This window comes from Hippoglossus stenolepis, chromosome 1, assembly GCF_022539355.2.
Source record: "Hippoglossus stenolepis isolate QCI-W04-F060 chromosome 1, HSTE1.2, whole genome shotgun sequence".
Lineage (NCBI taxonomy): Eukaryota > Metazoa > Chordata > Actinopteri > Pleuronectiformes > Pleuronectidae > Hippoglossus > Hippoglossus stenolepis.
Window position 1 is genome coordinate 20,016,088 of NC_061483.1, and position 239,292 is coordinate 20,255,379.

General features: G+C 40.8%; 8 protein-coding genes across 14 annotated transcripts; 5 read left to right on the top strand and 3 right to left on the bottom strand.

Moving 5' to 3' along the window:
- Positions 1 to 117,310: 117,310 nt before the first annotated feature.
- On the top strand, positions 117,311 to 123,326 carry styx (serine/threonine/tyrosine interacting protein). The gene is made up of 11 exons (XM_035172689.2): positions 117,311 to 117,528; positions 117,889 to 117,921; positions 119,761 to 119,814; positions 119,906 to 120,003; positions 120,119 to 120,179; positions 120,275 to 120,311; positions 120,400 to 120,439; positions 120,659 to 120,709; positions 120,971 to 121,043; positions 122,120 to 122,213; positions 122,747 to 123,326. The coding sequence occupies exons 1-11, from the start codon at positions 117,364 to 117,366 to the stop codon at positions 122,818 to 122,820; spliced, it is 780 nt and encodes a 259-aa protein (XP_035028580.1). The 5' UTR covers positions 117,311 to 117,363; the 3' UTR covers positions 122,821 to 123,326.
- Positions 123,327 to 123,738: 412 nt separating this feature from the next.
- On the bottom strand, positions 123,739 to 128,032 carry gnpnat1 (glucosamine-phosphate N-acetyltransferase 1). The gene is made up of 6 exons (XM_035172811.2): positions 127,429 to 128,032; positions 126,435 to 126,601; positions 125,970 to 126,032; positions 125,595 to 125,722; positions 125,345 to 125,406; positions 123,739 to 125,169 (listed from the first exon to the last, which is right to left on the bottom strand). Exons 1-6 carry the CDS (start codon positions 127,638 to 127,640, stop codon positions 125,022 to 125,024), a joined length of 780 nt encoding a protein of 259 aa, XP_035028702.2. The 5' UTR covers positions 127,641 to 128,032; the 3' UTR covers positions 123,739 to 125,021.
- A 132-nt stretch (positions 128,033 to 128,164) lies between these two features.
- On the bottom strand, positions 128,165 to 137,218 carry LOC118118914 (E3 ubiquitin-protein ligase AMFR). Of its 2 annotated transcripts, none has more exons than XM_035172560.2 (14): positions 137,062 to 137,218; positions 136,258 to 136,584; positions 136,067 to 136,159; positions 135,781 to 135,945; positions 134,351 to 134,503; positions 134,088 to 134,128; positions 132,957 to 133,089; positions 132,697 to 132,830; positions 132,455 to 132,565; positions 131,924 to 132,120; positions 131,710 to 131,816; positions 130,851 to 130,967; positions 130,502 to 130,692; positions 128,165 to 130,245 (listed from the first exon to the last, which is right to left on the bottom strand). In XM_035172560.2, the coding sequence occupies exons 2-14, from the start codon at positions 136,510 to 136,512 to the stop codon at positions 130,089 to 130,091; spliced, it is 1,854 nt and encodes a 617-aa protein (XP_035028451.1). In that variant the 5' UTR covers positions 136,513 to 136,584; positions 137,062 to 137,218; the 3' UTR covers positions 128,165 to 130,088. The 2 variants fall into 2 exon arrangements, with proteins under 2 accessions (XP_035028451.1, XP_035028368.1); XM_035172477.2 differs by having other exon boundaries at positions 130,833 to 130,967.
- A 2,166-nt stretch (positions 137,219 to 139,384) lies between these two features.
- LOC118109639 (delta-type opioid receptor-like) lies at positions 139,385 to 140,829 on the top strand. The gene has a single exon (XM_035156960.2). It carries the CDS (start codon positions 139,396 to 139,398, stop codon positions 140,422 to 140,424), a length of 1,029 nt encoding a protein of 342 aa, XP_035012851.1. The 5' UTR covers positions 139,385 to 139,395; the 3' UTR covers positions 140,425 to 140,829.
- Positions 140,830 to 142,009: 1,180 nt separating this feature from the next.
- Positions 142,010 to 143,393, top strand: si:dkey-148a17.6 (uncharacterized protein LOC108190685 homolog). The gene has a single exon (XM_035156741.2). The coding sequence runs from the start codon at positions 142,066 to 142,068 to the stop codon at positions 143,149 to 143,151; it is 1,086 nt and encodes a 361-aa protein (XP_035012632.2). The 5' UTR covers positions 142,010 to 142,065; the 3' UTR covers positions 143,152 to 143,393.
- Positions 143,394 to 147,390: 3,997 nt separating this feature from the next.
- Positions 147,391 to 167,995, top strand: esrp2 (epithelial splicing regulatory protein 2). 3 transcript variants are annotated; one of them, XM_035160122.2, is made up of 16 exons: positions 147,391 to 147,509; positions 147,690 to 147,842; positions 148,300 to 148,428; positions 156,041 to 156,154; positions 156,580 to 156,694; positions 156,967 to 157,062; positions 157,872 to 157,926; positions 158,474 to 158,584; positions 158,729 to 158,861; positions 159,023 to 159,065; positions 160,415 to 160,716; positions 161,813 to 162,046; positions 162,608 to 162,806; positions 163,593 to 163,797; positions 163,913 to 164,111; positions 166,597 to 167,995. In XM_035160122.2, exons 2-16 carry the CDS (start codon positions 147,711 to 147,713, stop codon positions 166,756 to 166,758), a joined length of 2,229 nt encoding a protein of 742 aa, XP_035016013.2. In that variant the 5' UTR covers positions 147,391 to 147,509; positions 147,690 to 147,710; the 3' UTR covers positions 166,759 to 167,995. The 3 variants fall into 3 exon arrangements, with proteins under 3 accessions (XP_035016013.2, XP_035016023.2, XP_035016007.2); XM_035160132.2 differs by adding an exon at positions 165,268 to 165,368 and having other exon boundaries at positions 147,507 to 147,842; positions 166,597 to 166,734; XM_035160116.2 differs by having other exon boundaries at positions 147,507 to 147,842.
- A 1,165-nt stretch (positions 167,996 to 169,160) lies between these two features.
- nfatc3a (nuclear factor of activated T cells 3a) lies at positions 169,161 to 230,784 on the bottom strand. Of its 3 annotated transcripts, none has more exons than XM_035157737.2 (10): positions 230,216 to 230,784; positions 210,387 to 211,569; positions 206,202 to 206,364; positions 192,961 to 193,160; positions 192,374 to 192,546; positions 191,745 to 191,885; positions 187,404 to 187,459; positions 187,106 to 187,232; positions 184,078 to 185,145; positions 169,161 to 172,110 (listed from the first exon to the last, which is right to left on the bottom strand). In XM_035157737.2, the coding sequence occupies exons 1-10, from the start codon at positions 230,304 to 230,306 to the stop codon at positions 172,034 to 172,036; spliced, it is 3,279 nt and encodes a 1,092-aa protein (XP_035013628.1). In that variant the 5' UTR covers positions 230,307 to 230,784; the 3' UTR covers positions 169,161 to 172,033. The 3 variants fall into 3 exon arrangements, with proteins under 3 accessions (XP_035013628.1, XP_035013621.1, XP_035013612.1); XM_035157730.2 differs by lacking the exon at positions 230,216 to 230,784 and adding an exon at positions 223,882 to 230,203; XM_035157721.2 differs by lacking the exon at positions 230,216 to 230,784 and adding an exon at positions 223,849 to 230,203.
- Positions 230,785 to 236,896: 6,112 nt separating this feature from the next.
- Positions 236,897 to 239,072, top strand: ddx28 (DEAD (Asp-Glu-Ala-Asp) box polypeptide 28). 2 transcript variants are annotated; one of them, XM_035164791.2, is made up of 2 exons: positions 236,897 to 237,028; positions 237,214 to 239,072. In XM_035164791.2, the coding sequence occupies exon 2, from the start codon at positions 237,255 to 237,257 to the stop codon at positions 238,761 to 238,763; it is 1,509 nt and encodes a 502-aa protein (XP_035020682.1). In that variant the 5' UTR covers positions 236,897 to 237,028; positions 237,214 to 237,254; the 3' UTR covers positions 238,764 to 239,072. The 2 variants fall into 2 exon arrangements, with proteins under 2 accessions (XP_035020682.1, XP_035020673.1); XM_035164782.2 differs by having other exon boundaries at positions 236,897 to 239,072.
- The last annotated feature ends 220 nt before the right edge of the window (positions 239,073 to 239,292 follow it).

A 239,292-nucleotide genomic window follows, 5' to 3' on the forward strand; every position in this document is an offset into this window, starting at 1 on the left:
AATTTTTTTAGATTTGGACAATAACTCTGTTTGTTCGCCTGCTTTATTACATTTCCACACATTATAATTTACACCTGGGTCCTCACCTATTTTTCCTATATTTCTCTAGAAATTTGAGAATATAAGACCAACGTGATGAGAAAACCTTCTGTTACACAAATGATCTTTCTTTCTTTCTTTCTTTCTGGATTTTTGTCTTTAGTCTTGTGAAGTATTAAATGCTTCTCTGGAGCCTCTTAAATCCCTTCAGGTCTCGGATTGTCTTAAAAGGAAAAATCACAAATTAGTCAAAGATTCACCTCGTCCACTATAACACCGTGACCTTCGATCACAAATAGCCATTACTTAATTGTGATGGGAAGACAGATCTAAACTGTCCATATCAATGCACGGAAACATTTTCTGACGTAATATCAACTAATCATATATTCATTGTGGTAGTGGGAGCCACTGTGTATGTGACTAAGTTCATTTAATTGATATTTGCCCTTCAGACTGCTCAGGAGGACCAATATGTGAGACAGGGACTTCTCTCAACTGGCCCGTATACTCATGGATCACTGTGTTCAGGGCTTTCGTGGAGCGCACAGCTGATTATTTTCTGTCTGGAGCAAAGCTCAGGCAAATGGCCACTTTGAGCAAAACACAGAAAAAAAGGATGAGTCATCAATCACCTGATGTAGACAGAACGATTAGAGAGGAGCTCTTTTCATTAGTCAACACTGCAATAATTCACCTGACCATCATAATATAAAACTGCTGTGCAATGTAATGGAAGGATTAGAAATGACTTCACCACCTGAATAAAAAAAAATCTTCTAAAGTTGATACATAGAGCTAAAGGGTTGCAAGAGTTCACCTACTGTAGTTCACATTGGTATTTAAATGCATTTCCTCCAACTAGAATTTAAAACCCACATGTGGTGGAGAAGTGTTTCCAGGAAACATCAGAAAATCTGCATTATTTGCATTCATCTGAATTTAGTGTTGTGGGTGCTTCAACTGCAACACTTTTTGTGACAATACCTTGTGAGGAAACATGGCAGACAAAGATTAAAAATGCCATGGCATCGTCAACTGTCACTCAACAAGGATAATTCACCCGCATTTAATGAAAGTTGACGAGACAAATCCTTTGTGTAATCTCCAATTCTCATAAAATAAATCTCTCCTGAGTACATCACTTGAATGAAATTTCATTTCGCTTATATCCATTACTCTGGATTTATTAAACAAATGAGTAAATGCTAAAATATGAGGTATTTTTGAAATTGAGAGGCACCAATGAACTTTATTCTTACTTATTGTAGACAGCTTCAGCAGCAACAGAATGGCCATTTGCTCTTCTGTGAGAATCCCTCTTTAAAACCATTGACTAATGTCCTGCACTGATTGAGCAACATTTGGAGAGTGAGCTGTGTCATTTATTTTTATCTAGGCATGTATAAATTACATTTTTTAAGAAAGTCTGTATACAGATTATAGTCCCATCAGCTTGTAATATGGTGTATAAATAAAACATAACAATTATTAATATGGATTATATTGTGTGAATCTCTACATCTGACTTCAGTACTTTTTAAGCTATACAAAATGTACTTATAATCAACAGTGCAGTATTCTACATGTATCTAGCAGCTTCCTGCACATGTACATTCCTGCTCGAGCCTCTTGTGGGGTTTGGTTATGAAGGTGTATGATGTCATTTTTATCCGGTTTTTAAATTCAAATCCATCCACCCTGGTCTCCTTCTGTCTCACTGCCTGAATCTGCCCAGTAGTTTTTAGATGCATATCGGTAATGTATATTTGAAAATCCTCATTCTCTCAATATACCACCTGTATGCTTCTGCCATTAATCTTTGATTCAATTTACATTTAATTTTGGCCAATATATAATAATAACACAATCAAAAGGTCCGTAACTCTCTTCATTGTATTCCAATAAACGTGTTCTTCTCCTGGGTTTTAAAATGTGCGTAAGAAAAGATATTACTCTCCTTTTACGCTGCTCGTCAAATTAACCTAGTATTAAGTATTCATGCAGAAGCTTAACACAGAGATAGCATTTTGAAATATTAATCGGTTTCTTGTTGAGTTGTTGTTGTCTTGTGATGACAAAAATGTTCACAGTCACATTATAGGAACTTAAAATGCTTGACACAATTATTACATTTAGGGGGTTTAGACTGTGGGTTCTTGGTTGAGTTTGGCAATAATGCCTGTATGATGACAGAGCTGTTATAGAGTTATGAGGCTTCTGTAGAGTCAAACCCTATGTTGTAAGGTTTAGTTTCTCTATGAAGCTATCACTTCAATGCTTAATACAGCGAATTAATCAAATGTGCACAAAATCTAAACCAATTCTTTAAAGCAAAAGGGAAGAAAGTACAAGGATCTATGTTTTTTAGCTCAGACTTAAAAGGTTTGACTGTTTGTCAAAGTCGTGTTTTGTGTTTCTACATGTGTTAAACACAGAAGATGAGACCTGGAATAGTTTACAGCAAAATGTAAAGTTTTTGTTGTTGTTGTTGTTTATTGTACAATGTACTGTTCTGCAGCCGCTGTAGCACTTTGGCCCAAGACAAACTTCCCCATGGGACAATAAAGTATATTTGATTTGATTTGAAAATGACTTAGTCATGTTATCACTTTTCTAATAGTGTAATGTGTAACTAGTAATCGATAAAACTGTTCAAGTAACTTGGCCAACACGTGTGATTGAATGTAAGTCAGAGCAATGTGCATGTGTAATTTCATGAGCACATTTAGAATCTGTACTTGTGTCTGTCAGCCAAGTGACTGCAACAAAAGAATCGGGTTAGTGCTTATAAATTCTTCCCTCCTCTCGTTCCTTCTTAATTGAGAGCATAAAGTTAACACCACAGCTGAAAGGACATTTACTTTTATTCCTAAACATTGTGTCTCATTAAAAAAAAGCTCAAACTCCTGTCACCTAAAAGTCTCTTCCTCCCCACCATTTGATTAGCGTTAAGATGACTTTGCTTGAGAGACGGTGATGAATAAAACATTTGTTTGTAGGTCCCAAACAGCAGTGCCGTGAATGTTAATAAGTTCAACTATGTCACAGTTTGAGGAAAATTCATTACCATTTCTGAAGCCATATAATGGAGCATATATGCACTGTGTGTGTTGTATGTAAATGCAGTTCAAATGCTGTCATGGGTAATAATACTCACACATATGCTTAAGGCAACTGTTGTCATCACAGTCAAAGTAAATTAAAGTCAAGACGTAAATAATGTAGTTCATTAAATAATATAATTGTGAATATGTTCATATACTGTACATGAGTGGTCTCCATTTTTGCCCATTCTACTTAAGAGAGGGGGAAAAAAGTTCAAAAAAGCTCATCCATCCGCAAAGTAGATGGGGTATAACATTTCCCTTCCAACCCAAAATCTCCATCCACAGACACAGACACACACACACACATCCAATCCCTTCCTTCCTTCTTCCCCTCCAGAGTGTCTCTGTTCCTCTCTCCCCAGTCGGGATTATTTACCACCAGATCCAGCAGCTAAAGCTGCTCTGCCCCAGGAACGCCTGCAGCCATGCAGCAATCAAAGCGAAGCGTCATCCTCTATCACCTGCACCCATGGGAGCACAAGAATGAAGGGGGAAGGGGACTAGAGGAGGAAGAAGAGGGGAAGAGGACTGTTAGGGGAGGGATAGGGACTTGGGATATAGAGACGGGGGACAGAGATGGAAAGAGGGAGACAAAAATCGGAAACCTCTGGGAGAGTGTGAAGGAGGAAGTGGAGGGATACGCTAAAGACAGACACTGGCAGCAAATACTTCTTCCCCGCATGGGCACTGTGGGACCCATAGAGACAGAAGCAAGAAAGGAAACAAGGAGCGAGAACAGGTGGAGACAGAGGGAGACGTAAAAGAAGACTATTAGAGGAAGGAGATGGATAGCAGGATGTAGAAAGGGCAAAACAGAAGATGAGATGAAGATGAGATCAACTGTAAATCTTTTTAAGGCACAGTGGGAATAGAAATGAAGAGTAAAGAAAAAGAAAAAAGAAGAGGGAAAAATAGTGAGGAATTTAAGAGTAAAAGAAAGGAAGAAGGCGGAGTGACAGAGGGAGGGAGACGTTAGGCATTCAAATTAAAAAGGTTGAGGTGGGAATGTGATGGCTTGAGAGAAGAGAGATTAAAAGTGGCACAGATGAAAAAAAGGTGTCTTTAAAGGTGAAGAACGAGAGTCAGAAGGTTCAGAAACCATAAGAAATATAGAGTAGCAGATTAACAGTGAGAGGATATATTCAGTGACCATGAATAACCGGATGCCAACAACAAGGAGGCAAGAGAAACAACTCAATTGCTTCGGTTTCTTTCTATCTTATCAGTTCTTCTTTTAGTACAAGTTAATGATTGAACTAAATTCCTTCCAAGTGTTCACAAGATCAAATATACCACCAAATTCCCATACATTTTTCTGTGACTTCAAATTAATGATTGTATCAAATTTGAAGAATTTCCCTCACGGGGTTCTTGAGAATGGTCCGGACGGACATAAAGCCTCTGGCCACTGGCTGTCGCCGGTGCAAAGGTTTAAAAAACCAATGGAGAGCGTATACTCTCTTATTGGTTGTATGTGAACAACTAGATGGTCCTGCTGGCCTACTGCATATTTCTGTAAGTGCTGTGCAGTTTTACATGAAACCGCTACTACTACTGCATAAGCTGTTTGCAAGCTGTATCATTAATTTATGCTAGAATTTATATACACTTGATGCAGAGAAAGTTATTTGTGCCTAAACTGACTTGTGAAAGTTCCACAAAAACAACAACTTTTTTGGTGTCTATAATTTATCCTCGTACGTAAGTGTGGGTATGTCAGTAATTTAAAAGCAACCCTTTGAAGCAGGGTTTTGAATCAAGAGAAGCCACATTGTACTGCCTCGAGCACAAGCTTTCCCCCTAATAGCTGCCAATGCAGGAAGCTTAGTCGATCCCCAATTATACCATGATAAAGTTAGTCTCTCTTAATTGTCCATTAACGTAATTATCATACGCAGTAATTGCCTTTCAAAATAATGGGCACCAAAATTGCCCAGTAGCTGAATTTTGATAAGCACATCACCTAAATTAGACCCATGATGTTTTACCTGAGTGATAAAAATGCACAAGGGAGTGACTAAACCACAGGAAAAACTGTTCCTGAGATCATTAAATGCTTAAGCAGCACAGCTTCCCCCTTTGAAACCGCATGAAGAAGCCCTGAAGATCTGTAAACAAAAATGTGAGGAAATAATGGAGAGGAGAGAGGTCTGCTGTCGCCACGGTGACCAGTTGGGATGATGAGGAAAGTAAGAAGAAAAGAAGCGTACGAGGGGAGGAGGAACCAGCAGGAAAACAAGACAAACACAATTGCAGAAAGTGATAGAAACAACAGAGGAGTGCAACAGATAGAGTGCATGTGTAAAAAGAGAGGGGACCATGGAGGCGGGAGTATGGAGACGCGTGCTGGGCCTCCTGCGAAGCGCCAGCCCGATAAACACCTGAGACTCAGACGATGATGATGGGCGTCAAGGAGCGAAATGCAGCCTGGCTCTTGCTCGCTTCTTCTCGTCTGGTGATAAAGGTAATAAACAGCAGCATAAATGAGCCTGCCACCTGCGTGTGTTAGTGTGTGTGTGTGTGTGTGTGTGAGCGCGGGGGCGTATGTTTGCAGCATAAATGAGCTCCCCTCTTTGGTTTGACAGGGCTTTATGGATGGTGTGTGCATAGCTGAGATAAAAAGCAGATCCATTTGTGCCTCATATTAGAGGAGCACATGGGTGGCCATCATTTCAGCGACTATCACCCTCCCATCCTTTCTCTTCTTGCACTTTCTTAAGTCCCCTCCCTGTTTTGTTCTTTGCTTCTTAAACCCACTTTATTGTCTGGTTTCTCTCTTGTCTTTTTTCTTTTACAGCTGTGATATATATTATGAGCTACATATTAGAGATACAGTATATACCGTATTTGAAAAGATATTCATTAAAAATGTATCAGCACCCCGTTGCACAGCCTCAAGTCATCACTCCAAAATAAAGACACGTAATTGGAATGTAATATCTGTCATCATACTTGTCTGAGGATGAAAGGGTGACAAGGGCTTAACGCTGTTTGAGTTTGATTAAGTCTCATGGAGTGTTGACAGAGTCAGGGCTGAACAAGTGATGTATCAAGCCTTATCCTATCTGTGTTATATTTGCTTTCCCTGAGAGTCATTTCTTCTGTGTGCAATGTGGTTGTTGTGATGGACAATAAGAGAGAGAATAGGTGACCATACCAAACACTAGACTTTACTTTTGGCACAATTTTATTTAAGGACTGTAAAACTGCATAAATTTGAAGCTTTGCTCGTTAAAAAAAATGTTTGTTCTTCAAGCTCTGAGCCTCAGAACATTTAATTTGAAATAAAAGGATGGATGCTACATCAAACTGCCAAACCTCATCTTTAGTTTGAGTAGGTACACATGACATGGAGAACTGTGTGGGAGACGCAGTCGTTAAAACACTCAAAATGCCCACATTTATGGGGTACAAAATAATTCAAGAAGATTCCAACAAAATCATCATCTTTAATATTTAGAGGACAATCCTCTGCAGTCGATCACCGTCTTAAAGGGATAGTTCACACAAAAATCTCCTTGGTGGAGTAGCTTGTTCCCCATTTACTAGTTTTCCTGTGAACAGGTTACCAGTGGATCGACAGTGTGTTCTACCCCTTAACAGTGGCTATGAACTCTGGGTAGAGACAAAAAGAAAGATCAGAAACACAAGCAGCAGAGCTCTGCCTTCTTCACAGTGTGTCTGGGCTCACCCTTAGGGCTGGGCCAAATAGCTTAATATGGAACCACAACTTTTTCACACTGAAAGGAGTTGATTCAGATGCTTCAGGCTTCGAGTCACGGTCTCCTCCTGGGCGCCTTCTATCATGGAGGAGGACCTGGGTCAGAACACAATGTAGGCTACTACATATCCCATCTGACTTGGGAACAAGACATTTAAACACTTGATGGATGGACAGCACCTTCAGGAGGCCACTGAGTATCCTGTATTGATTATTTAAAATCAGTTCAGTACATCAGCAATATGTTCATTTTGTGTGTGTATGTGTGTGTGTGTGGGTGTGTGTGTGTGTGAGAGACTACACACCTGATGTCTTGCTGGCTCGACATCTCTGAACCAGCAAGAGATCAATGGGATCAAACAGCCAGTGCTCTTCTGACTGAACCACACTGTTACTGGGAACCCCAGCCCCAGAGTTTATAGAGCTGGCCCCGCTGTTGCAGTCCAGCCAAAAAACATCAATAGTAATAGAACAAATACAGATTAGTAAGCACCTCACAACAGCGCACACAAACACAAACTTCCATTCAATCATACTCTCCTATACCCACCACCAGCGTTGCCAGTAGGGAAATGTTGAAGAATTGTACCAGAAGCTTAAAATTATTGTTCGTGACCAGAGTAGGGATGGGACGCTCAATACCGACATGTCAAATTTTATTTTATTTTGAAACATGAGACAGGAAGGGCTTGTGTGAAGCTCGCGAGAAGGGAGTCACGATGTGACGTTCACATTCATCATTGCAAGCATGATTGGCACGCGAGAAGGGATGTGTGAATACAGACGTAAAGGGTCCATATTCACTTTCAACATCACAACATGCATGATTTTCTGGAAAGACGTCATGTGAGAAGAGATGCGTAAACACAGACGTGATCCATGTTTTACTATCCAGATTCCAGCTGATGATACTAAGTGTCACAAAAAGTTCAAATTATTGTACATCATGTATTGTTGATTGTACATCGCACAGAGGGCTAAAGTATTGTACAAATATGATAATTATCGTACATATGGAAACCCTGCCCTTCAAATAATACCAGTGAAGTAACTATTGTAAAACCATAGTGAACACCTGTGTATAAATATAATGTAATGTATAAATGCATGTTTGTGTGGGGAGCGGTCAGATAACTGTGGCCATGGGTGTAGTGCTGCTGGAGCCCACTGGAACAACCCTTCACCACTTTTTTCTCCAAAGGTGGAAACTGATTTTTCACAGATTGCTAAATCTGACTGAAATTCTTTTAAGCCCTCGATCAAATCATCACTAAAAGGTTTGTCATGCAAGAAAGCCAAAAAAACAAAACAAATCGAGTGGTAATGATTCTTTCTACCAAGCAATTGTTAAATGGTTAAAAATACATTTCATTCATCATTCACTCTTTTATCAGTTTCCTTATGTGTGATGCATGTGCAAAGATGACAAAGACAGCATGTTAAATCTGAACAATCAAAGCTAGCTGAGCTACATTTGCACATTAGAGGAGCCTGCCCTCTGCCACCGCTGCAGCTTTTCTTTAGAATGGATGTTTTCAGTGCGACTTCATTTGCTCGGGCATAAGTAAGTAAGTGAAGTCATTCAAAACACAAAAGACTTTTATTTTTAATGTCTACTCACCTGCAGTGCTTCTTATCTACACTAATTACAACTTACTGCAGAAAGCCACTTAACATGATGCATCTCAACATGATGAATCATAAAGTCAGAATAACACTCAATCTTTTTATAGTTGACCATAGAGACAATGCTTACCTAACATTCAAAGAGGCATAACTTAAGGGTGATATTCTTCTTACTGTATCGTTGTACATAAACAACACGCATGTCCATCTACATCTCTTAAATGTGTTGATTTTGTGCCATTTAGTTCTCTACCTAATTGAAATAAGTTTTGAATATAGCAGAGTTTATGATGCAGTCGGTCTCAACAGCTGAGTTAGTGAAATCTGCTTTGAAATGTGTTTTCTGCAACAGGAGCAACCGGAGGAGATAAGACAACAGAGGACACTCTTCTAATGACAGTTTCTGTTACATCATTGAGTAATTACACCATAGTCTTCCCCTGTTATCCTGGTGCTTTCAAGTTGACTTCAGTAGGGAGCCAAGTGTTTGGTGTTTGTGTGGAAGCTTTGATGTTAATGATGTTAGCCTTGGTTACTTGGTGAGTTTTGCTATTAGGGTAACATCACTGGATGGTAACTGAAGTTGGTACCTAATTGTACTACCCCTTCTGTGTAGACAACCTGCTGCAATCACAGAAGCAAAGGGAACTTTGGTACTTGCATCATTTGCACTTCTCTGGTCATGAAGTTGTGGCCGTAAAACTAAATTTCAAAGGTTGTAACTGAGTAATAACGACGTAAACGTAAACACCTTTTTAACATATGCTGTATAGTCTGTTTAGACATTTCAGTCAACAGCTATTTAACTACTTTGGGTTTTTCTCGAAGGTTATTGGGTTTTTAGTTCCAAAATTAACCTAAAAAGTTTGAAAATATAGATATGAGCAATCATATTTTATATTATTTTGTATTACTTACTGTAAAAAATATAATAATCCAACAAATACAGCTATTCTTATAACGCAACCCTACTTTGTATTATTTATTTTTATAAATCAATGGTTATTTCACAATAAAACTTTTCAGTTTTCCAGTTAGATGTCAAGGTGGGGGGTATAATGTTTTTAAATACAAAATTCACACATTATTCGGCTCTTTTCTCAACTGAGGAAGGTTGAGTTGATTCATTGGAAGCATTTTCTTACTTTACATATATTGAATGGCCTTTCATCAGTGTATATGTGTATGTTCTACAGCTGCATGTATCCTGTAAAGCAAGCTGATAAAATGTCTCCCGAATGCCTCTGTTGTCAATGGGCGTCATGTTGACAATAATGTTATTCAGTGCAGCTGGTATGATGGAGACACTCAGTTTATCACCTCATATTTTTATTACACTGTAAACTGCAAAGATGAAGCTTTGCTCTTCAGGACATGTTGGCTGCAGAGATGGGATCCACACTCTGGGAATATCAGGCAGACATGAGCATGTCAAAACAAAACCAGTCAGCCAATCAACCAACCAGTCAATCCATCAGGTGGCCAGTCAGTCGGCCAACGACTGTATGACAAATTATCTCTGTCTCTTATCTGTTCAACTTATCCAAGAACAAACAAGTCTGTTCATCTCCCTCTCTCTCTCTGAGGCCGAGAAAGCAGAGTCACTAATGTGATTCCTTTTCTCATCCAGATAACAATTTCCCAACGGTGTTGCAATCACAGCATATGCACCAGTGCTGTTTTAGCTAAATAAAGCTTCAGTGAATGAGAAGGTAATTTGAGAGCACTGAAAGAGAAGGTCGCAGTGGTTCTCTCTCTCTCTGTCTCTCTGCTTTTGTTCCATTTTTTTATTCTCCTCTCTGCATTTCTTTCTTTTTAGTGATACCCCGGATTGCTCTCGTCTGTTGCATGTGCTGACTGTGCAAGATGGTAAAGATTAAGCTAGACAAGGGATTCCCTCTGCATCTGCTCTATAATGGCAAAGCCTGCTGAGATGCATCTGAAAGGCTGCAGCCTACAAAAACACCAGTACACATCAGTGTATGTGTGTGGTCTTTTCTGTTGCACGTCCTGGTCAAACTCAGTTCAAAGAGCAAACAAAAAGCCATCGTCAGTTCCAGCTCGAGCTATTGATCACCAGAATAGACACTTGCACTGTGTCCTGCTGCACAAATGTAATATTGTTGCTGGTTTTTACATTTTTAACACTAGAATGGCACACACCCCTGCAGAGACCCAACATCCCCCTCATGAAACCACATTTAAACTAGATCTGGATTTGTATTTGTATCTGCACCAAACTGAATACACTCATAAATATCAGTCCCTTAAAATATTAATGATTCTCTGAGAAATCAACAAAAATGTTGAAAAGTCTGTTAAAGAAAGTGAAAACAATTCTCCTACCCACCCTCTGATCCAAATCTACACCAACATTTAAAGTGATCTTGCCTGAACCACACATATGTGTGTGTTTCCCTCTCCCAGACCGTAACCTCATAAAGATACAGCTGGAAGGAACCACTCTGAAGGACATGAAATACTTTATTTCAGGTCACTTTTCGCTGAAATTATGTCATTAGAATTTATTTTTATTTCTATGTTACTTGTTTAATATTTATGAATTATTAATATAACTATTATTATTTTTCCATGAATTCATGGTCAAATGGGCTGTTTATGGCCCAGTGGCCAGATGTTCAACACCCCTGATGTAGGCAGTGTTGTGTGTCTTTAATTGTATATATACTTTATCTAAATGAGGATATTTTTCATAGACTCAATTTTCTTTAGTTTTTAACTTCAACCAGCATGCAGATGAATTAAATAACACCGTTTACAGTATATTTCTGGCAAAAACCTCCTGAGGTGCCAACATGATCACTCTTCAGTTTGCGCGACAGGCAGTAAGGATTAATTCTGAGCTGTGTTGAATGTCGTCTCTCCTCCTCAGCCACCTCTCTTTGTTTCCCTGTAACTGACAGACAGTAAGTCATACACAAGGCATGCTATTTTGTACTGTGATAATAATGTGCAGCTTTTGTCTGATAGCTGACATTAAAGCTGCTGGATGTGTGTTGCTCTCTTTCACACCAAACCATCAATAAAAGTGCACTCTATGTACGTGTGCATTCATCTATTTGATCATCTATCAAGATGGACTTGTATCTTTTCATCTATTATAATCTGTGATAAAAGACCTTATCTTTTTGGAGAAGCAGGGATTTATTTCCCCAACACCAATGCTGCTTCGTTTAACCCTTCTCACCAGAGACTCAATCTGCTGCCCACGGCGCCTTCGGAGTGAACAAGACTTCCCTCCGAGGTCTCAGGGCTTGCTCTTACGCTGGTTAAATGGACAGGATTGAGGAATGGTGGCAGAACCGGAAACAGCAGTCAACTCTAGCGGTCGCATATCATAGACTCATGCTCCTTCTGTGGCTTAAGATGAAAGATGATATCACCCCGCCCGTTGTCATCCCGTGTCATTGTTTGTATTGATTCGGTGACAGATGAGACCCGCGGGGGAGCAGCGGCGGCGTCAGATTGTGTCTGTTTCTTGTTTTTGCTTCCTGCTTTCTTGGCATGATGCAATTGACATAGGGTGTATTGATCGGGCAATTATTGCAGCACTTGAGACAGCTAGGGTCAGAGGGGCTGGAGTCGTAAGACCGTGTGTACATATGGTGTTATCGAGGCAGGAAAATCATTCCGTATTGACGGAGCGCGGCTACATCTTTCACACAGCGCCTTCGTCAGATGGGGAACACACGCCCTCGCCAGGTAAACACTGGAACACCAGTGAACTCAAGGATTTAGTGGGAACATGATGAAATTGATCCCTGTTTCTCCTCAGCTCAACTACTTCTTCATTAGTGTGGGCAGCAGCGGTAGGCAATCTATTGGTACATCTGAGTATTGATTAGGACCGGAGTATGTAGAAGCCTTGCTTAGTAGAGTAAAGGACAATGTAAACCAACAAAGTAAAGCAAAGCTCTTTGTTAAGGGGGGAATCTAGCGAGGGCTTAATTGCTTTGTGTTCTGAGAAAATAGAAAGGTCCTGGCGAGCTCAATAGTCCGCCGCGCCGCTCAGCATTCATGTGGCTGTGCAGCTATCAGAGCGGCATCATAAGACGCGAGGCAACTTGATCACCAGCTTGAGGCAACGATTGATGTAAATGGTCTTTTAATTAAGCCCGTGTTGTAAGTGTGTCACAGCGAGGGGAATTGTGTGGGAGCGGTAGACGCACTCAGACAACAATCGCACAAACTGTCCTCCTCACTATTAACTCTCCAGAGGCTTCTGCTGGAGGGACTCTGCCGGGGTATAAAAGCAGCGTTAACTTGATGCTCTAATTGCCTGTTGTGCTTAGCAGCGCTTGAGCCTGACGAGTGGCATCTGAAGGCAGGTTTATGGCTTTCAGAAACCAAATCGATGAGGGAGGAGGAGGTATGGTCCACTCGTGTACAGTGAAACCTGAGAATATTGATGCAGAACTGTCAGCGCATATGAGTCTCAACTGCTGCTAAATTTGTCTCTCCGCGGTTGTGGCTTCAGCAAGGTCACAGGTTTGTTTGTTCAGTGTTCATAGCGGTGCAGCAGAATCACTTATTTTGGCAACATGGAGTCAAATGCATGAACGAAAGCAAATCATTTTTTTTGTAGTGGAGGGAGAAGCGTGACACATACAGTATAATGAGTAAATAATGAGCAGCAGGAATTATGAGCGCTCCACCACTACCACACCATCTGTACCGCAGTTACACGGGCTGAGGCTCTTTTACTCACGTCTGCAACACAGACCTGAATGATTCACGTAATTTTATAGAGCCTGGCAAAAATAGGTGGACTAAAGATGCTCAATATGAACAGCTATCATTAATATATGACCAATACTTCAGAGGGCTCCTTAATGACTTTAATTAATATTGTATAAAGCACTGACTTGGCGAGAGAAAGATGGTGAAGAAGGAGCAAGAGACTGAAGAATAATGAAACAACACATGCACAGAAATGCACGTCCATATATACATGTGCATGAGAAAAGACAGACAATTACAGACATAAAGAAAGAAAAAATGATGGACAGATGAACATATAAGAATGCACTCACACATACACGTGCACACACTTGGGGGCCATGCTCCAGACATCCTCCAGAGTACGATGGGGGCAGGGGAGACAGTGATGGATTACAGGCACATCTGGGCTGTAATAAGTAGGTCCCACATCCCACCTGCATTCAGCAGGAGGCAGAAATCCTGCATAATGGTTTCACATAGAAGGCCAGGTACCCTGGGCTGTATAATGCCTTGTCAGCTTGTGTGTGTTTGTGTGTGTTGTCATTACTGGATTTAGTACCCAGAGGAGGATAAAGAGGTCCTTTGAACATTCAATACTACATGCAGCCTTTATTATAGGCAAACTGATCTGTTTAATATCAATCTATCTAACCACTGCAAACATTCAAACTCGCTGGATTTATTTTAATTTAACAATCAACAATTTAAAACTCACAAAATCAATTTATTTTTTATACTTGGATTTTATGTAATTATTTTTGTAAATGAGCAAAAAAGGACTTTTGGAAATACAATTTAAAGACCATAGCATTGAATAAGAAACAATTCCTCCTCCTCTAAATGACTAAACCACCTAATTGAGCTCTCACAGGTGCTGGAATGAGACAACAATCGATAAGGCCACAAAAAGCAAGACACCGAAAAGTACCACCTGCAATAATCCCTGAGCTTGTTTCCAGCAGGGTCGTCTATCCTCATCACGCTGCATCTACTGCGGTAGCCTCAATGGCCTTTTAAACCAAACACACCTGGTGGAAATATTTCATCCTAATTCATTTGTTCCTTCTTGCGTTTAAAAAAAAAAAAAATACAGAAATACTTTAGAACCAAAGAATGTTACATTTATAATTAAACACTATTCACTATCTTTTCTGTTGTGGCTGTGCCTTTGACCAAAGGCTAACAAACAACTACACTATTCTGTCATTTCAACTCACAATTTCTATTCCACTTAATGGTATGTGTGTTTAATGTTACATAAAAACGACACGCTACCGTCAGCTTTACATATTTAATCAAGCGAGGACTTGAACTATTCACCGCATTTAAGACTGAATCAATTAATTATAAGTGTTTAATTGATTGCCCTCTAGCACATTGAGTTTGAGCCAAGATACAGCTTGTGATCTAGATGGATATGGATGATCCGTGACTGATCATTCAAGGCTGCCTCCTTTAAGCCTGTAGAAATGAGAGCACTAATCTATCCAATTGTTTTGACCACACAGGGTTCAATGTAAAATTGACCCTGAGAAGCCCACTATTTACCATAGTGAGTCTGAGTTTGTGAAATAGAAATGTACAGGGGAAAAAAACAAGGAAGGACATGAGAAATGCACAACAAATATACAACAGCAGTCCCACTTTAAATGGCATCAGTTTAAATGTGTGTGTGTGTGCGTGTGTGTACGTGCTCTCTCACGACAGACACCTCTGCCTTTGCTTGCAATTGCTTTCACTGCGGTCTGTTCACGCTTCGGCACCCTGGTTGTTTGAGAAGCGCTGACCCTTTACCGCAGCTACTGACCGGTGCTGATGAAGTGCTTGACGAGTAGTTGTAAGGCAGGTTGGATTAATTAGCTTGTGGGCTAGCTGGTGTTGCGCCACGCTCCAGGAAGTATTACTGTGGGCGTGTGAAGCATCGAGTCAGGCCGTGACCCTTTTTTTTAGGCTGTGGTAAAGAAAAACACTGGTTGCGGCGGAGTGATCCCTGGAGAACGAGAGCATGCTGCTTGTTCACATCCTCTGTGCTGTGTTTTGTGTATTGTGTTATCAGTTAAAGATGAGTGGAGACCAATCAAATAGCCACACACAACAAGAGCTGGTGCCCATACAAATCTGATTGTGCACACAAAATAGTCCTTAAAATGGATAGGTAGTATTTTTAGCTGATAAGCTGTTTCACACGGTTTAATAACTAAACTTAAAGTACAATTTCAATTTTCTCTCACATCTGCATTCTAAATATGAAGCTAATGATGGCATCAGCATAACCACAAGTGAAGTAACACAATGTTTCAGTTTATGTACAAACTAAACTACAATAGCTCTCAGTAGAGCTCATACCTCCATCAATGCCCAACAGTCCCTCCTGTGAAAACCACATTTAAATTCACCAGATCGAGATTTTTATTTGGATCTGCACCCATACCACATCCTTCCACCAAGTTTCATGGTGATCTGTTCAATCGTTTTTGCGTAATTTTGCTTAGAAATTAAGAAATATACAAACCAACACAAAAACAGGGTTGACAATGTAATCTCCTTGGCAGAGGTGATAACATGAAGTCACAAACAGAGTTAAGCAAAAAACCCATATATTTATTTGACAATAATTCAACACAAACTGAAGAAACCAGAACTACATGAAGTGTGACGATCAGTAAGTCAGTAGTGCAGTGCAGGGCCTGGATGATAAAATGAGAAACAAAAATAGGGACAGGGCACATGGATCCAGGAGCAGAGTTCCCTCTCTCTCTCTTTCTCTCCGACATGGCAAGTGGGTTTCAAACTACAGGAGTAGGTGTTTAAATCTCGAGCACACTCATTGCCAGAAATTGTACCGTATTAGCGACAGGCGACATAAAGTCTCATCCCCTCCAGAGACTTTTAGACCTGATGTGATTCACCATGTAAGTAACCCTCTACACTGCCACAAAATTGGTTAAATTTCTTCTTTATCACATTTCTTCTCTCTGTATCATTTTATGTGTTCTTTTAAAACCACTGCCTCCCCAGAACCAGACCCGGCTGGTTGTCACAGTCAGCCAGAAAGCCTGAGTAGATGAATTGTGACCCTCTTATCTCACAGCTCCAACACAAAGTAGCTGTTTTGCTGTGTTGCATCCTCCCCGGTAATGCTGAGAGTTTGATAGTAATCTCTGCTGGATATAGAGGGGATAGAGATTGACACAACATGGGCCTGTTCAGGTTTTCAAGTGGGAGGAGGTATGTGAACATACATCTCTAATGTGTTAGCTACTCCCCTGACTTTGCTTTGTGTGTAGTGACTTGATAATTAAAGATAATAGTATTATAGTATCTTTGACACTTTTCAAGGTTTGCCTATTGAAACCATTAAACAATGCTTGGTAAAAGTCCCAATGTCTCACTCTGACATTATAGTGTAAAACAGAGGTCTTCAACAGTCTTTAATGTGTATTTAAAGACAAAAATTTTTTGGAAAAAATGTTTTAAAATGAAAAAATATAAAAAATTGTTTAATCAACCAAAGATTTCAGTACCTACGCGGGCCCCCTAGGTGTCACGAAATTTTTGGTTGATTAAACAATCAAAAGTATTTTTTAATAAAAAAAAAAAAATTCCAATCAATTTTTGTCTTTAAATACACATTAACATGAATCAAACATAGTGTAGCGAAGGGATAATTGGAGGCAGAAGACGTTATCTTTCAGTCAGCAATGCACACATTCAGCGACACACAATAATAAAAACATGAATATATGAACCTGTGTATTATTTGAATAGCTTAGTATTGAATGCACAATAACAGGGTAGCTATGTTTATACATGGCACTAGGCCCAGTTTAATATAAAAAACAATTTCATACAATATATATAGTAGGGGGTCCCTGCTCCATCTCTCCATCAATTTGGGGGTCCTGAAAAACATTGAAGACCCCTGGTGTAAAACAAGCATGAAGACAAACATTTGGAAATATCTGTTACAGATGATGCATCCGGTGTTTAGTTTTAATGCCGTCGTTAGCATTGGTGGACTTACTTTAAAACTGTAGCTAAAGAGGCCACGGGCTACTCTTCATTTTAATGTATTTAAGGTACAGTGCAGCAACACTGCCTATATTGAAAGAAGCAATGCTTTGCTGCTACATACCGAAAAAAAAGTACAGTTCGTGTTGTGCTTTGCAGATTTCCATAAGCGCCAGATGTTTGCCGGTTTGCCTGACAGAGAAACAAGCTGAGCACCACTTGATGCCCAAGAGCAGCAGAGAAACACAGACCTTTTAACATGAAACCACCTTTTCCATCCACTTATAATTCCCTGGTACATTTGTGTTGGAGAGGAGGAGACCTGTGCAGGGAGGCAGGCAGGCACAAGGTCCAAACTCAAACCACAAGGGAACTGAGCAGAATCACTGGGGGACAACAGGGAGCAGAACAGAAGCACAAGGTCAAACTGACTGAGAGGACTGGGAGCACAGAGTCTAAATACTCAATGGAGACAGGCATAATTGGACACATGTGAGACACATAATGGCGGATCAGACATAGCCAGAAAATACACAAAGACAGGAAGTAAAACAACCAACAGAGAGATAGAACAGGAGATAAAATGAAATCCCTAAAGCTGCCTTCAGACGTGCTCTGAACTCTGGAGAATCTCTGAACATTCTCCAGAGGGGCTGTAAGTGAGAACGCAAATGTCAGAGAGGGAGCCTCGAGACCTTAGGCTGAGTTCCTCCGGCCAGCGAGTTAATGATGTTATACCATGCGACAGACGCAAAAATAAAAAATAAAATCTCAGGGTGAAAAAGCGGAGCCATGTACGTGGACGACATAGATGAAGATGTCAAGAAAGCTTTTAGTGATAAGGGCTGATGCTGCTTTCACACTCTCAAAGTCCAGTCTCTCTTACAAACCGGCAGAGTTTCTGTGGACGGTGGACTTTTCCCTTTTAACAGCCAAAGCCTCCGATGTGAGACGCTGTAACCTAGGGCAACAGAAGGCTGTGTGCGTAGTCATGTTGGTTTGTGACGTAAACGAGGGTGACTTCTTCATGCTTCTTCACAGAATATTTGGTGTGTGATGGACATCGATCACTTTTTTCAAACATCCAGCACAAAAAAAAAACCTGGCTAGCATCACAGGTTGCAAATGGTTAATAGTGGTTGCTTGTTTATCAGTTAGTCGATTAATAACATGCCTGTGTGAAGTTTAATGAGCTCATTCAGGCTTAATTTGTAAGACGCTGTTATTGGCTGCATTGATCTACCTGAATCATATGCTAACAATTACATTTTAAATTTAATTTCAAAAATAATGCTGGCTGTACATTAACTTGGCCATTTGCGCAATGAATGTATATGTATGTAATGTGTTATTATTACACATGCAACTATAGCTAGTTAGAAAATAATAGCTGAGATCTATGTAGTCCTGTAATCCTGTAAATCCTGTAAGTCCTGTAAGTAATGTAGTCCCTCAAATTTGTAAACAGTAATTGAGTAAATGTACTTAGTTACATTCTACTATTGTTTTATCCCACGCCAGTACATATATACAATAAGGATAATAGTAATAAAATGCTAATGTATTGGTCTGTATGATTAGATTTCCAGTTGTCTCTAGCTCTCCTAGTCTATATATAGTCTTGTATATGGGTGACTGAAGTTCATCCACCTTTTTAATAACAGCGTGGGAGAGCTGCTCGAAAATGATAGTTTTTACCACTACAGCAGTGATCCCAGGATTCATTGTGCTCTGGTGACAAAATGCAAATAGAGCTTCCAGCAACTGCTGAAAATGCCTGTTCTGTAGTGCAGTATATAGGGTTTTCTGTACAACAGTAACAACATTGATAATTTAAATATATTTCTTTGGTGTCTTTTATTGAATAAGATTTCACTTTTAAATACTTGTGTGTGTTGCTGTTTTGAGTGTTCTATACTGCAATATATACTGTCTTTGCAAAGTTTATAGTATTTCTTCAGTTATGTATGTGTGACTAATTGAACACTTCTGTATTTGTTACAAAGAGAAATAGTAATTTTTTTATTTTTATTTATAAAAAATTGGAGGGGGGGGGGACCACAAAGCAAGTAAGCTTAGGGCACCCAAATGTCTAGCAGCGGCCCTGGAAGGAATGTTCCATTAAATGATGCAAGTTAGCAAAATGTACCGATTGGTACTATAAAAAAAAGAATAGAACTGCAGTGTGTAATGATAGAGAAATGTAACTTGTGAGGTTGGATCAGAGTTGAATGAGCTCTTGGCCTCATATGGCCAATTTTCATCATCAACCAATATGGCAAAAGGGAAACACAAACAACTATTTAGAAAAGGTGTCATGTCTGTCCTTCACTTCTTCCTCTTCTTCTTCTTTGTATGACTCAACCCATATTTGGACCACTCTCCATCTGGCCTACTGGCTCCAGATGCAACTGCCAGACTTTTTTCTCATCGGGCCATCTGGGCAGCTCTGTGCTGGAGCTCAATCGAAAGCAAATATAGTTTTATTTCTTGTTGGCATTGGGCTTTTTTTTTTATGTGCAGACTCCCAAAATTTGAACACACATTCAAACGGATGGCACAGATCAATGGAAAACAGGCTTCTGGGCTTTGCGTGTTAGCGCTTACTTGTCCTGTATAAAAGAGGCAAGTGTTACACAAAGCGCTTGATTTGCTAAAAGCTAAATTTAGAATGAGGTCATTCATTCTGTCACTCAATATGGATAATGCCTTTCCATTACCAATCATGAAGCACACTCAAGTCATTGTCAGTGTTGTATTATATTATTGAATTATTATTACTGATGTGTCACGATCGTATATTACTATCTGTTACTGAAATCTTGATGGTTTAGATAAATTTAGCTGTGAAATGTCCCCAGAAGTACACTGCTCATTACCGCACATAAACAGACACAGGCTGCAAGTTACAAAGACGACAAGGTAAGAAATGAAACCAACTGGGACACTCAGGGCTTTACTGAAATCAAACAAGTCAAATACATGCAATCACAGTGTAACATCAAGCAAAAACAAAAAGAAGTTCCGTCACCACCGATGGGTAGTTGTGTGTATTTGCTGTACATGTATAGTGAAATTGATGAAGATGCTTGTGTTTTGTTTACATGATGTGCATTTTAAAGAAGCATTGAGCTCTCAGACTGCGTTAGCACCTTTGATGCCGACATTCTCTCTTCCACTCTCTGCTTTATTGACAAAGCAGCCCATGAAAACAAACACCTTGGTGAAAAGCTCAATTTATTTCTTCTTCATTTCCCAAGCAATAAGTCACATCCATCATCTCATATTGTTTTTTTCCCTTCCATGGCAGTGCTATTAAAAACTCTATTAACAGATACTGTAGAAAACTACCTGTCCGTCAACATATCTAATCAAGCTTTTCTTTTCTGTTGCTCAGTGGCAATCAACATGCAGTCACAGCACAGTGAGAAATAGGAAATAATGAAGAAGAAAGGAAATCGATTATTTGATCAATGTCTTGAACTCATGAATTGAACATTACTGATATTTAAAATTTATCACATACTTAACATTAGTGGTAAATAGATTATACGTATCTTAAAACGTACATACTAGTTTATAATTATAATAGAAATGCATCTTTAAGCATTTTTTAAGTGACGTGTGTCTGTTTTATTGCTTTATTTGATCTACTGTCTCTTGTATTAACTTCTCTAAATTAGAAATGTCACCGTATTTTGTTCTTATATCTGTGAAGCACTGTAAAACCTGAAGTGCTGAATAAAAAGTTTATAATTATTATTGTTACACCAGTACTTGTATTATAGCCCTTGTATTATAATTATATATATTATAACTGTTTTGTCAGAACACTGCAGTCATGTGTCAATCATTAGTGTCTTGAAAATGCTACATGCACTACAAGAATAAAATAATATAAAGAAAATTTTTTAAATAAAATAAAAATGTACTAGAGTAAAGAAGTGTGTGTGTGTGTGCGTGTGCCGTGTTCCTCCTTTCAATAACACCAAAGTGTCAGGCTATCACTCCTAATAAAATAAGACATAGGTCCTAATTGACTTCAGATGCTAACGATGAGGTCGCCACTCAGTTCATTGTTCATTATATCACAACAGTCCTTCAGGGCGAGGTCATGTCAAATCTCAAGTCGACTCAATTTGCCTTGTGTAACTCTATAAGATCTCTGGATCTTAACCGACTGGAACATTTGTGATCGTGTCTGACACCAAGTAAAATGAGATAAAAATCATTTTTTATCTACCTGTTGCACAAATACTATCTCATCTCTAACAGAGAGATCAGAATATAAAGGAGGGTTTGATGTGGATGTAATGTGTCCTTTATTAAGAGACTGGTGACATTATTAAAGCTGCTGATATCAAATATAAAACAAAACATTTGAGCACTTTTACTTCATTTACCTTTCAAAACTGAGTATGGCATTGATGCAATGCATGCACATGTTAAACATGTTAAGCAAAACAATAAAAACACTTTTTGGATGTGATGTGAATGATTCCATGTGGAACTAGAGTGGAACTCAGTAGAGTGCATATTTACGCTAAGGCCCAACAGTCCCCTAATGAAAACACATGATTTTTATTCGGAACATTTTCAACATTTTATTGCTTTCTCAATCTTGCAATGTAAAAATGTCCCACACGTCAAGAAAATTTCATGGAAATTGGTGGGGTAGTTTTTGTGTAATCCTGCTAACTAACAAACAAACATAGACACAAGTATAACCTCGGTGGCAGAGATAAATACCTTATTTAAACATCTAGTAAGTGCAATGTGAGTCGATTTGGGTTGAAATACCCTGTGTTAAGAGTGGCCTTCAGAATTTTATAGCATAAGACAACTTTCCCTTTCACTTGAATGGAAAAGTTGTCTCAGAATCTTTGTCTTATTTGTCTATTGTGGGCCTACACATATCTAAATATTTCATTATATCTTTCTTGCATTTGAGGATACAACAGTCTATTGTTACAGATTACAGATTAAATGACTGAGAGAACAAAATGAAAAGACCATCATGGATAACACACGAGACACTGATCTCCCATGTGCTCTCCAATAGGAAATAGTATACCTGAGGCACAGATCCCTCAAATAATGTCTCGGCAGAATCCCGGGCCCCTGCAGGCAGAGCTCAAGGTGTACTGCCGCAGTAAACACACTTGACCAGATAAGACCAGAATCTATTGTGAAGCCAGTGCACATGTGTGTATGCTTGAATATGTGTATTTGAGCGCCACAGACAGACGGCTACACTACAGTTTTTTTTTTTTAAAAGACGATTTTGGGAGGCAGCTTCAGGCGACAGCTTTTTACAGGGAGGATCAGGTTGACAGAGGGAGAATAAGATATGATCAGAAGAGAGCGGCCGAACCAATCCACTTTGAAATATGAGAGGTCTGGATTGGAGGAGTCATTATTCAGAATCATTTCTTTGTAAATGATTTTCACTGCATTCCCGCTTTATCAGACGGAATGAATTGGACCAAAGCAGGATTATGTATGAACCGGTATCTCAAATGTATAAATTACTGTGGAAAGAAAGCCACTCAGGTCCCATCACACTTTTTACTGCATTAGTATGAACTAATGTTGCATGCAAGTCCTTTCTTTAAATCCTCTAACCATACATGTATATTGTAGGATTGTTTTTTGCCTCACCTAACTACACCTGCCACATTTCTTACACCATAACTGCTTAAAATAGCATCTAACTGACATCCAACTCTGGTGGCTCATGTTTTACTGTATAGGCTCTGAGGGAGTTTTAGGGGGAAAGACTGATGTTGGGAGGATTAGGCCAAGAACAAGACCTTGTCAGCCAAAGTCTCGTGGTGTCAGCAGAATGGAGAGTGGGGGGAGGTCATGGAGGTTTAGTGGGGGCACAGTCAATGAGAGATAAACCCTTAGAGACAAACTGTGGTTTGTGTTTTGTTGGATTCTTGTGCAAAAGAAACCTCTGGCAATGTTTTGTACACAGACTGTACATAAAGAGGGACGACATGACAGCTGCCCAAAGGTGAAGCCCTGCCTTCCCCATGTTAGTGAATAGGACATGGGGGAAGCCCTGCCTTCCCCATGTTAGTGAATAGGACATGGACCAACATAAAGAGTAATATACTTCCCATACATTTTCATTTATGTGTCAATATTTCCAGTAAGTTTGGTTTTAATTAGTTATTTGACATTATAAAAATGAGGTGAAACAGTATGATTGACAGCTGAGACTCGTCGATCTTTATTTACAGTCTATGGTTGTGCAAAGCAGGACTTGAAAGATTTCCCAGCAACATGTCTTCTTACACCAACACAGGAGAAATTGGAATTTTCTACGCACAGTTAAAACTGTAAGATCTGTTAATATGTTGTAAGCACAGTCAATTACTCACATTCAATTTTAGAGCAATAGTGCCACCCAAAGCTGATTTAGATCCAATCAAAGTACAGATTTCCTCGATAACTGATGGATAGAACAACTGAATTATTTTATACTGTTAAAAATTCCTAGAGTCAAACAAAGTGGGGTCTCAGACTTTAGGACCCCACTGCATATATCAAATACCAAATGTCCCTCACTGGTTGGACCGGGGTTTGTAACATGGAGGAAGCCAATGCACCTCTGCATTTCAATGATGAGAGAACCTAAGACATGTTTTATTCCTTTGATCTGTGCGTTGATTCAGGGAAGATGAACAAATAAACCCCAAAGCTGAAAACAACCTGATCATCTTGACATTAATAATACAATCCTTTGGTAACAATTCATGATGTAGAGAAGTGTGTTAAACTGCCTAATTAATATGTGTATATACCCGCATTGTGTTGGTTCATACCTATTAGCAAAAAGATTAAATTAACCCTGTTGAAACCTAATTCTCTTACAAACGCCCTGCTGTAACAGAATTGTTTTACTTTCATTCTGCTTATTGGAATAACATTATGGAGATTCTGTTTATATCCTCTCCATTTCATGGAGCTGGGTTTCTTTCTCTGCTTTAATTATAAATACTTTCCAGGGGAAAACACTTGACTGACAGATTCCAGAGACATCTGTGTCCGCGTGGCATTTGTATGTGTGCATATATGCATATTTACTCATGAATCTGTTTGCACATGCACACACGTACACGCTGGTCTATATGCATGCAAACACCTACATGCCCAATTATCCTGTGTAGTTGGTTCACACTCATCTCTCTCGTGTGTGTGTGTGTGTGTGTGTGTGTGTGTGTGTGTGTGTGTGTGTGTGTGTGTGTGTGTGTGTGCTCTTGTGAGTACACGCGCTGCTTAATAAACAAGAAGAAAAACAGTTGTTTGTTTGATTAGCATCACTACAAATTCTCCCTCTCATCTAACTAACTAAAGCTACGGCCACACAGTGTTTTCTTGTCTCCCTCAATTTGAATCTCAATGCTCACTCCTTTCCACTTGGCGGCATCTTTAATAAAGGCTGCTGCTTGTCGGCGAGCATGTCCTGTCTCTAGTGAGATAGTTAATAAAGCAGAGATGTTCTGCCCACATCCTGGGGCTTTGAGAGGGAGGGAGGGAGAGTGGAGGGGGGTGAAGACTATTATTCAGTCAAGAAAAACAAGGGGCTTTACATACAGGCACCAGTGTGGGGAAGCAGCGGTGAACTTTCTTTCCGTTCTTTTTTAATGTGTTTTTCTCTTCCAGAGTCTAATAGCTTCCCTGGACCCAGACAGCTTCACATTAATTGGCCGAGCAGGCGATGCCAAGGCTATTCTGCTCAGGTCCTCTGGCGCTGCCACCATCAACTCAATATAGACCTTGAAGTTTGTTCTTATTCTGCCTGTTTCATTCTCTCCTTCATATCTCCCGCGTCTTTTTTTCTCTTCTTTGTCTCTGCACACCTCCTCAAGTCTTTGCATGAGGGCATGTTTATTTCTCTCTTTTCCATGAACACACACGGCTTTTAGACATTTCCACCTCCTTCCTTCCTGCTCCGTCATTCATTGATCCCTCCATCAACTTTATTATTCATTTCTCTCTCTCTCTCTCTCTCTCTCTCTCTCTCTCTCTCTCTTTGTCCCTTCCGTCATCTTGATGTTTCCTCTTTCCTCTCTTCTGTTCTCTCAGTGTCTCTCCGTCACTGTCTCTGTCAGGAGCATATTAAGCAGGGGCTTCACAGGAAGCCACAGCTCATTTAGACCAGTGCCCAGCGGGACTCTGACCAAGGCCAGCTCAGCGGGGCACGAGCATGAGAGGCACCCTGAAGAATCCTCTCTCCCCTTCCTCCGGCCACTGTTTGGAAGTCAAAAGGAGAAAAATCTTTGACCTCACCCTGCAAAGGTTTTCTGAAACCTTACAAGCTAGATAACACTGCCTTTGTTATACTCTACCCCTCAGCACTCTTTATTATTATAGTATTTGCGGTAAGGGGGTTTTAAGAGGAGAATATTACAGATTTTGTCATTATACCCTTCTGCGCCTGGTAAATGACTGAACCAATGACTCATCTCTTACTTTACTCGCTCAATGGGAGACTTTTGTCTTTTTGCCCCCAACAGATTATCATCAATCTATTTTTTACGATGATATGTTACCTGTCACTTGAGGAAGTTCATTTAATTCTTCACAAGCAAGGAAACATTTGTTAGATCTGATTTAATTTGATGGGCCTTATAATGTATCATTAACTTTAAATAAAGAACATTCAACACAATTCACATAGATACATATATAGAAACCTGTATTGTCATATATTAAACATGTCACATGATGGCATTTTACAAAGCCTTGATTTTCATTGCATTTATTGCACTAGTTCAGTGCCTGTCTAAACCTGCCTGTTTGTTTGGCCTGTGGTGATGCTGGTTGCAACTTTTCTTTCTGAAACTGTTAAAGTTGTGACCTGCAGTAATTAAGCTACAGCAAGTAAAGACCTGCTGCTGGACTAAAGAGCTGTTCCCCTGTTTATTCAAAGTTCAGTGAAGCTCGACTATGCAGAACCCTGAACTGCAGAATAAGTTGTCATTGCCGTTGTTGAGAACACACTGTTGTCGTTATCGACAATGTCATAGATGAATCCTAGCCGTCTATTACTACAGAGCGCTGGACGCTTGTTTATTATAAAAGATTATTGAACGTGTCCGAATCTCACCAAATTCAACCCTGCACTTCCTTGGGCCCTTAACGATGCAAACAAAAATGTGAGCTTAAGATGTCTATAAAACTTATATTATTGATGGAAACAGCGCAAAAACAGCTTGGTAACATAATGATATGTACAGTGAAGAATATGTGCCAAAAGTTACAACATAAATAGTTCAATATACAAAGAAATTCTTAGAATAGCGCAGCAGTATTTGCCCACACAACTTACCTCAGCAATGCAAGACAGCACTGTGAGGGGCAGACAGGAGGAGCTACGGAAGCCCAGGAGGTACAGAAGGAGCAAAGTGCAATAATATAATTTCCACAGGAAACATGAATAAAAATAACAGTAAATAAAAATAACTCATAGTGATAAAATTCATATATTCACAATAGTTAAACGCTAAATAAAACACACAAATAAAAAATGGAAATAATCATTTATAAAGTGCATTTTTAACTCGGCAGTACAAGTGCTTTATATCATCCTTGTCCATATCCATACTAGGTAATACCCATTATAAGTGGGTTATGGGACAAATGTAGATAAAGATATGATAATTAAAAATATATATATATATATATATATATAAATATATGTATCCTAAAGTCATTTTTGAAAGAGTTGAGCATATAAGCATGATATAACTACAATGGTATTAATGTGTATGTAACTCTAAAGTAACTGTAAAAAATACTAAAAAGAAGCCACAAAAAAAGGCCATTATGTCTGAGTTGGAGATGTGATTGTCTGTGTGGACCAGAACTAAAAAGAGAGGTCGTGAGAAAATAAAAAGCAAGACATCCCTCGTTCTGCCTCTTGGCCAGACATTGAATGATGCCTTAGAAGAAATCTGGGCCTCTTATTTTGTGAATGACCTTGAGGTAACTAAACTCTGTGGAGAGACAAACTATACACTTCAATCTCAGTGATTCATGCAGTCGGTTCACTCTGACTTCTACTGTAAATTGTTCTTATCAACCATCAACCACGTCAAACAAACCAACAAACACAGGGAGAGGGTAGAAAATATAACCTCCTTGTCAGAAGGAGGTAACAAAGTTGCTCTCGCTGGAGTGCTACTGTACTACTTTCTGTATTTGGTTGTGTATTTGCGGTGCATTTGTCTAGGTTGCCATGTGTGTTGTTGTAGAACATGTGCTGTCAAACTGATGAAAATGTTTCCGTGTGTTTCCTTAAGTTGCAGTGCGTTGAGCTCTCTCTGCCTCATTGATTCATTGTAAACAGTGCTCTGGAGTCAGTAGAGCCAGTACAACAAAACATATGTTTCAGTCCTAATACTTTCTCAATGTACTTCATGTCTCCCCTACTGTGTGCTTCTCAACTTTTAGAATGTCTTGTCAGATGTACTAAGAGGAGCTGACAGCTCATTCTCCTTAAAAGAAATATATAAATAAACATATCAGACGGTTTCAGTCGTTGCTCAAAGTCTAGAATCCCTGCGGCGCGAGTAATTCAGTCCATCTATGGTGAAGCACTGCAACGCTTAGCTTAGTCACAAGCCTCAGCAAAGGCAGACACAGCGCAGAAAGACAGCTATCGATCAGAGCGAGGCTGTCAGATGTTTGAGGGAGAGGTTCCCTGGAAAGCCCCGCTAACGAGCACTGCTTTCTTCCCGCCGCAGCTTTTGATTCATTGGCATCGGGGAGGGAGAGGAAGACGTGTAAGATGTGCTGTGGTAAATGTGTGGTTTAGTGTCACAATCAATGAAAACAGCAGTAGCACTACGACTCACCCCAACACACACACACACACACACACACAAACACACACAACCCTCCCTCGAGCGAAGTCATTTTTTGGAATCGAAGCGATAGAGAGGCGGGTGCATTGAGACCCAATCAAATATCCTAACACTGTATTGACCAAAATTTCAAAGCAGAATCAATCCGTCTTCTTACCTTGTTGGTTCAATTATTTAGAAGAAAAACAGATGTTCCAGATGAAACAAGGTGGATCAAGGAGGAAAGACAGAGAAAAGGAAAGAGGAGAATTTATAGAAAGTGAAGCTTTCTTCTGTCTATCATTCCATATATGACCCTGATACAGCTTTTTATGCTAACACAAGCTTCTTTACTTCCATATAAATGTGTCTCTGCACAGTGCACATTAGTAAGAGTGTGCCATGGAGAGGGATTCTACTCACACAGATTGTTCCCTCTTGTTTTGCTTTCACCATGGGACACATCATCCAGAAAGAAAAAAACACACAAAAGTGATACTAATGGGATTTTAGTTTGGTGTCTTTATTTATTCACAAACCTGTCATGGCTGTGCTCATGTATTAGAGACTGTCCGTAACAAAATGAGCCCATAGGTTTTTATAACCTATGGGTTATATAATTAATGAAATTCTGAACCAGGAAATAATTTCTCTTTTCTTATTTACCTAAATATCTCACTCATAACTCATTACAAATATAAAACAAAATGCCTCCAAACATGCTTCATTTGGAGCTGATGCTTTGACATCCCATTATTTTGACTGTTCTACATATAACATGGAATAATTATTAGATCAACTGTTTTAATGTGCACAGAATAAACTAAACCGTTGCCATTTTATTTGGTTGGATTTATGTGCAATATTTACTCTCCTTGTAGCTCTGTTGCAGTCTCCACCAACTCCTGTAAAAAAACATGTTTCTCTTTAAAGCTAAATACTCAACTTTGTTCAGCTAGAAGCAAACTTTCGTTCATTTAATGAAAACAGTGAAGGTGTGGATCATAAAACCAGAAGATTGAGCTAAGAAAAACTATAGTTTGATAAAGATTCTTATTGTGACACCTCTCACAATACACATAGTTATTTGGCCAACTATTTATACAAAAACAACTAATGCAGCTGTAACTGAATTAACCATAAATAGCTCAACTGTTCATTTGTATTTTACTTGTTCTAAAAAAGATTGCATTAGCAAAGCATTAATATGAATAATTAAAAAATGAACTCCTAATGTTAAATAAGTTAGCGTTTAATCACCATTGTTGTTTTTACTCCATGCAATAAATTGCGTTTTTTTCCGTTTTTTCAAAACCTGTATTTGCCTCCTCCCTCTATCCACTTGTAAACCCGGCCACATTGCAAGCTCAGCTGGACCAGTGAGTGGTCTGCTGTGGTGCTCCAGAGGGGATGTGGATGTGACAGGGAGGAGGACAGACCTCTAATTAGTTGCTCTCTATCTTTTGGGAAGGGAGGGGCTCTAAGATGCTGTCCCCGCTTCCTAATGAGTGCACTGGAGACCGCCGAGACAAACGCTTGCAAGCTAGACCAGTGGTACACATTTCTGCCTATATAGTATGGTACACTTCACGCACCTCAAACCGGTTGTCCCTAAAGATCTAGCTTCTTTTTTTCCCCCCTCACCTGTGTTATTCTCTCCCTCCTTCCCATTATTGTATTGTGTTGTATTCTCCCACTCTGGTACAGCCTGGTCCCCTACTCTCCAACAACAAGCCATACTACCACTGTTGAAGTGGAACGCTTTTTCCCCTGGAGATTCTAACCCACACACACACACACACACACTGCAGACATAATCACTGACCAGGCATTGGGAACAGCCCTACTATATAATGCCATGTAATGTTATAGGGCCAAGCACAGCATAAATACACAGCTCCTTAAGCCACCTACAGAGGAGGTTTTAAACTGCAGCAATAAAACCCCAAGATAAATTCCTAGAATCTCTGAATGTACTTGTGCAAGTGATTACTGTGTCAGTTTGAGGAAGAGCGGCAGGGTCGTCATCGGTTGACTGGGGAGAAGTCTGAGGGGAGAAATCGCTCACCCCCACTGTACAAGAAACAGCTTGGTGGGTTGTGTTACGTTGGGGTTTGATTAAAGAATGCCTCTCATTAAAAGGTTCCCTCCAGTTACTAATCAAAGCAGTGTCGATATCTGGGAATTAGCTCGCCAAACACTTGCCCCGCTGTTTTTCAGCCTCCCTCTTACTTCTGCTCACTCTCCCCCTCCCTCTATTTTTTCCCTCTCGTTTTCTTCCCTCATTTGCCTCCCTCTCCTCCTGCCTGACTTTCACTCCTTTGTTATTCCCTCTTTCAGTCTGCGTCACCATGCTCTCTCTTCATCTTCTAGAACTTGCCTTTCTTCTTCTTCTTCCTCACACGCTGCCTCGTTTCCCTTCCTCCTTCCCTGTTCATCTCTACAGTGTCGCCGCTGGCATTGGTCTGTTTGTTGCTGGAAAATTAACCGAGAGAGGGAAGTCCCAGTGGTGCCCGGCTGAGCTCCACTTATGTAACAACATTCAGTCAGATATACAGCCATCCTCCGGGACAGAGGTCAACTGGTCAGGGAGCAACATAACTTTACGTGGGTTTATATTTTGTTACCTTCTCTTGGTCTTGGTCATTTAAAAGTCGTCATTTACTAAATGTTTTTAGCCTAAATGTCCTCTGATATCTTCCTCTGGAGCTGCGTTCACGTTCGCACGCACACATTGAACACAAGCTCTCGCCCAAGGGGTTCGCGGTAGCATCGCTACTTCCGGTAGCGGACATTTAGGCTAAAAACAAGTTGTAAATGTCGCTGTTTCGAGTTGAATTGAATGCCAGGGCTTACGGACACTTGGATGAGACCCCGGGAGCAGTATGGAGGCAGTTTATGACATTGTTTTTTACGTTTAAAGAAAGGGTCCCCGGTTTCTTTAACTGTATTGTATTTTGCTGCAATTGTGTTTACCCCTGAAACTCCAAAAGGGTTTTGTGGACTCAAACACTTTCCCCACCCCTCCATCGGCATAGTGGTGAGTAAATAACGAGTGGATTTTCATTTTTCGGTGAACTATCCCTTTAAGGGGCATTGATTAGTCGAGATGATTCTAACAGATGTACAATTCCCCAAATGCGTGCATTCACAAACTGTCGGGTTTCCTCTAGTTATGTGCTGTATTACCCTGCAACATGTCCTCCCTCCACACTCCCCTGCTGACCTGCGTTCACTTTACAGGTTAACAATAAACAGCAACACTTATCAGGAGTTATTAGGACAAATACAATTCATAAAGTTTACTTTGTGTTGTTTGTGAGACACATTTTTCTTTTAATATTGGAAAAAAAGTTGCACACGCCACCTGCCCCACACAACACGAGACCAGATGTGCACAGCCAGGACATCAGATTCATCTGAATCATGATCTGACATCATGGATTAATAACTAAAAACATGTCGTCGTCTGTTTGTGTCAAATCCAACAGAGATAAGCACACAGACACACACACACTCCTGCAGACAGGAGAGAAGTTCTTCCTGCAGATTATGATGCAACTTCGTGTTTTAACATCATTGTGGAAGAAGAAGCGACGCCCTGTTCATCCAGGAACATAAATATGGATTCAGCAGGTTTTTATAAAGATCAGTTCAGTGATCAGAGCAGAGGAGCAGAGTCACTTGTTGACAGGCACTGAATAATGCGCAGGGGAGAGGGAGGGGGGCATAAATCATAAAATCATTCAATCAAGGAAAAAAGTTTGAAATAATCGTGATATTGATTTGAAGTCATATCACCCAGCCCTACTCCCTTTTAGTGCCCTGTTACATTCTACACGGAAGAATGTACTGCCGCCTTCAGAGAGAATAATCAGCTAAATCTTATCAAAAGTTGTCGATTCATGAAAGCATACTATTTCTTAACACAGCTCGCTTAAAAACTGCAGTACTCTTGTGCTGGCTCCCTTTGTGCTTCAATCTGCCTGTCACTGGCTGACCTTTTATGTGTATTCAATAGAGCATTTTTTAAAGGTTCCTACCAAAATCCAAGCGCTCCCTTTGTCTGATTACGCCCGTCACGAGCCACAGACCACAGGGCAACATGACTCCCACCAGAGCCTCCCTCATCCCTCATCCCTCCTCTGTCTGGATGGAGTGTTTGATTCAGTCTCAGCCTGTGACAGACACCCAGGAGACGGAGTGGCATCAAGACAGAGACTCGGCTCCTGTCGACTGATCTCTGCATTCCTTTTTCTGTTGACACTGTTCTCACGCTGTGTGCAAAAAGCTACAAAGGTTTCTGCTTCATACACTGTTGGCTAATTGCATCAAAGCATTTGGAGACGGTTGTCTCGCCCACCGTGTTTGTACAGGCATCAAAAAGAGAGAGCTCCAGCACTCGGAACGCGTGCCAGATATAATCTATCCAGCATGGTGGGGAATGCGAGAACGCAGAAACCGGGAGAGTGTGACGGTGGCATTTGTTTGTCGCCCCCCTCTCTCCATTCAACAAACACAACCTGACAGAAAATATATAATTTCAGTGTCACTCTTCCCTCTCCCAATAATGAAATAAACCTTGTGGAGCAGTTTGCCTAAGATAAGGAGAGATGGACGCTCTATGAATGGAGGGAAAGATACGGAGAGAGAGTTGGAGAAAGACAGAAAAGACAGAGAGATTCTGACAGAGTTGGTAAAGCAGCCGCAGAGCACATCAGACAGAACGCCTCCACACTGAGACGTGTGTGTGTCCATGAGTCCATTCACCTGTCCCTGTGTTCGTATCTACGTCTAACCACGATCCAGCGCGAGCACACTGTATGTCTGCATGGCCGTGCGTAGAATGTGTGTGCAGACACTGTATAACCACACTCTGAGCGTGTGTGTGGAAGCAGGGTGGGCTGAACGGATGAGCAGGGTTTTCTTGGAGCTAAAATGTTGGCACAGTCTGTTCGTTCAGCCATGTGACATGATTTATGTGAGACACAGAGTGTAAATGTCCTGCCTGTGACCAGCAGACCAAACAACAGACCAGGCCTGAAGACCAAGAAAACTGATTAGCCCTTGTTTTCCAACCACTCTCTCATAGTTCTTTCCATTGCCACAGATTCTTCCGCTTCCCTGTTTATACCTCTATCTTTCTGTGTCGCTCTAGTTTGTCTTTTCTCTTACTCTCACTTTGTTTGCTTTCTGGCCATGCCCCGATTTTGTTCACCCTTTTACATCAGGAAACTTTGGTAGATGTACCCACCTTCACTTTTTTAAGTAGAGTACGACGATGATTTATCGGGTTGACCGATTAATTCAGCCGATATGAGCCTTTCACAAACATGTCAGTACCATTTGCTGATATGCACAATATGACAACTTTTATTTGACATATTGAACAATGCAGAAAAGATGTTCATTTATATTAACATTTTATGACAAAAAAAATACTTTTTCTTAGTTTAAGATCTATATATTTGGTTGTACTTTTTTCTTTAGTTATTTATAAAACATTTGATGGTTTAAGCGTAACATTTTAAGCCTCAATAAGTTTTTCTTAACTTTGAAATATTGGTTATGGCATTGGCCTCAAAAATCCATGTCAGGCTTTATTTTTCAGGTTTGCATTGTATAGATTGCATAGAAAATTCCATATGTTATGATCTCATTGATAATACAGCAAATTATACCTCTAAAATATTTAAGAAATATTTGTGTTTGGAGCACACAGAAATAGTTTAAGGCAAAGTTATTGGTCTGTTAATGCTGTTCAATCCTTGTTGTCCCTGGTCCCTGGTTTTATTAGGGCACACGACTACGAGCACTCGACATAAATCTGTTACTGTTTATTTCCGCACAGTAAATTGGTGAATTACTTTATTTACGTACACAGAGCTTTTTTAAGTGTTTTATTATTACACTATATTCATCTGTTTATTCACATATGTGTAAACAAGCTGCCATGCAAGACCTGATAAACAATCAAAAGCAACTACGTGTGCTTCAATGTAGGGAGGCTTCAACAAGTGGGTGATTGAATCACCAACCGTGTGATAAACGACCCACTTTACAAGCTGAGCCGCACAGTAGACATAAATCTCTTTTTCACATAGAGTAATAGCATTTTTACTGTAGTACAAGAAAATATAATATATATAATAAATATATAACTAAACCATCTCCATGACAACTGAGCAACTACTGAGGAACGCCATGTGAAATAGTTGAAAGTTACACGTAGAAGGAGTAAGTTGGACCTTGTGTTGGGAATTCATTTTGTCAAACTGTTGTTTCCAAGGTCAAAGCATGAACCATCAAGCCGAACATTTTAGTCGTATAATTTGCAGACACTTTGCCCTTCAGCAAATAATGCCGGGATTGTTTTAGGGACATGCAGGGATGCAGGATGTGCGAGGAGACGACAGGTGACAGGAGACGCAGGGACAGAAGACAAGAGGAGAAGCAGAGGAGAGGAATAAAGGACATGAAAGCAGATTAGGACAAAGAGGAATGTCAATGTCCATGTGTCCAGGTGTAGAAGTGATGGGGAGTGGCAGATTGTGTGTGTAAATCACTAGTCGGCACGTTAAATATTAATGAAGCAAGGCGAGGCAGAGGGAGAATTCAAAGCCTGGGTGGTGCAAATGGGAGAGATGGACTCAGGGAGGAAATTGGAAGGGACAGAGTGTCTCCTCTGATGGATAATGACAGCCCCAAGTCACAGATTAAAGGCTGGACAACTGCTTCAATAATGTTAAAAACCACCATGGGGCTCTGGTCAGTGAAGGCAACAGACAGAGAGAAGGAGGGAAACAGACTCCAAAAGAGGAAGAGAGATGAAATAAAGGACATTATGGAGCATAATGAACATACAATAGCTGCTATGTCTCAGATAATATATGGTCATCCTAAGGGTCTTTTACAGGTTTACTTAATTCATGTCTGTCTTTATATTGAAAAATGAGATTCGCCTAATATAAAACTCTGCAAACTTTGTTAAACATATTTGAGAAAATCTAACAACAGAGCATGAATGTAAATGCGAACACAAAAAAATCCATTAGAACTAGTTTAACTCTATGAACTCTATTAAAATTAATGCCTTTTGTCAAGCAGGTTATTTAATCTAATAGTAGGGACTGAAATGTGTTCAATACATAAGTGCTGGAAAATCGTCACGATCTAATAAGTATTTTATTATTTTACTTTTTTGTTTGTGTCTGGTTGCTTGTGCTCAGAAATACTAAATATCTAAAAAGTTAGGACTTAATAAATGAAAGAAAAACATATTTTTTCATGTAAAAGCATAATTTATTTCTCAAACTGAGGCATCACTTTTGGTATCACCACTGTATCAGCACTAGTATCAAATAAGGCAAAACGCAGCCCTAGAATTAAGATTACAAGTGGCTTAATGTAAATTTGCCTGATTTAAATACTGCACAAAATACAAAGGCAAACATACAACGTTCCCAATTTGTAGTAGACAGTGCTGCTGCGACGGGCACACCGGCGTGCACTCACACATATCGGCACATGTACAGCGATTTGAGAATTAGAGCAGTGAGTTCCCTCAGGCAGGGAAACCTCCTGCTTTGGGAGAGAAGCATCTGGACAATACCGTCCCACAGGCCTGAACACTGGCAGCGAACTGAGGAGTCATCACTGTGTCTGAAGACAGAATACAGAGCGCAGCGCAGCTCCCTGTCCATATTAACACATCAGTCAGACAACTGGGCCAATTCACGTGGTAATTCATGTCTGACTGAGCGACATAGATAGAAACAGGATAGAATTAGCAGAGGAAGGCAAAACCTATCAAACTTGGTACAAGTAGTTTTTCTTTTTTGACAAACAAAACTTTCACGTGAAGAAGAACTTGTCAAAGTTTATACTGAAACCTTGTGTATACCATGCCCTCATTGCTTCTGCAGCCTGAACACGATGAATGTCGGCTTTAAGCTAAAGGAAACAAACAAGGTCACCTACACCCGTCTGTGTGTAGATTAGAATGACATGAGCATAAATGATGTCTCTTAAGTACTTATTATGTTGCATCACCTACATGTGAAACACACAGTGTCAACACGCGCACGCTTGCATGTGTTAGTGGAGATGTCAGGGGGAGACGGAGCCAGAGAAACACATCCAGTGCTCAGACACAAAATCACATGAAGATAGATAGATGGATGGACGGATAGAATGGGGACAGCTTGGTCTGGACCAAAAGGAGAGCAGCGACAACAGCTGTTCCTGTTTCCTGTTCTCTCTGAGCCTAGATAACAACACAGCGTGGCAGTGCACCCTGGGGACGCACCAGAAAAAGCCTCCTAAAACAAACCGCAATCACCGCGCTGTATCATTAGCAGGCTTCTCTCATATGTGTGCTCTCTGAAATCTCCCATTTGTACTCACATCTACTGCACAGCATCCATGTGTGTGAATGAACACACCATTGTTCATTAAATAAACCGTTTTCTCCGCTTTTGTCACGTTCATTGTTGTTGTTGCTGCGTTTCAGACAATTAACCACAATTCATGTAATGTCAAGGTTAATTTTCTTCATTTGCATGTCATACGCTGAAATGTTTTCTCTCCCTACATTTCCTTCTTTGTCTCGTTGACGTCATCAGACCTACTGTACGGGGGAAGTTGACTGATGTCTCTGCTGTTTAAGAAGTGGCATGGTTTTAAGAGAGAGTATTATTCATGCAGACATTTCTGTGAGAGTCAGGAGATTGACAGTGAGCAGAGCCTGACCTAATACTGTACATGCACTGATAGGAAAACTCTCAACTCACAGCACAATGAAACTCAATATGATTTAAAACAGAACAGAAGAAAAATACACTGGCAGCAGCTACGAGTGTGTCAAGCTCTTCCAGCACATAATTCTTACTTCATGAAATTCTTTATTAGGATTAGTCAGTTTTTCTTTCTTGAAGGGAGAAAATGGAGATATCTGCAACTATGATGACCACTGGAACGTATTAACTGTGTGACGTCACCTGCCATCCAACCATTATCTTTACCGCTTATCCTCCGATTAGATAGAGGGAGCTGGAGACATCCCAGCTGACATTGGATGAGAGAGGGGGGTGCACTCTGGTCTGTCGGTTGTATCTCAGGGCCAACATACAGAGACACACAACCATCTCACTCTCATTATCGCTTACGGTGAATATAGAGTCCAGGTCTGCCACGCTAAGGTTTGAATCAGGAACCACCTTTCTTAGAGGCGAATATGCTAACCACTGTTCCACCGTGCCGCCCTTGCTGTCAACTTTCATGAGGAAATCTTGCCTTAATATTTTACCTATGAAATCTCTTTAGAAAATGTAAGTGCCGTTATTGCTAACACACAATTGCGACGGATGCTAGCTTGTGTGTGTGTGTGGGGGGGGGGGTTTGACTGCATGGTTGACCCTGCGCTAACTTGTGTCCTGAGTGGATGAATCACAAGTGGACACCTCTATTTACAAGTGTCCACGAGCACAAAGATATTGTCATCCGATCAGTCAAACTACTTGCTGAGGTGGTCGAGGAAAATTTGAACATATATCTTTTTGCAGTGTAAATGCTTATGCATTCTTGAAAAGTAGGTAAAACACAGTCGCTAGACACTGAATAGTAAATAGTGATGTCTTAATTACTGTTTACTTTCCTTTTTTTGCACATTCTTTTGGCCAATTTGGAGCTGCAAAAAATAAGCTATGAACAAACGGCATTGACATATAACAAATTAATATAATTCAGCAAACTAATTAGCAAACAATTGCCTTTATGAAATCCAGCAAACATGCAGCAATATTTGTTTGGAGTTCATCTTAGGTTCAAGCCTGGAAATGGGGTTTTTGCAGCTTTGCGTTAACTTAATACTGTCACTGACTAATTTTTATATTTATATTTTATAATATTTTTTCTGAAATCCTGTGGATCAGTTCATAACCCAGGAGGACGTTAGAGGCACACGTCAGATGTGTTTGAGGTATAACCGTTTAGCCACCTTTCAGGAAAACGTTTAATTCCTCTGTAGCTTCTAAGAAAGTCCAATTTTATCCAGGTTGGCTGTAAAAATGTATGACGTATATGTTGCTTCATAACTTCGTTAACTTTTAACTCAAGCCACTCCGTACACTCTGGTCATCAAGACGTTCCAGTTATCTCCAGGATGAGTGTTCTACAGCGTCAGTCGAGTCCAGGCCAACAGGGCAAGCTGAAGGCAAATGGAAATATTAAATATAGATGGCTGTTGCTGACAGCAGCGTGGAGAGGAAATAAACTTTCCAACCATGGAACATCCTGTCGACAGTGTATCTGCCCCCATCCTTATTATCAAGAGGACTCGTGTCAGCCCTGTCAGAGTGCTTGCTTGAAGTGTCTCGCTATCTGTGGAAATGTGTTAAATAGATGTTGATCCGATGCTCGCTCTCTCTCTCTCTCTCTCTCTCTCTCTCTCTCTCTCTCTCTCTCTCTCTCTCTCTCTCTCTCTCTCTCTCTCTCTCTCTCTCTCTCTCTCTCTCGTTTCAGAACTTTCTAACCTGGTAACTTGATCGGCCAGTTTTCAACACATAAGGCAATATATTATGAACAAATTCCAACAATGACATTAAATGTATAGTTTATTATCAGGGTATAGAATTGCCCTGTTCACCTGCGAAACTCTGTTTTAGCTTTGATTTCGGTGGGTGGCTGTGTCACTTTCCCCCTGGCAGGTCAGAAGACTCTTTTCAAACTATACTTTTTTTATTCTAAAACTGCCTGAGCTGCTAAAATTTTAAATTGACATGAGGAATTTGGTGTCTATCGGCCTCTGTGACAGAACAAAGGTTCATGCCTCTGCTTTGTTTAACTATGCATAATACTGCTTTGAGGAAAACAAGCTAACCATGCCCAGGGTGCCTGAATTATGAGAAATGGCCCCTAAACCATCGTATATAGGGCCCCCGAGAACGAATGAGACCCAAGTTGCATCATTTTGCAGTCTTTTTGCAGTTGTTTTGCGGTTGTTCAGCATCTCTTTGTGGTCATTTTGTGTCTGTTTTTTGTCATTTTGCTTATTATTTTGGTCATGGGTTTCTTCTGCATCTCTCCAAACAAGAAATACTAACAGTCATTTTACACACAGGATGCCACTTCATACACAGGCCCAGGGGCCGGCAGGATGCATCTAGAATCAATCCATGATGTTCAGTCATATTTGACTTTTATATATTTTAAACGGGGCTGATCTTCGCTTTAGGTAAAAGGCCAATTTCATTGTTTTTGTTCCCAAGGAATATGTGATATTGTGCTAAACTGTCTTCAGGTTCAGTTGAAGTCTGCCAGTCCGCGTGGAGGCTGCAACAGATTTCCTTTTTAGTCTGTGACTGTTAAGAGATCGGGACATGAATCACTTGAATAAGGCACTTACCCTCATCTTAAAAAAGATAAAGCCATTACTATTCTAGTGGTTACCCATGCAGGGGTAGTACAATGCTACTCTTTCATATCACACACAGCATGGTGGGATGATTTTCCCAGAGAAGAACTCTGTTTTTATTACAACTTCATAAAATATGAACGATAAGGAGCAGCGAGCCGCACTGAAGCAGGCAGAGATTCTAACTTTCAGTCATTTTTCCTGAGATCACTGAACAGAGAGTACCAGACCATCGAAAATCAAATTAAACATTTCACCGGAGTAAATGCCATCTCTGCCAATGGAGAACCAGCGGGTAACATCTGAGGAGTTATCCTATAATAATCTGACAAGTTATTAAAACCAAAGTGCTTAGGATTTTATGTACTTTGGTCAAGTCAAGTGTTTAGGAACTTCTACTATAATTTAAGTATTTAACTTTTGGCTGATGCTTTAAGGCATGATAAGTTTCAAAGGAAACATTTGTATACCTTCTCCGTAGTAGCCACTAACACATTTACACTGTATGTGGGTCAGTGTGTGCAAAGTAGGACTCCAATTGTACAGGGGTTAGAGGTTTGATTCCTGCTTTGACCCCATAGTTGATTTGGATCACAGCAGCTATCAAGTGACATGTGATGGTGTGAACTATTTTACCTTTTATTATCCACAGAGCTGGTGTGTGCTGCAGAATGTATCGTTATTTCGGTTGATGAATTAGCTCATTGCTCTCCCCAAGGTAATGTTGAAAGGAGTGTGGTGCCAGAGTCTGTTGAAGAGACTTCCTTGTCCGTGCGTTTCCGTATTCAGCTGTTGGCATTTTGTTAATTTCCTATTCCGCCTGGCATGAAAGCTAAAACTCCACACACAGAAGAAAAAAAACGTACGCTCCACAGAGATCTCAAAAGACTCGCAGAACAACGCTGCTTCTTGTGATACTTGTCGGCGCTCATCAAGAATTGCAAAAGAAGAAGGTTGAAAACTTGTAGTAACATCTTTTCAGACTGGTGGGTTCTATTCTGTGAGGACTCTCTGTTTTTCCTCTGATTTCATTAGAACAGCGCGTCCCCCGGGCCCTGAGTCGGTGACTGATGGCGGATTCTGTCTGTCGACAAGCTTAGCAACAGTTTGAATTGTGTGCATGGTTGCATAAATACCCATTTCATTATACTCTGACAGTGACTCCGACACAATATTTGCCTGCATCAAAAGATAGCCTTTTCAGCCTTCCATGGGTGGCAGCGTTTCCACGAGGCATTAATCGTGAAGTCCTTTGTGAGGTTTGCATGATGCTACTTCTACTCAACAGACAACATAACAACTGAATCAAGATGTGTGTTTTAATGTGTTATTTTACACATTTGTTCTTTCTTTTGTTGACAGCCTAAAACAAAACAGACTAAACGTTGTCACTTATTTTCCACATATTTGTTTCCTCTCATCACTCTAAGCAGTAACCAGACCTCTGTGAACACAGTGGAGCTCTGAATCTGGGCCATTACATCAATTAATGGTATTTCACCCAGGCAGCACCCCGTTATGGGACCACATGTGTGTTGGGAGGGGGTAAAGTGTTAAACAGACAACCAAGCACTCTGCTGAGCGGAGGTGGAACAGCTAACAGAGCCCTGCTCGGAGTCACATCCCTCATTGACCGTTCACTTTACAGTCAGTCAGCCAGAACAACTGCCCATCTGGAGCGATCTCCTTATGTTGCACTAAAGACAGATTGATCAGTCGGACACTTCCACAGGTTTATCCCTGCTGTTCATCATGTAAGCAGGCACAGACCGAAACATGTTACCCAGCAGTCTCAAAGTCATAACCTAACCTCACAGGTCCCCAGGACACAGCAGAGTCAAATACATCCTCCGGTATTTTCACACATGAGCCACCAACAAGGGGGGGGAACAGTGGTATGAGAACCACTGACTTGAAGGACTGGCAATCATGACCCACCACTGTAGGGCCCCAGTTGCATGAAAGGCCTCTCCAGTGTATGGTTTGCATATTGGGAAATAGGATGGCTTGTTTACAGAGGAACTTTACAGAGGACTGAGAGATACGCTGGATTTTCAATTTATAAGCCCCCAGGTAACAGGGGCTGATCAGGGCTATGAAGTGACCTGGACTTCATAAATGAAAGTGCTGAATGTGAGCTGGTGGAGTCATGAGCAACATCATTTGGAGCATGATGACAGATTTAGTCAGAGGTCTTGCAAACAGCGTGTGGTCTGGGAGAATTAAACACTTCCCATCTAAATTGTTTCCATTAATGTTATAACTTTGAATTTCTTGAATGCTGAATCAGGATTTCTAAGATCAGTATTTTGCCCCCTTAAACAAACAGTTTAAAGTGAAGCATGCTCTGTCAACTGGAAATTTTCCTTTGAATTATAAGAAGAAACAAATGATATGAGAGTCCGACAAAGCACTGTGGGGTGTATTGGACCCTCGGGTTGATGTCTGGTATTTTGTGTAATGTATAATAAGTGTGAATGCTGTGTGTACATTATCTCTTTCTTTCTTTCTCTCTCTATGTGTGCGTGTGTGTAATCTGTATTTATTCTTTTGCTACGGCTGTTTTTGGCTACATGTGCAAGTCCCAAGAATGGAATAAAGTATAATTAGTTCAAGTAAATGAGTCATTTCACTTTATCAGAAAGTGTCTCATCTGTTGGATTCCCTCCTGTTGTATTGAAATATGAAAAAATACTCTGGATAGGCATCAGATTGTTGTCAGGGGCTTTAATAAATGTGGCGCAGGACTATGATGTTAAACCCTGATTAAATCCAGGTTTTATACAAGAGCATACAGGGTATCTACATAAGCACGTATGACATATTGCGGTATATGATTTCTACATGGTAAACTTAGTATAGGGCCTGGCTTTCAGCATTTCCTTTGTAGATCAGTGCTCCCACAGTCTCCTCTCAGTTGTAATGCCTGCATCCAGCTGTGAGAACCTAACCTGTTTCAGTTGGAAATCAATAGCCTGTGTGAATCCATTGCTTTCCTCTTGCATCACATTAGCCCGAGTAGCTGTTGGATGTTTCTGTGTCATGCTGATTCTGTTATGCATGTAAAGAAAAAAGACAAACTGATCAAGGATCAGTTTTTATATAACTGTTGCTCTCACCACACGTGTCATGCTCATTTAAAATTTTTGACAACTGGATTTTTTTTCAAATTTTATTTCATTTTATTTTACTGCTTATATTTTATTACGCGCAGTTATGATCATTTTATAAAACAAGTCAAACACGTGTTCCTATTGTACTGGATCCTGCTAAACTCTATAGAATGAAATAAGATCACAACAGTTGGTAAACATGCACACAGCCCTCCAAAATAGTGTGTGTGCTGCGGAAGTGGTCAGTTGAGTGTCAATCCATTTTTCAAAGTTGTGGAAATTATCGCATCGATATACACACTTAATATCCTTTTTATATAGCTGGTACCAGTGTAAGATATAATGCTTCAATCTGTCTTTTTAGCCCTCTATCTAATCATGATCAATCGTCTCAGGTGAAACTGTGACGGTTCTGTATAAAGCTGGGACTCAGTTGCAAAAGGAAGCACGGGAGACAAAAAATAAAGTACAAAATAAAACTTTACTTTAGCGATCCAGAGGTCATACACGGGTAGGCAGTCAGAGAAGCAAACAAGTCCATTCAGGGAAAAGGCACAAAATCCAAAGTCTGTAATCCAGGCAGAGTCCAAAACCAGGTAAGCAAACACACGGAACCTAACGCTGGAGAGCATGAACACACGAAGGAGACGATGACAATCTGGCAGAGGGTGAGGGGAAACACAGGGTATAAATAGGGAAAGCTTAATGACAAACAAGGTACAGGTGTGTGGGGAAACCAACAGGAAGTAGAACTAGACACAAGACCCCAGGCAACAAAATAAAACAGGAAGTGAATACAAACAGACACAGACTGAACAGATTATTACAGTAATGAGATTTTGATTTTGATTTGAACTGCTTCTCCCCTTCTCTGCCATCCCTTGAAAAGACAGAATATCCGCTTCAGAGACACCGCTACATTGCTGATAGTGTGTGCTGCTGGCTGGGCGTGGCTCTACGCCGGTTATTCCCCTCCTGCCAACTCAACTTCATACCTGCTTCTTATCATCAAATCATCCTACTCACCTGTTTCCATGAACTGTATAAGTATGGGTTTGATCACCACTTCTCTGCCACAACTTCGACTTGCCTCATGTACTTTACGCTTTGACAGATTCAGCGTGGCCTCAGCTTGTTTTGGAAAGTCTTGTTTTATGTACGCCTGTCTGCCTGATTCCTAACCTCTGTTCTCTGTCTGCTCAGAATCATGTGAAACTCTCAGTAATCCGCTGTGCTCAGTGACTTCCCCAGCCACTCCCCCTGCTCTCCCTCTGGAAACTACTGCGACCCCCTGCCCCTTGTCACCTTGACAGTTAAGTTTGGGGGATATGTTTTAATCATTTCCCTGACTCACACTATTTTGTACAGCACATTCTAACATTGCTCATCAATTGATTAACCTTCCCCTTGTCTCTGACTCGTGATGCGTAACACAACAGCCTCAGTGCCCTGTCCCACCGTGCCAGCCCTCCCTTTTGCTCAGACAACCATTTGGCTCTGTGACTACCTTACTGGTCTGGTTGTACCTTTTATACAGAACTGCAAGAAAGAATGAGGACTCCACATTCCTGTCTTGAGCAGGCTCTTTAAAGGGGCAATTGTTAAGTCTTTCTGTTTCATAGATGAGACCAACTGTGCTTTTTTAAATACAGTTACTGCTGAAAGTTGATGCATCACACCCACAGTTGAAGCAGTGTTGCCACTCTGAGGTGACCCAGCGTGATGTCAAACTTCCAAAGGCATCTGGTTTGGGCGACTGATTTTAGAAGAAAGTCTCCCGTCTTCAATTTTCCATGAACTCTAACAACACTTTTTCCCCCTTAAACCAACTTTTAAAAAAATTGTTTTACAGGAAAACACTCTTTCAAATTAAATTGCCTTTGAGAGAATTCTATGGGAGTCCTACAGTGCACTGTGGGATACTGGCCCCTCAGGTTTAAGTCAGGCATTGTGTGTTAACTAAAATACGACAACTGTATGTACATTATCTCTCTGTTTGTGTGCCAGACATACAGCTGTATGTCTGCAAGTCTAATTAGATCTAATACCTTCATACTGAAGTTCAGCCCTATTTGTTGGATCCCTGGGATCCTATGGCGTCCCCTCCTTATTATGAAGTGGCCTAAACGATTTAAACCCTTCCTTTTTCTAATCAAATAATTGGTTGGTGCAGATAACCAGGCTCTGTGATTGAGACGAGGGTATGCGAACACCAGAGGGGCGAGGAATGAAGAAATCCGCCCTTGTCCTGACTTCTCAAAGTCCTCCATGTTCCAGATATTCTTCCTGATGATGGAGAGACAGCAGTTTCTAAAACTCTTTGCGTTTAGTTTTGTTTGATTTAGCTGAAAGGGATACATCGGTATTTTAAAAACCTGTAGCCAAGTGCTTAATGAAGACTGACTTTACGTCACTTAGTGCTTTGTTCTCAACATCAAATAGAGTCTTGCTCATAAACACTGACACACATATAAGCACAAGAGGCTGAGCGACATGTCATTCATGCTTCTGCCTCAACCTCTTCTGTTGGACCTGAACATGGCAGTGTTCAGTCAGCCTCAGTATTGAGAGGGTGATGAGGAGAAGGAAGTGAAGAAGGATATCTTCTTTTTTCTTTTAGTTTTTGCAGTTGCCAAATAGCCAAAGCTTTGGAGCCCAACCTTGAGACATGGAGAGTAACACACACCCACCTTTTCATTGACAGTGTAACACAACCATGCACATTCCACAATCGTACTGTTCACATACACCTACAGTATGAGCGCACAAAAACGATGGATGGATGATGACTGCAACATTACAAAATGCATTCTTATACTATATATTCAAATAGAGTGCATAAACACTTAATTCTCACTTAATTCTTGTTCTTCACACACACACACACACACACACACACACACATACACACACACACACACACACACACACACACACACACACACACACACACACACACTTGTTTTAAATTAGGACTTCGCCATCTGATAGGCTGAAATTTGGGTGGACTCGGTAGAGTTGGAGGAAACGTATTGGACATGTTTGCTTGTTGTCCTCTTTCCTTCCTTATCCACTGAAATATTCATAGCAAATAAGCAGCTCTGCTTAAGCTCCACAGAACACGTTAAGTCATTTCAAGGTTTCGAGTCCAACAACTTCACGCTGTATGTTGATTAAAACAATGGTGTTCTTTACATGCAACGACGTGTAGTTTAAAGTGTGAATCGAAAGGGGTGAGGGTAAGAAGATTCTCTCATTTTCTAACACTGTAAACCCTGTCGCTCCCTATGTTCCTCGCACATACCTCGCCGCCATTTTCGCCGGCGAACAAACCGGGTGTTTCAGTGTCAAAAACTGTCACGCTCGTTGGCGATACAGCTAACGGTGGCACGGTGTGTAATGAGGGACTGTCGCCGAGGCACTGAGGGGAGACGGCAGTGACACACCAGCGTGGGAAACTCATCTAAATCACATTACCAAACCCTGCCCCAGAGGCTCGCATGGCTGGCAGATTAGCCTGCACGGGCTGTCGCTGTTTCCGCCGCTGCTCTCTCTGAATTCTTTGCTTTGTGTAAGTTGACGGGTAATAAATATTGTAATCAGGCCTGTGATGCTGAATGGTTTAACTAGGAACATGACACAGAGGGAGGAGGGATCCCTATGAAAAAATACAACAGCATAAAGATTATATTTCATAGGTTTGTTGGGGGAAACGGATGAATCACACTGTACTCTGTGTAACTAATTAACCCATGTTACCATGTTAATTAAAATGACTAACCACTGTAACCATTGTTCAAGCACCCAAGGAAAATAGCTTTCAGCTCCAGTTTAGTGTGGTATTATTGCGTAATTTACTTGTCAGTGGCATTTGACATGGTATGCAGAGAGTCGGAGTGGCAATTACAGCACTAGAGGGAGTCTGGAGTGGCATTTATGTGACATTAGCGAGGCACATTTAGCTTTTACTGTCAACCTGAAGAGATTCAGGCCACACTTTGGACCCAGGGCTAACAAGTCATTATTCAACAGCAGACCTGGAAAAATTCAAAGTGCATTATGAAATATTATTACACGCTGATTTGATTAATTGGAGAATGAACTGGGGAAGTGAGTATCAGATTGAATTATTGTAAAAAAGGTGACCTCATTAATTTTGGTCTTTGTGATGTGGAGTTTTGTGTTTGCTTTCAAAAAACAAAAAATGTGTGGTGATAAGATTTGTATTCAGTTCTTGGCTTGCATGAAAAGACTAACAGAGGCCCAGGGCTAGCTTAAGCATCTTGTCGTATTATAGGGATCAACATGTTGCTCGTGTGTCCTGCATCCTGCAGTCAGCAGTGGTGGGATGAAACAAAGTAAATTTACTTCATTACTGTACTTAACTACTTTACTTAAGTCAATTTATTTTTGGGTACTTTTCACTTTAAGGCTACACTACATATATCAGCAAATATTGTACTTTCTACTACTCTACAGTCTGACAGCAAGTATTTAATTACTTTTAATCAAGTAGAAAAGTTAATGTGGTAGTTTTACTTTTACTTGACTACATTTCTGTCTATGTATTTGTACTCCGCAGTCAGCCACCATGCAACTGTTGTGTCTAGCAGGGTGGTAAAGAGTGATAGCAGAATAAAATCAGTTAGTCTGGTTCTCCTCAAAGCTAAAATAGCCATTGTTTCCAAACTTCCAAACGAACACAGCCTTGTTTGTTCAAGCCATGACAAAATTGAATGTAAAATCAACAGTTGTGTGGGTTACATACATCACCATGAGGTCTTCAATCCTGCCAAGAAATATCACATAAGTTTAGTTTTTTTTACTTTGTACAGAACCAAGTTTCTGTTTCCAGCTCCAATCATGGTTTGTAGTAAGCCAAACTCATTGCCTTTAGCTTCATATAAAACTTGAGAGTGGTATCGTTCAAAAGTAATGCCAAACTGTAGATCAGTTAAGTAGACTTAGAAATCGTTTTGATATTCTTTCATATTTGTTGAGGAAACTTTTAAAATATCAAGAATGAAACAGAGTTTGCTGTATTTTTTACAGCGGCAGCTCTTCTGGTTCAGGAGGATAGAGACCATCAGTTGTTTTTCAGTTCGGTGCGTGGGACTACACAGTCACAGCTGTGCTTTAATTAATTAAAAGTAATGAAGAAGCATTTTTCCTCAAAATGTGGGACTTTTAAGAATGAACCCAACAGAATGAAGGATGTACAATTCACAATGTTCAAGCTATTCTGTTTGCTGACATCTGATTTGCTTTTGAACTGAATAAACTAGCGATCCTGTGTTTTCTGCGGAAAACACGAAAAGACCTCATCCAACTAGGAATAAGCGAGAACAGAAAATGGATGGAGCAGGTGCTTTGAAATTCAAAAAAATCCATCCTCTTGGGCACTGGAGACCAACTCCGGCAACAAGATCCTGCACTGCAATATCATTCATGTGGTTAACTTTATCTATCCAGGGAAGGTTTACTGACCACACTCCCCCTTTTTCTGCATCCACCTGCTTCACATTCATTGGATCTGTTACACACACTCACACCTGGGAGAAAACCACGTAATATCTGGCTGTTTCTCTTTCACTTGACGGCTCCACTCCAGCAGCTGGGGGTTAAGCACATTGCTCAACAGGCACCTCAGCAGAAATCACTTCGGGAGGATTTGCGGTCATTTGGTTTACCCACCCAGACTTCCTGAGTCCCTGAAGAGTTTCTGCTCTGCTCTGATAAATGAGAGGCACCTCAGTGTGTACTAATGTATGACAGCTATTAAAACCTTTTTCTACAATCTCCAAGTTTATCACCTACAGAAGCATCATTTATAAATAAAACGCAAGAAAAATAGCAAAAGTTCAAAAAAAAAAAGTTCAAGATTAATATTCGATATGACAAAATAATGGCAATACAGCTATCAAATCCAGAGGGTGTTATGTGAGGGATACTGCTAATCACCACAACATTTAAATGAGAGAAATTCAAAACCATCTTAGGTCGGACATGATGTTGACCTCTCCCCTAACCTCTATTGACTTAATTCCAATGAAGGTCACTAAAGCCACGCAGGCTGATTTAAATGTGACTTCCATTCAATATTGAGCCCCACACTTGGGAGCTTCCTTGCCCCCTGACATTTCAGCCGGGCTTATAAAAGCCTAGACATATACACCTAGTGACTGGTGTTAAGTGGAGTGAAGCCCACAGGATCCAGGCAGGTTTTGGCCCTTTGAAGCTGACAGGCCTGCTCCCTCCTGGCACGCCATGACTCCACTTTCTGCTTTATAGGTAATTTATTCATCTGAATAATTAAGGGCCGGTCGGCAGTAGAAAGCATGAATAGCAATAAGCATGAAGAAAGAGTTAGTTTCCTTTCAGCTGGTTGAGCCAAGCTGCCCAGAGCAAACCTGTGTCTGAAATATTATTAGCCTATTGGAAATGGATTCGACTACTTTCTTAGGACTGATTGATCTTGCGTGGTGCAACAGAGCAAGCAATATTGCTGCAGAATCTGAAAACCCAATTGCTTATACTGGAGGAGCTGCAAAGGTGCTAAAAGTAATCAATATGTCTTTGGAGTGATATGAAAGAACACATGATATGAGTTGGTGTGGTCTCTTATCAGTGTAGACTCCTGTACGTACACTGTAATTTCTTCTGTGCTTCTTTTCATCTCTTAGTCACTTTCACCGTGCATCCTGTGCAGCAGGGGTTGCTGCAAGTGTAGATATAAACAGCAAGGTAACAAATGCAATCATTGTATAGCAGCATTTTAAAGAATTTGATATATGTACACACACACAGTATCTTAGCTGTTCTGGACCGAGGCTTCAGATGCTGATCCTGGAATCATCAGCCCCCAGTGCTCCTATTACCACGGGGATCACATTAGTCTTGACCTTCATCATTTATTCCAGCTGTTCTTTCAACCCTTGGTACTTCTCAATCTTTTCCTGTTCCTTCTTTCTGATGTTGCTGTCAGCCGGTATTGCCACATCTACTATTACTGCCGCCTTCTGCTGGTTGTCGATCACCACTACGTTCGGTTGGTTAGCCAGTAGTTGTCTGTCAGTCTGGAATCTGAAGTCCCACAGGACCTTAGCCCTGGTGTTCTCAACCACCTTCGATGGTGTGTCCCATCGGGATTTGTGCACTTCTTATCAATACTGGGTGTAGATGTTCCTGTACACTATTCCAGCTACTTGGTTGTGCCTTTCCATATACGCTGTTCCAACTTGCATCTTACACCCTGCTATAATATGCTGGACTGTCTCAGGGGCGTCTTTACCGGTCTGCACCTCGGGTCTTGTCTGATGTGGTAAACCCTGTCCTCTAAGGCTCTTGTTCGTAGGGCCTGTTCCTGTGTGGCCATGATTATCGCCTCTGTTCTGTCTGTCAGTCCAGCATTCTCCAGCCATTGGTAGCTCTTTTTGGTATCAGCACTTCCATGGTACATGCCGTGTAGGGGCTTATCCATCCATGTTGTGTGCTCCTTGTCTCCTTCAATATATATATATATATATATGTGTAATGTGTCAATAGGTTTCTGAAAAATCTAATTTCATTCATCCCACATGTATCAAGAGCAATTTATTAAAAAAAAAACAACATTAAACTACCATCCTTTCCCACACAGCTCAGAATATTTTCTTATTCCTATTCTTTTAAATGTACAGTTTCTTTGCTGTTGTCATAGTAACCTTATATCATGTTATCAGTTGTATAATACCAGTATTTTAGTGTGTTCTGTTTCTTTATTGTCTTTTTTCTTGCATAAGGTACAATCATAATCACATAGGAGAATCAAAATCCCTTATCGCTCACTTCTGTTGTGGCTCTGTAACCATTGTATGGCCTTTGCAGTTCTGTTGTAGCTCTTGCCTCTTGCATTCGTGTTTTCTTTTAAAGCGCTTGTGTGAGACGTCTCAACCACCTTTCAAAACAAAAGCCACAACAACACAAAGAGGGTTTGAAAATTATGCTTGTTTCCTCCATGCAATGTTACCTTATTGTCTTTTTGTGTTTAATTCTGTTTATTGCACAAAGAATTTGCTCTTGTGTTGATAAATATTTGAGCTAAACTAAAATGAACTGTCCAGGCACTAGGGGCTGAAAGGCACTGCCAATCACAGAACTGGCTACTTCTGTTTCACACAGAAATTGATGCAAATCTGTTGCGGAACAGCGCAACACAACTAAAGGTGGCCAATCTTCACAAAAAACGCACAATAGTTGTTGAGACGTTTCAACACAAACATAATCGTCATGGTTACACTAAAGAACAAGTGAAAGGAGTTTCATACCAATCATTCAGTAAGTGAGATATTTACCAACACTCTGACATTACCATTATACAGAATATAAAACTGGTATTATCTGAAAGTTGACAAACATAGTCACAAAACTATAAATTATGAATGAATTTTGTTTATTCACTTAAACAACCTGGTACAAAATTATTATCTGATTGAAGTTTCAAATAAATTGCAATTTCTGGCAGTACTGTTCCACCAGAGTCTGACAAACACACACATGCTGACATGCTTCTGGCTCTGTCTTTTTGTAATTGAGGCCTCTGTGATAAGCCAGGGTCAGAAAAATAATGGTGTACAGAGTCCATTAAAAAATAAGCACAATTAGGTGGGAGGCAAACACTGCCGATGGCTTCTGACCCCACTTCATTATTGCGCAAATGGAATGATATCACTCTCCCACTTAGTCTCAAACACAAATACTGTCTGTTCTGCACACACTTACGACCAATAGCACATGTCAGTTAACCCACTCAGAGTGGCTGCTGAGCTGAAATAATGATTTTAATTGCTGTTACACAAGCAACACATCCTCAGACACACTCAGATTCACATTCCATGTAAGTACCTGCACAGAATGAGGATAAACTATCTCAGGCATCCTCTCATTAGCTGCTTCCACAGAACAACGTGCACTGTTCATCAAAAAGACATTTAACTCCAATAAACTGTTGAAGTGGAAGGATCACAACAATCCAGCATAGGTACGCAGACATTGGAACATTGTTTCCTCTCTCTTCTGTCTTCTCCTCTTTAGAGTTTTATTCATTCTTTCTCACACACAGGTCTGTGCAGCTATCCTTACTAGGACTTTGTATTGACGTCCATTCATTGTGGACAGCCTATCCAAAACACTATCCCTAACCTTAACCATGACCAATTCATGGCTAACCCTAAACTCAACCTAACTACTGTCACATCTTATCCCTATCCTTAACCAGGACCTCAGAAAGTACTTTTTACTTTTGGTCCCCATGAGGTCTACTGGTCCTCAAAAGGTAAGTGTATATACTGGAAAAGGTCCTAAAGTGGTAACAAAAACAAATACACAGACACACAGCCACACACACACTCATACACACACATTTGCAACAGCCATGGTTTGAGAAACCTGTTGGGGGCATACCTATTGGAACTCCCTTTATCAATGTTGCTGTGACTAGTTGCATTAGTTAGCCAGCCAGGAAACATGATGTCGATTTTCTTGTATGATTATAATTGATAAAAATATATTTAAAGAATATCTAACTTTCTTGGGAAACAGCTTGGGTGAAGTTGGGAGCCTTCTCAAGGCGACAGGAGCCCTGAGCAGACACTTGTGCTTGGGGCAGCCTCTGAGTGGGCCTGTGTGTGTATTTGATGTTAATCCATGGAGAGTCTAACCTGTGATCAAAAAGATCAGTAACACAGGCAGCAGTAGATGTACAGGTTAAAAGAACCCAAGAAGCATCTCTGTTTGAATGCATATTGCCATTTTAATGTTGGTAAAGTTGTTTAATCGTAATCCTATTCTACACTTATCTAGTGGGAAGAAATGCTGCACTTTCTGAGGGGAATACAAGCAACAACACGATAAGCCCACACAAATGTTAATTACTGTAGACGCAGATGAGTCAAAATATTTTAACAATTTAAACTAAATACGTATCGAAAAAGTTAATCGAGTCGTCTGCAGAAATAACTATTAGTTTTCTTATTTGAGGGTTTTTCCGTTGATTCATAGTCATGTTGGTTACCACCATAGAATGTTAAAAAAGATGGACGACATGACTGCTCCCCAAAAGTGAAGCCGAAGCGCCTCGATCGCCATCCGGTGGCTGGTTGCATAATACACTGCATATAAAACTGCATGTTGGCAGATGGGACATAGACAAACTCTGTAATTTTTGGTAGTTCTTTTCACACTGAGGTACGTTCAAGTGTTAATTTTCCCCAAGAGTGTAGTTTTAATTAGTTATTTGATGATATAAAAACAGGGTTAAATGCTCCATCCAGCGATCTCTACTGTGAAATATCGCAGTGATCGTATCCCAGGTATTTTGGCTTCAATTCTGGTTACAGTGGGAGGAAGTGGAGACGAGTGCGTATGTACAGTCTATGGTCACCGCTGAAGAAGCGTTGATTGTCGCCTGAAGAGGTCAAAGAAGCAGATCAACCTGCAGAATTTCTCCACCCCAGTAGAAAGATTCAAAGACATGTGTGACGGCTCTCGGAATTCAGACTGTCTGACATTTTGACTTAATGAGCTTCAGTGTCACTTAGAGCCACAGAGACATATTGAATTCACACAGGATGGTAATATTCCTCTGATGAAATTTGTCATAATTCTCTCTTCTCCTGTTTTTTTTTTTTCTCAGTTTGAGTAATAACATTGTCTCAGCGAGAATGACGTGTTATATCCTGTTTGTCCTGATATATGACTAGTTGGCAAACTGTCAATCAACTCTTCTGTCTCTGCTCAGCTGTTGTGTTTCTGCCCAATTCAGCCTCTTACAGCCTCTCTCCCTTTTTATCACTTTTGTATTTCCCCACGTTTTGAACTATGGCTCCAATGCTGAGTCTCTTTTTTAAGATCACACTATTTTCAGTATATTTGCCAAAAAGGGAAATTACTTCATATTTTCCCCATCTTGTCAAAAGAAGAAAATATTATGATTCACTTTAACTATTTGAGCATTAAATGATCAATTTTGATTGGTGAATCATAATTACCGAAGTAGCAATCTTAAAGAGACTGGGCCTGTATTTATAATATGATGACAGGTCTATTAATGGCTTGACATTCAATAATAAAGGATGTCCTCTATAAACCATAGTGGCATTTAATTTACTATCAGTACGTAACAAATAAAACTATAAACTGCTTAGGAAAATAGCTTCACCATGTCCAAACCTGAGGCAATTTAAATTTTTGTTATAATTTCCATTTCGTCCTTGTTCCCTCTGGAGGCCAAAGCCTGTCTGCATTGCTGTAATTGTATTCATATTTATATGCACCAATCTGCATTAAAATGTAATCATTCTTTAAGAAGATACACGGATACAGCGTTTTATTTTAGCAATTATCTATGCCCTTTTTAAAAACGTACACAATAGACCAATGGCATATCTTATTTTCTAGTATGGACCTTGGCTCTTTTCTTCAGAGAATTCCATTGTGTATGGGGATGTGTAAATAAGAAACTAATTTGTGGCGTGTGCAGCTCTGCATGCTCTGTTTGACAGGCAGGGAGAAATTAATCTGAACATTCAAGGGCATCCAGTGGTGGTTTGATCCAGATCCATACAGTTTGTGCAGGTGATGCATTATTCTCCTCTAATACCGTGGAGACTTGCGGGGTTCCTACAATCTTTATCGTGCACAATTTGCCTTATAATATACAGGATTGATTAGATATGGGATAGCAACGAAATTCGATAATGGAGTTAGAGCTTTATCAGTGTCAAAACAATAGTCCTGTCGGTGCAAACAATTAGACGGTGAAGCGATAACAAAAGAAGTGCTGTTTTATAGTAACTGTAATGTGTTTTGCCAGGCTTGGAATCATTCATGGATATACGTCAGACGTCCTGCAGTCAACTGGTAATGCTGTTAAACTAATGGCTCCACTCTTATAGGCTTCACACTGCTGTGGATGATAAGTATTATAGGTTTACATAAATAAACAAGCAGGGAGCAGTATAGCCCCTCTCATGGGTATTCTGGAGATGAGAAGAATTGATGTTGCTGGAGGCCAGCGGTGGTCTGGTGGAAATGCTGCAGGCCATATGCCACATGCACCGATAGTCTCCATGGCATTTCAGGGATGCTCTGTGTTCATGGCACAAAGGTTGGACAGGCTAAAGGTCAGACACACTAATGAAATGATGGATGCTGGAGAAAACCTGAGGATAATTCAGAGAAACCAAAATGACTTGACACCTCCAGTGGGAAGCAATTCGCCGACGCTGTGTGTGTAGATGAGGCAAACACAGCGTGCACTTGGAAAACAATCTCTGAGTAAATTAGGTATAGTAATAATAAAATAAAAAGAAACGCAAAGACGCCTGGTAATGCCCTTAGTTTTCACAGTTTCTGTTTTTCATCCCACCAAAGGGTGCATCGGTATATCCGCGGACACTTCGCTTTGCTTGTCCTCTATGTTGTCTCCCTCTTTGTAGCACCTAACCAAAAGCCCTTAACAATCACAAAAGCAATATGAGGAAAACCAAGACCTAATATATAAGATTCGTGACTCTTAAATCAATGATAAAATGTGCACTTGCAGACAAATCAGGGAAGGCTGAGAACCACTCTGGTTCGATACGAGTCTAAAACAGTCGGCGAATTAGTGTTTTCTGAAGTGGCTCTTTCGGTAATCCAGCAAATATATCAGCTTTACAACAGCAATGTGACTCTGTGTTCTTCTTGTTTAGAAACTAACTAACTCCCTCTTATAGCATTTTACAGTGATCTGGTTCCAGCAAATCAGAATATCAGTATTCATTGCTGTTTTAACTCACGTTGCATTGAGGAGGTTTCGTTAAAAAAAATATTTGAACTAAGTTTATGTGTTACTATCAGGTTTTTGTATTTATTATTTGTAACTTAGCTCTGGGTTAAAAATAATAATAATAATAATGTTCATTGAATGACTGGAAGTGCGATGTCATTATTTTGTAATTATATGTGAAAAATCTATACAAAATGTTTGTAAAAAGATGAAATCCCACAAAGAATTAACATGTTCCCCTCAACTCTGTAAACAGAATTTCAGTTTTCATTGAATTGGAGGGATTATAAATAAGTGCTCTAATAAAAGATACATGCTCTTTTCTCACGTCAAGCAAAATAAAATGCATAACAGAAATCCTTATTGAAAATGCACATGTTGAAAAAAACTGTAAATTAAATTTCCCCTGGATCTCCCACACTCAGGACTGCTCACCTGGATCTCCCTCACTGGACACGCTGCCCTTCCCCCGGACTCTGGATTTACCTGCACACTTGCCCCTTCACTTACGTTTGGGTTTGCACCTTTTGCATCATAGCTATCCTCTTAGTGTTTTCAATAAAACATTTGTGCTCCCTTTACCCTGTGTTTGGTGAGCTGTGTTCTGCATACTGAATCACATTCTGTTAAACCCTGCAGTTGTCGGACGTGGTTTGGTGGCCTAAAAACCAATCATATGCATTCAGAGTCTTTTTACGTTTTTACCTTCGCCAAGGAGGTTATGTTTTCATTACTGTTTGTTTGTCTGTGACAGGAAAATATTGGACCGATTTAATTGAAGAGGCTGGATCCAGACAAAGGGGCCGATCCATGAATTTTCCTTTAACTTTCTTTAACATTTTCAGATGTTTTATAGATTGGTCAGGGAATATTTCAGGAATCTTAATGGAAAAAATAGACACATTTAGGGAACTGATATCTATGAGTCTGTGAAATTTGGTGCAGTTTGATTGAATTTAAGGGGGCTGTTGGGCCTTGGCAGCGGTGTGTGCTCGCTTCCCCTAGTTCTCAAATGTATTTGGCACTGTATATTGTCAAGAATATAAGATAAGTTAAAACGTTACTGATCCATACACTGGGGCAATTCAGTTGTTACAGCAGCAGGCGGGTCAGAATGAGGCAGACAAGAGAATATAAATATATATATATTTAAATATTTAAAAGAAGGCAATAGAATAAAATAAATTAAAAAATTCTGAGTATGCACATCATTTTCACTTTTCACTTTAGTATATATATGTCATTTTAAGCACACATGGTGGATTTGAATGATTATTCAGTACAAAAAGGTGACAAAAAAGTCACTGACCACTATTATTAAAATTCTTGGTCATAAGCATCAGTATGACATGAATTAAAGATATAAATACTCATTGGCACTCAAATAAAGGGAATGTAAGTGTGAGCAGACTGTGTGTGTACTTCACACTGATCCTCCCTCCCTTTGAAGATCGCTTCAAATATGCGACCGTGAGATAAATCACAGGTGACGACCTGTGGAAAATGATGAAACATGTAGGGCAGTGCGTTAGTTTGATCCCCCAGCAGCCTAACTACGGAGCCGCGGCCACCTCTAACACAGACATCAGTGACTAACATGGCTTTTTGTCAGCAAGTAAAAGCTGATATTGAATCTCTGCGTGCCTGCGTGTGTTTAGCTGTGTGTGTGCTGAAGAGAGCGAGACGCCAGTGAATGATATAAATTTTTTAGCCACATCCAAGACTGCATTGATTTTTAAATATGTCCTTGCGGGCACAGTTCACTTTGATGTGGGGCTGGTTGTGCATACAATTCAACGCAATAAAAGGCAGCCAGGACAGTGGGGAAATAATTGAAACAGACACACGGACCGACACACACTCACACGTACAATCTACCACACACAGGTAAGCACAGAGACTATCATGCAACTCCCAACAGCTGGTGAAAAAAAAAACTGTTTCCACGTGCCAAGTTGTATCAGGCCAACTATTAACTTTACATTAACTGATTACATCTGCAAAAGAAAGTATGACCTCCTTTAAATCCTTGAATCCTCATCAACTTGCCTATTACTATGATATATTCATTTCTATTGTGTTTTACTATAAGCAGTTATCTTAGCTTTATATGTTTGAATGCAGTTTAAATTCAGATTAAAGTTGTATATTTATTCAGTGGCGGATCACTCTTTCAGCACATAAGAGCCTAAAGAGAATAGTCTATACTATTTACACACAAATAAAATCTGCAAATATAACACAAGCAATTTCCCCACGAGTGCTACAGGGAACTGAATCCACTAAAAACCGATGAACGCATTTAAACAAAGTGCTCTGATATTACTTGAGATGATATCGTTTTGGTTTTGTTACTTGGGTTTATTAGAATAGAGAGTGATTCACTATCCTTAAGAGGAACTCTCTCTTAGATTCTGCTTGTTTGCACTCCCAGAAACAATATATTCTATTTACAGCTCACAGAAAAAGCATATCCACAATTTAAAAGTAACAAAAAATACAGATGCATCTTGCACAAATAAACCCCGCTGCACCTTTTGCCTTATCGACACACCAACACATCTACTGTAGGAATACAAATTAAGTTTAGCAATTATGAGAACTTGATATCTTTCTTCTGTGTGTCTCTCAGGCTTTCTTTATTTGCTTGTGTTTCCTGAATTTGTACTTTGTAATATGTGTATTTGAGGATATGTCTAAAATTGTTTTGTTGGACACCGTATTAGGACATGAAAACGTTACCTGCTCAGGTATTTTCACATTAAACAGCCTCCACCGTACACCCATTTTTTCTCAGCTTGATTTGTATCATGTAATATCTGACATAGATGTAAATATGGCCACGGATGGAATTAAAGACATTTCAAATACTTATTAACTCACCCTGTCACTCCTGGTGGTTGCCTCGCAGGAGTCCAAACCAATGAGTTCATGCATTTCCTCAATGTTCATTTCCATTCTGTTCTATTCTACTCTAAAATCACACCTTTGTCTCTTTCTGTGCCTCTCTGGTGATCCCCCCCGTGTCCTCCATCCCATTCATCCAGGCTGTGTCCCCGTATCACACCGCCCACCTGATTCATTGATTCCTTGTGTCTGTTAAGGTGTAATACTTCCTGCATGGGACGCGAGCAGGCACGAACACATACAGTGTGTTCTTGAGCACGTAAAGAACCTCCCGTCACAGCCGATAACTTAGTCACCGAGTTACAGCAACACACCTCCTTACACTCGCATCCGTACACAAACACACATGCAACTTTGTTACCCTGTGCATATATTCCGGATGGTGTGTGTTTTCATTTTGTCCTTTACAAGTCCACCCCCTCTTGGCAGCTGTTGTTACTGTAGCTATGGTGTCCTATTGTACGTGTCTGTTGCATGAAAACCAGGTCTGTATCTACCTCAACAGGGGAAACACCACTTTACAGTAGCTGGCTGGATACATACACCAACTTAGCAATGTGAAAATAATAATATTAACTGATTAAATCACTTTTTTGTGGGGTCTGTCTGTAAAATTATTTCAAATTCCTGGTCTCTGGATTCCAGGTTTGTGTGAACATTATGATTGCTGGTGGAAAAAGTTAACTTATTATTAATATGCAAACCGTACCTTGAGAGTCTGTATCTCAGCAATCTTGTCATAAGAAGATGTTAGATATGATCCCATTGAGCAAGAAAGTTGTTGAAATCACAGAGGAAAGTTGTATCATAATTTGCAATTTTGCTGTTTACTGCCTAAAGCTGCCACAGGATGCCATAAAAAATGCAGTCATCCTATCAGCTCAGCAGCAAACTCAGCTGTGCTTCACTGTGGGACTGTCTAATAAAGATGACTGAACAATCTTTTTCTTTAATTCATTTTCATTTTGGTCTGGACAAGAAGGCAGCATGTTGGCCTTCATGGTGGCAAATGTAATTCATACAGGCCAAAGAAACCGTCACGCAAATGTGATTTTTAAAATAATATCACAGGGATTTTATCTGGATCAAACAACAGGTCACATGACATCGCTCCTTAAGTTATAGAGTAAAAAGGTCAGAGGAATAACAGGAGAAAAAGGGAGAACAGAAAATAAGTATGAAAGGAAGTGTGAGAGCAGGATGTCGAGGAACCTGATGCCAAGCAGCTATATTTACCATGGTCCAATTAGACAGGAGGAGACTGGAGCACATTAGTGCCCTGACATTTACACACACTGATTTGTTGTGATTACACAGTGAGAGATTGTGCGTGTGTGTGTGTGTGTGTGTGTGTGTGTGTGTGTGTGTGTGTGTGTGTGTGTGTGTGTGTGTGTGTGTGTGTGTGTGTGTGTGAGAGAGAGAGAGAGAGGGAGTGGGAGAGAAAAAAAGAGATTGTACGTGGGGACCAGATGTAGATAGATAGATAGATAGATGATAGATAGATAGATAGATAGATAGATAGATAGATAGATAGATGATAGATAGATAGATAGATAGATAGATAATGTTGGTGTTGGTGATGTTTTACCCTCATAAATGTATAATTTTCTTGCAAACAAAATGCTAAATTGCTCTAACTATGAAATATATACCCTTATACCCCAACCAACTATGAGCACAAATAGAGAAAGACAGCCCGAGGTTCCAAGAGAAGCGGGATGGAAGACGGACTAAATAGGATGGACAACATGGAATCGACTGGCATGGACATGACTAACAAGGAAAGGATCCCAAGTAAATGCAACTGCGGCTGATCCGAAGTAACTCATAGGGGCTGAGAATACACCAAGGGAAGGCCAAATGTGGAGGGGTGGACCAAAGGCAAACTTGCACTGCGCTAGCAGGTCAGACAAAGAGGAATCAGAGCGTGGTTGAGCACCACAGTGCTACTGATTTCAACATTGCTGATGGACAGAGGGAGGAGGAGGAGCCTTGCCAGCAGCAGGTGCACAGACAACAGCAGGAACACAGAGCATGAGCTCCACGAGGAGACACCTAGCACTGAACCCACAAGACCAGCGGGGGCGGAAGAGAGACCAATCAGGTGACCCAAAGTCGAATGGTCAAAAACAAATGACGAAGCCATCGGCAGCGAGGAGGCTGGACAACCTTTGGAGGGAGTGATTCACAGGGCCATAAGCTGGGCTGACATGTGGAAAGTACCCAAAGCTGAGCTTCCTCTTCAGGTCCACTAATGACACTCTGCCAAGTCCGAGCAACTTGTGCCTATTGTACAGCTCAGTGAAAACTACCAACTCTGCCATGCCCCGAATCCAAGCCTACAGTATATCCTGTCCAGTTGCAAAACAGCACAGGCACAGGGTCGGTACGGGTGGTGCCACGACCGAGTCCTGCAGAAGCCCGGAAAGTGATATCAGTCCTAACACCCGGGTGCAAGTGGGACCTGAGAGTGTGGTGTAGGCCTACTCGTATAAGGCCAAGCTTAGGCATAGCTACTTTTGTATTAAGAAGATAAAATGTAGAAAGTGGAGCTTCAGGTACTTAAAATGATTATAGCCGACATATTGAGAATGTCACTCTCTAAACCATCAACGTGGCATTATTGGAGATTATCACAATCCTTTCCTTTAAATTGGACTTTTATCTATAACATGCTCTCATATACAGGCGCAACATGCCACCACCTCATCTCTAAACCTATCTCCCTCCATCTCCCACATCTCAGAATGCTGTGGCCAACCCCATCCCAATCCATACCCTCAGGCCTACACCTCGAGTAATCTCTCTCCCCTTCTTTTACCTCATCCCCGACCCTGATATTCCTCACAGCCTCTGCCCATTTCCCCGGCCCTGTCCTCATTTCTCTGCCGAGCTCTAGTGAACCATTGTCCTTGCCCAGCTCATTGACGCTGCTACTAAATCATATCGGATTCTTCCTCGCACAGAGCATTAGCTTCCCATGCTCTGTTATTGCTAGCTTTGGCCCACTGGCGTCTGGGTTCTGCATGGTTCTGTTTATGACTGTCCTCCTGCCTCTACGCACACACACACACACACACTCTAAGACACACGCTCAGACACACACCAAGTCACATGCACACGCACGCCTGAGATTATTCTCAGCAGGCTGCAGTGGAGATAAATGGCCCCTCTGTTGTCCAGCCACAGGTTGGCAGAGCCCGGAGGGAAAAAGATCCATTTGAGAGGCCTGTGATGCAGGGCAGGGTTTGGAGGGGGGGGGGATAACTGACAAAGGTAGAGGCGACCTAAAAATTGAATCATGATGATTCCAGCATACAGGCTTCAGGATGATTAGGAGGCTGGGGAATAATAGATGGAGAGAATAGTATGATGCTGTCAGAGCAGCAAAGTGTGTAGTGTTTTCTTTTCTTCCTTGATAAAAATCTTTTTATGCCTCAAGAGTTCAGTTAAGAGAACATGTTGCCTTAATCCAACAATCGTAAATGAGGAGGTTTTTTTATTGTTCATAAATATCTGATCAGTGAGCTGACAAGAGGAGGGAGACAGCGGCGGTATGTCCTGGTTAGAGCCATCTGCTTCACAACAGGAGGAGGATATATCTGTCTGGGAATTACCTACTGATGGGGAACACCTGGAGGAAGACACATGACTCCGTCTGGGAAAGTTTCAGAAGAACCTGTCATAAATTCTTCAGTTACAAAAGATTCCTTTCTGTAGGAAAAAAGCATAACATGAAATTACATGTAGACAGTTACCTGAACACAACTGTACAGTCGTTCTTTGTGCCACCAAAGCAAAGCCAGACCTTATTTTATCACGTCTTCCTAAATCCTTGACACGGACAGTAGTTTATTATGATTTGTCCTCTTACAAAGTCGATATCAAATGTTTAAAAGACCATTATTATTGCTTTATGTGATTGCTATTGAGTGTGTAGTGTCGCTGAGAGAGGGTAATATCCTCTCTTTCATTTGTCAGCTGAATAAGAGTCGCCCATCTTGTTTGTGGCTGTATTACTGACGGCTGATAGGAAAACAGAGAAAGATACGAGTCAGAGACTTTCTCTCTCCTGCCTGTCTGCAGAGATCTGCTCAGCTGGGATGATGCCTTTTGACTGACGACACAAATTACAGCATCGCACTATATTTTAAATATGCACAGAGAGGGGCGTGGACAGTAGTAACACACATCCATATTCACTCACTCCAACAGCAACAGCAGCATAATGAAGCTGATAAATGTGCACAAATAGATCTAAGGGATAAACTTATAACACACTATAAATTTCACAATAAAAGTTTCATGCAGTGCTATGCTTCGTATTTTCTGTCCAAATGTCTTGATTTAACTTTATAAGCTGCAAAAATAACGACCCAACTTTAATACACAAAAGAATTATAAGATGCTGTGTATGTTAACAGTGAATATGAGAAGAACAGTAAGAAATGGTGTATTATATCAGCAGTAGCACACATAAGTTAGGTAAAATAAATCTGATTCCTATAAATCAATAGAAGATATTGTGATCTGTGTGCGTACTCACAGACTTTAAATGTATTTATTTCAAGTATATTATTCCAAATGAACTTAATCATTTCATCAGGGTTTTTAAAAGGCAGCATCAGCAGACGGTGAACACTGAACGCAATAAAGTTAAATGATTTGAATATCTACCGTGACTATTAAAGATCGTTAGATTCAGAGATGTAACAGAAACCACACAACCATCTGTTCATTTCATTTCTCCAGGATTGAGGACAATGAAAGAAAGATGTTTTTTTCATAACTGACTTTGAGTCACATTTCAGCAAGTGCAAGAAAATCTAAATCCTTACACGCAATTCTATCTATCCAGTATCCATCTTGACGCCTACGGCCAATTTCTTTAGGCTAATGAAACCAGGCTCCTTTTAAACATATGGAGAGAAGAGAGTGAGCTGCAGCTGCACTTTCACTGTTAAATGAAATACAAATTACATGTGTAGACTCACCAACTAATTGTGATTAAAACACTTAAAAGGTTTTGTGACTTTGGCCCAAAATAAGATTTGATTTTTTTAGGTTCACATGCACAATATTTCATTAACCTCATGTTTCCAATTCAGCTGTTACAAGCAGACAATTATTATTGATCCATCTTTGTTGTTGTGGATTTTTCTATACAGGATTATTTAGGTTTTTTCTTAACATCTCTGAGAAAACTCATTCAAGAATTTGTCATCGTCTGCATCAAGCAAAAGGTTTGACTATTGCAAAAGGAGTCCAGACTCTTCTCTGCCGTATATAAACTTATAAAAGGTTAACAATGGCATTGTTGGTTGATATTTGCTCATGATGAACACATATTACTGCATTATCATTTATGCACACACAGTCAAAACATTAAAACCATACATGTACCAGTGATAATTTTATGTTTTATTTAATTTCCCTGCATCTGTAGAAAATCCTCTGGACATTTTCTCTCCGCGTCCATTCATGTGTCCTTGGACTCATAAATATCACAGCTGACCTCATGCTGACAAACCTGCGCTCTCATCTTCTATTCCAAATCCAACACAACCTAATCTCAGAGACCCGAGGAGTTATAGTGACTCTGCATGTTTCATATTTTTCCAGAGGCATCCTTTCCCTTGCGATCCTTTGTTTATGCCTAAAGGATGAGTATTTAATGTGGCCTTGAAAAGCACATCCATACCAGAAATTACACCCAGCTATATGCAGGCTGGCTGAGTCCAAATTAAAGGATAAGTAATCTCAAATAAATTATTTTGGTTTTAAAATGTTTTTGTGCTTTTATCTTCTAATAACGGCTGATTAAATTTACAACACCCTTAATTGTTTTTTTTCCAGCAGCCAATCGTCAGCCTGAGTGATAACCTAATAATGACCATAAATAAACTAATTTGTTCTCGGTTTCACAAGAAACCAAACACTAATTAAAACCCAAATCAGATATTACTTCTGTTTTTATACCATCATACTTATAATGGTTAGTATTTTATTTGAAAGCAGGGATGAATGAAAATCCACAGCCATGGCTATTTGTGATCTGTATTACTGCAAGGTTAACAAATGAAACACAACAATTATTTAGCTTGTGTATTTTATGGCTCATTACAAACATGGCTGTATTTTCAGTGCACTTGAGTGGAACTCTTGGTCCAACATGTGCAACATTTTTTTCACCTGCAAGACAACGGCAGCAGTGAATTACCGTAAACAAAGCTGCAGTTGGATATTCAGGGCATGGCTGAAATGTAAGTTGTTATTAATATTCTGCTGGAGTGTTTCTGCATCTGTGAGGGGGCCACACTTCCTCACTCTCAAGCTCATCAACTGTCTGTTCTCCTAATTGGAGCTTGGAGTCGAGGACCACTTCTCTGCTCACACCCTTGGGAGGAAGGAAGGTACAGCAGGCCAACACACCGCTACACAGCCCTCTCTCTCTCTCTCTCTCCCTCTCCCTCTCTGTGTGTGTGTGGGTGTGTGTGTGTGTGTGTGTGTGTGTGTGTGTGTGTGTGTGTGTGTGTGTGTGCGCGTGCGTGCATGATGCATGTCTGCTGTGTGTTATCCAGATATTACTAATGCAGTGGGGACCTAAATCTGCTTACACAGTCACATTATGTTGACTTGTCTTCCATATGGGCACAAAAGCCAAGCCCCTTAACATAAATCATTGAACATAAGGCAATGATAAGGTTAGGATTTGGTCTGGGGTTGTTATGGTTACGGTTAGATGTTAAAGGCAAACACTGCAAGTAAGCTTTGTGTAACTAGAGTGAAAAGGAGAGTTTCATCAGGTCCTCCTATTAAATGTTTCCATTGTTGCAACCAAACTTTGTGCGTGTGCAGTGTTTGCTGCAGAGCTGGTACGTGAGGTTTCTATATTTCCTTTAATAACAATACAGCTATGTACACAAATAAATGCCAGGACACTAGAGTAAATAGCCGTGCATCTTGTGATCCTGCAATAACAATCAAAACCTTGTTAAGACAAATAAATGGATTCAGTCAACAGTAAGGCTAGAGTGCTTTTACTTTGAGACGAGTACAGGAAGTGTTACAAATATTTCTGTTGTGACACATTCGACAGATACACAATAGAAATGTGTCTTTTTTACTTACGTGGAGATAATAGGTGATACCCTGACTCTCTAGAAGAGCAGCACTGTGGCCGCTCCAACCTGACACTGCAATGATGTCCCTGCCTGTGACTGTGACACTTTGACACTTTAACTTCCTGTGGAAAATAAGAGACTAACTGTACGTATTGCAAAATCCCTCCCCTGATGCTTGTAGTATTTTTTTTTTGTATTACATTTTTTGCTTCCTATTTTTATTTTTTATATGTATACTTGCACAAATACACCAGGGTGAGTTCCTTGTATGTGTAAACCTGCTTGTCAATAAAACCTGATTCCGATTCTTTACCATGGGCGCCGAGATGAAACGCAAGATGTTCCGCGATGCACAAGCACCGATCACGCATCCAGTCTGGCCCGGGCATAATACATCCAAAAGAATAAATGAATAGGGAAATTAATATTATTAATTTCACACACATTTCCATTCATCAATGAATTGATTTGATGGCACATGATATCAATATGCTAACAATATTTTACAAGGTAATTGAATGTAGCTTGTATTAGCAACCTCTTCACTCGAGCCAATACATGCAAGTTATTTCAGGCAGTCAACTCGAGCTGCTCTAATCACGTGACCTGCTTCCCTCTTCATAATCTTCTATCATACACACTCCTAATGTGGCGCTTTATTTATGCTCCATTCTGTGTCAGTATCACTGTCTGTTGATTCAGCTCCTCGACCACCCCAGCATCAACCCAGCATCCAGCTTTAGTAAAGATATTTCCTCATCACTTATATCTCTGTAATCATATCTGGGGAAGTAATGAAGTCAGAACCTAGATGCCAAACTCCAACTATGTTCTGCTGCTCCAATAAACATTTCAAACGTGAGTTGTCTGTCTGAGCTAAATAAGTGTGTCAGGCAGAGAGAGGAGAGAAAGGAGTCAGAAGCAACGCTGCAATTTTTTGTGTGTATATATAGTCTGTGCTGCAGTAGTCTGTTGTATAAATTGAAAATACACTGTTGTGTCGCTGTTAATGCCCAATGAATTTGTAAGAACTCACCTGTTACGACACCATGAGAGATTTACATCTCATGCTAAATGAGCTTGTCAGCCAAGCCCGTATCACAGTATAGCAGCACTGACTCCTGACATGAAATGCACACGGCATCTAACTACCCACTTTATATTTGTTGCTGTTGTTTATTTATTTGGTTTATTTTCTCCTTATTTTATTTTCAGATGTGTGATGTTATCAACTGTACTCGGAGTGGGCTCTCTGGGACATAATTATTCATTCACTGATGGATGCAATAAAAAAGGCTAATCAGGAAAAATCAACATGTCATTTCTCCTCTGATTAAATGTGTGCATTAGGGCTGTGCCAAACACAAGCTGGATTAAATCACGTCGAGTTTTCAGCTGACGCTCGGTAAAATGGAGAAGAACGTTGTGTCTGATCACAATAAATGAACGCAGTTTTATACCATCTGCATGTGAGGGTGTGTGTGATTCACAGTAAGGTTTTGCCACTGACCCTCTGTCCCTGTCATCCAACATTCTCCTCGGGAAATGAGCTGTGGTTTGTCTCCATCCTCAATCTTAATATCCCCTCTCCATCTCACTCTCGCTCTTGTCATATACCGCACCAACTCAGCTTCAATTAAATCTGGACCACAACTCAAGCATGAAGCAGATATTCTCTGTTTATGTAGTGAAAAGGAGTGTGTGTGTGTGTGTGTCGGGGGGTTGTGGACGTGGGTGTCAGACATGAAACCGCAGAGAAAGGGAGATCAAAAGAGAGAATGAGCTTCATTTTGAAATGTCACCATGTTGTCACTGGCACTGTATCAGTATGAGGGGCCAGCGACGAGGGAGAAGAGCCAACACTCCAGAGGTGGACCACACAAAACGCTGAATCTAAATTGAAATTAAAGGTAATCAATTGTCAACGGTGCACATTAAAAGTTGTCAGAAACCCAAAGGAGCAATGAGTGTCTAATATAAACTATGAACAGACACAGAATAAACCCAGGATAATTAAATGCTATTGGGTGAAATTGACCACAGAGTTAGAAAAAGATTGGCCTCTTTAAAAATGCAGCATGTGTTGTGGTTTTCAGACTGTCCTCAGTCCCTAGGAATCAAGTTATTGTGTGTGTGTGTGTGTGTGTGTGTGTGTGTGTGTGTGTGTGTGTGTGTGTGTGTGTGTGTGTGTGTGTGTGTGTGTGTGTGTGTGTGTGTGTGTGTGTGTGTGTGCGCGCATGTGTGTGTGCGCACGCATGTGTGTGCGTGTGTGTAAACATAGAGGAGCCGGTCAAATACTGCTCCTCTAACACTTCTAATATTGTGTGGGCTACTTTCCTTCTAATGCCCCTGCTCTCTTAAGCCAGTTGGAATCTTCAAACTGCTGACGTAGATTTTTTTAGGTCCCAGGACTAAGTGCTCAGAGGAAATAGCACAGAGGTTAAATAGGACAGCACACCGCTGCATTAGATAACACTCATAGCCAGGTATCGGTGTTGGAGGTCAGCAGAAGTGGCAGCGTGAGGCTGGACGACAGCTTGGTTGTGCACTGTCTGCTCAGCACCCTGGACAGCTCCTATGAAGACGCTCCACGTGTCGGTTTTCCTCAGCGCTCAGGCTCTTGCATTGATATATTATCAGTCTCGTCTCAGGCTCTCAGCCAAAGGCTGCGTCTTTGCTTGGCATCTACTAACACCACCCACACCACAACCCCCCCCTATACACACACACTCTTGTCAGTACAGCAGAAGGTTGCTGATCTCTCTACATCCATCCTTCTTGCTCACTCTGAGAGAAACACAACAGAGTGGATGTCTAATGCCTCTCGATGGCACTGAGGAAAATAAACTGAAGGCAGGGCAGATGAAGTACATGAAGGACACAGTTTCCTTTCACATTATGTGGGTCATGTCTTTTTGGCAATAACTAAGACAAAGGTGTTCTGCACTGTTCCTCGTGTATATTTGACCTGGTGTGAGGAGACAGATGAACACAGGGTGTAACATCCTTGCAGTAGACGTGCACTGGTTGTGATTCTTTACTTTTTTTAATGTACTTTTGTTTCAATCCATCTATGTTACAGCTATTTTGAAAATTCCCTTTAGGACATTTTACAGAGTTTATTGTATTAAAGTTGCTGCCAAAGATCACTTTGACATCGGTATGATTTTCCCTTCAGGAAGATACAGTATAGAAGTTTGTCAGACTGTTAGTGGACTTTAAAATGTTAGACAAACTAATATATGATGCCCCCTGAATCCTCTTCATTTAGTCTGGCTGCAGCTCAGCCCCTGATATAATCTACTTCCACCTGTCAACATGAAATTCAGATGTATATTAGAGAGGAAGCAAGCAGCCCTCTGCAGCAGTTTCTCATACGCTCCTCTCCTCCCTCTCACCTCTGACTTATTCTCCTGTTTTGCTCTCTTTCTCCTTGTCTCCTTTCCTCTCAGCTGAAAGGTTTAAGTCATCATTTCTTGTACAAATATCTTGTTGCCTCTATTATTTGCCCCATTTAAGTAAAAATAAAATGCAGATACATCATTAAAACAGTGCCTTTGTCATGAGTGCATGAGTCTGAGCAAACAGGTCAATAGGGAAACATGAAAAAAAAGTTATTTGCTGAAACGAGAAACAAAAAAACTTGAGTCCAAACCCTTGACCTTTAACTGCAATGTAAATTACAATTTACTTGGCACTCTGATTATTATTGGATTTCTTCAAAATGTAATGACATGTTGCATATGTGGCTGTCTGGGCTGAGAGGTGAGAATGAGAAATAAGGACATTACAGCAAGTCAACAACACAGCGACCAGACTTAAACTTGAAGGAGCCTCTCCAGTGTACATTGAAAATCTAGAATTACTTAAAGGTCCAGTGTGTAAGATTTAAGTGAATAAGATCTACTGACAGAAATTTGATATAAAATAATCCTAGTGATTTTTTCACGAGTGTGTTTCATCTAAATCACACAAATTGTTGTTTTATTTACCCTATTTTACTCGGTGTGAATACATTTCATGTTGGCAAGTGCATTTACATGATGCTCTGAAAGATTAAAACACAACACATTGTTATGTCTTTAAAGAAAAACAGCACAAAAGTGAATTTGAGTCACTGGCATGCACTCATCATCTCTATATCATATCAGCAGTGAATAGGAAAAGCAAGTTTAAAGTGCTTTAAGTAAATTATTAGAGGCATCATGACAAATTGTAAAAGGAACATAAGACAATACATTAAAAATAAAAATAAATAAAGAATAAAAGATTGAAAGTGTAAGAAATTAGTCATGATTTTATTTAATAAAAGGCTGCGGCAAACAGAAAAAGTTTCATCATTGATTTAAAAGAGTTGCAGTGGACCTGCAGTTCTCTTGGGGCTTCTTCCACATGTGGAGCATTAAAACTGAACGCTGCTTTTCCATAGTTTTTTAGACTAAGTGTAAAGGACTATTCCCTTATGGCAGAATTACTGCAGCTTTTAATGGAGCCTCTGTACCTGAGGAATAAAACACGGACGAGCAAATTATAAAGCAAGTGAAACATAGACAAAAAGGTGGGTTTGTAGGGGAGAATAAGGCAGAATGAAGAAAGGAGAGGGGGAGGTTAGAGATTCATTCAAGTATTCACCTCATTCTATTAGTATCAGGTGTCTCATGCTTTTACTTCACTAGGTTTTGTTTTATATTGCACACACACCAGAGCTGAGCGACAGTTTTTCTCTCTCTTGTTGAAAAAGATGAGCAGGATCAGAATTAGAGGAGGTAACAAAAGAAAAGGTCAGAGGTCAGTACTTATATTCTATGCTAATGGCCCTAATGGGTTTATTTTGAAGTGCCTCATTCACCTGGCTCTCAGCCACAGTATATCTGGGCTGCTCAGTTAAATCATGTGTATAGGATGAGGTGTGTAGATCCTAATGGAGAAAGATGTTACAGCGCTGCCTTTAGGTTCCTGAAGCATGGCCAGTTTGGAGAAGCATTTTTTGCTAACTACAGTATAGATTTGTTAGCGATATCAACTATGTTTTATGTTTTATGCATTTTCTAAACTGACAAACTTCAATGTCGTCCTTTAGAGTCAGAAATACTCTATTGATTCCCTGGAGGAAATTGAAGAAATTGGGTTTTGTTACAGTCGTTTCATCCAAGAATAGAAATACATACAGAACAGACAATAACAGCAAATATAAAAACTAAATATAGGTAAGAATATACATTTATTGTAAAACGATATGTGCATTATAATACAAAATGTAGAAAGACAGAATATATAATAATACAGTATATAAGATAACTATATAAATTAAGTGTAATGTTCTGACAGGGGTGAAATAAGTCCAGAGCTGGTCTGTTAACTCTCGTGTCTGATGCTCTGAGGGACGAATTGTAAAGTCAGTTATTATATATTTATAGAATTTATTCACATTTCCAGGGGAACATTTTTCTCACCTCTGTCAAGTGTTTTACTGACAGCTCAGTGTGGAAGGCCACAATAAATGTATAAATATCTTCACTTCACTTGCTACACCCGCACTTCCGTGCCACCTGTCCCTGTTTCTCCTTCTAGCCCCTCAGAGTTTCCTTCAGCTCCTTATTATCTTGTGTTCTTCCTGCCCTCTCTCAGGCTCTCACTATCACACTGCAATTTGTCTGTTCTGTGTGGCCCTCGGTATTTGTAGTGGACTGCACTGCCTATAGAAGACCTGCCAGCAAAAGAATTTTATATCCTCTATATGGTTCACTCATTTTGTTTATTCAGGCCAGTCCTCTTTCTTCTGCCATCACGTCACGCTGTGGCATTTTCCCCCGGAGGTATGTGACCTTTATCAGGGAGCAGCGACCGGTGTTACTCCGGCTAACTACTGACCCTCTCCCGGGGAGCTCATTAGCCAGACACACTCTTAACGGTCACTTTCCAGACACTTGGGCAATTAGGAGCTTCACAAATACCACCAATAGAGAAGAGCCAGTAGCATGGGAAGGACTGGGAGGGCAGAACCCAAAGATGATGAGCGTGTGTGTGTGTGTGTGTCAGGTCCTTTGGGTAGATCTGTGTGTTGGGTGTGTAAAGAAGTGTGGGTGTGTGCTTGTGCAGTGTGTACTTGCTTTACCTGTAAGATCGTAGCAGGTAGAAATATTATTCATAAGAGATGTGCAAAGAAAATGGACCACAAAGACACAATCAGGCACTAGTTTGACAGGAGACAGAAACAATATATAAAATCCTAGGGTCGGTGTAAACTGGAAAAATGAGAATAAAACCATCGAACATAAAAGATGCCAGTAATACATTTCTCATAGCATAAGAAACTAAATGATGAGCTGTTTGCATGAAAACATTTGTCTTGAGTAAATGCGTCACAGAGAGTTCAAATTCTGAACATCTGAAACAAAAAATGTGCAAGTATATGATCTACAACCCGGCTGCCATGGAAAATGTCATATGATGATAAAATATATTTGTCCTGTAACAGCTTGTAATATCATACAGAAGCATCAGTACCGGAAAAAATAATAAAACCGAATATACTCACTCCTGTGTTTAGCTGATACTTAGAAAAACTATTTGACCTTTGATTTAATAACCCATAATCTCATCACCCTGCTCTGTTGACCTGGTTATTGCTATTGGTCATGTTATTCACAGTAACCATAGTAACAGCCTCAACCTCTGCTCGAACAATATTAATATGTTTCATTAAGTTTTGAAGTTAAATGTCAACTGTTTGCATTGTATGTACATCTTAATGTGAATGCACTGTATCGTCTTTCTGTAAATATACAATATTTCATAAATTAAACAAATCGGTAAATCTTGACAGCATGAAACTACATCCAATATGGATCCAGTTGTTGATATCAATGACACTGAGGAGCAGTATGCAGCTCAGGTAGCAGCACGAAGCTCCATTTGAAGCCATTAGACATTAGATATGATCAGATATCTCGTATAACCACGGAATAGCACAGTGTCTAAATGCCACTTGTAGAAGCTGATTGTTCAACAGGCTGCAGCACTTGACATGTACTTGCAAAGTCTTTGAACTGGACTGACAGTCATTGTTCTCTATCACTCAAACTGGTCAGTGTGGCCTGTCCAATTAAATACAAATATAAAGAAAAACTCTGACAGCTTGCTCTTTTGATCATGGACAGCGTTTTCTAATTTGTGACCCTGAACGTGCCTTTGGCAGAAGCTAAAAAACGAAGACACCGAGACTTTTTAATGATAGCGCAAAAAGGCAAATAGATCTAATATTCAAAGAGCTGTCAAACTATGTGAAACTGTGAAATGTTACACAACTGTAGTCCCAAGCCTCAGCATTGCATCTCCTGCTACGGAAAAGTTGTGTGCTCGCGCGCGTTGACAAGGTGGTGTGAAGGCAGAGACGGATAAAGACGAGGACGAATAATGAGAGAGAATTAGAGGGGGGGGGGGGGCTCCTTCAAGCAACATTCCGCTCCAAGGTGAACCGAACACCACGATCCAAGACTGTGGTATCCTTCATTAGACCACCCATCTCATTAAGCAAGTCTAGCTGGAGGCCACAGTGATGCGCTGAGAGAAATAAGCCTTTATTTAGGAAGTAAGGCCAATTAGCATTTTCTTTGTGAAATCCTTCCTAATGAGAGACCAGACTTTGACATACAGCCACTAGAAGTCCGACTAAATAATTCCCCGCATCTTTTGTCAGATCCCCTCGGCAATGTGTATTACCCTGTAAATATTTACAGTTCAGAAAGTCTCGGTGGTTGCATTAACAGTGGCGCTTTGTTTGTGGAAAAGGTCAAAGTGCTATATGCATCGGCATCATATCTGTTTGTGCACCAGAGTGATGCTGGTGAGCCGCTGAAGGGGAGATGTGCAAGTGTGTGGGCTTTTTTTTCCACCGTCACTTTCTCCATCTCTCGCTCAATCACCAAAGCCAATCTTGAGATGGCGACGCATTGTGTGACCATCTCTTCAGCAAACAACCCTTAATCCCCTCACCTCATCCGCAGCCTGTTAATCCTGGACAGAGGAAGAGGTTGGAGAAGATGGGTGGGGGGGGGGGGGGGGGATGGTGGAGAATACTGACCTGTGAGAAACCCTGAGCGCAGCTTGGCTTTACGTTGATTTGACCACAGGTGGATAACATCAAACTGACTTTGAAATCTGCTTTGCGCTGCTGTTTTATAGAGAAAGTGTAAGTTTTGTTGTAGGGGATATGACGTGTTGTTAGCCCTGAGCTTTCATGATCAAAGTGTCGGAGAGATGGAGGGTGCCGCACTATAATCAAAACATATATAGATAAACAAGAATTTCGGGCCGTGTTTAGAATATGATCTGTCTGAGCAGAGAAAGAATAGAAAAAACCCAGCATTTCCACAATCATCGTTCTGCATTTCTATGACAAGACCAATGTTAAAACTAATCAAAATAGTCGTCTTCTAATCAGAGGCGCTCTGCTCCTGTCTACTTACAGAGCCGAGCATTGACTGAGTGGAGGGAAAATAAAAAAGAAGGAAATTAAGAAGTGTGGAGTGCAGATCCCCAAACTCCTCCAACCAGACGGACGGCTGCTGCTGGAGCTACTCGTTGAGGGCCTCTCCTGCCCCCTGCTGATTCCTCCGGGTAACAAGTACATCAAACTTTAATTTAGTAGCACCCTGGGGTTGAGAGCGCCCGAGCATGACATAAAAAAAACCCCCTAAGCACTACGTGAGATTTTTTAGGTTTAAATTCCACAAAAGAGGGAGAGGATGAATGTGTGGGACAGGATAACAGACTGAGAGAAAGACATGAAAGAAAGAGAAAGATCTGAATATGCTCTTTAAACAGTCCTCTGTCCAGTTATTTTATCTGAATAAAGCAAAGTCCATATAGTCTCATCACAATTCAGCTCTGTTGATTAAAAAAAAAGGGATTTAAGTTACAGAGTAAAAACCGCCTCTCTCTCTCTGTGTCTGTCTCTGCTATCGTCTCTCTCAAGCTCTCTCTCCCCTCCTGCCTCTTGCTTTGTCTTCGTAGCCACAGGCGATGACTGAATAATTCTGTTTGAGATTTGTAAAAGTGAGGGAGAGGAAGACATCTTGACGTGCCGCATGTGAAAACAGCGATCGTCGAGAGATGAGAAGTGTCTCGTCTGCCAGAGGTTGTGCCACAGCCTCGTGGCAGAGAGTTGAGACGTTGTTTTGGTGGAATTTGAATGACACAAAAGAGAGCGAGCGGACATCTTTGTTGTGCGATTTGTACTGTTAAGAATCTAGAGTTGGACATTCAGTAACACAGGCAACTGAGTGTGTGTCAGTTTATTCAGTGGAGAGAATATCCATGTATTTACCAATTAAATATCTCCACACATTGAAGATCAGAAACTACCTACTACTAACCAGGTTCTCTGACAATAATAAACTTCAGAGAACAAGAAGGAGAATTTATAATCCACGTATTGACAGTGGGGTTACGATCATACCTCATCTAAGGAGGAAAACTGAAAAAAGTAAGAATGACATGAAATGAACCGAGCACCACATCATCAATGTGAGATGTTTTGTACCTTCAAAGGATATAAGAGTCAGAAAAACAGTCATATATGAGAGGAGAGGAGCAGAGAAGATGACAAACTTCCTTTCTCCACAACCCCACTTGCACTTCTGATACACTTGATATTCACGTGAACACGTCTATTACTCCTGATGAACTGGCCTCACTTAGGCTACATCCATGCTCATACATTTTTAATTTAATACTAAAACAATCTCGGTTTACATGAGCGTTTTTTGCTGCGCATCATACACTGGGCATGTGCGTGCCGGTGTTAACAGGAAGTAGATTATCTACTCTGCAGTTGATTGCGTAATAACAGTAAATACCTCAAACGATAAAACAATGGTGAAATGTAAGGTTATAGATTAATTTCCTTGGACAGTTGATGAGGTGGAGCTTTTACTGTCAGTAAGTCTTTACAAAGTAGTTGAGTCTTGACTGATGAAAACCAACCAGGAAGCAAACATTTTTACCCTTTGTAAGACAATGCAGCCGCAGAGTTTTCACAACAGGACCAGCAGCTGACAATCGAAAACTCAAGAGTAGTTTGGACAGCAGATGTAAACATAGCAACGACTAAGTGTTGTAAAACAAAACTGTACTATTTATATTCAGTAATTGTATTTTTTAACATTGGTGATGGGTTCTGCCATTTCTGTTTAAGTTTCAGAAAAAACTATGTATTTCATGAAGTGTTTCAGTCTGACAATGCAAAACCAACAGTTTCCTCCTGCTGCCGAGCAGCTTTTGTTGTGAAGCAGTCACAGGAAACACAACATAATTATAATTGACGAAGATGAAGAAAAATCTTCTGCACAGATGTTTGATGACAGAGGCTGAATTTCAAATTGGTGTTCACAGTGGTGAAGAAGATGATTTACTCCATGAGCTTCACTTGTCCTTATTCAAATATACATGTTTATTACAACATGGATCCGTCAACAAAGAAGATGGTTGTTCCGACATACATGGTAACAGTCAAACCAAAAAAAAGATTTAAGTACAATAGAAACATCTCAGTAATGGTATGTAACAAAGTATATTTACTTGTTTACTGTACACATTTAATGTACCAGTACTTAACTTAAATAGATTTATCTCTGGGTACTTTCATGTTCCCTTTTACTCCTCGACAAACTGTATATCATCAAATATCAGTTCTTTCTACTCCACTGCATTGTTGAAATGCATTGTGTTAGATGCTCACATTGTTTTTTATGTTTTTAAGAGTAGCCAATAAGGAGAGGGGAATTGGTCAAGTGATCCAGTTGGAGCGAACAGATAAAATTAGACCGGACCTCCTTCAACGAGAGCAGAGTGCGCCTGCAGCAGCATCACTGGTGAAGAAACATCTAAAATGCACTCAGGAGAAGCCGAGAGTCACACATAATGATGTTATAGGCTGTTGCATTAGGGAATGGGCTACACTCAGCAAGTACTTTTAATCTTAATACTTCAAATATATATTTAAGAGCAAGTACTAACTTACTTTACTCAAGTAGATAAGTTAATATGGTATTTTTACGTTTGACATGTCTATTATTTTCTACTTTTACTTAAGTAAAATGTTTGAGTACTTCCTCCACCACTGGAGATTTGGCGACATTTCACTAAAGATCTCCTCTGTCACATTAAAGTTGGTTGTATACTTAAGATCTTTTTCTCTCTGTCACTTTAAATTTCCCATGGTGTCAGAAGCCCCCATTCACAATTTTGGGAAATGTTCCTGTCATAAGTACCCAAACACTAGAATGTCAGGAATGACGCTGACCAATCAAACTTTTGATCAAACCCAAGTGGTCTTGGAGTTGTGACATACTTGAACCTTTCAACCACTAGGGGCAGCGACACATACCTTTTTGGGGTCTGCTGTTTCAAGGGCTAGTTCACCCAGAAATGAAAATTCACTCATTATCTATTCACGTCTATGCCGAGTGAGGGGGGGGGGACTTTAGGAGTCTCGGGGGTAAAAAGTGTGGCAGCAAAATCCGATACAATTGAAGTAACTAGTGACCAAAGCTTCAGACGTAATAAAACAACAGAAAAAACATAACATGCCTCCATACTGCTCGTGTGGTGTCATCCAAGTGTCTGCAAGCCCTGACATTCATATTCGACCCTAAACGGCTTTTAGCCTAAAACTCAGCTGATATCTGCCAACGATGTGCATTCAGGGACCGTCGGAAATGCTAAGGTCTGCTAGCTTAGCCAATTCTGGGGGACTTTTAGGCTTAAAACACGGAGTAAATGACCTCTGCTTCCAAATTTACAAGATGGAGGCATTTTTATCCAGGATATTTTGGTATAATTGCTTGACAGTGGGAGAAAGATAGATGCACCGTTACTCTTTATATACCGTTTATGTTATAAACTCACAAAAGTTATCGTCTCATATAGGTCTCTTTATGCTGTGGACAATTTAAATAGGAACAGGGCCCAAGAGATTCCCTGCAGTAATTGATAGTGGTCTCTGGTAATTGACTTTTCTAATGTGTGTGGGTGTTACTGCTAGTGGGGAATTTGCTGGTGTAGAATGAAACTTTTGCTTACTGTTTTCTCACTCAAAAATAGCAGGAGCTAAAGCTGTGGATGTTAAACAACATGATATTACTGTGATTTAACATCTTAGTCTTTGTTGTTGTTTTTTATTTTGCCACCTTGTCTATCAGAGACATGTTCTCCTGTTAGATATCTGTGCTATAAGTGGATGTACAATTGAGGACAGAAATGAGCAAGTGAATAGGATTTAGCCCGAACTAATAGCGAAATGAAATGCAGAAGGACGAAACCCGCAAAGGGAAAGAGAGCTTCTTGGTGCGAACAAGCTTGTTGATGGAATGTGTCAGATTTTTTACTAAGGCCACGAGAACAAGACTTTCCTTTGGGGATCATTGAAAAATAGACATTTTTGTTTCTAATAGTAGTGAGGAAAGTTACAGCAGCATTAGCAGCTCGACTGAATGTGTAGATGGGTGGAGGGATGAGAGGGATAGTCGGGGCAGATCCTCATTATTCCTCCTCTCGCCTCTGATCCCTTGTTATCCCAACACTCATCTCTCATCCATCACCCTGGGGAATGAACAGAATATCTTTCGCATTTGCTTAATTCCCCCAACGTGCCTCCCAGTGCGCCTTAAGGCAATTCCATTGTTTTTGCTTTAGCTTTAGAACATTGGCCTGCGCTCCTCCAGGGGAAGAGTGTGGCATAAATATTACCAAAGTGAGGGACTTGATTCCCACTGGTGCCAACCACACTAAAGTACCAAAGGTCTTGTGTTACTTGTAAGACACTGAGCGAGGGAACGTAACCAGCTGCATGTGTAAATTAAAGTACAGCATGTTAAAGCTTGTTTGGTGAGCCAGGAAACAAATGTGGCTCTTATCTGTTTTACATATTCTGACACATTATATGTGTTTGAGGCTAAAATGCAGATAAAAAAAAAAAAAGGCTGAAACATTGAGATTTTACATTTGGACAACACATATAAGACAGTATAGATTTGTTGTGGGCTGGACAGCCACAGCAGTGTTGATCTATGCACTAATCGATCAAGGTTGGGCTTTTTCTTCTGCAGGGACACCTACACGTGTTACTCAACTGCCCACATGGGCCTGAGGACACAAACTCTCTCGCCGAGTGATAATTTTACCGGTAAATATAACCAAAATCACAGCACAGCCATTGTCTTTGTGTTATTATGTGTATGGCAACATCACAGTTATGAGAACAGGACTTCATCAGAATATCAGCTTGAAAATGGCTTAAAGCAAATTCGTAGCAATTGTGTCATCTATATGCTAATTACTTTAGCTTTTAATTGAAATGTGTTGTTAATCAAGATGGTAGTATGACAACAAGGTGCTGCTCTAGGCTCCACTGTAGTTTAACTAAGTTGTTATTTCACATATTGACCATACACTGTCCAGCCATAAAGGCCCTGATCAGACCTGGTATTAACATCTGTCTTGTGTGATCCGATCACAAGTGGTCAGCTCCAAGTGTGTCAGCTCGCACATGGAATTAGAATGCACGTCCACGTTGGCTATTTGTGATTGGATCTTACTTCCCAACTACACACATACGTCATTTCTGCTCGCAAAGACGAAATGTTGATTTTTCTTTTGTCAATTTGATTAAGCAGATGTGTCTGTGTGTTGCTGTGTGTGTTTGTGTGTGTGTGTGTGTGTGTGTGTGTGTGTGTGGGAGAGACAAAGACAGAGAGAAAGAGAGAGGGAGAGAGGAGCTGGGAGAAGCTGAGTGAATCAGTTTGTGTAGCTTTAAAATTAAAATAAGATTTTACTCATACGAAAGAAATATAAAATCAACACGTTCTGTTGCATGTTGCATGTTGATATATTACTGTTAATTAGTGTGTCAGAGGTCGTCAGCTAAGTAGGCGGTCCCTCTCATGTGACCTAGGACGCATTTGTTTGTTTGTTTTTTCACACAGCTAAAAGAAGGTGTCCCAAACCACCTCTCAACGAGGTCTGAGTTTTAGTTGTTTTATGTTATGACACAGATTCATCGGATCATAGATCAGCAGTAATTGTGTTCTTATACGTGTGTCATTTAGCCTACTGTAAAGGTTGATAATATAAGCCAGATGCACTGGATGAAATGTTTCACCGCAGAACCTATAAAGCACCATAAAACGTTATACCTCTGTGGCTGTTTTCTTCTGTCAGCGACTGTATTACAATTACCAGCGTTGCATTTCCAAACAGGAGCACTAAACGCTGTAATTATGAGCAACATCTGTTGGCTAAAACATTTGTGGTACAGTGGTGGAGGTTTGAGATGCTGCCAGAGCTATAAAAATGTTGTCAAACACCTGCTGAATGATTTTTCTATGTAACCAACAGCCATTCTTTTCTCTGATGATATCATTTGCTTTCATCTTAGCCTGTAGGACATAAGACATTACAAAGCATGTCTTTATTAGTCACTTAAAACACAGTGATTTTCCAATTATAGTAAATGTAGCTAGGCACAGCAGGCCTGTCGAGCTCTGAGTTTCTCCACATGGCAACAAGGTGCGCATGTTGCAACTGCGATATTCTGTGTATTCACTTGGGGCTGTGTCTTTTTATCTAGACATTACAGAAACAGAAACACAACAAAACAGGAGTAAGGAGTGACTAAACAGTGCATTGATTGGCTCTACATAACTAACCAGAAGGGATCTCAGTGTATACCTCCCCTAAGGGTAATGCCGATGAGACATGGACAAAACTAAAAAGTCCACGTCAAATATATTTTATGATAATTTCTCTCGTTTCAATTAGTTCTTATCACACTGATGTTTGTTCCAGTGCTCATTTTTCCATTAAGTTTGGTTTTGATTAGTTTTTTGATGGTAAAAAATGGACTGAAATATCCAACAATTGACAGTTCAGATAAAAAAAAGAGTAGAGGAAAGATTCGAGGTAACGAATACAAGCAGCCAAAATGAGTTTTCTCCGTCGTATGGCTGGGTTTAACCTTAGAGATGGAGTGAGGAGTTCAGACATCCAGAGATGTGCTGCTCCATCACGTCAAAAGGAGAAAGTTGAAGTGTTTTGGACAGATGCACCTTCGGTTGAAGGTTTACCGGTCATGCCCAACCAGGAGGAGACCCACACACAGAACTCGGTGGAGGAACTATATCCCATCTTGCCTGGGAACTCCCCGCAATCCCCCAGGAGAAGCTGGAAGGTGTCAAAGGATGGATGGATGGATGGATGGTTAAAAAAGAAAATGAAAAGATAACCTCTTTGGCAGATGTAATAACCGTCTTGGTGGAGGTAACTAACCCTAGCTGCAAAAAGGATGCACAGCTAACTGGCTTACTGTCAAGCCAACTCATAGTGCTATAGTGCTAACGTAATTAGCCTTCTAGCTACAGCTAATAAAATACACAAGGAACAGTTGTCATTTCAGACAATTCTTTAAGAAGCATTACTGTTTATTTCTGCCTGATTTCGAAACATCACATGTTTCTGTTTCAGTGAAATGGTCTCGTATGTTCCACTTACTTACATTAAAGTATGTATGCTGCATAAATAAAATCATAAAATACACACAAATGCCACCTGACATTCTCAGATAATTGCTATAAGACAACCTTTTGACCTGACTTGTGATACATTTTTCATTTTTCCTCTTCCATTTTATCCTAATGTCAGAATGTCCTGAGCTGACCAACATACTGAGAGACAGGTGGAGGGATAGACGAGAAATCTCAGAAAACTGGGTCTAGATATTTTCCCCTTATATGAAGAACACAGCAGGAGATTGTCTGGTTTGTCCACAATCACAAACAACAGGAGAATGTCCGCAACACTACTGTTGTAGAAATCACACGTATTTGTCTACTACATTTTAATAAGGGTACTGGCAGGAAAAGTTCCGTAAAATATCTCGAGCGACTGACTCAGACATTTGTTTTCAGGAAAATGTTTGGAAGCTGCTACAGTAAATCAAGTTGTGTAATCCGCATGAAATCCAAAAATGCAAATGTGTTGGGCCCACACTAAACACCATGAGATTATGTTACATTATTATATATTTAACATTTGTAGAGATATGGTCTATATCGTCTGTGGGACTGAAATAATGCAGTGAACTTTTCCTTGACATTTAATACATGTAGAAATCCTTTAATAATGAGATAAACCGAAAGGTTTAATTTTTGTTGTGACGTAATCTGACAGATTTAAACTTCAGATCATTTCTGTCCACAGCGTGGAAGCTGCGCCTCAGAGTTTGTTCTCACTTCACAAAATGAGATGAGGGAGCGTCGGAGCAGCAGACTGGAGGTCTTGGTTTGGAAGCGAAGCCTTTTTCCTCTGAGGTTCTTGTGCTGGATGCAGCTTTGTGTCACAGTCACAGTCAATACACACTGCTCTCCATCTCCATCATCACAGCTCCTCAGGGAGATATACACGGTGTGTGTGTGTGTGTGTGTGTGTGTGTGTGTGTGCGTCTTTCTCTTCATGTGTGTCTTTGCATGCTTGTGCATCTTTTGCATGTTTAAGAATTTTGTGTGTGTTTGTGCGTGTGCGAGCCTTCCAACCCTCTGCGGTATTCTCCTCCTCTCAAACCGTCATCCCTCTGTCTGCTATCTGTCCAAGCTTAAAGCGCCAGTTGTTTTGCGAGGGGCCTCTGGGAGAAAAAGAAATAACTGTGCGATTACACTTCTTCTTTTATCCTCACAAAGATGTTCTGCTCCTCCCTGTCTTGCTTTTCTTCCAGGAGGTCTTTGCTGTGAGGCTTTTCCCTTTCTGCCTACAGCAGCTTTGATTCATCCATGCACTGTCTCTCTGTTTCTATTTCTCTGTCTTTCTCAAATTCAATCGTTCTTTATTGGCACGAAAGCCTCAAAATAAAATTTAGCCTCTTTCCCCCGCTCTCTGAACCGATGTTGTTGACTTTGCTTCTCTGTAAAGACTCCGTTTTTTTCCCTATTGTCTTCTGGTCTCTGTTTCTCTCCTTTTAAATTTTCTCAGAGCCAACTGAAAACTTTTAAATTTGTTTCTCAAAGAGATGCCTGCTCCTTTTTCGGGGCCTCTGAAACCAGCTGGAGATTGAGGCGGGCTTTAAGGGGTCTTCAGAGGTGCTTTCTGCCGAAATCCCAGACGTTTGGCATGAAAGGATTTCTCACTGTTTGTGTAACTGTGTCTAGCAGGAGAAACTGAAACAAGCTATTTGTTTTCTAGAAACAGCATTTGTTATCTTAGATTTTGTTTCGTGTGCAGCGTTGTGCAAGAGTTTCCAAGTTGCACATGCATATGTATTTGCAATCATGTATATTAATTCAACTGAGACAGCGTGTGTGTGCAACTGTGAGCCAGCATAGAATATGCATGTGTTGATCTCCTTCCTGCTCGCCCTCGCTCATCAGTCAAGTTTATATTTTTGCCCTCTCTCTCACTCTCACACACACACACACACACACACAGTTTAGCATTCTTATTGTCTTCCTGATTTACCCCGGTCATTACTATTCTTCCCAGATTTTCCCGCTGATGGCCTGCTGCGTTTTTACATTTGTGATTATGAATAAACAAGAAGGCCAATCACGGCACATCCTCTTACTGTGCACTAGAGTTCAATGAAACACAGACACACTCCACAATCATGTTAAGGCCACACATTATTACAAGCATTTTGGACACACATCACTGCTGTTGGAGTGATTAGGATTTGTGTGGGGGGGGGGGACATTCCGGTGTGACACAAAGGGCACAATTGAATTCATAAAGGTTTCGGTGCAGAGCTGACTCACCTTCAGCTCTCTCTGCAGATAAACTAAAACATATTTTAGTTTTATGTTAGGGTGTCTAGTCTTTGTCTTATGGATCCTAAGGCCGGTGTCAGTGCATTTTTCAGTCTCAAATAATATTTGTGCGTATTTGGAGATTTGCGTCTTTTGAGTTGTATCGTAATCAGATTTGTAAATAAGTTTTAAAAAATGTAAATTTGCAATGAGTTGATTTGTAAGTGTATTAAAGTTTATATATGTGCCAATCTGCTAATGCGTACATAGATCTGTGAATGTGAAGATACATCTATAAATGATGTATGACAAGCAAGGCGGCCATGTTACTTACCGATGGATTGTTCAAAGAGCCTGTCTCATTGACAGCAGCCATCATTCTCAGGTTTGGCGTATTCAGCGCCGTCTTTTCATGACGAAAAATGGCTGTTTTGCTTGACATACCTCAGCCTATGTGCAGATATGCCACAGCAGACGTGTCACGTGTAAGACGACAGCCAATTGCGAGTTGTAATGGACGATTTGTCTGTATTTTACAGCTCGTGGAGTAAAATACTTTTCAAAGACCTTTTCAGCCACTTCTATCTATATATGATTCATCTCAAAAGACCTATGCACACATTTGCAGATTTGGGTACATATGAACAAATCTCATTTGTGACCTGAGAAGCAGTAGCTGTTATTGGGAATATTCATTGTGCATTCTGAGGATAAAATAAACATGCGGACCTCATCACACAGATTACTTTTTTACACATTTAAAGCTGATTATGCACAGAAATTCACATTTGCAGATCCCTGTACCCAATTAAAAATCGGATACTGCTAAAACAGATTGAGAAAACTCTCACACACACACACACACACACACACACACACACACACACACACACACACACACACACACACACACACACACACACACACACACACACACACACACACACACACACACATGATATTGCTACAATATTGGCCTCGCACGTCTCTCACTTTGTTACACCCTGTGCTCTTCCCAGCCTTCTCTTTCCACACAGTTGAGTGGACCAGTCATGAAGAAGCGCAGCTGCAGTTTTGTGGCACATCCTGTACCCACTTTTCCAAATTAACAGCTTAAGATCCAAATGATTTGGGCGTTTGTGGGTAACAGAAAGTAAAGTAGTGTGACTGCAGCTTTGCACAGTGTCTGGCTGGGGGCAGCTCTCAGACACAGAACCTGAGGCAGAGCAGGGAAACGGCTCTGATCTTTGATGCCAGCAGTATAACCAGGAACACCAACAACCAACCGACCGTCTGATGGTGTGTGACTTGGTTCATTTGTTCATATACTCAGATGTTCTCCTGAGAATAGGGCCGATGCTTCGATTAAGTGTTGCATGTTGTGTTATGCAAGTGAACTGGGCCAGTCCGCCATAAGATCATCACACTTATTAAAAAGGAAAGCTCGATAAACAAGACTAAAATGATTGGAAATAGCTGCTGCAGGTGTGAGGTAAAACAACAACCTCCAGAAACAAATCGGTGTTCCACAAGCAGTTAATTGGAGGCTTATTCCCCCTCGGCAGCGATAATGTACGTGTGAATTCACAACCCACAAGCAAAAGAGGACCCACAAAAAAAAAAGACTTATGATCAGTGACAGTTGTTTTCGCTTGCTGCTCAGGGGGATTCTGAGCAGGCAACTGTTTGGACAACGTTACCGAGGTTGTTTCACACTCAAGGAAAAAAACACCAAGTGTGTGTGTGTGTGTCTGGGGAAATGAGTCAGACTGGAGGAGATCTTGTAAATGAGGAGTATGTACGCGGATGCAAAGATTATAGGGAGACTCTTCATATTGAAAATAAGAGTGTTACATATGAAGAGTGTAGGTCTCAGTGTGATTTAATGCGTGCACTGCAACCCTGAACTTACATTACCTGGAGGAGCTGTATGTGAGAAGACAAATGTGCAATTCGGTTGAACCACACCTTAAACTGACTGTAGCCTGCCAGCTCCTTATATGAAGTTTGTGTAATGTCCGACTGGGCAGTAGAACAGGTCATTGTCTGAAAGAATTCACAGCGAGACAGTGGGCACGTTTTATGACGTTTCTATCCTACTCATAAGACACTCCCCCGGTGACCCATAAAATAGCTCTGTTGGAATTGTTAAAAATTACCTCAATGCAGACGGGCAGCGCATGAAAGCTAAAATATGTTTATTTTCTTGAGGAATCAGAGATTAAATTGATTTGGCATATTTCTAACATCTAAATCAGCTCATGTGAAGCCTTTCAACCACAAGGATTTGTTTTGTTGTGAAATCCTACGAGACCAACTGGGACCCCTTCACATCCACAGAGATAACTGTCACTGCCTACAGCAAACTAGCCAGTGCATCAAAATACAACAAATCGAGACAAAGGAGCGAGTGCTGAATACGTCCTCAGTGGCTTTGCTGCCTGTAAAAAAGTGCCAAAAAAACTATCTAGCTAAGCCTAGCTTTCGATAGCTGCAAGCTAGGTATATTGTCGCCGAGGAAACACATTGAAAGCTGGTGCTGTGACAACTGGAAGATAGGTTTCCAAATGTGAGAACATATGTGAGAACATATCTCACATGTGTGCTACATGTGTGAAAGGACCTGATTCTCTGGACATTATCCGGTGTTTACATGAGAAAATGGCTGAAGTGACTTGTGCGGCGGGTGAGACCATTTCCTTTCTCTCTCTCTCTCTCTCAATCTTTCCACCTACTTTCTCTGTCTCTCCATTCCATGTGTATTTCCTCTGCTTCTTTTCCAGCCAGACTTCCTGTCTGCTCCTCCCTCACGGATAAGATGTCTTCCTTCTCCTTCCTCCTCTTTCTTAATCTGCCATGTCTCTATCACTCCTTTTTGGTAAATTCAGTATTCTCACTTTGTGTCAAGTGGAAGGTAGGGGACACCCAGGTGTAAATTGCCCAGCTTGCAATGGCTGAAAAGCAATTTCCATACGATTTCTTGCTGGGGTCCACTGTTGCCAGGCTCTGTAGGGACCACGGACGAGAGGAGAAACCGCCACTTAACTGCCAGCCAGTCAGCGAGGAGGAGATTAGGAGAGAGGAGCAGCGAGAGGGAAAGAGAGAGACATTATCGCGGCTCGTGCTTGACTGGCAGTCGGAGCCACCGAGATTACTGTTATTGGCACAGATTTTAAACAGCTGCATGCACACTGTGGCCGGCAATGAAGAGCATACACCCTGCTGTTAAAGGGTGGTTCCACATCCCTACAGCAAATGATATGATTCTGAATAGGACATGCTCGTATTCACCAAAGCGTAACACTGTGTTTGAGGCTGCTTTTATGTGTTATACTCTCATAGTGGTGTCTGTGATGTTCCACAGCCACAGGGCAATGCTGTAGCCGGTGTCGGACATAAGATAAGTAGCATGAGATGGTGAACATACCTTGTGATTTTTCATTTTTAAACAATTTACCCATAATGATCAGTTCAACAGAAATCTATATGAATATAATACTCACCAGACTTAGTGGCAAACATAAAAAAAAATGTCATACAATGCTAACTATAGTGTGGTTAGAGTCAACGAAAGGTTCTGTTTATGGTAAATAAAAATGGTTAAGATATGGCTGCATCAAGAATGCTACATAGAGAGATTAATAATTGTTCTTATACTATACATATATCAAAATACATGTATATCTTTTAAGTAATCCAAGGTACAACATCATCTATGAGAGGTTAGAGGTCACATTCAGAATCCGAACACTGGGGCAGACTAAGGGACAAAGAGTCTGCAATCTTTGCAGCTATCGTTATGCTGAATAACAAATTAAGTTGCAGAAAGATTGTGGTTATGTGCCCACATGGAATACTCACTGATGACTTGAAGACATTTCAGTATTTAGCTGAAACTATCATATTTCCCTGATCTTAACCATGGGGTCTCAGCCTAACAACATGTTGGGGGACACATGAACCCCCATTCTCTAGTGTGAAAGCACGATCAACACTGGTTTCTAAAGACTTCTGAGTCTTTTCAACCGATCCAAAGTTCGGCATTACTCATGAACTTGTTGGGCCTGATTCTGGAAATTGACGCTGCGACTATCAGACAGTTACACACTTCTCATAGGAGATTGAACACGCTCACCAGAGTGACATTTAGTAAGAACAGTCGTTTGGGGTGAGGAATGATAATTCGAATTAGAATTTACAGATTTCTGAAATGGACATAGGCCTGGGTTGAAAAGAAACATGTTCTCTGATAAAAATTGATCTTCATTTGAATAATCCGATATTGATTCATAAAAAGGACGGCACAACCTCACTCAGGTCCCCCGGGGGGGAAATAAGTTTTGTTTTTGGTGCTGCCCTCAGGTTCTGTCAAATTAACAAAACACTACTCAGGAGACAACAGAGCCAAAGTCCAGGCGTTCACAGTTTTATCCATTTACTAAAGCAAACCCGGCTGCTAAACATAGATGAATTACACCTGCATCTTTAAAAATCATCTTCAGTGTTCGTCTGTTCACAGCTTCCTTACTTGAACTCATCACCTGCAAGTCTGTGCGTGGCACGTGTAACAAATAATATTTAAATAATTAAATTATTATTATTGTTACTATTATTGTTATAATTAATTTAGCACACCTTGGTTGAATTTCCTATTGTGACGAGTCCACTGTGTGAAAAGGTGCCCAACCCAATATTCTAATCGCCCCCCCCCAATCTGAGCAGTCTAGATCCTGGCCTGCTGTGTAGTTGTTTCGTCAGGTTGTGACCTCAGTAGTAATCTGTTATGCTACATGAAATGTGTTAGGGCTGGTAATCAACACAGCAATTACATTTCCTCCAAAAACCTATTTGGCAGAGTGAACATTTTTTTTTATATAGAATACAGGTTTGCCCATTTGACCCAGTACTTCCTTCAGTGTTCTCTGTGCAGAGGCTTTATAGTTTCTTCACAGATCTCTCAATAACCACAACTGTCAGCACCATGGAGCTCTATTGGTGGATAACAGGGCACAGACAAAGGCCATTTACACTAGATAGCAGTCCTCACAGGGCAATTTAGGGTCCTGCTGTAACCTTCCTGCAGCACACCTTTTCTTCTGATATAATCTTGGAGAAATACTGTTTTGACAGCGAAGAAACATTAACAGTATATCACACTGAAGGCTTTTAAATAAGGACAACGGGACTGAAAGATAGACAATATTGTTTATTTATGGGAGGAATCTCCGAGCAGAGCTGCTGGGTGGTTCAGCTGACTAATAACATCCCATGGAGATTCAGTTCCATTAGGCTACTGCACCTATTTAAGAACATCCAGGCCGGCAGTGTTTGGCTATAACTCAGTGCAGGCCAAGCTGATCTATTAAGATGTATTACACCCACCAGAGACCTACACGGGGATGGCAAGGTCAGGGAAAAGCGGAGGCCTCACCTCAAGCTGCTGCCCCACATCCAAATCAGCATTTCAGAAATCACTCAGCGAGATTAAAAAGGCAGGGAATGGGAGAGATCGGTGGGGTGGAGAGGTAGGTAGCCATGCACGCACCTCACTGGAGGAGCAATCTACGTGCTCCTTCACGACTGTGGTCTGTTGGTGTGATTAGATACATCTTGTTCCATTATGCGCTTTCTGGAACATTTTCTCCGAGGAGATTTGAAACATTTCTAATGGCTTTTTAAACAACTGGCTGTCCGGATCACTTACTGTAGGGTGTCTCATAGTCACAGGGAGCGTAGTGCATGAAGAGGAATGCATTGTCTGTCTCTTTCTCTTTGTCTGTTTATATATTTTTTCTTTCAACCATCCTTTTTTTTTTTTTTAAATGTCACTCCTTTAACCTTGTCCCGCTCATTAATCAACATTCTCCCTACGTGGCTGACTGTTTTCCGTGTTACTGAGTAATGCAGTTGTTGAGGTATTTTTAAAGAACACTGTTAATAGAAAAAACCTTGATGACCCCAGTGGCACGTGGTGAAGATCTTTAAAGACATGTTTGTACTTGACTTAAGATGTTAACATCTATTTTACTTGTTGTAAAAAGGAAATGGACATCACAACAACACTATATATTTGTAAGTAATACATATTTAATACAAACTATATCCCATTTCAAAGAGAAATGCAATAACAATATGGGTTTTATTTCTCACTTCTAATACTTATTTATGGTGTTATTTCCTTCTAATTTCCTTATCAAAACACTGGAAAGTAAGAAATAATTTAGGTGGATATCACCAGATAACTGTTCTGACAGTAATCGAAGCAGGTAGAAAATGAACAGTAAGACATCTTTATTCCGCAGAGGACCAAGGTAATGTGCGTCTCACAACCCTGAGAGGGGAACAGGAAACATAAATAGTTCTGTCAGACAAACCTCCGATTTCTAAACCAGATGAACCCAAACGAGAACATGTGCCACTGTAACATTTAAAATGTGACCTGGTGTAATGGGCACTTTGAAGTGAGTGTGCAAAGTTAATTACAACAGCTTCTGTCTGACTGTGAATTACACAGTCATTGGTTAAGTTGCCTATGAAACTAGTTATTTTTGTGCTGTGGTTTAAAGAGAATTGTTGGTTTCATGCTAAAAGATAAATTTCAAGATATAAAGAAAACAGATGTGAATCAATATTTAGGTATCAGAGGACATTTAGGCTAAAAAGAAAAAGGTAAATTACGCCATTTCGAGTAGAATTGGAATGTTGGGGCTTAAGGACACTTGAATGACACTTGCCAGAGCATCAGAAGCAGGACTCTGCTGCCTCCAGCAGAAATCATTTAATGCAGGTTTACAATAAATAAATATGTGCTGCAGTATGTGATGATAGTATCTGATGATTCAGTGAACAGTGGACTTTAACCTTTCACCCTGAAGCACCAACACCTTCAAGCCTTACCTCCCATCCGTCAACCCTCTGATGAGTCTCAAGATGGGAAATGCACAAAATACATCCACAGTGAAACATGCACACAGACACACGTATGTACAGATAATACGCTTTGTGCAAATACACAGACTTCTTGTCATGTATGACATGCCTGAAAGTGTTAAAAGGCAAAAACTCTTTCATATAAAAAAAAAAACGAATGCAGCAATATGCTGGCGAGGAGGTGACAGATCCAAGTCTCCCCCAGCAGTGATGGATGAGTCCAGACATCCCAAAGCGAGTCGGAACGTTCCACAACATTGACGGAGAGAGACAGAGATGGGCGTTCTGTGCGAGAGAGTGACTGCAAGAGAAAGAGAAGAATGATTTTGGTGCGTGTGTGTGAATACGAGAATGAAGATGTGCGTGCTCATGCGTGTGTGTGTGTGTGTGTGTGTGTGTGTGTGTGCGCTAATGGATGTTGTCCAGCGAAGTAGAGCGGAGGGTGACAGTGATGGAGAGGTTCAAGGGAGGAGGTTCAAGGGAGATGAGTGGGGAGAGGAGAGTGGCGAGGAGGACAACTTAGTGCAGTCGGTGGCCGATGACTTGAGGAAAGAAGGGAGAAGAGACAGACATCATCAGACAGCAGGGAGCGAGAGAGGGGTCGCGACTGGCGAGAGAGGGAGAAAGATTCCATTACTGGAGAGAAGGAGTCGGTTGTCTTGGGCGTCCTCGAGGAGCGCTTCAGAGCAGAAGTGGAGTCACAAGCTCACAGCCTGGAAAATGTGAGTCCTCCTAGAAATAAATTAGTTTTCAAAAGGAGAGTGTGATGCAGTGCGTCAACAGACATGGACAACATAAGGAGAGAGTAACGCGAGGCTCCTTTGGTCAACAAACGTCAATTTTGTCACGACGCTCATCTACGTCAGTGATGCCCAGATTCCCAGCAGGCCTGTCTTTGGAATCAAATATCGAGATATCAACTTTTATTTTTAACACATTTATCTTTCCTGTAACACATTTTGACAGAACTAGTGTTTGTCTCCCAGCAATAGGATGATTCACGATGTTAAAACATGGGTTAGCAATGTCTCTCAATAGCTCTGTGACGACAGAAGGATCATGTCACCATGAAACAGAATCAAGAAAACAATGAAATAAAATACTAATAAATAAATGTCAACAAGGGGTCCTTATTATTGTTTTGTGGTTTTTTAAACAATATCAGTTAGAATTTTTCCAGTTCTGGATTCTTTATTTTAAACAATTAATGGGTGTTACTTTGTTATTAAATGATGATCCAAAATGAGATGTATGGTCTATTTAGAATTTCCAGGTGAAAGGGATCTCTTGGCAGAAATTGAATATAAAATAATCCTAGGGATGTTTTCCCGAGTGTGTTTCATCTAAATTGTATGAATTGTTGTTTTCTTTACCCAAAAAAAGGAGACTAGTGATGATCCAGGTAAGAACTTGTCGACCAAGAGTGGTTTGTTACTGATAACTGGTCACTTTTTAGGTTACATAGCAGACAGCTGTTATCTGCCTGTTTGTGCTCGAAAAACAAACATAGTCACAGTTGGAACATCGAGCACAGCTGCACAGCTTTAAATCCAAGGTTGCAGCATGAGGTTCAACATCTTAAAGAAAGAGTCACACTGGTGATCCTTTGTGCATTAAACCTAAACCAGTGGTGGCAGCATGAGGACTCCAGGCTGGTGTGAGGGTACGAGGAAACACAGCCTTCACAGCTGAGGATTACAAATATTTTGTGAACAGAAGATTTTCTGGACAGATGGAGTATCCCGGGTGTCCTACAAGGAGGACACTGCAAATGTCGAGCTAGAAAATGACCAGTGGCCTCATTCATAAAACAGTGCGTACGATTCATACACAAAAGCCGAAAATGGTGTACGGCCAAAAATGTTCAGATTTATAAAACCGTTCGCACGCACACCAGAGCGCAATTTTCCCTTTATACATCACAGTCCACCTGGAAACGTACGTGAATCTGCCTCATATCCCGCCCTCTACACGCCCACATTCAACCATAAATGGTCAATGCAAAGCACCTCGTGAATATTAAATTGTCCTGCTGACCAATGGGTTTCCGCGGGGAATCATGGCATCAAGCGATGAAAACAAGACACTGACATCAAGGTGTTTGTCAGTGAGGTGGAGGTGAAGCAAGTCAGATTGTTTGGTGGCCACAGCAGGGATGTCACTTATAAAGAAAATACCTGTGGTGGAAATTGGTCAATAAACGAGGTTCTGAGACCAGTTGTCTCTGTACGTTTATGTGTAAAAGCTTTCTGCAGAAAGGGTCACACAGGCAAGGTGGAGGTTGCAAGTGAGATGAAAAGTGAAGTGTCTGCGCTCATATTTACGTGTCTCTGTGTGCCCTGACCTGGAAATATGCAGGGGGGGTGTGAATGTATTGTTCTGTGTCTGGAACATATCGTCTGTAAAGGTGTGACTTATAGACTGCATCCTAAATGTGTGGGAGAGGAAATAGTGTCATGTGTGGTGAGGGTGTTTGTCAGTCAGCTGCGAACAAAGGATAAACACAGTTCAACCATAGTACAGCGAAAGTCACAACAGAGTTCAGGTGACCTCAGGATCAATTTCTGCAAGACATGAATAGACTCGGACATGGGCTCACAAGCTAGACAGTGGGTGCACCATCAAGTTTATATCGAGCTGTACCCTAGATGGAAAATATCTGCTGTAAGCATAATCTAAGAAGTTATTAAGTAAAGTAAGAAGTTATTAACTAAAGTAAGAAGTTATTAAGTACATTTTCATTACATATCTAAACAACTTCTGACCTTGTGCCACTTTGACAAACTTTATGAAGTGTCTGGATTCATGATTGGATATATTTATTCCACATATTTTCAAAATAGTCTTTGGGTAAAACTGGAGAGGAGTGCAGGAGAAAGTTAAGTTTCTTTCAGTTTATATTAGTAAACCCTGCAGCAGACATCACAGAGAGCTCAGCACAGATGGGAGCTTTATTACCTCCATCAGGGAGGTTACGTTTTCATTACTGTTTGTTTGTCTGTAAGCAGGACAACGCAAAAACTAATGAGCCGATCTTATTGAAAAATGTTGATAGGGGAAGGGGCACATGGCTTTTCGAGCAGATTCAATGAACATGATGGAACCAGGATTTCTTTTTCACTTTCAATAAAATTATGTTTTAGACATTTTGTTGACTTTCCAAAGAATTAATATGTCGAGCTAAATTAAAATAAAACAGTAGTGTAGAGTGTGAATATCTATGAACAGGTGACTTGGTGTCAATCCAGATAATGATCTGGATACATGCAATGTGATTTCATATGCAATATAGGGATGTAGTGACCAATCAGCCTTGGAGGAGGTATGCACTCTGAGTGCCCTTCTAGTGTTGCTATTGTCTTTTGTCTCCCATTCAGACACAGTGTAGTGGAACCCAGTTCAAAAACCTGGCTCGAATCTGAAAGTTTACGTCAACAATTGTAGGTCAGAATGATCGAAATCCTTTATATCTCATATCTAGATACACAATATTGAGATTATGGTCAATTTCGGTCCAAAGGTGTACACAAACAGGAGCTGAGCCAAGTTTTAAAGATAAATAAATAAAAACGAAATGTTTTGTGATGTTTTGAGCTGAACTTTCTTCTTAGTCTGACCAAACTATTTACGGTCACCATAGATGGCTATAGATAGCAACTGTAGTGTCAGTCTGAAGAACAGCATGTAGTGAGAAACTTCACGAGACATCTCTTTAATACTGCATCTGAGGGAGCAGCAGTGTGCAGACTTTCTATTTTTCTTTTGCCCAATTTTATGTCTCCACATAAATTAGACTGAACAGTCTAATTTTTGAGTCCGATTTTGGAGACCAGATTAAAATGCCGCCAAGATCATGTGTGAGATTAACGGTGTATCATGTGTAAATAAACAACCTTATCAACAAACACATTGCTTATAGTCAACCAAGCTCTTGAATAAACAATATGTTGCAGAACCAACTCCTGTCCCAGATGCAGTCCACTTAAGCCCTTTGTTATCACCATAATGTCAAAGCATCACTGTAATACAGAATGATGAACACGCAGCATCCCTCGGCTTCCCTCACTCTCTCATAAGATGAGCAATTAACAATGCATTACATATGTTAGGGTTTTATTTATGACTAACAAGCAGTTAACAAATCATGATTTCCTCCATGACTGAGTGTAATGTCGGCTCTCAGTGGAAATTCAGATGAGTTACGGCAACTTGACAGCTGTATTTCATAACTACCGGGCCACGCGCGGCACAATAATGCTGATTTAGGTCCCTGTCTGAACCAGCCAACGGGCACGCTGCCGCACTGTATCACTTTATCACGCCCGGTATCCGTCTCCCACAACAAAACAAGCTGCAGAATAAGCACAATAAAAGTTAAGTGGTGCTAAAGTTAAAGAGATGTTGATTTGTTGCCTGGTTGGCAGTTGGTGTCAAGGGAAGCAATAATGAATGAAAACAATGGGAATGAGAAGGTTAGGGGAGAGACAGGGAGGAAAAACAGGGAACAAATAAAGGTTTTTTTTAAAGTACAGTGGAACACGGAGCAGAAATAGTGGAGGGAACGTAAAAGTGAGAAAAGACAGACAGCGGAGAGGGGAAGAAGCAAGCAGAGAATGCAAATGAGAGGGGAGAGTATCAAGGAAATGATTGCCGCTATTACAATTATCATTAGCATGTGTTGTTGGCAATAAGTCGTCTCATTATGGTGCAGCCTGTTATCATGCTAATTGTGGAGGATGCCGTGTTTCAGCATGCAGGGGGCTCTCTGATCCGAGGGGGGAGGGGTTGCTGTGAGAACACTTATGGTGAGCTTGACTAAACGTCTGACAGATTGATAACCCTCACTAAGTAAGGTGAAAGTAAAATAAATATGAATTATTCGCTGCATCATTCACCCACTTCGGTATGATTGTGTCTATATGTGGAATATGGAAAACATGCTAAACGTATTCAAGATGTTTTGAAGTGGCCCATTTACCTTTTGGTTGACTTTGATCTTCTGTGCATACGTTTGAATCATCAGCTCATGCATAATGTTTTTTTCCAATTTTCCAATCAGGGTTATTTTTTTTCCAATCTTTATTGCAGAGTATGTTTTTTTCAGTTTGAGCGCAGGATTGATATCAAGTTCAGATTTTGTGCTCGCACTCCGTTGGACCCAGCCTGTGCTTAGACTTCCTGCGCTCCAGCTTCAGATTTTCTCCTCGTACTGTCCTCTGATTCTGCCATTCCATGTTGACCAGAGGCAGCATGAGGAGAAGAGCTGTAGCTGGAGGAAATCTAAGCAGAAGCAGGATATATTTGAGTGCAAGCTCAGGGTTTTGAGAGAGAGCATTACAAAATCTGAATGCGAAATCAATAAGTCCTGCTCTCAATCTGAAAGGCCACGCTCTTGAAAAAAAAGATAAAGGTAAAATCCCATTAGCAAATATTAGTTTTTGGGTTCATTCTTTTTTTCTCAAAGAGAACTATGAAATTATAAATTATGCTCAGCCCTCTATGCAAGAAGACTCTCCTCTTTGCTTTAAGGCTCCTGAATTGCAGACTGCAATATACTGTATTTTCTTCAACCATCAGTGTGTTGTGTCTATTCTGTCAAGAGTGTTTTTCTGAACAAGGAAACCTGCCCTAACAGTTACAAATAGCACATTCTCAGGCATATCAACACTTCATTTCTGGGTCGCCTGCAAATAAACGGTAGCTGCTGCAGAGAAAGCATCATCTCAAGCCGTGTTAACAGTGTGTGGCTCCACAGTGTCAGTCTTGATCAGGGCTAAAATACAGTAACTCAACAGCTTTTGGATGGATTGCTATAAAATGTTGTACAAACAGTTGTGGTCCCCAGAGGAGAAATTCTGCCAACTTCACTGATCCTCAGACGTTTCCCCTATAAGCCACCACGAGGTTGACATTTCTATTTAAGTGAGAGAGGATCCTTTGAGTTTGTGAGTTATGAAAGTAAAACATTTTAGTGTGAGTTGTACCTTGAGCGTTGCCAGCTTCCAGCTTCCAGACGCTGAAACACGTCTCCTCTTGTTAGTCGTTTAAGCTGCACTTTAGCTGTTGTTGATAGTCTGTGTGAATTCTTGCATGGCCATCGGGAAAATTAGCAGCATTAAAAGATTTAGTTTACATTTGCTTGTTTTCCATTTAAAAAGGTGCAAAAGAGCAATAACTTAATGTTTAAAGATACAATATGTCACAATTTCTCTTTAAAATGTCTAAAAAACCACCAGACCTATGTTATATATTTTGTTGACTTGTGTACTTGCAATGTCTAAAATGTTTCCAACAATGTTCAGACCCAAGGAAACTCCCACTTGTATTCAAGATAACAGGACGTTTAATTTTGGTTCTCATTTAATTGCGTCATCTTATCGAAGGTTTTGCTCGTCTCTTATAACTTACGGGTAAACAATGTTTGACAAAAGACAAAGACACAGTTAGCCTGCTTCTCGATGTTATCAAAATAGGTCTTTTGTTATTGTTTGGATTGAGAGACCCCTTGTGGCCAAAGTTACGTATTGTACGTTTAATTCAAATTGTCAGATTCTGTGAAAACGTTTCAAATCCCTTCCTCATTGTTGGGTGTACAGTCATTATCGCAACTCTACCAACTTGAGGTCTTTATTTTCCAGCCTTTTAAATCAACACAAATGAATGAATGTCATAAAGGAACCATGAAGTCACAGATTTGACCTGTGAAGTACATTATTATTCATTTACATCCATCTCGTTTACTTTTACTCACACCTTGGAAACAGTTGCGTGCAGCAGATTCAGTGAAGGGAAAGCACCTGACTTCCAGTACATCCACATTAATGCACATTCGCTTAGTGTAGGATCTACTTCCTGCCCTCTCAGGCAGTGTGAACGAGTTGTTTGGAGATTCACTAATTTACGATTTCTCGTTCGGGGGCCCAAAAGTTCAGAAAGTAATTTGCCCATGCAGTAGAATCTCCCCAGGGGAGAAACAGAGCAAAAAGGGAGTAAATGTTGAATCCACCAGTCAAAGATACAGTAAATGCTGATGCAACTCTCACATGGGGAGCCCTAGATCTTACATCTTGATGAGTTTTAGTTCTTTAGCCTCTGGCTTTGGCTCAAAGTTGTTCATATTCATTAATATTAATTGGACAAATGTAGACCAAAGTAATTACACATTCGATTTTATAAATGTGGCGATATTAAACTTAAATTACCAGAGTAGTAGTGACATTTTTATACTGTACTGTTTACTACGAGCACAAACCTGAGTGAATGTGGACGAGAAGCTTGGCTCAGCAGACTCCTTGAGAAGTGTGTGGTTCATTCAACCCAGTTTACTGAGATCTCTGAAATACCAGTGTGGTGACAGTGTGTATTTTCCCCCTAACTGGGTGTTTCCAGTGTTTGTGTAAAGCTAAAGTAAAAGTGACAGTAGTAGAATTTAATATTTAACATACAGACATGAGTGGTATTGATCTTTCCATTCAACCCTCAGCAAAGAAATGTGTAAATATTATTTTAATAGTTTTAATGAGTGTGATTTGTGGTTTTCAAGTTTGATTTGGATGACTTCTTTTTCTTTACATTTTGAAAATTATGTTTAATATAATTTAGTCTATATAAGGAATTGATATAAACATTGTGATTTGATTTATTAAATTTTTCATATTTCTGCCAAACCAGTCCAAATTTTATGCAGGTTTCATTTATCTTTTGTGCAAAACGTCTCTGTCATGATCCTAATCATAAATCGTAATATATAGTGTCTCTAGTGTGCAAATTAAGATTTTTTTTAATCAAAGATTCTGATGAATTAGATAAATAAAAAAATTTAAAAAACTTAATTTGCTAATGTATTTATATTGAAAGCAGCACCAATAACAAGGTTCGCACTGAAGTTGACATGCAACAGAGCTGCTGCGCTTCTTCTGCTCTATAGCATCCTAGAGCATTCCCCAGGCCTATCAATCTCGTCTGTCAAAAATTTTGATTCTCTAACTGCCTTGTCTGATGCAAGCGATCAATCAAGATAATGACGCCTTGAATCATAGTTCAAGTAAAGATGTCTAAGTTCCAAAGCCAGGCAGCAAGAGTTTGGATTTACAGTGAATTTTCTCTGAAATTTCGCAAACCTATTGAGAAAGGGGTTTCATGCCAGGCTGCACATAAAGGACACACTTTTCTGTTGTCAACTACGCACAAAACAGATTTAATACGCTACACGCATGCAGGCAGCAATGACAGATAAACTCTAAACACAATATTAATCTCAATATCGACATATTTTGGGAATTAATATCAGCACTGTTATGAAAGAGACCACTCTACAGTCTTTTTTTTTTATTGTTACAGAACAAGTTTAAATAATGGTTGATAATGTCCATGGATACTGAAGAATTTAAGTATTAGAGGTGGAGATATAACTGTATAACTATCTGTATGGCTGAGTTGAGAACTACTGGTGTACAACATAGATAGTTGTCTTGAATAATGTTACTGACAGATTTAGCCAAACACTGATTCACTAATTTAACACGGTTTCAAGCAGACGGAAGAAAATACACATCAGACGTCTCAGAAACTGGAATTTTCACACTGTTGACATATTGACCGTAAACCTGGAGGCTTCCTCTTGTTCTCCGTGACTACGTTTTTACGTCGTCAAGGCAAATTTTCCTCCTGTATGATATTGTTCCGTTACAGGTCTATATCAGTGTGTAGTTATACTTGCTTCGATCTACAGTACAGCAGGGGAAGAAGTTAGTGTGTGACTAAGTGTTGTGGGCAGGTGGTACAGAACGGAGTGAGAGGCATGTGCCATGTTTGCACACATGCTGCATGATGGCTACATTTGAATGTATGATTAAAGTGTGAGTGGGCAGTTACCATGTTGAACCCCCTCACCATTAAAAAAATAAAAATAAACAATACAAAGACAAAAATCAACAGAAACTCGGCAACGAGTCTGATTACAACAAGCAAGGTCACGCTGATGAAAAAGCAGCTGATTGTGAATCTCTGGAGGTTCATCATTGGATCACTGGGACACGTTCAAAAACACACACAAACACCCAGAGGCAAAAAAAAAACACACAATGACACAATAGCTTTATGTGCTGTTAATATGCACCAATGAACACATACATGTACCGTCTCCAGAAATTAAGAAAAGACACACACACAAGGGTGAAATTATCTACAGCTAGTGGTGGCCAGAAGCTGAGGTCCTGGTAAATAGCAGTAATATTCACTGGGCACACACACACACACACACACACACACACACACACACACACACACACACACACACACACACACACAGAGAGATGCACACACATAATAAACTGTGTGTATCAAAGTATTTCTTCGGTGCAAGTGCCTATGACTGTGCGCGTGTGTGTGCTTTTCACGAGTCCATTCATTTTATTTAAGACCCCTCTCATGTAGAAACTCAAAATTACATCCCCTCGGAGTGTGTCGGACGTGTGTGTGCGCTCCCTCTCACTGTGTGTGTGTGTTGAGTACATGTCCGCGTGTGTCTGGTGACACATACCTGTACTTGTGTGTGAATTGAAGTATTGAGGCATTAAGACACAACAATATCACAACACAGGAAGTAATAGTGAGACTAAATTAAGGGACGAGAAGCCCCCTCCTCCATTTCTCATTTTCTTCAGCAATCAAGAAAATCTCAGGTGGCAGTGGACGGGTGGGCGCCTGTAAATATGGCAAACCCTTCTAATTAAGTCTTCAGGTTCCACCGACTTTATTGTGCTTTGTCGGACTGCGCAGTGCCAGCAGTAATGATTAAAGCTAAACCCTCTTCTTCTATATGGTTGTGTTTTATTCCCAATTTAATAACCTTTATTAATCAAAGAATATATGCAGAGGAAAATCGTAAGGAGAGCGGATCTGTAGTACGTCTTACTTATTAGTTCTTTAGCTCACAGCTCCACTGATATTACAATGTGCTTTTGGTAGCATAAAACTGGTCGTGATAAATTAGGAGATATTTCCAAAAGATAAAACATTATGCAGGCTCTTATTCTGAGCTTGGGACTTGTATATCACAATAAGGACAGGTAATCGACTATTTGCTTAAGCTGCGGCTGGTGATGGGATTGTGCTGCTGCTGGTGAGATAGGGGCTCAGTGGGCTTCCAACATCATTTACTTTTATTACCTTTAAAAAAAAAAAAAAACAGGCCACAAACCGGTTAACAGTACCTGCAGAACCACAGATAAGCCGTAGCGGCAGACTATGTTTGAACCTGGTGTGTAAACCGAGCAAACAGGCTTGCTGGGAGTGCGGGTTTGAGTTTGAAGAGGCCTCGTGGCTTTGAATTTGCTCTTCTGCCTCAAACAGACGGCTTCCATATACGAGCAAATATCCGACTGTTTCAGGGTTTCGCTCATTGCTGGTCTTTTTTTTTTTTCATGCCGCTCAAACTCCCACAATTTCAAGAGATAGGACCAGCAAAGCAAGAGGGGGGAAAGCAAGAGACAGCCCAAGTGTGACCCTCACACCCCACTTGTCAGTCAAACGTGAGCAGGCGCTCGGAGGTAGCAGCCTGTCAAACCCTATTAATTATTCCCTACATCTTTACTTCTCCTCTGCTTCTGGCAGGCTGACAGAAGGCCAGACCAGGAGAGGAAAATATGCACTGACATAAAATCAGGAGCCTGTAATCTATCCACATTAAAGTCATACTAAGATAAGAACTTCATCCTCCATGCCACAACAAACATAATATATTTGATGCAAGATTAAGTTATATTTTTATATTAACCCTAAATTAAATTATTCTCTGTAATTTAGATTTTGGGAATATTAACAGCGATACCATTAAGACAAAGCACTTTTGACAGACTTTCATTCTTTTGTATTGGTTCACGACTCTGTATGGTCTCGTCTCAGAAGCTCTGATTAAAATCATGGATTGTCAGTGAGGCTAAAATGTGTTTTCTGTGGAAGGGCTGAAATGATAAATAGTGAATTTGACACAAGGCAAGAATGGAACGATCTTGCTAAAAGCTTCATCACACATTAGTTAGATAAGGGGATAGACCCCACCCTCATATCTGTCCATTACATATGTCATTTGCAATTTTTTGTCACGTTACATATACACTAAACAAACTCTAAACCTGCCTGTTAGGAATGGGCTGTGGTGTGGTAATACTGGTTGTTTTTTTTTTAAAAAAGGTAATAAAAGTAAATGTTGGAAGCTACAGAGCGCTGGTCGCTGTTTATTAAAATCGTATTCATAGTGAACATATCGTGTCCAAAATGCACCATATTCAATACTGCACTTCCTAAGGCCCTTTGTGGCAATTGTCCTTGCCACGGGGCTCTCCCACACACAGCCAGAGACACACGGGTTGCTTTTACGCATCTTTATTAAATGACCAAACATAAACTTAAATCAAACATAAAGCAGACTGGCTTTGCAGCTCAGTCCAGGCGTCTCTCCAGTGTCTCTGAGTTCCGAGTCCTTTTAAGCACGAGGACCAATCAGCTAACAGCTCTCACCTGCGCTGATTGATCCTCTATGAGCAGGTGAGGGTGCTCTCCCAGCCCCCTCACCTCCACACCCTTATTTATACACATTCCAAGTGTGAAGCCAAGAAGATGAATGGTTCTCAAGATATGTCAGCCACATACACACAGACAGAGATTTCTGGAATAAGTAGATAGATGGCAAGAAATCCACATCTCTAAAATTCACAAGTAAAGCTCAACATCTTGTAGAATGATCTGAACCAAAATAAAAGCATATAAATGACCAACTGATCACTGAAGGGACATGTCTGAACTGTAGTAGTGATAGTACTGATTATAAACAGTGAGGACTATGACATTATGATGATGGGTGCAGGTCTTACTCCCCTTTAGATCTGATATGGGAGCTGTAAATGCCTGGACAGTGTTATTTTGGGATTGTGTGTACATTTAGGTGCTGTGGTCCTGTGGCTCCCTGGCACAGCTATGTGGAACACGTCCATCGTTTGCCATCGCAGGATTCTGTTAAGGGCAGGATCTGAGCAATTACCAGATAGTAATTAGCTATTAGTGTTTGTAGTAATGCTACAGCAACTTAGCAACTTAATCCAGCCAGTAGAAGCATGTGTAGAACAGGCCATTTTTACCCCTTTTATATTCATTATGACGGAGGTTACAAAACAAATTATATAGAAATATCTAAAAATAATTAGAAATTAATATCATCTTTTAATAGATGGTATATACACAAACAGCACATACAAATAAGTATATTTTTACATTCACATGACAAATATACAAAATTATTTCATATATATATTCATACATATGGATACAGTACATATCCAGAAATAACCCGAGAGCGTATCAATGTGGTGTAACCCAGTGATACATTTTAAATAAGATTCATTTGATCTATTTGATATCTTCCCCTGTACCTCCTCCAATTGTAGTTACATCTTGCCCCACCGTTATTTCATGTTTGTAATGTTTATTACTTCAGTTTTTATTTTTGAATGACGGTTAATATTGAGCTTTTAGCAAATTAATTCTAAGTAATGGCAGGTAAAGAGTTTTGAATTTACAGGTCAGACTTACCACAATAAAACACAGTACATTCATGTAACATTAAGAACATGACAGAACATTAAGAACATTAAGCTTTTTCTGACCTTAAACTGGTGTAAAGATTTACTATCAGCTAATATATTACATAAGCACCATTCATGTTACAGTACCTGGATCATGTTCTGCATTAAATGAAGAAATAATGGTATGGAGCCACCTGATGGATGACCTGAACACTAACTGTTCCTGTTTCATGCATGGATGACCTACAAATGTACGAAATCTAAACCTTTGGGGATTGAAAAGAGCAGAGAGGAAGAAGACAGCTCACTGAAGTATCTTAAGCCAGCGGCCTCTTGTCATTATGTCGCCCGGAGGGACTGGAGGGACGTGTGACAGAGACTGAAAGAGTGTAGCCGTTTCCCCCCAGAGAGGTGAAAGGCAGACTCAGCACGAAATACATCATGGAAGACATCTGTGCAAACATGTAAAGACACACCAAACTGAACAACCCGGCCTGTGTCCGTGACATTGCAGCATCTGAGAGTCTGAGACCACGAAAGAGGTCACGCTTTTGTCTAAATGTGCATATGTAAGTGTATGTGCGTCATGTGTGCATATATTGTACCCAGCTATTTGAAACCACAGTGCACTTTACAAGCAGAAATCATCATATTCCCATGTAGACTCTGCAGAGAGCAGAGGAATCAGGACAAACCCGGGATGAGCTGATGGCTTATTAATGCACAGGGAACTGGTATGTACCCGACACATTCAGATTGTGCATTTAGCTTTTTGCCCCATTATGTGCAATATTAAGCCGAAGGGTGCAGGGCCCATTTCCAAAGAACCGGCCTGTAATGAGAGATCAGAGGGAAGGTTTTATCATAGGCAATAAAACATGAGAACTGCGTGTCTGTTAATAAGACCCCGAGAGGATTGGAGAGGGGGGTGAAAGGCGTGGGAGCCTCGGATCAAAGAAACGTCTGCCTGGAGAAGAGAGGAAGAGGAGAGGAGAGAGGAGAGGAATGACAGAAAGAATGGACAAAAGGCAGTGCAACGATTCAGAGAAAAAAAAAGAAAATCACGAGAAAAAAATCCACTTACTCTTCCATTTATGCGTTTTGATCTTTCTATCTGCTTCTCTCCGTCATGGCAGCTGTGTGCGCTTCACTTTATTCATGTATGTTTTTGTTGCATGTCTGCAATTAAGACGGGGACTGTGTTCAAATAGTCCATTTTTATAAGGAACCTTCCTAACTGAGTGAAATGACCCAGAAGTATTTCATTCACCGCAATAGTAAGAGCTTCGAATTCTCTAAAGGACAAGGAAAGGAGCTTCAATGCTTCCTCACTCATCTCCTTTAGCATATATAGGAAACATCGGACCACCAAGGAAAGGAGAAAATGCTGCCCCACAATTCTTTGCAGCAGCAACATTTAAAGCAACACAACCTTATAGTTGCACCTGCACACACATACACACAAATATAAAAAATAGAAGGGCTGTTTTATTCTCATGACACAATCCAGAATGACGTGAATCGTCACGTTTGTCTGATTCCTGATTTTGTCTCTGTCACACATGTCTAGTCAACAACAAACATTGAACTAATGTCCAGTTCAGAATATCATCATTAAAAACTAAACACAAATAGTCATTTTAATCCCCCAATTGTGGAATTCCCCCAAAAAGATTTTTCTCCACTTATATTAGGTTTTCTCCACACATCCATCCTATGATTTCAACATTTCAGTCCCGTTTGTTTAATCTTCATTTAACTCTGTTTAGTTATTTCCTGTAAGTAGGTAATGATTAAATGTTTCCTTTGTATAAAATGAAATGAAAACATCTTTTCTCAGGACTCGTCATTCTATTTTGAACAGGAAACTTCATCATAACTGCCACTGCACAGCCTGCAGCACAGAGAACCATACAATTTGTGTGCAGCTTCTGTTATAAGTAACTTTGTTTGTTTTTGTAAAACACAGAATGTAAGTGGAGTCCAATTTTCTCCACACCATGGTTCTACTTTCCTTACTCCTTATGGCTTCTCCTTCACATCTTTCCTTGACCTCGTAATGTATTCCATCGTGGTCAAGGAATAGTGGTTAGGAAAGGAGATTATTTTGACTTTCCAAACGCAGCCAATTTCTTGTTCCTTTAATTGAGTTTTCACCCGCTGCTCAATGGAAGCCATTACCCTTCTCTGCATCTTTTGGTCAGAAATGAAAATGAGTGTGGAGCAGCTGCACTTGACAGTGACAGCAGACTTCCCAATTCAGTTTAATTGGCCTTGCTTTACGCGAGCCTCAAGAAGATTTCCCACGGGCAGCTTTGCATTCTGGTTAATTCAGGAAAATCAGAGTGTCCGATGCCAAATGAGCAAAAACTTGATATGAAAGACACGTTGTGTCTGATGATAGAAAGACTATCAGGTTTCAGCTACAGTGTGTTTGTAAAGACAAACAGCGACAAAACATTTGTATGACCACTTTTATCTCAATTGTTTACAACCTATTCATCTGTATTTCTCTTTTTATTCATAAATGCATGAACTGCCTTTGTCATGTTCTTTTTTACCCATGTTATCAAACCACGTTTTCAAATTTACACGCAAGGGGACAAGATTTTCCATTCAATTCTTTAGTCATTTAAAATCATCTTACATGTTATGTTTACAGTATTAATTATCCTGTACTGCACATTCTGTCTTCAATGCAGCAACATACAGTATGTGTTTAATCAGCTGCTTGTTTTGAAATTGAGGACATTGATTGATTGTACTTTATGGTCAGACACATCCGAAATGCGTCATGCGTAACAGCAGCAGCTTCATTTGCAACATAAAATAGTAATTTATATATTTCTTTTAAATGTAAGAGTCATGTCAAGACATTTGGCCCATATCCCTTCTTTACAATGCCTCCTTAATTTATACACATACATCTTTCAGTATTATGTACATTATATAATACATATTAATATTGATAGTATTACATATACAACATTTTAAATAGGAAGTTCCAAATACCATAATTTACATAACTATAATTGCCTTGATAAATACCTTTTTTTCCCCTCTCAAGCTTTCTCCAGATAAGTTGCTTACAACAATAAAAAGAACAAAGATGAAGGATACGTACATTTAAATGTACATTACATCCACAAAAGACAGTTAATGGTCATTCAATGTACTTTTGATCTGGGATTAAGTCCCGTATTTAATTTTAGGATCAAGCGGTGAACAAAAGAGTGACTCTGTCTTTTAAAGCTATTAAATGGTGGAATACAGTATTATCTTTAATGAAGATCACTAATATTCTCCAGCAGAAACTAATTCAGTCTGTCATAGGTGCAAATGAATCAAGGTGGATTAATAATTGATTTAGACCATCACTGCATATATATCGTGAGGCGGTGTAACGACCTCTGTATGAAGCTCATCTGCAGCCTCACTGACACCCTGCTGTCTCTGTCAGGCACCACAGTCCGGCTCGCTGCATGGGATCAGAGCGTCTGATCAGCATATGAACTGTATAAATGTAGATGACAAGCCCATACATTGCATGGCTTAGGATTTCTCTCCCCAGCATCTCTTATCAAATACCGGACTGCAGTTGTACAGCAGATGAGCAATTAGCAGCGCTTTGCTGCCACTTTTAAAGTCACCAAGTCCTACCATGCATGTGTAGGTTGGCCCTATGATTAAAGAAAACATTCTGTCAACAGGAAAAGTCAGCCATTACTAATGCCCTGACCTTTTCATTAAAATGGACTTCAGAGACTTGGGCACACGCTTTCTAAAATAAACAGACTGAAATGAAGCAGTCTTCCACCCACGCTGAACACAAAACATGAATATATACAAATTTGAGTATCATAATCTTGCATGCCCACATGAGTAAATCTTCTGAAAGGCAAACAGACTCAAAATTAACCACACATGTATTAATTTAGTGAGGTCATTAGTCCGTCTAATGAGTCTTAGCTGCATTACACACCAGACAGAATCATTATCCACATTACTGGTGTGAACACAGCACATATACATGCTTTTACTGGAGCTGCTAACTAGTGGTGGATTAACTATGTACTTCGTCAATGTACATAGTATCTGTACATTACTTAAGTAGATTTATTTCCAAGTACTTTTCCCTTTCACCCTATTACATATGTCAGGAAATATCTGTACTTTCTACTCTTTTCAGTAGCATCATCTGCTTTCTGTACTATTCTTGTACTATATATATATATACATACAGTGGGGCAAAAAAGTATTTAGTCAGCCACCAATTGTGCAAGTTCTCCCACTTAAAAAGATGAGAGATGCCTGTAATTTCCATCATAGGTACACTTCAACTATGAGAGACAGAATGGGGGGAAAGAATCCAGGAAATCACATTGTAGGATTTTTAATGAATTAATTGGTAAATTCCTCGGTAAAATAAGTATTTGGTCACCTACAAACAAGCAGGATTTGTGGCTCTCACAGACCTGTAACTTCTTCAAGAGGCTCCTCTGTCCTCCACTCGTTACCTGTATTGATGGCACCTGTTTGAACTCGTTATCAGTATAAAAGACACCTGTCCACAACCTCAAACAGTCACAATCCAAACTCCACTATGGCCGAGACCAAAGAGCTGTCAAAGGACACCAGAAACTAAATTGTAGACCTGCACCAGGCTGGGAAGACTGAATCTGCAATAGGTAAGCAGCTTGGTGTGAAGAAATCAACTGTGGGAGCAATTATTAGAAAATGGAAGACATACAAGACCACTGATAATCTCCCTCGATCTGGGGCTCCACGCAAGATCTCACCCCGTGGGGTCAAAATGATCACAAGAACGGTGAACAAAAATCCCAGAACCACACGGGGGGACCTAGTGAATGACCTGCAGAGAGCTGGGACCAAAGTAACAAAGGCTACCATCAGTAACACACTACGCCGCCAGGGACTCAAATCCTGCAGTGCCAGACGTGTCCCCCTGCTTAAGCCAGTACATGTCCAGGCCCGTCTGAAGTTTGCTAGAGAGCATTTGGATGATCCAGAAGAGGATTGGGAGAATGTCATATGGTCAGATGAAACCAAAATAGAACTTTTTGGTAAAAACTCAACTCGTCGTGTTTGGAGGAGAAAGAATGCCGAGTTGCATCCAAAGAACACCATACCTACTGTGAAGCATGGGGGTGGAAACATCATGCTTTGGGGCTGTTTTTCTGCAAGGGGACCAGGACGACTGATCCGTGTAAAGGAAAGAATGAATGGGGCCATGTATCGTGAGATTTTGAGTGAAAACCTCCTTCCATCAGCAAGGGCATTGAAGATGAAACGTGGCTGGGTCTTTCAGCATGACAATGATCACACCGCCCGGGCAACGAAGGAGTGGCTTCGTAAGAAGCATTTCAAGGTCCTGGAGTGGCCTAGCCAGTCTCCAGATCTCAACCCCATAGAAAATCTGTGGAGGGAGTTGAAAGTCTGTGTTGCCCAGCGACAGCCCCAAAACATCACTGCTCTAGAGGAGATCTGCATGGAGGAATGGGCCAAAATACCAGCAACAGTGTGTGAAAAGCTTGTGAAGACTTACAGAAAACGTTTGACCTCTGTCATTGCCAACAAAGGGTATATAACAAAGTATTGAGATGAACTTTTGTTATTGACCAAATACTTATTTTCCACCCTAATTTGCAAATAAATTCTTTAAAAATCCTACAATGTGATTTCCTGGATTTTTTTTTTTTCTCATTTTCTCTCTCATAGTTGAGGTATACCTATGATGAAAATTACAGGCCTCATCTTTTTAGGTGGGAGAACTTGCACAATTGGTGGCTGACTAAATACTTTTTTACCCCACTGTATACAGTAGACAGTTATTTGTGTAGGAAACCGTTGCATTAGGGAATGGGCTACACTCGACAAGTACTTTTTACTTTTGACACCTAGTTAATCCACAAGCAAGTACTTCTACATAAGTCCAAAAGTTGATTTTTAGAAGTAATCAACAAGTTAATTTTAAAACAAATACTTTAACTCAAGTAGAGAAATGAATGTAGTACTTTTACTTCAGTTTTTTTTTTTTCAATTTAACTAACTGTCACAGAAGTACAATGTTTGAGTGCTTCCTCCAACTTAAATACAGGACCTCTTGGATTCAGATGTACTGTACTGCCAGAATATAGCTGTAGTACAGGTATCCCTTATATCATATGAACTTTACCATTTTACCTGACATTTACACATGCACACATATCGTCACCAAAATTAATATCCATATGACCCAATCAGATTTTCCTGACCACAGATGTTCATGCCATTTGAAATCAACATCCTCATGTCCTCACTCGGAATCAGCCCAGAAGTTTTGATCACCTATCTTTTTCCATGATTGCTTTTCTTTCTGTCAGAGGAAATTTGAAATTCATTAACGGGGCTGACTCCTCTGCCCACGTCGAGCTGCGAGGCGAACTCCTGTGTTCCTCTCTCCCTACCCGGTGTGTCCTTAATGAAGCAGGATTGATAGCATGCCGGCGGAAACGCAGCTCACCTCATCAGCCACCAGCCGGGGGAGGGACGCTCTCCAATAAATAGTGCAGTAAACACACAATTAGGGGCCCACATATTACAGCTCCGTTATTACATCCTACCAATTAAGCATCAGGGGCAACCTCCACATTTGTATCGCTTTACGCCTGTAATCAGTAATGATGTGCTGGATCTCAGCTGCAGACTCAATAACCAGTGAGAGGGTGAGAGTGGGTGGCAGCGATGGTGGAGTGTCTGTCCACTTCATGTGCAGCACAAGCACCAGATCATGACTTTAGGGCTGTAGATTTTCAGTAAAGAAGAAATTGAAGCATCTATAGGGGGAAGGTGTACAGGATGGATTCCTGCTCTGATTAGCTAGAGTCTGAATATTAATTCTAAACAGCCACGAGCTGGCAGCACTTTTAACTGATTATTGGCTCCACGGGCAAACAAAAGCAAACACGACCAGCACACTCATCTGCTCTGACAGTCACTGTAATATTGATAATGTTTCCAGCTCCAGGCCTTTTTTTTTTTTTTATCAAACCAAACTCGAGAGCCTTCTGGGCTGAAGGCGGTGTCAAAATGAAAGGTGCGCTTGAGCAAGTGATCGTGCATTTATGATCCGTTTTGAAGTTTCTCTCGTGGATGCGGACACACTGTGCACCAGATGCTGTTGGTGCCTGGTGGATGCTGAATATTTATGTTTGACTGCCATCTAGTGTGAGAGACCAGCAAGTGGATGATAGACATGTGAATTGTGCTTCACAATCACGGGAAACAATGCAAGTGTGCTTTAAAAAGAAAGCAGTAGTGCAAGAGAAAGATGCAATAAAATACACAAGATAAAAACAAGAGATATTACCAGAGTCAGAATCAAGCAACTCGCACTGCACTGGAGATATTGTTTTGTCACATCTATGATTTGCTAACCCCCTAAGGTGCCTGATCGCTGACTGAGATCCACCAGCAGCTGGGCCCCTACAAACTGTTCCAAAATCCCAACTTGTCACAACTAAAAGGTTGCTGTTCGGGTCCCTGTGGAACTCCCTGCCTAGAGATCTCAGGCAGAAAAACATAGTATCTTCTTTTAAATCTCTTCTCAAGACTCACTTGTATCGTACGGCATATTCATTCAACTATTAGGGTTTGAAACTATATAAAGTATTTCATCTTGTTACATTTTATGTTTAGGATTTCGTTTCTGCATCATCCGTTTTATCGTAAAGCACAGAACTTCATTTTGAAAGGTGCTCTATAAATATTATTAGAAAGTTATCAGAACTCTGCACCTTAAGCAACATAACATTGTTATATCTTAAAACAGCTTTCAAAATAAGTTTGTTGGCACATAAAGACATTATAGGGAGAATGGCATGTAACTATATCACTGGTGTTTAGTGCTGGAACATTACAACCTGCTTTGACACTTCACACACCAACAACCAGAGCCAGGGCTACTAGCTATAGCTATAAGAGACAACTTGCTCGCCAGTCTCAGTGTGGACATCACAGCAGAGCAACTGAAGAAAATGAGGACATTGTCAAAGGAATCAAAGAGGAAAAAGAAAGTGACCAAGGAAGAAACTATTTTCGTCTGAGGTTATTGTTATCTGACAAGTAAAATGAGTCTTAGGTTTTGCTTATTTTCTATGTGCTGTGCTGTTCTGCTAGGTTGGTGTTTGGCTGTGTAAGTGAGGTGGTCAACTAGTTTATCATCAGAAGTTCCTACTGATCCTTTTTGTTTGTTCCAGAGAGGTTTAGCAAGTTTTCCAAACACATAAAACTAACCCATAAAGTGTAAAATCTCTACCTTGTCAGTCGACATGGTTCTTTAGCTTCTATTTCTTCTCCAGTTAGTCAACAAATGTGCGGATGTACAGTTTCGTACATTGGGGGGGAGCAGACCACATCAGTTAATTACTCATACCACCTGTAGGGGGAGACAGAGTATAGTCAAGAGCAAATCTTGCAATGTGTTGCTTTAACACATTCAGGGACGCCACAGTTTCTTATATTATTAAAAGTTTATTTTTACCAATGCTGAGCATTTAATAGATGAAGATGTCAAGATTATGTGAGGACGTTGGAGACTTATTACTCTCCAGTGATCTGAATTTTCTTTTCTCCCAGAGTGATATCACGGGCCATGAATGTGACTCATGATAAATATTGCCACACTGCACATGCCCCTCTGGGCACAGTGTGCACATTCTGAGACAGATATTGAGGAAGTCCTCTACCTAACATGGCTTCCTCTGCCGGCTCTATTCATCAAGTGCAGTCATCGCAGTTTCGCTGTCAGAGTTTTATTAACTGTAAAAGCATGATTCAGTAGAGCTACCTTCATAGATATGGTGTTTTCATGGTTTGTATTAAAGGAAAAAAAGAAAAGAAAAGAAATCGAATATAGATTAACTTCTTTGTAATGTTTTTATAGCTTTTTTTAAATTTGGTCTTTGATTATTCTTTATGATGTTTGGAGTAAATCGCATACGTTCTTGAGAAAATTCTGTTGTGAGTTTTCTTTTATTGAGAGAATCCAAAGTTCAAAGCTTAATTTAAATTTCTCCTCCCCAGCTTTAATCTGGTGACCATCTATTTCTCGTTGTGGCCATATGCGAGTTTTGTTTATTAACTAGGATCCCCATTCACTGTGCCCTGAAGCCCAGATAGTCTTATAGGGGTCTATATCTTAAAACATACACACGCCAAAAAAATACTTGATTATTTGAATTTTTTATTTTACCATATCAGACTGACAGACACACTGACCCGTCACAGGTGCTAATGTCCGTCACTCCAACAACATGCATAGAATCAATTCCTGTTTGGCAATTTGTCTTCAAAATAAAAATACAATGTTTATTTTGTTGCTGCAATGCTTTATACTGTGCTGAATTACAGAGCTTTTATTTTATAAATGTTGTGAACTTGGCTCTGAAGATCTTCTCAGTTGCTTAACAGGCAGAAAACTTTGTTCCACCAGGTAGGATGAACAAAGTTTTCTAACTTGACTCTTTTTATGAAAAGCCCTGCCCACCACATCCAGCTCACATTGAAAAGTGAAAGTATATTGTAGAACTGGACTAATGACAAGGAATAATTCTGAAGTAGCTCCAGAGCCTAAACACAGGACAAGCAAACAGTCCATTCCAAAGATGAAATGAGCTAACAAATAGACAGCCTAAATACCAACTGAGATGTTGTCAAATCTACTAATAAAGTCAAAAAGATTTAACCATTACCTGGACAGTTGTCAAAAATACAAATCTGTTCACTATGAGACCATCAAACAAGGCAAACTCACATTGGTCATGTAGACAGTCCAAACTTAAAAAGATGAGGCCTCCACCATGTGTTCAGCCAGGTCTCTTTCAGAGAGGAGTCAGCCAGGTGAGCTGACTTCCTGTTTAGCCACAGGAGGAAGTAGTAGGCAAGGGAAGGGAAGGAGGGGAACAAATCAGTTAGTTAGTTGGTTAGTTGGTTAGTTAGTTAGTTAGTTAACTGTCAGAGCTGCGCACCTTAACTACGTCATCACGACAACTTTCAAATTAAAGTGATTTTTTAATTTTCATTTTACAGGCGATGGAAGACAGCTTCTAGATGCTTTCTACTGGGGTTAGATGTTCTTGGTTTATATGATGCCAAAAAATTACAACAAAATAACTCATGTCCAAGGATGGTTTAGAGTAGATAGATAGATAGATAGATAGATAGAGTATATTTTACTACATAATGACTATAAACTAATAATCTCAATAATAAAAAAGTATTTTATATTATGTGGCATCTGTGAAATTAGGCAGCACTTCAACAGACTCAAAAGAGAAATACTTACACAATATAAACAATAATAAAGAGTTATTCGGTTTCTTTGTGAATCCCATTACTAACATCGTTAGGATGTGTACCAACATGGGCAGATGTCTGTTTATGATCCCAACAGAAAATGTCTTGTGCTGTCTAACATTCAAATAGACGGTGAAGTCTCAACTTCACCGCGACCTGCGGATGCGTGATAAAAGCCTTAACTCTCAACTCTAAAATGACTGTAACAAGGACTGATCAGTCGTTGGAATTGATTGCCAACCCCATCAACCCTGAAGATATATGGTGGTGATTCTGCTCTGTGGGCCGATATTTAGTGCTCCATAAAATGAGGGTTCACACAACACCATTTGTGCGCGTAGTGGATGTAAATTAATCCTCAATCATTTTTGTAGTGCTTTGTTTATATTTCATTGTATTGTTTTGGCTGTAAAATCATGTTTGCTCTTGTAATTATGGGAGAAGAATAATGAGTTGTGAAATTTAAACAGACATTCACCAGCAACAGCCCTGTGACTTATTTTAGCTCCAACCCTGCTGGTAAGAAGCAGTACTTTTAGTTTGGAAAGTACAATATATCGCAACGCAGAAATTATGTGCTTTCCCATAGCAGCAATTCTAATAAATGAATTCATTCATACTATGTTGTCAGTCTTCAGTCGCAGCGTAATAAACAGATTCGCTTTTGGAGCAGTTGTGTGTGAGAAATACATAATTGTATTTTTAAGAAGTAGATGAGATTTGAATATGCTGTGTAAATCATATAAATCATGTCAGGAGTGTGTGTGTGTGTGTGTGTGTGTGTGTGTGTGTGTGTGTGTGTGTGTGTGTGTGTGTGTGTGTGTGTGTGTGTGTGTGTGTGTGTGTGTGTGTGTGTGTGTACTTTTCAATATGCAGCACGGCGCTGGAACCAACTGCCTGATTGTCTCGTGAATGCTCCATCCATTGCAGTTTTTAAAACCAGAAAACCTTTTTAATCATAAGTGCCTTTAACTAAACTATTTTACAAGGCCATATCAAAATTGTATTTTATTCTATTTTTATTTTATTATTATACACATTTCTATCAATTTTATCTGTATTATTTTACTTAATTTGCATGCAGATTCATCCTTTTTTATTTCCTTTTCCTCTGTAATTCTACTATTTTTGATCTCTATTATTTTGCTTGAAAGTTGTTTGAAACTCTGCTCTTTGGATTGATTTCTTTTAATTGTGCCTCTGTGTTGTTTTAATGTCATTGTACGGCACCTTGAATCTACCTCTGTGTGTGAAAGGTGCTTTACAAATGAAACTGCCTTGCCTAACAGCAGTGGGAGTTGCAGCTCTTTCTCCAGCACATAAGGCTTAAGCTTATCTCTGTTACACATAGACCAAACTGTGAAGTAAATCAGTTTCTATTAGACTTAAATGTGAGAATCATGTGTTTTCAAATGTCTGTTGGTGTGGCCCTAAGGATTTTTTTAAGCATTTGTGCATTGTGTTAAAATGTCAATTTAATGACCCCTGACTAACTTGAATTATTTACTATTTTTAAATGGACTTTTCTAAACTGAAACAAATTAACTTAATGAAAATAATCCCTTTTTTTCTTTTTCTGAAGTGGAAAAGACCACGGAGCATTAAAAGATAAGGTTGGTAATATTCTCTAAATGTCAGCAAAATCCATGAAAAGGCCAAATCCAATGATATCATTTATTCCTCTGTGCCACAGAGCTCAAGTGTTGTCCGAAGACGATTGAAAACACTGCAATAACCAGCAGGGGGACCTGTTTATTACCACAAACATAGTCAGAGTTTATTGTAGTTATTTAGTCCTGACTCCCACACAATGTTGGAGGGCCATAGTCTCCAACAAATGCATCATATGCTTAGTTTACATCAAACTAAAAATATAGAGGAAATCCCAGTGCCCATATGTAGAAAATAAAGTTTGTGACAGGACTTACTGCAATCTTTATAATGAAGGTAGAAAATGACCAAAACATGCTATAAAAATAAGATTATGTTTTCTGAATGACATATATATGTTTGTATCACACATGCATTTTATTTGTAGCGATCTGACCAATGTATTTTGTTTGAATAAACAATTATTAAATCAGGGACCATTTCCTGCTTGTATGTAACCCCTTTCTGCAGTTGGCTTTTATTTTTATTGCTTATCTTTTTCCTCCATCATTTTTCCTCTCTCTCATTCCTGCTTTGTTTCCCCCCTTACTGATGCCAATAGACTTCTGCCAATCTGGCATGCCTGATAATTTCTGATTTGGCCCAGAGTAACAGAATATCAAAGTGCCATTGTCACCGGGATGTCTGCGCTGCAGGGAAACCACCTCACAGGGAGAAACCAATCCTGTGATGTTTAAGAGACCTTCTTTAAGAGACCTTCTTTAGGAGACCTTCTTGAAGGAGAAGTAATTGACATTTTTCAAAGCTTATTCTTTTTCTGCTGTTAGATAGCATCTCCCTCTGATCTGGAAAAAAAAAATGCCATCCCCTCCCACGGGCCAGATGGTAAACAAAAAATCACAAATGCTGCACACAACAACAAACAGATGACACGTCTGAGAGACCAAAGAAGCATCTACAAATTATTCATGCTTTCTGTTTTAAATCATCATCAGTCATTGTTGAAGTGATTATTAAGCAGCGGTGGATGGGAGAGAGGGATGAAGGCAGAAAACATAAAGGATTGGAACGAAAAAGACAGAAGGGAAAAGATGACAGAGTTCAGTGGAAGCATGTGGGTTGATAATGAATGTAATCTGCATTTAGATGAAATCAGGCTATGTGGTCATCTTTCATTCCTAACTCTGATATACAGTAGTGGTGTTTGAAGAGACGCTTTGAGCTAGAGATGGACAGACCGACACATCAGCACGGCACACTTACTTAGCTTTGTTGTAAAATGTTGCAACAACTAACTAACAACACATTGTTGCAACTGTATGATGTTAGCCATAGATAGCTCGCAACATAACGATGTAGTTTATATTTGCGTGTGGACTTTTTCCTATTCTCACACACCTTTTAAAAAACACTTGCACAAGGGAGTTGTTTCTCTCCACAGTCGCCAAGGTGTTTGTTCATCGAGGGAACTGTTGGGTTTCTGTATAATTTTAATGTCTTGACCTAAACATGTAAATTGCCTTGAGATAATGTATGTTATGATTGGCAAATAAAATTGAATTGAATATGCCTGTCTTACTTGATCCCTTTTCCCCGCTTGTTGTTGTTGTTATACAAACACTGGAAAGTAGTGTCATGGTGTTGTTTAAAAGCTCTAAACACATAAATACAACACATTTTGTTGACAGCATCCATGTTTTTCCCACATTACAACTTCCAAGCACATGAAATGGGACCTTCTGTGGAGCACGTGAACTCACAGGAGGCAGACTTGCCTACAGGGGGCTTTCTTTGCATAAGTGTGGTGTTGGTTGGTATTTTTTGGTTGAGAAAGGATGACATTAGCAACTTTTTTCACCGACTTTTCCAAATTGCTGTCCCAACTTGAGATGGACTTCATGTAAATCTTCCCACTCAGGAACTAATTTTAAATATTTCGACACCACATGAACATTCCAGCAACTTGGCAGCCATCTATTCAAAGACCCCTGACAGTGCGGATTGGCTCTCACGTCATCCTTATCCGCACGTATGATAGACTCATCCACCCATCGCCCACATAATGGAATCATTTTCTCCACCATCCCCTGCATGAACATTCCAAAAATAAAATAGCATCCACTGAGCCAGAATTTCGGCGACTCTGCCTCGCCTCAACGATGCGCTCGGCTGCGCTGACTCAGCGGTTTCTCCCAAAAAGAAAGCAAATTGTCCCCTGATGACTCGTCTAGTTGGATTATTTCACCCCCCCAAACCCATCTGCTATTAATTAGAAATGTTCATTTTTATGACCCTTCCCACCCGACTTGGGATCCATCAATACCAGACAGTTGTTTCTGCCTGACAAGAGCAGGCTCCAACAATGTCACTGGTACAGTCAATGTGTGTGTTGATAGAAAATACTAATAATTAAGTGTCTTGTATTTCAATTCATTTCTTTCTTCGCTTTATTTTGGCATCAAAAACTTCCCATACACGCCCCAACACTGCCGTGCGCTTCTCAAGCCGTCCACTGGGCGTCGCTGCTGCCTCCCTCTCTTATTTCCATCCACGCGGCCGCTTGCCAGCTGCCGCGCGGTCACGTGACACATCTGTCAGGGGACAGCATGGCGGACATGCATGTGGAGCCTCAAAACAAATCGCATCGACTGTCCAGCTAACGCGACAGAAACACGCACAGAGCGCGACGAGGCCGGAGCCGGCGGTGGCCGAACCGACAGCAGCATGGAGGAGGACAACAAACTCCAGTTCCCGTCTCTCCCCGCGACCAAGGAGGAGCTGCTGGTGAGTGTGTGTTAGCCGACATGTCCACCGAGGCTAACCCGAGCTAACCTCCGGCACTGCACCTCCTCGGTCCGCCTGAGGAAACACGCCCGCCCCAGTGAGCGGTGTGTGTTTAACTGGGTGCAGCGCGTCCATGTGGACCAGCGCAGCACCGGTGTGTTTCTGTCTTTAGTCCACGTCTGTTCCCTGAGGAAACACTGGGTAGCTTAGCCTCTGACACCACTGTTAGCCACGTATGTACACAGAGTTCACTGGGGCTCGGTCCTCCCGCTGCTTTGTGGCGGTTCAATCTCCAGGTTGTGTCGCATCAACAAATAAAGTGTCCATCTTTAACCCCACTGTGTGTTTCCCCTCTCCCAGGACTGGGCTTATCCAATGAGACGAGAGATGCAGGTATGTAAGAGCAGACTGTTGACAGCAGAATGTCTGTTTGTTGGGGGGGAGGATTCCCAGGGCTCAGTCCCCTCACATATGAAAACAGCCCCTGATTAGTACCTGTGTCTCAGTTATCACACTGCACTGGTGGAATTCACTTATAGGCTAATGTACGAGTTAATTGTTGTTGACTTTAACCATAATGTGCAGCTCTAATCCAGAGAATAGGTTGTATATAAATCTGAGAACCTGATATTTACCAACACGGCTTACATGTGAAATGTCCTAATAACATTAGTCCCTCCCTGATACTGAGTCTGATACCTGGACTTTAATACATTATATATACATAATGTATTAATGTAGTACCAACGCTGTATGGAAGTAAAGATTGCTATAATAATTGGATGGTCTAATACTTGTGTTTAAATTGGAAACACCCCTCCAAACTGAAGTCTTGCATGTAGTGCACGACACCGTTTCACTTGTGGGTCCTTCCATCGTGAAACATTACCAAATTGCTGACATTTTATCCAGCTCTGGCTAATGTGTTACTACTGGGAATTACTTCTTCTTCACCACTCTGAAAACAATACTTGTGGCAGAGCAGTGCAACTGCTGTTTTGGAGCAGCGAAGAACAGGTGATTTCTCAAAAGAATATTGCAGATTTATCTTGGTGAAACTTGGTGAGCAACTTTATTCTTGTATCTGAACACCTAGTTCCTGTGGACTGAAAATCATTGATTTTGAATAGAGTTTGGACAGATTCTTGTATTGGCTACTTAAATTACCTCTACAATGGACACTAGTCAAGACATTAGGGTCTGACTAATGTGGATGTTTGGAGGCCAATATTAAGGAGTAGCGATGCCAATAAATTGGCCAAAATAAATATATTTTGAAAAAAATTGGCAATGATTTCTAATAAATCATTATCAAACCATTGTCTAAAAGAAATTTAACAGAAGCTTTATATTTTACAGTTTAAGCATCTAGAAATAAAACAAAAAAAGTAATACAATAAAACATCTAGAATTTGAATTCGTGTAAATGTGCAATGTCATCAATGCACATCTCTTCTGCCTTGTTTATTCTGTAAAATACAACTTTTCAAATTGGTGCATATTGACAAACACAGATACCAATAATATGTCTGTTAATGGCTCATATCTGCACATTTTTACTGGCCATCTTGGGCTAGGCAATAGAGCAATATCAATAATAATTCGCAATATAATTTTCATCAATAGCAATATGACAAAGTCCAATATATATGTATATATGTATATATTTCTTATACATAGTAAATGCAAATCTGTCGCTTTTCTAGTCCTGATGACCACTCAAAGTGCTTTACAGTACAGTTTTATATTCACCCATTCACACACACATGCATTCAGTGCATCTATGTGCAGCACTTTCTCTATGAGAAGGTGCAATTTGGGGTTCAGTAACTTGCCCAAGGACACTTCGGCATGTGGACCAGGTCATAGTGCAAGCACAGCTAAGACATAATGTTTGTCTTTGTCATTGCATGCTCATAAAAAAAGACTTTAAACCCACAACCTTTACTCAGGAGCAAGACTCAGTCTTTAACTTGACATACCACATACTAACTTGACATAATGTGACATTTATCATGAAAAGTATTGATATCGGCTGATGTGTAAACTTCTATCTTCCAGCCCCGCGTGCAACAAATAGATCAGTCTGGCTCTAAAGACATCATGTCCATAGAGAGGTTAACTGTCTCGCCCTGGGTGAACTCATGTATTTGGGGTTGAGGGATCCTTCTCAACGTCAGTTATGTCACTGCCTGTGTTAATTTGCTGCCCTGCTCTGTCTTCAATTTACAGGAGATCTTACCAGGGCTGTTTTTAGGTCCCTACTCTGCTGCAATGAAAAGCAAGGTAAGTTCTCCAGGAGACCGACACAGAGAAACATTTTCTGCTCGTATACTTTTTGATCCTCTTGTTACTTATCTGCTTTCTCTTTGCGCAGCTGCCAATTCTCGAGAGACAGGGCATAACGCATGTTGTGTGTGTCCGCCAAGACATAGAAGCCAATTTTATCAAACCTAATTTCCCTCATACATTTAGGTTAGTATATTTTTCATGTGACTGCATATGTGTGACATGTTGAAAGTGAGTTTATTTGTTCAAGTCCTTCCTTGCTAACCCATAAACTAAATGTTGTTGTGTTGCATCTTTGCAGATACCTTGTATTAGATATTGCTGACAATCCAGTGGAAAATATAATCAGATTTTTCCCAACGGTGAGTTAACAAAGCAGCCTTTATATTTCCTTCTTCGCTTGCTGAAATGAGATGTCCGGCAATTTCATTTCTCTCCTTCATTTTCTTCCTCACAGACTAAGGAATTTATCGATAGCTGCTTAGCAACAGGAGGTAGGAATGCATGCAGTGTCCTTTTACTTACTCAGATTGTCAAGTAGAAAAGAAGAGTTGTCAACCATCTCTCTTCTTTCTCTTCTAGGAAAGGTACTGGTTCATGGTAATGCAGGGATATCAAGAAGGTGACTTTGCTTTGCTTTCACATTCTCACATGATTTCATATTGTAATTTCTCAACATGCACTTAGCCCATTGTGTAGTGAATTTCCATGACATATGGCTGCTAAAGGTTTCTAATCTATCCTTGGATATTGTATTTTTAATTCACTTAATTATATTCTCAGATTAGAACAAACTATAGCTTTGAATGTGACACTGTCCTTTATTCCTTGTTTGATTTAGTGCCGCCTTAGTGATTGCATACCTTATGGAAACCTTTGGGATGAAATACAGGTAGGTTTTTTGTGTTTTTTTTCTTAGTTTTACATCATTTGAAAACTTGTCCAACTTTTAAATTTTCTTTTGTACCATATAAGAGAAATTGTATGATAGAATGCAGGTATCAGAAATATATACTGCATTTTAATTGTTAGATCATTTAGTTTTTTTTAGAAGCATTCTTCTACAATTTAGAGCTAAAACACACTGGTTTAGAGTGATGATACTCAGTGTTTCAGAGACTGTGGGTGTAACTTTGTCCTGTTCACTTTGAAGGGATGCATTCAGCCACGTCCAGGAGAGGAGGTTCTGCATCAACCCCAATGTGGGCTTTGTGCATCAGCTACAGGTGAGGCTTGACCCCCCACACAGGTGTTAACTGGTACTCAACACAATATACTGTCAAGAACGCTGGTTTTGTTTCTATATATAATGACTGCAGCAAAATGTTCTGCTTGAAGACTTTTGCATCCTTTTTTAGACATAGATTTGATCAATTAATTAAAAAATTTAAAGAAAAAAAACAATAATGATTTTCAGGCACTATGTCATCCATTAATGTCCGTCTAACAGACATATACATGATGAAGTATGAAGAAGAGGGTCTTTATACATCCCTTCACATCTTACTTATAAAGAAAAGTGTGTCATATGGGATCTTAACAATATTGCAGCAGATAATTTGCATGTTTAAAAAGATGGAGAGTGTGTGTTTAAAACAAGGCTTAGTCCGGTGACCTGTTCTCTTTCAGTATGAATACTAATTCTGAATAATGGTCTTCTGGTGTGACCCTGTAGAAATAATTTCCCCATCTTCAGTACGCACACACCCATCACTCAGCAGGAGACATTTAGCAGTGAACATATTCATTTGATTTGTAAGCAACATGAGGATGAGTTTTCTTTAGCAGTCGCATGACAAGCATGTGTTTAGGGTTGGTGAAGGCACATTGCTTATCAGTACCAAGGGTAAAAGTCATCATATCCTAATGAATGTGTGTGTGTTGTGTTTCTGTGTGTATTATATGATATTGTATTGTAATATAAAATGTTATAGTTGTTCTTATTACATCATATCATATTGTATGTTATATTTGTCCTGCCACAGTTTGAGGGAGGAAAATATGAGCAAGAACATGTTTACACACCATAGAAGGTTTCTAACAAAGTGTTTAAAATCTGTGGATACATTTTTTTCGTACACACACAATACACTGGCATGAAGGGTAATGTTGACATTTTCTGCTATCAGCCATGAGAATCTCCAGGTTGAACATTTAATTGAAGGCAAATCTTCCGTCAGCCTGAAAAACCGGTTCAGAGAACATAACATCACATTACTAACAACATGCTCTGTGCTGCTGACTGTGCTTTTCTGCAACCGATGCTAACTCCGTACAGCCGTAATAAGTGTTTGTTTCCTAGGAGTATGAAGCGATCTACTCAGCCAAATTGACCATTAAGATGATGTCACCGATGCAGTTGGGCAGGTCCTTCTCTTTACAAGCTGGGATGCCAGGTTTGTACACAGTGTGCGCAGTCCTGCACCATCAGCAAATTCATACTTACTTCTGCACCTTTTAATATCATGAATGTTTCTATTTAGGTGGCTCAGACTTATATTCCAGTTGCAGCTCCCATGAATTGACTCACAATTTCCCTGATCTGTTGTATGCTAATGATTTCACCGAGCTCAGACTGTGAAGTATTCAGGGTTTGACACATAATTAGATCCAGAAGGGCTTACGCTTATTTAGTCTGACTCACCAGATGTCTGATGACTTTCCTCTACCAATGTGATTTCATAGCAACGGCATAAAGTTAAGAACTAACATACAAGGACAGAAAAGAGAAAAAAGGATACATTTGAAAAAGAAGTCAGCACAAATCACAAGATATTTCCTAAACCGGATGATTCTCCCCTGCTGACACAGCGCTGTAGAGGCAGTAGGTCCGGCCTGTGATTTGCAAACTTGTTTTTGAACTCAACAAACTGTCTAATGATATGTGCTGTAGGTTAACTTCTTCTTTTTGTCCACATTTCTTCAACAGGAAGCCGTAAGCGCAGCCTGGAGGAAGACGAAGACTTTGGAGCAATGCAGGTCACAGCAGCACAGAACGGATGAGCTTTGCTTACATTTAGCCGTGTGGCGCAGTGCACTCGTTTCTTTTTTTTTTTTTACATTTTTAATGGGATTAAAAATGTAAATATTTGAACTTTTTCTAATGGGAAGGGAGGAGGGCGGGAGGGGAGGGGGACCACTCATGTCTGAGACGTGGAGTGCTGATGGGGACGGGCAAATTTGATAACAATTTTTTTTTTTTTTTTTTGAACTGTATGCACTGATGGGAGATTTTTTGTTTTATAGTATTTAAAGCATTTTGCATTTGCAGCGGGACAGTATTGCAATAATGCACTTTCGATACTTGAATTTGTGTAGACGACCAGAAGGGGGCAGTCGGCAAAAGGGAAAGTAGCCCGGATGTTGCCCAGTGGAGGACACGAGAAGAGGAAAAGCTAATGCCTTTATTTTGGGAGTGATAGGATTGTGGACTAATATCAGGCTTAATGTGAGATAGTAAAGAATTGAAAAATAACTCACTGCTTAATAAAAATAAGTCTGACAGAGTTCAACAGTGTTTTTATGTGTTATCTTAATGCTGTGCTTTTATTTATTTATTCCCTAAAGACACATTTTATATTGAAAAATGAGATGTTATTCTACATGCTGTTACAGTATTTCTTTAAACAAAGAGCTTTGGGGGGAGAATGGGTTTAACCATGAGGCTGAAGTTTGTTTCATTTTAAAACAATTTTGCAATGACGCCACTTAAATCCATCCATCGTCTTCCACTTATCCGGGCTCGGGTCGTGGAGGTAGTCTTCCAAGGAGGCTTTCCGATGTTCCTCTCCCTAGTTACGCTTTCCACCTCTTCCAGGGGGATTCTATGCCCGATGGGATATGGTATCCCTCCAATGAGTTCTGGGTGAGCCCCAGGGTCTTCAGATTTATTTTACAAAAAGAAATTCAGGTGAACAATACTGTAGATCAGAATATTTTATTTTGGCAATTACATACTTGGAAATAAATTACATAAAATATCTTCCCCTGTTCTCCAGAATAACAGCATAGTTATAAATCTTAACTACAAAAAGCTTAAATAAAGGTTTGCTTACAAAAATCATTGTTACCCATTTCTCATCTCTTCTGATTGGGAATATCAACCAGATACAAAACTGTAAAAACCTATTACTTCATTTCTATTGCCTCACAAAACTTTTGTTGTTCAGTTGATGCTTTATGTATTTGAACCTTCATAATTATCCAGTAACACAACTGTCAGAGAAAGAAAAGTCTTCTGTGCAGAGAGGACTGAAGAATGAAACTCAAGTAGAACCTGTTCTCTTAGGAAAAAGTTGCTGTTCTTTGGTGACTCGCCCTTTATGATCAATACAACAGAGATTGTTTGCTGAATCCTGATCCTTCAAGCATGTTTGGTTTTGTAGTGTTGTTGAGAAACTGTTGTAAACTCTTAATTCTTTTGTTCATCTGGTGCCTTCTTCCTGTCCCGAGCGCGTTAACTACCAGTTTCATGGTAGCCACAGATATTTGAAAGTTCTCTGTCATTTACTCAGCAGCGTAACACGAGAGGACATCACATTTACAGTAACTGGCAGATGATGAGGAAGATGATGTCAGGTTACCGTGGTTACCAAAGGGGCGCAGGATGATGTTGAACTGAGCAGAGAGGGCTTTAACATACATTCATGTATCTGCCAGTTCTTAAGACATTGTCAAGTTCTGATGTCGGTTTGTGTACAGGGCTTGAAGCAAAAAAAAAAAAAAGGTGACCATTTCCCCCCCCCCTAGTGCACTGCCCTATGTTTTCCTTTTTTTTTTTTTAAAGAAGACTAGTGACACTCTTAGCCTACATGAATATTTGCATTTCGCTCATTAACTGCCTGTTTTCCCTTCAAATTCTACATCTAATGGTCTCATACAGCTGCCAGGCGAGCTCACTGTGTCACACCCCCCATCCCCTTCGCAAATTCCTCCTTCAGATCTACACTGATCTCATCCGGGGCCTCTCTGCATGTCTGCCTGCAGGGCTCCTCTGTGGGGTCACTTCTGGCGCAGGCTCTGCTCTCAGGTCAGCTCCACTGTCAGGAGACGAAGTGCACGCAAAGAGGAGCCCTGCAGACAAGACCCCTTTCTCTAGAATCCTGCTTGGAGTAAATCAATCGCAAAAACATAGAACTTAAATCCCTGCATTTATAAAGATATGGTCCATTTCTCCCAAATTGTTCTCAAAGCTGCTGCTGTCCTCAGTCAGAGAATCGACACTGCATGTAGGTCTCCTCTGATGCGCCATAGCCAAACTTTTGGTAAAAAGCCACATTTTTGGGTGCACATTCCAATGTGATTTTGTAGCAATTCAGGTTTTTGCTGAGAAGAGTAAGAGTTGAAACTAACCTACAAGGAAGAGAAAAAAGAAAACGGATGAGTCTTTAAAAAAAGGTCAGCAGAAATCCCAAGATGTATCCTAAACTACCTTCATATGCATAACATTATTGAAATACACGGTTTTAAACATTAAAACGAGTGTAAAGAAGATGTCTTTATGTCAAGCTCACACAGGTCTACTCACAGTTTGCCCAGCTGCTTCCCTCTGCAACCGTCACTAACGACTACCTCCTCCACCCGGCCTCTCTGCAAACAAAACCCCAACAGAGGTGGTTTTCATTATAAATACATGATTTCAACCAATTTTAAGATTAATAAATATGAATCAATGTAAAAAAAAACAAAACAGAACAGATTACAAATATAACCTTTAGAAAGAAATTATAGTTGCATCTATTATTAAAATATACACAAATTGTTGGGGTGTAATTTACCTTAGCACAGGAGTGGATGAATTTGTGTTCTGTGATCAATGTGGCCGTAGCAACAATCTGTCCCAGATTTGTGTCCTCCACCACAATCACAAAGTAGTCTCCCGTCTTCTTCATATGCTCAAACTTTTCTGGAATCAAAAAGACAACAATTTGTTTTTAATGGATCTAATATTGTATTTAAAGTCCGTACACTAGCTGCAGTTAATTCAAGTCTGATGCCCAGAAAGAGAGTTGACTTCAAAAAATGTGGGTGCACTTTGGGAGTTAAAATATTTGAGTTGTGTGTTAATTGTAAACGTTCTGAACAAAGTAAATAGAAGGGCAGTATCTCACTTTATTCATACATCAAATAAGCATTATGTTAAGCAAACTCACTTGTGAATTGCTCGGGTGTGACATCGCCTGTCTGCGTGAGTTGAGATAAAACCTTGAAGAATCCTGAAGCACAAACACACAACAGTTGATGAAAGCAACTTTTTTAAGTTATATTTTAATTTATTACATTACTAAAATCTTTCATCTAAGCCACTTAGGAGAAAAAAAAGTGTCTTAATATTTGTATTATTCTCACTACAGGTTTATCTACAAAACAACAGAAACATGACATTAAAAAAGAAATACAGAGGAGGGTTGAGCAAGAATAATGTGGACTCTGTTATTTTGGGTTGATATATTGAGTTAGGGAGGATGAGTAAGGTGGTGTAGAGAGGAATCAGCTCTGAATAAACTTCAGGAAGAAAGACCAGGTGTTGTGGGATCAGATTGTCCTTTGGGGTTGCTCTAGGGCTAGTAAAATAATATATTAAATAAAAGTGGTCTGAAATATGTCCCCGGACTCACCTCTATTGAAGTCGGCCATACAGAGCGGCCTCAGCACCAGGCCTTCTCCGGGGCTGGACGGAGAGATGGGTGGAGAGAAGGACACGGTGTTGCAGCTCCAGTCGAGCTCCTTAAGCAGAGAGGGCTCAAAGAGCGGAGTCTCGTCCAGCAGCATTCCAAGACCTTGGCTTAAAAAAAAAAAACACACACAAAGGCAGGTGAGGGGAGGTAAGTTCCCACGCCGATAAAACAATGAAAGTATGACCCACTGAATAGAGTCTCATCTAAGATCAGCAGTATTGACCGTACCTACGTGTGTGCTTGAACTCACACAGGACTTTGATCAGACAAACACAATCTGACGTGCCTCCCTTTAATAGCTGTAAGAGCCTGCTGGCATTTAAACAGACACACACCCTTGTGAGATAATGAGGTGACACCTTAGTTTCTTGAGCTGGTTTTTTCTCTCTCTGATGATGATGATGATGATGATGATGTGGACCAGGATGTGTAATGTGAGAGGGGTGAAACCAACAGAGGGCCATTCATAGTGAAAAGTTATCACTGCTAAGTTGGATGAAGCTAGCAGATGTTTAAATAGTGGTTTCCATGGCAGCCAAACACTGCTGTCACCAACAACAAACAATGTGAGTAGATTATCACAGTTAAAATAAGTTTAGAAAGTGGTATTAGGACACCATGTTTCGCTACGGTAGCCCCAGTGGCCAAATAACTCATGAGCACTTCTCCACTAACGTTGTACGGACCGGTGTTTCAGCTAGCTAACGTCACATTAGCAGAGATTCGTTTACTGAAGTGACATCTGACTGAGTGTCCACACATATAACACACATGTACTTTACAAGCCCGTGTCACTTTTCCTCGTGTGTCCCGTCAAGCGGCCAAACAAACTACACAACCCAGCGGCTTCAACCCCACATGCACTGCCAGCGCTACTCCCGAGGGGGTTAGCCCATGCTAAGCAGCGAGCTAGCGATCTAGCTTGGGAGCTTACCGGTGACAGGAGCACAGGGAGGAGAGAGGCACGGCGCAGCGGGGCTCCCACAGACTGGAGGACGCACGATGACAGCCCGGTGAGCTGCTGGTTCTGAGTGAGGCTGGGCTACATGGTCGGGGGAACAGCGTGGGTGTTGCCTTCTGCTGCTGTTGCTGCTCACGCCTGACGTGGTGACGACGAGCGGTCGCATGCCTGACGTGGCAAAACATGCCGGACGTAAAGGTGCAGCCCAAAACAACGTCAGGGGCTCAGAAGAAATCCCGGGGAAGGAGGTTTTGATTATCAAAGATTAGTTAGCGATACACATCAAAGTCAGATTAGAGATCATAGACATGTATGAAGTTTTACTTAAACTGCACAAGCAGCCCAAAAACAACGAATATTTGCCTTTGACACAATCCAACACACAACCACGTCTCCATGACTTCAGAGGACATTACATTGACTTTACATTGATTTCTTTCACTTTCGCATAAGTTGTGATTTGCCTTAACCTAACCCGTACCCTAACAGTAATCTTAACCTAAACTTTACAGTAGCCTATCATTAAAACTTGTCTTCACTTTAAAGTGAATTATCTATCTAGTTACTTGCTTTGTGTCTCCATGTGGAAGTAGGTCCACATAATTTGACTGTATAAACAGATTTAGGTCCCCACAACATGACTAATACCTGGACCACACACACATACATTTGTGTACATACAAAGAAAAAAGATGAAATTGTCACCCTCTTTAGTTAAAAAGCCGTAGAAGCTCTGTTTATTGAGTCTTTTGTATTGACATTATTTACAAAAACTAGATTTACAGAAATCATCCATTACCAAACCATTCTTAATTTAGGCACAAAATTACAGGAAAGCTCAGTCCAAATAAGTATTTAGGTTTTGATTAAATAAGACATGGTTATGAAAGATAACCCATGATTAGGAAAATATATCATGGATATTCAAAGATGTTAAGTAACTGGATGACAAACTGAAAATGAAAATAAAACAGTCCTTTTTTTTTAACATTTAAATAACTGAAAACCTGAAATCTAAATCCAATAATTGTTACAACACCCCCAAACAGAGTTTGAGCAATAAAATTAAAACACACAATCAAGATCACAACACTTCAGCTTCTCGAGGAAGTTGGTGGGCTGCTCTTTGGGATAAAGTGGAAGCAAACAAAAGCACTTGTCTGGATTCATGCATACCTCCCCCCAAACTTCCCTCGCACAATAATCGAAGAAATCAAACACTTATAATACACACAGTGTCAGTGTCCGTCAACACGTCTCAACCAGCTACAGATTCAGTGTAAATTTGTCAGCACCCAATAAAACTCCAAGGGCCCAGTCCATTTTGTATATTGCTGCACATTTCTGTAATAAAATCTTTTAGCAGAGGATGATTATGTTCCCTGCTGGTATGTTTCAGTTAGCACTTCTCAATGTGAGTAGACAAAGGCTGTACAAACAAAAAACACCCCCTCCAAAACTTTCTTCAATAAGATTCTCAGTCATTCACCTGATTAATATATTATATATTAGATCTATAATTAGCAAACACATCGTGATTTGTGTTAAGTTAATGAGATCATGTTGCTGCTCATCCAAGAGGCGTCACCTAACGATCTGATGAACACTGTTGAAAAAGCATCAAAACATCCTTGAAATACTGAGCAGCAAGTCCAACTTCTACAGACTTAGCTATTTCTGCACAAGTTCAAAACAAATCAGACATGGTTGGCAATTCTCAACTGAAAAGAATATTTTCACAACTCAACAGCAGTGAGTAATATAAGAAAATAAAACCAAAGATGAGAACTATTGTTTGTGTACAAAATGTAATATACCCCCTCTGTTTATCTGGGGCCAGTTTTAGAAAACAAAGAATTACACTCAAACTCCCTCCTTGTGTTAGATAACAAATGAAAACTTGTTTGCACTGGGTGTTATTACACACTAAATACAGAACAACCCGTGTGGGTCCAAAACACTTTTGTTTGCAGCATTGCTTTGATAGAGACATTCATATTTGACTGAAAGGCTGAACAATACTAAAGTGACATTCTCCTACTCAAAGGTAAGAAATAAGCGTACACTTGATTCACAGTTGAAACTCGTAAAATAACAACACAGAAACAGGTCAGCTGAGTTTCTCCGTCCAGAATACGAAGCTTTCGGCCATGAGCAAAAAAGAGTGAAAAACAATTGCTAAAAAGGAAAACAAACAAGGACCCAAAAAGTAGCTTTATCGAATAATAATAACACCTTCAAACCCTCCTCATTAAAGACTTGGATCTCCTGAATACAAAGCATGCTCATCTCCCACAGCAGACACTGACTCTATGGAAGCTAGTGGTAGCAATGTGTGGCACGAGAGTAAAGGGCAATGCAGCTTTGCATTTCTTAACTTGCACTCATCAATTTATATAATGCTCCAAATACTCAGGCTTGTATCAGTGATGCAGAGGCTATTCACAGTAGTCCCACCTAATTTAGGCAGCTCAGAACGGTCCAAAGGCCATGTTTGCAATGCTTTTTAATTAGAGGTTTGAATAGATGGTGACCATTGACTGTACAACACATGGGGACAGGTTGAAAGAGCTCTGTTTTTGCCTCATGGGATGATGATGTTGTAGACTCTTCAGCTGAAGCCAATCATTGTATCAGGGTGAGGGGTTTAGCTGGATTTGCATGCGTCCCTCTGCAGCTGCTGCCACAATTCTACGTCTCAGGACACTTGAGTCCAACTCTGGGACAATGTCCTCCTCCAGTCCAGGCAAATCCTCGTCCTGATCCTCTGGACTCTTGTTCAGGAATCTCCTATGGGGCAGCAGTGAAAATGTAAAGATATGATGCAATGCAAGATTATAGGAAAACAAGGCAGCTAGGAATCCTTATCGTGTGTGAATAAATTACATTATCACTTTAAGCTCTTTACAATTGGGTCTTCCAGCTATTCTGGTAACCAAAACAAGAAAGCCTTCAACATTTGTCCTGTCTTCAAAGACTGTAGTGACATTTCAAGCACTCAATCCACTGGGTTAAAGAAAAAACCTCAAAGCAGCAGTGTACCAACCTGCGAGCTTGCTGGAGCAGCTCTTCTTTCCTCTGCATTAGCATCTTCTGCCTCTCCTCAGCGGATTTAGAGAAGCGACCTCCTCTGACCTCCATGCTGTCTGCCTCGTTGATTTCCTGCTCAGCTGCCCCATTGGACCCTGCCTGCTCCTCTCCTGCATTGTTCCCCTGTATAGGGGAGCGCTCTATGGCCTAAGGAAGAAATAATGTCAGACAGTGTGACCCATTCTTCCTCTGACCCATTTGAAAGAAAGTCAGGAGAGTGTTTCCTTGGCATTCATGGAAAAATGTAAATGGCTCCCTTGTTAACATTTAGGCCTAAATTAACTGACCTGTGTTGTGAAGGGTACCTGGATGCGTCCCTCCAGGATGTTGTCAGTGGTGACCTCCACAGAGCGGGTCAACTGCAGGTCCTGCATCACCAGGTAGGACGGCACCTGAGGGAACATCTCCTGGATCTGATGGGCCTGATGACCAGACGTTACATGGACAAGGATTCAGAAAATTATGCCGTGAGAGGGAAGAGCAGAACTTAAGCTGGTGCAAGTTAAAATTGATCTTTTAAAACGGTTAACACAAGCAGGTCTTCTGCAAACAGTGTTAGTGATTTACAAGAATGAAAAAGTTCAAAAGACCTCAAATTCTTGGCATATTTAGTAACTAACGGGTTCTACCAAATCTGTTGGATTCAAAATATTCTTGTAGTGCCAGTAGGGTTGAGGTTAGGGCAAACAGCACTACTTGAATTTGACAGTATTACACATAACATCTATTTTATTATCTTCCTACTGTGTCACATGATTATTTGGTTACAATCATCCCTGAATGATCTCGGCTGCAGTTCAAGTTAGGCTAGCTTAATTTGATGGATAATAAGCAGCCTCATACCCAGTTTACATCTGCTGAGTTTTATACAGAGGTCATCATTGTAACAAGCATTTAGCAAGACTTCAAATAATATCGAAGTAAGGTAATTATGTTTAGAGCATTTTGGTTATGGTACTCGAACCCAGGCAATATTGTTGAAGCAGTAAACACAAGCTACTTGTAAACAAGACAGAGACAAATTCATTGCAGCACTGGTTTGTGCAAATAAAGTATCAAAAACCCTTCAAAAATTTAAAAATGAGATAATACCTGGTTCAAACTGCTATCTGTGTCATCTCTCTTAAAATCAAAAACTTCATCAGACTGTAAACTTGAACTCACCATGGCCATGAGCTGGGAGTTGTTGTTGGCCTGAGCGATGCCCAGGATATTGGTGGTGTGCATTACTTCCACTGAGAAACTGGGCAGCCAGCTGGCAATGCGAGATCCTACAGGGGAATATGTGGGTTTAATAAGTGATTGTCACACACAGCCGATCTGTGGAGGGTAACTGCACAACCACATTCGTCCTTGGATCAGTGTCTGAAAGACTCACCATCAAAGTGGAAGAAGTGGTTGTGATGGTTGATATGTGGTCTGGCTTCTGGAGCGGCTCCTCCGGGGCCGGCGTTGTCCCCCATACCTCCGCCCTGCGGCTGGCCTCTCGCTGGGGCCCCATCGCCACTGATGTTCAGGGATGTCCGACATGTTGGGCATGATGTGTCCTGCTCGAGCCACGACCGCAAACAAGAGCTGGAAGAACAGACACACAGATCACAAATGTTATTATAGTACTAAGACTTGCCATTAATTTAAGCATCAAGACAAGTCTTCTGTTGCTAAATATCAGGATCTGTGCAGGGAATCTTGCTGAAGAACACTCACCAAACTGCTCGAATATTATCAGAAAAATATCTTTACAATGAAATTCATATTACTATGAAAGAGAGAACTGTTCCGGTGCAGTCTCTCCTTTAGGCATCTTTATTATACCTCCAAAATAAAACAGTATCTAGGATAAGGAGCCCCATGTAAGTGATACCGCAACCATCCCTTGCATGAAGGCGACTCATAAAAATCGCTTTACTTGTGGAAGAGATGGCCGCAGGGTAGTTTGCGTGCTGTCAGCATGGTGTCCCAGCAGATGGCACAGTCGTCATCATTAGCTGCCAGCTCCTCGGCAGTAGCAACAGCAAACCTGCATTAAAGGTTCACAGAATATGAAAATAATGATGAAACAAGTGACGATCGACTAAGTACAAAGCTACAAGTAAGAAATAACGATATAAAACAAAAAGGAGAAAACAGTCAAATAAAACACAGCCTCACCTGGCCTCCATGTTGTTGATGACACGAAGGTAATTCTTGTGTCGGCGAACGCGACGCTGGACCTCATGGAAGAGATACCGCAGCTGCATGAAGATAACCAAGCTTGCCATGGACAGCCAGATGTTACCAAAAAGCTAACGAGAGGCAGAAAAGGTAAACGATTAGGGAACTATCAAGAGAAACAGGACATACTACATTTTCATAACATCACATGTCTCCGTGCCTTCATCACATGTCTCTGTGCCTTCAGTGTATCTTACCAGCATATGGATATGGTGCATGAGGTCCAGAAACAACATGGCCAGCTCCATGATGAAGTCTGAATAGTAGACATAAGTCCCCTTACTCTCCCAAGTCCCTGGATGGTTAAGATCCCACAGATGAATGGAGTACCTGAGGACATGCACAACTCTTTAAACACAGGTGATATTTACAGGGTTTCTGCGCCGATCAGATGATGCAAATATAACTATTTCATTCATAGTTATATAATTAATAGATGTCTGAACCAATTCAAAATGATTATGTACTTAAGTGCTTACTGTTGGTCTGATGGTGCCGACTGTTGTACCAGGCTCACTTTTAGTGTACAAGTATATAAGATTTCCTGTCCGCCCGCAATCACATTCAGAAACATTTAGCAACCAACAATTCTCCATACAGCAGCCAAGATACAAGATTTTAGACATTCAAAAATGCAACCAAGATCTTTTGACGGAATTGAATTCACTGCTTTACAAGACCTGCAGACTGTACTGACACAGTAACGTGGTTGATCCAGCTATTGGAGCAAAATGAGTTCATGAATCAAAACTACTTTAGAAAGTATAAACAACACACTAGCACAGGCATCACTGCCATCAGTAAGACAAAATTTGACAAATGTGACCAATCTATCTAGATAGCAGAAGAACAGAGAGTTAAGAGTGTAACGAAAGAAAATACAAGCTCATTGTTTCTAAACAATTTTGCCAAAATGCTTGAATAAGACAAAACGGTGAAAATGTCCAAAGCTGTTGTGAGGCAAGTAAAACACAATCCGAGGTAACAACATGAAACAAGAACTTCTATTAGGGTTCAAAGTGAGGGTGGTTGGTCACCACAAACATTATTTTACCGTGTGACAAGCTACAGGCTCTACTAGTGACAAAACCAGTTCCCGAATATAGAGCAACACTAATGAATCCATAAGGGCCTCAGCTGATTTGAGTTATTTAGAGTTGTCCTAAGTCCTAACCACCTTCTTTGGGACAAAGACGCCTTTTATACTGGCGCTAATGGAACCAAAGGAAAACATTAGCTCGATTCCAAATTTGTAGAGGCTATGTCATCTGTCCTGCTGCGGTGTGTGCATGAGTGTGCTTGTGTAAGGAGTCTTTAAGGAGACTTACCGCATGATGACATGCCCAGTACGCACAGTCACCAGCAGACACTGGAGAAAAAAGTACAAAGATTAAATTGATAAAATATACAACCATCCAAAATAGACTTAAAATAAAATATTGGAAAAATAAATGGTGAAGGGATGTTTTGAACTCAGGCCTAAATAAAAGCTTTTATGAAAGAATCCAAGATAATCTTTGCTTAGCATGATCTAAGTGCATTTTAAACATAGTTTTGGCATTTTTATACAGTTGCGGCCCCAGACTCTCACCTCGGCTGCCATAAAGGAGAGGGTGTGCATGCCATGGGACGCTCCTAGCAGACCACAGACCACAGCGAGGCCACAGCAGTCCAACAGAAGAGAGACCAGCAGACAGAGCACTCGCACATGGCTGTGCATGGGAGTGGAGGGGGAGAACGACAGCTGTAGGGAAAAAATGAGGATTGTAAAGTTTTCTTTGTCCTTAAATACAAAATAAAAATAAAATTGAGTAGTTTTAATTATTTGGGAATTTCTAGTGGGCTTCCATGGACAAAGACAACAACGACAGCATAAACTAACACAATATGAACGTAGATGTTCATGAACCATTCAGCTGATGGAAAACAAGTGTTTCTTGGTTTAACTTGCTCATATACTGTCATGCAGTACTAATCACACAGAAAGACTAAGAGCTCGGACTTTTCCCTTCCAAATTTTACACAACCCATTTCAAAATCAATAAACTCCTCACACATTAGCCACATAAAGTCCATGGTCAGAAAGAAGATTGCGTAAGACTGTGAACCTACAGCTCTAGAGTGTGTAGACCACATTTGTGACATCATTACAAATATTTGAACACTTCAGGTGAAATTGTTTAACAAGGTTTACACACTCACAACATATCTATCATCTTTAGCGTTTCTGTTACTCCCCTAAAGGAAGACATTTACTTCGGAGAAAGCCAGTCAACATTACATCACAGGAAACATACCAGCTTCATGGCAGTTTTAAATGTCGTTGCTTGCAGGGAGCTGAATAAATCTGATATTTTGTTTTGCCCAACATGCAGAGCACAACCTGATACAGGGCCACGTCAATGTAGTTAGTGAAACTGTATCAGTAGGCTAACATACCAGTGCAATGGAACTATTTATAGACTCAGAGGTGAAAAGACTCCAGTCATTCTTAAGACTTTTGGGAGACGCTCAGTACACTCTGTGACCTCTGAATGAAGTTTGTATGTGCACTGATCAGGTGTCATTAAACAGCAGACTTTCTGCTGCCTTGTATTTACTCTAAGTTCTTATGAGTAAAAAGGTAGTCACAAAGAATGTAGGTCTAGTCCTATCTTGTTTACTATGGATCCTAAACAGGCAAAGCTTTCACTGAGGGATGTTTAGCCCATCGATCATCCTCTATAATCTCTCCAGGCAAAGAAACAGACAACTTGTAGCAGAAGTACAGTTTTGTGAAAAAGCTCTTCAGCTGTTTAGTTTTAGCTTCAGAGCTTCCTAAACCTGCATAATGCCATACTGGCCATTTCCAGTGCCTGAATCTACATTGCAATGTACAAAGTGCTTGAATAGTCTATAGCAAAAAGGAAAATAATAATACATTTGTTTATTGTAAGATTTTCATATGAGGAAGTCATGAACGAGGGAGCCTTGGAGCCCTGGAGAGAGTAAAAAAAGAAAGGTGTTGTTTGTAGAACTTACATATTCAAATCGGTCTTTGCAGAGCTGAACCATGAGGTGGAGAAAGACCAGTGCAGAGAACCACAAACACCACATGACCACCTCCTCCACTGTCTGCACATTCAGCACGCCGAAAATGAAGATAAACTTGTAGAAGATGAAGTTCCAGAACTTGTCTTTTAGATGCTGAGGAGTAAACACAGAGCACATTAGCAAGTTCATTTCTAGAAGGGCTACACTTCAGTTGCAAAGGCTTAGAGGTTGACAACCCCAGGCTGTTTGACAGACCTCATTTCAACAGACTCACCTGCTTCTCGCTGACTCTCAGTGGGCCGAACACCACGTACTGAATCATTTTGGCAAATAACATCAAAGAGCAGCAAAATGTGTTGACTAACACCTGGAGGAGCACGAGAACAGAGTGGCAGTTAGTTGTTTATTTTTTAAACAACATCTTCTTCTGGAGCAATGCAAAGTCTTTAACTAAACAACACTCACCCATACAAAGAGGCTGTCAGTGGCAAGATACCACAGCACAGTGGTCGCCAACTCTTTGTTACTAAAATCATTATTTAGATGTTCAAGATCCACCTCTGGGGCAGCCTGTGTTTCATCGGTTTCCAAGGCCCCAAAGCCTGGATCAGTGACAGTGTTGTAGGCGCTGAAGATGCTGCCGGCGAGCAGAGCCACACTCAGGATTGTGTAGGTCTGCAGGCTGGGCCATGGAAACCTCTCCAGAAACAGCAGAGGCATCGCAGGGTGTGAGCTCCTCTTCTTCTCGACGCGTAGAAACGGGGTCTGTCCTGATCAGACGACTCAAACAACCTGTAAGGGCAGAAGGGAGTTTGGTGACGTTGGCCAAACTTTATTACTCAACTCAGTGTAATTGTTACACAAACGCAAACGTGCTAGCACTGGATAGCTGCTAACTCGTGCTAATGTGTGAATTAATGACGATTGTGGAAATAGACAGTTGACACACGAATGCAAGATTATCATGGTAGTTTCCAGGAAGTTAGCAGACTGACGTTAACCATTGACAACCTTGCTCTCTAGTCGGCTAACTGCGTGTTAGCTCAAGATTGTTCGTATATGTGTAAATTAAAGCGTATTGAATCGGCGATCGAACACGCTTACATAAATACCCGCTGAACGAAAAGCAGCTCACGCCCCTGCCGTTAGCTTATCACCTGGCTAACGCTAGCTAGCTAGCACTAGCCTAGCTGTCAGCTAATGTTGGCCACAAAGCCGACCCCTGTGAACAGGCACCAGACATCGAGCTGGTACCAGATCGCCACTTACAGTTCGTCGCAGACTTGGTTAAAGATGGTGTCCAGCGTCACTCGCCGTGTTCCGTGTTGTACTTTTAGTGCAGCAGCACCGGGAACAGCGGAGTTGACAACATCGTCTTGTTTATTTCACCGAGCAGGCAGCTGAGAGAGGAGGGGGCTATCGGAGCTGCGCATCGTAACTACGTCATCACGACAACTTTCAGATCAAAGTAAATTTTTTATTGTACAGATGACGGATGAAAGCTTCTAGATGCTTCCTCCTCCTGGGATTAGATGTTCTTTATAAATTGCAAAAATTACCAAAAAAAACCTCATATTCGAGGATGGTATAGATAGATAGATAGATAGATAGATAGATAGATAGATAGGTAGGTAGGTAGATAGGTAGGTAGGTAGGTAGATAGATAGATAGATAGATAGATAGATAGATAGATAGATAGATAGATAGATAGATAGATAGATAGATAGGTAGGTAGATAGATAGATAGATAGATAGATAGATAGATAGATAGATAGGTAGATGTCACTGAGAAGAGCACATACCTTTACCAACACCCTTATGAAACCACAATAAGATTAACTAGACCCAGATTTTTATTTGGATCCAAACAAAATTATACGCTCATTGATTTTCATGAAAATCATTCAATTATTCTCTGAGAAATGTTGCAAAACACGCTATCTCACAATGTTAAAGTAGAGACAAAATTCCAAAGGCGCAACAAAATGTAATGGGTTCTTCCTTGACTCGTACCACATCCATCCTTGTGAAGTCTCAGGTTAATCATTAATGATTTTGGGTGAAATACTGAACAACTTCATATTAAATATTTCACAATGTTACATCTACAAAAACTATGTCATATGTAACTTTGTCAAAGCATCCTTTCCTACTGCACCACTACCCCGGAGCAAGACCAGGCCTATTTAAAGGTTACATGCACGTACATGCACATCTATTTTTACCTGTCATATAAATATACCAGTGTGTTTCCCCTTACCTCCCATTCAATGTCTGTGTTTCTAATGCATTTTCAAGACATGTTTGCCGTTTGATGCTAAGTTTTCCATCAATACGAAGACCACATCCATGATCTGGGATTTGATTTCTGTTCTTACGTTAACATTTATCCGGCAAAAGTAAAAGGAATATCTTAATGGTAGCCATGCAATAATTCAAGTTTTGGGGGCTTTGTCAAAAAAGTGTTGATTGAACTTTTTAGATAAATATTTTATTTCCGTGAGCTTAAAAAATAACTTGTTTTTATGGCCTTTTGCCTTGATGTTCATGTCTTTTATTTGCATTGCACATGATGTGTAAAAAATAAAGTGAAGCAGGTGTTTTTCTTCTTCTTCATCTGCTGTGACATCACTGTTGATTTATCTGATAACATTTAAATCATGAAATGTTCAGTTTTAAAGTGACACATTTAGCTGTTGGAGGAATGAATAATTAACTTGAATGAACTGTAGTCTAACACTTTAACCTACAGTCTCATGTCAAACATCTCAGTCTGGAGCATCTATGCAAAAGATGGAGATTGCAGAGAATGCAAAGTTGAGGGGACAGTGAGTGTTGTTGCTAAGAGACACAGTTGTGTAGCTTATCATTCACCATATCAGAAATATTGCCAATAAATGAATATCAAAATGAGATATCTACACGATTGTTTGGACATGAGCAAAAGAAATCCCTGCATTTCTTTCAGCTCAGCTGTTTTTTTCCAGTAGGTGGTGAAATCATGTCAATTTATTGTTCTCCTTTATGCTTAACAATCTTTGTGTATACGTATATTTATCAAGAACAGGAGGTTATAGAGTTGTGACTGACTGCTCACATAACCATCTGTGGCAAGGGGAAAGTACAAGAAGTGATTTAGTTTAGAGTGATGTGAAAGTGAAACTAAAGACTAGTTTCTTTCTATTGAAGCCAAACCATTGTAAAAGACCTTTGAACTTTGTTTGTGTCATGCAAAGTAAATCATGACCATGAGATATACGAGCAATCACATTTATGTCTCTTAAATCGAGATACCTTTTGCCAGTTTATCCATGAGGGGAAGTGAAGACTTACGGAAGCGTATTGCATTCACTTGGGAAAAAAAAATTCAGTTTTTCTGAGATAATTATCTTGGAAATTCCCGAGATAAGTTCTCAAAAAATAAAAAAAAGAGCTCTGTTTTTCTGACATAACTATCTCAGAATTTTCGAGATAATTATCTCAGAAAAACAGAACTTTTTTTTTTTCAAGTGAATGCAATACGCTTCCGTATAAAGACTTGCTTGTACAGCACTTTGGTTTTCTTTTTATACAGACACCACTGTCAGCACATACACTTTCAACATGAACCACTCAGCTGAGTTGTCTCCTTCAGAGGAAATGGCCCCTATGGAGTTTGACGGTGGGACAGTAGCAGCTTGTGTGATCCTGGGTCTGTCCTTCCTGGTTGGAGTTCCAGGGAACCTTCTGGTGATCTGGACCATCCTGAGACACATCAAGCAGCGTTCCCACACCGTGGTGCTCATCCTGCACCTGGCCGCTGCGGACCTGCTGGTCCTCATCACCCTGCCTCTGTGGATCTACTCCCTGGTCCACTCCTGGGTGTTTGGAGAGGCCTTCTGCAAAGCCTTGGTGTACATCATCAGTGTGTGCATGTTCAGCAGCATCTTCTTCATCACTCTCATGAGTGTGGAGCGCTTTCTAGCCATCTGCCATCCATTTTTCATAATGCGCTGGAAGGTCAAGAGTGAGATGAACCGGTGTCTTGTACTTTTGTGGCTCCTTGCTATCCTTCTAGGAGTACCTGTCTTACTCACCCAGTCTTTGGATCAAAATGATGGAAGTAAGCAGTGTATTATCAGGGAATTCAGCTCTGTGACTCAAGCGATCATCATCTTGTGCCTGGAGACCTTTGGGGGCTTCTTTTTTCCTTTCATCATCATTAGTATCTGTTACTGTCTAGTGACAGCCCAACTCAGGAGAATGAGATACAACACCAAGCAGAAATCCTTGGTTCTCGTGTACACAGTTGTCATAGCCTTCATTCTGTGCTGGTGTCCTTACCACATCGTCAACATCATGGATCTGGTTTGCATCTTAAAGTCAGGCAGTGAGCATGATTGTGTTCCAGAGAGTTTCATTCTTTGCTCCGGTGCCCTTGTGTTCATCAACAGTTCATTGAATCCTGTGCTCTACGCCTTCTTTGCGAGGAACTTTCGAGGGAATCTCGAGGATTCCCGACTGGTCAGGTTGTTCCAGGAAATGGCAACTCACGCCAACAGACTCATGGAGCTGGTAGTACAGCAGCAGACAAGCCAGGGGGCAGCAAATACACAGGTAGAGCTGATGTCTGACCAGTGTGAGGAAAACTGAATCCCTGAAACTGACATGCCTGGAAAATGTGAACTTTGTCTTCTGCAGTTATTAATGGACTTTTCATAATCGAAGCCTTTGCATGACCTGAGGGTTTAATAGCTTGGGTTTGGTTAATGATAGATAATATTAAAGGTCACCATATTCTCCCATCCTTGTTTCACTTTCAACTGTGGATGTCATTATAAACAAACGTGACTGTACCGTTTATGTGTTCCTCAAAGCTTATACTAATTTATTATGGTGATCGAAATTTTCTGACAATTTGATGTGGCCTATAGTGTTGTGTAATGTGTACTGTGTATGCCACAATTAATGATGCGTAATTCCTTTTCTCTAAATCAATATTCTTGGAAAATGCTAGAGATTCAGTTTATGTTTGTTATTAAAAAAATTATTTGTGTATCATTCTAGCTTATTTCGATCCAAGAGAGTGCCACTTTAAAAAAATGTCTTGCCTCATTGGGGAAAAATAGGCCCAAATAAGAGCAATTATTCTTTTGTGGAAACTCAAACTACCACCCTGTGATTGTATGCCTCTGCCTGCAATGCTTTTTAAGTCTACATACTTTTTTTCATTCCAGACTCATATGAGGTCAACTTGACCTTTGACCACTGAAATCTAATCAGTTCATCTTTGAGTCCAAGTGACAACTATTAACTTTTTGAAGAATTTCCCTAAAGGCAGATTTGAGATCATGGTTAAGAAGCCAAAAGCATGTTTTATGAGGCCAGTGTGATCTTGACATTTGACCCTTGACCACTAAATGTAATCAGGTCCTCCTTGAGTCCAAGTGTTTGTGCCAAGAGCAATGAAATTTTGCCTGAAGGCTTTCTTGAGATATCACGTTCACAAGAATGGGACGGACGGAGGGACAGAAAACTTGAAAACATATTGCCCCTGGCCACTGGCTGTCATTGGCCTGGAGGCATAAAAAAGTATATATGCAAAAGAGACAAGAAATATTCATAAGTTATACAAAAAAACGTCACAGTAATATTTCATTCCCATAAACCATATTGAGATATGAAATCAAATATTAAATATACATTACAATAAAGGGCTCCAAACCAAATTTGCTTATATTCTAAGTCAGGTACACAAATCAGGAAGTCTTAGCAGTGTCACAGTCCTCACCACAGTCAGAAAAGTGGTGTACAAGCAGTTAAAAAGCACTGACCTGTTAAAAAGTCACATGTGCAGAATGTCACATTTCATTATTCAGGCTTTAATCATCGGGCACATGTACATTGCTTTTGAACCTTCTTTTAAAATTACACAGTATGGATAATCACACTCTTGCTGTGGTTCTTTATTTAGAAAGAGTTTTTTGCATATATCAAGAAACCTTGACAACATGGTCCTTAAATTGCCTCTAATGTCTCACTGTCTGATTAAGAAGCTGATTCAATCTTGTTTTTTGGATCAAAACAATATCTAGCCATGTTTTCTTTATTTGAAACTCTTCTTTATTTGAAAAATGGACAGATGATGCATGAATGAATCACCTCTCCGTGTCTCAAATAGGCCCGGGAGGAAACCCTGTGCATTCTTTTCTAAAAGGGAAGTGAAGACTTGCTTGTACAGCACTTTGGTTTTCTTTTCATGCAGACACCACTGTCAGCACATACACTTTCAGCATGAACCACTCAGCTGAGTTGTCTCCTTCAGAGGAAATGGCCCCTGAGGAGTTTGTTGGTGGAACAGCAGTGGCTTGTGTGATCCTGGGTCTGTCCTTCCTGGTTGGAGTTCCGGGGAACCTTCTGGTGATCTGGACCATCCTGAGACACATCAAGCAGCGTTCCCACACCGTGGTGCTCATCCTGCACCTGGCTGTTGCGGACCTGCTGGTCCTTATCACCCTGCCTCTGTGGATCTACTCCATGGCCCACTCCTGGGTGTTTGGAGAGGCCTCCTGCAAAGCAATAGTGTTCGTGATCACCGCCTGTATGTACAGCAGCGTTTTCCTCATCACCCTCATGAGTGTGGAACGTTTTTTGGCTGTGCGTTATCCTTTTGCTTCAGCTGACTGGAAAAGGAAAAAAGCTCTTGATAAAGTACTGCTGACTCTGTGGAGTTTAGCGTTCTTGTTCAGCATCCCTGTCATCCCAACTCAGGTTATGGATAAGGAGTCTGGTGAGGAGCAATGCCTGTATCGGGAGTACACTTCTTTGACGCAGGAGTTGGTCTGTGTGCTGCTGGAGACACTGGTGGGCTACATAATACCTTTCTCCATCCTGGTGGTCTGCTATGGCTGCCTGTGCAGCCGGATTACTCAGATGACCTTCAAGTCCAAGCGCAAGTCTACTGTTCTCATTGCCAGTGTGGTGGTTGTGTTTGGCCTTTGTTGGACACCTCATCACTTGGGAAATGTCCTCTCACTAGTCATCCTGGGCATGTATGGTTTCTATTCTGATGCAGAAAACTCTCTGGAGCGCGTCAGGAGCACTATGATCTTCATCGCCGGAGCCATGGTGTTCATCAGCAGCACGGTAAACCCCCTCCTCTACATGTTCGCAGCTCGCACCTTCAGGAGCTCCCTGCGTGACACCGGCATCCAGAAGCTCTTCCGACACATCTCCAGCACGTCCCCAGGCGAAGGCAACAGAGAGGTGTCCTTTGTGTCTAAGAGACAAAGCAATATTACCAACAGCTCCCAGTGTGTGTTGGAGTCAAAAGACCAAATGGACATATTGATAAAAATGTGTGAAAATAATGCGTCCTGATATTGAAACTGTACAGGTTGTACATCTGTGCTCCGTGTGTCTGCGTAAATATTATTATTTTTTGTATTTTTTAATTTCACAACACAGATTAACAGGATGTCACTTGATCTGTTTCAATACTCGTCTAGATCTGTAATTTTCCATGATTTGGTTTGCTTTTACATCGTGAACATGTATTTATAAAAACTGTATATTATGTACATAGATTTATGTCATTTGGTATTAAAAAAATTGTACTGTAATGTCTCAAGGTACGTTTTTGTCAAATATATAGTCTTGTTATTGATGTTAGCAAGGATAAATTGAAAGGTTGCAAACATGATAAGACAAAGCACAGTAGGTTTTCAGCTGATAATCCTGTGGTTGCATCTCTCAATTCTTATCTCTGCTTTAACCACAGATAAATATTTCATTCGCTCATAGCCGCTGTTTGGACAATGGCAAGCAATTTTTTATATTGTGATCTAGTTCTGTCCTGTGGAGCTGCTACATCTACAACACACTCTGATTATCTGAAAATATGTGTTAAAGTTACCTATAATCCCATGTTTTACACTCGTATGGAATCCAACATTTTTTACTTTTGTAAAAATGTTTTTTACTCGTGACAAATTAGGTAACAATAGTCTAAGTGCTGCACCCCAGTGCTGCTTTCAACTTCCTCTCAATGAAAAGATTGCAAAATGAAAAATTGCATGTTCCCTGTAGTGAGCAGCAAAAAGAGGAATCATGTCTCAATGTTTTGTCACAGTCTCAAGATGCAGCTTGGTTACTGATATTTGTTTACTTTATCTCTAAAACAGTGACGTCATTATCTATTGATAATATTGTCATAGCATCTGGAGTTTGTCTCAAACTTGAATGACAGTTTGTGTGTTGCCATGACGACAAGACCTGTTGTTACTGACCTGCTACTGACTGATCAGTAGATGGCATTGACAGCACAGTGTTATAACTATGGTAGTTTTGCCATCTTTTCAGTGTGGTGTCATTTATTATTATTATTATTATTATTATTATTATTATTATTATTATTATTAATAATAATGATAATAATGCATTTTGTATCGATAGGGCTGTTAATATGAAGCATATACAGTAAGTCATTGAATAATGTAAATGAATCTCTGTTCTGACAATAAGTAAAAAACTGACTCAGTTCAACTCTACCATAATGCAGGGCTACATTATGTTTCCTACTATAATTATACTAATGCATTGTAGTTACCATGGCAGTTGCTTTTAAAGTCTTACATAATGGAACAATCTTTTAACTTGTATACACTAGTTTTTATGATATAATACAAGTCCTCAAACATGCTGTACTTGTTCATGGCCTGTGTCCTTTCTGGGCAGATGTAGAAGTAGATTTTGAGTTGAAGAGAAGAAAGTTCAAAAGTCAAGTTTCAGAGGGAAAAGAAGTGGAAGAATTGACATTTCATACAAATGATTTTCCAGATCTTTGTCATTTGTATGTTGTGTTGAATACTATGAGACGGCTCATTGTGATAATAACTTGAACTTGAACAAACCCATTGTGACAGGGGCTAGACGCTATAGTTTGGAGCCCTTAATTATTAGTGAGTCAGGATTATTTAAACTGTGAGGGTGGAAAATTACAGAGTGAAAAGGGTGTGACAAACACAAATGCGTGTCAGAGGAGATTGCACAAGAAAACTTCCTCACGCACAAGACTTTTTCTCACAGAATGAGGAAGCAGTTTGAGCATAAGACAACATTAGCAGTGAGGTATGTGCCCAGCATACCCACTACCATTCATGACCTATTCCCACAACCTGCCTTTGTATTATGTCATTGAATTAACACATTGTACTTTGGGTTTAGTTCTTTGTAAATTATAAATATGGTGTCATTGTTACAAAAGTAAAAAGTAGAAAAAGTTCAAAAGCACACACCCGCCCCTTGATATTTAACATAACTGACATGTTGGAGTTACAATATGTTGAAGGCAATCAATAATTTTTCCTTCAATACTTTACTTGCAGTAATTGTTTAAGGGATCACTTATTTTGAAATACAATTACTGTAATCCATCTAAATTTGACCCATTACTTCCTATGCCCCAGCCGAAGGTAAACCCCTGGGCAAAACCTGCCAATTGGGACAGTTGAGCCACAATATCGGTTGTCTTCAGTGGAAGACTACAAACACTACAAAAATCTAATTCGACACATGCACCAAAGCAAAGCTAGTTTAGTCTTAGACAGGTTCCCTTCTCTCCTGTCTAACTTTTCAACAGATTACAACTGCTGAAACAAAGTCTGGAGCTTGTCCTTTTGTTAAGAAGCTAGAAGTTCCTTGCCTTTGTTGGATTGAAATATCTTGTGTCTGAGATCTCAGTTGAAGCGTTTGCCAGACCAGTTCAGCCAGATAGAATAATTTCTGCGCTAGGATGGAGACACTGGGATTTACTCTCGAGATTGGGGGATTTAAACGAGTGAAAGGAGGTGAACAGACAAAAAGCCTTGCATTCACCACAGTCTGCTGGCCCATAGCGAGCAAAGCTGGGAGTGTCGGGAGCAACAAAACATGGAATTCTGGGAATCGAGCCAAAGACTAGTAAAAACTTCACCAGACCAGCAAGGACCTGTGGGGCGATTAAAAACAGTAGATTGTAAACGGTTGCTGTTTGAAAGTGCCACATATTTTTCAAAAGGAGGAAAACTGCTGCCAGATAAAAAACACTAGGCATTGTAAAAAAGTAAGGCACTTATATGTGTGACCAGAAAATGGTTATGTAGTATATCAAAGTGTAATGTTTAGAGGGTGAATGAGGATCTCAGGTCAAGTATTCCCTCTCACCTTTTACTTATAACTGCTTTCCCATCAACTGCAACATCACCTGCCGACCTGCTCCATCCCTACAGCTCAAGTAGGTCACTGCAGGTGCTCTGACTCACTGGTTGTCCCACATACCTGTTTAAAAACTAAAGGTGACTGTGGTTTTCAAGTTGTGGCCAAAACATTACAGCATACTCTTTTTATAGATTGAATTATGCTTAATCTGTTGCAGCAACTCAAAACCTATTTGTTCACACTGGCCTTTGTCTCCCCAAGTGCATTGTAGAGTTTATATTATAAACTTTATATAATAAACTTTATTTTTATTATATTAAGGAGACAAAGAGGAGGAATAAAAAATCCGGCATGTTTATGGGACTATAATATTTATGAATGTGTGCAATTTGGTGCAGCCTGTTTGATTTAAAGGGGACATGCGCCATTCTAGTTCTTCAAATTGTAACACAAACACACGAGACAAGAGGGAGGAGATACAATGTAGTGACTTCAAGAAAACAAACGTGTCGCTGAGAGGCTAAGGTCGGGCCTAATACTTTTAATGACGAGCTAATAAAAAAATCACTGAAATCCGTAAAAAATGCGTTTCAATTTTTATTAAAGAAAAAGATGATACATTTATAGGAACGTGCACAAACTCATAGATTAAAGTAATCACAATGATCCAACGGAAAATAGCGCAGCGGTAGACAAAACATGCAGCGCCCCCTCTCCCCCTCTCTCCCCCACCACAAAGGTGAACAGGTGCTGTTATAAACTATAACCCCGCCCATATCTTATGTGACCTACTTCCTGCCAAATTAATATGATCACAAATAAACAATAAATATCAAATAATACCCCCAACATACAAACCCATTACACCTTGTATCATAACCAAAATAATAATATAATATTCTTCTTTGACTCATTCATGGCTCCTACAGACAACAAATATTACCTTGGTAGATAAATGTTTGATAATAATAACAATAACAATAACAACTACGTAGAAGTTTTAAAAAAGTGTTGTTACAAAGCGCTGCACGAATCAAATTAAATAAAGCAAAAAGGGTCATTAAAATCTAAGACAAGAAATTATATAATACAAAATCAGAAATCAAAGACAGTAGATGAAATAATACAACATCATTTGTAACGTAATGGCAAAAGACAAGGATAAAACAACACGAGTAGCAGCAGCAAACAAGTAAAGGCCGTCCTGTAACATTTATATTCCGTGACTCTTTATCCGCCTCTGGGGGTTTTACAGGCCGATTCGCCGCACTACTTCCTGATCCAACGGCTAACGACCAATGAGATCACAGCACTCGCCTCAGCGTCCCGCCCTTACCTTTGCGAACCAGCCAATAGGCGCCGCCGCTGTGGCTCTCCTCGCGCAGGGGGCCGAGCCACACAGGTAACTGAGGGGAGGAAAAAGAGAAAAAAAAAACTCCGGGGCTTGTCATGGAGTTGGCGTGAAAGAAACACGGATTTCCTCCCTTCTTTACCAGTTAAACCAGTATCTCTGGATACTACACACTCAAGTACTGCGACAGGTACAGTCTCTGACCGCAAACTCCTCCGTGGCTCCTCTGGAAATTATCTCCCTTCTTTATTTCTCTCTCTCTCTGCGTGTACCTCAATTGAGTTTCCAGCCCTTTTGTTCGCTCCTCTTATCACTTGGAAAAAGGTGAACCCTCGTGTTATTTTTATTTGAATCTTTGCTCTAATTGTAGTTTTTACCCTTGTGGTCCCTGATGGCTTCGCACAGTGATACTCTGGTGGTGTTCTTTGGGGCAACAGCTGGTGCAAATGGGGGTAAACTGGGTTCGGATGAGAGGGAAATAATTCTCTTGGTGTGGCAAATTGTGGATCTACATGAGAAAAAGGTACGGACCTTTCTGACCCCGTTCTTTGTACGGTTCCTTGTGTAGTGTGTGTGTGTTGGCATTGTGTGTACTTGTAGCGTGTTTTGACATTTAAACCAACATGGTGTGCTCCCTGTAACGTCTGTAGCCGCCTCATGCTATAGCTAACACACGCGTCGTTAGCGCACCTCTCCACAGGTGTGCGACCAAAATCTGACGAGCAGACGAGTTGGGTGTCATTTCACCTCATGGAGAAAACACACCATCTTGGTTTGGCGTGTCAACGCTTTTATTGACAATTCATTGCTTTTAGCGGCTACATTGTCAATTGTTTGACTGTGTTTAAAAAATATATATATATAAAAAATAAAGTTTTCTGAATGTGGGGTCTATAGTGTTAAGGCTACATTTTGACACAAGTTAGCATGTTTGTGTTCACGCTGCATCCTGCGCCATGAAACGTTAAATCCCTCCACAGGTCGGGAAGCTTCACAGATGTTTTGTCAAGCCGGACACTTTGGAGCTGACAGACCAGTGTAAAGAGGAGACAGGACTGAGTCTGGACGATATCCACAAGGCTGAGCCCCTGGACAAAGCTCTGCAACAGGTGAGCCCTACTCCTAACTCTCCACAAAGATCTTCAAGTTTTATTTGTCATATGCAAGTTAACACAGGGTCAACAGTACAATGAAAGGTGTTGGACAAGATGAAACCGGTCCGCTCAGCAGTGCAATAGTTAAATTAAAATAAAAGCTAGGTAGAGGGAGCTTACTATAAAAAGGTCAAATACCATACAAAACTAAGACTATATACATTACTTTTCCATCAAAAGTAGCCCTTCAAAGACCGGCCGCTCAGCTTCATAAGAAACATCTCACAGATGTACTGAATTCACCACAGCAACAGCTCTCTCTCTCTCCTTAACTCTCCTTGCCGCTGGTCACATCAAGAAACTAATTAAACCAAGACAACTTTCTACTTGTTTTTGCCCAGAGCGAGATGTGACATGACAAGCCCAACTCACCCGATGACCTTTATAAAAAATGGTCTTCCACCTGGTAGAGATGTGTCATTGCTTTTGGCCCCTGACAGTTAAAACTCTGCTGACAGTTTGCAGAAGCTTAGCAGCCAGGACGGGCAGAGCCCGGGGCATGTAGAGATAAGGAGGAGTCGCAGGTCTAGTCTTGTCTTGGCCTGATGCGTGCTGCAGACATCTGGAAGGCGGAATGTTTACCTGGGACTGTGCCTTGCTCTAAGGCTGCAGGACGGGCAGGAGCAGAGACCTTTTCAGATCTTGCATGCTTAAAGGGATAGTTCACCCAAAAATGAAAATTCACTCATTTTCAACTCACCATTATGCTGATGGGGGGTGTGTGTGAAGTGTTTGAGTCCACAAAACACTTTGGGAGTTTCAGGGCTAAACAGAGTTGCAGCCAAATCCAATACAATTCACTTAACTGGGGATCACTTCTTCAAATGTAAAAAACAACAGAAAAACACACAACATGCCTCCATACTGCTCCTGTGTAATCATCCAAGTGTCCATAAGCCCCAGCATTCAAATTTGACTGGAAATGGCGTCATTTACACCATATTTTTAGTCTAAACGTCCACTGATATCCTCGGACACTTGGAGGACACCACAGGAGCAGTATGGAGGCAATTGTATTGGATTTGGCTGCAACACTGTTTACCCCTCAAACTCAAAGTGTCTTGTGGACTCAAACACTTCCACACCTCCATCGGCATAGTGCTGAGTAGATAAATGAGTGAATTTTCATTTTTCGGTGAACTATCCCTTTAATCCTCCGCAGCCAGTTATGCTACTTCTTTATGACCAATATTTGAATCTGCTCTCTGGTTCCTCCCCATCAGGAGATGTGTTATGACAAAAGTGCTTATGTTGCCAAACATGTTTTTCAACCACCCTTGCAAGAGTGTATGTTTGCACTGGGTGGACCTATCCCGCCCTTCCAGTATTCCATAGTGTAAAAACCTCTCACTGTCATGTTGGACCAGTGTCAGGGTTGGCTGTTAGTGTTTCTGTGGTTTGAATACCAAGCATGCACAAACAGGTTGGTTTGGTAATCAATGAAAAATGGTGTAAATTGTTTCTGAAGCTGTACACCATTGACACTACTCATGGTTTGATCTACATGCTCACACCATTTGTGCCTCATTTGTACAGGCCTGGTGAGACTCGAGCTCCACTGTAGGTTAGTTTGTGTGCTGAACCTTCAAATATTAACCCAAGCAATCAGCTCGCTCTATTCATACCTTTGTCCGGCTGGTTACTTTCTCTCGCTATTGGTCCCTCAAAGATTAGTTTTATCCTTGTTGATACAGGAAAGAAAAGAAAATGGTAGTTTGAAGTGCTTTACAGAACTTTACTTTAGAAGTATGTGGGTCAGTTTTTCTCTTCTCAGATGGGGGGTACGCATTGATAGAGGGGAAACAAGCAGCTGCCTCTTATTAGTTGGCATGTGACATTGACCTGTGGGGTTGAAGACCCAATGACATTTGTTACTTTGGTGAGATTAGCAGGGCTGTTTAACTCTTGCAGTTTGCCAGCTATCCTCCATATCACTGAATAAATGATATTGAAGTTCGTTAGTGTCTTTTACATATGCTCTGTACATGCTTTGCAATTTTATAGTACATGTTGGCGTAATCTGGAATCTCTTTACATGTTTCTGTCAAAATGCCTACATTGGACCTACAGTCTAGCAGTGTACAAAGTGTTTTCCCCTACACCTTCACTGATCGCACTGCATATTAATGAAATCTGTAAACAAGCCAATTTCAAGTTGTCAAGTTAGACATGAGCTTTTTATCAGTCCTATCCCACTTGTTTGTCCCAACCATGAGCAGCAGCTGACATTGAGAATTACGATATATACTGAGCTGTGATCAGAAACTCTAATACTTTAATGTCAATAGATAAACTTTAATTTATCTATTGATGCCACCAAGATTAATTTTGATTGCTATCGCTAACTCTAGTTCCAGCGCACGAGTCAGAACGTGACTGTCAACCAAAGACGGCACAGACAGTCCATTTTAAAGAGAAAACAGTGATTTGAGGACCTTATGTGGATACATCATTTTGGCATGGCTGTAGCTGTGACAGTTTAACCACATCATGTTGTGTACACTTCACACCTGCAGCTCTCTGTGGTTCCTGGGAGTGAGCTGATGGCTGTTTTACCTGTCGTGAAGCTGTTGCTAACTGACTGTACTGGTTTCGTTTGAGACTCTGACAGCATGCCACAGCCTGTAGGGAGATTCATGTGATGTGAGACCTCACACACCTTGCTGTTATTGTTGCTTAAATGAAACGGTGCATTCTCGTAAGCACTGTGTAATGATTTTTCCACTGTGAGGCCACTGGCCGAAATACTGATTGGTGTCTCTGACTCTGAGGTGAGTCAGTCATTTGGTTCTTGCTCACAGAAGCATGTTTGTCATTGTGAGATTGTTATCGTGATGAATCACATCCAAGAATGATTTGCACAACCTGGATTTTGAACACATTGTCAAAAGGCTGCAAAAAAGATGACTCTCGCAGATCACTGATTTGTATGAAGCCAAATGGATGATGATGATAATGACAGAAATGGGGTAATGATAACTGATCAGAGAATGTAATGGCATCCACTGCAATAACCTGATAATTTTATTTGAACAGGGATTTAAGTTTTTAACATTGTTAACCAAAAATTGGGGTTGTGAGTGATCATGCTCTGCAGTGGGAAAACAATTTTCTTAGCTGTGCGTGTTTATGTTTGTTGCACACAATCATGACCTACTGTTTGCACTGGAAACTATTGATTTGTCAATTCCTTCACTGCAAAAGAAACGCGTGATTAAGAAACTGGGTTACTGCAGAAAACCATCAATAGTTGCCACTAATTATTCTAACATAAATATTTACATATTTTAAGATGGCACTTGAAGTCATTGATTATGTTTTTGACCCAGTCATATGTTCCCATCCTCATTGTAAGCAATCGTACAACACTTGCGTCACAAAATGCATTGTGATGAAGGTGTGGCTTCAGGTGACTTGAACAGGTTACCAAAGGGAATGCCCTGTCACCACTCCCTGTTGCTCTTATCAGTTTGTTTCAGCCGCCACCACCCCCAACCTCAACTCTGCATACAAACAGTCCAATTCCACTGAGGAGCAAACCCTGATAGGACCACGTTCAAAGGCCACTTCCTCCCCCTCATCCCTCTCCAAGGGTAGAGTTAGACGGAACATTTTTTTCCCTGCAATAATTTTGGGAGAAACAGTTGTTGATTTTGAATTAATCTAAAATTAATTAATTTTCGCTCAGATAATAAGGTGGCATTATCATTCAGGACCTTTGAAATGGGTTATGACATCATTACTGGTAGAGAGTTGACAGCAGAGCCAAGTGTGCCAAGGTATGATGATGATTGTTGTATAACTTAATAATTCACAGTCCTGTTGTGTTTTTTACAGAAAACTTCATATAAAAGGGGAGCATGAATGGTTTATATTGATTGTTAATTTATGATATAAGCACTTTTTTTGTCTTTTCATGAGTTTGGTTCAGTGGTCTGTTGCTTCTACTCATCTGTTGCCTGCGTGAGATTTGTCTTCCTGTTCAGCTTGTTTGCTCAATTTAAGCGGTGGTTTTAAGCTCGAAGTTGAAAAGGATAGGTGTGTCAGCGCCTCGTCTATAGCATTTGCTTTTCTCTCGGTAATCCGGCTTCGATAGTTGGCCAAGGTGGAGCTTCAGGCTCAACTATGAGCAAACACTGGTCCTGTTATCACTGTAAACATAACATTGTGCACCATGTCTTTGCCTAAGTGTTCTGCAAAATTAATCTACAGAACTTTGGAGAATCATAGTTTTGGATTCATGTGTTTACCAGTAGAACAATGAAAGCTTCAAGTATTTAGGTGGGTTAGATAAGATACCCGATTCGTTAGGTAGTTGTGTGAGCTTTAAGATACATGCAGCTTTCAGAGGAAAACAAAACCCAGCAAAGGCTGCACAAGTGACGACCTGTTCAGAATATTAGCAGTCAATGTTCTTGGTTTTATTTTATCTATTTAATTAGGTTGAATAAGAAAATTCAAATTCAGGGGTATAATTTTAAAGACTTTTATACATGTGCTATCCGGGTGATTCATGAACAGTGAGGTCAGGACACTGTTGAAACAGACTAGTTGAACTGAACCTTGATCAACATTGATGCTGCAGATAAAGTTGACGTTGCCAAGATGTCTTAAGAGTTAAGTATATTTTTAATTTATGATGATTAATATTTCGACCAGAGATAGTTTTCTTATTCATCAAATGCAAAGCTCTCACAAAATGAATCTGGCAAATGGGTGCATTGTTTCACAGCTTTTGTCCTGGGCTCCACCTTTGTAGTTAAGAATGATATTGCGGTTTCATACCCAGTTGAGCATGTGAGTTAGCAAAATGTACCTGTTGACCCATTGTTCTCACGCCTGTAATCTAAAAATTATTCAGCTTTCCTAAGTGGTGCTGTTTGGTCACCTGTTCATGAGTGAACAACTCTAGATCTGTATTTACATGTGCAAGTGGAGGATTCGGCACCTCAGTGCCTCATTAACATCCAAATAACTCCAAAGTGGTGAATCACTGTTTGGAAAGTAGTCAAGTGCAGGTTTGTGCAGGCAAAACAAAAATGTTTAATTAATTGATTCTCAAATTATGAGGATTACACATGAGATACATAAACGATAAGTTAGAAGAGGGCTGAGGCTTATGAAAAAATTCATTAATATAATAAATCGCTAATTCATGAAAACATTTTACCCAACATATTTGCATTGGAATGACTCTCTCCAAAACTTGTTGACCTATATGAATGGTTGATCACTTTAGCCATGATCACCACAAATAGTTTCCACCTAATTAAAGTCCAATGTTTGCCCAAGTTTTAGGGTTTTGGTATTCTCCATAGACATAATTCAGCATGCCAGTGTACTGTCTGTTTTGATTAGACGGCCAACTTGATTAAGTGATTTGAAATTGGCAGCTATTTGTTTGTCTGGTTCCTTTTTTCCTCACCAGAGCCATGGAACATTTTTGGAATTTGCACAGGCCCTTGAACTTTACAAATATTGAAGTGTACACTACCTTGATTTGGACAATTGCAGTTTAAGCCATGGCCATCAATCTGTTTATTCAATCTGTTTGTTCTTTCTTTAACACAATAACAAAGCGCTACACTGACTCAAAATTTTACAGTTGTCACATTCATAGTTTTGAAAAGAAAATATCATGTTAAACACAAACCTCAGTGACCAGGGATCCTTTTGTTGGACTGTTGGTGTTCATGGACCCACAGTAAATACCCAAGCCTTTTTTTTTTTTTCAGATCAATTACTCTTGCGTGTATTCGTCCAGACACACCAAAAATCCTTTAATCTAACTCTGAAGCATTTGTTCCCTTGTCAGCAGCTGGCTGCTGTTGCCAAATAGCCCTATATTTCTCTCTGAGTGTTAAGGAGCATGCCTCGACATGCACCTCTAATACTCCCCCAGTGTCTGAAGATCTGTCATATACAGCCAGTGGCCATGCGAAAAACCAGTCACTGAGTTGAAGTTGTTCTCCTTTATAGACTGGTTTTGCTCTCACAGGGGCTACTTTCAGGGTTCAGGAAAGATGAAGGAAGAATCTAATATTTCAACTTTCTGACGTCGCCAATGGCATAAGTAAAAGGTTATCTCTATCTTACATTGTGAGCAGCAAGGGAATACACACATCATTCAAGTCAGCATGACTTCAGAAAGGATTCAAGATGTCAGTATTATGCAAATTAACAGATGCAGAGATACCACAGACCCCCCCCTCTTGAATTCAGAAAATAAACTTAAAATGTGAACACAAATTCTCATCTTCATCTCTTCTGGATTTTATTCTGTAAAATAAAAGTTTATATCTGCAAACCTAAATGCCCATACCAAAATGTCTGTGAAAGTCTCATATCGTCCAATTTTTATTGACCAACTGATAAATAAGTCAACGCTATTAAAAACGCTGCATAACTAGCCATTTGGATTGAGATGCCAAAACAGTGGGTTATTGTGGTTGTTGGATCTTGGTCAATGTGAAGTAAGAGACAAATTTTGTGTAAAAAGTATAATTAGCTAATGAGTAATCCGTAAAGTAAACCCAAATCCATACAATTTCAGATTGTCTAAATCTGACCTGGTTCTTTATTATAAAACTAGAAACAACAAACTCACATTTGTATATTAAAAGTGTTACTGGTTCTACAGTTCCTAATGAGAATCAACACCTTTGCTTTGCCAGTCTACCTGGTTGACTCACATGGTTCTCAAACAAACCATAGCACTCCCATACCCTGACGGAAATATGTAAGTTCCGGCACAAGATTTAACAGTATGCCTTCATTCCAAAAAGTCTAAGAAAACAAGGAGCTAGTGAAACTTTTTGCAGCTTAAATTTTTATTTTTCTGATTTGGTGTTTCATACTGGTGTGAAAAGATTTCAGTAACCCTGAACACAGTGCAAGTGATGGCCTCTATTGACAGTTGAACACTGCCAACAGGTTGTCACAACACAAGGAATGGGGCTCATTGAGTGTGGTAGTTAAAAATAAACATGTGCCTATGAGGGAGGTGCTGGTATTTAGGGTCTAGGGTTGGGTGAGGTAGCCTTCATTTTACATAAAGTGGAGACGGACAGGTTGGACTCGTATGGGTTGTTTTTCCTTTTGCCTGCATGTGACTGTAGGTCATGCTCAGCTAGAACTGTGATCCTGGTGATTAGCGTTGTTGATCATTCCTCTCCTTTGTCTGCTCGCTTTCTCACAAGGCAAACACTAAAACTTGTTCGACGAGCCTCATTCCTAATGACACCCAAACACGCAGTCAAATGTCAAACAACACTGTCTTCACGTGTTTGCCCTTAGACTGAAGTCTTATCTGTGAGTCTCACTTTCATAGTGTAGTTCCTCTTTGGACAACTAATATTAAACTATTTCACCTGCGTATTATTAAGCCACAAGGTGTATGCAAAGTAATCCAAATGAAATAATCTCGTCTTTTCCTCTGTAAAAATACTTTTAGCTGTGGTATGTTCAGGTTTGACACAGAGTCCCACTTTGAATGTGAAATACATATCACTTGTAATGAAATCCATGTTTAATTTCCCTTTTCTTTCTCCTCTCTTTCATTATGCAGTTCCAGCAGTTAGTGTCATCAGAAATAAAGTGTCTCGGCAGAAGCTCTTGCACACTTTGTGTCAACAGTCCCCTTATCATCCGACAGGCCCTTCACCCCGAAGCCTCCAAAAAGGTAATTGTTTTCAATGTTGTTTCACCACACTGCAGACACATGCCACAACTATTTTAGATTAATTTTAAATCTAAAATAAAAATATGCATCAGATTTTATGCAAAACAATTTGAACTTCTGGTATAGTCATGTATAATTCATTCATTTCTAGAGATCTACTGAAGTTAAAAGCCATAAGCTTCATACATATGTTTATCCCCTCATTGATAGATATTACTAATGACGTGTTTTGTTTTAATTTGTCCTTTATGCTGCTTTTAATACTGACTAATACTGATGGCAGCAGATGCATACCTTGGTCTACTAAATTTCTCCTTTCTTTGTCTGTTAGCTTCCTGATACAGTATATCCAGAATACCATACCAGAGTTCAATGCTGTCTCACTGCCACACTGACTCATTTCCTTTTTCTTTTTTTCTTTTCAGAATCTAGTCCTTCCTGAATGTTTCTTTTCATTTGTGGATGTGAAAAACGAGTTTCACAAATGCTGCCCCAACGCTGGCCCTGTGGAGAAGCTAACGCTTCCCTCCATGTTGGAACGTATCATTTTCTAGCCTGTGCGCTGAAAACAGTATTTGTAGTTGCATCTTACGTATATTCTGTGTTATAAATGTTTCTTTTAACTATGGTAAGACACAAGTAAAATTGTTCATGCACCCATTTTGATAAGTTGAACTGTATTTTGTAGCCTTTGCCATTTCAGTCTAAAATTGTTGACATAAAAGATTTAAGTGAAAAGCATCAACGCATTGTAAGACGTCAAAATGGCAGCTGCAGCTGAAGCTGGGAAACATCCTTAACTCTCCATGCAGATGTTGGTCTTCCTGCTGTCTCAGAGGAACTGATGGGTGTGAGGGAGGTGGGGAGCATGGTGCAGCTGATGCTCTGCATCCTGGCTGAACCCCACAGTAAGTAACTTTCAGTTTCAACCTAAAATGATCTGAAATTGACCCAGAGACTGAATACCTACAATCTCCCCCGGCACTGTTCGTGTTTGAAATCTCACCAATGGCCTTCCTGTGGAGAGGAAGCAGAAAAATACCTGGCCCATAAAAATAAAAAAAACAATCTGATGATATGAACTGTCATTACGCACTTTGACCTGCCTGGTTGTTTGAGTTTATACAAACATCACTGAGGCCAAAGCCCAAATATATACAGACACTACTTTTAACTAGGAGGTGTCATAGTTGTTTACAAGCCAGACAACATTTTACTTGATACTTCTTATAGTTTTATTTTTGCAACCAGGTGTTAAAGGAGACCTATTACTATATCAAATAGTGAAGTAAAAGTAATCTCTGTGAGACAAAGTTCAGAGGTCAGACTGCTCTCTGAACTGCTCATCCTACTTCCTCGATGATGTCATCTTGTCACTGATTTCTTTATTTTTAAGTAAGATTCCTGAGCTGATTTTCCCTGTTTTAGTCAGACGCTCAACAGAGAGTTTGAGTAAAAAAAAAAAAGGTGTCCTTTTAAATCTCATGTTAAAAACAGTGAATGATGGATGTAAGACTCCTGATATGTAACAGTGCAAATAAATCAAGCGTGAATCAGTCCCTTCGGGCTTAACCCCCTTAATAACAGCAAAGTATGGCTTTGGGTGTGATAACGCAACAGGAATGCACAGTGCTCAAAACTCCTGTCTGTGAATTAACCTTTTCACCAACATGAAGGAAAACATTGTTTTCAATTTCCCTTTCCTTCATTCTTTTAGATCACAAATTCTCCTGTGGTGAAACTGTGAAGTACAAGTTTGATTCTGGCACATGGTATGTATGAAAGTTTGTTTTTGTCTCACTCTGTCTCTCTTTGTGTGTTTCTGCCCCACCTGTTTGCCTGCAGTGCCGTTTGCAGACTGAAACCCCCTCGAGCCATGTTCAGACTTCAGACCTGAGCACAGCTAAAGGGCTCTGAACAGTGATTACAGCAACAGGGAAACAATAAGTGTGTCACTAAAGCTGTCCAACTTTGCCATCAAATGCTTACCTGGCTATCCAGTAGCAGAGCACCAAATCCTGCTGTTCTTAGACAGCCAAAAGCCTATTACCCTGACAACCCCCTGACATTTAATCATGGGAGCATGTTACTGTGTAGCACTTACCGAGAGTGGCCTCTTCAGAGTGTCTACAGTCCTAACCCCAAGTTTAACGAGTGACATGAAGTGTTTCTCTCTTAAAAAAAAAAAAAAAAACTTGAATAATTTCTCATTATCATTCCTTTGCTCATTACTGTCAGATAGTCATTCGTGTTTTGTTTCTCTCTCTCCTTCCTTCCTTCCTTCCTTCCTTCCTTCCTTCCTTATGGTGTGTTGTGCAGCAGTAAGACAGAGCCGGTGGACAGTGAGACGGTAATCAGAGCGCGGGGGCTCCCGTGGCAGTCATCAGACCAAGACATTGCACGCTTTTTTAAAGGCCTCAATATTGCCAAGTATGTTGGACTCGCTTGCAACAAAATAAGCCTTAAATGTAAATGTAATGCGTTTTTGGCACCAAGCAATTTGGTGTTTGTCTGATTGTTCTGATGATAATAACCATAACATCCTGTTGCTGAAACTTTTGTTCTTGTGTTTAGGGGTGGTGTGGCCCTTTGTCTGAATGCTCAGGGCCGGAGGAACGGCGAGGCCTTGGTTCGTTTCATCAACTCAGAACACAGGGACCTAGCCCTGGAGCGACACAAGCACCACATGGGTAGCCGCTACATTGAGGTCAGGTTCAGCATTTACCTCTTGTCCACTCTTCTATGTCCTTAGACAGACGGTGTGAGTCTTCAGTCAAATTTAAAGCCACGTCTCTTTGTTTCAGATCATATGTTACATGTCTTTAAGTTAAAATCTTCTTTATGGTTTTCTTCTTCTTGTCTTCTCAGGTCTACAAAGCCACAGGAGAGGAATTCCTAAAGATCGCTGGAGGTCAGATTTCAGATTATTTTCCTCTCTTCTCACCATGTTTGTATGAAGGCTTGTGATGAAAGGCTTACTGTTGGCTTGTGGTAGCCTTCTGTTTCATGGCTTTCCCGCATCTTTGAGGAAAAACAAGACCCCTCCACATCTGTAAAAGAGCAGCCCTTTTAGTGACTGTAAAAGAGTGGCTCTAGCTCTCTCTCCTATTACCCGTGTCTTTGCCTCATCCCAGTGACTCTCCAGCAGCTTATCTGGGACTAATGAAAGACGCTTTGTGAGGAGCTACCCAACCCCTCAGAGACCAGTTGGAGAGAAATTTCACTCCTGGCTAACAGCAGCTCACCTGTTCCGCTCGGCCTCAAGCTCCTCTCCCCTGAGGGAGAGAGGGCCGATGGCCGGTAAAAGGCCCGACTCAGGGTCAACACAAAGATGGTGTGAAGAGACAAAGGCTTAGCCTGGGGCCTCGGGACCATAGAGCAGCAGCCAGTTACACAAAGCAGAGATAGTGGACAAAGAAACAGTGACTCGGAGCAGATAACTTACAGTGACTGCCAGTTTTACTGTGGACTTTACCCAGATGAGTTAAGATCAATAGAGATTGACAGCACTTTGGACTTTATGCAAATAGTTGCAGCAGACGAGACACGGCTGCTTTTATCAATTGAAAAGAAAACATTGAACATGTAAATAAAAGTGTAATAAAAAGTCTTTACTATATAAGGTAGCGACATCACTGTTTTGGTTGTTACTTCTTCTGCTTAGTTCTATAATGAACAGTGACAATTTAATGTTAAATTTTCTTTACAAAAGGTATATATCTTATTGGCAAAGACCCTGACCCTGTTTTTGTGATCCTTAAATTATTGTCTGAGTCACTGAGACTTATATTCAGTGTTTTTACCTCAATCACTAGTCAGTCATATCTAGTGAGTTCATTAAAACACTGTTCTTTATTTGGCTGTTCATATATTTTTTGTTTAATTCTACAGTAATGATAATAACGAACTATATCAGTATACAGTGATCAAAAGAATACAGCTCAAACAAGACTTCCCTGAACATGTGAGCCAAATATACGCATGTCCACCAGCTGACACTGGGCAAGATAAAAATTTAGCTTATTATAAAAATGTATTGTATCAATATTGCAGTTTATAAAACCTGATTAATCTTGATCTCCATGTAACCTGCTACAACTGGGTGGGGTGTGTTCACTTAGCAGAGCTGACAGCAGGTTAGTCAATAACAGGGTTAGGGGTTAACAAACCTTGCTTTCTAACAAAGTGACACTGCGATGTTCATATTTTTCCAACAAGCTGAAGCCGGGTGATTAATCACAGACAGTCTTCTGTCTGTAGGTACATCTAACGAGGTGGCCCAGTTCCTGTCCAAGGAGAACCAAGTGATTATACGCATGCGGGGGTTGCCGTTCACCGCCACTCCCCAAGAAGTGCTGTCCTTCCTTGGCTCTGAGAGCCCAGTTACAGATGCTGCAGAGGGTCTACTCTTCGTCAAGTACCCTGACGGACGGCCCACTGGCGATGCCTTTGTGCTCTTCTCCTGTGAAGAATATGCCCAAAACACCCTGAAGAAGCACAAGCAGATCCTGGGGAAGCGTTATATTGAGCTGTTCCGGAGTACAGCAGCAGAGGTGCAACAGGTACATTGTTTTATTACTTCTGCTAAGGGCGTTATGTTTTCATCTGTGTTTGGTAGTTAGAGGATTACAAAAATACTACTGGAGGAATTACAACAAAACTTGTTGGAAGCATGTGCTATAGGTCAGAGAAGAACCCAGAAGAAATTTGGTGCTGATCCAGGGAATTATTGTTCACTTTCTTTAACATTGATGAAATTGTCTATTGGCCTATTTCACAATTTCCCTGGGAATAATTCATGGATCTTGAAAAAAAATGTTTAGGCAAGTGATATTTATGAGTTTGTCCAATGTGGTGAGGCTTGATTGAATTCAGGGGGACTTGGCCGAGGTATTGGGTCTTACGGTTTATATTTAAGTTTCATTGTGACATGAAAAATGCATGTACCAGAGTTTTAAAAGTACATGTGTCCTGAATCAAAGATTTAAAAACAGATGTAATGTGACATAAAGAGGCCATTTCGGTTGTAATGGAACAGAAATTTACCCTTTTTACATGAAGTGATTGATTTTAGTTCATTTGTGCAAGATGTTTAATATAATTGTTTGTATTTGTAGTTGAATAATTCCAGAAATTTCTCAGGACTATCAGTTTCATTTGTGAATAATCAAAGGCGTACTTCCTGTGTGATTTTTATTGACACTAGCTGAGCTCCATTTAGGCTTTGTTTTCTGTCTGAAAAGTTGGTATTGAAGTATGTGATGAAACGTTCAACACAGTTAATAAATAAGTTGATTGTGGAGTTAGTCCAAAGGAAAATGACGTCTCTTTTATTGCTCAATGTGTAATGTTTTGAGTCATCAAGAGAAATCGCTGGAAACTTTGTCCCTCAGCTTGTTCCTGTTGGCTGTGAAATATTTATAACAAGTGGACCATACTCGACATGTTCATTCAAAAGTTTTTCTGCATAAAATTTTGTACTGTCATTTGCACATGCACATAATCTCAATAACTGTTGTCAAGCAGTGTGTTGTCACTGCCAGGGACCCCCTCTGAAATTAACTTTTTTGAAATTGATAAAATGATGTTTTGTTTTTTGGTGGAGAGACACTAACTTGTTTTGATCAGTCATTGTCCTTCCTCTTTCGCATTCCCCAGGTCCTGAACCGATATATGTCCACACCTCTAATCTCCACACTGCCTCCGTCTCCCATCATGCCCGTTCCGGTCCTCGCCACTCCTTCCTTCCTTCCACCGGCCAGCTGCACACGTGACTGTATTCGCCTGCGTGGTCTGCCCTACACTGCCGGGATCGAAGACATCCTGGAGTTCATGGGAGAGCACACTGTGGACATCAAACCCCACGGAGTCCACATGGTCCTCAACCAACAGGTCAGACTGGTGGGGAGTTGTGGGCTCGGGCACATTTCTCACTGTAAAGCCCCATGTCTCGTAACTTACAACCATTTAGCTGCAGTCAGATATCACTGTTGTAGAGGGAATGATTAAAAAACAAAATAAGTCTGAACAAATTCTGAAAGTATTTAAGATAAAGCTACATAATTATCAGAGTGCAGCAAAAAGTTAAGAAAAAAAACTGAAAAACGACTTGATTTATATATATTTTCAAAAATATAATTTTTCCCAAAGTTTTGCTTATCCCCTTTTTTTTCTTCCAGACCAACTCATGTATGAATGTGATGCTATTCTGAATCTCAAACAACCACATGAATGGAGCATTATAATTATAACATTTTGATTTGTCATATGTATTTTAATGTGCATTTGAACATGCATGTTTGCATGTGACAAATACCAGTAAAATTTAACTTCATTACTCAGCCCTATACATCAAATTTTACTTTTGCTTTAAAAATGCTGCCTCCTATTGAATTTCGTTGGTGGATTTGTGCTGTATTCTCATGCACACTGTTTTCTTCCTCTCCGTTCCAGGGTCGGCCCTCTGGTGACGCCTTCATCCAGATGAGGTCAGCCGACAAAGCGTTCATGGTGGCCCAGAAGTGCCATAAAAAGACGATGAAGGACCGGTACGTCGAAGTGTTCCAGTGCTCCACAGAGGAGATGAGCATCGTGCTGATGGGAGGAACCCTGAACCGCAGCGGCCTTTCCCCTCCGCCCTGCAAACTTCCCTGTGAGTAAATCTAACCACGAGATTCATCAAGGCGGAAACAGCCTCCGCAAGGTCAGCAGTGTTGTGTCACTATGTTCTCCTGTTGGCACTGATGGTTTCCACCACTGCCATCAGCTTCACACTGGCACTGGCTTGTTTGTAGCTAAACAAATCCACAGTCACTAGTGTGTGTTCACCTTGTTAATGTGACAACCTAAATGTCGCGTTAAGCTTTGTAAATAAATACCTGGCACTCAGAAGGTGGTTTTCTTGTCTAACTTGTTGCTTAAAGGTTTTTTTAAACCTGGAAAACTATGAAGAGACACAGGTCGCAACTAATAATTTGTTTTCTTTAAAACGTAATCTGTTCATTATTTTCTCCAACTAACAGCCTTAAAACAAAAGATGTTCAGTTTCAGTTAAAATTTTCTGTTGGTCACCCAATGGATGAATAGAATTGTTTATTCTAACCACTGTTATTGGTAACCATAATTTTAGTGGGTCAGTGGGTTTTATGTTTGTCATATAAAACCTCCTTTTTTCTTACTGAGGACTTGTTTATAGCTTTAAGTTTTGTATTTGTCTGTTTTTTAAACTCAATACATTAAGTCTGAAATTGAATATGTGCAAGACTCATCATGGTGTTGTCAATTTTGGGGAATATATTGTAACACGAGGCACATGTTGAAATTCCCTGTGCAGCATGTTGAAACTGTTTGTATACTTAACACTGTCTCACTGCTGGCAGGACTGAGCATGAGTCCAACACGCATGTAAATGATCCGATGTATCTCTGTCTCCCTGCAGGTCTGTCTCCCCCCACAGCCTATGCTGCATTCCCCACCCCGCCATCCATTCTGTCTGAGGCTTCCCTCTACCAGCCCCCCCTGCTGGCTGCTCCGAGGCCTCCTCAGAACACTGCACATGGCCCTGCTCACGCTTTGGCCTACTACCCCCCTCATCCGCACCTGTACATGAACATGAACATGAACTACACAGCTTACTACCCCAGGTGAGTGAAGCATCAGCTCCCTCTCCCTCCTTCCCATCACCAGTTACTCTTTATCTATCCTCTTCTTTCAACTAAGTTTAATTTTTTATGCCGTGATCTCTCTCTCTGTCTCCAGTCCCCCAGTTTCTCCCTCCACAGTAAGCTACTTTGCAGCGCCACCAGGAGCAGTAGCAGCAGCAGTCGCAGCCCAGTCCCACTCTGCTGCAGCCGCCGCCACTCCTGGGCTGCCCCAGCCTGGTGCCCTGGTCAGGATGCAGGGTCTGCCCTACAACACCGGAGTCAAGGACATCCTCAGCTTCTTCCAAGGATACCAGGTCAGTACATATAGAAGTAAACTAATGCCATAGATTAACTAAAGCATTAACCTCCACCAAGGCCGAATAATCCTACGCATGATGTCTAGATCTTATGACATCATATATATATATATATATATATAGATCATATAATCTTATGACAAAACCTATGAAAGAGAAAATCTACGCCTTAATCAGAATCCACAACAAAATTAATTAATATTCCCAGGCCCAGACCCCATTCCTAAATTTGGTGGAAAATGGTTTTGTAGTTTGTGTAATCCTGCTAACAATAAACCAACAAAAAGAACCAGGTGAAAACGACCTCCTCTGCAGAGGTAACAGAGAAATGTAATGTATGAAAGTAAAATGTCAGAAGAATACCTTGTTACAGAAAGTTGTGCCGAACGTTCGTAGCAGCCTCTTGACAATGACGCAGAATTTAAATGCTGGCTAGTTTAATAATGTACAATGTGTGTTGCTCTATTTTTCCCACAGTCTGCAACCACACGAAATAAAATCTGAGGCTGTTGGGCCAGTGAGCCAATTTCCATTAGTGGTTTTTGTAACAGAATCCCTCCACAGTGTTTATTCATTTAAGGGACATGTGTACACTTGTGCTCCTCGTCCCACCCCTCTCTTTGCTTCCCTTTTTTTTTTTTTCACTGCCAGCCCAAATTAGGTGGAGCCCTCTGAAGCAGGTATGAACCCTGACAAGTGTGGTGTCAGATGTTTGAGTGGTTGGGAGGTAGAGGGGTGGGGTTTGAGGTGGAGGGGTTGTTGTTGTTGCACAGATCTGGAGTCTGCCTCATGACAGTAAGAAGTTGTGTGGTTTGTGTGTGAGAGAGATTAAAGCTGACTCAAGTGTTGACTGTTGTCTGAAACACAGTAATTGTATCCTGAATGGAGTGAATGTGTTTTCCCACCTGCAGTTGTGTTTCGCACTGGTCGTGGGTGAGAAAACAGTTCTTACACCAGCGCCTGGTGTCTTTTACCCACAATCCCCCACACCAAATGCACCTGAAGCCTGCAGCCAGTATTTTTTTGTTGTCTTCCCCCCTAAAACCTGGAGTATTTTGACAGTGTATACTTGTGTGTCTGCGTGCTGTGATGTGTGAAACCATGTGGCAGCCTTCCCACCCTGACTGTGCGTTCATTATTGTGCTATCTGTAGTACGCCCCTGAGGAGTACAGCAGCGTGGTTCAAATGAGCGAACAGGCCAGGAGTCTGATTCAGCCCAAAGAATGGCTCTGTCTTTAGGGACTCACCCCAAGGTAAGAAGAGCCTCCAGGCCAGAGAACCAGAGTGGACAGAGAGGGCATTTCCTACACGCTTAGATTCAGACACAACTCGCACTAATGCTCCCAACTCCCGGAGCTGCTGATCAAAACACGCAGGTAGTAAACCCACTGAGTTCAGTCCTTCAAGCACAAAGAAAGTTTTCTAAATAATTATTTGTGCGACTGAAATTTCTGCTCAAACATAATGGCCACAGCCATGGAAAAATTAAAGCACAACAACATAACACATCATACACATATCAGCTGAAGTCCAGTTTGACTGCATTAGTCTTTGTAGGAATGCCCAATCTAGCCATCAAGGTTCTGAGCTGCTGAGCCGGCATGTCCGTCTGCTGCCTCCAAAACTGAACTGCTTCATAACTCAATCTTTCCTGAAGAGGAGTGCTGAGTCTGGATCCCTGACAGACGCCTCATTATAATCCAGTATGTTTGTATATAAGGACGCTTAATGTACTTTACATTACATTACTATATAGATAGACAGATAGATAGATAGATAGATAGATAGATTAGTGTCTCTAGGCCCAAACCACTTTCTGTCTCACAATCATGCTTCTTACTTCTGATAAGGCTGTGGTGTCAGACTGAGGTTTTTCTATTTATAAAAGTACATTATCATTCTTTTTTTTTTAACCTATAACTTGAGTGGCACCACAGCCTCCTGCAGTGTAGCATGTTGTGACACCCACTCCAGCAGGAGGTTTGGTGTTAGCACCGTTAGTTTCTGGTGAGAAATAATATGAAGATGTAAAAACCAATGATCAAATAACCAGAGTGAGCATCAGTTCTCTTTTCAAGACATTTGTGAAAGAATATATATGAACATCACTTCTCTCTGACCGTCTCCTCTCATGTGATTCTCCAACATGAAGACTTTATGGGTTTTACTGGGATCAGTGCGTTCTTTCAAATCTGCATGTCTTAAGGAAACAGATTTTTTTGCATTAAACCTTTGATGCAAAACATGGATGCATGCAAACTAACGGATGATGATTGACATGTGGGTTTCAGGTCCTCTGTGGGAACAGCATGTAGTCTACTTTTACTCTCTAAGCTCTGCCCATTCTTCTCTTCTCTAACTGGACCAGTTTGATGAGCTGAACTTTCTCCCAGCATTGTTCCTATCCAGCTTTGTGGGCTCCCCCTGGTGGTTTCATGTTGCTGCTCTGTTTTTTTTCTCCCCCTCTCTCTCTATCTGCAGCTCCAGCCAGACGCCATCCTCATCTTGTACAATTTCAGCGGCCAGTGCAGCGGCGAGGCCTTGATCACCTTCCCCAGCGAGGAGTCCGCCAGGCGGGCTGTAGCTGAGCGCTCCAACCACCCCTTCTACGGTCAGCAGGTCCACCTGCTCTTTTGCAACTGACGCCGCCCCCTTCCCTCAGTCTGTCGTCCCGTCAAAGAGCACTCACCTCCCGCCTTCCCCAAGGAACTGAACAAACTCCAGTTGATATCAGTGCGCCACGAAGCAGCTACTGAACCTTTACCCCCCCCTATGATCTGACTTGTATTACTACACACTACGACGCTGCTGGCCCCGACACTCCTGAAGCCACTGGGGGAGTTTGAACATCCTCGGGGTGAAGCGGCTGAAGTCATTAAGCCTTGCATTGTGGTCATGTCTCTGTGGATGTCACTGTGTATTAGCACCTACTGTAATATCTGGTTGTGGAGAGGAGATGTTGTGGAGCCTGGACACGTGTGGCTCAGTGTATTTAAAGGCTCAGCTGTATATCCTGTGTTTCTCATCGAGCTGTAGTTTCATCCTGAAAAGCTTGAGGCTGCACAGACGTCTGCTATTCATCTTTTCTGTATGTTTCTGAATTTTCACTCACGACCACTAGATTTTTGTTTCATAGTTTATGGTCCTTTGTGTTAGATGAATGCAAACACGCATGTATGTGCGTGCACAATGTTTATTCATTTAATGGTCTCCAGTGGTGCCATTGGGAAGTGAGAAAAAAAAGCCATAAAGACTTGACTTAGACTACTGAAACAAAGACAACTGTGTTCTTTAACTGTCATGAATGAATTTGAACTTTGAGCTGCAGGGACTTTCGTTAAAAGCACAGTAACATCCCAGATGTGCCAGTGAATCGATGAATGTGTAACATGTTGTTTTTTTCTCTATAAAGCATTTATGTATATGACGTGTGTCATCATCCCATTTAGACCTTTTTGTCCAAGCACTACAGATTTGCTTTTGTGCCGATCAGAGTTAAAGAACTGTTCATCTGAGTAGCATCGCAGATTAATACTATTTTTATTAATCCCATTTCTTTTGTTATTAAATCTAAATTGACAGACGTATCCTGAGGCCTTTTCGAATGATCAACCTCAGCTACTGTACATTCTCGCTTGTTAATTTGTTGTTTCCAGACTATACCTCAGTCTGTAACGTCTTTAATTCCTGCTGCTAACAGCTAGCTTTATTTTTCTACAGTCTTTACTTTGCCTACATTACCCAGAGTGCAGTACTGGTCCACATGGGGCAAGGTCGACCTCTGGTGGCAGAGGAGATGTTTCTTTTTTTGCGAGTTTGAGACTTGCATGAATTTAGCTCGATGTAAATTAGACTGTAAACGATAAAAATGTTGACAAATGATCTGTGTTTTGTTTTATTCTCATTTAAAGAGATGAGTTCATCAAACATCAATAATAAAAGTGTGTATTTACTTTCCACAAGGGGAAGAAATGCACCTTTTGAAAACCGCCTGGACACGTTTCAGATCAACATATCGTTTAGTTATGAATTAGATTAAGAAATATAACCACAAGGTGCTTTATTCTGTTTAGAGGTGACTTGGGGTTAAACCTCCACTGCTGGTACAGTGAGTGGCACCTCACAGCCAAACCTTTGCCTCCTGTGATTAACTGTCCTGTTAAAGGTTCTCGCTGACCAGTGAAAAGCAGCAGCTTGTGATGTTTAACGTCATTGTCAAAGAACTGTTCTGGAACTCACAGAAATCAGAGTGCAGGGAAAACATTTGCAAAAAAGAAGCTGAAAATGTAGAGAAGGATCCTCTGTCTGTATTTTCTTGGGAGACTTGAGAGTTTTTGGCCATCTCATGGTCTTCATCAGCAGATATTCACCTATCAAGTACGGCCTCTACAGGCTTCTGCTAGAGTTCACCAAATCTGACTCTTTCAAATCCATTGCTTAACTAAAATTGCACTCAGTAGAGTACATGACGCCACAAAGGCCCAATTGTCGCCTAATGAAACCACATTTAAATTCACTAGATGCAGGTATTTATTTGGATCGGCATCAAATCTCAACATGCCTGATTTTTTTCATCAAGGTGCATGAATTACTCTGAGAAAAACGCCACATCTCACAATGTGAAAGAAAGGGCTAAAAACCCCTGATCTGGATCCGCTAGAAAATTAAAAGGGTTCTTCCTTGGATCATGTCCCACCCCTCCACACTATTTCATTAAAAAGTGTTTTATCCATAGTGTTGCTTACAAACAAAAACACACCCAGATGAAAACATAACCTAATTGCTGGAAATAACACTTAATTAATTCATTAAAGCCAATTTGGCTGAAAAGGATCCAAATCATAACTTCACCTGTTGATATAAATTGGCACTGAACCAGTGGCCCAGACGGAAGTATAAAACTTTGAGCAGCGTGGGTTTCCACAACATTACCGTAGTTATGTTGGTATATAGTCGTCCCACCAACATTTTGGAAGAATGAAAGATGAAGTGTGAGCAGAGTTTTGTGTCAAAGACGAATCCAAAAACAGACACGAAGCCACGGCTGAGTTTTCAGTTTTATTGATATACACTACTTTAGAGCCTACATTATGATGCAAGGTTTTCCCTTTGAATAATTTCAAAAAGCACTGCAGTCTTAAAAATTACAAAAAAAAAATTTAACATACAAAATATACAAGAAATGACAATACAAGGCTCGGTAAACATCAGCTAAACCTGTATTTCCCTTTTATTTTACAAAACAATTTCATATATGTATGTGTGAGTGTCTAGTGTATATATAGAATGTATATATACACTAGACACTCAGACCTCAACCTTTTAGGAATGACATCCATTTGAAAGTATCAAAAATAGAGTAGTACAGTCTCTGTTGCTTTACCATCGTGTAAAGTGGGAACATGTTGTTCGGTCTTTGGTTGTGACAGAGGAGGACGGCAGCCAGAGATTTACTGTCGATGCTGGTTTTTCATTTTTATTTTTTGTTGACTCAAGTCTTTGAAGCTGCACAACCTGCTTTGTATGCACAAAAAAAAAAAAAGAAGAAAAGAAGACGCCATCTCCCTTCTCCAACCCATCCTGCCCCCCCCCGCTCAAAATCCCCCAAAATTTTAATTATAATATTATTCACTTATGTCTTTGAGGGGAAAATCAACTCAACAGCATACACAGACACAAGAGTTAAGGCCTCCTAACAGTTTACATAGTGACGTGATGCTCTCACTATCTGAATGTTTTATTTCTCCTCTTTTTTTTACGCGACGTTACAAATAGTCTAATCTCATTTCTCATATTTCACATTTGCTTCTTATAGTTTGCATAGATTAAATACACACGTGTGCTTCTGTTGTTGAAATAGGACTCTTTAAATCCCTGTCTTCTGTACAGCATATTTGGTAGAAACACCGACCATCCACACACACACACACACACACACACACACACACATATCCAACCCTTTTAAAGATGCTCGCGCTGTGTCCTGGACGAGGCTGATTGGACGAATGCAGGACGCTAACAACAGAATCAACCCAGCATCTACAACGTGTCTACAGTTGTCTACACTTCTATAGGCATCAAGGTCTTTTTTTTGTCGTGTTTTTTTATTTTAAAGGCATCAGGCAGAACTTTGAATGCATAGCAGAATCGTTTTCACCTGGAAAAGGACTTCAAACGGCTCTCGCAGGCGGGAGCGTCATTGTCAAGCTTAAGGCAAAAAAAAAAAAGAATAAAGAAGCCAATGGAAATCTTCTAATCCGAATCTGAACCCGTCCGCTCACACACTCATCAGGTGTGTGGAAATACTTTTTAAAAACCAAATCAACGTTGTGTTATTGCTGCCACATAGGCACTGCATATGTGTAAAGAACAGGAAATCAGACTGTTCAGGACGAGACTTTGATTGTGAACAGCACATATCGATTGTTTGAAACCGGGGGGGTGGAAGACCCCGTCACATCCAGATGTTGCTCTCTGGACTATTGGGATTTTTACCTTGATCATTACAGAAAGGGAGTCGAAGAAGGGCGGAGTCAACACATAAATGCAATATATAGACATAATTATGTATAAAATACTTTCAAAACTTTACCCATCCTACAGTTTGTCACCTCAGCTGTCGTCCGGTCACAGCTCTGGTGCCTGTTATTTAATAGAAGGCACACGAGGTCCCTGGGAGATGTCAGGGGGTTATTGCATGAAAAAGAAATGTCAGAGGCCAAGATGGTCCGTCTCTGTGGGTGAAGAAAAACACTTCTCTGTAACATGGAACAAACGGGCGTCTTCAAAACATCTTTCAACGAAAACAGGAGGGTTCACTCAGTCCTGAATCCCCTCGTCAGGATTCATGAATATCGTCGTACCATCTGTCTATGGAGTAATATCAAAGTCAAACTCAAAGCCAGCTGTGCAAAACAACCAAAAAGAAAAAAAGCTTTTGCTAGCATTCAAAGCTGCTAAAAATGTTAATAAGGCATTTGTTCAACGTGAGGATGAGGATCAGGAGGAGAGGGAGGACGTAGAGAAGAGACAGGTGGAGGTGTATGGGACAGGGGGTCATGTACAGATATCTACACGGCTGCAAAGGTTTCTAAAAGTTGTGGAATGTTGCAGATCCTGTAACCAGCACCAGGGGAGCTGGTTTTTCTCTGCCAGGCCCCTGCACCCAGGGCATTCATCGTTTTATAATTTTAAAAGGGAGAAAAGAAGAGTGGAGTTTTTTTACTGAATCTGACAGTTTGGTTTGATTAGAAATTTCAATGATCAAATTTCACGTCTAATATAAAGTTTCCAGGTCTAAAATCCCCGAGTGGGATCACCTCCTGTTGTGCTCAGTACACGGCTGTTTGTAAAAAATCCTGAAGAAACGTCAGAACAGCAGCTGTGACGTCGTGGTCGATGGTCGATGCTGGTGAGAGTCGCAGCGAGACGCTCTGATGTCTTGTCTCCGCTGCAGAAACTTGACTCCTGACATATGAGTGCTCTGAACTCACGAAGAGAGCTGATTGGTCGAGAGGACGGCAGTGCTTTGCAGGATCAGGTGCACCCCCCGATGAAGAGGGAGGGTCGGTCACATCTTGACACCTGAGGACCGACAGAAGAGCCGCTCCTCGTTATTCTCCAACCGCTTCACCCTCAGTTTACAAATCTACGTGGCTGTTTTCTCCTGTTCATCTTCTTCTTGATCCAGGTTGTGGGATTTCTCTGTGTTTCTTTGAAAAGGACAAACTGTTCAGTATCAGATGAGAGAGGCTCTTCTTCTCAGGCTGGTGGAGCTCACAGGGTCCAGGAGGCTTTAAACAGAATCACCCAGCACAGCCTCGTCTCCTCCTCCTCTCTCCCGTCCCGTCGATCACAGGATCAGGACCTCGGCTTAGAGGGGGGGGTGTTCCACAGGGAGCCTGAGAGAGGGGCTGAGCTATGACTGGTTGTGTGCTGATGGAGGACCATGAGCACTGGGGGACTGGGACAGGTCTCTGCCGATGATTTCATTCACTGTGAAGAAAAAAAACACACAAAGACACAAAAGATTAAAACATCGGAGAGAAATCCAAAATGTCTCTGCTAGACTTCTCACTCAGCAGATGGTCCCATGTTACACCCAGAAGGAATTCTGTTCACATGAGAGGATTCAGTTTTTTCTCACATTGTTCACATATCGATCAGCCCCCCCTTCTTTTTAGTGTGTGTGTGTGTGTGTGTGTGTGTGTGTGTGTGTGTGTGTGTGTGTGTGTGTGTGTGTGTGTGTGTGTTGTCTGTTTGAACCTTGTTGGCCCTGTACAGCACATCGTGACTCTTGTCGGTGATTCCCTACTTTGTTGCTGAACGTTTGAACTTATTTACATCACACGTTTTGACCCAGCAGAGGGCAGTGTTGTTCCACACCGAGTTCCTTACACAAGAGCTCAAAGTGGAAAAACTCCCGAGTGTCAAACCCAAAGGCCACAAAGTCACAGCTCTGACGTGAGGTCTAATAACTCCTGACAGAACAAATGAGAGCAACTATTCCATTCACTAAATGTGCAGGTCAGACCTTTGTTTGAGTCCAACAAACGTTACCAGCGGTTACCGCCGCGCGCTGACTCCTGTGAACACACTCCGACCAGCGGGAGCTGTCCTTTACCTCATTAGAGCTGTATTGGTGCCTCAGTACATTTCCTCAGGCCTGTTCATGGGGTTTGTGGGCTTGGTTAAAAAAAACCAATCCATTGTTAAAAAACAACATGCTGCTGAGGCCAGAGAGGCACAGCCGGGTTCACCACTCCACCGACTCACTAAGAGCCTGATTTTAAACAAATAACACACAACTCTTTCTTTCTTTCTGTTTGTCAGTCAGTGTTTTACATCTGCAGCCTCCATTCACTTTTCACACTGGGAACACAAGAGACCCAGGTAAAAAAAAAAATGCAGCCGCCGAGCCAATCAACCTCAGACACTTTGACGTGGTGAGGAAAGATGCGATGAGCGAAAAGACAGAGAAAACATTTGGAATTCATGGAAAATATGATGTGAATGTTTTTCCTATTGTAACATGGCGAATGTGGGAAGCTCTCGTTCTGTGAGGAATTTTCTCTGAACTGTTTTAAAGGTCACGATGACGACGGGTCAGAGCGCACGATGCTTTCTGGGCAAACTGGTTTGGGAAGGAGGGAGCGTGCAGCAAAGACCTTTAGACCAGTTTGACACCGAGCCTGCAGACCTGTCTGTACACGACAATCACAACAAAGCTCCTCTCTCTCCACCACCGACACGTCGATGTGGATTTGTGCAACTGTGCCATCAATCACACGTTTCCCAGGTCGTACTTAAACAAGTGTTTTACTGTAAGTCTCTTTTCTGAAAAAGAAAAAGGTGGCAGGAGGTGAGTCAGTCGAGCAAAGACGTTGTTTCAGAAGAAGAAGAAACCAGATTCAAATTTGATGACACACACACTGACTGGAATTCATAACTATACGTCTATTTAACAAATCTATTGAATCAAAATATGACTTTGACCGTCATAAGTTGAGTAAAACATCCAAATATTATACTAGCGTTATTTTATACATTTAAATGATCCTGTTGAACTATTACTTCAACTCTTCCTCAAACTGCTTCTCTCTCTAAATTGTTTAAGTGTATTAATCACATTTTTCCATGAAACACATCATTGATTTTCACCGTCTCTGTCACAGAAACAGCAGTTTTCATTATGAGTGTTGGTGCAAGTTCTGTTTCTTTTTGTATTTGTGTTTTGTGCTGCTTGCTTTTGTGTCTGTGTCTGGCCACCATCACTCACATCATCCTGTTAGCGTGGGAGGCTCTTCCTTTCCCATGTCAACCATGTTCACACACACACAGTCAGCACCACCACACACTCATGAGGTGACACTGTGACTATCAAAGCAAACATATTTACCTCTGTATGTAGAAGCCTGAGCTACAAGTCGGACAGTTTAGTGCTTTGTCAAACGATTTCATTGGTGAAATTAAATTGCGATGGACGAGTTACAGACCTTTAAAAGGGCACGACCTTTTGAAAGAAAGTGTTCAACTGCGCTAAAATGAACGGCATCTTACAACTGTTAAAGGATCACTGTCGCAGCAAAGCACTGAATTGAGAAAAGCCTACATTCACTTAGTGAGATTTCCCTGAGCGTCTGAGAAATGTCTAATAATTCACTCCTAACACAGTTAAAATAGAAAACAAATAAAATAAATGAAGTGTATAAAATGCACAAAAATCAACCTCGGCCTGTAAAAAGTTTCTAATTTCAGCTAAGATAAATAACATTTCCAGGCCGATCATGGAGAAATATTTAGGAGCCTCCTGCACTGGTGAAATCTTCTGGTAAAACCTCTGCAGCACAGTTGAATCATGGGAGTTAATCTGCTATAAACACCACAGGAATATGAGCCAACGCAGTGTGACCGACGGAGTGGGCGTCTGCAAAAAAAAAACACAACATCACTTTCCGCTGTACTGATTTGATTTTTGCAGAGGCAAACATTAACCTATGGACTGATGATGCAGCTCAGGGGAGACGCGCTGCAGGGTAATTAGCATAAAACAACCTGAAAACCCCATGATTCGATCAAGTGCAACTTGAAACCAAATCCTCTCATGTGATTCACTCGGTTTTCTCATTTAATAAAAGGTTTCCCCTCACAATCTGTCAGAAAACATTCTGAAGCTTCAGTCTCGCTGTTACAGTCGTGTTATTGCTTTGATTGGCCGTTTGAAAAACATCGTACGTATACAAAGGAGGAGACGGCACTTTGAAACGTTTGTGTCTGATATTCTTTTTTCTTTTCTCTCTGACTGGCGGTCAAACAACTTGAAGAAGGAGAAAAAAGAAAATTGCTACTGAGAAGGGAAAGCTAAAAATGAAAGCCCAAAACAAACTTCAGAAATGTTTACCACCATAGAAAAGGGTCAGTTGTTTGACATTTTCCCGTATCAGTGAGAGACAGATACTCTATACTTCAGATGCCATTATTCAATTTCATCTGCACACATCAATGATCCGGAGGTGAGAGAGAGCTTTGAGTCGGCGGCCTCTGACGAGTTTCGTATGCCGATAGTGTTTTCTCAGATTTACTGGTACTGTTCATGAAAGTGCAGCAGAGAGCCGATGATTCAGTGCTGCCTGCTGAACTGAGTGAGGCTCTGAATGACTGCAGCCAAGGGGAGATCCTCTGCTAATGACTGGGCGGGGGGGCTCCCTAGTCAAAATACACATCTGCAGTCAGCCGACTATGACTACTAATACTACTACTACTACCAGCTTCTATATCATATGATCAAGATGGCGGCGCACACGGATGCAGCGGCTTTGCTCTCCTCTGACTGGTGGTACGTTTTGTTTGTTTTGTCAGCCTGTATGTTGTCTAAATATCATTGTACAGCTGTGCAATGACAATAAAGGCATTCTATTCTATTCTATTCTATTCTTCCTCCTGTGAGCTTGAGCTCTGATTAAAGATGTTCGGCAGGTTTTCACCATGCAGACACATTCTTTTATAAAAGTGTCCTCGTCCTCAGGTCTACACCTCTAAAAATAATCTGACATTTATTCTAACTGTGATTCACGTGCTCCTCAGTGGCTCCAGAAGTAGTTCTGACTACGTTGTGTTCATGCACTTTAAAGTCAGGGTGGAAAAAACATGCTGTTGTATTCACGTGTTTGGAGCCATGACACCTTTTTCCAATATCTGCATGGTAACGCAGAGCAAATCAAAGGGATCAGGTGTGACAGGCATATAAATCATTTCAAATGTACACACATGTTAATCATAACAACATCTGTGTTGGCTGAACTGTGGTGTGAGTGAGGCACGGACATGCAGAGAGTCACAGAAGTGTAACATTTGACAACTTTACATTAGAAGCTACTATTTAAAGCTGATTGTAAAATGATGTTAATTGGTTTATAGGTGATGACTTCAGATACTCGACAACCCGTGCAGCAAAATTTTGATTTGATTTTGCCAGAGTTGATGTTCTGACTTGAGATTAATTTCACGCGTACTTTCCCCGCACAATCTGAACAGCTTAATGAATACAGATGATATCTGTATCTGCCTTCCAGTGCAAAGAAGGAAGGGGAAAGCTTAAATCTCTGAACTAGGTTTTGGTTAGTTTGTCTTTTTTTCGTTAAGTTAGTCACTTGATGCTACAGAGAGCGAGGGTGTGATTGAGTAATGTCATTTCTAAAGTGCGTGCCCATAGAGGTACATTGAAAAGATTTCCATAATGCAAAGCAGAAGTGAAGTGGGCAGATGGACATCCAGTACGATAAACACATCAACTGTCGAAATGGAAAACTGGTAATTATCATAACCCTCTATGACAGACTGAAAAAGTTCCCTGAACCAGGAATTAAAAATACAAAAACAAAATGACTCTGGCAGAGCAGCTTAGGCAAATAAATGTGAGATGGAGTGATTCTTGGGTCCAGTAAATGAAGACAACATGCCACAATGGAAAACATTTGTGCAAAGGGAACAGAAAGAGGCAAGACTTGGTTTGCCTGCATGAGGAAATATCAAAGCGCACAGTTTCCATTCTCAGCGCCCTGTAATGACACGCATACGTCTTCACAAAGTACGAGAGCAAACCTGAAGTGAAAATCCACCGGGCGATCAATCGCACACATTGGAAATAGATTGTCATTTGATGGAATCCGAATTGAAATCCTCCAGGTCTGCTCAGTTAAGCCTTTTCTGGTTCGAACTGCTCTGTGACCCTCTTCTGTTTAATTTAAATTGTACTTGTGGAGTGGTTGAATGAGTGGGTGAGGGCACGTAGCACACCGGAGCCGAGAGGCTCGTTAAAAGGTCAGTTTCTCAGAGTCCCTCATTTCTGTGAATCATCCGTGGATTTCCCTTCTCATCTGATCTTAAGTGATTCACAAGACTCACAACTTTGAGAACTGAGAGTAGAGGCTCCACTGAGCTGATGACCACAGCACCAGGCTTTATAGGGGAAAGCAATGGAGCCCGAATGGCTGCCTGGGGAGATCGTCAAAGCCCACCATAATGATTTACTTTCTGAAAGACTTATCAGCAGAGAGAGTGAAGCAGATGATAACAAAACCATAGACTGCGTGTAAAGATGGACGACATGACTGTTCCCAAACGTGGAGCCAGAGCATCTCGATCGCCACCTGGTGTCTGGCTGCAGGCTAAACCTTGCCTCCTCCATGTTAGTGGATAGGATATGGACCAAACTGAAACGTCAAAGTACATGCTAAATAAATCAAAGATGGTTTTCAGTCACTGATGTGATTGATGCACTGTCCATCTTTATTTACAGTTTTTTGGCCCTTGTTCTATCCTTCCACCATGTTTTGGGGAAATCTGTTGGGTAGTTTTTGCGTAATTGTGCTGACGAACAAACAAACAGAAACAAGCAAACCAACCAACAAACTAACGGGCAGGAGCGAGAACATTACCTTCTTGGCAGAGGTGTAGTGTGAGTGTAGTCTCGGAGTTAGTGGTACTTTTTGCGATACAGTGATATTAAACAAGATCTGATGGCGTCAGCAACGCAACCCGCTCAGGTGACTCACCAAAAGCACACAAAAATGCACTGTTTACACACACACACACACACACACATATTTCAGCAGCTCTGCATATAATGTGGCAGACTGAAATCTACTTCACCACACTCTGTCAAGTCCTTGTTTGTGCACTATGAGAAATGTGGTGACACGTATTCATTTTGCAGTCAAGCGCTGGCGCTCGATGCCTGGCTGACAGGCACAAATCAATATTGACACTCAGGAAGTGCAACAAGAGCAGCCAATGCAAAAAAAAAAAAAAAAACCTTGGCAAAATCCAGATTATGGACAGCGCTATTACTTTTAATAAAAACCTGGCACAAGCACATTCAGAAACATGAACTAAGAGTCAAGTTCTCTCTCATCCCCACTGAGGGGTTTCCAGGCTTCCCTCCTCCTCCTGTTTGAAGAAAGAGGCAGCACTGGCTCCGTCTCCTCCACACCAGGTCGCAGCCTCTGCCAAGACCTCTGCATTACACTCTCTAAGACCTTAATTGTATGGAAAGATGACACAGAAAGCCAGTTTCCCCTTGTTTAAGGGGAAAAGACCAGCAAATGTTTGCCATTGTATTTAACGAGCAGCAGCAGAAGCATTTCATGGAAACGTATTTTCCTTCCACTGTTGTTTTTTCTTGTCATCAAATCAGGAGTTCTGTGTTATTACTCTGTTATGGTTGGCTAACTGTAGCAGGAAACCTCTGACTAAGATGGTCCTTTACACACACGAAAAAACAACACACTGATGGTTTAAATCAGCTTATTTCATACAAGTAACCCTGGTTAAATGAACTACAGTTGTGTTTACATGTCCTCCTGGTATACACACAAGTATCAGATTCATGAAGAGCTAGTTTGTCTGATTCAGTGTCACCAGTTGAATCATATGTTTCATGAAAAGGCTGCTCAGCCTTTGCTGCCAAACATTCAGTGCTTTTATGTTTGATGAAGTATGGTTGGTGATCGCTAAAATAACAATTACTGAAGCAGGTGCCATTGTAGTTAGGGAAAGTTCAAATCAACTTTTCTGTCCTTTCCAAAAGGAAAAAATGTGTCTCAAGATCATTTATAATGGTAGCCAATAACAATAGGTCATTTCCAAGTGTAATCTCATGTTTAATTTCATTTGGGATGAACTTGAATCCCAAATGGGCTCATATTTCTCTCTACCTGTCAAAGCTAAATCCAGTAAGTCACTGACATTTTCTCCGTAACCTGGTCGGCCAACTTCTGAGAGAAATATCCAAGTCTTTTTTGGATTCTCCAAATTTGGCCTCTTCTCCAGTCACTTGTTTTACTCATTTACGGCTCTGAGCCATTTCACCGCATGTAGGGCGGCGTACGGTCAGAATGTGGGCAGCTGAGGTAGACTTAAGACTGTGGCTTGGCTGCACTGAGGAGCCTTTCTCATTACAAAAGCCTGCTTGTCTTGATGTTGAATCTATACTTAAATTACCAATACTTCTCTCATTTCTGTCTGCTAAAGGTGAAGCCCCAGCGGGCAGCCACTTAGCCTAGCTTAGCATCAAGACTGGAAACCTGGTCTGGCTCTCTCCTGAGGTAATCCATCAACACACTGGCACCTCTAAAACATAGTAATTAACACGTAATATCTTGTTAAAACAGCACGTAGCAGTTTTACAAGGGCCGTCATTGACTGCTTCCCATCAAGTAATAGTCTGGGACACAACCAAAAGCATAATGTGACATTTTTACAGTTTCTTTTTAATGGATTGGACATACCATGTTAATTGGAAAGCTTTAGAGGTGTTGGTAGGTGGTTTCTGTTGCCTTTAGAGGGAGCCAAGCTCTTACTCCCTGTTTCCAGTCTCGGTGCTAAGGTAGGCTAACTGGCTGCTGGCTGGGGCTACTTCTTTAGCAGACAGATATGAGAACAGTGTTGCTTTTTGCAGGTTGAGCTAAGATGGCTAAGCTAGCTGTCGCCTCAGCCTCAGACAGAGGAGTAGAACAAAAGGTGTATTTGAAAGATAAGTTCAGGCACTGCTTTGTATATTTGAAAACCAAAAGGATAATGTGTGCCGCTTCCTTTGTGTATGTGCGTTTGAGTCATTATTAAACACGTACATCATTTCTGTTCGCCATTTCTGACTTTTAGCCAGTCTTCCATAACAATCCCTAATAAAATGATGCGTAAACAGTATATATCGTAAAAAAGTGTGACATTATCCGCTGCACACTGGTCTAATCTCAAATGCCAAGTATATTTCAGATTGAATGTCTCGGCTGAGTGACCCTGCAGTGGGGTTGGATCCTGAACTTGTCTGTCCATCTGTCTGTCAGTCTGTCTTTTCATCTCCTGTGTCTCCTGCTTCTTTACACACACACACACACACACACACACACACACACACACACACACACACACACACACACACACACACACACACACACACACACACACACACACACACACACAAACACTCATACACACAAACACTCATACACACAATCTAGCATCTATATGTGTGTGCGACTCTCTCTCGCATACACACAAAGACACACATCTCAAGCATGCTCTTGTGTGCGTCACCAGGGCCATCTGCTTGCAAACCAGAACAGTTTTCTACACACTCGCATTTGTATTTCCTCTTGTGCCGGCCACTGACTCAAATCTGTGATACAACTGCAGGAGTGTATTTCATGGATGATGAACTTTTGGGATACTTAATGTTCTTTTATAACAGAGTGACAAGTTGCACTGGAAGTAGCTTCAGCATGACCAACTAGGGAAGCTCCAATGACACCACGTCTTTCAGTGACAGACAGGTTGAACTATCTGTCACCTGCCCCAAATTGTCACAGTTGACCGGCCCCTCTCAAATAATTTAACACCAGTTCCTTTCTCTGTCTATGCAAGGGGGAAAGTGATAGTGATGACCTCCGGGTAATATCCGGAGAATTGGCCACAGAGTTTACCCAGAGTTTGCCTTTCACACATGAACAACACAGCGGGAGGTTTTCTGGGCAGACACGTTCACAACAGCAACAAATCCTCTTATTTAGGCGAGAGGTGGAGCAGCCGGGTGCAGCAGGAAGAGGCAGGAAGTGACGTATTAACTCTGCTGCGTAGATCACGTGATTTTGTTGACAGCACCCCAACACCATGGTCAGCTCTTATCTTCACAAACTCTCTTGACATCTTCGCCTGTGTCTTCTACGTGTGTGACACCACTTTTTTACTGGGAGATATTTGTTTTCTTTGAGTTTTTTTTCAGTTTCGCATCTGCCGCTTGTTAGAAGCGTCATCGATCCCCCCACTTGCTCACAGTTAATCCAGCGGGGGATCCCCTGTGTTTTTCACAAATCAACTTTCTACGGACTTTATGCTAGGAGGTCAGGCTGGATGAAGTCCGTAGAAACTACAGAGTGTCTCACTCTGACATTTGCGTTCACACATGCAATACCTCCAAAGAAAATACTGAGGAACATGCCGAGTCCAGTGCATGTCTGAAAGCAGCTTTAGTTATCAAAGAACCAGGGAGTGCATTCAATCCCTTACATCTAAAGGCCAGAGAAGAATGTGTAGGTTGACTCCACCACCTTAGGCTGGGCTGGGTCACAAGCTGACCTTGGCAAGCCCTGGAGAACACTGCAAGCAGGAAATGTGTATGGATATCCCCTGAAGACACTTACATACTTCAGTGTGATTAAAGTCAAGACAATACTTATTTTCAGTGAAATAAACGTCATTCCTACCTTCAGTAGTTATGATAGAGAGCATCCAACACCTTCAGAGAAACCAGTTGCATGGAAACCAGGAACTTGCAGCATGCACCCTTCATAAATCGACAAACTAATGAATGCTGGCCTAAAGGCTTATCCCTAAAGCACACATGACACGCTGAGATGGCTGCTAAGTACACTTTAATTGTAGAAAAGGCCTTTCCCCTATCAAGCAATTCCTGCAAGAAGCACAGCAGCTTAACCACTGAACACTGACAAGAAATGGTGTGCTGTGAGTCACCCCACTGCAATTTAGCATTGTAAAGAGAGTGAGTAAGGCCAATTCATGCTTCTGCGTTGAAGCTACGCCGTAGGCCTATGCGGTAGCCCTATGCAGTAGCCCTATGCCATAGCCCTATGCCGTACCCTTGAATTGAGTTAAAGGAATGAACACAGATGATGTCTTTCTTTTATATTTTGCAGTTCTTTTAGAAAAAGTAATTGCTCTTCAAAATCTATCAGCTCCAACTCCAACACAATCTGTTTAGTAACACTCGCCTTTGTTCTAAAGTAAACAGAGATGGCAGAGAATTTGTGAAGGGGCCATAAACCGGAAGACACTCAACACCAGAATAGAAACTCTACCACCACTAGCGTTTCATTGGTGTAACTGCAGCACGACTCACATTCACCTGCGCACAACTATGAATGCTTGGCCCTTTGCGTGCCTCCATGCACCGGGGACAGAAGATCCCTGTGCACAGGAAGAAAGGCTGTATTATTTCTTCAACCTCATTCCTGGATGACCACTGTTGCACTACAGGATTAGTGAAGATCAGGGTTTGGCCATGGGTGAGCTAGCCCGAGCTCACTGTGTACTGAGTTTGCTTGCTGTGACAAATAAACCGAACTCCAGGCACTTGGGTCAGCTAACAAACTGATGCTAACTGAGACTTCTTTGGCTTACAATTAGCCATTATAGCCAGAGGATATAATACTACAAAGTCACCAGAAAACTGGGAACCAAATATTGATTGACCTGAACATGGATGTGGATTCTCATGTGTAACGGTAAATCATGGTCTGTCTGTCTGTCTGTCTGTCAAACTTGGGTAAATGTGCTGCGACCTCCTAAAACTCAGATCAGAGCTCTGCATCGCGACTTCAAAATATGGCCTACAGAGCTGGGCTGGCACAGAAAGCTATTTTTAACCACAGGCTCAAAGGGAGAGCTTACATTCCCGGCTGAACCGTGTCACTCACAAACTTTTCTCACACTTCTTGAGTGTGAGCGCAGACAGCTACTTTCACAGTGTCTGTGCCTGTGTGACAGCAGAAGAGACCAACTAAAACCGAGCTACTGCATAATGTGGTAAACATATTTATAGTCTTCCATGGTTATACATGTAATGGTGTGAACAATGAGGCTGAGAAAGGCTTTCATCAGGCTTTTTAACACATACTACATGTTTAAAGTGTGTGTACGCATAAGTATTACACACTGATGAATGGTCATTGGTCTTTCACACATGACTTATTGACAATGACCATGTGTTAATTAGGCTGACCCTTGCTAACACCCAATATCACATCTACCTGACACAGCGTCAGCGGGCTGTTTATTAACCCTAAACCTTTAGAACCTTCATTTGAATATGGCACTGGGGTTAACAAAACCAGACGAGCCTCTGAATGGTAGATAAGGAGGTAGATGATTTAGAAGAGCTTAAAGGAACATTTCTTCAGTGAAGAAGTAGAGTTCATGGTTGAGAAAAAAAAACTGTGAAATGCGTGCGCTTACTTCATGGTCAAATGTGAACAAGTTCATCTGAGCATCCTAATTAGAGCTGTTAACATATGTATACACACACTCGCATACGCACAGCTACACACTGTAATTACTGCAGCAGAACACAACTGTAGCATTTGTGCTCCATCATAAGTGGCACAAAATGATGCAATCCTCTCCCTCTCTCAAAAAACACAAAGTGTAATTCATCTCCAAGCTGCTGGTAGAGATACAGAAGCTTAGCGCTATACAATTATGCGCTTTAATATGACACTAGAGTTATCAGTCCTATTGTGTCTATGATACCCAATACTAAGTCACAAGACCCCCCTCCCCCATTAATGAACCTGTGTACACAATACTGCGCTGCAACGACAGATGACACACTATCGCCGTAATCAGGCATCAAGGTTTCAGCCCCTTAAAAAACAGGCGCTCTGTATTGTTTTACATCATCAGATACAAATTTATCGTGTGAGCCACATATTGTAGGGTAAATTTGATCCCTCAGCGGCCGCTTGTTTTAGACCGAAAATGAGATTGATCACAGATGGGTGTGCTCTAAATATCTCAAAAAAAAAAGAAAAAAGGCGAAGAAAGAAAATGTGATAATGAGAGCAGAATCACTGGGCTGACAGAAAACTGGAGAATAACAGTCGAAGTAATCCAAAAGAGACAGTTACACACAGTGAGACAAATACAGTGTACATAGCTAAAGTGGGTGTCCACTGGGCGTCTTTGTCTTAGGTTTTCTTTATTAACTATTTCAAATTGTCTGTTTCTAATGACCATGTATGTGTCTCTGTGTGTGACGGCCTCCATGAAATTCAAATTAGAAACAGTTGAACCATTCATCAGCAACCTGCTTTTTCTTTTTCACATTATCTCCTTTTTTACCAAGTAAAAAAGGAGATAGTTCGAAAAACATTTTCTGAGCAGTCTTACCATCATCCAGCGTGATGTCCTGCAGGCCGATAGAGCGGAAGGTGGGCTCCCTCTCCTCTGGTTCCTGCTTGATGTTCAGACTCTCGCTGTCCGATGGGAAGGGCCCCTGAGGGCTCAGAGGGTGAACCAGAGGGCCCACTGCTGCAGGGGACAGGCTGGCCATGACTGGACTTGTAGCCTGCGGAGAGGGCTGCTGTTGAAGAGGCCCCAAAGGACTGCCACCTGAAGTAGGGGAGGAGGAGGTGGGAGACTGGTAGGGCAGCGAATGGAGCTGAGGGGAGGAAGGCCCGGAGTGCGGAGAGGGGATCATCCTTGGCGGAGGTGCGCTGGATGGTGTGGGGCAAGAGGCTGACCTTTGACCTACCGGGTGGTAGCCCAGGGCCCTCTGCAGCTGGGAGGAGTGCTGCCCTACAAGGGGGTGACAACTGGGAGAAGAGACCTGGGTTGGATTTGGAGAGCAGTGATAGCCTGCAAGTGTGTGGAGATGTGGAGATGAGGGCGAAAGCAGAGATTGCTGACTCTGTGGAGACCCAGCCATGCTTAAAGAGGAGGGAGCTGATGGTGAGGAGCAAGGGGAAGAGGGGTACACCATCCCCAAAGCCATTGGGTGTGATGCTGCAGTGGGGCTCTGCTGAAAGGGCATCCTCTCGTAGCCCTGAGGAGGAAGGCCGGACTGGCCATTGAAAGGCAGGCTATGACCGTGGCTGTGCTGCATATGCTGGTAGGAGGGATGGGGAGGAGCAGGAAGAGGAGCAGGAGCAGAGCTCGGGTGGAACGTCATGTGGCAATCCGCAGGGGGGTGGTGCAAACTGCGACTCTGGAGGTGAGGCAGGTGCTGGAAAGATGGGGAGCCCAGGGAGGGGCAAGGGGCCTGCAGGGGTAGCAGGCCAGCTCCAGAGCCTGCAGCCAGGCCATGAGGGGAGCTGGACAGAAGGTTATCTGTTGGGTGGCACTGCTCAGGAGAAGGCAGCTGGGTGCGCACCAGACTGGCATTATGTGCCAGGGGCATGGACATAGGGGGTATTGCAGGAAGGTCCAACTCATCCCTGTGCTCCTGTTTCACCATGACTAAAGGAAACAGAGACAGGAACAGAGAGGTGATGAAAGAACAAAACAGACAGTCAGTTATGTCCGTCAATCAAATACTACAAGATGAGACAGAAAAGATAATATATTGATTTTTCAAGTGATTGCCTTTTAACATAGACAGGGTCGCTGCTATTTTTGCTCCGGTTACAGTGGATTAAAAAAATGAAAAAAAGACACAACCCCACCACCATTTATTCTCTCATTCTGTTGCTTCAATGGCGAAAAAGTGCATCTTGTAAATTCTGAAAAACACAGCCTCTGAATGTATGTATTGTGAAGTGGGTCTCCTTCCAGATTAAAAAAAAGCAGCCTTAAAAAAAAAAAGCTGAGTGACATTCTGATATTAATGGGGCCATTCCCTTTTACTGCAACAGCTCCGTAACCTATTTCCCAATCTGGTGCCTTGTGACAGTGATTTTATTTTTATCTATCTCTGAATCAGAGGGAGAGCATATGTTGTCAGTCTGGGTGCCATCAAGGGAAATGTTGTACGGGAAGAGGAGCTGAATCCCCTCCAGCCCAGATCCAACCAACAAAACAAACAAGTTCACTGATCGTGCCCTCTACTCACCCTGTCATGCCTGATAATCGAGCCAGAGGGATATTGAGATCAAGAAAGGGGTAATAGGGTGGACATTTAAACATGGTTGTATGTAACTGAGGTCAGCTTGTTAAAAAGTCTCAAAATTGCGCATCTGCATGTTAGGTTTGATTAACAGTGTTCTCCTTACATTAGAAAATATTGATGCATGCATGACAATTCAGCAATTTCCAAACACAAACAGGAACAAAGGAGATTTTGTTCCTCAATTTTCAGAATAAACATTTCCAGACAGTCTTCTCAGAATTTCTCATTAATTGGCCCAGAGCATCAGCTCAGCTCAGCCCGCAACGAAACATTAATCTTGACTTATTAGGAGATTTTTTGCCATAATAAAGTGTGGTGTTCAGGATATTGACACTTCTGCTGTCAGCGACCCAGCCTGTCTGACAAAGCAGGGTTATTTTACTCTGCTTTGATTGGCTGCAACAATCTGTAAACGGGGAAAACAGGAACTGCCTATGTGAGTGGGCGTGCTTGCAAACAGAAAGGCTGGGTGGGTGGAGGGGCAAGGCCGCTTATACACACGCATACACACACACATACACTGTTGCGGTAAAGCTCAGGGTTTGGATATGTTGCAAAAAATTGTCACATGCTATTATATTCCGCCCAACAGTGTTTTCAGTTTGACTGGCTTCAAGAAGAAGAAAAAAAACCCGACAACAACAATATCAAATAGCAAAGACAGGAATTTGATTTTAATGAAAAACGTTGAGGAAACTTGAAGATCAAAATATCATTGAGTTTCCTTGCTGCTGCAATAATTATATGAAGCCACAACTCAGAGAACACGTGAAGTAAAAGTTTCCTGGATAGCAAAAGATTTGCATCATAAAACCTCATGCAAAAACAGTACATGTGAGGGGAAAAAAAAGTTGGCACAGGAATTTAGGGTTTTACAAAATAAACAGTTGACAGGTGTTATTGTTATGCTCAGTGGAAGAGCCCCCTTTACACCACAGAAATGCTTTGTTTAGCAAGAGAAAGAATGAAATTGGGTTAGTGAAGCCACTGTAGAGAAGTTTGCAACACGACATGCATGTTACAGCTGTCTCTGTCTTTGCTGTCAGTCTTCTTGTAACTGTGTATGGAGACTCACAACAGCAGGAAGTAATAAACCCAGAGGAATGCAAAGTTACACCTTACAGAATGTTTTTGTGTAAGTATCTGTAAAATGAGTTGCAGGGAAATACTGTGACTAAATAACTCAAAAGAGCATATGTTTGGCAACTTGTCACAGGATTTAGTTTTTTAGTTTTGCAGTTACAAACTGAACGAATTCGAACATATCTCCATGGCCTTCTTTCTAAAAATCATTAGAACCAATTGTCTCACCTGAAAGGTAAGTGAAGCGTTGTGATTGGCTCCTTTTCCGCTTGCCATTGCAGACATAAAACTGCACCTGCACAGCTGAGCCCACAGTCTTACTGTGGTAGGAAGGAACCTCCACCACGATGCATGACTACAAAAAAAAAATTGATATAATTTGGATATGCAAAAAATATTTACATACATTAAATGGAAATAAGTTTACAAATAATAAAAATATATTTAATTTTAAGTAATTTCTAACTAAGTATTACATATAAAAATGTGTAGAATTACGGTAGAGATAAATAATGTAAATACGTACTCCTTGAGTTTTCTCACGTTTTATTTTTGCCTCAACTTCCCATTGTGGTCGTCCATCTAGAAAAAAGGTTTAAAAGAAAAAACACATGGATAAATGCATAAGATAGTAATACTCCTAGTGCCATAAATGGGCAAAGACACAACACATGATCAAATTTAATCTGAAATCAATTTGTTGTATATGCTAAATGTCAGCTGTCACACTCGCCGCTGTTTCATTAGATTAGAGTATAAGTAATCTCAAAGCTATGAGAGATACTGTCACATTCGACAGATAGTTATATTTGAAAAGACTCTAGCAACTCTCGAGTGCAAACGAGAATCATTCCTACAATGGCAAAAGGGATAAACTGGTGATGAAGCAGAAACATTTTACCACATCCCTTCTAAGTTTGAACATAAACGGCCACCTAAATCATTCAGACATGCAACTTCAAAGCACACCTCTAAAATGGGAATTAAAAACTTCAGTAGAGTGAAAACGAATATAATTAAAAACTGATAGCTAACACAAGTACTAAAATACCTAGGCCACACACAATCAGCTATAACTGCAGCTTTTTAAACCCACTTGAATCACTGCGATATTTTTCTAAGTAGCTGTGTCTATGTGGTGTAGCTCTTTTCAACTATTTTATTTTTTAGTTTAGTTTTATTTTAGTCAGGGTACAGTACTTTCTCAAACAGACAGGGCTTAAGAGCCACATGACGCTTATGCTGAAACACATTTCAATTTGTTCTGGAGAACTGAGAGACATTGGCATGATGTCATTTTTAAAGGCCCAGAAGCCCCATGGACAAAATCTTAACAGCTATTAAATGATAATCAAATTTCCAAATATCCTGCTGTTTGTCTTACCTGGTTAAAATTACAGAGGGAGCACTGGAATAATTGTGTTTATTTTAAAATGCCTTTACACACTGCCAGGCTTTCTGGCGAGAAAACATCCTTTCCAGTTTTCCTATGAGGGAGCTAATTATTTGGCCAGACATCTTTGGGGCAGCTGCTCGAAGGGAAGCAGTTGGGGTGAAAAACACTAGCAGGCTTGCCGTGTGGTTTGGGGAAATCACAGCTATCGCAGCATTGTGAAGAATAAAAACATTGACAGTTAAGTAAGTACTGAAGAGACTCTCTGCGGAGGCAGATTAATTTGCAGTCGCCCGTTTCGCGGTGCTCAAATGGTGCAAGTATACTCTGCACCTGCATGGCCTCCTCCTCAAACCCCAAAGGATACACCCAAAGACCACTGTCAGGCATCTGCAACATGTCTGCACAGACAGCTGGCTTAAGTGTAGTTTCTAACAAAGAAAGTGCTCAGTTGTGAGCCCTGTCTCTCTTCAGCTTTATACTAAAACCTAAAACTCCAGACTCTAGTTTTAGGTTTAACTTAACTTAGTTAATTTTCCTGTCCTGCCCTCACCCTAACATTAGCCTTAGCTGTAGTAATCCACTGCCACATTAAGCAGTCAAAACCCTGAAGAGAGTGTCTCTATTGTAATGGTAGAGCTTAACTCGTGGATGACAGAGTGCTTCTTTCCAATGAGCAAATGACCTTGAATGTCTTTGCAGCTGACATCAGTGCATTATTGCAGCGTGGATTGTTGACATTCAACAGGCAGGAGAAAGGGCCCCACATGCTCTGTCAGACAACAAGCACTGACAGGAACCTCATACCACACTGAGACAATGACTCGGATCATCCAAACACGAGTACTCGCCCCAGTCAGAGGGCTGACAAGAACGTCGACTAACTGTGCCGCATGATCGAACACAAATAAAGAAGGTAATTGCTGTTTATGTTACGACGGCAGACTAACAGCTTTCCAAGAGCTCGCTGTTGTTTAGCTGTTATAACAGAAACAACAAGGTGACCACTGAGTACACATGCTGTGTTACTCACTACTCAGGGCAGTCAGTGTTAGAGCCTTTGAAGTCCAGTCTACTATATAATCATTCATAATTAAGTAGAAATATTCCATCTATCATCTATCTATCTATCTATCTATCTATCTATCTATCTATCTATCTATCTATCTATCTATCTATCTATCTATCTATCTATCTATTTAGACTGTTTCTACAATGCCTCTTACTATAAAAGCTGCTCAGGCCCCTACCTTCGCCCCTATTTGTCTTTCTTTTTTATAGACTTTCCCCTCTCCTAAATAAATACAACAGATTTATTTTCTCTTCCCACTCTTTCCTCAAAGATGAATATCTGGCCACTGGTAAAAGTAAAGGCCTTTCACCTCCACCTGTCAAATTAATTTGAATACGTAAATTGAACAGTGTAGTGTCCAAAAAACTTTGGATGACATGTCTACTAAACTCTGAGGAACCAAGTGAAGGAAACAGAACAGCACCTGCACTTAACCACTCTATTACATTTGACTGTTTATCTACTTTAAAATAGGATCCCGCACGAACAACAACTGCTTCGGCCTGTGCCTGTATATAGTTAGTGAAGTCATTTATAGAACCATCCCATAATCTCTGTGTACTAGAAACAACAGGCCGGTCTCTCCAGCTCCTCATGAATCTACTGTTGTCTTTCAGTTATGAGCGATGGTGGAAAAATATCTGCCATTACCTCTTTCTTTCTTTCTTTTCTTCCATTCCTGCACTTACTCCAATCAGTGCCTCTCTGCACTAAAGCAGGCGGATTAGTCATGATGAGGGGGATAATTTACACAAACCATAATCAACATCATCTTCCCCCTTCCCTTTCATATTCTCTCTGTCTCCTTCCACAGTCCACTGCCCTCGTGCACCATGGGGCCCAGCTGTCCTCCCTACCCAAGATGCACCTCCCGAAGGTTTCCACTCACTGCTGTGCTGCTATAAAGAGTTGACCATCAGCAAGTTGTTTCAACCACACTACTTCTCCATGCCATGCTTCACCTGGTTCACCTAAAAGAGCGAAAGACATTCCTCCAGGCTGTTTTTTTTTCTTCTAGAAAACCTGAAGAGAATGGCTCTGTCATAAAAACATCACTGCTCAGCTTTCTGCCGTGTGTGAACTTGATTTTGTTGCTCTACATGGCGATGGTACCTCGGGCAGGCAGAGACTGGCTCCATGAATGTTGTTCATTTAAAATTTCCATCTCAGAGAACAGCCATTACATGTGTTTTGATTGTGGACTGGTGTACAGACAAGAAAAAAGATAAGGCAGAGAAAGAAGGGTGACTTAAAAGAAACATGATGAAAAGCACAGGGAGTTTAACAAAGTAATCTCTTTAGCCTAGACATTTGTTGAAGCAGATATTTAAACAACTTTTAGAGTAAAAAAAGGTTTTAGGAGACAACCACTTAGTCCACATTCAGCCTTAGTCCCAAGCTCCAACAATCTCCACACTGGAGGTGAAACAAAGCAGTGGGAGTAGGTTGTGCAGTGATTTCCTAACAGCAAACAGTGAATGTTAACTGTAAATGTGATAACTTCATTAATTTGTTTTTTGGCAATTAACACTTGCTAGTGTGAGACAAAATGTGTGTGTATTGATAATCATGAAAAAACATAATAGAAAGAATAGGAATGCATCTATTTAGTGTATATACAGCATTATTATGAAATTACCATTTTTAATGACTATATTATATATGTAATATAAACATTATACATTTACATTATATAAGAAATTACAATGTAATGTTTGTATCAGGACCATATTCTTACAAATAAATCTTTGTCTTTGTCATTCTGACTTGTCAGACAGACATTACTTGCAGACATACGGTAAATCTGTTTGACATTTAATAAAATGCCGTGAGGGAATAGATGATTTGTTGAGGCTAAGATAATGATAGATGTGATCTGAGAACTGACAAACACACGCACACACACACGCACACGCACACACACACACACACACACACACACACACACACACACACACACACACACACACACACACACACACACACACACACACACACACACACACACACACACACACACACACACACACACACACACACACACACACACACACACACACACACACACACACGTAAGCACGCGCACACACAGGGATGGTTTTAATAGGTGGTTTGGATAGTTGGTTTGTATTTACAAGATTTTTTGAAGTGAACGGAATCATAGACACGTATCAACCATGACTCATTGAATCATAACCTTCTGCTGACTTCTGCAGCATTTGCAAAATCTACAAAACGTGTCCAACAGAGCACATAATTGACACATGAAATGTTTTAGCAGCCCCTCTTATATAGTCTGTCAGACAGAATAAAGTATGATTTTTTACACATGTACTTGGCACACGCTGTTTCTGCTGCAGTGCCGGTTCAAGAAGAGGCCGCTGTGCTGACACAACACTTACCAGGGCCTTTCTCCAGGAAGATGACCTTGGACTCTGGGAAGAAGTTGGAGCCCGTGATGACCAGCTCTTCTCCACCGCTGACCACACAACTGGTCAGGCTGGATTTCTCAACCTGCGGCAGCTCCTGAGCTGAACGCTGGGCTGGGAGAGAAAGAGCAGGGGTTGGGGAGAAAAGAAGATGATCATTTGCTGAGCTGTTTCAGTAACACTGAAGTTTGTTTATAAAATAAAATGAACTTCTGATAATGTCATGCAGTTTAATACAAAACTATCAAACCTGGCTTCAAGAATTAGCAACTCTCTGTCAGCCTGAGGGAAAAGTAGGACTTATTGCAGAGCTGTGGTAATGGAATAGGTATATTATGTAACTGCTCGGCTAGAAGGGTACAGCATTTACATTTTAAATTTTATCAGACCTTCTTATCTAAAGTGACTTTAAGTGAGAGGACAAAGTAAATTAAATAAACATCCTATCCTGTTAAGTTTTCTGACAAAGAAATGTGTGCAAAGGTTTGGGTGCGTATCTGTGTGTGATTTTCATATCACACGTAGATTTCTGAATGAACATGTTTGTGTGTGTGCGTGCGTGCGTGCGTGCGTGCGTGTGTGTGTAGTAAGTCAACACTCACAGCACTCCACAGGAATGGAGGGAGCCTGCAGCGACAGCACCTTCCCGTTAGGTTGAGGGATGTGCACTCTGAACACCACGCGAACCCGTGTGTTCTTTCTTCCTATATCTGTCTCTCCCTTCCGCAGCTCGATGTCGGAGTTCCGCAGCTTAAGGATACCGGCGCAGTCGATGCTGCAAGGTAGAGGGGAAATAGTTGGCCCCATATGGCACCGCAGGGATGGCAATAATCGAAGATATATTTAAGAAGGGAGGGCCTGGGAGAGAATAAAACCAACCACAGGCCCAGCAGGGGATTGGCAATGAGAGGAAAACTAAGTGTTGAATCACAAATTAAAAATGCCTGTGAATATGATTTATTACAACTCTAAATGAGAAAGTCTCACTCTGCTCCATGGGAAACCCTCATTTTATTCTCCTGTACCCGTTTCCCTGTTGGTTTCAATTTAAAAGATCTATAAAATCGCCTTTGTAAGATGTTATGATGTATTATTATAACAATGCAAATTTTTTCATCGGACAGTGCTTCCTTCATGGTGGTAAGCTCATAACTGAGTAATGTAACCCTGAAGTGCTTCTGACACCTACCTGGCTGACATGTTGTTCTCGGGCAGCAGAGGAATTTCGAGAACCTTGGTGCTGGAGACTACGATTTCTTGGCTGGCTGTGGCTACAGTTTTCCCGGTGATCCGGTGCACCTGGTAGAAGGCGTGCGGCCTCAAGTATCGGTCATCCGCCGTCCCAATGAACATCTGCAGGTTGACGGGCTTCTCGCTGTAGCCAATGAGCTGAGACATGACAGATAAAGACAGAAAAACAGAGTAAAAACAGATGTGAGTTCTCAGGGTGCAGATGAGAGAGGTGTGAACAAAGGAATACTCTTTTCATTTCCACTGCCTTCAGAGGGCCACCTTTTTTTAGAGGGAATCTAAATGTCAGGTCGGGGGTGTTTCTGGCAGGGCAACTGGAGATTCATCTGGCGCTTTGGCCCCCAACCAGTTTGACACTGGTGTTTTCTACTAATAGTCTTAAAAATGTTCCCCTTGCAAGCCTGCCTCTGAACTGGATTCTGTGCAGGACAGGGTTGCCTCCAAAACCTAAAAGAAAACCTTGAAACCAGCTCTAGTCAGTTGCTCCAAGAAAATAAAAGCTGTACTGCAGCTGCACTAGGTCTCACAGAAAAAAATGACAGAATGCAAGGACACTAAAGAGGCTTTATTCAAAGGTCCAAAAACTGGTTTACTAAACCATCATACCAGTTAACACAAAAAGGATGAAGTCACTGCCGCTACGGTCAATCGTACACAATCTAAGCAATAGCACAAAAAACCACAATGGTGCCTCGCTCCGCCAAGGCCCAACAGTCTCCTTAAATTCAGTCAAGCTGCACCAAATTTCACATACTCACAGAATTATATTATTCCTTGGGAAAACAGTTAAAATTTGGAGGAACACCCTATCTCGCAATGTTAAAGAAAGTGAAATAGAATTACTAGATCCGCCCTCTGATCCAGATCTGCACTGGGTAATCCATTCGTTTTTTTGGGTGTTATCTTGCTTACAAACAAACAAACAAACAAACAAACCAAACAGACGGGAGAAATGTTATCCTCCTAAAAAGTGGTAAAAATACAACAGCACATAACCAGAATTTTTTTTAACTAACGTAGAAATGTGTGTCATATTTATGCTAATCTCCTCTAATAAATATTAAATTTAACATTATCTTACATAAAACCTGTCACTCATATGACCCTTGATTCTCCCTGTGAGGTCTCACGCATATGAAAAGGTTTTTAGTGTTTACACTGTGGTTGAAGAGGAAAAAAGTGCTAATAAAAATGTCAACGGTGTCCAGTGGTTCATGCGGTCCAACCTGGTTGGCGTTTGACACCAGGCAGCAGTCAGTCTCTCCATTAGTCTCTGAGTGCTGGCATCGTTTCAACTCAGACAGGTGAGATGTTCAATGAGGGAAAAGCGTTGCATTTTGTGTAGAGACAAGAAGAAGATGGAAAGGAGAGCAGGACCTTTCCTCCTCAGAGGGACAGAACAAACACACCGGCCACACAATGCCACTACTGTGGTAATGTTGTACTTGGCAGACTCCGTGACAGCATGATGGCAGCCGCTGCACATGCACACTCCCACCGTACTGCCCTCATAAACCCACACCTCCAGCTTGGATGGAGGGCAGCCCATTGAGGGTTACAGAGAAGAACAAGGTCTTTCATTGCTGTTTCACCCCTGGAACTGCCAAGCCTCATCCCCACCACAGCTGGCTACTGACCCTTTTCCTCCCTGCAGGTTTGCATCACGCACCGCTGTGTCAATGTTTGGTACAGAAGTGTGGTGGGTGGAAGGAGAGAAAGTGGGTGTAGCTTTGGATTTGTCATGTGCTGTTCCAAAACAACAAGCACTGGAAACATATATACCTGAGAGTAAGCACCAAAGACATACCTGCTTGGTTTCCAAATTCTGTCTTTCTCTGAGGCCTTTATTAAACTATATTTAACAGTTAACTGGTTTACAGCAGGATTATTAAACATAACTTAGTTCCAGCTCTGGTAAAAGGTGAGTTGGAATCACTGGTGGAATCAAGTCTTCATGGGAACAACTGTCATTGGATTTACTTGGAATCTTGTGCTCACTTTTGTATCATTGTATCATTCAGCATCCTTCTTGGGTGATCCAATCACATAGCTCAGGTGTGAACACACCCAAGACAAATTTAGGACGCATTTGAGAGTGGATCACACATTCTGAGGTAATCTGGACTCATGTGGCCACATTGTTTTAGCTGTGTTAACAACGCATGTGTGTATTTGCATATGGAGTAGTGAAATCCAATCACATTTGGAGACACATTCAAATGCCAGCTATAAACTGTCAACTGAGCATCAGATCACCTGAGACAAATATCAATGCCTCTCTTTCTTTTATCCTCTCTTTCTCTCTCACTTGTTACTTCTGTGGTATCCCCCTGTGGCAGAATGGGGGTAGGTTGACCTGAGCGGTGGAAAACTGAAATATGCCGTGTTTACAGCGGGTTATGTGAGAGGACCAGCCTCCAGAGACAGATACTGGGCAGGCAGGGCGGTGGAGCTTAAATCGTAATAATGCTTTACTGTTTGGAGCTGAATAAAAACCTTGTATGTTGAAAGGGCTGTGCTACTGAGCTCAGTAAAACCCCAATGGTTCTCAAGAGAGTGCTGAATTTACATTGAACGCCCTCATTAATAAAGCTCACGGCTGATTAAACAGCATCCGAGTGAGCTGTGGGAAAAACCATCGAGCTTTTGAAACTGCATTACGAACACAGGTCATCATACTGTGCTGCTGTTTATTTATCTAACTGCTCAAACAGATAAGCCGTGTCTACAGTTGAGGAAAGGGACACAAAGGGACAATTAATGCTGTCACTGACAGTCTACAAGAGGCAAATCTTTACATCATTAGTCTGATACTGAGGTGAGACAATCAATTTATTTTACTCTAGACAAGATTCGAGATTTGATCTGACCTTTCCAAATAACCATCTAACTTCCACGTCAAATCAATGATTACTTTTTTCTATTTAGGTTCCAGTCCCTAGGATTTGTTTTCAAGGAAAAAATCCTCGCTCCAAGGTATGTTGCTACTCCTCCACAACATCCTCTACATTCGTTTTTTAGACATAACCTCCAGGTAAAATCCGGAGAATTGGCTTCGGAGAAGTGGAGCCGTCGGGTGCAGCAGACTGAGGCAGGAAGTGATGTTTTAACGCTGCTGTGGAGATCGTGTGTCTTATCTCCACAAACTCTCTTGACATCTTCATCTTTGTCTTCTATGTACGTGTCACCACTTTTACACTGGGAGATATTTGTTCTCATCCCTGTGATTACTAGAAGTTATCAAAGTGATGATGACCTGACAAGGCAGCTTCCACCTCAGACAAGAACACATGTAAATCCACACAGACAACATGTATCCCTTAAAAAAAAAATCTGTGAGTCTGGTTTCTCACCACCATCCATGTCCATTTGGAATCAACCCTCTGAGGGTTAGAAACTACTGTATGTGGCACATGAAATGTATTCGGAAGGAAGTAGCACAAACGGAACAGCGTGAGGCCCCTATAATAACCATTAATGGGTTCATCTTTGAAAACCACACTAGATCTTAAGAACCACATCAAAGGATAACTTTTTGCCAGTAACAACCGAACAGGTAATTAATCAGCCCTGACTGAATGGATCCCTGGCTTTAAATGACACCATTATTCTGGATTCAAAGACATATGGGGTCACAGGCATCAACAGTCTTGTAGGTTGTGTTGCTTGTTTTATGATCATGTCTGCACGCTGTGTCTGTGCACATGCTTGTAATTCACAAAGTACAAAATGAGAGAATGTGTGTGTGTTATTCTGTCATAGGCTACTTTTGGGGACAAATTTATGACAAAAGACCATTCAATACGGGACATGCCTTGTGTCCCTAAATGTAAAAAAGTTGTTCTTTGGGTATGTGGTTAAGGTCAGGGTAAGGAAGGTTTTTGTAATTGAAAGTGACCTAAGACAATCTGTGTGTGTGTGTGTGCGTGTGCGTGTGTGTGTGTGTGTGTGTGTGTGTGTGTGTGTGTGTGTGTGTGTGTGTGTGTGTGTGTGTGTGTGTGTGTGTGTGTGTGTGTGTGTGTGTGTGTGTGTGTGTGTGTGTGTGTGAGTGTCCATAAATCAAGGCATGTTTATTCGCAGCACCATGTGTGTTCCAGACAGCATTAAGTGAGTTAACAGTGTCTGGAGGAATGCATCTGTGAGAGAGGATACACAGACATAAAAAACTGAACATGCTTCACAGAAATAAATCAGAGCACTAAAAAAGTACAGAAAAGAGGAATAAAAAAGGGCCAGTTTAATTTGTTTAATGCAACAGAAGTTGTCTAGGAACCTTTTTTTCCAGGTTGTCAGTTCTGCCCAGAACTATGAACAAAAAAGTCCTTGATTTTTTTTTTCTTTCCTTCCATTTACCCTCTTGATCTCTGCCTCTCTGTGTCCTCCTGTATTACCTCTATTTCTCTGCACATGAGGGATTTGGTGCAGAGCCAGGGTGTTGACAAACATACACTTAGCAGGCCAGCACTTCTTTCCAAATCAAATAATCAACCAGGAAAACCTGATTAGAGAGTTAGAAAGAAAGAGAGCACTTCAGCCGTCCCAGTGAATCAACACTCCTGGCCAAACAGAAACACGCCACACAGGCGGCCTAATTCAGTCCCTCTGCCACAGTCACAGCCCTTACTTAAAAAATATAATTTTCTCTTTTTGGATTAAGTTGAATTTGATCAATTTTGATAACCGTAGAATGTGGAGTGGTTTTACCAATGTAAAAAATTATGAAATTGATACAATAATAACGTAACAAAAATAACGTAACAAATGTCAGCATTACAACAACATTTAAAGAGTAACATTTATTTAAGCAACAAGGGTCCAGTATATTGAACAAATATACATAAAAGGTGGACGCTGAACAGGAAAGGAAGCAGGTTCTTACTTTTTCCAATATCTCTCTACACTTCAGTTGATTTTTATTGATCTTAAATTTTCAAATTAATGCAATTGGCTTTTAACCAAAAACTAGGGCTGTAACGATACGCCAAATCCAAACCTCTTTTTTTTGGAGTAGTGGGTGTGATTTCTAAAAGAAAGAGAAGATTACTAAAGAACACGTTGGACTTGACTTCACATAAAACATGTAAACAAAAATAACCAAAGAATAGGAAAGAAATGAGGGTGTGTGCATGTCGAGCCTGAGACATTACTACGCACTTTTGTAAAGGTAAACAAACGATCCTCCACACTGATTGCTCTGAATATAATAGTCACTTCTGCATTGGTTCAGATTATGCGGGCTTGGTGGTCCCAGGGTTGTGATTGGACACATACGCACACACACAACAGGCTGCACCTGCTGCTGTGGCAGCATGTGGGATTGGGCAGGGAGACGTGTCGCAGTTCCGTCTTCGCATGTCACAAATAACGTTTGACAATTGTTACAGCCCAACCAAAAACACAATGTTCTACAAGATCCCACCAACATAATTTAAACTGTGTAACAAATACTACAACGCTATTTTTAGCTCCAGTCTAATTCCAGTTTCAGCAGACTTCAGGGGGCCCATTTGCACCTTCAGTTCAGAAAATGGGTAATGCACCACCTTCAACCAGCAGGACGTAAACAAGGGCACATGGACAGTGCCTTGGTCCTGGCGGAGGAGACTTCTCCGCAGTGAAATGCACACGACACACACCCTTGACTGGTTTCACATTCCTGAGTCACCCCTACGCCAACCCCTAAATCTATGCCTGAGTGTGAAATACCACAGGAGGGTGGTCTCTGCACTTTCAACTCCTCAGCTTTCTGCCCGTCCACACTGCACTGAGCCCAGCTGGTCAGTCAGCAAGTAACTGAGGCCTGATAGAGATCAGTTCTTATATTAAACCACAATGACATTAAAAACCTGCCACATGTCCCGGAGGCCCGTGCCCGCTGAAGCCTGTCGCTACCTTATGGCCACCGCTGCTGCTTCTGCCCGTGGATCAGGTTTAGGATGAATTCTCTCCCCTAAAATAAAACCTCTGGATACGGTTACATAGTCAGCTCCCACTAAATAAAGTCCCCACTTATTTTTGGCCTTCATCTGTTCCACTGATCCAGTAATAAAGCGAGCAAGTGGAGGGGAAAAACATCTCCCATCACTACGTGCACATGAACAGGTACACCGGCATAAACACACCAAGGCTTTTTAACTTTCGTTTAAATACAAAAAAACAAGAGGTAGTGGTAGGAACTCATCTGAGCAACAACAGTTTTGATGATGAAATATTTACATGGACAAGGCTGAAAGGCGAACATCACCATCTCCCTGCAGTAAAACATTGTCTCTGTTCACATCCTGTGTTTCGATGTCTACCTGCACTCCTGCCATTCATTTTCAGTTTATCTCTTGTTCCACCCTGTCCTTTTTTCTCCTCTTTTCCTCATCTTTCCTTTCCAGCACTCATGACGTCCCTTCCTGCTTTCAACTATTCCTACCTCTTTTCCCTTTTGTCAGTCTCCCTTCTTCGTCCCTGTCCTTGCCTCTCTCCTACCTCAGCCCCAACCCTCTGCCGTAACTCGACACTTTCTCACAGCCAGCGCCTGACTCTGCCAAGTTGTTTCTCTGTGTTGCTCCACTGTTGCCATGGTGAGACTCGCTGTGTATGCAAGAGTGTGTGTGTGTGTGTGTGTGTGTGTGAGTGTGTGTTTGTGTTTGAGAGCGAGTAGCTACCTACACTCATGTCGGTGTAAACGACATCTCTGAAGCTTGTGTTGAAGAGTGTGTGCTACTTAGAATGTGTAGATTTACGCACACTAACTTTGGTGTAAAGTGTGGGCTTAGATAGGTTTGTGGTGTGTGTGTGTGTGTGTGTGTGTGTGTGTGTGTGTGTGTGTGTGTGTGTGTGTGTGTGTGTGTGTGTGTGTGTGTGTGTGTGTGTGAGTGAGAGAGGAGAGAGTAGAGAGAGAGAGTGTGTGCAACAGATGTAAAAATGGGAGCAATGGTGGTCAAGGTCATGAGTGGGTCCATTTTATCTGGCAGTGGTTTCCCGTCTGTGGCACTGTGGCACCACAACCTGGGATCTATGGACACACACACATACACACATACACACACACACACACACACACACACAGGCCTGATGTTTGCCCAGCACACTAGGGAGGGCAGAGAGAGCCAGGGGGCCGGTTGACTGTTTGTTTAAACAAGGTCAATACACGCGCACACAAACACATACACACAGGAGCGTTTACTGTATACTGCATGAGGGCTGTATATGGCCTTGCTAGACTGGTCCAAGCTCAATTCCTCTTATTCCCCCATCCTATCCTCCCCCACATCTCTCTCTCTCGCGCTCTCACTCACACACACAGACATATACACACAAACACACACGTGCGTCTCTCTCTCGACTCTCTCTCCCCCTCGCAGTGGCCGCTTTCTAACTGTGCGCTAAGCCTGATTACAACAAATGAGAGCCAAGCTTCCAACATGTTTACATCAAATACAGCCCTGGGGCAAAGCAACACCAACTCCAGCCAGTTCACACAGTGAAGACCACATGGCTCTGCATTGTTGTCTGTGTCTCCCTGCATTATGGCAGCTAGTCTACTGTGAGATCCTGCGGGAAAGAGTGTGAGGGAGAGAGAACTGTCAAGGTATGGAAAAAGCCTGACTGTCAAGCAACAGGACAAATAAGAAGAAGAAAGAAGGTAGATGAGAGAAAGAGATGGACAGAATAAGGGAAGGGGTTAAAGAAAATGTGAAAGTGAATGACAGAGACAGAGATGGGCAGAAATTAGGTCATGCATTTAAGCACTGGGATCAAAATCATTTAATGCATCCAAGCTGGTGGAAATATTAGGACGTCTTGGACAGCTTCTGTCGTATTCTCTTTCAAACCCTTGTCACCAGACACCATAGCTTAATTTAGTTTTATTAGCGGGGCAGCAGGTTTCAAGATGGTCATAATATTTTGTTTACAACTCTTTTCAGCTTTTTTGTTGTAATAAATGTCACTCCTATGCCGTGCTTTTATGGGCTCAACTTTGTTTGTGCACTGAGTGTGATTGTTTCTTCACTGTATCTAATATTCTTTTTTTTTTCTTGTTGTGTCTGCCTGCCTCTATCCGTAGCCCAGCAGGTAATACCAGAGGGGCTCCTTATATTTGTGTGGGTGCAGCAGTACTCAATTAAGCTGGTTAAATACGCACAAGGATACCTCAGTCAGCCAGAGAGGCTTTGGACTTAAAAGTCTCCTAGCAACAGGTGTACCAATTATGGTCTGCAGCTAGCCCCAGAGGAATGGCTAAAACATCCAGTCAGCCAGGCACAAACGTAGCCATCCTGCAATGTACAATTATAAGAAAAATAATCTAAAAAAAATCAGGGAGTTAAAATACTGAGAAGCAACTGGCGCTGGCACATTTTTTAAATAAGCATGAACATTTTCTGGCATCACTGATAAATCATAAATAAATTCTGTCAACCATCACACAGGTTCAAATGTTTATTTGGCAACGACTACATTGCGTAGGGAAGAATATTTTTTGTTCAACCTTTAATGTTATAAGTGTCCCGTAAACACTGTTGACTGATGGACTTCTACACAACTACACCGTGGCTAGTTAACAGTCATTAGCCCCAGTGTGTGTGTGTGTGTGTCGTTGCACAGAAATACACAGCATTCCTCTCAGAACTCACAGCTATGAATCATGTCTGTCAAAACAACTCAATGTAAATACTGTCACACTTTGTGTCCTTTGTTTGTCTGGCTACCGTACGTACAGACGAAAAAGGAGCCGACTGTTATGACCATTGCCAGGCACAGCCATACGACACCCTGCCTCTCTTTAGATCACTGATCAACAGCTGGTCAGCACCCTCCTCTCTTTCTTATTAGTGTTAGCTGGGGTCAAACTCCCAACACATTGCATTCTCATGTTTTATTCCGAGCGATTGAGATGTATTTGTGTTGCCAGAACGCAAGTTACTGTAACATTAAATTCAAAGGCATGTCTACAGCTGGAAATACACTCCACTGCTTTGCCTGCAAGGTCATACAATGATACAGTAAAGTTAGCAAAGAACACACACAGTATGATAATAAGATCATCAAACTAAATCTAAATAATTCAGTCTTTACAATAGCTTCTTCAAGTGCACAGGCCCGGGGACATGTGACAGGTTTTAATGCCGATAGCTTCATATATGTCTGTGTCTACTCTTCTTTACAGCTCCTGCATCGAGAGTGTGGGGCCCAAAACCACAGGTTAGAAATCACCGGCTTAAAACTGCTTCTCAACCGAGCCATTAAATTTTACACAGACATGCTGAACAAATTAACACAAATCTGCTCTCTGAGGAAGCATTATACTACAACATCCTCAACATCCTGTGGATGAGATTCACTGGGTGAAAAATGCCCTGAACATTTTCTTTCTTTCTTTTCATCTAGAGGAAATCCACATACACACAGAATTCATTTTAGAAATGCAATTGTTATTTAACTAATAGCTGTGTGCATGTGTGTTATTGTGTGTGGGTTTGAATGTGAGAAAACTGTGAGAAAGAAAAACTCTCACTGTTAGACTTGACCACTTTTTGATGCGGATTACCCAACTATTTCTGTTCTATTTTTACACTGTAACTGTAGCCTTTAATATATATATTTTTCTTACTCACACAGTGCCAAGACAAAAAGCTACTTTATAGTAGCCTCATAGTTTCCACACAACCTGTTGAGTGAAACACCTGTTAAGGCTCCCACCTAGAGATGACTAAGAGATCAAACACAGGATTTCAGGCCTACGACAGAGACATGTAAGTTGTTGGGTACAGTTTATGTGACTTATGAGGTTACCTTCTAAGAGAGTTGTTTGAGCTTCTATGTAAAGTACAAGTTTATATTTTGCTATTTCTAAATTATTGTAAGAGGACATAACGGCATAACCTTGTTCTTGACTGCCCAGCCATGACTGTGTTAAAAGCCAGTGTACAATATTGCACAATAAAGGGTAAAACAGGGGGGCTCCCTGCTGCTGAGGGCTTCACCTGCTCCAATGTTTCATAGTATTGCACCAAAATACAAATGTCTATACCAAGAAAACCTAGATTTCCTAGCAGATTTCAAACAGGCCAACAAAATCAAATGTCTCCAGAGACAAGAACAGAAAATGGCCTGGCCTCGTCTGATACAACTACTGTCAAATGAACTTTAACACATGTGAACATGTAAAAGTTCCCAGACCCAAAGCTCCTTCCTTAGGCATTTTTTTGTTTTTTTCTGTTGACACAGCAGCTCAGTGGTGCACTGATCTGGGCAACAGCGTGACCACAAAAGGAAGTCATCACCAGGTCCAGATGGCAGCTATTGCGTCATCTGGTGACATCACGTCACCAAATTTAAAACCCAAGGAGATTACAAGGTCCCCCTGAGTCCAAAAGACATAAAGCTACCATCAGTAGAATAGAATAGAAGAGAAACTTCATAATGTGGCCGACAAAATTATCAGTGAAATCAAAACATTCAATCTGCTTATTCAAATTGTGTGGCAGAGAGGCTGGAATCACACAGCAAGGCACCCTTGACACTCTGCCCCCAGGGAATAGCTTGCTTCACACCTACAGAGCACCTGGGAAACATAATATGTCCATGCTTGTTCACGGTCTCAAGTTGTCTGACCCCCTTCTTTCCAATGTATACTGGGTCAAAAACAGTGATCAACTTTGAGATTCACTCCTACTTTTATTAGAATTGAATTAAACATATATCTGACCTTATATCCAGCATTAAATTCGTTGTACACTACTAAATAAACAAGAATGACATCACAGGGTAAGGAAATCACCCTATCAATATGATGCTTTTTGCACAGTGTAACAAAAAGAAGATAGCAGAAGACGACCAACAACAGAGGAGAAGGTATTTAGTAAACAAAGACTGACTGTAAGACCTGCTGGACAAGCAATGATACTATCTATCCTCAGCTGTTCCTTTTATGTTGACGTTCAGTATTTGTAAGAGTGCACATAGGAAGAAACAAAGATGGTTAGTATATCTTCAAATAAATATCTTCTTCTATTGTTACTACGTATAAAAATTATACACTTTACCAACTGGCACTACTGGCGCTGAATAAAGAAAATGTATGTTTGATACTGTATATACTCTATAATCAAACACATAATAAAAAAATTCCTTGTCAAAGTCCCTTGCTCCTCCCTCCCTTCCTCATAAAACTCATTCACCCCCACATTCTCTCTCTCTCTCTCTCTCTCTCTCTCTCTCTCTCTCTCTCTGTGTGAACAAAGCTCTGCGAACCACTGATCACAAAGAGCAAACGTTGTGTGTGCTCTTCTCTAACTCTGCCCATGACAACTGATTGCTGTTGTTCAATTTAATCATAAAAGTCCTTTCCATCTCTAATACATTTGATTTTTTATTTCAGCACTGGGGGTTTCAGCATACTGGAGAATGTCTAGAGAAGAAATACTGTTGTCTTTCACTTTTTTTGCAATAATGCAAACAATGCATTCAAGAGATATATGGTATAGCTCCAAATTATCCTTAAAACATTGAAACATTCAGAAATATGTTTGGAGCAAACAGAGCAGAGTCTGCTATCTTTAAGAATACAGAATAACTGATTGTCTGGGCTAAGCATGTAGGTCCTGTGAACCAGATTCTAGCTGGGTCTTAATCACTGTTGAAATTGCCTTGTTTGACCTCAGATATAAGATCAGTACGAGCTAGCTACTGCAAGGAAACTGCTATAACCAAACAACCCCCTCTGGGGATGAGGAATAAGGGCAAGCATGGCAAAGGCTGGGTTGAAAAAAGAACTGACAGCTAAATTATGCATCGACACATATGGCAGGATAGCAACTTGGTCTAACTGAGGTTGAAATGGTTAATGATTGGCCTGGAGGGAGTGTATGACTGAATGTATTAGGATGAAGGCTGTTTCTAAAACAAATGGCAGTGATTTAGGCTCTGTTGTGGTTTGACGAGTTCTATTGTTGTGTTTTTAAATTGTTTTATCATGTGTATATTGTGCAATAATGAGCTGTGACTCATGTTTACCTAAGGACCAACCTACTTCCAATCTGAAGTCCAAAGTTATGACAACACATGTTGCATGCACAAAAAATAACAAAATAATTTCAAGCCATAAACAAAAACTAAACAGGAAATTTATGATAACATTTATCTACATTTATCTAGAAAAATTCTTATTCAATTCTACAATCGAAACTTTGACAGTGCAGGTAAAGTAGAAACTAGTCTTCAAGATGCACTGAGGATAGTAGACAAGACGTAGTGATCCCATTGGGCAGGGAATGAGCAGCTGGCCGAACTATCAGTCTGAACTCAGCCATTGTCGGGTGCCACGACACTGGTCATGGCCCAGCACTGAAGCGCTGCTTTAATCATACACACAAAGGTAGCTTGTCACAGGCTTCTTGAAATATTAATGGGTCTGAAATCTTCCACTATATCGCTCCCTCTCTATCTCTCTCTCACTCTCTCAGAGGGAGAAAAGCAGCATTGGCTCCACGTAGGCTCACCTGGTCTCTAACAGGTGCTATCGAATGACAGGGCAGCTGACTGGGCTGTAGCAACAGCTCTACTGACTGCCTGCTCGTCTTCCTGCTTCAACAGGTTGACTGACAGTCTTGCTGTGGGAGAGGATCCATGTGACAATCCACACATGCAAATGCGTAACATGAAACCTAAAATCAAATGTTCTTCTCCAACAACCAGATGATGTTTGAGCTATAAACATTAACAAATGCTATTTAGTCACGTTTTTAACAATCAGATACTGACATTTGTTTTTTAGTTGTGATAGGTGTTCACATGTACAAACTGAAAATAAAATTTGTTTCAGTCACATGCAGAGGGAAATCCCTGCCAACTGGAAAACAAGAAGTCACTGCTAAATTCAGTAAATAAGTTTGGTTCAGCTTGATTCTCTTCCTTTCATGTTTACTTTCATCACTAAAGGCTGCGACGGTTGGCGTCTAGGCCATTTGGTTGACGCAGAGGGAGCTGGATGATAAGTGGCCAGTGGCAGCATCGAGTTAACACAGACAGTAAATCAGTCCTGACCTCAAAGGGATATTTAATCCTCAGTGTGGTAGAAACACCAGTGCTCACATTTTGTTTAATGGAGCAAAAAAAAAAAAGACAGCTGTAACAGTAAGTACAGCACCCCATTCAAGCATGAGGGAAAATGCCCAAATATGTTACCTTGACGACAGGGTGGCCACCAGACGCTGCTTTGACGGCTCCTCGGCTGCCCTCGGTCTCATAGTGAGCTCGGTGGTGGGCTTTGGGTTGTACCTCTATCTTCAGGTCATATTGGCCAAACTGGCTTGGCAATGGCCAATCTAAGGGAGGCAGGGAGGAGGTCCTGGGGAGAGAATACCAAAAGCATGAAGACACACACACACACATTACAACCACAGTATCAAACTATAATATACAGTGTTTTGTTAAATATTGTTTGTTATGTTTGTGATTATGGTAGCTACGAGTGTAAATGCGAACAGTCTCTCTTGAAGCATCAAACTTAGTTGGACAGCACAGAAAAGTATCAGTGATGTAGAAAGATATTTTAGCCTTAACCATAAGATTTTCCCACTGAAACACTTGCTTGCGTAAACCCACCTTAATATTTTCCATTTTTCAAATTATTCGGTAAAGATGTGTTCAACTTGCGACACCAAGCTCGAAAACCTGTCTCTCTGCTTCATGTCTGATGACAGTAACCTCCCTTCAGGCTATCTGGCTGTCTGGAAGTTGAAAAGGTGGTATTCCCCCTTCATGGTCTGAGACAGTATAATAGGTGTAAAATGGGGGTATACTTAGCCTCACAAGACAATGAATCACTGGAATGCCCAAATGCATTAATCCTGTTCTTAAACATAGCATGTGTAATAGGTCAACCTAAGTCTTGGAGGTTGAATCATATTCGAAGAGGGACTTTTCTTTGTGAGTCTCTGGGTCAGTGAAGATTCATGTCACACAGTAAGTTCTGGCTGAGTGTGTGTGTGTGTGTGTGTGTGTGTGTGTGTGTGTGTGTGTGTGTGTGTGTGTGTGTGTGTGTGTGTGTGTGTGTGTGTGTGTGTGTGCACAACTTGGGCTGGCATTGAGTGTTTTTCCTCCCTGCGTAATTTTTTTTCTGTATAGACTACAATCATATTTGAACAGCTGCACTCAAAACACTCAATGGTCTTCTTCACAGAGAGACTGGGTCTCTCCATCTCTGCAAATCAGATCAGTTTACGCCAACAACATCTTCCCATATTAATGCATTTGATGATTGCCATTTATTAACTTGTATCAAAGTTCATGATCTTTCACTATAGTGAAATATACCTCATTAGGTCTATAACCCAAGTCTTTTTGGGTCTCTGTAAATCATTTTATGAAAACTATCCCGCCTTAACGAAAAGGACTGGGAGAAAAGTTCTGTTGTGATTTGGTGCTACATAAATAAACCTGGCTTGACTATCGCTATCTTTATTTAGTAATTGTTATCATCATTATCTTTACATCTTTGTCATTGTCATAAACATCATATATATATTAGCTTTAAATGTTACCAATAGAAATGTTCGGAACATGGTTCATCCATGGATTGACTCATTTGTTACGTTTTCTTTACATTGTTGTTTGGCTTATATTATTAGTTTATTACATTTTCTGCACTTTTGCTTATTCATATATTTTTACCATTCTACTAGAGCACATATGTTAAACTTGACAAGGCACCAGAGCTGGAGCATGAGCCACAATGTAAATCTTTGTCGCATCTTGATATTGTTCACAATTCATTATTCATCATCCGAGAGGCCTACTGTAGGGCAGCACAAGATATGTGTGTCATCCAGGTGTTTTGTCTGGCAGCAGTTAAAAAGTGCCATTGTTTTGTGTGTGTTTTTGTGTTTTTTTTTTAGCATAGTATAATACATAATCATAAATTAAACTGTGTATGTGTATCTATGCATCCATGCATTTTGTGTGTCTATGCCTCTGCATGTTAGGCCTGAGTCAGGGAATTGACTCAGTGCTGTCTGATGGGCTGAGAGGCAGACACTCTATGGTGCACACTGATCTCTGCCTTGGCATTAACCACTGTATGCTCTTTGTGCTCCCTGTCACATGATGGCATAAGCTTTTATTTGGCTCTACTCAAAGACAGTTCAGACTTCTAGCATGCAAACTATACTAAGTCTAACATCCGTGACGGATTTTTTTACAGAACAAATATTTTTGTAAGGGAAAGTTTGTACATTTTAGCCAGCGTGGCTGTCTCCCCAAATTCTTCCCCTTCCAAATACCTGTCAAGTGCTGGCTTTGTGCAGATGAATCTGAATAGACTTAACTTAAGTGCCACGTTTTCAGTACAGCCATTGAACTTCATAAGCAATCCTACAGCCTGCCACTAAATCAACAGTAATTTGATTTTTAGTTTTTAAGTTTTTCTATTTCAGTTTTTTGCAGCTCATTGAGGCCTTACAGTTCCTACAACATATGACGTGAAAATGTAAAGAAAATCTTCATTAGGTTGTACCTAAATAATAACCAGTCAGGTCACATGTGATAAAGGCATGTATAACATGGTTTTCACATGACAGTGGCTTTATCTAGGATGTAACACTCTGACACGCTGTAATAGATGCATCCTAACCCTCATGTTTTCCTCCCAGCATCCATGACATAACCACCCAGGAAGTGTGGGTTTGCATGGCTGCTATGGTAACAGGAGTAGAGGAGGACAGAGGAAATATGAGCTTTGTGACGGAGCAAAGCAGGAGCGGCAGCCTATGTACTGACATAGCATAACCTTTCTCAAATGTCTAAGCTATAGTGTAGGGGCCACGAGTCCAATCACATCCCCATACTGGCTTTTGGCAACCAACTGAAATTAGTGCCATGAATATCTCATAATAGAAAGCTCAGGGGGTAAAACATGAGCACTCTTGTCACCCCACCATTTTTTAATCCCACCCACTCTAACCCTATCCCACCCATTCCACCTGGTCCATCTGTTCAAAACACCACTCACACACATATGCATGTGCATAGGCAACTCAACAACCTTCTATCTCAAGACAGACAGGAGCTTACCCCACCTAATTGTCTGCCATGATAATGAAAACATTTAATTTAGTTATAATTTGATGGCAGGTTGAGCAACAGTACAATACATCTAGTAGTGATAGCTCTAAGGAAATACTTGTCGGTCAACATTAGAGTAAACAGCGCTGTTAAAAAAGATGTATTCTGTTTGACATTATTCTGTCAGGGGCTCACGGTGGAAATTTTACTTACAAGGGCAAAGATGTAGAGATCAAACGGTGACTCATCAAAGTTGACCCTGTCATTGTCTGTAAAATGTTAGGTCTATGTGAGCAAGTGTTTGTGTTATGTCTATGTGTCTGTGTGTGTGTGCATGTGTGTGTGTGCATGTGTGTGTGTGCATGTGTTCACCCCTAAGTTACCATATGTGCCCAGCGCTGGTTTACAGAAATTGGGGCCAGTGAACGCAAACAAGGCCATGTCTTCATCTGCTGCACACACTGGAGAACAGAAAGCACACTGCTCTCCTAAGAAACCTCCATCATGAGTTTCTATTTGCGCCCATTACTCTTTAATGTGGATATTGTGCCTGTGTGTTGGAGGGAATCGGTGTGGGTGTTGATCTCCGTGATTCCCTCCACATACTAATAAATGAATTATACTCTGTCGGTCAGATTTATACTGCTGATACAAGGCTCAAAGTTCACTATTACTGAACATTGATCTACAGAGATCCATCAACAGGCCTATTATAATCTAAGGTGCTATTTGATACCAATTTACTGCTCTACAATGTTTACACTTGACTTCTAGATCAAAAAGGATTTTCAATCTTTATGACAGCTCACAACACTCAATAAAAACACATTCATCACTGAGGTCTATTGTTTAGCCTTGACCCACTTATTGTTTTCAAGCTTGACATGTGGTGTCTTGCCAAGCATTATTAGAAGTATTAATAATTCACAAAAAACTGATAAAGAGGTCGTAATTGCCTTCACCTTCTGTCACCTTCTGTTTTTGGCTCTAAGTTAAAAACTTCAAGTTTTAGGATCATGAGTCAGAGATTTATTACTAAATAATACTGCAGTTGCAACTGTAGAAAGTGAACAGAACAAATGGATAGCAACTGAAAATTTTGTGAACCAGCTGAAATATTGGTCCTCACTGACTTTTGAAAAGATTTAAACGTTGAATTTCCCACTGAGTCTTCTACATCTGCATGAATTATTTGATTTTGCGGGATTATAAAACTGCATCTGTGAGATTAAGCTAAATTTGGACATGGTAGTAAGATAAATCTTGAATTTCTTTCCTGCATATTCTTCTCAACATCAGCTAATTTACCTGAATATAGGTGTGTGACCAGGCTTGGGTTTATTCCATGAGAAGTGGGAGGGCACTGAGAGGAATTGTTCCCCAGGCCCGTCTTTCTTCAGGCTGTGCAAGGCCTCGTCTGAGGGAGAGTCTAGATTAGGCGACATATTTCCTTGGTCATCTAGCCCCAGCTCCCCTTTCCCAGACTGCATAGTTGTTCTATCCTGTGAGGTCTTCCTTGTCTTAGATGGGATGTCTGCCTCTGATGGGCAGCACTGGAAGGGCGACATGCCCACAGAAGGACTGCCAACCCAGGTGTCTTCTGTAACGCTGCCCCTGGGTGAAGGTCCTGGCGTGGGTGTGGGTGAGTGATGTGGAGACAATGAGACGGGATAGCAGATGTCTGCACTAGAGTGACGCCTCTTCCCGCAGGGTGAGGTGGGACGGGAAGATGGCCTGGAAGGTGGCCGCGGGCTGAGCCAATTTTCATCAGTGACACTGGTGCGTGGCGAGTGGCAGGGTGACTGTCGCGGTGACAGGCTGATGGAGTGGGAGTGGTGCACAAAGGCAGGGTGCTGGTGCTGCCAATGGGGCTGCTCCTCCAGAACTCCACCGCCGGTTTGAGGGGAGGCACAGCCTGGGGAAGTAAGTGGGGAGCCCAAGGTAAACCGGGCAGCTGCTTCATTTAGCTCTGAGTCAACATCATCATAGACGTGTGAGAATGATTCACATGAGGAGGCATCAGAGAACCAGCTCCTAGAAGAGAGACTGCTGCATGGGCTAGGACTGAGCGAAGAGTCCCGGTATGAGTGGTCCAGCCGCAAATACAGGTGGTCTCTGGATAGAGGTCTGTCACCGTGATAGTCCCCATCTGGGCCATTGGCCCTCAGATCCTCTCCATTGGGACCTATCTCCTGCTGGCAGCTAGGGGAGATGGAGGTGATTTGGATACTGGGACATTCAAAGGCCTTCGGTGCCTCCATAGGAGCAGAGGGCAGAAGAGGGGAGGAGCCATACTTGGAGTCTTGTACCTCGTAGCCTGGATGAGCCAATCCTGATTTGTGTGACTGAAGGCGTGGGGAAGTGTTGATGACCTGGGAGTGAGACTGCATACCATGACGAGGCAGGCCAATAGACTGGTGGTTCGTGACCATAGCCTGGGGCTGGCCCACATTTAGGATGTAGAATGATGTGTTGTCATCAGGCTCCAGATCTAGGGGGAAAAAATGAAAGAAATATCAAGACACAGCAATCTGGAGAATATTTTTGTGTGTATATTTTTTTTCTGATGTTTCACTCTGAATATAAAATCCTGATCAACAACAACATGGTATGATTAGGGTGGCAGCGATATTGTGGTTTCACGGTGTACCACCATGGTATCAAAATTAATGTTTGTCATACCATGGATTTTCTTATTATGGTATTGAAAAATATACGAACAAACAGAGAGAAAAATATATAAATGATAATTACTGAGGTTCACCTGATTATACAGCATTCCTTCTATAAGTAATGTACTCATCCTGCTTCAGTCGAGCTTTCACCTGGTACTGCACTACAACAGGACTAAACCTGAGCCGCTGCAAAAATGATTTGGTCACAGACCCAGGTGCGGTTGTGCCCTGAGTTTACACTTACACTACTGAGCCCAGTTTCAGGAAATTAGAGGCCAGAGTGTTGCTGGGTAGCAGGCACTCATACAGGCATTGTTCCAAGAGGGATAACCAATGAACAGCACTACTCAGGAAACAAATTCACACAATGGTGCATGCTGTCGGCTGTCATCACAGCTAGCGCCGGCAGGCTATTTATACCAAAGGTCATCTGGCTCAGGCAGCATGTACACACACAAATACACACAACCACACACAAACAAACAGACAAAAGCTCATTGTCCGCACTGGCACTACTCTGTTAGAGGTTATTGATAAACTTCCACTGGATATGCTCTGCTGCTCCCATCGGGAATACCCCACACGTACACACACACACACACCTCCTATGTTTTCAGATGTGAAAATTCTATTTCACATGTCCAAATATATCTGCATCATGAATGTAGATTTAGGACTGGCACAGGCCACAATTCAGAACTCATAATTAACTTTTGTACAGCAAAACACACAACACAGCCTACAGTGTCCAGTATAAAATGTTCCCCCACTGGCCCACTTATATATAGCTATTATGTTTTACTGGCAGCCAAAATATGAAAAACAAATTCCCACAATTTGATAGTTTGGTAATTACAGGGGCCCTATATTTCAACCTCAATCTCATGTTATGCATGACAGCACGCTGTTCACTCTCATGCACAACAGTCTGAATGACTGCCTGCCTGCTGAGAGCTGCATGCTCCTCGTGGGACCGGGCACATCTACAGATGATTCTATGACAAGGTATGGCTGCCTGCGGGTTGGTAAAAAATGTATGGATGTTTTAATGGCTCACAGACATGGTGAGATTTCTCCTGGTGCTGCTGATGGAGAGAGGGAGGGACAGAAAGACTAATAGGTAGAGAGAGAGAGAGAGAGAGAGAGAGTCAGTAGAAGAGCATTGCATGCAGCTCTACAATGACGCGACAACAGAAAACACTAAAGCCGTTTTCAGTCATGACCTGCGGGTAAAATCAGGAGAATTGGCTACAAAGTTTACCCGCAGTTTGCCTTTCACACATGGAAAGAGCAGCGGGAGATTCTCTACACAGACGCGCTCACAACAGCAACAAATCCTACACATTTATCAAAGCAAGAGGTGGAGCAGCCGGGTACAGTAGGAAGAGGCAGGAAGTAACGTATTAATTCTGCTGCAAAACTGCAGAGCCATCATTCAAACATCATTCAAAGAATGGGAACAATAAATCTAACGCACCCTCTCAGGGACTCAGGAACTCTGATTCGGAAGTAGCCAACAACACCATCATATGATGCCAGTCATAGTCCTTCAAATCCCGCTGCTTGTATAAACTGCAGATTGTGTTATTTGAATAAAGTTTAAACAAACAACTAAACATTATAATGCATTTCATCTCTACTTTGGAGATTTGTGCAAAAATGCCTGCTAAAAATCCCACAGCTGATGACATTATACAGTAATCTACAGTAAAAGTTAGTTTTAGCTCAATACGGTTGCTTGCACAAACACATTAGCAGTTTATAAGCTGCCTGTTTATAGTGCTGACCTGACATTGTAGCTGTGTTTTCTTACTGAAAACAAATCTCACAATGGATTATAAAAACAGCTGAATGCCACACAACAACTATGGTTACTGGTGGAAAGAAAGATTGTATGTTCATGCTCAACCGCAGCTGGCAACATGACTAGCTAGCCACAAGAACTTTAGTGAAGTGTCTCATAATATGGCTAATGTAAGACTGCCATGACATGACATCCTCAATGACAGTTGCGTTTGTGCTCTAAACACTATAATAAGCAGATTCAAATAACCTTCCACATACCACATCAGTGATATATTGGGATTGACCAGTGACTGGTCAGTCATGCCTACATAAACGTTTACTGGCCCCAGGCCACTGGACCATGGAGGGAGTCAGACCCAGCCATAATCCACTGTAAATAATAAATAACATAAACAGTAAAACCCCCGCAAACATCATGTAACACCATCCATCCTGTAATGTGCAATCTTTGGCCTATTAAGTTATGAAAAATACAACTTCTAATTTACTGTGAAAGGTGAAACAAGAATCAATTAAATCATTAATATCCCTAATAAAATAGCAAAATGCCCAGAGCAAATATATCGGTCAATGAGCATTCATAAAACATCTAGCTTAGCTAAAAGCACAGGATAAAGTTGTGAAATCCTTACGCAACACTTCCCTTCATTCCTTAAATGTACCGACCTGCCTGAAAATAAGAGACACTTTTGTTACATTGCAATATTTAATATTTCAAACATTTAGAAATATTTAACTTGACTACCCATCTAAATAGGCCATAATCTTGTAATAAGTCAATAGTTTGCTTGCACCTGCATGAAATAATAGCCAAAACTAATATGACAGCATTGTCAAATTAGTCATTGAGACTAGTCTTGAAGAAGTTTATAAAAAAAAGGGGGTTTGGGGAGCAGAGTGTGTATCTACAATATGTTTCTGCCCTCCCTCTCTATCCAAGAGCAGCAACAGAGGCAGTAGCAGCGAGCTCTTTATTTATAGCTGTTTGGCTTTGCACTGGCCCTGCCTGCCTGTCACAAGACTCAGCGGTAGATCCTCTGACGACAGCATTTGACTGACTGACAGGGAGCAAGAGAAGGACAACAGAGTCGAGAGGAAGCGACAGAGGCTGTGAAGATTAGAAAATATTATGTTTCTGCTCACTCACTGAATTAGGAAATAGAGAAACATAAAGAGAGGAAGAGAGAAATAGTGAAAAGGAAACCGAGGGCAGGGAAGTAAAGACTGACACACATAAGACCTAAGTGAGGGAGATATACAAAAGCATTGCTAAAACATCACCCATGTCCTATGGACTGACAACACTACCATGTTCACAGAGAACAGAAACATCACCTGTGATATGGTAAAAACATGTGTGTCATTGCAAAATGATCTGAAAATGAAACAGCAAATCCACGTCTTTCCTTCTTCCTCTATTAACTAATGAAAAAGAAAAAAACAATTTAGGGTAAAACTAAACATTTTATTTAAATTTACCAAAGATCAAGAACAGGAGGCCAGTTGAGACCAACTGCCTTCATCTCTCCTCACGTGTCTGCATGACGAGTTGTTTTTGCCATACACCCCAAGAGAGGACAGATATTAAAGAACAATATTCAGAAAGAGGCCCAGCCAGGTGATCTTGTGTGCACAATAATACAAGTAGTAATAGAGTTGAAAGTAAAACAGTTTATTATATTATAATGTCGATGGCAGCATGATTAAAATTCAAATGCAGAAAATAAATTAAGCAATACTGTATTTAAACCCAATTTTGTAAAACTCAATAGACGGGTTTCTTGTTTACGAACATTTCTGTGTGCAAAACTGCTCTGGTTGTTTTCAAAATTTTTGTTGACTCAATGTAAATGCCATTTCAGGGTTGGATCTGTTTGTTTGTCATCATACAACTGACAATGTGCACACAGCATTGTGATAACAGCTCAAAATGTTCACGGTATAGAAATAAAGCAGCTCCTGGAAACCAGTGAAATTATTATTTGGAGGTGAATTTGTATGGGACACATTCTTGCATTTCTCACCTCTTTATTAAACCACGCATCACCTTTGATAGGCAACTCTAGCCCCTAGCATGACACATGATCCACAGAGAAACAGAAGCGAGTAGCTATTAGCTTAAAAGAACAACATTAGCCCCAAAAATGAACATTGTAATGCTGATGCCTGCTAAAAGTAGTAGCGTTCTGACTTATTGTCCATGCAACATCAGCATGAATGAAAATCCTGCTTTATGCTTTAAAAACCATAAGTCTGCTCCTTAGCTGTAACCCATTTCATGACACCTGTCCAACACAAAATATTCCTTCATTAGCCTGTTTCTATCAGAGGTAACCTCTTACCTTAAAACTGCAGTTTACTCCTGCGGTTTAATTTTAAAACCATCCTCAGCTGTGACCGGAGAGTCTGAGCTAACAGCTAATTCTTTTCATTACATTTTAATTTTTCTTTACATTTTCCAGCTATTATTTTTGCCATTCACACAAAAAAGCTCTCATTCATTTTGGGATGCTTTCTGACTCCTGCGCATTGGAGGCACCGGTGACGTTGCGCGATTAAATGCAATGAATGCCCCAAATGCATGTGAAGAACAATAATCTACAAAACCATTAACAAAACCCTTAAAACATATAAGAAGACACTGCTACATGAAACAAGCAAGTAGTTATATGAAGATTGGAGTTGACAAGGAGGAGCACATGTGGCAGGAAGAGCCTGCAGGGAATGAGGAGTTTAGAAGTGGATTACTGTATAGTAGTATAAAATATAAGTGGTGTTTGTGTGGATCAGTAAATTGATGTGCCATGCCTCATTCAATCCTACAACTCACATTATAATCTTCATCACTATGGAAATGCATATTCCCCTGAAGGGATTTTACATTAAATGGTAAAGTGCATCAGGTAAAACGTGAATTATCAGTTTCTGAATCTGTCAGTTGGCCTCTTTGGTTTGCTGCTTAGCTAAAAACACAATCTCACAACCTGACTAATTTTAGCTCTGTTCAATCACACCAAAACAACATTGAAAACAGATAATTCAGGGCCAGGCAGGGCAGTCCCAGGTGCAGACTCAATAATGAGCTGCTGCCATTGTAAATTAGGTGCTAATCACACACAAATTGAGAGTGAAAATTGAATGAAAGTCGCAGTGAAAAGATCTGTGATCTTTTGCTGGTAAATCTGGCACTGTGTTTTTATGTGGCATTGATTTGTTGTGAAACCTAAATGGGAGTTAAGTTGGTTTATCACAAGTGGATGAAATAAACAACAAAAAGTGTAAAAGTCCATTGGCTGGTTCGTGTCAGGATAATCTCAACAGTACATTTCAAAACTGTTACGTAAGATTGCATTTCAGTGGATGGAGTTGGGTACAAAACTTGTTACTTTTAATGGTACTGACCAAATTACATCGGTATTATAATGTCCATTCACGTTAAATTAAATGGGGCCAAATTTCAGTACCTGAGAACACATGGGTGAGCAAGTAACAGAGTATAGAGAGAAAGATTTTCTGTAGTTGATATTCGCTTAGTATTTTTAGCATCATCCAAAAGTTAGCCACTGGTTACATCCAAAAATCCTCACCAAGATGCGATTAGTATGTTCAAATAATATGTGAGATGGTTATGTCTGCAAACCTCACTATGAAACCAACAAACACTGAAAAAAGCTACCTTTGGGTTCCTGTACTGAATCCCAGGTACCAATACTGTTATCAGGTCAAGTGTGAACGAGTGTGAACTTTATAACACTCAACCACAATCATGGATTGTGGTTGAGTGTTATAAAGTTCCTGATATGATTATTTTAGAGAATCACTCTCTCTTACTCTGTTCTATAAAATCTTTAGACTAATTTATCAACTTTTCTACTTTGTTTTACCCATTATAGCACGTGATGGTGAGAGTTAAGTGGCAGTCTTGCATAGATGAGGGTCAGACAGGGGACAACCATGTTACCTGGCCAACAGCCCTCCTTGCCCTGAGACAAGATTAGCCTGCCACCTAAAACCCTCCAGTGTGGGGAAAGGGGTGGGTGGTGGGAAACCCCCCTGTCAGAGCCAAACAACAGTCATCTTAGGAAAGGAGGCAGGAAAGAGGAGAGGAGATGAGAGGAGAGGAGAGGAGAGGAGAGGGAGAGGAGAGGAGAGGAGAGGAGAGGAGAGGAGAGGAGGGAGATGAGAGGTATGTTTTATCAATGGCCTCGGTTGCAAATCCCCTGCACTGTTTCTGACAGTCAAGTGCCTCAGACACTCCTTAAGTGTCCATACATCAGACAGCCAATCCGGTTAAATAAAGATCTCTAAGAGGCTTTGCTGTACCTAAGCTAATAATAGCTCCGCCTCGCTGGGAGATGTTTGGGTAAAGTGTGGATGGTTGGATGTTGGTGACACAACAAGCACCAGTGTATTCTCAAGGAAACCACAGGGACGGCCTGGCCCACTGATGATGGTGGCATTCACTTTGGCTCCTCGACACAAAGCTTGACAGGCTTCTGGCTGACCGTCACACAGCCTGGGGATTCTCCCTTGAGGGATAATCCACATATACTGTGTTCCTCCCTCCTCCTACTCTCACTGCACACAAAGTGTGTCAGGGTCCTGTGACCGAGTCTGACACACAGGCCACACATTCTGAGAAAGCTTAGTTTATTATTGAGGGAGGGAAGAATTTTTCTCTCCCACAGAAGATGACAGGTTCCTGCTGTTGCACACACAATCTTTCTATCTACCTCTCATTGTGTGAACACAGTATGTTCGTGAGTAGGGGTGTAAAACTGTGGGTGGTAAATTAATTTGTGTATGTTCCTGTGTGCCTGTTGCAGTGCCTCTTTATGTGTCTTTTTGCTCATGCCGTGTGGGTATATGGGAGTGAGCCTTTGTGTGTGACAATGTTCACGCATGTGTTTGCGTGTGTGTGTATGTATGTGCACCTTAATTCATATTAATGTCTAAGGTTACCCACTTGCCCCAACACCATGTGGTGCTGAGGCAAGATGGTAACCTAAACCCAGGTTACCTTTGTGGTGGGCAAGCAAGTTGATTAGAACAGGCTCTGCTTACATCCCCTATACAGAAGGCTTTGTGTTTAGCCCAGTCTCCTCTTTCAGCTCTGCTAAAGAGCTACTGACCAACAGATCACAGCAACACTGTGCCAAAACACCATATACTGTCAACCTCATGGGATTATTGGCATATTACTCGGATAAATAATCAATTTAATATATTTTTAAAAAGTAAAGTTGCTATTTTTCTATTCTGCACTCTGTAAAACAGGTGAAAAATCTAAAGGTTTACAACAAATGACAGAAACAATTTTATGTTTCTTGGACTGTCTGTCATCCTTTTCAAAGAAGATAAGCTTCATATTCAATTAGTCCAAATTGACCTGTTGCATGTAATCATGTTTATTCACTTAAAGTTGCACCAAATCCTCCTTTTTCTTTGCTGAACCCAATTCTTCAACTCATGGTATCTGCCATTACAGATTACCAATTGGACACCAGTGCAAAGAATGCCAAGGTTAATTGTTTTTGGTAAGGTCACAACCACATTGTTGCTTCACTAAAAACTAAGTGGTGGTCCTCTCTGAATTAATGAACTGAGTGAAAACCAAGTTTTATCATGGCATTGATGAAGAGTGCAATTAAGTTAATGAGATCAAACATGTATTTCAAATCCTTTTTCAAATGAAAACATTTATATTTTTGGGCTCTTATGGATATTTGCAGCTATTCCCAGCAGAGCTCAAATAAGCAAATTTAAATCCTCCCCCCATGGGTTTTCCAAGACATCTGTGCCTGGCTGGATGCCTACATTTCTAAACACAGTGCTTGTGACACACATGCACACACATATTGTAAGGGTTGGCCTACACCTGTGGCTCTAGACCTTGCTCACTGGGTTTGTGCCAGACTGGTGATTCCTGTATGTGGAGGTGGTTATATGCACACATAAAACTCAGTGAGAGTGAGAAAGAACAAAATACAAATGTCAGCAAGAATAGGTAAGGCTAGAATTATCTCGAGTCCTGCAATACACAGCAAATATAGTAAAATCCTGACGTATTGGCTCTTGGTTTAATCTGGCATCTGCAGAGCCTTGTTAGTGTCTTATCCTGTAATGTTATGTTAGGGATACATCAAGAAGCCTTCCTGTGCCGTCACAGCAGATTCACCAGCCAGCAGAGGCTTACCAATGGCAGCCTAAGTCAAAGTTAACATATGCCAGCAGCTAAATTAAGCTCCTAATTAACCATCTCATGCAGAGATAACATTATGGGCTGAACATACAGTGCCAAGTAACCACCTGAGCTAAATACACACCAATGCACAAAGATCCCTTTCAGACACATCACTAATTGCCTTAGGGATCATTACAAAAATTTGAGAGATCTCAGGTAAGATTAATATCTATATTTCAATCATAATAAAAAAAATATGTACTTTACTACATTTATAAAAAAAAGTATATACAATTTTTAATTGCAACCATTAACAATAAACAGCAGTATACTGTAAAAAAATTACGCAACATAAAATGAACACCAACAGCAGCTTTAATCTTGTGTTAATGTACAGAAGATATGTTCAGGCACAGTATTGTTGCTCAGGTAACACGTGTCAGAGCTCAATCCACAATCCCTCAAATTATTTGTATGAAAATAAATATAAAATAAAAATAAAATTAAAAATGTGGCTTCTTGTGAAGTTCAGTCTTGAATAACAAGATTAAAGCCCAAACGATAAAATGGTCGCTAATTGCATTTTCACATGCATACACTGATATATCTGACAATTGGTGGCTGCATCTGCATGCTGCCACTTCCTCCCTTAACTTGGCTTTTCCCAATATCGTGGTCTCTTGTGTGCATGTAAGCACACAATTTACCAGACGATTCATGTATATTATGTATTGGTAGACCTGCAGTGCATTAGAAGATTGGCCTCCAAGGCGAAGACAAACGGCATGACGGCCAGTAATAACCCAGAGCAGATAACATCAGAGGCGACTGCTAGCAGGGGTGACATTTAAACAATCTGTCAGGGGTGACTGTGCATGTGCCTGAAAAAGCCAGCTCGGATAGAGGGGAGAGAGAGAGAGAGAGAGAGAGAGAGAGAGAGAGAGAGAGAGAGAGAGAGAGAGAGAGAGAGAGAGAGAATGTGTATGAGTATACTCAGTAAAATCAGAAGACAAAACAAACAGTGTCAATAAATGTGTACCATCCAAATTCATATGGATTCAAATCATCAGTTGCTGTGCTCTAGCTAAAGATATCTGTGACAGGTACAGGCGGCTGTGAACCTGGACCTCAGGTGAGTTGGAGTGAGCCACTAAGGATAGTTCACCGAAAAATGAAAATTCATTCATTATCTACTCACCACAATGCCGATGGAGGGGTGGGTGAAAACACTTTAGGAGTCTCAGGGATAAACAGTGTAGCAGCAAAATACAATACAATTGAAGTAACAGGTGATACATTTTTCAAACAGAAAAAAACAACAGAAAAAAAACATAAAATGTCATCCAAGTGTCCGCAGCCCCGGCATTCAAATTCGACTCAAAACGGCGTCATTTACACCATGTTTTAAGCCTAAATGTCCTGTGATATCCTCTTTGGAGCCACGTTCACGTTCGCACGCACACACCGGAAACACAGCACACACTGCACACAAGCTCTCTCCCAAGGGCACACGCGGGTGCGCGTTAGCATTGTTACATCCGCTAGGATCGCTACTTCCGGTAGCAGACTTTAAGTGTAAATGATGCAGTTTCGAGTCGAATTTCAATGTCGGGGCTTCCAGACATTTGTATAACACCACACGAGCAGTATGGAGGCATGTTCTGTTTTTTTTCTGTTGTTTTATTACGTCTAAAGAACGGATCCCCAGTTCCTTCAATTGTATTGGATTTGGCTGCAACACTGTTTACCCCTGAGACTCCAAAAGTGTTGTGTGGACTCAAACACTTCACCCCCCCTCCATCGGCATAGTGCTGAGTAGATCATGAGTGAATTTAAATTTTTCTGTGAACTATCCCTTTAATGCACTATAGTCTCTGGCTTTTATTAAATAGCTTGCATCTGTAAATTATGCTGTCATTTCTTATCCATTGTTAGTGTAGTCAGTGTCCATTAGCTCAGAAGGAATAACTTGGCTTGTTCACAGATTTACGTGAATGTTGCTGTCACCCAGAATGTTCCGCTGAACTTCAGGAATCTGGCAGTTCAGTAAAGCATTCTTGATAGTCTGTACAAAAAATAGGAATGAATTGTTTAGGACTCATATCAAACCGCCAAATCTGATATGACTGATTATTATGCTATGATGTATGTTGTACCAAAAAAGTAATGCTGGTTAGAAATGCATATATGACCTCATCACCTTAAGCCATCTTCACGCAGATTATCTACACAATTCTACAAGCATAACTGTTTCTTGAGGTAGTGGGATAGAAGAGGAGGAGACAGTGAGGTGATGACAAAAATCTGGATCTGTCTCCTCTGCTTAGGGGAGAACCTCATAACAGTCCTGTTACTCTTTATCATGTTTGTAATCAGACCAACACAAAAAATTGCAGGACAAAATAAAAGGAAAAAACAAATTTACTCACCAAAAAACAGTTGTCAAGTGTATGTACGGTAAAAAGAAATGACGCCTAAAGTCTGAAACCCTTCCTTGATGTCTTTTTCACAGCTCTACAAGTCTACACATGTTTAACAAGATGACTGCCAAGTATCTTAACCTTACAAACACAATGCATGCTCTTCTCTTCTGAGCAATATGTGCAAGAAGTGATGAGTTATGGTTATGGTATGGCTGAATCCTCTGTCCACAATTAGTGTGTAATGTCCTTTTTCGCCCAGCTGTCAAAGTCCACATGGTCTACATTCCAACTATGACCCGTCCACTCAACCACATGGGCCCCAATGGGAGTGTGTACCATCACCCTATTGAAAGTCCAAGTGGTGACCAGTGAAGTGTTCCTTGTTGTTAACTTAATTTAACATTTTCCTGTTCATCCCATCTAAAACCTATCATTGTTCACCTCCAATAAAGGTCACCGCTACAATCACTGCTTCTCCGTAACTCATTTAAGAATATAACAACCGATCTTTGGAGGGAGTGGGACAAGAAAAACTGCACGGGGAAGACGTGCCAATACCGAGCATTAGCCGGACTGAAGAATAGCGTTGACGGGTGGCCTAAAATAAAACGGGATTCAAACCAGCCTAATCCCCTTATAGCAAGCTGCACCTCGTAGTAAAAATGGGACCACAGAGAAGAAACAAAAACGTGGAACTAGATGCAGGAGTTCGACAGCTTTCTCTCGGGTGTAATGCAGCCTCTGACATGTTGATACAGCGCAGCCAGCGGTAGCTTCAGTTACACTAAATTTAAACTAGACAGATGCCACACATAGTTACTCATGCCTCGCCCAGGGAAACAAACGTCTCATTCATCACAGTAGGGGCTGGGACCCCTTCAGTTCAGTAAGGTTAAGGGGCACCCACATGGTGATCTTGCCCCACATGTGGACCTCATGCATGACTGTCGGACCTTTGGCCTCTCTTTTACATTTTCATAGAAACGTCACAACTTGTAGGTGCACAAGTTTCTCACACATACATCCGTTCATCTGAAACTAAAAGTTAAAGTCTAGAAACTTGCTTGTCTGACTGTCAAACACTACAAAGACCTTTTCCCTAAAATTGACCAAAGCTTTGTTTTAATCATTTCTTTTATTTCCTTTTTGTCCATTTTGGAATTTGTTGTTAAGTTTGTTATGATAATACTGCTTATACATATCAACAGTCATCGACAAAAATATATAAAAAGAAAAGAAAAGTAATACCAAGGCCAATTGGACATCAGCAAAGTTTAAGTCAATTGCAGAACGTACAGCATAAAATACTATCAACAATATTTAATGTTGTTCATACAGTTCAACCTTAAACTGGACGTCTCTTTTATCAAATTGTCCCCATGTGCGTTGTTAAAGTGAAAAATGTTTTATCTTCTGCTGTCATTGTAGTGACAGATATTATTTCGGACAGAATGTAAAACAGCCTTAACTCCAACAACAGCTGTCTTCTAAGTTGCTGCTCTCACCCCTCAACTTTTAAGTCTAGACAAACACACACACACACACACACACACACACACACACACACACACACACACACACACACACACACACACACACACACACACACACACACACACACACACACACACACACACACACACACACACACACACACACACACACGTGCACTCAAAACACACCTGGCTTGAGTCTGGGAGTGCCAACACACTCACCTGGCGATGTGGCACACAGCATTCTTCCACTCCTCTCCTCGTTATGATCGTGAAAGTGCTTCAGCAGTACAAAGTCAGAGGCTGCAGACGTGCTGGGGCTAGAGGGATTCTCCTGCCCTAAGTACCGACGAGTCACTAGAACCTGGCGTCTGCCCTCTGCCACTCTCTTTGGGAGCTCAAAATAGTCCAGCATGAGAGCGATGTAATTTCATTCTTTCAGTCTTTCCCACGACAAGGACTGAGAGGATGGTGCTCTTGCTTCGAATAACCAGAGCAATGACAACACAGGGACAAGGGCAAAATGGCTTTCTCCACCAAGCAGCTCTCGGTTTAATCACTTCATTATAATAGAAACTAAATGTGCCTTGACATATCCTCATATTTAAGCGGGACAAAGTTGCAGGTAACTTAGCAGAACAAAATCAAACCTGACAAGGAACTTAGTGGTTGTGGTGACTGCTGGCATCTGGAGATTTCATTAGCCTACATCAGTCTTTCTGATGTCACTGGTGGTCTCTTTCATATCCTGAGAACGCAGCGAGAGAGGAAAGAAGCCTCAGTCGTCCTGTTGGCTGGTCTACAATGCTCACTGCTGGTGTGGCAAAAACCAACAAATCACAAAAAACTTCTTTTAATATGGGAGATTTAAAAAAAGTCAAAGTATATGGAATATGAAGAAAAATGAAACGTCTTGATAAGGTGAATAGGTGAAACAAAATGTTGTTCTTGTTTCCCTCACCAGCTGCTAGAGAGCGGTGCGCTCCCCTCTCCTTTTATTCCACCCTGCCATCTGAACCCCACATGGCATGTCTGGGCAGAGAGCCAGCAACCTGCACTATGGATCTACTACTCTGCCACCCATAAAGGGCACTTCTGCCCCCCTCCTGCCTCAAACCACCTCTAAAGTCCAATGAGGCCACTGCTCGTGACCTGCATAACCTTATACTCACCAATACCTATTTCTACCACTCACACAGTCACTTCACAATGGACACTGTGACACAAAAGACGCTGTACTACAAATGGGGTAAATGGTACATCAAGGACTCAGCTGGTGTACAAGTTGTAACACACTGTAAGATGATGTTATTTTCACTTATGAAACTAGACTCAAAACATTGAAAGGAAATATGTTCTATAATTAGTATGTGCGACTAGGCTTACCCTGTTTGATACTATATATGAAAGCAAATTTGAGGACACACTCACCCACACACATATACTGCCACTTTCAGAGTTTTTTGTTTAACAATTAGCTGGGTTAGCTGGGGCTGTAGTTACTCAAAACCCGACTTATATACATCTTAACACCTGATTTCCCTGCCTATGTAAATCTATGGCGGGCCACCAACATGTTTTTTTTTAATAATGACAAATTAAAAAAGAAAAGACCACTGAGCTCAATCATCCGAGAACAAATAATTGAAAAGAAAGTATGTAGCTGCTTTTCATGTGGAATCTCCTCCTTTCTTCTCACAGAGAATACTTTATGGATGTTTAACTTGACATTTAACTGTAAACAATGACAAGTGTCCAAAAAAGACTTTCCACTTTGATGGTTATAAATTTTATAGATTTCACCTAAAGATTTTAACTATAAACCCCAATAAAAGAGTTTCAAGGGTCACCTCACACGAATTTGGTGTATAAATATTTTTCAAATCATGCAGGAATCATTCTGCATTAGACGTCTGACCCCACCAGGGCACAGTGAGAAAAGAGTATTGTTGCAACTAGCAATTATTTATACAGATGTTTTGACTAATAATTTATTAAATTAACCCTTTTACAAAACCTTAATGTCTGTGGTCAAAGGTCAAAAGGCAAAAAAAATGTGTGGAACATTTTGCTTTTACTCCGCACATCTCATCTCATATAGACAGAATGAGAATCAGTTGACTTTCATTGTTTCATTTCTTCTCTTCGCCCTGATGTGTATCGTGATCTTCTTCTGGCCTTTCTGCCATAGAAAGGCTTACGTGCCGCACCTAAGTGTTTTTGCAGAGTGCCTTAAGCTCAAAGAATTCAAAAAAGCCTTTAGGCGACATATCAGAGCAAAGAAGAGTCTTGTTCTCATACGGAAAGTACCAGTAAGCTGCCAACAGGAATCAACAATCAGTGTTTGGATAAATGTTTGTGTGGCTGATGAGTTGCTCATTAGCATTGTCAATCACTGATGTGACATGATGTTGGGACCTCATCAGTGAATGTAATGATGGGGTGACATCACAGTTACAATACAGATTGTTGCTTTGTGAGTTTGTGAACAGAATGCGTTTCCCCCTTTGGATTCATTTTTGTTACTATGCAATGCAATGTCAGTAAAGTTAAAAAAAAATTAAAATAAAACACAGTTCCAAAATGCAGCTCAAAGCGTCCTGTCTTACCATAACTTCACTACTCCATATTCAAACATTGTACATTTCCCCACCGCTACCTTCTCCAGTTTAGATGCAAATAGTCTCACTGCACCTCTTGTGATTGGTCATACTAGTACTACACACTAATCTTTTGGCTGTTTCAAGTAAGTCTCACACTTTTGAATCATCAAATGATCAGCAGTATTTTACAGCACATAACTCAGTAGCTGCCACATCCACAGCACAAATCCAAGCCATCAATCAATATCAACTGGCCTTACCAAATCAAAATTGTCTGCCAACTGTTTGGTGCAGTCAGGTGTTGTGACACTAAACTGAACTATTTAGTTCAAAATCGGAAGCCATTTCCTGGATCTGAGAGTAAATGCAAATAATAAAACCACATGTTTCGATTTAGGAATACAACTAAGTAAACCGTTAATGAGGTCATTCCCCTTTCTAAGAGAAACATATTCCAAGAGGAGGTTTTTAATAAGCATCATTACTAATGTAAGATTCACCAGTTTAGTTAAAATACAAAGCCTTTGTTGAGTATTGAATTTAGCCATGCAATGTTTTCAGTGAAATACTAATGACAATATCTCATTTTCTAGGTAAGCTAATCCACAGAGGGAATCAGGGGAAAACCCTGAAATCAATGTTCAATGACTTTGAATCGAACAATGGCTTAATTCACCTCGAAGAAGTGACTGTTTCATAGCAAGAAAACACATGAAGACACACAGCGATACAAACGGACAAAGAAAAGAACCCAAAAAAACGAGAGACAGGGTGTTGTTGTGCACCAAACCATTACAGAGACTTTAATCACATTCACATGTGTAAGTAGAAACGCTGAAAAAGAGTGAGATAACAGACGCTTGGACTCAGTAAAAGTAAAAGTGCACAGGAGTCCAACATCCACAACTCAACTCCATTAAAGAATAAGATGAAAAGGAGGATGCAACCTGCTTACATAAGAGCACTGTTTTTGGAAAGTTAAGAACATTATCTAAAATATTAGAACTTTTGGTAATATAGAAAACTTGTGGTTTTTGTTCTGGTTTTGGGAGTTTTTACCTCTCCTGTTCATGATATTTAAATCTAACATCTACATTCATTTTCAAATGACAGCAATCACAGCCCAATTCAAGCAGCATGTACAAATGAAGACGCTCAGTGAAGTAGAAACCTGCCAGATATTTACAGAAGAGCTTGTTACAAAAAACAAGTCTGGACTTGAGCCTTGCCTTCAGCGATGGAGACCAATGCAGCAGCGTGCACCTCCCTGTTACTCTGGCTGTGTGATTCTGTATTACACCTCCGTTATTAATTTGGACAGGCACCCCCCTTATGGGCCAAGTCATACAGTCTGGACCAGATTAAAACCACTTACACAGTGGTGCTTTTATTCCTACGCTTATTCCAGCTGCAGTTTTTTTCCCTCGTCCCATCTCCAAATTAAACTTCTTTTTTAATGAAAGGAAAAATTGATCTATGATAGCACAAGCCAAACCTTCGCATACTTTGCCAAAGATTCACGAAAAGGACAAAGCCAGAGAAATGACTGGTTCCAATCGTTTAGGCCCAACGACAGAAACAAATGAAGGAGCTCAACTTAGCATGGATGAGCAGACCGAGGCAAATGCCACACATGCATTATTTTGGGAGGTTAAATCCAGCTCATGACCTTTTCTTAACTCACTCCGCTTTTGGATAATATATAGTGTCTTAAGACTCTTACCCAAATTTTAATGAAATGACAAACCCAAACCTAAAAAGCAGCAGCTTTTCATTCCCAGGAATAACAAAGGATGTATTATACATTATAGAAACATCAGATAACTGATCATTTCAACAGCCACTTCAGTCACTTCCAATAGCTTTTCATTTGATTCACCAATTGAATCTAGTTACCACAATGGAAATCTACCTTTTTTTTTTTTCTACAACTGTGACGCTTGATGCAGACTACGTTTGAAAATCCCTGCCGAGCGAGTGCCTGCTTCTAAGTTAATATTTCACTGTTTTCCAGCATCTGCAGTCATCAGATAAATCACCACCAAATGATCTCTACTCAACACCAGCTTCTTAACTTCTGCACGATAACTAAACAACACTTGAATGTTTTCCCAAACTTCATCCAAAACATCTGACCCATCAAATATATATATCTAAATTCTATTCACTTTGTTGCTACTGTAATTCTAATGGAATCATGCTCATCTGTAATGAATTATTTTGAAGCATTGCTTAGTCTGAGTAAGAGAGAAATGAGAGTGTCATGCAGCTACGGCAACTCGTTTATCATATAAGATCAATGATCCACTGGAATAAAGACTGTTTTCAAGTTTGCCATAGTGTTGTATTGTCATTGTCTCATGCACAACATACATTATGCCTTCCACTCTACTATTTCAACTTTTTCTTTCATCTGCCCTGGGTATGAAAAGAAAATTACTGGAGCTTCTCCTGACAGACTCACCATATCATTAATCTGACAGAAATTCCTCAATACTGCATGAGAAAGCATAATTAAAATTACCTGATGATTACACGTATCTCTATTATTTTATGTCCCTGACATTTGTGACGTATAACAAATAAAATTTCAATGACAAACTGATTTCAAAATTTAAACTGCAATTTTTAGAAAATCAAAAAGGTTACTAAGAGGTCTTGCGATAGCTTAACCTATTGATAAAGTTGACAAACGTTAACAGGCTTAAATTAGCTTGCACTGCGTAAGATAGAGTTAGTTTCCGAACTTTTTACTCCCACATATAAGGCCTGTGAAGGGACACGACAATGCGTGGGCCATCTCACCTCAATGTAACCAGTCTCCTCTCATTTGAAAATAAAATCTGAAAACTCATTATTAATACGCCACTTCATTTTAACACTTTTTGTGTGCTTTTATTATTACAGAATTTATTTCCTTATTCCCTTTTAGATTATATTTTTTTCAATTTGAATTTCTTAACCTGAATTAAACTAGTCAGGCTGTAATTAACTATTCATGCACACAATATTAAACAATTTGTTGTCATTATCGCTGTGGAAACTTACCGCTTCCATTCATATTTTATAGGTACAAATATCAAGCACCACTAATATCTAACCCAGCTGTAGAGACATTGGTCGCCTATGGTTGTCTCTTTGTGAGAAACTATTATTCATATATGTTTATTTTAATCTCTTATTTTGTGCCTCCTCTTGTTACAGTTGCATTGCCTATTATCCCCAGTCTGAAATAGTCTGTCTATCTCACACGTTTAACTAAATTAAATTAACGTTTTATTATTTATTTAAATGTCAGTAGACAGTAATAAATATTTACTTGCAGCACCGACTGTTTACAGTGAAATGACGCAGTCCACATGCCTTGTCCTACCTTTGACTTATTGTGTAAACAGTGAGATAGTAAAAGTTTTGACAACAGTAGCGTGTGGTGCTTCGCCCGAAATGTGCATCAAGTGACATTCAAACTCTTCCTTTCCTCGGCCAAACTGAGCTTACACCGTGTCAACAACGCGCCTGTGTGCCCGGGCTGCAGTCTGCCACGGCTACACGCCGCAGACAGGTTCTCCGTCACACAGACTACTGGCGTTTCACACGTTTTAAAAACTTGATTCGCACGCGACAAAAAAAAGCAGCGCGTCTGCTAACACCGCTAGCATGTCGAGCAACTGACAGCCGGTGTTGTTGTGGACACTAGCGGCGCGACCGTGAAATGGGAAGACGCGTGATGTTTTTGTTTTTTTTAATGTCTCAATTCGTCTAAACGGAAACAGCAACAAAATAAACCCGGATAAAAAACTGTAGTAAAGGTCGGTTCCTCTGCGACAGAGCGCTTAGTGCCGGGGAGCCGGCGCGGAGCCGAGAGCTGCCGGGCAAGTTTCAGGCAGCACTAGCTAACAACACGTTGTTTGTGAAGTTTACCACCAGCACAGACAGCATGAAAACACACTGACCTGCGGGGCCTAACGGCTGCTGCTGCCCGTCCTCCCCGAAGATCAGTCGGAAGTCCAGCTCCTCGGTCCCGGGGCAGTTTGCGGTAGTCATCGGGTTTGACAGCTCGGGGTTTTCACCCCCCCGCCACTCGACCGTCGACCGCTGGAGCAGTTTTCGCTCTCCGAGAACCTCACCACATCTACCGGCTGACTTCAGCTCTTGCTCATGTCACTTCGCAACTGTTGACGAGCCCGTGTTTTCTATTCGTTCTTCTTTTCTTTTCTTTTTTTTTTTTCTGTTTCCCGCCTGTCCGCTCAACAAAACCCAGAAAACCCAGCTGGCTGCCTCCGCTTCCTCCGGCAGCTCACCAGCCGAAACGCTGCCTTCAACTTCGGTCAAACTCGCCTGTGCCTGTCTCCGTCTCTCTCGCTGCTCCACAACATTAAGTGTTGTGTGTCTGTGCAGCAGTTTATTAAGCGATATCAAATCCAGTGAATTCTCCCTGCAGTTATCCCGTTATCTCTCTATCTCTCACTCACTCTCTCTCTCTCTCTCTCCCTCCCTGTCTCTCTCTCTCTCTCTCTCTCCGGAGCTGCTATCCCAACTTTTACTAACCCCGCGTGACAAGGCAGTTCCAGCGGTGACGTCAGCAGACACAACACAGGGCACGCACGCGCGCACACACAAATACACACAGACACACACACACACACACAGCCCATCAGTGCATAAACTGTTTATTAAAGCCTTATAAAGTGCCTGCAGTGCATTGCTTTCAAATGTGTTGTATATTTGTTTTTTTGGACCAGAGGGATATTTTGGAACATTAAAACAGCATTTAACATTATTCTAAAATTGTGCATATGATTAAGTTAAGATGAACTTTATTGATCTCACAAATTCACTTGTAACAGCAGCAGATCGTCGGAATGAGGTAGACAAGAGAACACGTGACTGTATAAAATAGGCGATCAAAAAGGAAATGAAATACAAAATTGAATTAGATATAAAACAATTGAGAATTTGTACATAATAAAAACCTTTTACAGACAAAATAAATATTTGCAGAGGCATATGAAAAAAGGATGATGCACGAGGATTTATACTGAAGACACATTATAAAATATGATGAAATAAAATGTGACAAAAATGGTATGTGTATGTGAATTTCACAATTAGAGGCATGCATGTGCAAGAATATCCTATTATACAGATACAAATTCAAGTAATGGACACTAATGTGCAAAAGGACATGTTTATTAAGAGTGGTGCTTGTCTTATTATTGTGTTATTAGTTGTTTTGAGAACCAAAAATGTAAGCATCAGTATTTTTTTTTTGTTGTCCTTCCAGCATCCAGATCTTCCAGCAATTTTTCTTTGTCTAATTGATCGCTCATTAGATTACATCCAACTGCCTCAACCCCACCTCTTTGTGTGGCTCCAATCCGAGCCGGGATTGGTAAGTATTAATGACACGATGCACTTTTTACCTTTAGATCCCTCGAGCCTGTCGGCACAGAGGCCCATTAATTTCTAATCAGCCAATTTAGGCTGGTGAATGGGGCTCGGGCTGGTTAGAGAAGAACAGACATCTTGACCGACCACACCGCTGTTTGGATCAGTGAGGGTGCAGCCTGAATAACACTATAAATGGTTGTTTGTGTTCCCCCGAGCTAAAGGTTTTAATACCTGTGTGATTTTTCTATTATCCCTGATTCTGCAGGGGTGAGTTTCTCACTTAAATTGTATTTTTGCATAGTGCTATATACACATGGTGGGACTGGGAAGTTTTTATTTTTTTCATCCAAGGAAACAACATTATTTTGACCAAAGGCTTTATAATGGCTGAAATGTTGTGACTTATCTATATGACCAGTTAAAATGCTATGTGTACTCCTCACAGCGGTATTTATAATGAGCACTTTTTCAATGTTACATGAGAGGATTTGCTTCTTGATAAAACTGCATACTCAATACTGCAATGCTTTTATTTCATTGTTGGTTTAAATCTCAGTGCTATTCTGAGAATGAGTACGTTCAGTTAAATCTGAGGCCAGAACGATAGTATAAATCCCCCTGTGCCGTGTATACGGGCTGTTCCACTCCCTCTAACCTCTGTGTCTTTATCCAACTCATGAATCTTCTCAGGTTAATCTTTATGGGGTAAGCAACACAGCGGTTGATGTGCTCTAAACCTCCAAAGTGTGGCCACTTTAATGACCCTCTTGCCTCACAACCTCTTGTTAGCAGGAGAAAGCTGTTGTTAATCCAAAGTAATAAACATGTTTTTTAAATTGATATTAACAATAAGTAAATAACTCAACTATGGCAGGGTTCTGATTCGTAAGTGTGAGGCCCCCCACCTGTACTGCACACTGACTCACTCACCTGACCACCCACTGGTGCCCGGGGATCACTCACTCCACACACACACACACACACACACACACACACACACACACACACACACACACACACACACACACACACACACACACACACACTTGTGGTTGATCAGGAACATGCCTCTATCAAGCAACTAAAGTTTCACCACACACAGCCAAGTTTTAAAACATCCTACATTTTTATTATGTGTTTTACTGCTATCATATACTGCCCATCAATGATTCATGAAATTGAAAATCATATTTTGGGGTTTTATGGTCAAATTGCAATTAAAGAAACACATGAAAACACACTTTCTATTTTCAAGCTCCACCAAGAAAAATCGTCTTTGTGATAGTTTATTATACTCCTGCAAATAACAAATGAACATTTCGATGTAAATCAGTCCATCCTCAAGACAAATAGCATCTGCTGCAGAGAAAACCCTCTAGTTTTTTTTCAAACACAGCCACACTACATATGTGCTGGATGCATGTGGGCGTACAGACCGACGCTCAGCTCACAATTGCATCTGAAAGCATCAATATCACATTTCCTGTGGCCTTTAGTTCCAAGCAAACGCACAAGGTTTAACCCCTTTTTGCCATCTTTTGAAGCAATTCACTCATAACAGACACGTAAGACCCTGCAACATAATTATTCCTCTCAAAGCTGTATGAGCGTGGACTAAATCAGTATAATTGTAGCTATTTCAGACTGTTCACATCCATGCAGTGTTCTGATGAATAACAAAAATTAAGAAAATTATAACTGACAGAACAGATGCCCAAATATTCTACTGACACTGGTGTTAGGAAATACTTTTATGGACTACAATAAGTTGGTGTCAAGTTGGTCACACATGATGATTTCTCTTTAAGTTATATAACCAACTATAACCCCAGCCTGTATTCAGTGATAATGAGACTTAACCTTTATAAGCAAGTCTCATATGATTCTGACTTACAATAGAAAAGAGAAGCAGAACAAATGTAACCGGAACAACCTTCTGAACTGTGATTCTTTGCCTGTTGCAACATATGTGAGTCAGTAGTCTATCAAAAAAAATAAATGTAAATGAATGAAGCAAAATTACTGACTCAAAAATGATTCTTTAAAAATGGCACAAGCACATTAAAGCTTTGATTTTCCCAATAATTATATTGAAATTGAATTTGTAACTTATTACTTACAAAAGAAGAGGGATTGAAAGAAACAAGGTTTATGTTGTAAAGAATCCAGATGATTCTTTATACCCAGACTGTAAATTTACCTTTGTGCAGATAATATTTTGACTAAATTGTGTTTTAAATTATTATCATATTACTCTGTGGCAATAACACCCCTTGACTGAACTTTCTCCTGTGCGACAGGCGTGTCTCCAGACCCACCCGAGTCTAATTCAGGTTACCTGCGTCTCTTATCTTTGCAGATGACCTTTAAAAGGAGAAGGTAAAAAAAAAGAAAGAAAGAGAATTCATGTGGGAGGCTGTAGATGTGGTTTGTGATATTATGTGCTAGTTTAGAAAGTTATGAGGGGAAAGAAACACAGCATCTGCCCCCACACTGGTCTTGTTTGAGAGGTGTCATTCTTTCAAGGATCGGGGTTTGCACAGAAATGCAGCGCAGCACTTCTGCAATGTGTGATGTTTGGTAAATGTCAACGAATATCGAATTGCGAATTCCTGTTACTGAATGTCAGCTGATAAGGAATTAAAGGCTGACTGAGGATATTACACTGTTTTGTAGGAAATTAATATTTATATACAAAATGTAAATGTAAAAAGGTACTTGTCATTTAATTGTGTAGTTCACTGATAGACTCTGAGGGAGAGTTCAAATGTGAAAAATATGTTAAGTAAAGTATTAAAGTTATTGCTAATTTATTATAGTATTATTGTAGAGATGCGATTTGTTTGTGTCTTAGTTCAAATATTATTGACTTAGAAGAAAGTGCATGAACTTGCTCTCTTCAGATGACTTGATATCTTCCTCGTTGGTCCATGCTGCCCCCTGTTGTTCAATCTGTGAAACTGAATATTGACTTTTCTGGAAAGCACAAACAAAACCAGCACAAATAATCCTTATTTTTTAAAACTTGAATGCAGTAGGAACTCAACTCATTTAATTTGATGTTTATTTTTGCATGTTGCATCACATGAGTTCACATAAGTAGCCATTATGATGATAACACGTTTTTTTATATAGCACTTCTCAAAAGAAAGTTACAAAGTGCTTCACAAATAAGCATGTGACAGAAATTGAAGCACGGCCTCCGATTACAATAATAAAACCTATAGGTAAAGCAATTATTTATCCAGCTCACTTGTTTGATTAATCACATGCCAGAGCACTGGTTTGCTCGACATGTGACCGAGAGCCTGTTACTGAAAGTGTGTGTGTGATGAGGCCACAATGAATCAATGGGTGAGCTGATTCATTCAGCACATGGCTGATGTAGCTGATGTACGATCAATGCTAGATGTGACAGCACCACTGATGCAGACAGCTGATTTTTTTAATGCAGGCTATAAACACGACTGACCTTTATAGAAAATAATATGATGTGAAGATTAACAAAAAAGACAAAAAATAATAGAATTGTGTGAACCCTCAAAATAAATGAATGAAAACATTCCCATCATGCAGCTGGAGAGAAACAGGGACAAGCTGCAGAAACTTGTGCCCCCCTTTGGAGCCTCTCTGGATGCATGCCTGGTGAGATTAGTCTCCTTTTTTATTGGTTTATACTTTCCAGTGGTGAAGCAGCAACAGTGGATTATCCCCCTGTGAACCCCAGCAGAGGCGTACTGAAATTATGCATGTCTACCTTTAAGTCGTCACTTACAAAGCAAGGACTGAGCAGAAGAATAAGCCCCATAGCATTAATAAGAGAACATGTAGACTTGCTTTATTTGACCCAATTTTCAGATTAATACAAGTGTGTCATTTTGCATGACAATGTCTTTGGGCTCAGTCTTTGCTGATGGGGTTTGACCAGAACTCAGAGTCATTTGGACTGTTACTGACAATCACTGCTGTGTCCATGACAGGGCTCTTTCTCATCCGTCTCTGGTCTATTACAGTCCCTGTAATAGATCTCTACTGTTCTGCAGGCAGTGCTGATTCACTAGACCACTGATCAGCTAATTGATTTAGCAGAACAGGAATACAGTGTACTAAGACTCATAAATAAACACAATGATCAGGTTAGAGAGGGACACTCGTGTCTGGTGATGCCCAAATGGCTGGATTGGCTGTTGAAACATCATATACTAACTCCATTTTAAAGCCAGGGATATTTATCTATACACATACATTTATTTAACATTGTAAACCTTAATACTCTCACTTGTCAGTTTGTTAGGGACACCCAACTAAAACTAATGCAGTCTGTTGCAGCAGTCCTGCAATAAATCCTACCTTCAGGGAGGTGAGTTATAATGTTTATTTGGTTTTGAAACTGTTTCGAGGTGCTTTAGAGGTTTGTGCTGCTGTTGTTGTATTATATCAATAGGTGTATATCGATTAAAATAACTCGGGAGGACAAAGTAACAGAGATACTTGTCAGTTTAACACAATATATTTTAACAGCTTCACAAACTAAAGCCTCTCAAATGACCAAATTAAGTAACACCTCTCTAAAAGAGATTCATCAAATTCAGATTTGTGTCTTGTTTTAGTTTTATTCAGGCAAAGTGACAAGTAGGTGTATTATTATTAGCCTAATATAACATAGTATACTTACTCTATTCAAAAACTCTCAAGGAACATAAAGCATTACAATTATTAAATATCTTGTTTACAAAAATATGTATAAACTTTATCTTTTTGCAACAATAAATATATGTTTATATATTATTTGTTTAGTTAATAAATTAAATTCCCCTGGCTGTATTATTATGATTATTATGAATATTATGATTATTAGTAATTATATTATACAATATTCTTTACAAATTAAAATTGTACATCATTAGGCAACATAAATATAAGAATATAAATGTTACAGTTTATAAAAATGGTTAAAAATAAAATAAAACAAAATGGTTAAAATCACGAGTAAGATTAGAGCCAGTAAGGGAATAAAAAAACATTGTACATAAAAAGGTAAAAAAAAAAGGTTTTAGAAATTTGAGGGTAAATTAAGATCTCTTGATAAACCACATTTAAAATAATGATTATGTAAGAGAGATGACATTGAGCTTATCACACGGATCTCCTCAAGGACATTGCCACAAATGTATAGTTTGTATGTTCTACAATTTATAATATACATGTTGCGTTTCCTCATACGTCATCACTCCACGCCCGCTCGACGTCATCCACAGTCGCCGAAGAAGCATGGCGACTTAGGTGACAGGCGGCGCAGGATGCTAACGGGTTTACGGTGTTTCCTTTACGTATAGAAAGACTCCCAGTGAATTGAACTGACACCACCTCCACGTGTGAGTCGATTACTCTTATTTGTATGCGCTGACGAAGCGGATATCGAGCCGGTGGAGCACCATGGCGCAGTGTGTGAAGGTCGCCTCCGCGGCTCTCTGCTCGGGCAGGATCTCCTCCCCTCAGCTCCTCGCTGCTCGCTGTCGTGTTGTTTGCTCTGTCGCTCACGCTCGTTTCTGTCGGACAGCATCTTCAGAGGAGGTCGCAGTCATCCGTGTGCCTCGCTCCATGCAGAAGCTCGTCGACAGCGTGAAGCAGACACGAAGCAAGAGCAAGATCAGCACCATCCGGGCAGGCAAGCTCCTGATCCGGAGCAGGAACCCGGACCTGAACCAGTCTGCGGGGTACCAGCTCGGCAAGTTTGAGCAGCCTCGCCTCTGCTCCAAAGGATGGAAACATCCCAAGTCCTTCGGGGACTACTTCACCATCAACAACACAAGGACCGTCGCACCCTGTGTCACCGTCCAGGAGGATGCAGAACAGAAAGAATCGGTGACCTTTAACAACCTCCACATCTGCAGGGAGCTGGTGGAAGCGCTGCACGGTGTCAACATCACCCATCCCACCACCGTGCAGCAGCAGACCATCCCAAAGGTCATGATGGGTCACAATATTCTTTGTGCAGCAGAGACGGGCAGTGGTAAAACTCTGACTTACCTCCTGCCGGCCATTCACAGACTGCAGGCAGAAAGGGAATCACAGACGTACGCTGGGAGCTTGCACAAAATTCACACCCTGGTTCTCGTGCCCTCCAGAGAGCTGGCAGAGCAAGTGGCCGCGGTGTGCCGGACCCTGTGCGCCCCATTCGGCTTGCTGACGAGGACTCTGGGCGGCGGGCGAGGTGTGGGACACATCAAGGTGGTCTTCAAGAACGATCATCCAGATATTCTGGTGGCCACGCCAGGTGCTCTGGTCAAGGCCCTGCGGAGACGCTGCCTGGACTTTGGTGAGCTGAGCTTCTTTGTGGTGGACGAGGCCGACACCATGTTCGACCCCAGCTTTTCTGAGATGCTGGAGAGCATCCTGAGCTACGCGAACATCTCCAGCAGTCCCAAGCAAGCACGAGGCCCGGGACGCAAAGCCCAGCTGCTGGTGGTTGGGGCCACTTTCCCCGGTGGTGTTGGGGAAGTGCTCAGCCAGGTGACTGACCTCGGCAGCATGGTGGTCATCAAGAGTAAGATGCTGCACTTCCTCATGCCGCACGTCAAACAGACCTTCCTGAAGGTGAAGGGTGAGGACAAAATCCTGGAGCTCCACCAAGCCCTGAAACTGCTCCAACAAGACAAAGGAGGGGGTGCTGTTCTGGTGTTCTGCAACAAGTCTGCCACCGTCAACTGGTTGGGCTACTCGCTGGAGGAGATGGGGGTTAAGCATTTACGTCTGCAAGGGGAGATGCCCGCCGCCGTGCGTGCAGGGATCTTCCATTCCTTCCAGAAGGGCGCGGTGGATGTGCTGATTTGCACAGACATTGCCTCTCGCGGCCTGGACACGTCGCGTGTGCGCTTGGTTGTCAACTACGACTTCCCCGAATCCCACACTGACTACATCCACAGGGCAGGGAGAGTGGGGAGAGCAGGTGGGGTGGAGGACGGGGAGGTGCTCAGCCTGGTGACCCATCCGTGGGATGTGGAGCTGGTGCAGAAGATCGAGACTGCCGCTCGTAGGAGAACTACTTTACCAGGGATGAATTCTGAAATCAATGAACCAAAAGCCGAAGTAGTAGAGTTACAGGAGTAGAAGACATTTGTAAGAAGGTGCATGAATGGAAAAGCTGCGTGTGAAATGTTGTGGTGTCACACCTGTTTTGTACAAACTAATGTATGAACATGGTACGATTTTCTGCAGAAAAAGTAAACAAGCACTATTTGCCCAAAGCAGTGTGATGTTCAATACCTTTGAAGCCATGTCAAGTGTCTAATGTAAATAACTGTTTGTACAAATGATTTTGCTGAGCAGTTACTTGCTTAGACTTGTAACTTTTCAGCATCTAATGCAGTATGTGTGTTAAAATGTTTTCAATTCAAAGTAAAATCTATTTGCATTTTCTTCTCATCTTGTTTTGTTTGCCTCCACCATTTAATCTATTAATACATCAGCTTTGAGACTAAAGATTTCATGTTTGATATTATTAGATTACATATGTTTGCTATGAAATTCTTCATAGCAAACATATGATTTTATTTAAGGGAGCATAGTTCTGTGTTTTTAAAGGTGTGTTTATATTATTTCTTCTTTTGGATGCAAACACCTGGTTGGTGTAAAGTTA

What these genes read in the sequence shown, in the direction of transcription:
- esrp2 (XM_035160122.2), top strand. Translation starts at nt 147,711, where the DNA reads ATGGCTTCGCACAGTGATACTCTGGTGGTGTTCTTTGGGGCAACAGCT. An exon ending in ACCCCGAAGCCTCCAAAAAG is followed by an intron (nt 156,155 to 156,579) that starts GTAATTGTTTTC and finishes TTTTCTTTTCAG; the next exon opens with AATCTAGTCCTTCCTGAATG. An exon ending in AAAGGCCTCAATATTGCCAA is followed by an intron (nt 158,585 to 158,728) that starts GTATGTTGGACT and finishes TCTTGTGTTTAG; the next exon opens with GGGTGGTGTGGCCCTTTGTC.
- LOC118109639 (XM_035156960.2), top strand. Translation starts at nt 139,396, where the DNA reads ATGAACCACTCAGCTGAGTTGTCTCCTTCAGAGGAAATGGCCCCTATG.
- styx (XM_035172689.2), top strand. Translation starts at nt 117,364, where the DNA reads ATGTGGAGCCTCAAAACAAATCGCATCGACTGTCCAGCTAACGCGACA. An exon ending in AATTTCCCTCATACATTTAG is followed by an intron (nt 120,004 to 120,118) that starts GTTAGTATATTT and finishes GCATCTTTGCAG; the next exon opens with ATACCTTGTATTAGATATTG. An exon ending in TAGCTGCTTAGCAACAGGAG is followed by an intron (nt 120,312 to 120,399) that starts GTAGGAATGCAT and finishes TTTCTCTTCTAG; the next exon opens with GAAAGGTACTGGTTCATGGT.
- LOC118118914 (XM_035172477.2), bottom strand. Translation starts at nt 136,512, where the DNA reads ATGCCTCTGCTGTTTCTGGAGAGGTTTCCATGGCCCAGCCTGCAGACC. An exon ending in TGCACCATATCCATATGCTG is followed by an intron (nt 132,831 to 132,956) that starts GTAAGATACACT and finishes GCCTCTCGTTAG; the next exon opens with CTTTTTGGTAACATCTGGCT. An exon ending in CCACTTCTTCCACTTTGATG is followed by an intron (nt 131,817 to 131,923) that starts GTGAGTCTTTCA and finishes ATTCCCCTGTAG; the next exon opens with GATCTCGCATTGCCAGCTGG.
- nfatc3a (XM_035157721.2), bottom strand. Translation starts at nt 224,074, where the DNA reads ATGCTGGACTATTTTGAGCTCCCAAAGAGAGTGGCAGAGGGCAGACGC. An exon ending in GAGAACAACATGTCAGCCAG is followed by an intron (nt 192,547 to 192,960) that starts GTAGGTGTCAGA and finishes TCTACCTTGCAG; the next exon opens with CATCGACTGCGCCGGTATCC. An exon ending in GGACATCACGCTGGATGATG is followed by an intron (nt 172,111 to 184,077) that starts GTAAGACTGCTC and finishes TTTTCTTCACAG; the next exon opens with TGAATGAAATCATCGGCAGA.
- ddx28 (XM_035164782.2), top strand. Translation starts at nt 237,090, where the DNA reads ATGGCGCAGTGTGTGAAGGTCGCCTCCGCGGCTCTCTGCTCGGGCAGG.
- si:dkey-148a17.6 (XM_035156741.2), top strand. Translation starts at nt 142,066, where the DNA reads ATGAACCACTCAGCTGAGTTGTCTCCTTCAGAGGAAATGGCCCCTGAG.
- gnpnat1 (XM_035172811.2), bottom strand. Translation starts at nt 127,640, where the DNA reads ATGTTTTGCCACGTCAGGCATGCGACCGCTCGTCGTCACCACGTCAGG. An exon ending in TCCCTGTGCTCCTGTCACCG is followed by an intron (nt 126,602 to 127,428) that starts GTAAGCTCCCAA and finishes TTTTTTTTTAAG; the next exon opens with CCAAGGTCTTGGAATGCTGC. An exon ending in TATGGCCGACTTCAATAGAG is followed by an intron (nt 126,033 to 126,434) that starts GTGAGTCCGGGG and finishes TTTGTGCTTCAG; the next exon opens with GATTCTTCAAGGTTTTATCT.